Consider the following 288358-nt stretch of genomic DNA (forward strand, 5'->3'; position numbering starts at 1 on the left):
CCCTCGCCTTGGACAAATTTCAACAGAAAGGCGGAGAGCAAAAAGGGAGGGAGATGCAGAAGGCCAGTTGTGCACCAGAGTTTACCCAGAGGACTATGGCTTCCTATCTATTTGCTCCCCAAGACCTTTCTCTGCTTTCAGGGCTGTGCATCCCTGCTTCCTCCCCCACAGGCCAGATCCCCACAACGCAGGGGAGCAAACAGTTGCCAAACCCACAAAATGCTGAATCACAAAGCTGAGGCACAGACAGGGAAATGGGGGTGGGGGTGGGGGGGGGGACGGGGAAGAAAGAAAAGAGTTCCTGATTCCCAGGGGTTTCTACTCAAGAGCATGGCTAGGGAGGCAGCCACAAAGTAACTCTCCTTTGGGACTCCTGGAGAAGCTCGAAGGGGGAAAGGGGAGCCCCCGGGGGTCCCATCTGGCCTGGCACTGCTTGAGGGGGTGCTCTTGCAGCAGCTGCAGAAGGAGGAAGTGGTGAAGCAGCCAGGCCACCAGCCTTACAGAGGAGCTGCAGCAGGGAGGGCAGGGCACTCAGGTGCCCAGGATGGGGGGAGGCTGAGGAAGAGGAGGAGAGGAGGGTGACAGGAAGGACTGGTGTGGTGCTAGGGAGTGTGGCAGAGCTCACAGGCTGACGGAAGGGGGACCTGGGAAAAGGGGGAAGGGGGAGAGTGAAGAGATTGAAAGGACCGAAGGGGGGGGAAAGGGGAAGGAAATTGTTGGGCATAAAGAAAGGGGGGGGCAAAGCGGAAGAAATGATGGGGATGTAAAGCCGAATGGGAAAATGGCGGGAGAAGGGAAAGAGACTGAGAATGAGGAAGATGGGAAGAAGGTTGGGGCAGATGGGGAGTGAAAGGGATGGGAGGAGGGAAGGGATGGGATGGGGGAAGAAGGGGCTGGGGGGGGGAGCGGATGAAATGGGGGATAGGGGATGGGAGGAAAGCGTTGGAGTGGGGAGGAAGGGGGAGGGTGGAAGAAAGGATGGAGATGGGGGGGGGGATGTTGATGGGGGAGGGGGTGGGTGGGGAGGGAGGTGGGGGGTGGGGGGTGGGATGGAAGGAAGGGGCATGGGATGGGGGGGGGTGGGATGGGGAAGAGGGGTGGGTGGGGGGGTGGGTGGGGGGGGGTGGGGGGGGTGGGGGGGGTGGTGGTGGGGGGGGGGCGGTGGGGGGGGTGGTGGTGGCGGCAAGGGGTGGGTGGGGGGTGGGGGGGAAAAGGGTAGTGGGGAAAGGGACGGTGGGGGGGAGGAGTGGTGGGGAAGGAAGGAGGGATGGGGGGGGGGAGGGAGATGGTGAGGGGGGAGGATGGGGTTGGGAGGGGGAGGTGGTTGAGGAAGGGGTGGTGGGAGACGGGGGGGGGGGGGGGAGGGGGAGGGCGTGGGGAGGGGGGATGGGTGGGGAGAAAAGAAGGGATTGGATGGGGGAAGATGGTAGGATGGAGCGACGGGGTGGGATGGGGAAAGGGGGGAGGAAAGGGTGCCGATGGGGAAGAGGTGGGATGGGGAAGGAGGGATGGGGGAGAGGGGAATGGCGTGGGGAGGGAGGGGGGCATTGGGGGCCAGTTTCTGGGAGTTAAGCTGGTTTGGTGACTGTAGGTCCGGCGGTTGGACGGCAAGCAGGACCAGGAACTTTCGGGGCTTTGAGTCGTTTTCCTGTGGAGGGCTGGGAGCGGGGAGGGGAAAGATTTGGGACCGAGGGGGAGGGCGGAAGTGAAGCCGGGGCGTGGGAGCGGGCAAAGGGGGGCCAATAAAGCGCGAGGGGAGCTTTGGGTTGGTCGGTCCATGTGTTCCTTGGGGGCTGGGGGTTGTGGCTTCGGTGTCCGGTTGAGCTTTCTTTTTCGTTGGTATTGAGTCATTGTAGGCGGGTTGGTGGCGTTTCCATTGTTTGGGATTGGAGGTGTGGTTTCTTGGCCTTTATGTGCCGTATTCCTTGGTTGAATGAGTCTGGTGGAGGGTTGCGACGATTGGGTGAACCCTGGTTTGGGCTTGGCGGCCTGATCTGATTGGCCGTTTTGGCGGGGTGTGAGATGTGGGGTGGCTTGGTTTGGCAACTGGCTTTTGTCCTTTCTTGGAGTGGGTGCGGGTGGAAGGGATTCTTTTTTAAGTTTTCTAAATGGTGTGGCATTTTGATTTTCGGGGTTCCGTAATGGGTTTTTCCAAGTGGGTGTATGGTGCGGTTTGGGCGGAACCATGATGGGGGTGGGGGAAGGTGGGCTTTGATCCTCCCGTTGAGGTCTCCTCTTTCTTTCTCTGAGCCTCGTTATGGTTTCAAATTTGGGTGGAATTCCCACGTGTTGGTTTGGGGTTGGCCTTAAGGGCATCGTGATTCCTTTCCTTTGTGTTCCATTTCCTTTTCCTTGTTTGAGTTCCTTTTACTTTTTTGGGCGACCTAGAAGCTCTGGGTATTCCATTGGGTGGTTTTCTCCCTTAGTTTCCTTTCTCTGTGTTGGATGTCTCCCTTCCTTTCCTTCCTAGTCCCCTCCTTTTCCCCTTTTTTTCCTTCTGTTCCTTCTTTGGCCTTTTTCTTTGCCCTCTTCCTTTATCTCATTTCTCTTCCTCATCTATCCCTTTTTTCCTTTCCTGTTCCTTTTCCACCTTTCTTTAGTTCTCCTTCCATTCCCTTCTTACCCTTTTTGAGTTCCCTTCCTTCCTTTCCTTTCTCCACCTCTTTAGATTCCTTTCTCCATCTTCCTTTCTTATTTTTTTGAGTCTTCCTTCCTTCCTTTCCCTTTCTTTCCCTTTTCTTGGTTTCTCTTTAATTCCCTTTCTTTTTCTCTTGAGTCCCTTACTTTTCCTTTTTCACCTCTTTAGTTCTCTTTTTCCGTCCCTTTCTACACCCCCTTTTGAGTCCTCCCCTCCCTTTGTCCTCCCCTTCTCTTTTGAGTCTTCTTCCTCTTACCTTTCCTCAGTTTCCTTCCCTAGAACCCTAATCCTCCCTACTTTTTCTCCCATGTCCCTTCTCTGTAGTCCTCTCCCCTTCTTTCCTTCATCCTTCATCCTTCCTCCCTTTTCCCCCTTGGATTTTCCCTCTTCTTCCTTAGCTTTTCCCTTTATTCCTGCCTGGTCCTAAGCTACCCCCTTTACACCCTCCTTCCCATCTTCTCTGATTCCCTCATGCTGCCCTATTTTCTTTCCCTTACCTTCTTCACTCTTTTCTCCTTTTATTCTTCTTCTTTCCACACAAGTCCCCTTATTTTGTAAATATCTTACCTCAACTCCTTCCCTTTCAAAATTTCCCCATCATTCAAATTCTTTCCGTCCTCCCTTTTTTTTTTTTTTTTTTTTAAAACTTCCAAATCCTTTTCTGTTTTTAACTTCATCAGATTATCCTACCCCCAGACTAGGGTAGAAAAACCCTTAGACTTGCCTTAAAATTTTCTACAACAGTCTTACTTTCTTCATAATAATGTGCACCTTTGGGGGGGAAAAGGCCTTTAAAGGTTAGACCATATGCTCTTATTTCCGGTGACTTTGAAGCAGGGACCAACCAGTAGCACAGGTACTAGGCCCAAGCGTGGAGGGAGGAAACCCACTTCTGTGATGGAGAACTTTGCTTTTTGTGCACTTGAGCTAAAACGTTTGACAATATTTTTGGTCATGTTCTCTTGCCAATTTTATTCCTATAGAATATTATTGACTCTTCCTCCATGGATTTTCTTATGTTATTTTCTTCTCATAGTCCATATACATATGACTGAATATGGGCTATGTTTGTATACATCCATTTTTTCATATAACTATCTACTTTATCCATCTATGTATGTATGTATGTATGTATGCATCTGTCTATCTGCCCATCCATCCATGCATCTATGTATCTATCTATATATCTCTCTGTATCTCTGTATCTATCTATCCATCCATCCATGCATCTATGTATCTATATATCTCTCTGTATCTCTGTATCTATCTATCCACCCATCCATGTATCTATGTATCTATATATCTCTCTGTAGCTATCTATCTATCCATCTCTTACTTTTCCATCACCAGTTTATTAAGAATGTGGCCCAACTCTCGCATTTTGACAATTTTGGCCACATTTCGCCATATTTCAATTGGTTCTCTCATTCAATGAAGTACCTATTTTGTGCCAGAGAAGAAAGGAACAAGCATTTATTATTTTATTTCTAATGAGGTAAATATCTATATAACCCAGATAAACAAAAACTATTTGGATAGATCCTCAGTAATCTTTAATTGCGTAAAGATGCTAAGAACAAAAATTTAAGAATCACTCTCTGGGCATTTTGCTAAGCACTTTACAAGTGTTATCTCGAACCACACAACAACCATGTGGTGGGTGCTGTGTCTCAAGTTTTATTTTTGAAGATAGAGGTCTGACTACTTGTCCCGAGGGAGAATTTCAATCTGGGCCTGTCACTCTATCCATTGGCCATCTAACTGCCAACTCTTCCTTGGCTCTGGGAACATAAAGGTGTAAAACAATTAAAATTAGATATATTAGTCTTTGATAACTATTAAGATGAATGACTTGGTCCCTGAAAGGAAAACAGTCAAATGCCAAATTTGACTTGAGGTACATAAGATAAAATACATATTGAAGTTCATTAAAATATCCATAGTGCTCATGGTAAACATAAGTAAATAGATCACCATGGAGATAGTTACTGCTTATGTGCCAGCGTCTGTTACATAAAGAAGTGAGATCCAGTCAAGCCAGATCATTTTGAGAACATCTGTAGGTGAAACTGGAAGGAGACTAACAAATAAGAATGAAAGGAAACAGATTTGCCAGCTTATCTAGAACTGTACTCATCACTGATTACAGTGTAACAGCCATGACATTTCATTCTTTTGCCTCAGTATGTGGTCTGCTATAAAACAGAATAAAAATGAAATTTAGGAAGTTAGTAAGAGGAAGAAACCCTGGACTTAACCAACACATAAAGAAGAAACCAGGATTGGGGTAGGGAGTGACAATTTTCAAGGCATTTAAGCTTTGATTTTCAAGCCATTTCAAGGGCAGAGGATTCCAAAAGAAAGATGGCAATAGCTACTGACCATATGCTCAGTTTTTCATTTCTATAAAATACTTAAGGAAAATTATCTCAGATAATATTGAAAGTACCTTCTAGGAAAATATGAGCGAGAAACAGGCGGACTTTCAGAGATCATTTTCTTCAAGTCTATTTTCATAATCATCCAACTGAGAGATGTAGAGTTCACTGTGTGTAGTAATTAAAAGGGTGGGGCAGGAATGACTCTGTAGGGCAAAATGTAGCCAAGACTCTCAGGACTCCTCTCAGAATAGATTTAACCAGAAGGAGAATTTGGTTCCACAATCCTTGCCATTTAATTAAATTTAACAAGCATTTTTGAAGGGCCTCTAATAATAGTATTTTATAGTGTTCTTTGCAAAGTGCTTTACAAATAACATTCATTTTATCCTGCAACAATTCTGGGAGGTAGATAACGTTATTGGTCCCATTTTACAGACAAAGAAATTGAATCTGAGAGAGGTCAGTCAGTCAGCAAGCATTTACTCAGCACCTTCTGTGTACTAGATCTGGGGATGAAGAAAAGAGTAAAAAACAAAACAAAACAAAACAAAGCCATTGTTGCTCTCAAGGAGCTCATAGCCTAAGCGGGAGACAACAAGCAAATCACTATGTGGGATAGTCAGCCGAGGGGAGGTCTTGGTATTAGGAGCTTCCTGTGGAAGGTGGGATTTTTCTTAGGACTGAAGAGAAGGCAGAGAAGGCTGGAGAAAATGGGGGAGGCCATTGCAGGAATGGGGAACAGCTGGAACATGTTCAGGAAGTTGGGAGCTAGAGGGACAGCAAAGCAGGACAGGGGAGCTAGGAGGGATTTAGGCAGGAGAAAGCTGGGTGGCTGCGAAGGGCCCATCATAAGAAGGGCCTTGAACGCCAGAGGCTTCCTACATGATCCTGGAGCAATGGGTTGGCTATGGGAGTTTATCCTATAGGTTGGCGGGGATTGGAGTCAAGCAGAACTTTGAAGCAGGGACCAACCAGCAGCACGGGCACTAGGCCCAAGCATGGCGGGAGGAAAGCCTGCCCCAGGGCAGTGCCAGGGTTAGGGGAGAAATGGGGTTTTGTGTGAGTTGTGGGGAGGGTGCAGTGATCAGTACTTGAGAAGGGATGGGATGTAGGGGGCGGGAGGATGAGGCAGGGATCCCACCTGGCTGGGAGCCTGGGTGCCTTTAACAGTCACATAGAAATTATAAGGAGGAGAGCGTGGGGCTGGGGTGGATGATCAGTTAGTTCAGTTTAGACATATTGAGTTTAAATTGTCCTGTTCAGAATGTCCCCGAGACATCCTGTGGATGATGTCCAATAGACAGTTGGTATGCCAGACTGGAGTTTAGGACAAAAGCTGGGGTGGATAAATTGATCTGAGAATCATCAGCTTCAAGATGACAATTGACTCTGTGGGAGACGAAGAGGTCACTGAGGGACAGAGAATAGAGAAGAGAAGAGGATTCTGGATGGAGACTTGGGAGACATTCATCAGTGGTTGTGACTCGGGTAAAGATTCGGCAAAAGAGGCTGGACAAGTCAGCCAGGCAGGAGACCCAAGAGACCTCAGTGCTGTGAAAACTTAGAAGAGAATACCATTGGCAAGAGCATGGTAGACAGGGTCAGAGGCTGCAGAGAGGTCAAGAATTGAGAAAAGGCCATTGGATGAGGAAGGTGATGGCAACTTTGGAGACAGCAGTGTCAACTATAGGATTAAGTGAGGAGGAGGGGCAGAGCTAGTATGCATCTGAGGCTGACTTAAAATGCAGGTCTTTCTGATTCCAGAGCCATTGCTTAATCTACCTAGTAGCTACCATGACAGTTTTTCCAGGAATTGGAGAAACAAAGATAAAAATGAAATATTCCTTGAAATACTTACGTTTGCTGTTGGGTAATAATGTGTAAATATAAATTCAAAATAAATACAGAGTGAATACACAGTGATTTGGTGTAGTATTCCGCCCTCTACAATTTGGCATATTTAGGGGCAGTAAAGGTTATGGGAGGAGAGATCAGTAAAGGCTGGGTGTGGGAGATGGGGGAGAACTGAGATTTTGGGTGAGGTCGGGATTCTGAGTGGCAGAGGAGAGGAGGAAAACATTCTAGCCATGGGGGATGATGGCCTTTGCAAAAAGTGGAGAGACAGATGGAATGTCATCTGTGAAGAAGAAACAAGTCAGTTTGGCTGGAATAGAAGGTAAATGGAAAGTAGTGTGCCTGAACAGATAGATTGAAGCTGGGCTTTGAAGAGCTTTAAATGCCAAATGGGAGAATTGGTATTTTACTATATTTTTCTCAATAGTATTTTATTTTCCCAAATACATGTAAAGATAATTTTCAACATTCATTTTTGTGAGATTTTGTGTTCCAAATTTTTCTCCCTCCTTCCCTTCTCCCTTGTTCAAGACAGCAAGTGATCTGGTTTAGATTAAATAGTGCAATCCTTTTAAACAGAATCCGTTTAAACAGAATTTAAACAGATTAAACAGATTTCTATATTTGTCATGTTGTGCAAGAAAAATGAGACCAAAAGGAGAAAATCCTTGAGAAAGAAAAAAACAAACAAACAAAAAGGTGAAAATACTATGCTTCGATCCACATTCAGTCTCCATAGTTCTCTTGCTGAATGCGGATGGCATTTCCTCTCCCAAGTCAATTGAAATTGCCTTGAATCATCACTTTTTTTTTTTTTTTTTTTTGGCTGAGGCAGTTGGGGTTAAGTGACTTGCCCAGGGTCACACAGGAAATGTTAAAGATCTGAGGCCAGATTTGAACTCCTGACTTCAGGGCTACTGCTCTATCCACTGCACCACCTAGTTGCCCCGAATCACCACATTGTTGAGAAGAGCCACGGCCATCACAGTTGATCATCGTGTAATCTTGTTGTTCCTGTGTACAATATTCTCTTGGTTCTGCTCACTTCACTCAGCAAGAATTGGCATGTCACTGCAGAGGGAGTTGACCCTCTGGATGTTTTGGGGGTTGTGGAATGACATGGCCATACATGGGCTTCAGAGACATCCCCTCTCTGGCTGTGTGGAGGATGAATTGATAAGGTAGAGAACCAATTTGGAGGCTAATGCAGTAGTCCAAATGAGAGGTGATGAAGGGAATGATTTAGGGAGGTTGCTTTGTGAGTGGAAGGAAGATGATGAATATGAGAGCTAATTTGGAGACAGAATTAATAAAGCTGGTCAGCTGAAAGGCAGTGAGAGTGAAGAGCTGAGAATGAATAAGAAACTGGAATGAGATCGATGGCACTCTCGACAGAAATGGGGAAGTTCAGAAGAGGGCTGGACGTAGGGGGAAAGATAACGAGTTCAATTTTGGAAATAATGAATTTGAGATGCCTTCAGGACTTTTAGTTGGAAATGTCCATCACATAGTAGAGATGGGAGATAGGCACAAGGATGGGGACTGGATATGTTGATGTGAAGACATATGCTTAAAGAGGGTGGTTTATCTCATGGGCACTAATAAGGGCCTAGAAGCAAGTACAGAATCTAGCTTTTGTGCACATGGATACATTGAGGCTAGACTGAAGCTAGAAGGGGGTGCTAATCCTGCAGAGGTTCCTGACAAGAGTAGCCAGATAGGAGAAGACCCAGGAGCAGTGTCATGGAAGAGGATGCAGAGAAAGAAAAAGACAAGATATAGAGAAAGGGCTTTTCAGTGGAGTCAGAAGTCTAGAAAGTTTAGAAGGATGAGGACTGAGAGAAGATCTTTTAGTTCTTTTCTTTGTCTTCTTTCTTTCTATGTCTTCCTTCCTTCCTTCCTTCCTTCCTTCCTTCCTTCCTTCCTTCTTTCTTTCTTTCTTTCTTTCTTTCTTTCTTTCTTTCTTTCTTTCTTTCTTTCTTTCTGAGGTAATTGGGGTTAAGTGACTTGCCCAGGGTCAAACAGCTAGAAAGTATTAAGTGTCTGAGACCAAATTTAAACTCAGGTCCTCCTGAGTTCAGGGCTGGTGTGCTATCACCTGGGCCACTTAGTTACCCCGACTTTTTAGTTATTAAAGAAAATCATTGGTGATCTTGAGGAGAACAGTTTCAGTTGACTGGTAGGGTTTGGGTCCCAATTCCAAAAGGCTGAAATGAATAGGAGGTGAGATGAAGAAAGTGAACATCGTCCTCTCCTAGGAGTTTGGCTGTGAACATGAGGAGAATTATAAGACAAGAGTTTGGGAGGAGTAGGAATAGTAATAATACTCTTATGATTAACACAGGCTTAAAGCAGGTAGACACATTCCCAAAGTCTTTGCTGATATCCTGGAGGATGGTCTGTGAAAAATTCAAATGAAAGAACTAGTTCCTAGAGGTGTTCTCTTTCACGTTCTCCTATTTATAATAACTCTGTGTGGCTTATTCTGAGTCCCTGCAGATCTCCTCAGTGAGACTCACTGCTAGTCCCAATAAGCTCGACCTAGCATTGCCATCTGTGGTCCACTGTAGGGCAGAGATGGCCCCACTTTGATCAGCACTGAGTGCCTCCTCCGTGCAAGAGACACCACCTGCTAAGAACTGGGAACACAGAGACATTTGTCAGTGTGCCTTCTAAGTGCTTGCTTCATTGGAGAGAGAGCATAGCCATGCAGTGGACTCTGAGGAGGAGGGGAGCCCTGTAAATCAGGGGGATTAGGAAGACTTCCTGTAGAAGGGAGCAGTTGAGTTGAGTCTTGAAGGAAGCTAAATATTCTGAGATAAGTGTGGGTTGATGGAGGAACTGGGGGACAGTTGGGACAGCCTGTGCAAAAACAAGCAATCAGGGGATGGAATATGAAGTTTAAGTCATGTCTAATAGGCTCATTTTGGGGGATGTGGCATAGTGGATAAATGCCAGGCCTTGAGTCAGGAAGACCTGATTTTAGATCTGGCTTCAGACTGACCCTGGGCAAGTCACGTTACCTATTTGCCTTAATTTCCTCATCTGTAAAATGAGTTGGAGGAGGAAATGGCAAACCTCTCTAGTATCTTTGCCAAGAAAATTCCAAATGGGGTCAGAAAGATAGAAATGACTGAAAAATGACTAAAAAAGGGTACATAAATATGAAATAAGTATTGACTGATTCAGTCAGTTTCTATTTTTTAGACAATCACTGCAGTTTTTTGCTTGTTTTTATATCCTTAGCTCTTAGTAAAGAGCCTGGCACATAGTAAGTAAGCTCTTATTAAATATTTGTTTCCCCTTCCCCCTCCCTCTCCCCTTCCTCCTCCCCCCTTCCCTTCCCTTTCCTCTTACCCTTTCTCTTCCCTTCCCCCTTCCCCTCCCCCTTCCTTTCATTCTTCCCTTTTCTCTTTCCTTCTCTTCTTTCCTTTCTCCCCTCCCTCCCTCTTCCTTTCTTCCCTTCTTCCTTATCTTTCTTCCTTCTTTCTTCCAAAACGGCCTGAATCCTTTTGTTTCTCCTATGGCACGGTCTCAGTCCTTTCCCCATTCTAGTCACCAACTTCTGGATAAGATCCAGTCTGCCTAGTAAAAGAGGAGGGGACATTTCTTGTGGGAAATTTGGGGATGAGCATATTCCAGGAAGATAAAGATCTTTTGGTGCTGAGGAGAAGATTATATGATCATATCAATTGTCAATTACTGATATTAAACAAAGAAATTGATACCATTTCAAAAATTTTTTTTTTTCTTGCAGGAGCAGCGGGATGAAAGAAGGGTAGGTATTATAAATGGCTCAGTTAATGACAATATCAAAATAATTAATAGATTTTATCAATAGCTATTGATTAGTAGCTTTATTGCTTTAGAACTAGAGATCTCATAGACTTTCTGGTTTGGGGCTCTTAACCTGTGGTCCATGGATCCCTTGTGGGGCTAGGCTTCAGGGGGGCTGGGCATGAAAAGGGTTAAGAACTCTCTAATTCAGCCCTCTCATTTCACAAAGAAATGAAAGCCTAGAGAGGTGGTGATTGAAACCACAGGTTCTTTTGACCCTACTTGTAGAAGTTTTGCCATTACTTGATTAGAAATAAAAGCAATAATGTTTTTCTAGGTTCCCCAGAGAGGAGCAATCCTAGCTGGTGGGAGAGGAGCCAGAGGTATTAAGTGGCAGCTCTGTGTAAGGCATTATGAAAAGGTAAGTTGAAGATAGAAAGAAGGAAAGATTCAGGCTCCAGCCTGGAGCTCTTAATCTATCTGTGAGATAATGGACTCGGTGTGCTCATTCGGATGTCAGATAGAAAGGCTTGGTGTGATAAGGGAAGGGGGCAGAGAGCTCTTGTGGTTGAGAGCAGGGGTTTTTTGCTTTTAGCTGGTTTGAGTTTTTATGAATGAGTCTGAGATAACCACGTGGAGGAGCTGAAAGAGGGGCTGACAAGCCTTGAGATATTGGTAGAAATGGATGAGTGGAGCCTGAAAGAATGGGGAGCCATTCCGAGTGAGAGGCCCACAGAAACCATGGCAAAGACACAAAAAAAGGGTTGGAAGGAAGAGGATGTAGTCAGTGTGGCTGAAGGGCGCCATGTCTGAAGCGGATGACAGTTCTCATGTCTGCAGCATTTTACAGTTTGAAAAGTATTATTCCCCCATTTACAGATCAGAAACATCAGACTTAGGGTTGGTCAGAGCCAGGTTTTGTGACTCCAAGTTTACATATATCTTGTAGTTAATTCTCAATAGAGAATTTCAGATTATTGACAGAATGGGGATAAATAGATTAAAATTTGGTTGATTGACTAGATATGAAGGTAGTAATTAATAAATTAAAATCAATCCAGAAAGAGTTGTTTAGTAGAATGGCTCAGGGATCTGCCCCCTTGGTTCTCTCTTGTTTGGTATTGTTATCAATGGTTTAAATGAAGTTTTGGATAGAATACTTTAAAAATCTATATGTGACACAAAGCAGAGCGACAAAGCTAGCACATTGTCAGCAGAATCAAGATCCCCAAAGATTTTATCTTGCTGGAATCATGGGATAAAATTTCATCTGAATGTATCTAGAGTCCTAGGTTTGATTTAAAAAATCAATGGCACGGAGAGGGTAATGGATAGAACTTTGAGGCTTTTGAAAAAGAACTAGAGGCTTTTGCTAGAAACTCAGGGTAAATCAAGATTGTGACACTGAGCCAAAAAGAATCATCACTTTATTAGCACCTACTGTATGCCAGATACTGGGCTAAGTACTGGGAAGGCAAAGAAAGTTAAAAGCAGCCTCTGCCCTCAAGGCGTTACAGTTTAATGGGAGTGGCAATGTACAGATACAATATACCTCCATACAAATAAGATGTTACAAGATAAATTGGAGGTGATCACAGGAGGATGGCATTAGTTTTAAGGGGAATGGAGAAAGGTCTGTTATAGAAGGGACAACTTGAGTTGCCTGGAAGGAGATAAGGGGAGAAAGCGCCCTGGGACAAGGAAGGGACAGCCAGTGAAAGGGCAGAGTCTGGAGATGCAATATTGAGTGGAAGCCACTATGAGAAAGCCATTAGCGCTGGGCCATAGAGAATGTGGAGGTTTGTAAGGAGACTAGAAAGGTAGGAAGGGATCAAGCTGTGAAGAACTTTAAAAAACAAATGATATTTGATGCTGGAGAGAGAGAGAGAGAGAGAGAGAGAGAGAGAGAGAGAGAGAGAGAAAGAGAGAGAGAGAAGAGAAAGAGAGAAAAGAAAGGAGAGAGGGAGAAAGAGAAGGAGGGAGAGGTGGTCAGAGCTGAACTTTAGAAAGATTGCTTTGGCAGCCAAATGGAGGATAGACTGGAGTGGAGAGACTTCCTGCAGGAAGAGTAATGGAAGCTCCCTGTTAGACCAGGTGTGGGTTGGCAAGGGTGACATGGGGAGAGGAGGGAGCTTATGAGAGATGTTTGAAAGCAGAAGCCGCAGCACTGGGCAGTTCATTACACACCAAGGGGAGGGGAGAGAGCGATGCTGAGGATGTCTCCTGCGTCACGAGCCTGGGAGCATGGCGGTGTCTCCAGCACTAGGAAGGAAGTTTGTTGGAGGGAGGGTTTAGGGAGCGATGGAATGCGTTTCATTTGGGGCATCTCAAGGTATCCAGCAGGCAGCCGGAGATGCAGGTCAGGGGAGAGGTTAGGGCTAGATTAATAGACCTGAGAATCATCCACTTAGAGATAGTCATTGAATCCTTGAAGCTGGTGAGATTGCGTCACTGAGAGAAGTGTTATATATAGAGAGAACAGGAAAGAACCAGGAGCAAGCTTGGGGGGTGCCCCCACTTTGTGAGTGAGACACAGCTAAAAGTCCTCTAAAGGACCTTTTCAGTCTCCCTAAAGGAGACTGAAAAAAGAGCAGTCTGATCAATGGTGGGGAGGGCCAGAAGAGCTTCTGAATGCCCAAGGCTGCACAGAGAAGGGTCAGGGAGGCTGACCTAAAATGTCTAAGGCTGCATTGACCAAACCATCTTGTCTGCAATAATGGTTGGCGATTGTAACCCACTCGGGTCAGACCACAAAGGAGGATTGTGTTGGCTTATGGGTGCCACGTGCAGCTTGACTCATGGGAGATTTTTGGCCCAAAGAAGAAGAGATGGTAAATAGCTGAAGGATTGCCAAGTATAAGAAGGATTAGAATTGTTTTGCTTGGTCTTAGAGTGCAAATCTAGTGGCAGCTTGTGGAAGTAGCAAAGAGTGAGCAAAGCACATTGGCTAACAATGGGAACTCCAAAAAAAAGGAATGAGCTCCTTTGAGAAGAAATGAGTTCTTAATCATTTGAGGTCTTTGGGTGGAGGCTGGTTGGATGGCTTGTTGGGGATATCGAGGAGGGGGAGATTGTTCAGATGTGGTTTGGAGCAGATGTCCCCCGTTCTTCCACTCACCTTTGAGATTGAATGATATTTGATTTTGAACACATCTTTTCCTTTGCCTTATCCTTGTTTTCTCATCTCTAAACTTAAAATATTAGTTCTTTCGGGCTCAGAATAAAATTTCAGGAACTTTCAGGCCAGACTATCTCCTATATTTGATTGTGAGACTTATTGGCAAAGATTGACGTTGAAACCTAGCTCTTTGGTACTGCCCTCACCTAGGGGACTGGAGCTGGGTTTTGGGGGGGTGATGGGAGGTGAATAAAGTTCTGGGAATTGAGATTTCAGAAATGGGTTCAGAGGAAATGTTGATAAAGAAAAAGAAATACTGCCTTGGAAAGAAGAAGAAAAACATTTTTAGCAGCCAGGCTGCTTCTTTCCTTACTCTAGAAAAGCATTCAAATATTAGAGGATTTATTTTTGTTGGAAATATTCTTCCAAGTTTTAAATGGAAACCAATCAGGGAAATGATATTCTTTAAAAAAAATAGAGATATCATTTTTAAAAAATCATCTTTATTTTCTAATATATATCTACCTAACTCAGAACTATTCCTTATAACAAAGAATAAAATTTTAGAAAGGGAAAAGAGTATTTTAGTAAACCCAGTGTCAACCAGGTCATATATAGATGGCAGTTAGAAAATAGGGCTCTTTTAAGTAATATTTTTAATGACTAGTTCTACTGGAGTATATTCTGCAAACTTGAATATTCTTGTTCTTTTGACCATCTTTTAAAAAATGGGGTTGTAGATACATACAGAAGGATTCTCTTTTGTGTGCCTTAAGCCCATCCCAATGCCATTCATTGTTTCCTTTGCTCAGTTATCAAGGAGATTTTTCCAAAGCATAACAGCAACAACAAAAACAATAATACTAGCTAGCATTTATATAGCACCTACTATGTTCCAGACACTGATCTAAACACTTTTTTTAGATATCTTGTTTGATCCTCACAACAACCCTGCAAAGCTCTTATTATTTCCATTTTACAGTTGAAGAAACTGAGACAGACAGAGGTGAAGTGACTTGCCCAGAGTCACACAGCTGGTAAGTGTCTGAGACTGAATTTGAACTCAGAGCTTCCTGGTTCCAGGTCTAGCACTCACCCAGTGCCCTGCTTAGCCACTATAAATTGTGCCATGTCATCTGCAGCATGGTGAGAGACAGTGCCTCTGGCCTCTGGGATCCAATATAGAACCTTCTATTTAGCATGTAATGCTCGCCTACTTTGGTCACTTCACACCTTTCTACCTTTCTTCTACCTTATCCCATCTCTGAGCACTGGGATCCTGCAGGGGCTGTTCCTGTTCCCCAGGACTCTGTCTTCCACCCTGCAATGGTCTGTTTCCTTGCCACTATCCACTTCTTTATTTTTCTGGCTTTCTTCAAGTTTCTGTTCCAATCCCAGCTTCTCCAGGAGATCTTTCCTAAAAGGCCGAGGTCTCTCACAGCACCCAGGGCCATCTCTAGGTAAACTCCACCTGGTCACTGAACCTTATGGCTTTGGAAGAGAAAGTGAGAAAGCGGACTTTACTCAGCCCTTCCTCACAGGCATCCAACTCACTTGCATGGCATGGCATCACCTGCCTACTCTCATGGTCTTTGAGAATGAAGGCTAAACAATCACCCAAAGGGCCTTTCCTCTGTGATTATCACCATTTTATTCTATGAGGCTCCTTGAGGCCAGGGACCTGCTTTTGCCTTATATATCAGTGCTTCTTGACTGCCTGGCTGCCTGTTAATCTTACCATGTTCTCTTACCATGATATATATATATATATATATATATATATATTTTTTTTTAATTTGGATTTTACTTTTCCAAATAAATGCAAAGATAGTTTTCAACATTCACCTTTGTGAAACCTTGTGTTGCAGATTTTTCTCCCTCCCTGCCTCCTTTTCCCCTCCCCAAGACAACAAGCAATCCAGTATAGGTCAAACATGTGCAGTTCTTCTAAACATAGTCCCATATTCATCATGCTGCACAAGAAAAATCAGATCAAAACAGAAAAAAACATGAGAAAGAAAAAATCAAGCAAGGCAACAACAAAAACAATAGAAGTGTGAAAATACTATACTTTGATCCACATTCAGCCTCTGTGGCACTTTCCATTCCAACTCTTTTGGAATTGTCTTGGATCACTTCATTGTTGAAAAGAGCCAAGTCCATCACAGTTGGTCACATAATCTTGTTGTTTCTGTACAATGTTCTCTTGGTTCTACTCACTTCACTTAGCATCGGTTCATGTAAGTCTTTCTAGGCTTTTCTGAAATCAGCCTGCTTATTTTTTATTTTAAAATAATAATATTGTAGTACATTCATGTACCATAACTTATTCAGCCATTCCTCAACTGATGGGCCTCCCCTCAGTTTCCAGTCACTTCTGGCTGTATTTTAGAAATCAGAAAGTCACATGCTTATATTGATGTATAAAAATGGAAGAATATAGTTTAATTTTTAAGTTTTCTGAAATTAGCCTGCTCATCATTTCTTATAGAATAATCACATTGTGTTACATTTATATACCATAACTTAACAGCCATTCCTCAACTGATGGGCTCATGGTCTATCTCTTTAATGTATTTTAACATTTTCTTATCGATGTTTGTCTTTTTCATTGAACATGAAACAAAATTCTGTCTTTTTTGCACCAATATTTTCTTGGTGATGTTTTGTGAATGGAATGCTGCAATCTCCAGAGAGTCCAAATAATTTGAGAATCTTCCACTTCGCTGTGATGAGGTTCACATTGCAGGGGGGAGGCAATGAATACATTCGAGCTGAAACACATTACAAAAGAGGAAAGGCTGTCAGTGTGAAAAGTATGACCTTACAATAGGGGGACCGTTGAGCTTGCAGAGGAGCAGAGAGCGGCTGATTGGAGGGTGACCCGTGCGATCCGTTGGTGTCCATGTGATGCTGGGAGATCAACCACTTAGTCCACGCTGACTCGGAGTCGGTGCTTAATAAATGCTCCTTGTCTGTGATGGACTAGAGGAGGCCCCGGGATGCTGGCTTGGCCTATGGGGGATGCTCAAAGGCCCAGGTGAAAGCCTGAGTGTTCGTGGGTCTCACACTGGTGAGATCATGGGGGAGACACTGAGCTTGTTCATTTCTGTATCAGGGCCCAGTGGGGCAGGCCTCCATGGCCAGGTTTGGGCTCCGAACAGGGGGAGAGCACCTGGAGCCTTGTGTCAGGTCTTGCAGGAGAACTAAGTCTCTGTGGTTGCAGGGAAGTCTGAGCCCCCCAGCGGGCCCGCCTGCTTGCGGGCCAGGCCTGGCCTTCCCCAGACCGCCTGTGGCTGCTGCTGTCACTTTGCTCTTTGTTTGACCTGAACAGCCCAGATAACCCAGAGGCAGGAGGGACCCCAGAGCTGGAAAGATGACTGAGTGGCAGCGCATCTTCCTCCAGAACCTCTCCGTCCCTCCCCATCCCCAGCGAGGGCGCCAGCTCGGGAAGGAGTCCACGGCCTTTCAGTGCGTCTTGAAGAGGTTGGATGGACTGCAGGCCAAGCAGGTAAAGAAAGAGATGTGCCATTGTCAGCGTCCACCACCTTGTGCCCTCGATCCGAGTCCTGGGTATCTGGGGACCCCGACTGCTGCAGCTGCATAAGTCAATTGTTTGGTCAGCTTCAGTGCCTTGGAAAACCACTGACAGCACACAGATACATGGACAGATAGACACACAGACACAGGACAGATATGGACAGACGGACAGATATGGATAGACAGATAGACACAGACAGACGGACAGATAGACACAGACAGACAGGTAGACAAGATAGACAGACAGACGGACACATATATAGATAGACATATAGATAGACACAGACAGACACATGGACAGGTAGATACATAGATACAGACACATACACACAGACAGACAGACATAGATAGACACAGACACAGACACACAAGACAGAGACACATAGTTCAGAGGTCACAGTTACTCCCTGCTTATTGAGCCACATTGCTAAGAGATGGTCTTCCTTGTGCTGGTTCTGGCACACTGGTCTTTTCATTCTTAATGAAGGCCAGCACCAGGTGTTGGGCCTCCTGTCAGCCCAGTTCATTTCCAAAGCCCTTCTGCTTCAGTTCTGTCTGAGCGTTCATACTCAGGCTGGGCTGCTTGAGTTAGGCCTCCATGAGAACCCCATTAATGACCGGTTAGCAACCAATAATCAATAATGTTAATTAGCCTTATTAATGATTTCTGGGTGGTTCTTCTAGAGATGAAGGGAATAAGGACTCCTATAGTGCCTTTTAGGTGCTGACTGCTTTTACAAATATCATTTGAGGTGACCCTCACAACCACCCCGTGAGGTGGGTGTTGTTAGTGCTTTACAGCTGAGGAATCTCAGGCAGAGAAGGGTAAAATGGCTTATCAGGGTCACACGGGTAGTGTGTATCTGGATTTAAATTTGGGTCTCCCTGACTCTAGGCCTGGGGCTCTGTCCTCTCCTCCACTTGATTGTGCAATTTAATATTCATTTAAAGAATTGAAATTAATTTAACTAAAATAAGTTAAAATACTGCTTTAATTTGGGAGGGTCACTTATGAAGCCTTTTTCTTGGGGTTTTAGATTTACTGGCTCACAGATGTAGGCCTGGCAGAGACAGTTAGAGCTCTCCAGCCCTCATTCTGTAGAGCTCAGGCCAGGGAGCTGAAGCAGCTTGCTCTGAGCTCCACCCCCCCATATCACCCTCCCCCCAGCTGGGGCCTGAGCCCCAAAATCCCAATTCCTGATCTGGGGCTCTCTCCATGAGGCCAAAATAGCAGATTTTTTAAAAAGAGATTCCCTGTGGGGAAGGAGCATCTCTGGGGTGGGTTGAGCCGGGGGTGGAAAACAAGGCCCGGATCTCCTCTCCTCCCCGGTTAGGCATTTCAGCAGCTGGGAGGGAGAGGTTGCATCAGGGGCTCTGTGTGATCTGCTTACTGTGACTATCCAGGCCGAAAGAAGCTGTGAGGGGCCGGGGTCTTCCTCCCTTTCTGCTGCTTGCGCCCAGATGAGCCACGATTTCCCCCTCCCAGAGAAGCTCTGTTGCTGCGCCCCATGGGTGGGATGCCGGGCTCCGACCCGGAGTGCCTTCAGGTGAGCTCTTGTCCCTTTTGTCCCCCAGAGGCTGCTGGAAGTGCTGTCGGGCGTGGAGTACCATATCCGGATCTCTTTCTTTGATATAACCTATCGACACTTCTTTGGGAGGACGTGGAAAAGTGCAGCAAAACCCCTGAAGTCCACACTGGGGCAGCAGCCCAGGATCATCTTCAATGAGGTAGGAGGGCCTTTCTGGGGGCGGGGCCCGGGTGTAGCCCCTCACAGCCACACTCCCAGGCTATGGGGGAGGTCCCATGGGGCGCTGTGCCCGGGACTCTGTGCTGCCCTTGTGTCAGACACCCAATGTTGGTGTTCTTTTTCCAAAACACAGCCAGGTGATAAAAGTTCAGATCTTTTACTGTATCCTTCAATATAGCCCAGTTAGCTCAGAGGCCTATCTCTCCGCTTGGGTCTAAGAGCTCCGCCCAAATGTCTCCAAATCCAAAGATTTGTCCTTCCAACTCCAGCCAGCACCAAGTTGGAAGATGCAATGAATCTCTTGCCTCGAAGATAGCACTTGTGGGCTTCCTCCCAGAGTGCTCCTCTCTGACCCCAGTCAATGTTCCCAAGAAAAACTCTCCCAAGCTCTAAGAGCTTCCTGTATATATACGATCTCCCAAAGGTTAACTCCTCCTTCTGGAGAGAGAGGGATTCTGCTCTCTGGCCCTAAGGGAGGTGTGAATTCGGATATCTCATACTACGCCATACTAAGCCCTGAAATCTCCCAAACGTGTGAACTCCATTGAGTACTTATATACTTAGATGAGCTCTCTAAAGGTGTGAACACAAGCATCGTTTCTATCAGTTGTACTTAGTACCTTGTTTCAAGTTCTGGCCCAAAATATCTCCTTCTAAGATCAAATCAATCATATTGAACCATGCTAAATTAGATAATTATTGTCTCTATCAATGGCTTAACGCTTTGTAAAGATTCCAACATCTCCCCTTTTCTTTTGATTTAAAACATAGGCGAGCTTAACCTCCTTGACTTCTTAAGGAGGTGAGAACTCCAAAAAGGTGATCACGCCTTCCCTGACATCTCAGGAAGGGAGATGAAAATACCAAAGGAAATAGAAAATCAAATCAAATTAGGGGGTTTCTAAAGGGGCTCACTTGAAACAGGTATGAAACAAGGTGTACATAAATCCACCAATATGGGAGGCATTACACATAGTTACATAAGCACATAGCAATATAACACAGGCTAGTAGTAATGTAACAAACAACATGAATTAACATAAGAATTTACACATTTACACATTGTCCATTAGTTCATGTGCCAGGAATCCAATGATTCCTGTAAGCTTTGAGGTAAACAATTTTTCATAACATGAATCAACATACAACATTATTCATGTCCGTAAGTCCTAAAAATAGTCCAAAAGGAACCCATTGTCCATTAGTTCATGTGCCAGGAATTCAATAATTCCTGTAAGCTTTAAAATAAACAATTTTTCATAACATGAATCAACATACAGAATTATACATCTCCATAAGTCCTAAAAATAGTCCCAAAGAAATCCATTGTTTATAAGTTAATGTGCCAAGAATCCAATAATTCCTGTAAGCTCTGAAGTACTGCAATAGTCTCATCAACAATTTTTCATCTCAAGGAATCCAATGATTCTTGCTGGTTTTTCAACAACTTGAAATAGACTCATCTTGTGTTAGAAAATCCAATGATTCATGAAGATTTTAAAGTTATTTTAACAGTCTCATTGTTAGCCATGCTCCTTCAGTGTCAGATGTTTCTTAAATCTTCTCCTTTGTTTTGAGGTTTTTGTGTTTTTCTGTTTCTCTCTGATGGACAAGGCGAATACAGCTCATTGGCACCCATCTGATTCCTTCTCCTCCTGTAGAGATACAAGCAAATCCTCTTCCCCAAGCAGTTAACCTATCTAATTCCCTTCTGTTTACCACTTTTGGGATTTCTCTTCATCACCTGGTAATTACATTGGAGCTGTTTGCACTGGACACTGCCTTGTTGGGTTGAAAAATCTGTATTCTCTCCAACTGTAATCCTGATTGCTTTTCTGTTGATTAATGACATCAGAATCTTGAATTTCTAAAGACTCTCAGGGTGTAAACTCAGCTGCCATCATGCGCCATCTGTCCTTTGATTGGTACTTAGGAGCTGGGCCTTGCCTTTCACTTCTCTGGGTCAATCTACATTTAGAGGCCCAGTGAAAGCCTCGATTGGATTTTGGACATGGAGTTTTGGGTTTTCTCTCACCCTGTCTTTTCATTCTATCTCCATATCTACAATGAGCTCTCAAATGTCCAACTTTTCCACACTGAAAACATCGATGAATTTCTCTAGAAGTCCCTTGCCAAGAGGGACCCTGTCTTTCCATGTTTGTTATAGTTTGGGTATAATAAGCATTTGTGCCCACTGTGGCACAGCTTTTTATGATCTCTTCTAAAGGAGCATCTTTGTCTAATCTCCATATAATTCTTTTGCAAACCTCACTGGCATTTTCCTTAGCCAGATGTCTAGTCATTATTTCTGTGGCAGCATTATCTCCAATGGTTCTTATTACAGCTGTTTGCAGACGTCCCACAAAATCTGCAAAAGGTTCATTGGGACCTTGTTCTATTTTTGTGAAAGCTTTACTTCCATCTTTCTGTCCAGGGAGAGAATTCCAAGCTTTTATTGCAGCCTTAGAAATCTGCTCATATGCCGTTATGGGATAATAAATCTGTTCTGAATTCTCTGCATACTGACCTTCACCAGCTGTTGGTCAAAAGTGATTTGTCCAATAGTTCCTGTTTGCCTATTGTGTTGGGCTTGAATCCTACATAATTTATGATACTCCGAAAGCCACAACAGATTTTGTCCAAGTTCTAAGCATGTTCTCGCCATGGATTTCCAATCATTGGGGGTTAAGATTTCATAGGAAAAATTATCTAGTAATATCTTCACATAAGAGGATGAAGACCCATAAAGAGTGCAACCCTTTTTCAAATCTTTAAGTTGTTCCAAATTAAAAGGAGTGTATTTTCTCTCCTTCTGACCTGAAGGGTCAAGCTTTTCAATCACAGGATATGCATGTATAAAATCAGATATATCTTCTCCTTCATTTTTTGCTTTAATTAATGCCTTTTCTAATTTTGTCATATTCTGTTTCACAGGAGAAGCTGACTGTGTTTCTGCCTCTCTCTCTCTCTCTCTCTCTCTCTCTCTCTCTCTCTCTCTTCTTCTTCTTCCTCCACCCATGAGGGGGGAGGGTCATGAGATGAGGAATGATCTAATTCCTCCTGCTGTGAAGTATCACACACAGAATTGTACTTAACTCCATTACTGCTCTGTTGGAAATGATTTGGTTCATCTCATTGCTGAGGATGGCCAGGTCCATCAGAATTGGTCATCATATGGTATTGTTGTTGAAGTATATAATGCTCTCCTGGTCCTGCTCATTTCACTCAGCATCAGTTCATGTAAGTCTCTCCAGGACTTTCTGAAATCATCCTGCTGGTCATTTCTTACTGAACAATAATATTCCATAACATTCATATATCACAATTTATTCAGCCATTCTCCAATTGATGGGCATTGACTCAGTTTCCAGTTTTTGGCCACTACAAACAGGGCTGCCACAAACATTTTGGCACATACAGGTCTCTTTCCCTTCTTTAGTATCTCTTTGGGGTATAAGCCCAGTAGTAACACTTCTGGATCAAAGGGTATGCACATTTGATAACTTTTTAAGCATAGTTCCAAATTGCTCAGAGAAGGGTTTCTTTAGGCACTCGGAGACCTTGGATGAGGGGGACCTTCTGCCTCCATGGCTTACCACATTTGGAGGGCCAATGGGCCCAAGGACTGAGTGAGGTAGTGTCTGCCCGGCCCACCCTCCCTGGGGAGATCTCATGTCAAGAGACATGGAAGTGCAAGCTCGTCCTAGAGCAAAGACCTTGATGTCTCATGGAAGCTGGGCTGGAGCCATGTCCTGCAAGCTAAGGGGGTTTGAAAGCCAAGAGGGGGCAGGCAGCCCAGGAGCAGGGATCCCTGGGCCAAGGAGGAGATGCCACTGAGGGGGAGGGGTCAGAGCCAGGCTTTAGAGCAGCCCCCTTAGGTGCTGTGGCCAGGAGAAGACCCTCCCCCCCCCCCAGTCACATCAGTTCACCAACAGGCTTGTGTCAGCCTCTCGGACTCCCTACACTAGGCCCTCTGCCATACTGCAGAGCAGCTGGTCCAGTGCACAGAGCACCAAGTCTGTTGTCAGGAAGCTTCGACTTCCGAATTCGAATCCAGCTGCAGACTCTTAACTAACTGTGTGACCCTGCACAAGTCACTTCACCCTGTCTGCCTCAGTTTCCTCCTCTAAAGTCGAGAGTATAAGTGCCCACCTCCAAGGGTTATTGGGAAGATCAAATGAGAGCATTTGTAAAGTGCTTAGCCCAGAGCCTGGCACACAGTGGGCCCTGTATAAATGCTGGCTGTCTTTATTTGCCATGAACTTCTTTCCCTTCAAGTATATTATCCCCTATTCTTCCTTCTCCTCTCTGATGAGACTGCCCCAGCTCCTCTGTGTTGTCCTCTCAGCTTTCCGCCTTACTCTGTTTTCCAACTCTATGCCTTTGTAAGCGGTCCCTCCTGCCAAGAACATGCACGTGGCTCGTTTCAGTCCTTCATTTCCTTGACAGCTCAACTTAAATGCCCTTTGCTCCATAAGGCCTTTCCCGACCTCCTTGTGACTCCTGTCTCCCCTCTCCCAAGCTTCCTTGCAGTTGATTTTGTGTTTCTACGAGTAGATGCCATCTCCCCTAAAGAACGGAAGCTCCCTTGTGTCTGGGATGTTCTCCTTTTTAAGGCTTTGTGGTCTTAGTGACTTGGGGCTTAATAAATGTTGTCAAAGGCTGATGACAGGGAAGGCACTGAGGCACAAACCCAGTGCTCTTTGTTGATATAAAAAACAATTACTGTCGTGGCAAAGTCCCTCCTGCCTGGAGGAGGGGACCAGTGAAGGTTTCATGGGGGGTGGCACTGAAGGCAAGTTACTGCAAGTTACACCACAAGGTGTTACTGTCTGGTGCCCAGTCATGGGTGGCATGGCCTCTCTCCATCTAAGGATGGCCACTGGCCAAAGAGCTTTCTCTCTATGGCCTTAATGGCTTTAGATGATGTTATTTCGCCTTTTTCAGTCATGTGTCATGTCTGACACCTTGTGACCCTGTTAGGGGTTTTCATGGCAGAGATACTGGAGTGATTTACCGTTTCCGTCTCTAGCTCACTTTATAGATGGGGAAACCGAGGCAAACAGAGTTCAGAGAGTTGGCCAGGGTCACAGAACTAGGAAGTGCTTGAGACCAGGTTTAAACTCGGGAAGATGAGACTTCTGGGTCTAGACGGGCCATTTTATCCACTCTCCTACCTAGCTGCCTATCATGATGGCTTAGGAGACCCAAGTTCCCACATCATTAGCTGCTGTCAGAAGTTAATTATTGTTTTCTAAAAATCAGGAATTTGTATTAATTCCAGCTCCAAAAGAGAGAGATTTTGATAAATAGCCTTTTTCTGAGACAGTTCACTAACCACTAACAAAATCAGCCATTGTAGGTAACAGCACTTTAATTCAGATTAGATCAGCATTTAACCAAAAATTGACCCTCACATCTCTTCCCCACTTTTAAAGGAATGCCCAGAGATTAGGGAAGGCGGGAGTTGTTTTGCTATGGTGGTCCAGATGGAGGAAATTAAGATTGACCTCCCCTCCCCAGGTTCAACTTCCTTTAGGCCTAGGGCCACATATTAGTTCCTCTGCCTCTTGAGAGCCTGGTTTTTGGACCCCTTTCTGGAACCTCCATTTTTGCCCTCTCTTGGGCTGTCCTTTTGGTTACAGGAAAGCAGCAAGATCTGGGTTTGCTTCTCTCTATTAGGGCTTGTCGAGGCTCTATCAGCTCCCAGGACCATCCAAAATGTTGCCCTCCCGTTGTGACATTTCCTTCCTGAGAATTCCTTGCCCATTAGTCTAGCCGCCATCTCTTGGGACATACGGTTTTTTTGTGACTATGTGTTTGAGAGGCTCTGCTCTGCCCCTTTTTCCTACTCATCAGAATTGTTTCCCATTATGTCTTTATGATTTTACTCTTTTAATTGCTTCCTGTTTCTCCTGGACTTAATGAAGATATGTATTTTGTCATAGATCAATTCTGCTTCTATTGAGTGAGAGTATGTCACTAACATGACAGATAGTCTTCCTGTATTAGGACGATTTGGCCCAAGGAGCCATCCCTTATATCCATAATGTAAAAGATCAGGAAAAGGGATTGAGATAGGTCACGAAGACTCAGGCTGTAAAAGATCAGGAAAAGGAGTTGGAATAGATCATGGAGACTCAGGCTGTAAAAGAGCAGGAAAAGGAGTTGAGATAGATCATGGAGACTCAGGCTGTGAAAGATCAGGAGAAGGAATGAGATAAGTCACAGAGACTCAAGCTGTGAAAGAGCAAGAAAAGGAATTGAGAAAGGCATGGAGACTATGGAGACTTAGACCGTGAAAGAGCCGGAAAAGGGATTGAGATAGGGCATAGAGACTCAGGCTGTTTTTGGTGTTCAGGAGGCCAGGCACTGGCACTGAAGGGCAGTTTTGCTGCTCTTGTAGTGAAAGAGGATTTAATCCTATAATTGATGTGCACGTCTACTGATAACTTCCTGAATACACCTCAAATGTCTGACAAGTCCCTTTTTTTTTTTTACCACTGAGGTAGCCCGGCAAAAACGGCATTCTCATACATTTTTCTCATTCTTGTGATACATTGCTAATAGCCTTACCTTACCTAATAAATTTTCTCCCACCTTTGCAGTTTGGTGAGATAGAATTGAGATGTTCCAAATGAGAATTTCTTTCTCATGGGTGTAGAGTAAGAGCAGAAAACATACAATTTTGTTCTACTTTTGACCCTTACTATCTAGGATTTCTCCATGTTGTTCAGTTTTAAAATTTTCTACAGTATGTCAGAGGATGAAGGCTGTATCCCCCCAAACAAGTTAAACAAAAAATTTTAGGTGAGTTTATAGTATTATAAATTCATAGATTAATGACTGAAAAAAAATTAGGGGTTCCCTAGTCTAATCCCTTCAATTCATAGATAACAAAACTTGTCTTGGTGAGGTCAAATGATTTGTTCAAGGTCACACAGGTCCCAAGTGATAGAGGGGGCATTTGAGCCCAGATTTTCTCTCTAAAGCCAGACCTGATGTCTGTTCTACCTTACCATACTACTTCCTATAGTGACCCAGTGAACAAAGGACTGGTCCTGAACAAAGGAGTCAGGAAGACTTGAATTCAAAGCCTGCCTCAGACTTACCGGCTAGGTGACTCTGGGTGAGCCACTTAACCTTCTTTGCCTCAATTTCCTCATCTGTAAAATGAGCTAGAGAAGGAAATGGTCAAGCCCTCCACTATATCTGCCAAGAAGATCTCAAATGGAATTATGAAGAGTTGGACATGAACAACAATATCAGTATCATTTAGTTCCTGGTAAACCATTATAATCTATTAACTACATGCTGAAAACTTGGGTGACGCCAAACTGTTGCCAAATCTGGACTGTTCTTTAATTCCTCACGCAGTGATTACCCATGTTCAGAGGTCATTTATTCCATTGCTTTTGGATATTTTATCCAACATAGTTTTTCTCTTCCCTCTCATTTTCCCTCCTTCCCCCCATGATCCTACTGAATTAATGTCCAATTACAGGAAGTGTTTTAAATTGTGGAATTAATGTCTTCCCTCTTAGGATACTGCTTTTTTTTCCCTTCCATTTTTTTATTGAAGCTTTTTTATTTTCAAAACATATGCAAGGATAATTTTTCAAGGCTTTCTTGTAAAACCTTGGGTCCCAATTTTTCCCCTTTCCCGCACCCTCTCCCCTAGATGGCAAGTGATCCAATATATGTTAAATGTGGTAAAAATATATGTAAGTCTTCGGATAGTCCTAACAGCATTCAGGATCAGTAGGATGAAGGAGATGGCGGCCACAAGCTGTCGGAAAGAACTTGAAGGGAATCTCAGGAGCTGCTTCCGTTTTGTTGATCTCTGTTATGTGTGATCGGACTTCTTGGTTCAGAACCTAGTGGGAATCCTAGGCCGCTCCACGCTCCCTGAACCTGAGCGGTGTAGAGGCTTTTGGGGGATGTCATCTGGAGCAGGACAGAGTTCAGGAGGTCTGAAGGCCCAGCCCTGGGGGAGAGGGGCTCAGGAGGAGAGGGAGGAGAATCCCTGGCTATTCTTTCTGCCGAGGATGTTCCGCAGGCAGGCAGCAGGGGGCAGCAGAGCACAGAAAGTCGATTTCAGCCTCCAGAAGAAATTGACGGGGTCTTGCCAGGCCAGCTTTCAGCTCCTTACCTTGAGATTTGTAATTCATAGAAATAGGTTTGGTACAAGTTTAGTCCTCTAAGGAGATTTGTTCCCCCGGCCCATCAGACACAGACACACACCCAGAGACACGCGCACACGGGAGCTTAAAGCAGGCTTCTTTTAGGCAGGCGGAGCAGTGCGATTCCACTGTGCTGAGTAATCGTCCTGCCTCCCTAAGTGTGGACGTAGCAGTGCAGGCGTCCCGCCTTTTTACGGGCACTGGAACCTGGTTGAGATCTCTACTTTTGTTGATTCTGCTAGTTACAAATTTGGCTGTGCAATTAGATTTGTGGTATAAAATGTTTTGGTCTCTGCTCTATCACGGAACTAGTGGCGTGACCTTTAGTGAGTCCTTTGGACCTCACTTTCCTCATCTGTAATATGGGCATACGAAGAGTCGTCGCCCTGTCTTTCTCATGGAATTAGCAGCCATTGAAACGTAGATTGAGGACAAGGAAGTTTAGAGGATATGGGTTTGCATCCTCTGACGTCATAAGTCAAGGAGTCACTACTAGTCAGAAAATTAGAAGTGTCTGGAATAGAAAATTCCAGGTGTGTGTGTGTGTGTGTGTGTGTGTGTGTGTATGAGAGAGAAAGAGAGAGAGAGAGCGAGAGAGAGAGAGAGACAGAGACAGAGAGCAGAGGCAGAGACAGAGACAGAGAAACAGACACAGAGAATCTAAAGGACATCAATTATATAATACATATATATATATGTATATAATCTATAGGAAGAGGGAGTTTATATATATATATATATGTATATGTGTGGGGGTGATATATATCTATGACATCTGTGCATCTATCATCAAGAAGGAGGTTTTTTTACTTCCAATGCAAATCAGTAACTAGTTTCCAACTTATAGCTTAAGTGATTTGTCCAGGACCATACAGCCAGTGTGTGTCAGAGGTGGAACTGGTGACCCTGATCAGGTGACCCTGATTCCCAGCCAAATTTCTCTTCAGGATATTATGCATTGCATGTGTGCATCATAGCATGCATATTATGTGCATGTGTGGGGATACGTATTGGACTAAAGTCCCTTCCAGCTCTAAATTTATGATCATATTATTATATGTACATACACAGAAGCATATACATGTATGTATATATGTATTTATACTCTGATTAGATACATGTATATATGTAACATACATACATACACACATACACACATATTTAAATACACATAAATTTGTCTTTAGCATATATAATCAGTAAAAGCAAAAAACAGTCTAAACCAGATATCAAGGGTTTGCATGTGGGAACTTCCAAGAGAATATGATGGTCTTGAGGGTTGGGGGTGTTTTTTTTGGCTTTTTATAACTCACCTGTAAATGTTTAATAAATGTAGATTTAGTCCAATCCCTTTAATTTTAGAGAGGAGGAACCTGAGATCCAACAAGAAGAAATCATTTGTCCAAGGTCACAGAGGACATAAGTGGTAGCTCCAAGCTTCAGAGACAATGGATGCTTCCCATTGTACTGTTATGCTTGTAGTAGGATTAGATGAGATATTGCCCTAGAAAACACTTAGAAAATTTGGAAACTTACTGCAAAGGAGATGCAGATTATTATTATTATGAGCAGAATTAGACTCTATTTGGCATTACAAGACATGTCTGGCCTAGGAATGTATTAATTGATCTGTCTAACTAAAATGCTTCATTTTTTTTGTTACTGAATTACACCAGAATGACAGACTATAGTTCCGAGGACAAAATTTTATTTTACTAATTTGTATACTGCTTTTCTGTCCTTTTCAAAGTGGTCTTAACTTGAGCATGAGCTTGTAGAATAAATCTCTTGTAGACTAAATCATCTTTTTCTCCAGTGGGTCATGTTTCTCTGTGTGCTCCCAAATTTTTGTGTTTAACCCTACAGCTGTTTGTGGGGCCTAGATTACCTATCTTGGCTTTTACAGCTTAGAAGTTCTGGGATTCAATACTCTGCATACAGAAAGTCCCCCTCTGGGGAGAAGTATTACCTTTCCATTCCTTGCAGTCACTTAATATTTCATTCTATTGTGTATGTGTGTGTTTGTGTGTACGCAAATTTACATACACCATACACAACACACACACATATTTTTACACACACATACACACATATGTGTGTTTATATGTGTTTTAAAATAATCCTGAAGACTTACATGAACTGATGCTGAATGAATTGAGCAGAACTAGAACATTGTATACAAGTAATAACAAGATTATATGATGAGTAACTGTGATGGATGTGGCTTTTTTCAACAACAAGGTGATTCAAGACAATTCCAGTAGACTTGGGATGGAAAATGCCATTTGCAACCAGAGAGAGAACTATGAAGACTTAGGATGGATCGAAACATAGTATTTTCCACATTTTGTTTGTTTCTTATGGTGTTTTCCCTTATTCTTAACAATTTAACAAATACAGAAATGTGTTTAAAAGAATTATATATATTAAACATATATCAGATTGCTTGCTTTTTTATGGGGGGAGGCAAGGGAAGGAGGGAGAAAAAATTGGAACACAAAGTAGTAGTGAATATAGTAATGAATGTTGAAACTATATATGCAATTGGAAAAGTAAAATACTATTGAAAAATGAAAAAAAAAATTCTGGAGGCCTAGATCTAGTGCAATTGCTGAATTTTAATTTTGAGAGAGAAATAATTTTTGGTTAAATTTATTCCCTTAACCAGGCATGCTTCTGACTCTTATTGACAGAGTTTATCTCCCCCACTTCCTTCCCCTCTGCCTTTTATTTTGTGAAAATAACTGATCAAGAATTCTCATTCATTCTCCCACAATCCAGAGCATGGGGCGTTCCTCTTAGCCAGAGTCCATCCTCAGCCACCAGATGTTGCTAGAGCCCTATAATCAGCCTCTTCTGGAGTCTTCTCTGTCATGGAAGTTAATGTGGTTGTTTTTGCTTCTCGTAACCAAGGAGATGAGAAACTAATTCTTGAATGCTTCTTACTCGTTAGAGTAATGAGAGCACTGCAATTTGCCTGATGAGAAGTAGATGCTGTCAAGGGGTATCAGTGTCATCTGAATGGAATCTCTAAATGTCCTTGCCATTGACTTGACTATTCAAAGTATAGTCCTAGACAGAATTGTTAACCCTATACACCAAGAGAGCTACAGTATGCTGCCTCTGTAATGCTTTGGAGATCTGAGAAATACAACTGCAAGAATAGAAATCTGGTTTCAGGTCACGGAGGAGTAGTTCCCCTGAGATCTTCGGTATCCCTCTTATCTGGGAGATGGGAACTTCCCCTTCAGGGAAAGATTAGGAATCATTTGTCTGTCCTGAGCTTTACCTTTTTATGAAATCTTGTTCTTTTGCTGTTGCTCTGGTACAGTAACAGCTTTACTCATCCACTGTTCACCAACAACAAGTTTGATGTTTCTGGAAGAAGAAAGATTGTTTTACTCTGGGATGTATTCAGGAATTGGGGTTTGATCATATCTGTTCTCTCACATTGATATTTCATCTCAATTTCCATTTCGGAACAGTCAATAATAGTAAGAATGTTACAGATTCATGGCTAATTAATGGCATATTAATCAGTATTTTCTGAGTCCTCTTAATTCTTTTTTAAATTTTAACTTTTAAACTTTATCACTATAGTAGTATTGTAGTATATGATAAAACCTTTAGTTTATTATTATTATTATTAATTTTAATAGTACTTTATTTTTCCAAATACATGAAAAGATAGTTTTCAATATTTATCTTTGTAAAATCTCACACTCCAAATTTTTCTCCCTCTCTCCTCCTCTCCCCCTTCCCCAAGACAGCAGACAATCTGGTATACATTAAACTTTATCACAATTCCACCAATAATGCATGTGTCCCAGTAAAACCTTTTAATTTTAATGGACCGTGTCTTCCCTAATCATGTCCATTCTTCCGGCCTGATAATCCCTTATCCTATCCCTTTTCTGAAACCCCCATATCTAGAATCTTTTATTCCAGGATAGAAAATTTCAGTTTCTTAGGTGTTTTGTATGTACTACCTATGACTTCAGGGATTTGAAACCAATTACATTCACCCAATTAGGAACTTTTCCCCTTCCTTTAAAATATTTGAGATGCTCTGATACTCAGGATCCCTCTGAACAGAGCAAGCTGAACTGAAGCAAAAAGTCTCTGAAGACTTGATGTAACCACGTGCCATGTCCGAGAAATCTCTGGCTAGTCCATTGAGGAATCCCTCTTCCCACCTTGATCTGAGACACCCTGGCAACTTGTATTTCTTTCTTGGACCTTCCCAGGCCTCCTTGGGAAGTGTTAGACCCAGCCTATTGGGAGAGTTTCCTAGGCTGGCTGGGAAGAGAGAAAGGGGACAGGTGAATAGGCTGCTCCAGTATTTTTTCCTGGTTGTCTTTGGCTCCTGCTCACCATGGATGTCTCCAGCCAAACTACTTGACCTTCCCTTAAACACACCAATAAATGGACCTATCACTTAAGGGTAGATCTGTGAAGGCCTGTAACTCCAGCAATGGGCTGATGGGTTCTGTAATATGGGAGGAGGTGAGTTAGAGTAGATCTCTGAGGTGGTACGTGGCTCTACGATTCCATGATTCTGTGGTTGGTAAGACTGAACTCAGAAGAATAGTTACTAACTTTGGGATTCTGGCTGAGCATTCACCACAAGAGATTTCTGCATGGGCAGAGTTCACTATTTATAGGTTGATAGTAATAGCCCCATTTATAATGCTACTTTACGCTACTTTAATGGTATTTAGTATTTTCCTATGTGCTGGTTAGCTTTCTTTGATATTTTTAAAAGTTTTTATTTATGTTTTTTGATATCACCATAGTTTCTCCCAGGATCCCTTATCAACTCCCTCACAGAGAGTTATCATATATTACAAATACAAATATATTATAGCTATAATACAAATACATTACAAATATATTACAAAATTTTTCTAAAGATAAAAAAGGAAGAAAAAAATCAGCATAACTGAGCAGCACATTGAAAAAATCCCAAAGATATGCTCAGTGTACAGCTCTAGTGGATTCCCCCCTCTGCCAAGAAGTAGAGTGGGAGCATCTTCTCATATATCTCCTTTCTGTCAGACTATGAAACTGGATTAAATGTCTCCTGTGTGCCAGGCCTTGTGCTAAGTGGTGGGGACCCAGAGAAAGACAGGAGACCATGTCCCTGCCCTGACAGAGTTTACAATTCAATGGGAGGGTGCACAGGTTAGCGGGTTTGGCTAATCTTTATAATTTTGCAACATTTTAATCTATTTCTTTCTACTTACATTATGTAGTCATTGTGTGTATCGTTTTCTTGGCTTTGCTCACTTTGCTGTGCCTGGGGATCTTTCCATGCTTCTCTGTATTGGTCACAGTCGCCATTTCTTCCTACAAAGTAACATTCCTTTCCATTCCTGAAGCACAGTTTGTTTAGCTATTTCCCGATTGGTGGGCATCTACTTTGCCTCTAATTTTGTGTTATTATGAGGTGGTGAGGGAGGAGGCAACCCCATTTTTCAAATGAGGAAACTGAGACCCAGAGTGCTTGGACAACTTCTTAAAGGTCATAGGCTACTGGACTTGGAGTAGAGGACCCTTTGCTGCCTTATTGCCTGTGTGACTTTGGGGAAGTCTCCCAATCTTATCGGCATTTGCAAAAGGTGAATCTTAGACTAGTTGGCTGATCTCTAGGTTCCCCCCCAGCCCTAAGGCTGTGCCCTTCCAACCAAAGCTAACGAGCATCACCCCTAACCCAGTGCTCACTCTCAGGGGATCTCACTTTCTTGAAGGAAATCTGTGTGGGGGACTTGGTTAGAGAAAGTGAGACTGTACGAAGAATGTTTTCAGGTCTTGCTTCAAAGTTAGCTTCTGTGCAGGAAGTCTCCTTGGTTTCGGCTTAGCCTTTACCTGTCCTTGCAGCCCCGGCGTTGTCTCCCTCCTGTCTGAGGATAAAGGAACACATGTCATTTAGGAGGTCAGGCATCTCTCCAGTGAAGTTATAGGAACAGATGTGTTGAGCCATTCAGTCAGATCGCATATTCTGAAGCCCAATTTTGATTCTGTCAGTCTCGGTGAATAATGAAAACTCAACGCGAGGGCTAAATGGTGTCAGTGTGTTTTAAAGATGAAAGCATTAAGACAGAGAATGTTTAGATGATTTATTAATCTGTTTATCCCGTCATGGAGAAAAACTGTCAAATGCAGATAAGTGACAAAGCCGGGTGAATAGAAGCCTCATCTAGTCTGTCACAAGTGGCCATCTCTTTGCAGATAATTTGCTGAGCTTGATTTGAATTTTTCTAATCGGGTAATTCCAATTGATGAATAGAAATTTGTTCTCTGATTTTATTTAATTACTTTCCCAGCATAGCTGCCTTGGACTCAAGCACTTGTTTACAGTTATTGCTAAACTGTCTTGATAAATAATTATATTTTTTGTTCACCTTCTGGAATCCTATCTTAGTTGGATACAGTTAATGTGAACATTAACAGTGGATGAACTAAACTTGCATGAAAGATTAAACCCCTCAGGTTTAAGTCTTTAGGACTTGCATTTCCCTTGATGTGGGGTAAATGGAATAAAAAGACAATAAATAGAAGTTAAAGTATTACCTTTGAGTCTTCACTGTTGTGATGAATTTTGTTATTATAGTAATTAAGGATTGTTCATTCCTAAACACATACACACACACACACACACACACACACACACACACACTCCCCCGAACGGTTTTGATTATTATCTAGTTTTGAAATAGTGAACTGCAGGGCCATGTCTTCCAAGTTCTTGTAAATCCTTTAGCAAAATGCTATATGCTTTTATGCTTGATAAATGTTTATTGAAAGGATGAAGTGTTTTTCTCAGTAATAAAGCAGCACTCAGGTATCTGAATGGCTTTTTTTTTTTTTTAAGTAAGGTATGCAAACCGACCAAAAATTCAGAACCCAACTCCCTTGTCAATAAAACTCTTTCCACCTTTCTAGACATTTTCCACCAGTTTCACTGGGTCCCATCTTCCTTCAGGGCCAGAATAGTCCTTGTGATTCACAGTATCAGCCAAATGTTAGGACCAGATTAATCTTTGGTGCACGTTAGCCTTTTATTAGCCTTGGCCATCAAAATTTACAGAATATATCTTTAAATGTGAAATCTAATGGTGGGTCATTTGAGATAAATGACAGAGGGAATTTGGTTTTTGTTGCAAAATAATTGTTTTCTATCATCGATGAAAGGCAAAAACATATAACCGTAAATCTGGAGTTGCTGAAAACCGCTGGGCCCAAGTGTTCTGACGGAGCCATTTCAAGGTGACCTCTAGGCTAGGGGATTATTATTGTTCCGTATCTGGAGTTTAGAGCGTTTGCATTTGTTTTACTGCAGGAGGGAGAGTATGTGGTGTTTGTAAAACTGATATGCGGAGGTATAAATATAAAAAGTGCAATGATGACTGGCTTACCTTTCGAGTGGGCCTCTTTAACGGTTCCTGAGCCTTTGGAAACAGAAACATAATTCTCTCTTAGTCCAACCACCTGTCAGCAGTAAGTGGTCATTATTTCATCATTTTGCAATAAAAGATAATAGAATAACGATTTATATCTCATGGCTGATGTTTTAATGCGTCTCTCTGTTATCCCTTGCTGACAGTCTGTGATTACAGTAAACGTTTTCTTAGTGACACCATGGTAATGACTCGTTAATAGAAGGATTATTCCAAGTTTAAATCAAATGGTAGGAAGGCTGGCCTCTGTCCCTGCCGGATCTTTGTCTTTGTGAGCATCTTCTGGGGGTGATTGGGGGCTGAGTCAGGGAGGGCTGCGCCGACCGCCTCATTGTCCTCCAGCATTGACTTTGTGCTCCATGGAACATTCAGGTTCTGTCGCTGTAGCTCCACCTTCCATCTGACACTCATGTGGACTCTGATTTCCCTAGTGTTTAGCAAACCCAATCGGCTGAACCAAGTTTCCATCTTCTGTGTCTGTGACATTTATTAGTTTTAAATAAAAAGAAGTAAATTTAATTTGGAGAAATAGAAAAGCTGTAACATGATGAACGTACTTTCATTCCCATGTGGGAACATGAACATCGAGAGATGAGAAAACAAAAATGTGGATACATCTCCATCAGCCTCACGCTGTCTGTTCAAATACAGACGTCCCTGCTGTTGTCAGGCAGATGAGGGGAGAGAGTACATGATGGGAGATGTACCTCCTCATCTGACGACTTGAAACAAAAGTCATCCCGTCATGGGAATGATAAAGTAATTTGCATTCTCTAGAAAAACCTCATTTAATAACATAAATTTCAAGATGGTTCTCTGTCTGTCTTTGTCTCCCTCTTTGTAAAACATTTTATACATGAAGAAACCTTAACCCCTTTTCATTTAGAAGAAACCAACGCCCAGATTAATTTAGTAGAAGTCACAAAATTGGCCAGTGACATGGCTTGGGGGAGAATTAGTTCTCCTGATCTCAGCCCTATATTCCTCTTCCCTGAACCACAATGTGTCTTCTATTAATATTATTTAATGTTTTCATTATTGTGTACAATTTCATAGCATCCTATAAAATTCATGATGATATTGGAATTTCAGAATAGAATTTTTACAATCTGAGCCACATAATGTCAGGTACATTAAATTATTTCAATAAATTTCTTTGCAATTGAATAAGTTATCTTGAATACACACACACACACACACACACACATATGGTGGGAAGGGAATGTGGGGGTTGCTTTTTATATAATCCTTGTTGGCCATAAGTCACTAGAATAAGGTACCTCTTTGGGCTATTTCCATTATGTTCTTTAATGTGATAATGATATATATCACAGAATTCCACTTGTAATTATCCCCTTGAAATGTGTTTGTTGAGCCTTGGGATATTTCAATGGGATTTTTTTTTTCAAGTGAAAACCTAATGCTTCAGCAGGAGAATAGAGTATCGTCCTCATGGGGAAATCCATTGTACCCTTCTAGATTCTGACAGAAGATCCCATAAAAAAGAAAACTGATATATTTGATGGGTTACCTTTATTCTTTCACAGTTGGGCCAGGGTTGTGGAAAGGGATATAGTGGGAATTCATGACTTTTATTTTTTTAATTATTAAAGCTGTTTATTTTCAAAACATATGCATAGATAATTTTCAATATTTGCCCTTGCAAAAATTTGTGCTTCAGATTTTTTTCTCTCCCTTCTCCCCCTCCACCCCCAGATGGCAAGTAAACCAATCTCTCTCTCTCTATATATTTTTAAATTATTTATTTTTTTATTTGCAAAGCATATGCATGGGTAATTTTTCCAACATTGACCCTTACAAAACCTTTTGTTCCAAATTTTCTCCATCTTCCCCCATCCCCTCCCCTAGCTGGCAGGTGGTCCAATACATGTTAAATATATTGAAATACATGTTAAATCCAATATATGGATACATATTTATACAGTTATCTTGCTGCACAAGAAAGATCAAGAAGGAAGAAAAGAAAAACTGAGAAAGAAAATAAAATGTAAGCAAATAACAAGAGAGAGTGAGAATGCTATGTTTAAACCAATATATGTTAAACATGTGCAATTCTTCTATACATATTTCTATAAATATCAGGAAAAAATGAGAAAGAAAAGAAAATACAAGCAAACAACAAAACAGAGTAAAAATGTTATGCTGTGACCCACACTCAGTTTTTACAGTCTGCTCTCTGGGTACGTATGGCTCTCTTCGTCATAAGATCATTGGAACCGGCCCAGAATTCATGACTTTTAGCAACATTTAGAGGAAAACATTCTTTGGGACAAAACTGAAATATTTCCAGTCCCTGCTGGCCATTGGGGATGTGTTACAAAGAGCCTCCTGGACTGGATTTGGGAATCTCCATTTGCCTCCTGGTCCTTCCTGGCTGTGTGATGTTAGGTTTCCTCATCTGCAAAATGGGTGTAGTAATAAACCCGCCAGGATTGTGGCGAGGATCAAATGAGATGGTAATTATAAAACCGTGTTTGGACCCTAAAGTGCAATCTAAATACTGGCTTTTGTGTGCTTTGTGAGCCTTAGCTGGATGATCCAGACGCTGACATTTCATTCCTATGTTTCAGCCAGTGTATTTCCACACGTCTCTGAATCACCCAAGTGTCATTGCGGTAGTGGAAGTTGTTGCTGAAGGCAAGAAACAGGATGGGAGCCTGCAGACGATGGCCTGTGGCTTTGGGATTCTGCGCCTCTTCAGCACCAAGCCAGAAGCTACGGATTCTCCTGCCCAGGACAGACGGTAGGTGTTCTATCTCTGCATGCAGTCCGCTAGGACCTGAGCATGGCAGGCGTGACCAAGGCTGCTTCTGGGGAGAGCAGAGGCCCCTCATTCCCCACCCCAGGACAGACGGTAGCTGTTCTACCTCTGCATTTAGCCCGCTAGGAACTGTCCATGATAGAGCTGATCAGAGGCTTCTGAGTCCATGAGCACTGATAGACGGGGGTGCTGGGTGGTGTGGGACACTGGCCCACGGTCCTAGGCAGACCTGTACAGGTCTGATAAGCCTCACCTCATATAGACACAAGGAGGATTTGGACCCAGGTTTTCCTGTGCCCCCAAGTTGAATCCACTGTCTAGCACCCCTTAAGAAAGCACTGTAAATGGAAAAGAGATACTATGTGCCCTCTGCTTCTTTGAGAATAGGCTTGGGTGGGGATAAGAGCTCAAAAATCTTAAAAACAAATATAAAAACAATTATTTTGATTTGAGTAGGGAAAAATGTTAAATAAAGAAACGTCTTTAAAGAGAAGAAATAGGCTTGAATTATGTTGACTGCTAGAGGAATACAATGGTTGTTGTCTTGGTCCTCTTTTCTAGACTGAAACTCTATCATGGCACCCCCAGAGCCCTCCTGCACCCGCTTCTTGAGGACCCCGTCGAACGTAAGGACCAAAATCCCGGAATGATTTTCCAAGATTTTTGATGGGTTTTCCCTCGGCCTCAGGGATTCCCGTAGAGCTTCCCCAGAGCACTGTCCCTGCTTAGGCCTTCTTGGAATCGGTCTCAACATGAACTGCCATGTCTCAAGCCCAAGCTCCAAGAACTTGGGGGTTGGACTGTTGAGCCCTTTCAGCCCTCTGCCCCATTGGAAGTGAAGGCTCGGGCTCCTCAGGGCCCGAGAACTGAGGGTCCTGCCTCAGCCTCTCCCTCTGGGACCCTCAGCATCTGTCTTTAGAGCATCTGAGAGAGGTCTCTGGCAGGAGCAGGGAGAGCTTGTTGCTGGGACAGCAAGCCCCCTCCCTGCACCTGCTGCTAGCAGGACAGACCTCAGCAGGAGAGTGAGGGATTTGGGGTCAGCCTGGGAGATGCCAGGCAGGCAGGGAAGCTTGGAGCAGGCTCAGAGCGGCAGCCTCCGGCGCCTTCACACCCAAACTGTGTTTCTCAGCACAGACTCTGTTTTGTTTGTGAGACCCATCTGTGGGAGCTCAGCCGGTAACTTTGGCAGGGATGTGATGATGAGAGAAAGTTGGAGAGCTACAGGCTAGTCTGCATCCATTAAATACGGCCCAACAGTCAGGTAAAGTGAGGGAGAGATTTGCTTGGACTAAATATCAGCTTTTAGATGATTTCCACGTTGAATTAAATTAGCAAATTGCCAACTTTTCTCCTGAAAGCCCCTTAAAATCAGGCATTTTGACAGCTCATTGCTTCTGGTGGTGCATTTATTCAACATTCAGGATCCTCAGGCATTATTCAGATGCATGTCAGGAAATAAATATGTAAAATAGAAAGGAAAAAATGATCCTATTAATTAATTCATCCTAAAGAAATGTCAGAGATGTAGGTGATTGGGGGATAGTCCAAAGAAGGGCCAAGGGACAAGAGAAACAATTGGCTTGCTTTATAATTTGAGGAGAAGTATGAATGAACTTAATAATAGGACCCTCCTGTACTTGCTGACTCCTATTAGAATATGAGCTCACTGAGAGAGATCTTTCCACCCAGGAAGGGCTTCACAAATGCTGGAAAAACTGACTTATTCCTTCATATGAAGGGTTCGGAAAGAATAGGGCAAGTCTGTGCTTGTCACTGGAGTCAGTCAATTGATCTGAGAGCCTTTGTTAAAGATCCAGACAATTTGACCATGAGTGTTTCCTCATGTGAGATAAAGGAGTTGTATTAAGATTATTTATTTCTTAGGTCCCTCCTGAATAAAAACATTCAGGGTTCTAAGGGCCCTCCCATCTTGGACATCTTATATTCTAAGGGCCCTCCCAGTCCCAGCTCTGACCTCCCGGGTTCTAAGGACCCTCCCAGCTCTGACAGCCTGGATTCTAGGGCCCCCTCCACTTGGACATTTCCTAGTGGATGCTGGGTAGCCAGTCCTCTCATTTGGACACAGTATTTTAGGGGGGAGCGGGTGACTTCTGGTTCTGTGTCGATGCTGATTTTCTGGGACAATGTTGTTTCTCTCTTTTCTAGAAAGCAAATACATGACGCTCATCGAGAACTGCTGCATTCTCTATACCCTGAAGTTCCACCATTTTCTGGATGCCGTGTTCCACCTTCTTCCTGAGAACTTCCTGGTGTCTGGTTCGCAGAAAATCCCCGGTTTACTGCCAGCACATGGAGAGACAAGTAAGGACTTCTCGAATTATCTCAGCTTTGGGGAGTCTTGCACTTTCTGACCAGGCCCGTGCCGGACAGTCCTCGGGAGCGTGGCAGCAGCAGGTCCCGGCGCAGACTCAGGCCACATGTTGTGGGGTGGTTTGTTTTGCTCAGAAGCCCCACAATGCTTTTATCGCCATCCTTGGAGAATGATGTGTTTAACTCATGACTCTCACGATGTGTGTTTCCTGAACAGCAAGGCATTCCCCCAGGACAGCTGCTTAGTGGTTATACACGAAGGGGTGAGGGAATAGGGGACTGGGCTGGGCTGGCCATGGACATTAGGCCCCGGGCCCTTGCTGGGCTGTGTGTAGAGCCTGTCCGATGCAGGAGAACTTGCTGTAGCTCATGCTTCCCTGGAATAACCTTCCGTCACCTCGAGGACAAGCTGGAATAGGTCTTTTGGAGGAATACTTATATTTGTTATTAAAATATATTTTTGCATCTGATTCTTGTTTCCTTCCTTTAGAATAGAGCTGGTCTTTGAGTGTAGCAGGACAGGCTCATAGAGGGAAGCTGAGGTTGGGGATCACTTGAGCTTAGGAGTTCTAAGCTGCAATGGGCTAGCCTAAGTTTAACATGAACCTGGGTAGTAGGGAATATTGGGATGCCAAAAATGGGTTGGGAGCAGAACAGATCCAAGGTCCTTTGCTAATGGGACCATGTGGTGTGATCTTGTCCTGATAACCTGTATGAGACAGGAAGAATCGGGCGTTGAAAAAAGACAGGACGTAGAGAACCAGTACGTGTACTTGGGAGGGAGCACAAGGTGGGCATTGGAAAGAAAACAGACCATGTGAGACCCGAGTTCAAACTCTGCCCTGATTACTTGTGTGTGACTACTGGAAAATCATTTTTACCTCTTTTGGTCTCAGTTTCCACCTCAGCAAAATGAGGGGATTGAATCAGATGGGGTGCTGTTCACTTCTTGATATATGCCTGTTTGGGCACTGGCTTTGGAAAAAAACGGAAACTGATTTTAATTCATTTCAAATATAATCTGTCCCTGATTGGCCAGTGGTGGAGGGCATCTCTGAATGATCTTCCTGCCCTTGTTTAGTAGTCACTTTGAGAATCAGACCTGTAGGTGTGGTTAACTTCCCAGTAATAGGGAGCAACCACAACCTTTTCTCATTAATCCATTGGGCTTTGCCGCAAGGTGCTCTCTAAGGACTTCTCCTTTGTTGGTCTTTCCCACCACTGGATTTCTGCTTTCTGACACCAACTTGGGCTGCCCACCTGACTCTATTTTATAGAACCCAGGGGAACATTTTGAAGCATCCCTGTTGTGAGGAGTAATGGGAATTTATAAACTTTGTTTCTCTTGCTGGAATATGACTTTAGCAGTCATTTATTAAGTATATACTTTGTGTCAAGGTGCTGTTCTTGGTACTGCAGACATAAAGACAAATGGTAAGTGTCTGCCCTTAAGGAGCTTATGTTCTATAGGAAAGGCACTGTAATGTCATAGGTTCCTGGGTCTAGAACTGAAGTAGACATGTATACAAAAGGTTTACTTTATAGATAAAAAAGTAAGTTTTGGCTACCTGGCTCAATGGATAGAGCACTAGGTCTGGAGTCAAGAAGAGCCAGAGACATCTACTACCTGTGTGATCCTGGGTGTGTCACTCCACTCTGCCCTTAAGGAACTTACATTCTTTAGGAAAAGACAAAGTAGCATCATAGGACCCTACAGCTCAAGTGGACATGTATACAAAAGATATACCTTATAGATAAAAGGATCAATGGGTAGAACACTGGGCCTGGACTTAAGAAGAGTCAAGTTGAAATCCAGCCAGAGCTGACCTGGGCAAATCATTGTACTCTGTTTACCTCAGTTTCCCACTCTGTAAAATGAGCTGGAGAAGGAAATGGTAAACCAGTATCTCTGCTAAAAAAAAAGAAACAAAAACAAACCATTAGGGGCATGGAGAATCAGACATGACTGAAATTACTGAACAGTAACAACACTAGCATCTTGGGCTGCAGCATAAGGAAAGACAAGGCTCATTCTGGTCAGTTGAGGAGAGAGAAAGCTCTAATCATTAAGGACATAAGGATAGACTTTTTGTGAGAAGTGGCCCTTGGCCCACCCCTTGAAGGATGCTGGATTTTCCAAGAGGTGGAGAGAGCATTCTAAGCAGGCAGGCATGTGAGGTGAGAAGTTTGCCTTGTTTGGGGAAGAACAAGGAAGCAGCTCATCTGGCTGAAGCTTAATCCAGGGAAGGAGAGTCCCGTGCATTAAATTTGGGAAGGTAGGCTAAAGTCAGATCATGGGAGTCATTGTAGTGAAGGAGCACAGGGGTGGAGAAAGTTAATTCTGGGTGTGTGATCGGCTAAGGATGGCCAGGCCTGGCACACATCAGTTCAGAATGGGAGCAAGAGTTTGAAGACAATTGGAAAGATGGGCAGGTCATGGGTGATGAGATGCTGGCTCTTGTCTGTAGTCAAAGGGCTATAGATATCTATGATTGAAGGCATTAGTGGAGGGGAATGGAGTTGGTAGGATTGATTTTGGTTTTGGTTTGAAATGGTGGGCTTTGTCTGGGGGCCCATGACTCCCAGATGCTTGTGAAGTTTTCTGAGGAGATGAATGACGAATCAGGTGGCAGCTGATTCTCTGTAAACGAGACCAATTTTATCTTTCATTTAACTCACCCAGACAGGAGCTCAAGACTCTGATTGTTCTTCTGTCATAAATAATGGGATTTCACATGTTAGAGGTATTTGTGATTGGCTTGTATGTTCCCTGAGTTCTTTGCTTTCTAAATTTAACAGAAAGTAGAGGAGGAATTCATTATAAAGGATGCCTTCAAGTCATTAACCTGACAGCTGATAGAACCTGAGTTCTAATCCAAGCACTAAATATTAAATGACTCTATGACCTTAGCCATGATCTTCTTCTTGTCTTAGCTTGTTATTAGAAAAATAAGGTTAACTTTGATAGGAAAGATGCTTGAGAAATGCAACTCTGAGTCATTGCATTTTTGGATAGAAATACCAAGAAACTATCAACACAGTTGCTTTTAAATCCTTCTATGCATTCGATTTCTTGTTCAGGCAGAGTAGCTTTTGGGTTTTGTTACTGTCCTTCCCTCTGACACGACAGTGGATATGCTAATGCTGGAGGGAAAAGGAAATCAAATAGTTAAAATTTTGGCCCTTCGCTGCCATTCTGTTGATGGTGAAGAAAAAGCTTAAGCACAACAATGAATCCCTACAATTCCTTCTCTGACATATTAGAAATCTCTAATATGTTATGGGGTGGGTATCTGGGGCTTGAATTATATAGAAAGACGCACATATTTTGGATCTCTTCCCTTAGCTCATTGTGTTGTAAGTTAATATTTTCAGAAGCTTCAATCCATGTACATTTGCCCTCCTCTGGTGACGTGGCCCATCAGTCACTGAGGCACTTAAGTCTGCAAAATGTAAAGAAAGAAAATACAATTTATGTTGTTGTTGTTGTTGTTTAAAAACAAATGATCAGGGAAGACAATAGATGAACATGAATGACTTCTAGCCATTAGAAGTCTATGCTGACTCTACAAAGGAAAAAGCGATGAAGCCTCCTCTGAGAAATAAAGGATGAAAACCCATTTTTGCATAAGCTCCCCTGATGATCATTTGGGGAAAGAATTCTTTCTGCTCAGCCTTCACTTATGTGGAGAGGAACTGGTAGGCACATATAAAATATGACTTGTGGGCTTATGGGTATTGGGTCTGCATCTGACAATTGTTATTATCTCTATTATAAATTTAGTCTATGAACTTTTGGGCTCCTGTGTATTCTTCCTGAAATGAAAGAGAGCCTTGTTGCTGTCTCCCATTTTATAGCACTGAAAAACCCTAGGTGGGTGAGAGCTGGTACTTTGCATTCTTAGTATTTTTCATTTGTCTAATTTGGTGAGTTGTTGTCTTTGTCTATACTGGCCGCCACATTGGGGATTAGCAAGTCATTCATTTTATGAGGTGCCAGATGACAAGCATGTTGAATTTTTCATCAGCGCTTAGCCTGACCGTGACAGGAAATTGACAAAGTGCTCCATTTTAGTAACTTTGACCTTCTGTACCAGAAACGAGACAGCGACCCATCAAATGGACTCTTAAAAACCAGTCTGTTCATTAGAGTCACCACTCTTTTTCCCCTTCATAAGCAAATATACATAATTTAGTCATCTTTTTCTAATGTAGCCAGAAGTTTGTGTCAGATTGGAGTTCTCATATTAAGTAATTCTTTTTCATTTAAAAAACAGCAAACAACCCAACAGCATCAAAAATAACTTCACTAGAGTTCCTGGAAGTATTAGTTACCCTAGCCTGGAAAGATTACAGCTCAGTTAAACTCCGTAGTAGACCCCATTCTTGGACCACCGATTTAACATAGTCTTCCTTATAGTTCTTGATTCAGGAACTTTTTGGTCATGTTTTATGAGACAACATTTATTGTTGTCCAACAGACACCTTTGTGGATTCTGTTACTGCTTCACATAACATTCAGGTTATTTTATTTTATGTGGTAATCTTGGGATAAATGAAACACGGAAAGAAGTGAGACTGGAGAAATAGTCTTGTCTTTTATGGGGAACACTTTGGACAGCCTACTACCTTCTGTGTCCTCAGAACTCTCGTTTTTTTCTGGTGGCACTGTACAGTTAATGAAATAAGTGGAGAGATGTGGTCCTTGACAGCCCATGGTCCCCTGAAGGAGACAGCACGGACACGAATACCACGAGTTCATGGTCCTCATGTAAGAAATGCTTACTAAAGGGTGACTGGCAGAGCCACTGAATTACAGGATGCATGACTGTGCTTGTAAGCTGTGAGAGATTGCGCAGGTGGGAAGATTGGAAGACTGAGTCAGTAAGACAATTTTCGGGATGATGGGCGAGCCCGGTGAGGAAGGCACTTCTCAGCACACTCCATGGAGAGTGCATTCTTCCTTTTAGATTGGTGCTAAAAGGGGTGAAGTTACTGAGATGGGTTTAATGGCCATACATGTCTCAAAATGATTCAGGTTGGAAATGAAAAAGGTCCTTTTAGAATAGTTGCAGTTTTATATACATGTATTTAGAGACTTAGGGAAAATAAACTTTAGGGCTTCTTTCTGATACTATTTCTTTGGGTTGCTTTGTCACCAAAAAAAAAAAAAAAATCTTCATTCATTATGTTACCTTTCCTCACAGTGCATTAATATTTTGAATTTAAACAGTTAAGAGTTTCCTTTTCCTGATGCATAATTCAAAGAGAGAGGCCTACAGTGTGTAAAACAGATTTCAAATTGACTGTTTTGTGGCAGTTTGGCCAGCTTGCTGATCAGCCAGTGGCTCCCTGTGGCCTATGAGGGAAATCTGGACCCTTCTGCCCGACGTTCATGTCTCTATGGCAAATAGGATTGGCAGCTAGGATTGGCACAGTACATAGAGTTCTGGGCACAGAGTGAAAAAGACCTGAGTTTTAAATCTGGCCTAGCTGTGTGACCCTGGGCAAGTCACTTCACTCTGTCTCAGTTTCCTCATCTGTCAAATGAGCTGGAGACCTCTAATATTATTTCTTTGAGTTGCTTTATAGCCCCCCCCCCCAAAAAAAAAGAAAGAAAGAAAAGAAAGATCTTGGTTCATTGTGTTACCTTTTATTATAGTACATTAATGTTAATGAATTTAAAAAAGTCAAAAGCTTCCTTCTTTTGACATGTAATTTAAAGAGAGAGCCCTACAGTATGTAAAACAAATTTCAAGTTGAATGCTCTGTGGAAGTTTGGGCAGTTTGCTTAACAGCCAGTGGTTCCCTGTGGCCTATAAGAAAAAGTCTGGATCCTTTTGCCTCACATTCATGTCTTCCTGGCAGCTAGGATTGGCACAATACATAGAGTGCTGAGTGGGAAGTCAGAAAGACCTGGTCTTGAGAATCAGGGATTTCAGAGCTAGGATGGATCTAAGCTATCATGGAGGTCAGCCCATCAACAGAAAAGAATACTTCAATAAGTAATGTGATTGTCAGGACCTTGCTTAAGGGGGAATCCACTGTCTCCCAAAGCAGTCCCTTCTCTTGGGGAGCTCAAAGGAGGGTTCTTTTCCTCCTCACTATTAAACTTACATTTGTCTTTTTTCAATGTCCACTTATTATCCTGTTTCTGCTTTTTGACTCTAAGCAGAGCAGGTGGAATCCCTCTTCGATGTGGCAGCCCTTCAAAAACAGGAAGATGATGGTCATGTTATCCTTTGAGGATCCTCTTTGGCTCTTCCAACATCTCCATTTCCTCCAGCTCATGTGCCTATGGCATAAACTTGTGATGCATCACCATCAGATTGTCCTTTTCTAGACCTTTTTCAGCTTATTGATGCCCTTCTTAAAACGTACTGAACACAGCATGTAGTCCATTTGGGGGCAGAGTAAACAGGACTGTCACCTCTGTGTTTTTGAAGATTCTTCCTCTAAATGCAGCCCAACGCTGCATTGCCTTTATTGAATCTTGATTCATTTTGAATATGCACTCCATTAGAACCCCCAGATCTCTTTTAGATAACCTTCTTTCTCCCTTAGCTGTCCCCAGATTGTCCCTTTGAAGCCTGTTTTGTAAACTCAAGGCTAAGACTTTGTTTATCCTTTCCTCTTCTGAGATTTAGAGTTGTGCTCTACTTTTTGAGATCTTTCAGGATCATGACACTGCACCCAGCATGCTAGCTTTGTATTTTCTGCAGATTTTACAAGGAAACTACATAGAATTTAGAAGGAGTTTGAGAGAATGATTTGGTTGATCAGATTTCTTTAAGAAGTTGGAGCCAATTGTAGCTGTTCTAAATTCTTTCACAAAATTTCCTTCTAGCAAACTCAGTATTGACCTTGGGAGAGACCCTGAAACTTGTTTTGTTGAAAAAGCCCTTGATGTCAGCTTGTTTTTGGTAATTTGAATCTTTTTTATAAAGTTGGTGAGAAAAATGTGTAATTTTGTGATCTTCCTGGCTCTGTGTCATGGCTGATTTTCTGCAAAACTGATTTTTGAATGAAAGACCAGAGTAGTCTTCTCCCAGATGAATTCTTCACCCTCAGGAAAATGATATTTTTTCTTCACTGGAGCTCACTGTCTTGTTCATTGCTTCTGGGTCACTTAAATGATGAGTCTCATATCCCTGCTTGTCAATTTGTACCCACTTCTTGCTCTTCCTAATACTACAGAAGCATGAAGAGAGGCAAACATCTTTTCAGGATGTGTTTGGGGTGAGAGCTTATTCCACAGCACATTCTGCATCAGCAGAAAATGATGGCGAACTTTCTGCAGATTTCTCTTAGCATTTGACTTTTTCATGGAATTTAAGCAAGTGCTTAATTAAATTAAATTTTAAAAAATTAAATTAAAAAAAATTAAAATGTATCTTTAAGATCTTAATGAAAATGGAAGTCCTCCCTAGTGCCTGCATCCAAGATTAACTTTCTCATGAAATATTCCCTTATAGTTACTGCCTCTTTTTCTTTGGTGACTTCCTGGCTTAGTGACTGAATCCGTAAGGTCGTGTTAGAATACAGCATGGATGGGAAAAATGCTACTAATCTTGTGTGGACTGAAGTCCATCCCTTTTTGGTCTCCCAGGCCTTCCTTGATACTTTGCTTTGGGTTCACCTCCATTTTATCTTTTCTACATTGGAGTTAACAGTGCATTTGGAATGTGCATGCCCTTACCTATTGTCCATTTAGAACATTTGGAAGAGCTGGAATTTTCTTTCCCATTCTCATCTTTGTGAAATCCTTTATTAACAAACTGTGTGAGGCTCTGGGAACAATTAGGTGGCACTGTTGTTTAACTTCTGCAGGAAATCTGATTTATCCCTGTTGGAGTTGCCACAGGAGATAGTGTTCTTTCCCACATATCTTGTCAAACTCTGCTACCTCCAGGTCTACCGGCCCTGAATTTGTTGGAGTACAATGTTTATTAGCTTTGTAGTCTCCAGCAAAGTCACTGTGGCTTGGATGTGGCCTGGAACCAAGGCTTGTTTGGGTGTGAACATCTGTGAATTTTTGTCTAACTTCTTTGTACGATTCTGTCACTCCCTCAAATCTCGTGGCTTAAGCCTTTATGTAGGGAAGGCTTTGCATATTCCTTCCCTTATTTTCTTCAGTTCTGACAAATCAGTCAGTCTTCTTTATGCTTTGGAATGGACTTTTATTAACACATTATCACAGGCCTGCCTAATGCATAACATTTCAGTTGTTATAACCAACTCAGGGAAGACTGGGTAAGGGGAGAAGTGAGAGCAGTCCCAGAACAATTAGGATTGTCAGAACTTTTCCACCCCATTATACAATTTTCAAATCTCTTCCAACAGGTTTAGCTGCTGGGAGACGTAGTTGGAGAGGAAGCATGGCTCAGTGCATAGGAGACTAGACATGAGGCAGAATGATCTGGATTCAAATTCTGCCTGGCAGTTATTAGCTGTGTATTTTTAGGCCACTCACTTGACCTCACCAAGTTTCTGTACCTGTATTATGGAGAGGACAACACATATACTTAACCTGTACTATAGAAGTGACAATACATGTAGTACCTATCTCACAGTTAGCCATTGAGAGGATATCTATAAATTACCTGCAGATGTTCAGTGTTAAGCTGTCAGCTGTTATTTAGGGAAATGACCAGGGATAATGAGGGAAACTCAGGCTGAGAATCAGAAGGATCTGGGGTTCAAATCCCCTTTTCCCCATTTTCCAGTCTTACAAAGATTGGATATCCCTGGTAAATCCCTGAGGTCTGGTAAATAATAACAACAGCTATTTATTCTATGATGTTAATTTATAGTATAATTAATTTATATTATAATCATTCATATTCTATATAGGATAACACTATATTAATATGATTATGCCAAAACACATCAGCCTTATTGCCTTCTTACTTATCCAAGTTTTTATTACTTTTTTGTAACAAGTTCTCTACCCCAGACTTTCTCGATTTCCTTCATTTTCATCGTGGTAACGGTGTTTCTGGTTTGTTAGCTTAATGTGTGCACGAATAAGTGAGTGGGTTCTATGTGGATTTCCAAATGGTCCAAAGTAAAGTCAGTAAAGTGATTGATGGTACTGTTGGCCAATTCTTCTTGCTGGAGAGGATTCTAAGTGATAAAGGAGAACTAAGCTGAAGAGCAACAGATGTTGTTTTGGGTTTTGTGATCCATGTTCTTTGAATTACTGAATTGTAAAATTTGTTCCTGGAGGAGACTCGGATTGTGACTGAAGCCTGTGCTTGTTTCATCAGTTAGGACTTCAGTCTGGAAGGAGGGTGAACCGTGACTTGGGGTCTGGTGTGGGTGCTTGGTCTGTTGCTTACTCTCTGAGTGTCCAGAACATATCCCCAGTTTTCTGGGAGTGTCCCCAGCCTGCGGGATGAAAGCAGCTTTTTGACTCTTCTTCAGTCTTGGATTGATGATCCATCCACATACCACACTCTCTCCCTGTTCAGATGATGCACTGCGGAAGCCTCGCCTCCAGAAGTCTGCCACGTGGTATTTGGACAATCTGCTCTTCAACCTGTATCCATCTCTTGAGAAGTTCGAGGAGGAACTTCTGGAGCTCCTCGGTCATGACCGCTTGAGGGAGGTATGGTGTCATCTTGGGCCCCTGCTTTTATAGACAGAGTCCCGAGGACTGGAAGAGTTTCCCAGTCTTCTTAGAGGGAACGTGCCTTGGAGCCCTGCTGGGAAAAGTGGGCTCAGGCTAATATTGCTGAAGATGGGGAAGAAGGCCATTGATGAAGTGTTTTGGGCCTTTCATATAGCAGAAGTAAAACACTTTTGTTCCAGGCCTTGATTCAGCATTTAAAGGAGGTAGTTATTAAAGGACTCAGAGCTTTGAAATATAGCAACATCACAAGCTCAAAGCAGAGGCCCCTGAGAGCTTTCGGTCCATTGGTTCTCCATTATGACAGGAATGTAGGATGGATGCTGTTCTCCCAAGACTAGATCCTTTATTCGGCTCAGACTGGCCCTAATTTTAACAGTTATTTTGATATGTCATGAACACTTTTCATTTTAAAAGGAAATTAAATTGCTAAATGAATGAAGGGGAAGCTTTGGAGCGGCACCATATTTGCAAAGGACATTTTAAGGCTATTTGGCTTAGTTCAAGGGAATAACCAGGAATCTAATTCCTATCCCTTATGCAACTGATTCTTTTAGAGGGAATCCTGTTGCTACTTAGGCCTTTTCTGTCCTGTATAAATATTTCTCATTAGGCAGAAAGTTCAAGAAAATGACAGAATGTTATTTAAAACCAGTGGCTGAGAGAGTTTTTCTCTTTCTTCCAGTTGCCACATAGCATTTCAAGAATTGTTTTTTAAATACAGCGATGCCCTTGCTGGGTTAGAAAGGAGTTTTTTGCTTCTCATTTCTCTTAGAATTACCTGTGCCCTTGTTCACTTCTCTTTGCATTTTCCCCTATAGGAAATTTGCTTATGGCATGCCTTGTCCTGCCATGTTGAGAAAAAACAAAGAACAGAGAGTTTTCTCTCCTTTGTGAATAGTACGATCCTTTTGTGCATATAGGATTTTTCATGAGCATCCAGATGTGTATGTGTAGAATGAAGCCTGTCTTGCGTTACATTTGTTCCTCACCCTGTTTTGGCGTGATAATTTGTGCTTTGGGGGAGGCTGGCTCTTTGTGACATAGATCGGAGACCCCCTTGACCTCACTTGGGGCTCATATACTAAAGCCATTTGAAATAATAGGAAGATCTTCTTATGTTTGCTTAGTACCTTGCAGCTTAAAGGGAACTGTTGCTTGTGTTATCCACAAGAAACACTGATAACCATATTCTGCACTGGGCTGGGCAGGGACTAGCCAAGGCCAAAGCATTAGTTGTGCAAATGAATATTTGCTTATGGATTTCTTGGTTCCCAAACTAGCTCAGTGCCATTTGGATACTTACTACAATTTGACTGACTTGTGAATTGGTATTTAATGGTATAAATCATCCGCTGTTAGGAGATGGAGAATTTGAGAACTCCTCTTCTACTTGCTGAGGAGTACCATGTGTGCTCATCTGTCATACACTGCTAGGGACAGTCAAGACCATCGGTCAAGACCATCACATGTATCATTGAAGGCAACCAGAGCCAATCTGGCTTCCATGTTCCTGCTGAAATTGATGATAAGGGCAACCTGGCAACTTTGCTGGCTCAGAGGGGAACTTTTGTTTTCTTGCAAGAAATTTTCAATTCAAAGCTGGTCTCTCCCCCCTGGACCATTTCTGACTCCTGCCAGTTCATCTTAGACACCATTTGTTTGTATAAACAGACCTTGTAACTTTTCTTTCACTGAAATGGTCTCTTTTCTGCTGTTGGTATTTATTTATTTTGTAAGCTCATGAAACTGGAACTTTGTGTGTCAGAATGAGGAAAACTTTCATTTTATCAAGAAACTTTGTACACCTGGTTCCTTGAGATTACCATGTTGGCTTTTGGGATTTGGAGGCCCTCTTGAAAGTTTGAGCTGAAATGAACCATTATGAAGAGGCTCTCTTCTGGGGCTTTGAGCAGATTTGGTCAATTTCTGTAAATCTTTTCTAATTTCTTAAGATCTCCCTTCAGAAAACAAATCCGAACTTTCAAGGTGTTGTATTTTATTACAGTGGTACTACTGAGCTCTAAATATCTTTTTTTATTGACAGAATGATGGTAAAGCCTTAACTACTGGGAATATTTTGTATTTGGAAAAATCTTTGATTTAAGATAAATGTCAGATGATTGTTAATGTTTCAGAAAGAATTGCGCATTGCAGGATTTTTTTCTTCCTTGTTAAATAGAATCTTTTTACAATAAGCATATTTTAAAACACACCAAAAAACCCTTTCCAGAGTGCAAATAAATCTAGCGATGTCATGCATAAGCATCTAGACAATTTCATATCTTAATTAATTGTGAAGAAAAGATCAATCAGTGATTATTCCTTGAGTACCTATAAGGTACTTAGTATTGTGCTGAGTAAGGAAGACACGAAGCAGAGCATTTTTAATGGGATAACTTGCCATTAGAACAAAGAGAGAAATGAATTCATAAACTAGGAGCAAGTTTCATGGTCCTGGACTTAGCCCCTAGGAATATGACATGTGAGAAATACACATTGCCTTCCAACCACTCTCTCCCATGGCCATTGATGGCACATTATGCTTTCTTAGCATCTGGGGACGATTGTTCCTATGAAACAGAACTCCAAACATCATGTAGAGAAGGCATTATGGTCTCTCGTAGATTAGGAGATCCTTATTCTGGGCTTGTGTTAAATGCTTGTGAGTCCCCAAGGAGAAGTGTGGCTCCAGAAACGAGCTGTAGAAAACTGCTCCAGGAATGGGTCCATCTTCAGACTCATTGAAACTGTCCCTGGCCACTAATCATAGTTGCCTGATCGTAACAATTCACTCAAAGCAATGAGTACTTTTTATGTGTTAGGTCATGTGAGGAGCATGAATGGATGGATGGATGGAGTCACATTTATTAAGTATGTGCAGAGCTGTGTGCTAAAAAGCTTGGGGGGGGGCGGGGATGGGGAAGGGTATGGATATAAAGAGAAATAAGTGCAAGACAGACAGCCCTGGCTCTCCAGGAGCTCACATTTTAGTAGGAGAGACAATTCAGAGCTTTTTCTTCTGCAAGTCAGATGGACGGAAAGGTTTCTTATAGTCCTTGAGGTGCAGGGATAAAGGAGATAAAAATAGATCTTTTATATATTTCTGTTGGTAATCAGATCCATTTCTCATGTTGAACCATTTGACTCTGGCAGTAAAATTTTTGTTTTGTAGGATCTCAGTAGATGTGGATGCTGAGAAAGCTGGGCCGCCAGCATGTGCAGAAAGCTCCCTTTTGGGCTCTCTGGGATGGTGGCTGGGTGAGAGGCAGGAACAGTGGGCTGGGGGGCACTGCCAGTGGCAGGGCTCTTGGGCTTACCTGCTCAGTGGAGATGAGGGAAAGTGGGCTCCTCCTCCACAGTGCTTGTGGGACCCAAACTGGAAGCAAGGCCAGCGGTCTGGGAGCCAGCACTCTTCCCAAAGATCTTGGCTTTGGGACCCGAGGCTGTCCTCTTCGTCAGGCTCTGAGGCGAGATGGTAGTCAGCGTGATGGTAGCGGTTTGCCTTGCTGGAACATCTTGTCTCCTCTCCTTTCCTTAGAGCATCTTGCTGCTTTACCTGGGCCACCTTGTGCACTCTGTGGTGGCGCTTGGTTGGCACGTGGTGGGAAAGTAGACATAGAAGATGTAGAAGGTCTGAACTCTACCCACTAAAGGACTTCAGACTTATTGGGCTGTGGGGTGTACGTGAGGACCTTTGCAAGAAAAAGGTACTGAACACTGTGAGGTTGTAGGTGGAAAGAGCCTCTCTTCCTACCTTTTATCTCACTCCCCTGCCAGCCATCCGGTCAGACTGATTCTCCTAATACCCCACTCCGATGATGCTTAGGAACCTTCAGTGGCTCCCCATTGTCTGCCACAAAAAGTCCAAACCCTTTAGTTTGACTTTAGAAGGACAGTCTCCTCATCTGCCTTTGGGGTCTGATCCCTCCAATGGTGCCCACAACATACTTCCTGTTCTGCAGGTTCTGCTGCTATGCTTTGTGCCTTGGAGGGCATTGCTCCCTGCAATGCCACCCTTTTTCTGTTGGCATCCTGGATATCTGCTGCTGTTAGGCTTTCCAAGCCTGCTTCAAGGGCTGGCTCAGGTGCTATCTGCTCCTGGGGACTGTTCTTTAGTCTCCTGTCCAGAAATCAGCCCTTTGTCTTTTGAACCCTTAAGCCACCTTAGATCATTCTATTTCCCTGTAATTTATAATTTATGTAATTGTATTGCTAAATTATAAACTCCTGGAAGACAAGTTCTGTGTCTTACTTATCCCTGTATTTCCCAAAGTGTATGTGCATGTCTGTGAATATGATGTATATGTATGAGGATATATGTGTATTATATATAGACATATATAATACATATTATATATAGACATATATAATACACATACATACATATTATTGTCTCTAGTGATACATATAGTCTATATTATCATTAATTTATAGATTACATATGTTACATGCAATATAATGACATTGTGTGTGTAATATACTATATTATAATTAGGGAAACTAAGCAGCACAATGGATAGAGTATTAGGCTTGGAGTCAAGCAGCCTCCTCTTCCTGAGTTCAGTCTGGCCTCAGAGGCTCATTAGCTGTGTGACCCTGAGCAAGTCCCGTAGTCCAGTTTGCCTCAGTTTCCTCATCTGTAAAATGATATGGCAAAATATTAACTGTGTGACCTTGGACAAGTCACTTCATCCTGTTTGCCTCCGTTTCCTCATCTGCAAAATGAGCTGAAGAAGGAAATGGCAGACCCTTCCAGTGTTTCTGTGGAGAAAATCCCAAATGGGGTCATGACTGAAAATGAGTGAACAACAGAAAACATTGTAATTAACATATTAATAATATGTTCTTTTTATATGTTCTCTACATACATAACAGCTACCATTTCTATATCCTTTAAGATTTGTGTAGCACTTTACAAGTATCTCATTTGATTCTCAAACAACCCTAAGAGGCAGATGCTATTATCCCTATTATACAGATAAAGAAACTGACACTGAAACAGCTAACGTATCTTACCCAGAGTCACACAGCACTAAAAGCCCAAGATAGGATTCAGACTTAAAGCTTTAGAATTCAAAGCCTAGCACTCTGTCTACTGTGCCATCTGGCTGCCATATTAAGGGCGTTTGGGTGGCACACTGCATAGAGCACCAGGCTTGGAGTTAAGAAAGCCTGAGTTCAAATGTGGCCTTAGATAGTTACTAGCTTTTTAACTCTAAATATTGAACATTTAACTTAACTTCTGTTTGCCTCAGTTTCCTCAACTGTAAAATGGGGAGAATAATGTACTCGTTAGGGTTGCTGTAAAGATCAAATGAGACAATATTTGTAAAGCACTGAGCTCAGTGCACGGTAGGTGCTATTATAAATGTTAGCTGTTGTTATTGCTGTTTTTCTTAGATGCTTAAAAAATGCTTGATGTCTTGTTGTACCCACCAGTTTTTAAGCTCCTTAAGAGCTAGAATCTTATTTATCTTGAGTCTTTTTCATCTTTTTATCACAGTTAATGCCTTGTATATTGGCAGCCGGCATGTGTTAAATGTATGTTTGAGTGGCCTAAAAATGGTAGTTAGTCATTTCACAAGCCTATTTGGTGCTCCCTCTTTGTGCTGGCCATCTCCCGGGATGCTAAGATTAAAAACCTACCCTCAGGGAACTTCTGTTTGCAGTTAGACTAGGAGCTCAGAGGAAGGAGTTCTCTTCTAGAAGGGGTGATCCCGGAGGGGCACTTGATTTGGGAGTGCCACTTGATTTGGGAGCAACTTCTGAAGGTGGGCTGTGATGGACTGATGGGATTAGGTGGTGAGAAGGGCAGTAGAGGTCACTTTGCCAGGGACAGTGGGGTAGGAAACCGTGATGTGCGTTCAGAGTTGTTGTTGCCCCTCCATTTGCTATCTGTTTTTTAAATAGTACTTTATTTTTCCAAGTATATGCAAAGATAGTTTTCAGCACTCACCTTTGCAAAACCTTGTGTTTCAAATTATGGTCTTCCATTCTCAAAGAGGACCATGATATATCAGGGAGTTCGTGCTGTGCCTTAGAAATTAATCGGTTTTAAGTGAGGGAGGATTGTGCAAAATCAACAGCTTCACTTTCTCCTCCAGAGCCAGTGGCAAGATATAGATCCGGATGACCAGAGATGACTTTTGTAAAAAAGAGGTAGCAGGGAATGAGGCTAGAATGTGGCTTGGAACTAGATTATGAATGAATGACCTTTAATTTCTTCTTTCAAAGTTCGTATTTGTCCTATGGGCGATGGAGAGACACAGGTTTTTGAAGAGGATGAAAGGGGTATTTAAGCCAGATTCATCTGGAGTCAAATGCAACATGGATTGGAAGGCAGGAGACAAATAGGGAAGATGTTTAATTTCTCTAGTAGGCGCTCAAGTAATCAGGGAGCAAGCATTTATAAAGCACCTCTGCAGACACTGCTAAAGAGCAAAGTAAAAAGCAGAGTCCCTCAAAACCCAACAAACTCCCAAACAGTCCCTCCCCTCAAAGACCTCAGGGTTGGTGTTACAGAAACTGGCTTCCAGTCCCCTGCACTCTGCTTTCTTTTTGGGGAGATGTTGGGCAGACTTCTTGTCTTGAGGTCCCCTTGGAGCTCTGAATCCATGATGCTGAGATCCTGGTGAAATTGAAGCAGAGGATTCAATGTGAAAGGCATTCTGAAAGAAGATCCACCAGCCCGATTAGCTGAGGGGCAGGAAGGAGCCTGGGATGATTTCCCAGGGCCAGTGTAGAACAGTTTCCCAATTCTGATTAGGCAGCTCCATCTTGGCTGTGTTGGCTAGCCATCTTCATCTTGCAGCATGTGCTGTTAGCAAATCAGAAGTGACATTTTAAAAATGGCAAATCCAAGATAGATTTGTGTTTACTTACACCTTTTCTGCCCAATACAGTCTCATCACTGAGACTCAAATGCGAAGCAATAACCAGGATTCACATGGAAACATAGATCTCTGTGGATTTTGTGCAATGGATTTCACAAGGGTAAAAATGTTTTAGAAACAACTAAGTCATGTGCATTAATGGAAAACTTTTTATTTTTAATTTTTATTGTCTATTTTTTATTACTCTTCAGCAGTCAGATACCCTGTTATGCTCTGCAGTTTTGTTTTCATTATCTTAAGACTAATAGGCCGATTTTAGGTTAGTTCGACTTGATTAATGGATGAAAGAGAAGACTTGAAATTTCAAGGATCGTTTTGCAATGATCCTATAATTTAATAAACAATAATAACCTGAAGGAATATCCCTGTTCATTTGTCAAATTGCTTGTATTTTTTTGTTAAGATAAAATACTTTAATATCCAGTGATCACTTTGGGGCAGATTCCATTTTTATTAGTTTATGACTTATTGCCTAAATATTCTTTTCCTTCCTTCACACTCCAAATGTCCTGTCTCTGAGTACAGCAGGAGTCACAAAGCACAGAGTGTCTCCACTTTGGAAGTGCCTTCTTCATTTCCGCTAATAATACTCCTCCCTCCTCCTCCTAGCAGCCCACACTTAGGTAGCGTTTCCCAGGTGCCAGGCTCTGTGCTACAAGCTCACAAAAAACATCCTCATGACAGCCCTGGGAGCTCAGGGCTTCCAGATGAGTGATCATGTGGCCGTGGGTGAATTATTGCAAAATAATTGACCGTGAGCCCATCGAGGCTGTTCTTGGCAGAGATCCTGCTGGGACTAGGCTTCTTGACCATGGGCTGGCGCTCTGGGCACTGTAGTGCCCCCCGTGGTCCCAGTCGCCCAGGCAGACTCCGAGATTGGGGGACCCAGGTCAGGGGATTCCTCAGTTAACATTTGTGATTCCTTGGGGGCAGACTCGTCTGTTCAGCCCTGGAAATCTGGAATGAGAGTTTGCCAGCCAGCAAAATGGTGAGAGCAGCAAGCTGGTGCAGTGGGCAGAGCTCTGGAAGCCTGAATTCACACTCAGCTTAGCTGGGTGACCCTGGCCGAGTCACTGAGCCTCATCTGCCTCAGTTTCCCTATCTGTAAAATGAGCCAAACAAGGAAATGGCAAACCCCTAGCTGTGTGACCCTAAGTCATTGATCCCTATATGCCTCAGTTTCCCCATCTGTAAGATGAACCATACAAAGGAATGGTAAGCTCCTCCAGTGTCTCTATCAAGAAAACCCCGTCTGGGGCCATGAGGAGTTGGGCCTGTTTGAAGTGACTGACACACCGACAGCTTGCTGAGAGCTCTCCTGAGAAGAGCCTGAAGTGGGAAAGCTGCGGTCAGGTCACTGGGCCTCCACCTGGGTCTCCGCTTTCCTAAAGCTTAAGTGTCCTAGAAAAGTCCTGGTCTCCCTTGGAGGCTGTGCTCGGGGGCACCCTTGTTTCCTTGACCGCATGGGCGCTTTTCTCTTGCAGGATGGAGGCCTCTTGGAGGGGAAGGCGATCACGATTCAGGAGCGGAGGTTGCACGTTGGGGTGCACAACGGCCTGGTCTTTGTTCAGAAGCCCCAGGTGGTGGTGCTGATGCCCGAGGTGGCCCTGGGGCGCCTGGGGACTCTGGGCAGGAAGCCTTCCTTCTCGGCCAAGATCAGATAGTGAGTGGACTCTGCACGGAACTGCTCGGGCGTGGGTGGTTGGGGGGCTGTGGGGCAGCGGCAAGGAGGGGCAGACCCGGGGCTCTCTACTCGGGAAGTAGCATGTCCAGGAAAGGAGGACTCGGGGAAGGGTTTAGGGAGAAATGGCGCTTTTGTTTTGGTGAAGAGATTTCCTGCCTCCCCCCTCCCCTCCCTGTGCCAGCCTGCCCATTAAGTGAAGCCCTTACAGGCCTTCTTCGGTTTTCTAAGAGAAAGGGCCGTTTGCCCTCCCGGCCAACGCTCCAGGGCAGCCCAGACCTCTCCGGCGGGCGCTGGCCTGTGGCGATGCTCTGCCCATAGGAGAGGTTTTGCCACCCACCACAAGTTCTGGTTTTCGGGCTTGCTTTGGGGGGGCGAAGTTTAGGTGTTCCCCTTGGGGCGTTTAAAGCCCCAGCGGATTTAGGCGCCTTGGCGGCGTTTTTTATGGCGGGGGAGGCGGGGCCTTGGGAAGGGAAGGGATTTGGGAAGGGTACTTTGGGTGTTTAGCGTGAGGGCTGGTTTCGCCCGTTTGAAAATTTGGTTTGGTGTGAGGGAGTGATTTACCTTGCCGGGATGGTTTAAAATGGGTTTCGGTGGTTTAAAGGGAGTATTTGTTTAAGGGCTTTGGGAAGGGAAGGTAAGGAGGGTTATCCGTTTTTGGGTTGATTGGTTGGGAGCCGGTTTGGGGGGGGGCGGGGCGGGAGGGGGAAAGGGAGGGGGAGGGGGAGAAGGGGGGGGTGGGGTGGGGAGCCCGGGGGGGAGGGGGGGTTTGTTTGAGGAGAAAGGGGAGGGGTTTGGAGGAAAAGGGGGGATGGGAATTTAGAGGAAGAAGGGGGGTTTAGGGGAAGGAGGGTTTGGGGTTTGGTGGTGGAATTTAAGAGAGGGTTTGGGGTTTGGGTTTTGTTGTTGTGACGGTTTGGGGGGCCCTTGGGGATTGGGCCTTGGAAAGTGGTTGGGATGGGGAGGTGGGGTAAGAGGGAGGGTGTTTTCCCTGTTTTCCCTGGGTTTGGGAGGGTTGTTTTTGCTGTGTTGTGGGAAAGTGGAAGCCAATTTAAGGGGGCCGAGGGTTGAGGGGATTTTGTGGTTTTTTTAGGTTTTGTTTTACTTTTCCGACCGGTGGTGGAGGTTGGTGGGTTTTGGGGGTTTTCCGCATGGGGTGGAGTTGTTTAGGTTGGTTAGGGGTGTTAGGGTGTTTTGGATTTTTGGTTGTGTTTTTTGCCTTGGCGTTTACTTTTCTGGGCTTTGGGAAAGGGGGGAGACATTGGAGTAAAGGTGTATTTAGGGATGGTTTGGTTGGGGAGTTTTTGTTTTTTCAGGGTGTTTTGTGGTTGGAAGTTGTGGGTTTGAATTTGTTTTGGTTTAGGTTGGTGTTTTTATGGTTTTTTTGGTTTTTTTTGTTTTTGTTTTCTTTTGCTTTTTTTTTGGTGTTTTTTTTTTGTTTTTTTTTTCTTGGTTTTTTGTTTTTTCGGTTTTTGGGGTTTTTTTTTGGGAGGTTTATTTTGTGGGTGAGGGGGAAAGGGTTTTAGGGAGGGGTTTTTGGGAGTGGGAGGGTTTTATTTCTAAAATTGGGGTGGGGTTTTTTTTTGGGTTTGGAGAAGAGTTGCCTGGAAGAGTTGGGGGGTTTTTGGTGTTTTTAAGGTTTTGTTTGCTTTTGGGGTTTGGGCTGGAAGGGGTTGGTTGGGGGTTGGTTGGGGAGGGGTATTAAAGTGTTTTAGAGGTTGTTGTTGTGGGTGGTGTTTGGTTTGTGTTTTTGTTGGGGAGTAGTGGTTGTGTTTTTTTGTTTTGGGTTTTATTTATTTAGATAATGTTTTCGGTTTTTTATAATTTGTTTTTATGGGAGTTTTAACAAAGGTGTTTTTTATTTTTTGTTTTTTTTTTAATTTTATTAAGAGTTTTGTTTAATGGGGGGTGGGTTTTGGATGGTTAATTCTTAGATGGGTTTTTGGGGGTTTGGGTAAGAAGGCTTGGATGTTGGGTTTTTTTTACGGAATGGGAGAAAGGTGATTGTTATTTTTCGAGTTCGAGAGGAGGGAGGTGGGGAAATAAGGGACGAAGGTGGTTGTTTTGTTAGGGGAGTTAAAAAGGCCGGCTGCCGGTTTTGGCTGGGCTGGGGTTTCCCTGCCTCCTGCCCTGGAGGGAGATGATTCAGTTAAGGCTGGTTTTTTTTAGGTTTTTGTGATGCGCGGTTGGGAAGAGGGAGAGGGTTTCCTGTTTTCTCCAGGGCCCCGTTTTGGGAGGGAGCAGAGAGGGGGAGAGGGGAGCCAGGTGGGTGGGGAGGGTGGTGGGGTGGGATTTGGGGCTCAGAGGGCCGAGGGAGGTGGGGGGAGGTTTGGGACCGCCAGTTTGGAGGTTTGGGAGAGGAAAGGGGTTCCTGGAAAGAGTACGCCTGGAGTTGGGAGGTGGCCGGCAGAGTAATTTCTCTTTGGTCCGAGAGCAGTCCTAGCGCATTTTGAGTTGGGGCTAGAGAATGGTGAGGACATAGCAGCTGTTAGGAAGGGAAGGACTGGGAGTGGTAAAGACCTGCAGCAGGGACTCCAATTAGAGGGGAAGAGATGGAAGGAACCATTAAGCACCTACTTTGTGCCAGGGCATGTTATACATATTATATCGATCCTTATGTCAACCTTATAATGGAGGTTTTATAATTTTTAAAAATTTCAATATTCCTTTTCCAATTATGTGTAAAGATGGTTTTTGTAATATTTTTGCAAGATTTTGAGTTTCAATTTTTTTCTCCCTGCCTCTCTCCAAGAGGATCTGCTAATAGATTATACGCACATGATCATTTTAAACATATTTTTATGTTAGTCATGTTGTGCAAGACAAATCAGAACAAAAGAGAAAAATCACAAGAAAGAAAAAGGAAACAAAAAAAGTGAACAGTATGTTTTGATCCACATTCAGTCTCCGCAGTTTTCCTGGCTGCAGATGGCATTTTCCATTCCAAGTTTATTGGAATTGTCTTGGATCACTGTATTGCTGAGAAGAGCCATGGCCATCATAGTTGATCATCTTATAATCTTGCTTTTACAGTGTACAATGTTCTCCTAATTCTGGTCACTTCACTCAGCATCAGTTCATGTAAGTCTCTCCAGGCTTTTCTGAAATCCTCCTGCTGATTGTTTTTTAGAGAACAATCATATTCCATAACATTCATATATATAAGTTCTATTATTATCCCAGTTTTACAGTTGAGAAAACTGAGGCAGCAGAGGTTAAATGACTTGTCCAAAGTCATACAGCCAGCATTTGTCTGAAGGGAGATCTATCTGGTCTTCCCAACTCCACGCTTAGCACTTTTTCCACCATGCTATGGTCTCACATCATTGGTGAGGTGAGAGGTGATAGCGCCCACACAAGGGCAGCAGCTCTGTGAGAAGAGAATGGGTTTTGTGGGAAGGATCTGGAGGAAGAAGTTACAAGATTGGCCAACCGGTGAGCCACGAAGAATGAAGGATGGTGCCGTTCTGAGCAACTGGAAAGATGGCAGTGCCCTCGGCAGTGAAATGGGGATTCAGAGGAGGAATGGTTTGTGGAGGGAAGATCGTGGATTCTCTTTTGAATTTGCTGGACTTCCAGTACCTGTGGGATTGGTGATACGAACCGGAGGTTATCAGGGACCAGGGCTGATTGTCTACACCTGGATGTCATCTGCAGAGAAAGGAGAATTGAACCATGGGAGCTGATGAGGTCCCCAGGGATCACATAAAGGGAAAAAAGAAAAGCCTGTTTGAGGGACATTCATGGCCAGTGGACCTAAGTGGGATGAAGAGCAGTGAAGGGAACTCAGAAAGATTGGTCAGAGAGGGAGGAGGTGAACATTCAGTGGCCTGCATGGTGTCAGGTGAGACAGCTGTGGGGTCTGGCTGGGTGCAGATCCTTGCTAATTCAGTAATGAGCTCTTCTCTCAGGCTGCAATATGGAGATGTGCTTTCTGGGTCTTAATCACCTCTGTAGTCTTTTAGGAGGTTTCTTGTTTTCCTTGCGAATTACTGACACTCCCTGAATATTTGTGGAAATAGGTTAATAAGTTAATCAATAACCAAAAAGAAAAAAAAAAGCAAGGAGAGAAGAAAAATAAATTTCTTATTTGACCAGCTTGTTTTTACAGATCTCCAAGGTATTGGGCTTTTTGAAGGTGAGGAAGCGATGGTTTAGAATGGCAGCTCTTAATCTTTTTTTTTTTTTTTTTTTTTTTTTTTAGGGCAGAATGGACCCTTTTGACAGCCTAGTGAGTTTTGTGGCCCCATGATTAGGACAGTGTTTTTAAATATTTGGAAGAAATGTTAAATTTTACTTAGAGGTTAGTGAATATAAAGAATTATTTTTTATTTTATTTTATTTTTAATCATCTAAGTTCACAGACCTACAGAAATCTAATTGGACTTATGTAGGAAGATTCTATGTAGGAAGCTTTTTCTTCTGTCAGAGTCCCATAAATGAATGAATGAATGAATGAACATTTCTTAAGATTTTACTCTGTGCTAGATACTGTGCTAAGTTCTAGGGCTATAGAAGCAAAGACTGTTAAGAATGAGGAGCATTCAGGTGGTGCAGTACATAGAGCACTCTACCCAGTCTCAGACACTTAACCCTTTGTAGCAAGTCATTTCATCCCAACTGCCTTGCATAAAAAAAGAAAGAAAAAGAAACACAATTAAAAAAATAAAAATGAGTGACTGTATCTGCTTATAGGAAATGAACGGGGCAAGATCTGTCTTTGAGATTTCTTGAGCAAAGACCACTGGTACTGGATGTTTGGTCTCTTCTGGCCCAGCTGCTCTTGCCTCCTTGCCCCTGCTCCATGTTAGACACCCAGCACAGACACACACGCTTGTCAGAGGTTTGAAAAAGAAGTTGGTAAATATTGTTTGAGGGAGGTAACTTTACACTTTTGTGAGTTTGGGGACTTTTCCATTAATATTCATTTTTTAAAGTTACCCATATAATTTGGTTTTACCCTACCTTTGTTTCAGAATATCCCTTTGCTGAGTTAGCTAGGCATTGTAACAAGAGAGAAAATGTAGGGAAACAGAATAGTTCAGTAAAATAACCAGCATGTCCATGGAATCTGACCATTAATGCAGCCGTGCATGCCTGTGGCTCCTTTTCTCCTCTCTCAATGAGAGAAAGGTGGATTGTTCTATCTCTTCTTGGTACAACCCCCAGTCTTGACCCTGAAATCCAAATTCTAGGGTAGGACCTGGAGGTGAGGAAGCAGACAAAGATTAGACCTGGTCACCAATTAAATTTAATTGTAAAGGAACTCCTAAAGATGTCCTGTAGAATCTGGGTGTGTGTATGCGTGTATGTGCATATATATGTATTGTATATTCATATATATACATATATATATATATATATATGATGTGGAATAATGTTTTAACTAAGATATGGATAAGGGATACATATTTGTATCCATATAGAGAGATAGAGTCAATCTTTAATCTTCATGTGCTTGACTTTTGTAACTTTAAGTATTTGAGTGATTTTTTAGTAACTTCATTTTAACTCTCATTTTATTAGCCGCATCCATTCCAGACGATGCACAGTAGAGAAAATAAATGAGATACAATGCATGTGAAGATGTAGAGGGGCTGGTAACCACTAGGCACTTCACTGGCCTTGTGCACCCTCCAGTTGTAGAGTCAGAGCTCCCTGTGCATATTTTTATTGTTCGCCTTTAAAATTCAAGTTTTGTGTTGCAATTATGCCTAGAAAGCACAGTGTAAGTCCTTTGGGCTCTGAGCTGAAGCGTCCAAAGTCAATCCTGTGATTTAATGAGAAAATAAAGATGTCATATAACTTTTTGCGTTGGAATGCTGCATCCACTGATGGCTGTGATTTTGGTGTTATTGAATCAAGTGGTTCCTTGGCATCTGAAACAGTGGAAGGGAAAATTAGGATTAAAAAAGTCTTTGTTTTGAAAATTTTATTTGCTGTACAGTATTTATGGGATTTTAGATTTCATGTATTATGAAAAGTGAATGTTATCTGAAATCATTTTTTTTTTTTTATTGAGATGTTGGCACAAAAGGTCAAGCACTTTAGGGAATTACTAGTGAGAAAAATGTTTTGCATGTTACCAGTTTTATTTTTGTATACTTCATTTTATGGGTCATTTCATGGTTATTTTGTTAGGAAAAGTGCACATTATCAGAATTAATGTTTTGTTATAAAGAATTTTATTCAGAGAAGTGCATTTTCAGCAGTCTTTAGCAAAAGATTAGTTTTTGATGGTTATAGGAACCTAACCTTCTAGTTCCCATCGGTTCAGTGTATCAGCATTTGTGTTTTTGGACTCTTACATGATTTTCTAGGAACATTGCCCCCATGAGAGTTAAGGTTGATTGGATGTATTTTGGTGAAGAAGCCTGCCATGTGGTTAAAGTACTGGACTCGAGTCAGGAAGACCCACTTTTAGGTATTTGGTTTTGTTTGACTGATTCTTGATGTCTCATTGAGTCATTTACTTCCATTTGTTCAACTCTGATTTTTAGTGAATTATTTTTTTCTCTTAGCTTTTTTATCTCCTTTTGCATTTGTCCAATTGAACTTTTAAATAGGTTGTTTTGTTCATTGGGTTTTTTCTTCCAATTCACAAATTCTGTTTTTCGAGTTGGTTTCTTTTTCTATTTTTTAAGGAGCTTTCTTCAGGTAATTTCTGTGTTTCCTTTTCCAAACTCTCCTGTAGAATTCTAATTTCTTTTCCTCATTTTTCTTCTCTCTTTTAAGATCTTTTTTGAATTCTTCCAAGAGAGCCTTGTGGGATGGAAACCAACTTAACATTTCTCACTGGGGCTTCATCTGGAGATGGTTTGTCTTTAATGACCTCAGGATTTGAGGTCTGTTCTTCCCTGTCTCTATGAAAGCTGTCTGTGGTCAGAGTCCTTTTTGCTTTTTTGCTCATTTTTGAAGATCGAGGTCTGCTCTTGGACAAAGGGAAGATTGTCTCAAGCTTCCCTTACAGTGCTCATGCTACCCGGAGGCTGGCGCTTCTGGCTTCTTTCATACTTATCACAATAGAAAACAACAATGATGATCTTGCCCTAAGAAGTCCTTTCTTATTACTTATTTCCAAAAGAAAATGACTTCTCCATTTCTAACGAGGGTCCCAGAAGAAGTGGCGTTAGCACAGGAAGTCCCCCTGCTCCATTAATTGTACAAGTCCTAATTAAAAATATGGAATGACTTTCCTTCTTATTTTTTTCCAATCTATTTTTAAGATAGGAATTTTAAGACAACTTTTTAATAATGGAGCTGACCTCTGCTCCTTCTCACTGTTGGAGTCACAGAACCCCATTGACAGACTTGGAAGGAAACAAATAGGCTTTCTAACTTTTCTCCTTCATATCACAGATGAGGAAGCTGAGCCAAGAGGGCTTAAGTGACTTCTGCAATGTCACATGGCTAGTTAGTGACAAAATGATCCTCCAAAGGCAGGTAGGGTTTGTGTAAGGCTCCCCCCTTTCCACCTCATGATTCAATTTAAGAATGTTCTGAAGGTTTCATGGAAGGAATTGGTTCTAGTTTCACATTATTAGAAAAGGTTCCAGAGAGTCATTTTATTCCATTATTAATTAACTTGATGTTAACTTGGTGAGAATAACCTTGAATGTTTTTACATTCAATGGTGTAACAAATTTGACTTCTGAATTAAATTTCTTCTCATATTTATTATTCTGGCTTTATTTCCTTCCTTATATAATCCCTACTTGGTTAGTTCAGTCAACTGTTTTCCCTCGCTCTTGAATTCCTTGTCTCCTTGACCTTCAGCTCTCTTTACCCTGCTAAACTCCAACCCCAAGTCCTTCCATCATCTGTCTCTTCTACTCTTGAGCTGCTGAATGATGCTCAAAGAAATCACAGAATGTATGAATCATGGACTTGGGCCAATATAAACGTACGAGAAGCAGCATAGTCATTAAAGCTTTCAGATCTCAGCTTTGACACTGATTAGCTGAGTGACCATGGGCAAGTCCTATCAACTTTGAGCCTCATCTTTTGGGCGATGGTAATGCTTGTGCTTTCCATCGAGAGTGCTTTTGTGACAAAAATGCTTTGTAAATTGTGAAATGTTCTAGAAATGTGAGCTATTAATATTATCATTATCGTCAAGTTCTGTGCTTATTCACTAAGTAAAGGTGTTATTTTTAACAATTACCTGCACTTCCCCCTTCCTTTAGCCAATTAATACAATTGTGTCTCCCCTAGTCAAATATCACACTCTTGACCCTGATATCTCTTCAAATGCTCTTCTTCTTTCTTCTTTTTATTGTCAAACTCTAACAAAGGTTGGCCCAAGCTGGTGATTTCTATTTGCTCAAAAGGCCCCCCCTTCAAAACAACATTTTATTGATGCCTTTTATCTTTTGAGTGTCACTCATTTCTGTCCCCTTTCCCTTGTCCACAATAAATCTTCCTTGGTGCAGACAAAATGATTACAAAAATCATCCCATCCAGAGACTGCTTTTGCCATTGTACATGGGAGGAGGGGTATAAGCTGTTCATTGCTTCTTCTCTAATCCCTTCATTATTTTCTCAGTTTAACTTCCTTTGATGCTCTTTTCACATTTATTTGTTGTAGTCCTGGTTCTATTGTTCTGTTTTCTTGGTTCCTCCTTTTGGAACCTGTATTGATTCACTTCCAAGATAGTAGGAGTTACTCAGGGCCCTGGGGGAAGCTCCCTGAAAACCGAGCCTGGCTTGTTTTTGCCTTTGGCTTTCTCACCACCAAGGCAGTGTCTTGTCTCTGGTAGATGCTTAATAAATGTTTGTAGAATTAGAGGTCCTGCTCTTGGTCTTGTTGAATAAGTCAAACCATTGCCATTGGCTTCTTGCTTCTTGCCAGGCAGGACTTTTTATATCTGAGACTCTCAAACCCTTGGCTTGGAAAATGAACTGGCCACCAGAGGAGCTCTGAAGGCTGGCATTTCATCTGCCTAAGGACTAGAGTAGGTCTGAGGCTGAGCCAGGCCTGCAGATGGGGGGTCTCATGGCCTCACCTGGAGGGACACAAGGGTGGGAAATCGGGTCACCCACTCATTATGGAGGGATCTGAATTGACCTCAGCCAGGGGACTCTAAAGAGACAGCAAGAGTCACAGAAATCTTGCTGGGGCTGCCAAAGCGCCGGTCCACAGAGACCATCGGGAAATGTCTCTCTTCATGTATCGTGGACACATTTCTTAACTTAGTAACTGTTCTCTTCAGATGCTGAATATTTTATTATTAAACTAATCTCTGTCTTACAAAGAGCTCTTCTTTGCTTGAAATGCTATAAAAGCTTTAGCCAGAATGAAGAATTATACATGGTTATATAACTACCTTCAAAATCATATCCTGGTTCTTTGCACTTCTCATTTATGTGTTTAAAAATAATTACTTTACTCAATAGGAAGAAGGGCAAATATTGCCCATCAAATTATTAAAGTGCTTTTAAATGACACCACTTAGAACATGGCACAAATGGGCTTATTAAATCACTTTAATTATATGTTGTTAACTTTATCCACCATGTATGTTTATGGAGGAATTTAGCCTGCAGCAGCAACCAAGTGCTCTATCAGTTTAATTTGGAGATGGCCTAAACGAGAAATTGATCTACATTATAGAAAATGTTACTCCTTCAGACTAATTTTGAGTTCCTTACATTCTACTTGAAAATGTGAATTTGCTTTTTCATAGTGATTCAGTTCAATCCACTAAGCACTTATTAAGTGTCTAATGCGTACTTGGCACTGTGTTGGGTGCTGGAATACAAAGACAAAAATGAAAATCAGGGAGCCCACAAGGGCTTAGGTTCATCTGAAGGTGAGACAATGCATGTAGAGCAAATGCTGATCATTCAGGGTTGATGACTGGGCAGGAAGGAGTGGGGGCCAGGAGGAGCCCTTTCTGAAGGAGCTCTGAAGGGAGCTGGGCTTGGCAGAAGCGAGAGGGGAAGGCATTCCTGGTGAGGGTCACAGTGTGGGCAAGGGCTCCTAGAAAGGAAATTAGGAGTGTTGTGTTCTGGGGGAAAGAAAGAAGGACCACAGTGGGGAAATTATTACCAAGTTGAGATTCGAACCAGCTTCTGGAGGGCTTCAGAATGCCCAGCACAGGAGTTTGGAGTGAACTCCAGAGCTGGTTGGGAGCCATTTATAAGCAGGGGAATGACATGGTTAGACCTGTTGCTGTTGTTCAATCATGACCCTGATTTGGGGTTTTCTCTGCAAAGATATCAGAATAATCGGCTGTTTCCCCCCTCCAACTCATTTTACAGAGGAGGAAACTGAGGCAAACAGGGACTTGCCCAAGGTCACCAGCTAGCAAGGGTCTGAAGCTGGATTGGAACTCAGGAAATGAGACTTCTCAATTGGCAGCCCAGGACTCTACCTGCTGTGCCATCTAGCTGCCCCAGTTAGGATATAGAGTTGACAATTGTGTGGGTGATAGATCAGGGTAAGAGACTGTGACAAGGGGGCCAATCAGAAGATTAGAGGAGATGAGGGTCTGAACTGGAGTGTGCTTGTATGAATGCTGCAGTTTTTGTGTTCTCAAGAAATGTTTGCTAATTGCTTGGTGGTTAATGAATGGTTTTTCCAAATTTAATCAGCAACGTCTTTGACATTTTTTGCTCTCTGCCTAGTCACCTTCTGTAGAGATTTTAAGATTGTCTTATTTAGAACGAACTACAATCCCTGTTAGTCACGTGCCATAATTTGCTCAGGTCATTAATCTCAGGTACTCAAAGGGAGCAATTTAGAAAGCTCCTCCTATGTGCTAAGCATTGCAGATATGAAAAGAAGCAAAAAATGGTCGCTGCCTTCAGAGAGCTTGCAATCTAGCAAACAAATACAGACAGACGGCTTATGTACAAGCAAGCTACAGATGGCATAAATAGACATCATCAGTGGGGAACAACACTAGCATTTAGGAGGTGCTGGGAATGATCCTGTGTGTCAGACACTATCTGAAACACGGGGGACAAAGAAGTGAAAATAGTTCCCAATTTTAGGGAAGAGGGTGGATTGCATAAAAAGTCCTTTTTAGGTGGGGATGGAAAGTGCTGACAAGTGGGAGGCAGTGGAAGGCTTTTCGCAGGTACTGGTGCTTCAACTTAAGTCTTGAAGGGAGCGAGGGGTTCCAGAAGACAAAAATAAGAGGAGGGAGAACATTCAAGGCAGGAGTCATAGCTTATGCAGACATGGAAGCAGGGGATGCAAAGTGAGTTTTAATTGGCAACTAAATGGACTTTTGGAACTATGAAGACAGAATGTATTGAATACTATTTTCACCTTTTTTTGTTAGTTTTTTTTCTTTCTCGTGCTTTTCCCCTTTTGTTTTGATTTTTCTTTCACAACATGATTTATATGGAAATATAGATTGCTGGCTGCCTTAGGGAAGGGGGAATGAAGGAAGGATGGGAGAAAGAAAAAAAATTTGGAACTCAAAAATCTTAAAAAAATGAAAGTTGAAAACTATCTTTACATATAATTGGGAAAAAATAAATGCTATTAAGTGAAGAAAATGGATTTTTGATTTGCTCTAATGACAGATGCAGTGGTAGAAATCTGTGTATCAAAATGTTTCCCAAAGTAAAATAGATGTGAATCAGTTGAATTTTTTATTCCTCCTGGTGGATTTAGATAAAGTCAGGGTTAAGTTTCATCACTGATGTCACTGAGGACAAAGACTAGAGCGTGCAGTTCCCATGACTAAGCTTGATTTGAAAGCCAAATTTAATTTCTTTTAGCCTGTGTGGTATTGTTGGTGCCTAAATATAGATTCAGGTGTTTGACAGTTCAATTAAAAATCAATCCATCAGCGTGATTTGCTTGATTTGCATAAGTTGCAATCCAAATGTCTTAGCTGTGCTTTGGTGGGATGAGGGATTTTTGGTAACTCCTCTCACTTGACCCGTTGTAGGCCAAAGGCAGGGAAATGCTCTCCATTTACACTTTCAGATGCTGCAGATTTGGATGGGATGACCATTGGCTTGAGAATCTGAGCTAAATCCCACTTCTGCTCTCTAATACCAGGGTAACGTGGATCACCTTGTTTCACTTCTCTGGGCCTCCATTCTTGCATCCATAAAATCCAGAAGTGGAATTAGCTGCTCTTCTAGTTAGCAATCAGAGAATCTCTCACATGAATAGAGAGGGCAGGGACCTCAAAATTCAGTTCTCTGGCCCAATTAGAATAGTGGGATTAAATTGAGTCATAGTCAGGGCCAAATCAAGGTCTGTATAGACTAGAACAGTGTCGAGTCTGATCAGAGATCACAGGATCAGCAGACTCGCAGTCGGAAGGAATTTCAGAAAGTTTTCAGTTTGGCTGCACCTCCCTCCTCTCCCTACAGTGTGCTGAATTTGACTAGTGGTTCCCTTTGAAGCTTTTCTCTGAGGGCCTCCAAGGAGGGAGATCTCACTATTTCCTTCTACTTTGGGGAAGCTTAAGCTGTTAGGACACTAATTCTACAAGTTGTCCAAGACTTGCTCTTTGGAGTCTGTAGCTGCTAGATGACAACAAGTTTGGAGTTAGGAAGACCTCTCTTCCTGGGTTCAAATGTGGCTTCAGTCACTACCTGCAGGACTCTGGGCAAGTCACATCATCCTGTTTGCCTCAGTTTCCTCATTTGTCAAATGAGCTGGAGAAGGAAATGACAGACCATTCCTGTATTTTTGCCAAGAAAACCCTGAATGGAGTCATGAAGAAAGAGTCAACAGGACTGAAAAATGACTAACCAAAACAAATCTAATCCCTCCTTGAGATGAGAGGTCCCACAGATCCATAAAGACTTTCATCTCTAAGTCTTTTATTCTCCAGATGAATTGTTCCTAGTTCCTTCAAATGATTCGGTGCAGTATGACATGGATTCAAGATCCTTTTTTTCACTATATTGGTTGCCCTCCTGGATATTCTGTAGCTTATCAATAACTGCCTTTCCGTTAATCCTGATGTGGTCTGACTGAGCAGAGGGCAGTGGGACTGTGCTTTCCTAGTGCTGGAGACCCTCCCTCTCTGTGTGATAGATCACACAGCTGACTCATATTCAGCCAAATCATAGCCATCCTTTATTACTTAAGCCATTAGAGTCGGTCCATTTCTTCTCCATTACACATTTTCCCCTTGGTTTTATGGATGCCTTTTTTTTTGTTTTAATGTGTATCAAACATCTTCATTTCTAATAATATCCCACCCACCTCCCTTATATTAGCAATCCCCCTCTTGTAGCAAAGAGAATGTAGAAAATAAATGAGAAAAACAGTTCAGCAAGCCTAATCAATCATCACCAAAATCTGACAATATGGGCCATATTCCGGACATGTAATCACCCACTACTGAAAAGCGGGGAGAGAGGGGTTCCTTTCATCTATACACATGCTTTTGCTGAATATATACCTTGTCATTTTTTATGTAATCATCCCTTTAAACAAAAGTTAAAAAAGAAAAAAACAGATGGTTTCCCCGATATAACCAGTTCATGAACGATTTCTGCCAGAGCCCCACACCCGTTGTCTTCCTATTTCTTGCACTGATAGGGAAGAAAGTTCATTTTCTCAACACTTCACAGAGGCCAATCATGGTCATTAAACTTATATGAAATCTGGTTTCCTTCTTTCCAGTTTTCTTGTTTCTTTCCCATTTCCATTGTTGTAATCATCTTAACCTATTTTCCTCAGAAAGGCTGTTGTCTAACCATATGTCCAATGTCTTTTACTTTGATTCAATAAGCATTAAGTACCTATTGTATGTCAATACTCTATGAGGAAACATTAAAAAGATAGAAGAAATGAAACACCTCATGGTCTCTAAAAATTGTTTCCTTCACCTCCACATCTTATTTCTCTAGATTCCCCCAGGGATGTGGTAGAGCCCCTTCCAAAGCATTCAAATGCTCTCCTTCATAGGTATCCTTTATTACTAAGCCATTAGCTGGGAGTGAGAGTCGGCTGGATAATCAATGGCAATCGATTTGTCACCAGTCCCTAATTGTCCCACTAAAGTGTCTGAGAGGAGAATCATTGATAATACACTAAACATCTCTTCTTAGAGCAGTTAAAGACAAAAGTGGGGGAAAATGGATATTTATGTAACTGACATATATTTGACATATAACTGACAGAAGAGATTATATTGATTGAGAATGGGAAACCTGAAAAAACAGCCATAAAATGAAAAGATTAGATATTGGATTCATCTCATTCAAAAGTTAAAACAAGGATATACACAGAAGGCATAGATTTTAAGTGCCTTAAAAAAGACTCATGATAAACTTCTATAATTTAGTTAAAAGTTTTACCTTATAATTATTCCAACAATAGGAGAATCTTATCATCTATACAGATAGGGCTTGCTTTGAGAAATTTCAATGCAACAAACATTGTCATTCTGTGTGTCAGGCACTGTCTTAGGCACTGGGGATGCAAAGTCCCCAAAGAAGCAGTCCTTGCTTTTAGAGGAAGGCCTATAGGGAGATTGGATGCCTGTGGAAAAATCAAACCATGAGTAGGCAAATCAAATTATGAATTTGATAGGGGTGAACCCTCAAACTATGTCCCCTTTAATCTGTAGAAGAATGGTGATTCGGGGTCTCGGGCTCTTCCCTGGGAAAATCCTGCAAAACTTCCAAGTTAAGTGGTTTCATTCAATCAGAGATCTTGGTCAAATCACTCTCCATTGAAACTGAGATCTTTTGGGAGTGGCCCAGATCCCCTTCAGGGAATTCCCAGTGAAGTGATTTCATTCAATTGGAGATCTCTGTCTGATGGTCTTTTATTGATTAGCCCAGACTGCTCCCAGCTGCAGACCAACATTTGCCCATATAACCAGGGGTCTGTTAACACACCTTTGCCAAATTTCTAATGAGGAACTTGGCCCGCTAAGAGAGCCTCCTCCTTAGTGAACAATAAACTTCCCTTTTGCCATGCTGACTTCGGGGTTTGAGAATTCTTTTGCATTGGACCTGCTCTGACCAGAGGGAATTCCCCACCCCAATTCTTGCACCTCTTCACTACCACTAGCACCACATCAAGGTGGACATGGTGGAGGGGATGAGGGAATTGGATGTTAGAGAAGGAACAACTGGGAATATAGACAAAAGTAAGGACCTCGTGGGAACCTAAACTGAGTCCTAAAGGGAGCTGGGACTTTCTTGAGACTTTTGAGATGATGCCTTTGGGGAGTATCTTCCCAAATGGAAGAAGGCAGGAGAAAGACTGCTCTTCTTGGGCAGCAGAAAATAGACCAGGAGAGAGAATGAGGTGCTAGATCCACAACCTAAGCTGGATCTAGATTGTGAAGGGCTTTGGATGCTAAGAGGAGGAGTCTCCATCTTGTTCTGGTCCCTATAGAGAACCCCTGAAGCTTGATCAAACCAGCCCTTTTTGATATTGCAAAGATCCTTATTTACAAAACTAATAGATTATATCTATCATTTTATAAAATAATTGGCAGTGGGCTTAAAAAAGTCTAGTAGCTCTATTCTCATGCTTAAATAGATTTTCTTTACCCAGATTGGACTGAGAGGCCAATTTTTCAGTTGCACACATAGAGTTGTTTGTCCTTCGTTCTCAGAGGGGATCAGTGATAGAGCAGAGTGATTCTTGACTTACAGTGAGTTGGATTTAAGTGAGGCAGGGCTCTGCAAAGTCATTTTCTGCCAGAATCATCGGAGCCCATGACAAGACTTTGTCAGTTGGGATGACTGGTGATGGTCCTGAATGCAATGGTACAAGGTGGAGAACAGCTTTGTGTGGGATTGCACTTAAGTCCCCTCAACATTCCCATGAAGTTGGGAAAAGACAATTATTATTTGGCATTTAATAGGTGGGGAAGTTGTGGCACAAGGGGAAGCAACTTGGGCTTCCTAATTTTGTTTAGTTCTCAGGGCACCAGACTGCCCTGAAAGGATTTACTTGCTGATTGAGTTGTTGTATTAGACTGACAGTGATAGTCACATCTTAACAGAATAATCAGAGTAGAAACTCTGGCGATATTGAACATTTCCTGGCTTACGCAAAGTTAAATTAAAAAAAGAGGATTGAAGTTGATATCATGAATCTTTGTTGTATACAGCTTTTTAAAAAAGTAATTATAAAATTTAACATGATAGTTCCCACACTACTCTACTTGTCTGTGTCCCTTTCTGAGTTTCCATCTGCTTCTTTGTGTATTTATAAAAAATGTTCATTGATCGTCTTCTCCCACCTTTTTTTGTATCACGTTCTCTACTTTATTCTCTCCCTTAACTTTCTCTTCCTCTCCCTTCCCCATACCAAAAAAGTCATCTCTTGTGACAACTAGAATCAAGTCAGAAAAAGCTACATAATTGGATGGGCGATTGCTCTTAAATTTTGCGCCTCTGGTCTATCGCCTCACTTGCCGAGAGATGGAAAGCGTGATTCGTCACTGGGAGCCACAATGGGTCATTGCATTGGTCATGGTTTCAAACATTGGAGTCATTATATATTGCTTTCTTGGTTCTGCTCGCTACACTCAACATCACTTCATATAAGTTCACCCTGGTTTCTCTGGATCCACCCTCTTACCATTTTTTCTGGTGCATAAAATCTTTTTACACTACTATATTGAAAGCTGTTCAGCCATTCCCTAAATGACAAACAACAATTTCATTTCCAGTTTTTTTCTAACAACAAAAAATTGTGACATTAAGTATTTTTGTGCATAACAGTAGTTTTTCTTTCTTTGGTCTCTTTGGAGGATACGTCTGGCATTTCTGTGTCCAAGGGTTTGTACAGCTCAGTGATTTTGAGAGATATTGCTCTCCAGAAGAGCTGGATCAATTCACAGTTTCACCAGCAAGACAGAGGATGCTCCTCCTCCCAAAGCCCTTCCAACATTTGTCATCTTCCTTTCTTGTCATCCTTGCCAGTTTATTAGGTGTGAGGTAGAAGCTCAGAGTTGTTTTAATCTGCATTTTTAAAGTGGTTGTTGATAGCTTCCTTTTGAGTAATGCCCTCATGTCCTTTTACCATTTATTGCCATATGACTCTTGTTCTTACATGTTTGAATCAATTTCCTGTATATCTTAGATATCAGAGAAACTTGTTGCAGATAGTTTTTGATATTTAATTATTTCCCCTCTCATTTCCATTCTTATTCTCATTGATTTTGTGTAAAATCTTTTCAATTTTATGTAATGTTTTACATCATTTTATCTCTAGTGAGCCTCTCATTTTTTTATTCAATTAAGAATTCTTCCTTCATCCATCGTCATGAAAGGTATCTTCTTTCCTGTGTATAAATGGTTTATGATGTAAACTTTTATAATTAGATTCTTTTAGAGCTCATTGTGGAATATGACATGAGGTGTGGGTCTCACTGAATTTCTGCCAGATTGCTCTCTAGTTTTCCCAGGAGCTTCTGTGGAATAGTAAATCCTCACTCCAGTGATTGGTTGATTCTTTGTGCGTTCATTGTGTCTTCTTGGGGTTGGGAGTTTTAGTTTATGTAATTATAGTCTTAATCTCTATTTTTTTGTTCCTCTAGGTCAGCAATTGAAGGCTAGTAGAAGCAGTTTCTGTAGGTGTAAAGTACATTAGATTCAGAGTCAAAAGACCTTGGTTAGAGGCCAGTTCTGTTGCTTGAGTTAGATGTACTGTCTCAGCCTCAGTCTGCTCTTCTATAAAATGGAGGCATCATTTTTGACCTCCTTACTTCATATACTTGTTGCTTTGGTCACTTGAAATTTTGTGTATGCAACAATTTTTCCAATAGAAAGTGCTATATAAATATCAGGCATTAGGTATTTGCCATGACTCTAGGTAGAACTGGTGACTGATCTGGAAGAAACTGCTTGGACTAATAAATAGAGTACTGGATTTTAATCATCATCATTGATGATTCTCATCATGTCTTTAAACATTTTTAGTTTTGTGACCATGAGTAAGTCACTTAGCCAAGTGGAGCCTCAGGTTCCTCATCTGTATAATGACGATAGTAATATATGTAATATCTGCCTTATAGGATTGTTGTAAGGCTTGCATGAGAAAGTGAATTTTAAACTCCTTTATGAATTTTAAAGTGCCATCTTATTATTCTCACTGTTACTGTTATTCTAATTCCTGATTCTTAGAACTATTTGTAGGCAAATCTGGTTGTAGAAAAATTTAATGAAAAGTTGCATCCATTGAGATTGTTACCTAGAGATCACTGGGAAAGTTTTCTTTTGTATAGTGTGGATCTTCTGCCAAAATGCTGTGATTTTCTGGATCCCCAGCAGAAATGGGTCTTGTACAGTCCCATTTATTGTCATGGTTGACCCTTCTCTGCAGTAGTGGTGGTGTGCTCCATCTTTCACTTCTGGCTTGTCCTTCTTGAGACCAGGAGTATCCAGAGGAGCTGGATTATACGACAGCCATGGTTAGAGGGGCAGTATGCAGCCTTGAAAAAAATAGAGCAGTTTGGGTTTTTGAAGGACCAGATGTGATGGTTGCCACATTAGCCAAATACTCAAAGATCCATTGCTTTTTATTTTTCTTTACATATGGTATACAAAGTTTCTTTTTTCAAAATCCATTATTTTTAACATGCTTTTCTTTTTAAATTTTGAGTTCCAAATTCTCTACCTCCTTCCCATCCACTGAACAGGCAAGCAGTATGATATCAATTATACATATGAAATAATGCAAAACATTTGCATATTAGCCATATAAAAAAGAAAAAAAAAGAAAATTATACTTCAATTGGCACTCAGAATTCATCAGTTTTCTTTCTGGTGGTAGACAGCATTTTTTCATCATGAGTCTTTTGGAATTCTGTCAAATCATTATATTGATTGAAGTAGCCAATACTTTGACAGTTGGGCTTCTTTATAATATTGCTGTAACTTTAGACTGGTTCTCACATCACTTTGCATCAGTTCACATAGATCTTTCTATGTTTTTCCAAAACCATCTTCTCCAGCATTTCATCTAGCACAATAATATTCTATTATAATTATGTCCCAAAACTTATCCAGCCATTCCTCAATTGTTGATTATTTTCCTAATTTCCAGTTCTTTGCCACTGCAAAAAGAGCTGCTATAAAATTTTTGTATATGTGGATCCTTTCCCTTTTTCTTTGATCTCTTTGGGTTACAGATCTCAGGTATTGCTGAATCAAAGTGTTTGCCCAGTTTTATAGCCCTGTAGCATATTGTTCTCTGGAACATCAAATTGTTTTCTGGAATGGTTGAATTATTTCATTACTTTACCAATTGTAGGTCATTAATGTACTATTTTAACTTTTGTCATTTCTGATAGATATAAAGTAGCACTTTAGAGTCATTTTAATTTGCCTTTCTGTAATCAATAGAGATTTAGAGCATTTTTTATATGACTATAGATAACTTTGATTTCTTCTTCTGAAAAATACCTGTTTATATCCTTTAACCACTTATCAATTGGGGAATGGCTCTTATTTTAGAAATTTAACTCAGTTCTGTACCCAGTATATATTTGAGAAACTTGCTGTAAAAATCTTGATATTACTTCTATTAGTTCATTGTTCATGGTACCCTTTGACATAATGTAGTTTCCCTGATTCGCTCTTTTAATTAGGTCTATTTTTGCTTTTGCTTTATCTGAGATCATGATTGCTAATCCTGCCTTTTTTTTTCTTTCAGCTAAAGCATATTAGATTCTGCTCTAGCCCTTTATTTCAACTTGGTATGTATCTTTCTGTTTCAAATGTGTTTCTTATAAACAGCACATTATTGGATTCTGATTTCTTTCTATACACAACTGAGTGTATGTACATGTTCTTCTTACTCTGAACCTATTCCATTGAGAGTGAAGTTAAAGCAATTTTTTGCTATTCCCCCACTTCACCTATTTCTCCTTCCACTCTTCCTTGTGTGCCTCTCTTATGTAAATAAATTTCCTTTCCCTTTCTCTGAATGCATCTCTCTTTCTTATTTGATTTTTGGGGGAGATCATTCCAACTTAATCAACTTATACTCTTGCTTTCCTTTTAACTGCTATAATAATGACAAAGTTCTTGGGAATTACATGTATTATCTTCTTCGAGTCTCTTATGATTACTCTTTCATATTTATCTTTTTATGCTTCACCTGAGCTTTGTGTTTGAATGTTAAGTTTTCTGTTCACCTCTGGTCTTTTTTTCTTTTTAAATCAGGAATGCTTGAATGTCTTCTCTTTTAATAAATGGCCATTTTTCCTATTGAAGGATTACACTCAGTTTTGCTGGAGAGAATATTCTTGGTTGCAATCCTAGTTATTTTGCTTTTTGGAATACATATTCCAAGCTCTCTGCTGCTTTAATGTGGAAACTGCTAAATCTTATGTTCCTGAATGTGGCTTCATCATATTTGCATTCTTTCTGGTTGTTTGAGTATTTTCTTTTTGACCTGGGAGTTTTTAATTTGGCTATAATGGTCCTGGGAATTTTCATTTTGGGATCTTATTAGGAGGTGATCAGGGGATTCTTTTAATTTTTCTTTTAACTTCCAGATCTAAGATATAAGAGTAGTTTTCCTTGATAATTTCCTAAAATATGAGCTCTAGCCTCTTTCTTTGCTTGTAACTTTCAGGTAGTCAGTCACTTATCAAATTATTTCTCCTCAATCTATTTTCAGTTTACTTTTCCGATGTGATATTTAACATTTTCTTCTATTTTTTTTTTCATTCTTTTGGCTTTGTTTTATTTTTTATTGATGTTTCATGGAGTCATTAACTTCTCTTTGCCCATTTGTCCACTTGCCCAATTTTAATTTTTAATAATTATTTTCTTATCTAAGATTTAGGCTTCTTTTCCCATTTATTCAATTCTTATTTTTAAGGAGTTATCCTCTTCAGTAGATTTTTGTGATGTGATACCAATGATAAATTCTTTTTTTCCCCCGAGGCAATTGGGGTTGTGACTTGCCCAGGGTCACATAGCTAGGAAGTGTGAAGTGTCTGAGGTCAAATGTGAACTCTGGTCAAACATCCATCCAAACATCCAAACATCCATCCAAACATCCATCCAAAAACATCCATTGATCCAATTAGCATGTTTCTTTGAGTCTTTCTGTAATTATTTTCACATTGTTGTCTTCTGAGTTTATGTCTTAGTCTTGCCTTAGTCAAATTCTTTTTTCCTTGTTTACTCTTTTTTTTTTTTCAGCCTCTTTTGTGACTTTGAACTCTGTGTTAAAGTTGGGCTCGGCTTCTGGGGCTGGGGAGGCATTATCCCAGTCTTCAGCTTTCTCATCGAACTGTGGTTCAGAGCTTGTTCTGGGGGCTGCTTTTGAGGCGAGGTGATCTGGTCGCTGCTCTCCCGGTCTGGGTTCTGGTCTGCAACATCTCTTTCTGATTCCTTGTCCAGCCCCTTGACCATCTCTGCTCTGAGAGCTCCCACAGAGGCAGCTGCAGGGGCAACTTCCCAGGGCCCGCTGCCACAGACTTGGATTGCTGACCTCGGAAAACTGTCTCCCCCCAGCCTTCTCCTGGGCTGCTCCCAAATTTGGTTTGACGGGCTGATTTACAGCTGTTTGGAGGTGATGGTGGGATGGGGAGTTCCTCTGGGCGGCTGCCCCTAGTCCACCACCTTGGCTCCTGGGGCAGATTGGTGCTACCTTGTTTTTCTTTAGAAAACCTCCTGAGGGATAATTGATGCCTTTCGGTGTCAGTACTATATTATTGTGTATTGATTTCTTTCTTTCTCTGCAGAAAGTATAAGCTTCTGGAGGGCAGGGACTGTTGTATTTTGGTCTCTGTAGTCCCCAGCACATGGTAAGGGCTTCACTGCATTTGGAGAATTGAATTGAATCTCTAGAAACCAGTAACAAGGGAATAAGTCATTGATCTGCATTGATCAGGTTTTTTCACATTCAGCAGGCTCTAGATTTATAGGACAGCTCCAGAGGCAGAAGGGTGACTTGGAACTGCTTTGAATTGATTTTCTTTCAGGTACCTTTTAGGTCTGTTCAGCCTGCCTCAGGGCCCTTGTTCATAAGCACTGTCCCTTATAGCCCCTCTTATGGCACTGTGGAGCTGAGGGCTAGGCTTTTACTTTCAGTCCTCAGCTGTGGGGGGTCTCTGGGGTGCAGCTATTAGAGTTTCATGGTGATTTAGTTTAGTTATTCAGGAATATTCTCAGAGAAAATGCTTTACTCTGGCTTCATGAATACTAAGCCCTGGTTGGACCTCTAGGAGAAAATTAGCTTTCATGGGGTATACCAGGGTACCTGGTACCCACTGGAAGGAACTTGTAACATCTGTCAATCACAGCTTTGGCTTGAACCTGGTTAATCTCCAGAGGCCCTTTATTACAATGGCAAATCACAAAGCTGATTGCTGAGCTGAGTGAGGGATTTCACGGAATGAAGAAATTCCCAGGTTTGGTTTTAAACTCACATCTCTGGTATAAATGAATTAAAGTGGTAGCCTGAAGGCCCTTTTGAATTTAAGCCCTGAAACCATATCGTCAAGATTTATTTCTCTTCCTAATATAGTATTTGTTTTATCTTCTAGGCTAGGTTTTTTGGTTGTGTGCTCTCATTTGGTCAGCTGGCCTGTGATATGGAATGCAAATAGGAAAGGATGCAGGAGATTCATTTGTTAATATTGCATATTAAAGCCTGGTTTGTATTCAAGCAGAGCTGTAACTAGGGCAGGATGCTGAGGGCTTTGTCCAAGGACACCTGGATTTAGAGTGTGCTGCACTTGTAGTTGGGTAGAAACAAGCATCTGGTTAGTCAGAATTGTGGTGCAGAAAGCAGTTGGATGGAGCTTCCTCAGAGGTGTGCCTCCGAACCACCACCCTCCACACCTGTCACCAGAGGAGCTTCTTTTAGCCGAGTTCTTTCTGCTCCCCATTTTTCTTTCCTGACGCCATAGAATCTGGCCTGGAGTCACTGTCTCCTTCTCTCCCCCGCTGAATTTGAGGGCAAAGTTAATGCTTGCTGCAGGTGCTTTTGGACTTTTTGCTTTGGACATAAACATCTCTAGGAGGAGAGCTGAAACATCCACGCCAACCTGTCCATTCCCCAGGCATCCTGACCTCACATGATGCCCCTGGACTGCAAAAGAGACTGGGGCTAGTTTGCTCAGTTCTGCCTCACTTAAATCCAATTCACTTTGCAAGTTAAGACATCACCCTGCCGACGTCATAGGTCTTTGAGAATAAAGAAAGGATGGGGGGTAGAGACAAGATGCCCAACCTTTCACCCAAACCACTCCAAATGCCTTTAAATAATGACTAAACACATTTTAGAGCATCAGAATACCCGGAAAGATGGAGGAGAACATTTTCCAGGAAAAGGCAACTTAGAAGCTCAGCAGTTAAGGTCTGTGGCAATGGGCTGGGAGGCCGGTATGCAGTCCCATTGCTGGCTGTCCCTGTGCTGAAGAACTCCTCTTCCCCATTAGAATGTAAACTTTTTTGTCGTGTTTGTATTGCCATCGTGTTTGGAGCATAGTAGGTGCTTGTTGATTGCTGGACATGAGTCTTATGCAGACACACGAAAGACACACAAGTCAAATGAGTGACGGGAAGTTTGAATGGATGGGAATTGGATCAGGAGGCAAGAGACTTGAGTTTTCCTTGTTTCTGTCGCTAATTCTTTGTGACCATGAAGGAGGAGTAATTCTCTTCTTGTTTCATTTTGTTAACGAATGCCGTGTGGTGGGGAGCTTGAATATACCTCGTACCTCAGTGTTATTTGTAATCTCTCTCAGTTCAGTTTAATAAAGATTTATTAAGAATAAAGATTCTGCCTTCCTACTGGGAGGATACACCATATGCACAAATAAACATGGGGTAAAAAAAAATTGAGAAGAAGGATAGAAAGGAAGTAGCGGACAGCTGGGGAGATCTGGGAAACCTTCATATAAAAAGTGATGAAGCATGATCAGAATACTGAGAAGCACAGGTAAAAATGGAGGAAATTACAGGCCTGGGCAGTGGCCTGGAAGAATGCTGGGGGGGTGGGAGATGGACTTACTGGACTTAGGGAGTAATAGATGGCAGTCCAATTTGGTGGAAACATAAAATCTGTGAAGGGGAATAGGTGAAGTGAGAAAAAGCTTGTGGGGACTACACAGAAAAGGATGTTAGGTGCTAGGCAGCGGAGTGGGGAACTCCTGAAGATCTATGAGTAAGAGAGTCAGACTTGTTCCCTAAGAAGAGGATTTTGGCATTCATGTGGAAAGGAGACAGTAGGAGGAGGAAGCCATTTGGGAGAAGCTGTGCTGGTATGGTCACTGTCTAAGTGGACAAATGGGATGGTGCAGGAAGAGCTGATGAGGGAGAGGGAACAGGTAGGAGCTGATTGCACCATTACACTCTGGTGCTGTCCTCCGTGGAAGTCTTGTCCATGTGTACGTTATCCCTGCCCTTGCCTTTTTGTCCTGGGTGATGCTCATCCATGGCCTATCATGCAGTATCCAACATGGCCTCGAGTCCTTCCTCTAGGTCTTTCAACATTCTGCAGGTACCAGTGATAGAGGGATTCTGGGTGCGAGCAGTATGTCACGTCTCCCCAGCAATGGCTTGTGCAAGAAGTGCCTTTTGAGATATCTATTAGAACAAAGTTTCTTCAGCTGTTGGTTGCAACTCAACATGGGGTCTCATAACTGAACGTGGGGATTGCAAAATGGTTATCATCAGGTGTTTGATTTATATATCTATTTTAGGTACCTACATACCCAGGGTCACTAAACATTTCTCAGGTGAAAAAGGGTTGTGAGTGGAAAAAGTTTAAGAAGGCCTTGATTAGAAGAGATAGGTCTGGACAAAGAGGTAGTGAGCCAGAGGGATAATCATGCTATTTCACATTCTTCCTTTCTTGTTTCCTTTCCAGGGAACTTCTGTTACATCTTTGTCCAACATGGCCTACATGCACTTAGTTCGATGGGCGGTTTGGAACCCCTTGACCGATGGCCTCTCTAAGAAGGTGGTGACCTTGCCCCTTCGAGGGGGACCTCAGCTCAACCCTGCCCACTGTTTGGTGTACAAGATTCCTTCAAGTTCCATGAGCTCAGAGGAGGTAATAATGCTAACTTGTCTCCTCTTTCCAATGAATTTGGCTCGTCCTGTGTGGTTACATCTGTTGTCCTGCTAACACATACATAGTGACTTAAAATAACCTCGCTAGTCGTCCTGAGCCTATTTTCAGCCATGCTTCATATGCAGAATTTTTCCATGACAAGGACTTAGATATTTTTAAAATTACAAAGTGATATTCACTTTGTAATAAATGTTTGCTGAGTAGTTGAATTAAATCCAGACCTATACTCACTGAAGTTAATTAATTTAATGACATAATACCTTTTGTCATTCCCATTTAATAATTAGTCTCTTGGGGAACTCTCAGTGCCCTAAACTCTTGAATAAATGCATTCTGTAAAAGAATCAACATGTGCCAATTAAAAAAAAAAAGGTTTCTTAAAGCATTTAATTTATGGGGAAAAAGTTGAGCATATGTTTGGTGTCTTTGGTGGTAGTTTAGAGTCAGGGAACAATGTGATCGTGTAGAGCAAAGCTACTTAAACTGTGGGTTGCGATCCCATAATTAAATGTGGGGGGTTGTGAAATTATGATTTATTGTCAATAAATGTTTGATTTATATACCCATTTTGTCAATCTACATGGGGTCATGTAAAAATTTCTCAGGCAAAAAGGGTCATGAATGGGAAAATTTTAAGAAGCCCTGGTGTAGGGGAGGAGATTTCAGTGGTCCTCTGATCAGCAATGTTGAGGAATGTAGAGGAGGCCTCAGAAGCCTTCTGGTCTGACCCTTTTTTGAGGAAAGATGGCTCAGACCTGGAGGAAACAGTGCCAGAGTTTGGTTTCCAGGTCCTCGCACCGAACACAGCAGACTCTATTGCAGCTTGCTGCCCCTCAGGAATTGCCCGTCCTTTGCCATGTAGTACCTGTGACACAAGGCCAGTCATTTTGTCTTTCTGGACCTCAGCCATCGTGTCTATTGCCTTTTTGCATTTTAATATTGTGATTAAATTTTCTTAATCGTTAAGCATTTTCATTGAGACTCACATTTTAAAACTATGTTCAGGCCCTTTCTAGAGTCCTGTTGTGTGTCCTTCATTCTGGAGGACCACTGTGACCTCAGGGAGGTGAATGACACACAAGTGAGCTGGATTTTAGCGAGGGAGGGCTGAGCCAGCTCCCCTGCCTCACTTTCCCCTCCAGAACCTCTGGGTCCAGTGGCCAGATATAGATCATAATAAGTGGAGACGGGCCTGGATGTAATGGGAGATTCTGGCTTTTTTTAAGCTAAAGATTTCACGAACTTTTTCCCATTACTAATTACCAGTTTTCTAAGATAGGAAAAAGGTTTTGCCTGTTACTGACTCTTATCTCAATGGGTCATCTAGATTTGGACCCGAGAGACAATGTCATTTTTGGAGACAAAGCCCTTCCTTGATGGGCTGAGGTTACGGCCCTGGGACCCAAGCCAGTGACATCTATCATCGCTAGACCTTTCTGTCCTTATATAGCCGAATTTGGCTGCATCCCCACAAGTTCTCATTTGTCCTCTTTCTCTAGGAGATTGCCATCAGAAGTACCCGACCTTGAAACCAAGGTTAAGGAAATATTGTTGAAGACGCCATGTTCTACTAAATTCTAGGCCTCCCATGATGCTGTTTTTCACCTCTCATCTTTTAGATGTGTCATCTGTGCTGGGGAGGAGAAACACTGGAGGTTCTGATAGCTTTTCAAGAGCCATCTGTGCTACTCTGTACACTGCAGTCAGAATTTCTGAGACGCACACTGTGAGCCCCAGTGCGGTACAAATGCCATTAGCTAAAATTACTCACTGGCTTTACTCACGGTTGGACACAATAAGAGGTGAAAAACCTCTTCCTGGCACCTTTATTCTCCAGAAGCTGGTGACTCTGATGAGGAAAAGGTAGCTTTCCTGAATCAAGCAGTCAGTCAACATTTATTAGCTTCTGCTCAACTCTGAAGGTACAAAAAAGGCAAAAGCCAGTCCCTGCCCTCAAGGAGCTTAGAATTTAGCAGGGGAGACGACACGTGAAGAAATATATACAAAGTCAGGTATATGCAGGATATGTAGGAAATAGATAAATGAGGTTAGGCACTGAAATGGAGTGGGATTGGGGAAGGCTTCCTTTAGAAGGCGGGGTTTTAATTGGGACTTAAAAGAAACCAGGGGTGTCAGTAGTTAGCGTTGATCAGGGAGAGAGTTCCAGGCCTATGGGACAGTCAGAAAATGTCTGGAGCCAAGAGAAGTAGTCAGCCAGGAGATCAGTGACACTGAACAATATGTATATATGGATAAGGTTTGAGGAGACTGGAAAAGGTGGAGGGGGCTAGGTTGTGAAAGGCATTTTATCTTGTCTCCTAAAGGCAGTAGGAGTCATCAGTTTCTCTCCATTTTTCTACTAGTTCAAGAATTTAAATAGACTAAGACCAATTTGGGGCAGCCAGGAGTGCCTTAGTGCACAGAGCACTAGGCCCGAGTCACAAAGACTCATCTTCCAGAATTCAAATCTAGCCTCAGACATTTACTACCTGTGTGATCCTGGGCAAGTCACTTAGCCCTGTGTGCCTTAGTTTCCTCATCTGTAAAATGAAGAGAAGGAAATGGAAAACCACTCCAGTGCCTTGGCTAAGAAAACCCCAAATGGGTCCCTAAGGAGTCTGACATGACTGCAATGATTGAACAACTACAAGAACTTGAACTTTTGCTTAAAATTAAATTTGTGTATAAAACCCCAACAGCTTGGAGGATCTGGGTCTTTGCAGCAAGACACTTAAAAGAATTTGGGGATCTGGCCCAATAGGGGTGACCCCTATACATAATTTCCAACATTTTTCTATTTCATTCATATGTGAAACTAATTTCAAGAAAGTGTAGTAAAGAAGGTTTGAACTAAAGGTATCTTCTCTTCATACCTGAATGTCCCCTTCTTTTTCCTGAAAGAACTATAGCATAAAAGTTGTTTGTTTTTATTTTAAAGAAAACATCAAATAAAGCAATTATAGTAGATATATGTATTCATCAGCCTCATAGAAAACTCCAGATAAGAACACCTCTGAACCTCATCCTCATCAAGAATTTTGTCCCATGGTTGATTCTGTGAACATCTCATGGTGCAATACCATCACACGATATGAGTCATGTGATTAAAGTTGAACTATCTGGGAGTCCCTAATTTAATTTAAACATTCTTTCTGGAGGAGAAACAGGGAGGTTGAACCCGGAATTGTCTCAGCATTGTGTGCTGAGCAAAAGTAAATAATATTAAAAGGGTATACCAGTCTTTTTTTTTTTTTTTTATAAGAACTTATTTTCAGCATTGTTAATTTCAGGTTAAGCAAGCTGAGTTGGGTACCGTCCAATTCCAGTTCTCACTGAGCTCTGAAGAACACTTGGGAACCGCTCTCGAGCCCTCCAGCCCCATGAAAGAGGAGCTACAGCACTCCAAGAAACCTCCCACATCCCCTTCAAGTGAGTGTTTTCAGGGTGCTAACTTTCAAGTACACAGCATGACTTCCATCTGTTCCTGGGAGAAAAAAGCACTTAATACTATACAGTAATCACCAACTTTAGAAGGTGACTGCTGTCGATTGCTTTTAATTTGAACCCGTTAGTTGGGTTTGCACTGGCTGTGCTGCTTTTTAAGCTGTAAAATTGAATGATGATAAAGTGGGGTGCAGAGGTTTCTAGTCTGTGGATCAGCCCGTCAATCAGTTTGTACCATCATTTGAAGAGACGCACAGCTGGAGCTCTGCAGAAACAATCCCCCCTTCTCCCCAGAAGTCACTAAATGTGGCACCTTCGGACATAAAGGTTTTCAATATTGTGGATTCTCCAAAAGCCACTGATTGCTGCCAGTGCCGTGTCTAGGGAATATGCCCTTTTTTTAAAAAGTGCCTACTAGAAGAAGTATCATCTGAGAGCTGGAGGCTTGCGATGATGCTGTGGGTCTTTAAAGTGGAGTCCTAAATTGCTATGAGCCAAGGCTAGGAACCGAGTTAACATGCCTTGCCCTAAAGGCAGTGCAGGTGTGTTTCTGCGGCTTACAGTGATGGCAAAACTGGTTCATAGTGTTTGTTCATTTAGTATTTGTTTTGCCCATTGGTTTTTGAACTACATGGGTAATGTTTTATATTCTCCATCCATCCTTTCATCCTTCCATCCTTCCATCCATCCATCCATAGTTAAGAAGTGCTTTGATGTACATCATGGTGGCGTCAACAGTAGCTTCCCTGGGCCGAGTGTGGCTGAAGTGGTGGTAATATCCTCCCAAAAAATTGCTGTGCCTTTGAGCTCCATCTGAAGCTGAGATGAGTTCCTTATTTCTGAGGGCTAGGTTAGCTTGTGTGTTGAACATTTGACCTTTGGTACTCAAGCATCTCTCTTGGGGAAGGTATTGTCAGAGAACCCTAGATGACGCCTGTTTTTGGATCCTACATTAAATATGGTGAATGGTCGGAAATGGGAGAGACAAAAATAGGACTCCAAACAGATTTATCCTTTCAGTCTTTCTGCTATTGTGTCTGAGCTGTGAACCTAGGAAAGAGAAATAGCAAGGACTTCTACTAGTTATTTGCTACAGTCATCAAAAGGGTGCCTATTTTACCTGTAGAAAAAAAAAGTAGAAAATTGATCTCTGAGATAGATTATGTGACTTTGAGTGACGTGATACAATGAACTGAGCTCAGGGCCATCATACACAAGAGATTTATTTTTTTATTAGCAGATGACAGCACTATTAAAATAATTTAATCTGCTTTCTTACATATATTTGTAGATGGGACTCCAGGAAGGTTTTTTTAAACAATTATTTCTAAGTTGTATGTCTTTTGTAAAGGCATGGTTCATTTTATTTTGTGCAGTTGTTTTTTGAGGATGGATACCTCTGTTACCTTAGTCTCACACTGAATAAAAATGCTTATTTCTTTGGCTGGAAACCTAGGATGTTAGTACTCATCTTTCTGCTCACTCAAGTTTTGCTAAAAGAACTAAACTCTTACTCATTAGGAGAAAAGAATAATTAATTGTATTCATACAAAGTACATCATCAAGTTGCATTCTTCTCTGAAGGTTGGCTCATTCTGCTGGTTTAAATACATTTTTTCTTTTTATGACTGTTCTCATCATAATTGTTCTTCACATAATTCAATATCACATTCAATATGTTGGTTTATTATAGTACCTTATTAATATGGCAGCAGTCCTGAAGTGCACATAATCCTTGTACTTGAGGTATAGCCAGAACATTCATCTACTCAAGTGGATTTTGCTAGGATACATGTTGAAGTGACTAGTGGGCACCTAGCTTCTGTAAGGGATATACTGAAAGGGTGGTTAGATGAAGGAGGAAGAAAAGGAAGGAAGGAGGGAGGAAGAGAAGAGGAAGAAGAAAGGAAGGAAGGAAAGAAAGAAGGAAGGAAGAAAAAAGGAAGAAAGGAAAGAAGGAAGGGAGGAGTGAAGAAGAGAGGAGAAGAAGGAAGGAAGAAAGGAAAAGGAGGAAGAGAAGGGAATGAAGGAGAGAGGAAGAAAGAAAGGAAGGAAAGGAGGGAAGGAGGAAAAATCTTATTAAAAGCCTGCTGTGTGCAGCACTATGCTAAGTGCTTCACAAACATTATTTCATTTGATCCTCACCATACCCTGGCAGGTTATCATTATCATCCCTGTTTTCCTCTTGAAGAACCTAAGTCAGTCATTGCCCAGGTATCTGGGGCTGAGTCTGAGCTCAAGCCGCTGGCCTCTGTTCCACTTTGATGCCTGTTTGGTCATAGAGAGAGCTGGCAAAGCTTTGGGCCCAATGGCTCCATTTTCCATCTGAACAGAGCCCCTCACTGTGACGTCAGATCCCGGTGCCCTCTCCGCCATCCCAGACTCTCAGTACTCTAGGACCTGAGCATCCTGAGCACTAAGACCGCTTGTCTGGCTCAGAGCTGACAAACTGGCAGGAATGGGGACATGTTTAACAAATTAAACGAGCATCCTAAATACGACATGGATAGTAGTAATCCTAAGTCAGTCCATGGCCAACAGGATCCCTGTGTGTTTGAGTCTGACCCCAGTGGCCTAGCTCAACACTTGTTTGTACTGTTGGGGAAACTGAGGGGCCAGCAAGGGATGTGCTCTGTCCAAGGCCAGCCAGGCATTTGTTCGCTGAGCCAGAGTTGGACTTGTGGGCGGCTCAGGGTCCTGGGACCAAGCTCAGCTCCCGTGTGCTCACTGTCCTGCTCCTGCTCCAAGAGATGGAGCAGAATGCCTTTCCTCACTGACCTTCCTCTGCTAGAATAGAAACCGCCTCAGTTCAGAGGAAGACACACATGATGTTGGACACAAAGGTGTGGAGCCTCGGGCTCTTACTGTTGGCAGATGCTGTTCGCCGGCCTAGCAGCACGCCTTCCTTGGATTGCTTGAGCTGTCAGAAATGGGGGGGGGGGGGGGGGGGGGGGGGGGGGGGCGGCAACTCAAGAGCTTCACATAACTGGCTTTTTGTGCTTTGGGCTGCCCGTCAACAATTCCTGAGTGCCCACTGAATGGGCACAGAGCCTGCCATCCAAAGTTGCCCAACTCCTTGGCAAGATAGAATGCAGATGCATGGCAACATCCTTCTTGGGACAGCACGGGCTTTGTGCACCAGAGCCTGGTACCGTCCCAAGGGCTCTGCCCCCTAGCTCAGAGGGCAGGCACCCTGGGAATACAGGGTGCCATCTCTAGCGTCCCCAGCCCATCCAGCTTAGAAGAGACAGGCCCATTCTCCTAGCTCTCCCATAGTCCCTGGCCTGGACCTCATTTTCTCTATCTGTAACATGGGTGTGTTGTACATCTGTAGCATCCATTCCTTAAGCCATAATGATCTTAAACAGGGCTAATGTCTGTGAGGGCAACCTTGGAAATGCAGTTTCCTTTCTCCCTCCCTTGGTTCTCTTATCTCTCAGTGACCCCTGAGGTCTCTCCTTTATGTCCTCCAGGCACAAAAGCCAGTCTCCAGTGGGCCCAGGCCCAGGGCCTCCGCCTCCGGCCTCCTCGGCTCCCCTGGCAAGCGGCTCTTTCTTGTTTTAGGGGCCTGATCTTTAACACACTCACACTGAGTTCTTGCTGCCCTGATTTTGGGGGGGGGGGTGTCGCACATTCTCTGGATATCATCAGGAGCAGACGTTGAACTATTGTGCAAATATACCGTAGCAGCTTAATCTGTTTTTCAGATGCTGCTCGGGGACTCTGAGATCTGCATGGATAGGATCTGATTTCATTAGGTTTATTTAATTTGGATTTATCGCAGCATTCCTGTCATGCTAATATGATCATCTCCAGCTTAGGTGCCACACATTTTAAGGCATCGTCTCCTAAGACTTAATATGAGCGACTTTAAATATATACCGGTGTTTAACTTATGATGGAAACTTTTCTTCCTTCAGTATTTTGCCAGCTTATATGGTTCCTTTGGAAACCTTAATGATATTGTGGCTGTCACCTTAAGTGAAGTGCTTTGGCTTCCGGTGATGAATAATGTTCTATATTTTTCCTCTAAGATTACAAGGGACTGAAGGGGTCTATTACAGCTCAAGACAGATCAGGCCTCGAACCACGAGGGGGCAGTCAATCCTTACGTTTCTTAGCAGAAATCCACTTCAGGTTCTTTGGAATATTCTGGTGGTATCAGGATTTTGTTTAATTGGTTTTAAAACAGAAATCTAGATGGAGTTAATTGAAAATATTTAATAATGGTGTTTTCTAAGATGTATCAAGTTAGCTTGTTGACATAATTACAGCATTGTGTTAGTGATGTTGCCTGGAACATACCTCCCTAAGTGCTGAACCATCAGCTCGCATCGCAGGATTCAGTGAATTTCAAAGTGTTCAAGGAGAAGTCAAGTTATGTGAGTAGCTTATTGTGGCCTCTCAGTATGTAGGTACAGGAGACACTGTTAATTATCAGCTTGTAAAAGAACTCGAGATCGCGTTCCTTCTGTCAGTGCTGAGCAAAGACCTCGGAATAAAAAGCTTGAGATTTAGTTTCAGCAAGTCTACTTAAGAGACATTTATTAAACACATAATATGTGCAAAGATTTATTAAAACACCTAATCTGTGTGAGGCATTGGGGAATAATGCTGTGATTGTTCACTTGTTCCCAGTCACGTCCGACTCTTGGTGACAACATTTGGGGTTTTCTCAGCAAAGAAACTGGAGCGGTTTCTCACTTCCTTAAGCGGGCTCATTTTACAGATGAGGAAACTGAGGCAAACAGGGAGAAGTGACTTGCCCAGGGCCACACAACTTCTAAGTGACTTGAGGCTGGATTTGAAGTCAGAAAGATGAGCCTTTGTGACTTCAGGCCTGGCACTCTGGTGTCACTTTGGTGTCACTAGCTGTCCCACTGAGGATACAGAGCTGGATAGAAAAGACAGTTATTGTCCTCAAGGAACTCACAGTCCGCTGCTTTTTTTCTGTGGAGCTTAAGATAACTCAGTTAATTTTCTCAGTCCCGGTCTCATTATCTTTCAGAGAAAGTTATATTAGGAGAGAATTGATAAGAGAGTAATTTGAACTTTTGCCCTTAATATGGGGATTGGAAAAATTGGGATGATAAGTAAAAAATAGTTGGTCTGTCCCTTTTTTGAAAAAAAAAAAAGTAGGGTGGTTATCAGGACATGGAGTAAGTGTACAAACAGAAAGAAAAAGTCAAATTTGGGTCTGATGTGCCACAGATATGGTGGAGGGGATAACCTCATCCCTGCTCTCTAGCTGCTAAGCAGTACCCACATTAAACATGGTACCAGGTAGGCTGGGAGAGATGAAGGAGAACTCCAGGATGAGGAAAAAGTGCATTCTCTGCTGGGAGAGCAAGGAAGGGCTTTATCCAAACTCCGATAACAACACAGCAGCTCTGTGGTAGGGGCTGGGGACACAAAGCCAAGCTTACTTTCCATTGGGGGAGACATCATGTACATATGTGAATGCATCCATAATAAATGCAAATGGTATTTAACCATTCACAGCCTTTCTGGACTGGTTAATGTGAATGGTAAGCAACTGAGCAGATGGGGAGCAGCTTCATGGGGAAGGTGGCGATTGAGCCAAGTCACAGAGAAACCGGAGGTTCCTGGAGGAGGAAGGGGGAAGGAAGGCATTCCAGGCACAGGGGAGAGAGGCAGCCAGCGCAAAATGAGTCCTTTGGGACTGGACAGCTGGATCCTCTGAGGCCTTAGCACTTGAAACGAGTCTCAAATTATTACTACTACTACTAATAATAATAATAATGTGAAATAGCACAGAATAGATATATAGCACTTTAGATTCTGGCAAGTACTCCCATCAGTCATCAGGCATTTGTTAAGCACCTACTTTGTAGCAGTCTCTGTGCTAAGTGTAAGGGTACCAAGAAAAAACAAGGTCAGTCTCTCCAGAATTGTAATTGTAATGGGGAGACAGCATATCCATGAATCAGAACACACAAGATCAATGCAGAGATGGTTGGGGAGGGTTGGGGGGAAGGCCCTTGCAGCTGAGTCATGAGGAATTCAGACATTTTAAAGGCTAGGAGCGGAGAGAGAGCTTTTCAGGCCTGGGAAGGGGCTTTGACAGCCACGTCACCATCAGACACCAGTCATTCCCTGTGGCACGGACTCTCCCCACATGCTTCTGTATGAGCACTAAGGGATCACTGAGACTTCGGAACATGGGACCCACCAGTGAGTCCCACCAGTGAGAGAGTTGGTGGTGTTGGATCCAGTTTCCCTGATTCTTTACCTCTGGGGCCCTGGGCCTGCGGTGAATCATTAAAGACCCGGCCTGAACTGTTACTTTACAGGTCTGATAAAGTGTCCTTCACCTGGGGTTGCTTTCAGTCACAATAATATGTCCTTCAACAAGCACTTTGCCCGGTTTTTTCCCCTCATTCTCAGGAACAACTATTTTTACCTCTTTTGTAACACTGGCAAACTCCATCCTCGTTCAAAGACCAAAGCCTGATCTTTCCCTGTCTTTCTGTCTTAGCTGCTGAAGGTTGCTAAGCAACTGCTTCCTCATGCCGGCCTTTCTATCTCTTCATTCAGTACTTTTTCAGTTTAATAACTGATCTTTTAGTTAAGTACTGACAGGTTGGTTTCACTGGGCAGTCAGTTCAGCAAACTGTGCACTTTCCTCTATTAATAACTCTCATCAGACTCTGTGTGCATGCTGATTATCCTTTCCTACATCACCCCCACCAAAATGCACAGTTAAATAAAATTACTGGCATTTAGTAAAAATATTCTTGGGAAAACAAGCTTGTGTTTTGTGCTCACGCGCCGTCATGCTGCCTCCCACACAGGCTCCGTTGGGGTGACAGGCAGGAAGGAATCTGGACAACCTTCTTCCAGCGCCATTTGTAAACCTCCATTATTAGCATTCCCATCACTGGGACCAGGAAAGACCATAATCCCTCAACATGTTTCCTGATATTTCCAGGGGCTTCACAAATGTCTAGCTTGGGAGAATGTATTTGAAGGTGATCCTTGCAGAAGCTTTTGTGATATTCAGAAATTATGCATAACTGTTTTGAGTACGCAAGGTTTTGTTAAAAATTTTTTTTTATTAAAGTACCTTTAAAAAACCAAAACAAAAACAGAGGGCAGCTAGTTGTGCAAAGGATAGAGTACCAGCCTTGAAGTCAGGAGGACCTGAGTTCAAATCTGGTTTCAGACACTTAATATTTCCTAGCTGTATGACCTTAGGCATGTCACTTAACCCCAATTGCCTCAGCAAAACAAACAAAAAGCAAAAAAAACCCAGAAACTGAAAAATTTTTACCTGCTCCTTTAGACACATCTGAGTTTTCCCCACATTCCCTCTTTTTCTTATGTGATTTTTTTTCTTCTCTAAGCTGTGATTTTTCTTTTTTTTTCCATCCTGTTTTTCATTCTGATTTTCTTCGCTGTCTTTAAGTGTTAATTGGTGGGGTTCTTCCTAACCTCCTTGTATCCTTGATAATTTCTGAGAAGCCAAAATACGCAAGAAATAAGAGAACCTCTATGACCTGTGGTCCTTTGGAGATGATGTTCCTTGTTTTTATTAAACAGCTTGGTTGAATCAGATTTTTAAAGCTGGAAGAAGCTATCTAATCTATTTATTTTACGGATAAAAATCCTTTGGCCTAGGAATGTAACGTGCCCTGTCTAGCTAGGGTCATGCTTCTAGTTAGTGTCAGAACCAGGATCATCGCCCTAATCTTTCATCTTCTGGTATTGTTCCACTAAATTGTAGTGCTCCTTATGGTCCTGTATACATGTCTAAACTTGAATCCTTTTTAGCTTCTTGAAAGGCAGGGTAACCCAATGCATAGAGTACCAGACTTGGAGGTAGGAAAACTTTGATTTAAATCTTAACCTCAGATCCTGGGCAAATCACTTAATTTTTCCATGCCTTGGTTTCCTCTCTATAAAATGAGAATGCTAGCACCTATCTCACAGGTTTGTTGTGAGGATTAAATGAAGTACTCTGAAAATTTTAAAGCACTATATAAATGAATAAATTATTGAATGAAAAAACCCATTTATCAAATTCAAAATGCTAGAGTAGAGCAAGTAAAAATAAGACAGTCTCTGCTTAATTTCTGACTACTTAGATGTCAGGGAAGATGTTTGTCATCATCTCTATAGAGGGACATTGAAATCCATGAGTCCATGAGGCAGAAGTAGGAGAGAATGAAAGTGGATGGGGACCGAAGGAGAAACTGAAGCCCTGCCTTTGGGGAAATTGACTGAAGCAGATGGAGGATCTAGGCAGTTGCTTGGCTCCAGAGGAACTTGTCATTGGGATTTTAAGAATCCAGATACTTTCTGGAAGTCTAAACTTTACTACTAGTAGAGAAATCACTGATTTTGTTTGCTGGTAGTTTAATCTCTCAGAAAACAGAAGAAATGACAGGGAACTTTGTTTAGTCTTTTCCATTGCATCTGATACTGACCTCTTTTAGGGTTTTTCTCGACAAAGAATGTTTTGCCTTTTCCTTCTCCAGCTCATTTTCCAGATGAGGAAAATGAAGCAAACAGAGTTTGGTGACTTGCTCAGAGTCACACAGCTAGGAAGTGTCTGAGACTGAATTTGAACTCAGGAAGATGAGTCTTCTTGACTCCTGGCCAGGTGCTTTATCCATTGCACCTCCCTAGTGGCTGACAGGGGAATTACTACTCCTTGTTGGTCACTGACTATATATAGTCACGGACTAACAAGACAAAACTGGTGAAGTGAAAGGGGTGGGAAATATGAGGTGAAAAGGAATTATGTCATTTTTGGGTTCAAGATTCTGGAGAGTTATATATGTGCCCAAAATATCAACAAAGCATATTTCCAAAAATTTAGATGAATTACATATATATATCTCATGGCCCGAGACAACTTCTGGGTGATGGACTGTTTGTTGAAGGAAAAAGGGAGGGCTCTCAAAAATGTAAGTCTGGCAAAATCGTTTTGTGTTGTTTTGGTGAAGTTTGCTGAGGCCAGACGTGTGCAGTGGATCTCACAGGAAACCCAGGAGCTCAGAGATGAAGTTATCTGGCCCAGGACACTCAAGTCCTCAGTGAGAAAGGCGGCATTTAAACCCAAGGGCATGGAATGAGAAGGCAGAGGTGGGCTGCAATGCATCAGTGAAGCCCTTCTGGGAGTCTCCTAATGGCACAGTGTGCCCTCCTCAGAGGTGCTGGGCTCTGTGAGCAAAGCAGAAGTGAGTTAACCCAAAGGAAACATGAGATGTTCAAAGTTAGAGAAGCCCCCCCCCCCGCCCCCAAATGTTCATAGGGACTATTTTGTCTGACCTGGGGCAGAGCGTTCGGAGTCCCTATTGGTCTGATCAGCCATAGTTGAACTCACTAACTTGACTCTTAACAAAGTGATATTATTTTCGTGCTCTGCATGAACAAAGGAGAACAACCAACTCACCTGAGCTGGAAGAGCCCATAAACACCACTGAGTTTGATCTCCTTTTATAGATGAGGGAGAGATGAGGGAATACCCAGGGTCAGACAGGACGTTCAGTGGCAGAGTGGGAGCTCATGCAGGTTCCCTGTCCTGGCCTCTCCAGGTGCCTTCTGACAAAGACAGATCAAAAGAGGGCTATGGGATTTTTCTTAGTGAGGAACACTGCTCCTTTTAGGGCCAGGAGGTGCTGCTTCTGGGCTGGGTGATGGACATTCAGGAGCAGCCCCTGGAGAGGAGTTCCGTGGCTCTTCCATCCTCAGCTAATTCCCTTCTAGGCCTTGGTGCTGGCAGATTCAACTCAGGTTGACAAATGACCTGAAGCTAACCTCGCTTCTCAGTATCACCTTTTTAAATGAACTCTGGCACCTGACAGGTAGCTGAGTCAGCCACATCAGTCTTAAAGCAGGGATAAGAAACCAGCAAGCCGTCTCTGAATGAAACTGTTAGTCATCGTGAAATGCAGAGATGACCTTGAATTTTTAAAATGTATTTAAGTTCTGGAAGTGGTCTAGCCTTGCTTAGGCAGAGCAGCAGGTCATGGGGCTAGCGATCCACCAGAAACCAGAAGGTCCACCTGGGAGTCCCACCCAGCCACACACAGGATAATGTGGGCAACACATGATCTCTCCAGACCTCAGGTCCCCATCAGTAGAACAGACTGGACCAGGCTCACATTGCCCACCTATCCCATTGGGCAGCCATGAGCCATGTGGACTCATGGGAAAAAGGAAGATCTTGGAACCAGCCGAGTACCATTAGGCAGTGAGGTGGTGCAATAGATTGCATGCCGGGCCTGGGGTCAGGAAGGCCTGAATTCAAATACAGTACTTACAAATTATGACACCCTGGATAAGTTACTTCAGCATGCCTCAGTTCCTCATCTGTGAAATGGACTGGTAAAGAGAATGACTAACTCCCTCCCCACATTGTCTTTGCAAAGAAAATCCCGACATGGGTTTACAAAGTCAGACCCAGCTCACACAGCTGAATCACAACCATAAAGTACTGGGCAGTTCAGACTGGCCTCCTTCCACTCCATCTCTAGACTCCTAGCATTTTCTCTGGTTGCACCCCATCCCTAGAACTCTTCCCCCTTTGGATTCCTTCAGATCCTGGCAAAAATCAAAAACTGATTCTCCCTTAGTGGCTGGGCCTTCTCTCTGCCATTTTAAAAAAAATGTTCAGGTCATCACCAATGGGTGGAGCAAGTAATGGGTAATATAATAAATCCTTCGTTTTTAGGCAACTATTGTGTCTTAATCTTCTTACTCTCTTGTAAACTACATGAGGACAAGGCCCTCGGTTTATGCTTCTTAGAATTCTCTGCATACAAGGTATGTTTCATAAATCTTTGTTCTAGTCACTTGGAAAGTCATTTATAAAAACAACTCTTGGGTCCTAAGGATACACTTACCTGAATTGAATTACCCTCTGTTGCTCCAAGATTGCATGGAATTGATAGGGAGGCAGATTTCACCTCGATTCCAGGAAGAACTTTCTAACAAACAATAACACCATCAGTAAATATTTTCAATTAATTCCAACTAGATTTTTGCTTCAAAACCTCTATGTATACATATTTAAAGTCACTCACATTGAATCTTGAAAGACAGTGCCTCAAAACTCAATCCTTAGGTTTCTTAGTAGAAATCTGCTCACCTACTTTTGGTTCTTTTGAATGTTCTGGTATAATTGGGTTTTGCTTAATGGTCATTCAGAAATAGAAGGCCATCACTGCTTTATTGGTTGGTGAATTCTTGAGTTGTTTTAAGCACTGACTTTTTTCTCCATTCAGTCTCTACTTGGACATGTGTCAGGGAGGCTTGTGAGAATGTAGAGACTGACATGGAATGGAGTTTGGGACTAGATGGTTTTTCAAGTCCCCACAGATGCTCAGATTCTGTGGTTTTGTGCCTTCTGATCTTTGCTGTGGATCCCCGTGACTTAGGGAAGCAAGGGATTAGGTGAACTGATGTCCTTTAGAACTCATGTATTCATTTAACACTTACTCTGTGGGTGTGCACCAGGCATTAATGTGTTAGCGATGATTTCTCTTTCGCTGTCTGAATGGGATATTTAGCTATAGATCTTTTAAATTGCCTGGTTCCATTTGAAGTCTTTCTAGAATCTCTTTCACATGTGTAAGTCTTATTTCCTCCAGACTATATTCTTAGCTTTATTTCACCTCATTTCTCTTCATGAACTCTGTATTCCCACAAAACTGGACTCCCAGTTGTTCCTTGAACCTCCCAGCTCTGTGCATTTACATTAGATTATCTCCCCCATTCCTAGAGTTTCCTCCCACTGCTCCTATTTCTTCCATCATCTCTTTCACTGCTCATCTCAGACCCCATCTCCTCCGTGAAGGCTTCCTGGATTCTCCCCAGTTACTAGTGCAAATTACTTTGTATTGTACTTATCTGGGGACATTGTGTGTCTCCTCAGTAGACAGAATGACTTCAGAGTAATGACTTTTGGATTGCCTTTCTATCCACTGGTAATCACAGTTCCTGGTATATAGTAGGTACTTTATAAATGCTTACAGTAATATTGAGTTGGATACTGTGCCAGCCCTAGAAGCCAAATATAATTCCAAAAAGTGCAGCAGCTCCCATGAAAGGCCCTTCCTCTGCTGAGCCACTAATTGTTCTCTTTCTCCCACCTCTAAGCAGGCTCTGGGAGAGCTCTACCCACTGAGCTTCTCGGACAGCTCCAAGGGGGGTTCCTTTACAAATCAGTCTGAGGCTGAGGGGAGAATGGCAGAGCTGCTTCTTGTTCTGGCCCTACCCCTGCCTGGCTTCTGAAGCCAGAATCTCAATGAAGCCTAAGATCAAAGGAGTTTTGATAAGCCAGATTGAAGGAAAAGTTGAATGGGAAATTCTCATCATTTTATTGACAGGGGCTTTCAGTGAGTGGAGGTTGATTGGAGCATAATGGAGTGTCGGGGAAAATTAATCTCAGCATAGGAGATGGAATTTGCTGCAGTTGAAAATCTAATTCTTCCTTTGTCTCGAACAATCCATGTAGACTTTTTCCAGATTGAAGTTAGCTTTTGTGTTGTTGGGAAAACAGTAGCTGATGTTCCAGCTCCTTAACACTGTTATCCCTAATAGAGAATTGAGTGATGTTGTAGAATGCTGTTTATGTGTTATGCAGTGTCATGGACCCCCAGGTTCTAGAGAGCTGCAGCTGCATGCTGCAGGGAGGAGCTGCAAGTGGTGCTCTTCCTGCGTCTTTGCTTTCTTCTTACACACGGGATCTTATGAGGCAGCCTGGAGTTGAGAACAGAGAGCTGACCTCAGTCAGAAGGACCCCTTGTGGGTCCATGGCCTTGCCCCTGGTCCATACTGACCGTGTGACCCCAGGCAAGTCCTAATTCTCTTAGTGCCCTAAGAAACTCACTAAGACAGCCCAGGAGTTGTGCTATCTGCTCCTTCTGTCAGATTACCCCTCCTTAAGTGTATGGACCACCTTGCTTTTCTACTGGCATAGTCAACGCATGATAAGCACTGAAAAAATGAAAGAAAATGCTTTTTCATTCATTCATAATTTGTAAAGCAGCAAGGAATAGTTTGAATCAATATCAATACAGGGAGTTTCCTTGGAGAAAGAAAGGAGGGAAGAAGGGAAAAGGGGAGAAAGGAAAAAAGGAAAAAAGAAGGGAAGGAAGGTAGGAAGGAAAGAAGAAAGGGGAAGACAAGGAAAGACAGGAAGGAAGTAAGGACAGAAGGAAGGAAAGGAAGGAAGAAAGTGGGAGAGGAGTGAAGGAAAAAAGGGAAAGGAGGAAAGGAAGGAAAAAAAAGATGGGCAGGAAGGAAAGGAGAGAAGAAAGGAATGAAGGAAAGAAGAAAAGAAAGAAAGGGAAAGAGAAAGAGGGAGGGAAGGAAAGAAAGGAATGAGGGGATGGAAGAAAAAAGAAAGAATGGAAGAAGGAAGGAGAAAGGAGGAAGCATTTTTCCCAGACACTTTTTACAAATATTTCATTTTGTCCTCCTGACAATCCTGGTAGGTGGGTGTTGTTACTGTCCTCATTTTATAAATGAAGGAACTAAGACAAACAAGTTCAGTAACTGGCCCAGGGTCACCCAGCTGAGAAGGGTCAGAGGCTGGATTTGAATTCAGGGCCTCCTGCTTCCAGGCCTAGCGCTCTTGATGTTGCATCCCTGGCTGTTTGTTTTGTGGTTGGTTTGCTTTACAGTCACATTACAGACTGTGATGCATCCCCGGTTTGGGAATAAGTCCCAGGAACAGACCCATCCTCAGTGTCCAATTGACATCCTTGGTTATGATAGGAAACAGTGTAATGTGACTGTTCCGGTAGTGAACAGGACCAAGAGCTTAGCCAGCCTCAAACAGCTTTCTTTTAAAACAGTGAAACAAAGGAAATTTTCACAGGAGAACAGGGCATTTGCTCCCCGGGATCTCATCCTCAAAGCTTGGGGATAGATCCCAAGCACCCTTAACTTCTCTTTTAAAACAACCCATTGTATTTGTCATCTGTGGATTTATCCTTATAATCTTGAATAAATATGAAATCTATAAATCCAAGCAATGTACCCTTATCTCCCAAAGGAAGCTTGCATTTTCTTTATGTGTTTTTCTTAGTCATGAGACATTACCGAAAGGTTTTTTTAAAAATCTATTTGGAAGATGGATGAGGTATGGATTTGGAGTGGTGCACTGGTTTTTTCTCCTTAAACACAACACAAAAATCCTCCTAACAGCATAGACCAGAAAGTCTATGTCCGAATGAGTGTTGTTGTCCTTCAAAGTAGTTATCTTGAAAGACCATACACTTATTATAATGATATTACTATTGCTCAGAACCTTTTTAGAATTTTTAGAATTTTTCTTTTGAAATTGCCTTTAGAGCCTACTTTACAGACTCTTAGATGTCACCTATAACCCTTATTTGAAGCATGAATTCCCTTGACTACATTCTGCTAAGTAATCAATGAGCCACAATCTATAGAAGAAAGTAAATATTGTTTTATGGTCATACTTTGTATTTTGACCCAAAGCCTTATTATTCTGCTTGATCACCTGCCATATTTATCAAATTTGTGGTTTAGACTTAGGGGATGCTTAAAATTTGCTTTGTGGAATTGAGCTGCATTGGATTTTGCTTCTAAATGACATTTGGCCATTTCCCAGAATCAAATCCTTCCCACTCCCTATTTTGGCCTCCCCCCACAATGGAGAAGATTTGTAGCCATTAAGGATATTAAAAAGAACATATGGTAGACTCTGAAGGCATTTCCAAGGCAGCACAGCCACCTCCCATTGGCAGCAGAAGCTGGCACGGTAAACAGGAGCACCAAAGTTCAGAAGGAGCAGAGGTCATGAGAGCCCCCTGATTGATCGATCGATTAGTTGATTGATTACTAAGGGCAACCAAAAAAAAAAAAAAAAAAGATTTCAAGTAACTGTGGAAGAAAGAGGGAGATCTGGTAGGGGACAGGATTATTGCTCAGTGTGGACGGTGTAGGGAGGGAAGGATGAACTACTCAGGTCACTTTGTGGTGCTCTTGTTTCCCAGGAAAAAGAAGAATATGATTATTCTTTAGTCCCAAAGGGCCGAGCTGGGAGCAGTCGCTGCAAGTGGCCAAGGACTAGCTTTAAGCTTGAATTAAGGAAAATGTGAGAGACATCGGCAAGCCTTACTGGGGGCCTTCCAGAAGGGGCGGGCTGACCGCGTGTCGCTGCTGCAGAGAGGGTTCTGGGTCAGGTCCGGTTCCTGAGGTGGCCCCGCCTGCGCGCAGCAGAGGGAAATGGAGGCGGGGCCCTTATCCCCGCCCCCACCAGGCCCCCAGACTTGTCTTCCTGAAGGGCTTCCCGGCGCCCAGCAGCGGGCGCTTCCCTTCCGAGCGGGTAATGGCATTTCTGTGGCACCCGGCAGGGCTCCGCTCGCTTTCACCTGATCCTCACGTCAGTGCGTCAGGCGGCTGCATTTGAACCCGGATTCTCCAAGCCTGACCCGCTTCGTCCCCTGTGGCGCCACCTAGCTGCCGAGGAAGGGTTTGCAGAGCCTTTTACAAGCCGTATTTCATTTGATATTCACAACACTCTGGGAAGTGGGATAATAATCTCCATTTTACAGATGAAGAAACTGAGGCTGAGGGAGACTGACTTTCCCGGAGTCCCACGCTCATAATGCGTCTGGGGCAATGTTGGAGTTGAGGACCTCCGGACCCCCAGCCCCGCGCCGGTTCACGGGGCCGCCACACGGGGCCGCCACACGGGGCCGCCACACGGGGCCGCCACACGGGGCCGCCACACCGCGCCTGTTGGCCACCCAGCTGCGCTCCCAGGAGGTGTCAGGATGGAAAGCGTTAAACCGTAGTATCGGCTTTCTTCCTCGGGAGGCGAGAGAGCCCACTGCCCCGCCGGCACCTGAGAAGGGGGATGGCCCAGGGGACCGTCAGCTTGGGGGGCGGGGGGCTTGGGACCTGCTGCCCAAGTGCTGGCTTTCCGGGGAGAAGATGATGGGGAGATTTCCCGCCTTTGGTTTTCTCCTTAACTATAGGAGGCCTGTAGAGCCTGAGGGAGGAGCCGCTTTGGGAAGGGCAAAGGCAGACTTCCTCCCGCGCTCATCTCCTCTCTATTCATCCTGTAGCCTGGTCTAAAAGGAAGGGCTTCCTGCAGAGGGAGGGGGCTGTGTCAGGAGCAGGTGGGAGCATCTGGGCCCGCATGGATGCTTCCGTCTTCCAGGGAGAAGTGAGGGCACCTGTTTGATGACTTCCTGACTCCTTACAAAACAGAAGAATTAATTTAAACAACTGCAGGCATCTTTGACTAGATGATTATAAAATGCTGCTGTTTTATAAACAACTTCCTTCCTTCCTTCCTTCCTTCCTTCCTTCCTTCCTTCCTTCCTCTTCCTTCCTTCCTTCCTTCCTTCCTTCCTTCCTTCCTTCCTTCCTTCCTTCCTTTTCTTCTCTGTCTCTCTGTCTCTCTCCCTCCCTCCCTCCTTCCCTCCTTCTTTCCTTCTCTCTTCCTTCCTTTTTTCTTTCCTCCCTCCCATCTTGCTCTCTTTCGTTCTTTCTTTCTCTTTCTTCCTCCCTCCCTTCCAAGCTTCAAGTTGGTTTGATAAAAGCAGAGACTATATGCATGATGGGTGAATTGTAGTGGGTTTCTCCTGTGGTTACTAAGCTGCCCCAGTTCCATGGGCTAGACTTGGGGGCATGCTGCAGTCTCAGGCTTTGGGAGTGCCTTTGCTACTAAATAGATGAAGAGACTGCTTCCCCTTGCCAAGTATTCTTGAATTCCCTTGTATTCCTCAGATGTCCTTCTCTTTCTAAAACAGCCCACAGCCTCAGAATCCTGGAGCAAGTGGGCTGGATGATTTGATTTGGAAGAGCATCCTTTAGGGGGTTCTTTTATAAATGCCTGGAATTAAACCTCGGGATGCTTGATTTCCAGTCATTCAGTTCAGGTGCCTCTGGGTGGCAGGCCCTGCCTGTTCACTGGACACCAGACCAATGACATTTTCACACATGTGTTAAGTCAGGAAGGATACAGTGGGACTCGAGGTGGATGCTATTTGTAACGTTAGCCTCAGGTTAGGGGGATTGTGAGTACCCCTGTTCTAGTCCAGGACTCTCCTGCTGTTTTCCTCTTATGTCTTTCTCCTTTCTCTTCCCCTGCCTTGAGGACAGAAAGGTGTGCTGTTCACATTTTGCAGCTCCCTAAGCCCGTATCCTAGAGCCCTGGCCCCTAGAGGTCTCATTGTTTTCTTCACACATTATGCAGGCAGTTATGCTTTTGTCACAGATTGAATCCCTACTGTGTGCTTGCTCACCACTGCTTATATAAGAGAACTACAAGACAAGGGCCCTTCCCTCAAGAAGCTTAGGATTCCCCTTGGGAAACAAGACTAAGTACATGGCAGAAATGGAGCGTTGTACTGGACGCATTAAGTCCAACAGATAATTATAGGCTTTCAGTGCAGTGGTAGTGGGGGCATGGCAGACTGGAGGAGCAGGTGGGCCTGGAAGTGGGCCTGAAAGATGGCTGGTATTTAATTGGTTAGGCAAGACCAGCAGCTGAGCAGCCTCTCAGAGAAGGCAGGGCCCCTGGCAATATGGGTTTGGTTAGCTGGATGACCCTGGGTGTGTAACTTTAATTTCTGTTTGCCTCAGTTTCCTCCTTCATAAACTGGGCATGATATCAGCACCTACCACCAGGGTTATTGTGTGGATGAAATGAGGTAATAATTGTAAAGTGCCCAACACATAGTGGGTGCTATATAAATATATCTTTGTTACTATTATCATCAGGAGGAGACAAGCGTTCTCTGTTGGGATGGGGAACAAATGCAGCAGCAGACAGTAGAGAAACATTTTGACCATCAGAGAATTTCTCTTCTTTTAGGGCTTTGCATCCTTAGAAAGTAATGGTGAATGTGTTTCCATTATAGACTTGCTTCTAGGCTTCCCAGGGAATAAAATGCCCCAATAAGATTGACTGGACTTAACTTTTGGATCATCATGGAGGCCGTTCTCAGGAGACAAAATCAATCTGTTGACCAACAGGCATTTATTACATGCTTGCTGAGAGCTGGGCATTGTGTTAGACACTGTGGTTGTTCAGCAAAGCCGACTCTTCTTGACCCAGGGAACCTCAGCATGCCAGACTCTTGTCACCCCCGCTACTTCCCATAGTCTGTCCAAGCTCATGCACGCTGCTTCTGTGACTCTCTTTTCATCTTATCCTCCGCCATCCCCTCTACCTCATGCATTCAATCTTTTCCAACATCAGGGTCTTTCCCAAGGGAGTCTCATCCTCTCACTGTGTGTCCAGAGCATTCGATCTTCTAGTGAATAACCTGAATTTCTTCAAGTATATGTGCCAGACACCAGGGATAGAGATAAGAAATGTCTTGAGATTTTCTTTGAATGAAGAGCTCTGGAAACCCCCTTCTTCAAGGCAGATGAGCCTCTTCACTGCCATCTCTTCTTTCAGAGCTTGTCTTGTCCAAGGCCCTAGGAGGTCAGCTTGCCCCAAGTCCTGCAGTCAGTTGCCATCTGTGTAGGAGGCAAACAAGAATTTACCAGATACCTGGGACTGCTAAGTCAGGTCTGGGGAAACAAAGGCGAAAACCAAACAAGCAACAGAACAAAAGCAGCTCCTGGGGAGTACATTGCACTGGGGAAGTCGGACACTGACAATCGGGCACATGCTGGATAAGGGAGAGTAGTTAAAGGTCACTGGAGGCAGGGAGGCTGAGACTGAAGGACTCCAGGGGAGCGGGGAGAGGCTGTCTCAGTGCATGCAGCGGAGGAAGGGAGAGCAGGAGCGAACAGGGGGCTGGAACTTGGTCAGGTTTGGGCCTGACCCTGGCAGCTGAGGGGAAGATGAATTGGAATGGAGATTGACCAAGGCAGGGGGACTGGTCAGCAGGCTGCGGTGTGGAGGAGCTGATATCTGTACAAAGAGGGAAAAGGGTTCGTGTGCACAAGGCATATTGTAGTCGGATTTGGATTGGATCTGGGAGCTGAATGGGAAGGGAAGGGGCCTGAGGCAGCAGGTGTTGGGGACAGGAAAGGCACCAGGCCTCTGATGGTAGAAAGGAAGTTTAGAAGGAGGGCAGGTTTCAGGACAAGGAGCTCTGTTTTGGACATGTTGAGTTTAAGATGCTGATGGATATCTACCGTGAGATGATGAAGAGCAACCAATGGCTGAGCTGAGAGATCAGGGAATCACAAGTGAGACGGTGTACGGCAAATGTCAGAATCTCAAGGGCATCCATAGCTAGAGGCTGGGACCGATTAAGAACTAGCAAAGGAGACCGAGAAGGGGCAGTCAGAGACAGGAGGAGTCCCAGGAGAGAGCAGTGTCCCCGGGAGGTGGGCCGAGGTCAAGAAGGGTGATGAGGGAGGAAAGCCCATGAGATTTGGTAATTAAGAGATCACTGGTTTCTCTGGTTTTTCTTCAGTTGAATGATGAGGTTGGATTCTATATCCAAAGGTTTTAGCAGAGGTTGAGAGGTGTGGAAGTGGATACCCCAATGATGGATGACTTTCTCCAAGAATTGAGCTTGGAGGGGAGAAGAGATGGGTGCTCACTTAAGCCCACCTCTTCCCGGCTCGAAAGTTTCTGTCTTCTTGAGAATATGAAGATAGAGGTGGAAGCAATTCTTGCTCTGAAGAAGTTTGCATTCAGTTAGAGGAGCCACATTTGGGCACATAAAGTTCTATACCAATTAGATACAAGGCAGTTTAGGGAAGGGAGAGCACTGGCAGCTAGAGGGATTCTGGGTTGTGGGGTAAAGAGGGAAGCTTGCATTCCTATGGAAAAGTCTGTGGCTTCCCCATTTGCATTGGGGCCCTTTTTAATTGGAAGAACATGGTCACTCTTAGAAAGAAATGGGGAAAGCAGGTTCTTGGCAGAACTATGTGAAATGGAGAAATCCAAAGGAAGTCTGAGCCAAGTGAGGAACATCTGTTGTGGGTTTCTCTTCAACAAGAGTTTCTTGCTTAACAGAGCGGCAAGTTTGCTTGGGCCTGGGAATTGCTAGAGCGGCCTAAGAAACAAACCCTGGCAGTTTCAGGGCCCAAGTGTGTGAAGAGATGAAAATAATGGAAAGCAATGATATAAGCACATCAGAAAACCTTAAGTGTCCTGAAAATTTCATATCTCATTAAACAGTGCACTTAACAAGACCACACAGATTAAAGCAGCAAGCAAGGAATGAATAGGCAGGGAGAAGCTACGCTTCATAATGGAGCTGTCCTAAGTGGCAGATTGAATTTCTTCTCCCCAAAAGCAGTGATTCAAGAAGACTGCTGCCATTTGTGTATTTTCTTTAATGCTGGCCAAGATCCTTTTGAAGAACAATTAAGCATTTTGACCCAATTTCTCTTCCTTTCCCAGCTCAGACATCCATAAGAAAAGTTAAAATCCCAAACATCAGCAGCAGACACAGTTGGGAAACATCTTGTAGTGATGAGTGTATAGTGTAGAGGGAAGCATTTTGCAAACTTTAAGGCACTTGGAGAACAGGAATTATTGTCCTGATCATCTTGGGGTGAAATGCATTGGATCGTGTTGGGAGCCCAGTTAATGACTGAAATGTGTCTTCCTGGTCTTTCCTTCTAGCACCCCTCCTGCCTCGAATGCCATCTTCTGCCCACCTGTCTCCAGTGGGACCTGGAGTAAGTATCTGCGGTTGGTTTACTCTTTGGATTGGGGAGTGGCTGCCATTGGGAGAGGGAAAGATCATCTTCTTCAGAGTTAGGATAGTTCTCCTCCTGGCATAGAGAGATTTTTATTTACATTAATAAAGGTCTTTTCCAAGAAGCTGATTGTCAGTCAGTTGAACACTGACTTCTGAGTCAGGAAGATCTAAACTTAAATGATTGTCTTCCATCTTTTCTCCGCTCCATGGCCAATGGAGGTGATGGAGGCCAGTGGCAGAGGTAGAGAGAACATGCTCCTCACAGCTCCGCTGCTTGGTGTCCAGTTTTGTCACTTGCTGTTTTTCAGGGGCACTCACTTGCATTGTCAGATGGTCAAGGTGACGGCTTTCTGCTGCTCCTCAAGGAGCCCCCTCTGTCCTGTTTAGGACAAGTTCCAGCCCCTAACAAAGCAATCTGTTCTCCCTGGTAATTCAGTGGAAGGTGGCTTTATTTTTCCAAAGAGGCATAGGAGCAGTTATTTTATTTTCCCCCCCTTATTCCTTCTCTTCATTCTCAGACTGAGCCTCAGCTAGCAAACCCTGGTAGCAGAAGTTTCATCGCTCTGCAAACCTTGCCAAGAGTCTGGCCACATTGCCAGCCACCTAAGCTTGAGGGAATAGTCACGGATTTGTATTCTTGGCGTTTTACAGAGTGATTTCATAAGTAAAGGGAACTCCCAGATGAGGGAAGTCTCTCAACTAGTGCTGGTCAACATCCTTTCCGCAGTTACATAGTTTTGGAAGTACCTTGCCCAGCTCGTGCAGCACGTGTCTGAAGTGGGTCTGGGTCATCCTAACTCTGGAACATCTGTTAAGCCATTTTCCCTGGCCCAGAGCAGGTTCTTAAAGAAAGATGCAAGCCTGACTCCAGTCCTTACACCCGCCTCCACATGGCTTGTGCCAGGCACTGGTCTGCTCCGTTCCACTCAGCATGCTGGGGAATGGCTTCAAGGGTATCCGAGACTGCCCCAGGATGCTGTGCTCCTGTCACTATGGTATCAATGAAGAGCGGGGACTTGGGGATTGCTTTCCAGCCCTTCTCCCTAGGGCAATTTCCGTGGCAGTCCCAGAAATGGGCTCTGCAGTCCCAGAGCTGGTGCTGTAAGCTCCGTAAGCTGGGGAGAGCCGATGTCATATTAGTCTGAAAATGGCAGGTGTCTCCCAGGAAGCTCTGACCACCCAAGGGGCTGAGGAGCCTTTTGTCTTGGAGGATAGTGGTCCTGACAGTAGAGGAAAGGGGGGGTGCATTGGGGTCAGAGAGTAGTGTCCAGGATTGAAGTGCACGTGGAATTAGAGCTGGGGGGACCTCCAGGGTCATTGAGACCCCCTCCTCTTATTGTGGAGGTGTCAGATCCTCCCTCCCCCTTATCATACACACAGGCATGCATACACACACATATACAGACACACCCACCCCCCCCCCCCACTACTCCCCCCCCCCCCCCCCCCAACAGATTCAGGAATTTGCTCAGTTTCCTAACTCAGGATCTCCAATGCTGAATCCCATGATCTCTCCCCTCTACCATGAAAATGTTTCCTGATGATGATATATACTCATTAATTTATTGTCTCTTCTGCTGTGAGACTTTTGGGGAGTCAGCATGAGTGGACAGAATGGTGGATGGAGAGTCAGGAACACGCATTCCAGCCCCCCTTGGTGCTTACTAGATGATTGGCCATGAAGAAGCTCCTTCCCTGATCACAGCCCTAAGCCTATGCATTTGCCTGAATCATGAGCTGTGTGGATGGGGACGTTCCCACTCTTGAGCAATCCCAGACCCTCATTGGGGCATTTTGCTTAACATGGAGGCTAAGGACCCCCAGGTCTGTCCCTTGGGGTCCCCTCCCCTGTGAAGTTTGGCTGTGGCAGGAATGTGTCCCTTGCACAGTCTGCCTTCACGTGGTCTCTTTTCATGACCTCCTCCTGCTTCCTTCAATGTCCTCTCACCTTGAGTCCTCCCACTGCCTGATGGTGGGCCTGATGTTGCCATGTTTTGCCTTGCAGCTGTCCATCTCCCAGCTGTCTGCCTCTCCCCCTGCTTCCATCAGGAGCCTCTCTGCCAAACCTCCCTTACCCATCCAGCTCAACTCCCAAGTCTCCGAAGCCCTCCTAACCTCCTACGGAACCCAGGAAGTAAGTGCTTCCCACTCATTTCTCCTAAAAAGGTGGGGCACACTTGTTCTTAAAGAAAGGGCCAGTGGAGTCTGACATCTTCAGTCATGGCCTTTCTTCATTTGTGAAGCACGTAATGATTTGATATTCTGAGCCACAGGGACAGGGGATGTCACTGACTTTTCCATTGGTTGGTCTTAAACCCATAATCATTACTTTCCCCTGGGAAAGAGAACCAAAGGGGAGCTTCAGCTTTATAAAGTGGTCCCATAATACTGGATTTTCTGTGCTTGCGTTTGATGCTAAGTCAAATTTAAATGGTTCTTAAGTGCTCTGATCCTTAAAGAAAAGAGAAATGTCTGTTCAGTGACCCCAATATTCCCTTTTAGGAAGGACAGCATAGTGGACTAAGATGCTGAATCTGGAATCAGAAGGCAGTATTCTAGTATCAGTACTAACTAGCTGTGTGATCTCAGGCCTAACCTTTCTGAGCTTGTTTGTTCATCTCTGAAATAGAGTTAATGTAACTATCTCACAGGATAAGTGCTCTCTATAGAATGTCTATAAAGCACTAGAACGATATCACATCTTACCTGAAAAATGATCAAATTATGTTTCAGTGATAACCATCAATTTTTTCTTCAGTGACATTTTCATATGACGTAGCACTGGAGAGACATAGCACACTTGGATACGAAAGACTTTTGGCTTATAGGTTTCTGGACTGTCTCAGAGGGTTCTGGCTCATAAACTTTGTGTTTAACTTTTAGCAATGTGTTGAAGAAAGAGCTTTATTACATAAGGTCTCTTGGAAAATGAATGGAAATACGAACTTAAATTTTCTAAACGATCAATTTCTAAATGGATTTTTTCTATAGTTATACATTTGTCAGCCATATTTTTAATATCATGCAGTCATTATGCACTTCTTTTTCTTCAAGTGTAAGATATTGGCTTGAAATTTTCAAAGACAGCATTCCAGACACAGCATCTGGCTCCCACACATGCCAGTCCTTTAGATTTTCTTTTGCTGGTCTTTCCTATTGTTCTGAATTCCTTGTAAGGTAATTATTAGACTATAAGCTTCATGATGGTAGACAGGGACCTCATCTTAATAGAACTATAAATTTCTCCCATCACTTAGTACACTTTTGGTGCTTAATAAGTACTTGTTGAATGCATGAGTAAACAAATGGATGGATAGTATAGGAGAGTAGAGCATGTGACTGATTTCATGGGTTCAGCCATGGAAAGGGACAAGGGAGGAAGAACATATATTTATCTCCCACCAGCATGCTCTGTCCACTGGCATATAGATGCCAGTATAAATCTTTAGTAAAAAATAATCCCTCATTGATTAATAAATTGGTAGAATTGTTTTTTTTTTTTAATTCTTGAATCAGTGAAAGCACATCATCAGGAAATTTATTTAGATGAGAACAGCATCTTTGTGCCTTAGTTACGAAACTGCAGTGTGGATAACCCTTCATTTTGTTTGAGTGTCTCCTTCTTACCCACTAGGAACTCTCCCCCAACAACAGCACAATAGCTCATCTGGAGGTTGACCTGAGTCAGAGATCCCTCACTACAGAATCACCCAGTGCTGATCAGCTACAAGAATTGCCTTTCACACCCTTACATCCTCCAATTATCATGAGCACTGAGCCTCAAAGGTGGGTCCTAAATCTCTAGATGTGTGATATGGGTCCTGGTGAATGCTTTTGTGTTTGTGTAGCATCGCTTGAGAGATGACTAGCTTAGCAGATGACTAGAGTCAGGGGATGTCTGGTTTGGGCTTGGATCATCCTGATGCAGCAGATGACTTTGTACGGAATTCTGTTGTATTGCAGTTCTAGATCTAAGCTGTCCCGGGCCTCGCTCGTCCGCCTGCACACATTGGGCTTTCCAGTAATTCTGGACCGCAGCAAGCATCCGGCTGAAGTTGTGGATCCTGCCATCCCTGTGAACTTTAATCCTCAAAAGGAAGAGGCAGATGTGCTACAGAGCAATGAAATAATACTGCAGTTTCTTGCCTTCAGCAGGTAAAACAAGAATGATTCCGCAACCTTGTTTTGATGGTCCTCCTGTTAAAAGTGAAATTCTTAATGTAGTTCTCATCCTCTGTAGCTTCTCATTTCCTTGTTAAGTAATATTATTCCTCTTGTTATTAAAAGGCATCTTTTTTTAAAAATTGTATTTTATTTTTCCAAATATATGTAAAGATGGTTTTCAACCTTCACCTTTTGGAAAACCTTGTGTTCCAAATTTGTATTTCTTCTTCTCCTCCCTCCTCCACAAGACAGCATGCAATCTGATAAAGGTTAAACATGTGCAATTCTTCTAAACATTTCCATATTCGTCATGCTGTGCCAAAAAAAAAATGAGATCAAAAGAAAAAACCATGGAAAAAAACAAGCAAACAAACATCAACAAAAAGGTGAAAATACTATGCTTTGATTCAGTCAGTCTCCATAGTTCTCTCTCTGGATATGGATGGCTCTCTACATCACAAGTGTATTGGAATTAGCCCAAATCACCTCATTGTTGAAAAGAGCCAAGTTCATCAAAGTTGCTCATCACATAATCTTGTTGATATGTACAATGTTTTACTGCTTCTGTTTATTTCACTCAGAATCAGTTCATGTAAGTCTAAAAGGCACCTTTTAAAAACAGGACTTTGGGGAGTTCAATAAACCTTTAAAAAGTGATTCTCTATATTTGTTGTTATCATCACAATTAGAAAATTATTGGATCTTTAATTGGTACTTTTTCTCTGACTATAGTTCTTCTTTCTCCTTATCTTTCTTCAAAGGTAAAGTATTGCCAATAGCTAGAGCCTCATTAATTGCCCAACCAGCTTATCCAGAGCTATTCAATACCTGAGGCAACCTCTTAGAACTGTAGGAGTAATAAATCTATATGATATGAAAGATTTCTCAATAGGCCAAATGTTCTGTAAAGTGCTATTGCTGATGGATTAATTCAAAGATGCAATTTTATTTAGAGCATCTGAGGACCCCAGGGGAATGCCATGGCCAAAAACAGTATATTTCACCTTCCAATTCTATCGTTTCCCACCGGTCACGACACCACGGTTACAACTGGTGAAGCAAGACCAATATGGGATGACTAACTCTAGTTCTCTGTTCCACATCCTGGTTGCAATTAACAAAGATGGCTCATGTAACAATGGTAAGCGTGTGTTTGATATGTTGATATATGTGAGTTTTGTCAACTTGTGAATTTAAGAATGAATTTTTCAGGTTGTTGGACAGGGAGAAAAGAAAGCTAAAATAATGGCCATATGTTTAGAAGATGTGGGATTTTTAGACTAAGAATAGCAAACGAAGTTGTTTATAAACTAAGTACCTCAGAGACCTTAACTAATCCAGTCATTTAAATGAGATTTTTGTCGATTGGAATTAAGACTGTTGAGCCGTGAAATATGCATTTAGATGTCTTCTATTTGTTCACATAATACATAATTAAGAGTAGATCCCAAATATTGAGAATGATCATAAGGTGTGAAATCCATAAAAATCTAGTGCTGTGGGAAGAGGGAAAGTCAATAAATATAGGCAGCTTTCATCCTTCAGAGAGATTATTTACTTACACTTGTGTATCTTTTCACGTGTCCTCATGAATATGATACCTATCATAGAAACTTTTTCCTGTTTCTGACAAAAACAATTTTGTAGGTATGTTTAAGTTTGCCATTCCTTGAGAGATTTAAGAAGTTGATTCTACTTGTAGTAGATGAATCATTTGAAAAAGTAGTGTGTGTGTGTGTGTGTGTGTGTGTGTATAATCTAGTTCAGTTTTGTTGGCAAAAGCAGAAATTGTGTATCTTAAAGTCCTTATCCCTTGTGACAAAACCATTTAGTATCCATATCAGTTTAACAGGGCCCAGCTGATAGAAGGCTTCGTAAAGAGTTGGACCAAGAAGATGTCGGCTTAGGCATTGGGTAGGGCTCTGTCTTGCCCAGCTGGAGCTTTTGAGACTTAGTTGTTGTTGTTATTAACTCAAGAGCATTATGATTTCACTTGATTAATGTGTTTATTTAATTGTAATTATAGCTGAAAGTGAGATTGGGTTTTGGTGTCCAGGGCTCACGTTTCTCTTCAGAAAATAAGGATGATGAATGAGTCAAATTTACTTTTAGACTCTTATTGGTTTCTTCTGGGACAGACTCTCCTGGGCTCCAGCTCCAGTATCTAGTGGATCCTGCCTTCCTCAAGCCTGGAGAACAGCGGTGGTTCATACATTATCTTGCCGGGCAGACTCTACAGATCGATGTCTGGGATGGAGATTCGCTGCTTCTCATTGGGTCTGCAGCAGTACAGATGGAGGTAACATTTCCTTCTGCAGTAAAAACATGATAACATGTTGCTCATTGAAAATCCCATTATGAAGGAGTCCAGAAGAGTTGTTAGTGTGGCCTCTTTATCCAATTTAGGTGCTATAATCTGCCTATTGATTCCCTCTGATGAAAGCACGTTCACTTTTCTTGCAAAGGAAAATATTTTTCAGAATGAACAAATTCTACATTTTCAGTTGTTTTCCCATTTAACTCTAAGAACAAACTCAGAGGTTCATTTGCTTCCTCTAAGAAATTTTAACTTTCATTGTGTACATCCCACTGAGGATAAGGTAAAAAAAAAGATCTGTCCTTAATTATTTCTTATTTCCATGATTGCTTCCATAATGATTTATTAAAACAAAAACAAAAATGAAAATGACCAGTGAGGTATAGTAGATACAGGGCTAGTCCTTATGTCAGGATGCCCTGGATCCAGATAGCACCTCTGACTCTTACTGGCAGTTGATCATGGACATGACATCAGCCATAGTACCCACATGTAGAATTTGAAGGGTCATCAAAAGTCATCAAGTCCCACCCCTTAAAGTACAGATGAGGAAACTGGGTCCCAAGGAGCTGATGAATTTGGGGTAACACTTTAAAAGTTGGTGTAATTACCTAACAGTTCCGATTTGATTAGTAGAAAGGAGCACCTTCTCCATGGTGTTTTTAATAAAACTGGTCTAAACATCAGGTGGATGGGCCCCTGCTTCTTCAGGTGTGGCTGGTCCATGGCCTTCCCATGATGACTTTGCTCCTCTTCCTGCACTCCCAATGCTGATTTGTTCTAGTGGCCTTTTGTGAGAGAAGGCTGGACCATGGACTGCCCTCACACTCGTGCTGGGCTGTTTGCGTTTTTAAAGCAAGTCAGCTGATCCTCCACAGCTGATCCAAGGGTCAGGTGGGATTCCTGGGTTTGAGCCCTTGTGATCATAAGGGATAGGAGAGTCTTCTCACCGACGCCAGGTGCCTCGGGATGTTTCCTGAGCATCCGGGTTGATGGCAGGGCTGGATGTGGGCCTGTGCCCACCGGGGTCCCCTCAGAACTGCCACTGATTACCTTTTACCTGTCATGTTTCCCTTGCCCCACAGCACATCCTCCGCCAGGGTCACGCAGCTGTGCAAGTCTCCCATGAGCTCGATGTGGTCACCACTGAATACGAACAGGACACCCTGGTGGTGAGTGGAGATCTCACCAGGCCTGGCACTGTCAAGCCCATTGGAGTCCACCCTGTGGTCAGAGGCCGCCTGCACCTGACTCTGGCTAACGTGGGTAAGGAGCCACGCTCCCAGGCTGGGTTTGCCTTGGCACTCTGCTACCTTGGCTCCCGAGGCTGAGGAGAGGACTTTGATTTCTTTTGTAGCCCCCTCTGCATCTTGCTTGGTGCTGTCCCTAGCAGGTATTCAGGAAATGCCTCCTGAGTGATTAGGAGGGTTAATGAGACTGTCCCTCCCAGGGCACGTCCTGCTGTATTTTAGCCTTGTGACTTTTCAGTATGCGAGTGAAGCTATTAGGCATCACATTGCCACTTGTTTTCCCTCCTTCCTATTCCCTGTCTGTCCTTTGGTCTGTCCTCAAATAAAGGGGATAGCTTGTGAGAAAGCTTTTTTATCTGTGCATGAAATGTCAAGCACAGTGACATAAGGGTGAGTGGGGGGCCTTCGGTCTTCAGGGAGCAAAATTAAAAAAACAACAACTATCTCCAACTTTCAGGCAGCTGAGGGAGGAGGAGAGAGGGGAAACACAATTTTTCTGATCTAAAGCAATGATCCTTTGTGGAAAGAGTCATAAAAAATCTGTAAGAATCCTAGCCCAGCATCCTGATGCTTCCTCCCATTTTGTCCTTTTTTGACACTCCTGCCGGGGACCAGAGGTTTCTCACAGGGCTTGGCTTTGGGGAGAATCGAGTCTGGGTCATTTGGAGAGATGCAGTTCGTTTTTATTTGAGACTGCCTTTTGTCATGGCAGGCCCCAGAGGGCTGCAGCTGATAGAGAGGGACGCTGCTGGCCGGTATAGGTCACAGAGTTGGGAAATGGTGACAGGCAGAGCACAGAATTGCTCCTCCTCCCTTTGCTCACCAGATACCTTTGCAGAGCTTCAGGGCTAAGCACTGGTGTGCTTTACTGCATTCAGTTAATGAAAAATGTTTAAAAAAAGAAGAAGAAGAAGAAGACGACTGTCATCCTTTATTATTTTCCTGGGGCAAGTTAGGGGGGGAAATTTGAGATTGGGTTTTTTTTTTAGCAAAATGGATAACACAGAAATACTGGGGACTTTTGACCCATGACAGGTCAGGGCATACAGTCCGATCTCTGTAGTTTTATGAGGAATTTTCCATTTCTTAAAAATCACCTGAATTGAAGTCCACAAGCCATAGGAGACAGAAACACATCCTTTTTGTGCACATCAGCAGCCGTCCCTGGCAGCAAGAAGACGAGTTAATGCACAGTTCATTAAGTCTGGTTTGAGTTTTCTGCTTGCTTGTTTACAAATGTAAAATCGGAGGCAGCTTTGAAAACAGACAATATGGAAACCGCAGAACTCAATTAGGTTCTGGAGAAATAACTGAACGACATGTGAGAAACAGGCATTATTCCAAAGCTCCCAGAAGCCCCGGCTCCAGAATGGTGAGGAGCATTCTTGCTTCCTAGAATGTATTGGTTATTTTTATATTTAATTCACAAGCCCACAAATGTGCAGTGACTCCAGGTTTTAAAATCTTATCTTCAGAAGAAAGATTAGCTCTATTATATGTTATCTTAAATTGTCATTTTCATACTTTGCCTGCAAGAGAATGATAAGCTCTTGGGAAAGAGAGTCTGAGATACACAACCCTGAGAGGACCTAAATGCAAACTTAGAAAAGGGAACAGAAGAACAAAGGACAAATGCTGAACACAACCCACTTTGTATCAATGCAGCAGCTATTTGATTTCTCCATAAATTTGGTTTTGTTATTTTTTTAACTTTGTGGCTTTTATTTCTTTATAAAATTGGTTAGTATTCACTAAGCAGTGGGACCACTCCTGAAAATTGGATGATGACTGTATAATTATTTGGAACTACAGAATCGGAATAAAAGCTAAATGGCAGCATTCCTACGGGGAGATGACACTGGGGCTGAGCTCTGGCTGTCTTGCATTCTCTTTCCATGTGTCCAACTTTGATGACAAGAACTGAATCTTTAACCAGAGGATTTTCTACTTTTCAGATTTGGCTAATTATTTTCCTCTTAACACAATCTATATTCCACCTCAATTGGCCTACTTGCTTTTTTGAAGACTCAATCAACAAACATTTATTAAGGGCCTATCTGAGTACCATGCATTGTGCTAGGAGAGGGGATCCAAAGATAAAGAATAAAGCAGTCCCCCAAGAGAAGGAATTTAATTCTAGTGGGAGGACATAGAAAGGTCATTAAAATATATATATATATAGATAATAATTATATGTAAATATATACAGAATATTTAAATACAAGCCAAGAAAGGTGGGTCCTCGGAGCTTGACTGAGAAAAGGAGAAGCTTGAGGGGATAAATTGAATCTTCATTTGCCAGTATTTGAGGGTTCTTTGTTCAGACTTTGCAATATTCCTCCAATGTAATCCCTTTTTTTCTTTGGCTTCTTAGAATCCTAGAATCCTTAGCTTCTTTTAAGGCACAATCTTCTATGGAAAACTTTTCCTGTTTCTAGTACTTATTGTTGCTTTCTCCTTTATTTCAAATGATCTTTTACTTGTCAGAATCAACGTCTTGTTGATTCCCCTTTCTCACTTTTATAGTTGTAACCTCGATTTACCTAGCATAGATCCTGGCACTTTTAAATGCTTGTTGGCTGATTGATTGATTGAATATCTTACCAGGAGAATGTCAGCTGAATGTCAGCTTCTTGAGGAAAGAGGCTGATTTTCATTTTGTTTTTGTAGATCTAGTGCCTAATATATTGCAGAGCCCAGAGTAGGCTCTTTAACTGCTCATTGGATGAATGGAATGAAGGAGAAACTGTAGGGTTTTCTCAGCTGTTAAGTTTCAGCTGTCCTTTCCTCAGAAGCTTTAAACTCATGGTAAAAGCAACCTCATAAATGATGAGATAAAGATAACATTATTACCAGCTGATGAGATCAAGAGGAGAAAATAGTAGATTTGAGAGTTAACTCTGGCCAGGTTATATTCCTTTCCCAGTAGACTCAATCAATTGACAAATATTTATTAATTACTAGCTGCTGCTGAGGATATTAAAAAAAAAAAAAGGATGGGGTGAGGTGAGCAAAAAAGTCTCTGACCTTAAGGAGCTAATGGGAGAAACCACATGACTAGAATTAAGAAATCAGTCACTAAACATTTATTATGTACCTACTATATGCTAGGCACTGTGTTAAATGCCGAGGATACAAAATGAGGCAAGAGACAATTTCTGACTTCAAAGATCTTATAATCTAATGGGGGAGACCACATACAAACAAACAAATACAAAGCATGTTATATTCAGGATAAATGAGAAATCATTAACAGAGAAAGGGCACTGAAATTTAGAGAGGTTGGGAAAAGCTTCCAACAAAGGAAGGGATTTTAGTTAAACTTGTTGAAGTCAGGAAGATTTCTTAAATGTTTTCAGTGGCTGCATCCCCAATCGTTCAAATTTAAGAATCTTGTGTGGAGGGAGACTTTAGAGAAAATGAAGCACCTGTGGAGTCAGAATTTTAGGAGTTTTAGGTTAGTTTTAATTTCTTTTAAAAATATGTAAATGAATAAACAGCCCAGGTATTAGACTAGTGCCATAGATGATGGCATAGTTTTTCTTTTTTTTTTTTATTTGAAACTTTTTATTTTCAAAACATGCATAGTTTTCAACATTCACCCTTGCAAAACCTTGTGTTCCAAATTTTTTTCTCCCTCCTTTCCCCCACCCCCTCCCCAGATGGCAAGTAATCCAATATATGTTAAATATGTGCAATTCTTTTATACATAATTATCATGCTGCACAAGAAAAATCAGATCAAAAAGGAAAAAATAAGAAAACAAAATGCAAGCAAACAACAACAAAAAAGTGAAAATACTACACTTAGTCCTCACATTCTCTCTCTGGGTCTAGATAGCTCTCTCGATGATAATATATCTTGATACTATGAAGTGCATTGCTGGAATCACAGACTCTAAACTTTAGAGCGCCTGGATTCTTATATTCATGTTACTGTCATCTTATTTAAGTAGGATTCTGTCTACAGACTTGGTGAGGATCAATTTAGTTAACATACCCAAACCACATAGAGGATCATCAGAATGTTGCTTATGAAGGAATGAAATGTTTGGACGTAATCCATTAAAAAATAGAAAGACAAAACCATCTCTTGGTCTCATGCAATTTGCAGGTTGAGATTTGTGAATTTGTTAGAAAAGTGGGAGAAGGTTCTCAAAATCATACTATTCTCCAACTATCTGTGAACATCAGCATAACCATTGAATTTCTCTTGTGAGATGGGGTTTTTCTCTGAGAGCCAAGAATTACTGTATTCCTATAGGAGTCAGAACTCCAGTTTTTACTTTTCTAGAAGTGCATTTATATTGATATTCTCCCCATAAATGAAACCTGAAATTTGAGAAAGCTGCAGTTGTTAAGGGACAGGTCAGTTCTTCGAGAACCTCCACAGCTGTGCAGTATAACATCTGAAGGAGCTGCAAGGTAGCCTGTGCTGATACAAGTGTTGCTGACTGGGAATGAGATAAATTGGAGGCAGAGGGAGGAGGAGAGAGGTCAGACAACACAAAGGCCTCTCAGTCAGAGAGGTCAGAGAAACAACAACTGCCTCTCAGTCTCCTCACATCATCCTCTCACATGATCCATTCTACAGATCTGGGTTGGATCTCCAGCCCCACTGTGTTAGGTGGCTCCCATGTATTCCAGCAGCTCTCCCGTATATTTCAACATGCAGTTAAAAGGAAGAATAAATTGTAGTGTTTTCTCAGAGAATTAAAATTAAGGAATCTCCAAAAGGACATCTAGGTGGTACAGTGGATAGAACACCAAATCTGGAATCAGGAATCTGAGCTTAAATCTGGCCTCAGACACTTACTGGCTCTGTGATCCTGGAGAAGTCACTTATTCATGCTTGCTTCCAAAAAAAGAAGGTATTGCTATATATCGTGTACTCCAGAATAGCAAAAAATTTCATTTTGTGGATTATGGCCTTTTTCACTTCAGGATTCATGAAAATAATATGCCATTTGACCACATGAAATTAATTGCTGTTTATGGGCCAACATTTGTTGTCAAGTATGAGAAAATGGTGTTTAGCATCTCTCTCTGCCCTAGAAAAATATAGTGGATGAAACAGTACATGAGCAGGTAGTCCCTTGGTCTGTGTGTCTTCCCTATGTTGGCAAGTGCCCCTCATGGACTTGGGTATTCACAGTAAATGTATCTTGTCTCAAGGACCCATCCCTAAAGTCAAACTCAGGTTTACATTTCTCTTTTGTTACCATGCTAACAGAAACCTAGGAAACAAAAGCCCAGAATCAGTGAGAGCATTTAATTGGAACAGAATTGGAAGCAGGAAAGAATGGAAACATTCTCAGCACCCATCTCTCAAATGAATACCCTCCCCCACTTCTTGTCAAGGTTCTTTCTGCCTACACACTGAGGAAAACAGAAAATTTTTCTTGGCAGACTTATTCAGGCAGCTCTTCTTATAGCTCTTTCCTCATACTTCATCTCTGGTTATGGCACTGTGTAGCTCATGGGGAGGTATAGTCCCAGCCACTTTCTCTGGCTTTGTGGACTTATTTCTGCCAAGCTCAGCAGGAAGCCCACCGGTCTGGATTCTTGGACAATGGAGACTTCTTGCTCACTCCACCCATGCGTTCACTTCTATTCCTTCTTTCACCTCCTTGTCATGCCCTAGTATCAATGGTACATCATCTTGTACTTTGAAATCCTAGCCCACCTCATGGGGAAATAGCTAGTACTTGCTACCCTATACCCTGGGCAACACAAATCTGTCCTCATCCAGGTCAGCTTTTTTTTTTTTTAAATTTAATAGCCTTTTATTTACAGGATATATACATGGGTAACTTTACAGCATTAACAATTGCCAAACCTCTTGTTCCAATTTTTCACCTCTTACCCCCCCCCCCCCTCCCCTAAATGGCAGGATGACCAGTAGATGTTAAATATATTAAAATATAACTTAGATACACAATAAGTATACATGACCAAAACATTATTTTGCTGTACAAAAGAATCAGACTCTGAATTATTGTACAATTAGCTTGTGAAGGAAGTCAAAATGCAGGTGTGCATAAATATAGGGATTGGGAATTCAATGTAATGGTTTTAGTCATCTCCCAGAGTTCTTTTCTGGGTATAGCTAGTTCAGTTCATTACTGCTCCATTAGAAATGATTTGGTTGATCTCATTGCTGAGGATGGCCTGATCCATCAGAACTGGTCATCATCTAGTATTGTTTGAAGTATATAATGATCTCCTGGTCCTGCTCATTTCACTCCAGCATCAGTTCAGTATAAGTCTCTCAGGCCTTTCTGAAATCATCCTGTTGGTCATTTCTTACAGAACAGTAATATTCCATAATTTTCATATACCACAATTTATTCAGCCATTCTCCAACTGATGGACATCCATTCAGTTTCCAGTTTCTAGCCACTACAAAAAGGGCTGCCACAAACATTCTGCACATACAGGTCCCTTTCCCTTCTTTATAATCTCTTTGGGATATAATCCCAGTAGTAACACTGCTGGATCAAAGGGTATGCACAGTTTGATAACTTTTTGGCCAAGTTCCAAACTAACTCTCCAAAATGGTTGGATTCGTTCACAACTCCACCAACAATGAATCAATGTCCCAGTTTTCCCATCCCTCAACAATCATCATTATTTTTTCCTGTCATCTTAGCCAATCTGACAGGTGTGTAGTGGTATCTTAGAGTTGTCTTAATTTGCATTTCTCTGATTAATAATGACTTGGAGCATCTTTTCATATGACTAGAAATAGTTTCAATTTCTTCATCTGAGAATTGTCTGTTCATATCCTTTGACCATTTTTCAATTGGAGAATGGCTTGATTTTTTATAAATTAGAGTTAATTCTCTATATCCAGGTCAGCTTTTGTTAAAGCATCTTGCATTGATGCTGTAGATAAACAAAGGGCTAGGGTTATAAGAGAAAAGTAAAAATAGAATGGGTCAGATTGCATTTGGGGAATTGCATGATCCCAAGTTTCTCATTTCTGTGAAAGGCCCACTGTCATGGTGGAATCCACAAAATAGTGAACCAAAAGGTGGTCTCCAGGACATTGGGAGGATTCTGTGTAGATGATTTATGTGACGATGTGGATAAGAGCAACATGGAGGAAGAAGCCAGACTGCTGTGTACGCATTCCCTCCCACCCTCCCTCTTTTCTTTCCTTCCTTCCTCCCTTCCCTCCCTTCCTTTTCTTTCCTTCCTTCCTTCTCTCCCTCTCTCCCTCTTTTTTCTTTTCTTTCTTCTTTTCTTCTCTCCCTTCTTCCCTCCCTCCCTTCATCTTTCCCTCCCTTCCTTTTTCCTTCCTTCTTCATTCCCTCCCTTCCTCTCTCCCTCCTTCCATCCCTTCTCTGTCTGTTTGTCTCTTTCTTTTTTCCCCTCAAGACTTGTATGTACTATCTCTTTGTAGCCCTTGTTGCTATTTGGACAAATCATCCCAAGTTTCTCTGTCTTCACACAATTTGCCTTTTCTTATAGGACAATGATCTTTATTCCATTACATTTTTATACCACCCTTTATTCAGCCATTACTGTCAATAAACATCTACTTTGTTTCCAGGTCTTCACTACCACAATAAAAAACAGAAAAGTGTAATATTTAACAGGAAGACAGAATTATTTGCAGAAGCTTGTTTGTTTTATGGGACTCTTGAAAACATTTTATCAAGTTCTTGGGAAGCTTTTAGTGGGTTGTGAGAATTTAGAAGAGTGCTGCGGCTACTCTTGCAAAATTAGCAGTTACACTCTGAATGTTTGTGAGAGTTTATTCATCCTTCTTAAACACTAGGCTTGCTCTCTCTAAACTATTGTGTAATGTAGGAATTCTAGCTATTCTAATGTGAGTTGAATGTAGGGTCTTTTGGCTTAGGATGTGCTTGTGGTTAAAGACATTTATATATAAAAGCTTTTGAAAGCTCATATTTTAATGTAGCCCATAGCAGAGTTACAGAATTTAAAAGGGTGATTTTGTGACAGTTTTATTATAATTTTAAAGAGACTGAAATTCTATCCAGTTTAAGACCACTGGAGATTTGTCCAGAGATCAGATGAATAAAAGTCCCTGGGTCAGTCTCATTGGTGTCAGGTTGTTTGTACATCTCCTGCCTCATAGAAGCCAAGAATGTAGAAAACAAAAGATGAATGAATTGAGCAAATGGCGTTCTTTTACATGTCAGCATTTCTGTATAATAGAACAAATTGAAACCAGAGCTTGGGAATAAGGGCTTTAATATGGTGTATAATTTAGAAGTTAGAATTCTACTATGTGTTTGCCTCTCGTTAAGCTTTTATTAAAATTACAAAAGGTTTTTTTTTTTTTTTTTTTTTTTGCTATTAATATATTCTTCTAACCCCTATTGGGGGTGATTTCAATTTAGGTCGTGTGTCTGAAAAGAAATCAAATGAATCCAACTCATTGCCCCCTTCACGATCGCGGATCATTTCTTCTAATGATGGGACAAGTGGCTTCCATGGAGGCAGTCTTCTTAGCTACGAGGGTCGTAGAGGTAAGCCGCAGGAGACCTATATCTTGGGGAGGCAAGCAGGGGAATGAGGTGATAGGAACTAGAACTGTCCTTCCTTGAAAAACAGTGCTAACTGAATGTCATCCAGGCTTAGCCTTGGAGCATGTGTCCTAAGTAATCTTATTGATTTTTCCGGTCACGTTTGTTCTCCTCATTAATCAAATGCCATGGTCTGTGTACTTGGTTCTGTGGAAATCAAGCTCTATTCTTTTGACAGAGTAATTGGAATCCTGTGAGTGGCATTTGTTGTAGGTTAGCGAGCCGTTCATCTGCAGTGGAGAGGGGGAGAGGATATAGGAAACAAGGAAATCATTGGATTATTTTTAATAGAGGTGAATCATCAATAATAGTAAACATTTATTAAGCACCACTATGTACCAGGCACTGTGATAAGCACAAGGGAAATAAATATGAAAAAGAAAGAAAATTCCTACTTTCAAGGAGCTTATAATTTATGGGGGGAGTAAGGGATGTTGGGGGGAGATGATACACAATAGAAAGCTGAATGGGGGACTGGGGAGGTAACCTAAAGCAAGGCCACTGTGGGGAAATAAAAAGTCAAAACCAGTGCTGCCATAGAAGCCACAGAAATCCATAATGAGTGATTTGGGGATGGGAAATGAATTAATACCATATTTTAGACACATGTGGACATTGCACCCTTATATTTGAAAATTGAAGACCTTAGGGAAGTCAGCTCATTCCTCAGAGTCATCTGTAAGATGAAAGAACTGTGTTAACTGATCTCAAAGGTTGCTGCCAGCTCTAAATCTCATACCTTTAGCTTGGGAAATATCTCCCTTTTAGTGAAAAAACAAACAAAAAACTGATAATCTTTTTTGAAGGTCTTTTCCTCCATAAGTAACCAGAATAAATGTGATACAACTTGAAGTAGTTTCCATGTGTATTAAACAGAAGAAAGGCCTAGTAAGTTAATTTTCTTAACACTTTGTAGGTTATAGTTCTAGAGATGCTAGGTACCTCTGAGACATTCTCATTTTACAGATGAGGAAACTGAGGCCCAGAGATGAAGATTTTTGCCCAAAGTTATTCAGGCAGTAAGTATGTTGCAGAGTTTGGATTGGAATCTAGTCATTCTGAACCCAAATCCATTGCCCTTTTCACCATAACACATTGAGGAAACTGAGGCCCAAGAAGATCTCATTGAATACAAGATCATACAATGTATAAGTTAACAGAGGTAAGATTAGGATTCCAGACTCTCTCTCTTTTTTTTTTTTTCCCTTTCTCCTCTACTTCAATATAATCACTAAGATAATGTAATCCTTGTTTGAGAAGCCCTTCCTTGACACAAGGGGCCTGATCACACCTTGAGGGAATGTTCTCCTTTTTCTACTTTCATTTCCCCCATAAAGATAACATCTGATAACCTCCTCCCACTGTATAGTCACCAACTCTCTTTATAAATAGGAATGTTTATGAAACCCAAATCACGAATATGTTTCCGTACAGGCTAAAGGAAACAGACATAACTCCTGTCAGGCAGGGGTTTAGATACTGTTTAGATACAGAGTTGGTTTTTGAGCCAGGGAGATCTACCCTCCAGGCCTGCCTCTGACCCAAACTGACTGTGTGATCCTTAATGCCTAGGCAACCCTCTGAGATTCTAAGATGCCAAGGATTCACTGAACTCCATTGGGGTGGGGTTTTATCAACTGAGAGAATTCCTATCCCCAAGGGCCATCTTGAGCTGTCCTGATTTATATTTGGCCACTGGACTCCGATGTCTCTAGGGGGTAAAGTGAGGCAAGTGACCTTGCATAGTCCTCCTTTTTAATCCAATTCATTTGCATGACATGGCCTGCTTTGAAAGCAAAGGACAAACAGGAAACAAAACTATCCTTAGCCTCTCATTCCACTATTCAGAATAGGACTGGACTCAATAAGACCTGAGTTTTAATCTAGCCTTAGATCTTTACTTAGCTGTGTGACCCTTGGGAAATCATTTAACCTCTGTCTACCTCATTTTTTTCATTTGTAAAAGGGAGATAATTAATAGCAGGGTTATTGTAAAGATCAAATAAGATATTTGTAAAGAACTTAGCATAATGGCTAGCACATAGTAAGTGCTTAATAAATCCATCCTTCCTTCCTTCCTTCCATCCTTCTATCCATCTTTGCATCTTTCCATCCTTCCTTCCTTCCATCCATCTTTCTATCCTTCTGTCCTTTCTTCCATCTATCTTTCTATCCTTCCTTCCTTTCTTCCATCCTTTCTTCCTTTCTTCCTCCCATCATTGGATCAAAAGGTCTTTTCATGTGCCTGAAGAGTATGTGTTATATATACTTGTTTAAGCAGATGCATCTGTTCAACCAAAATTTCCCCTTACCTCCCTACTATCTCAAATACTTTATACAATAAGATTGCCACTGTATCTAATATAAGGTAACTAATGATGTGATAATTTTTATAGATGATCTGCAATCTTAATTTGTTGACTTTTTATTAGCATTGTGTAGTGAATAAAGTGCTGGGTTTGGAAGCAAGAACATCTGGGTTTAAATCCTGTCACAGTACTTACTATGTAACCTTGGACATGTCTCTTAACTACTTGAGCTTCAGTTTCCCCATCTGTTAAATAGAGATTATAATACCTGGAGTACCTTTCTCACAGAGTCAATAAATAGCAGCAGGCTCAAATGAGGCAATTTACATAAAGTGCTTTGATAGCCCTAAAGCATTATATGGTAAGTTATTAATAGTATTATCAAACTTATAAAATACATTAACTGCAGTTTAATTCACCAACTACTTATTAAGCATTTACCACATAGAAGAAATAGGATTTATGAGCTGGAAAATATCCTCTAAAGTAAAATATCTTTATTTTAATATTGAGGAAACTGATTCCTAGGCATGGTACCTGATCTGTTTTGGCCCACATAGTGGCAGACTTAGAATTAGAACCCAGATCTCCACATTTCCAGTCCAGGACTCTTTATGTATTCATAATAATTAAGAAAAGTTTTCTGAGTTTATATTTCATACTTCAGAAAGAGCCATCTTTCTCTTTTCCTTGTTGACATAGATCCTTGTTCCCCTATAACTTAGAAGATGAGCTTTCACCATTGTCTTGGCTTAGCTCATCATTTTCTGGCCCACCTCTGCATGAATCTATTTAGTTGACCCTCAGATGAAAGAAACAGGTGATAGGCCACTGGAAATGTCCTGCAAACTGGCTTTAAATAATGTAGTAGGAGTTCTCCCCATGTTCCCAGAGAGAAAATGCCAGTCCTCCCAGAACACAGGTTGAGACCATGTTAATGCTCCTGCAGAATCAACCTCAATGGTTCCCAGAGCAGGCGTGTTTATCACTCGTATCTAAGGGTGCCATCCATTTGGTGATGGACAACTAAAATGGAGGGATATTAGCATATTTCTAGAACCCTTTTAGTGAAGTGAAGACAGGCTGTCTCTGAATAGGAACACAGTTGCTACACTTGATCTGAACCAGAGAAGGAAGTGTATGACATCTGGAAATCCTGCCATTCCTTCTCTTGGCCAAAGGCATAAACTTGGTTAGTCTGTTCTGAAAAGAATTCTGATGCTTCCTATCTTAGATAGATCCCAGCGAGCCAGTCTTTCAGAGCAGTGCTAGAAGTTCCCTTCAGTCTCTTAATGGAAACCAGAAGTGACACAAGTGGAGCAATTTCAAAATGAAAACATATATGTGGAAGTCCTGAACTTCTTTGTATCTCTCAGGAACAAACTGAGTGAGAGGAGACACCACAGCCCGCCCCCACTTGGTTGATTTCATGCAAGAACATTTGTTTTGGAAAAATCCATTCCTTAGAATGACCTTCCTTCCTCTAGAGGCCCCTTTCTCAATAACTTTTATCCCACTTGTCTATTCAGACCCCATCAACATTTAAAATTATCATTTTTAGCAGTAGTTTAAGACATCTGAGCCAATTTGCTGCATCTGGAAAGCAATTAAATAGCTTTAAAATAGAGTGGTGGGTCGCCTGAAAATAGCAGTTGTTTACTTGTTCCAGAGGAAGGGGTGGGTGAGAGTGGGGAGAAGAAGTTTAGTTCTGCTTCCTAGTGAGAAGAAGCCGCACATTTGGGTGAGAGAAAGTGGGAAACAGGCTGATGACGGATGAGACACTGGAATGCAATGTTGAGATTGCTGACTCATAGTGTAGAACACCCAGCGAGTAGCCTACAGGGTAATTTGAGGGTAGGCCACAGATGATTTATTTTATTCTGTATTTAAATTGTTTTCTAGAAATACACTTTTTGTGTGTCAGGTGTTAGGTTTCACAGATTAACCTTATTAGCCACCAATTTCACTGATCGCTTGAGCTTCCAGCATTTTAAGAGAGGAGTAAGTACAGAACAATATTCTCTCTTAATATGCATTATAAATTATTGTACCTTCATAATACTCTGTTCTTGTAGAGGTGACCCAAAGTTCTTGAAGCTTTGATATCAGAGAATAAACTTAGTTAGGTTCTGCCGTATTGGAAAGACTCCAAGGTTCATTTAGCAATACGTGCAGTGGCATCTTACTATGAGAACTGAATCATATCAATATTTATATCATTGCTATAAAGAAAAGGAGAAGACAAAATGAGGTTGTAGCTAAGTGGAAGGGATAGCTTTTAAATTTCTCCTTGGAGAAGCACATAAATGAGTTACTTTTTGTCCTGTGTCAAAAGGCAACAAAGAGACATAATTTCATGAGATAGTTGGTAATTTCATGTTTTAGATAAGTATTTGGGGGGAAAAAAACTCCACCATAAAGATAATGGAAACTAATGGGATTACAGAGGAACAATTCCAAGAACTTTGTAAAACTTTCAAAATTATATCAGCATATACTTTATTACCACTTACTTGGATACAAAAGGTAGGTGGGTAAAGTAACAATAAAAATGTGTTGGAAAACATTGTTTAGGTGTAAGAAACTTAAGAGGCTGTCAGTTTATGCCTCCTAACTTCATATCTCAAATATTTTATTTAAAAGACACTTAAGAAATGCTACACTTGGCAGACATTAAATAGTGTCATGAAAAGTAAGTTTATTTTCATATATATTGACAGGAAACCATTGTTTACTTATGTACAGCCTATTTCCAGATCAGCTTTGTACATTGAGTTATTAGAGCAAAGATTAAAGTCAATGTCAAATTGGACAGAAAATAAAAGGGAGAAGATATATGTAATTGAGCAAATGCCAATCTGACCTATTTAAAATAAGCACTTAATACTAAAAAATGAGAAGTAGATAAAAGAACAAACATCAACATAGTCACTGTTTTCTAAGAAGCTTAACTCATAAATTAGTTACCATGATGAAAAGACCAAAAGACCACACCTGCCAGAAAACACTTAATAGGCTTGCTGGGCAGAATTTTGTGGCAGCCAAGGAAGATGCTGGTTAGAATATAAAGTCATTTAACAATTTTTCCAAGGGGAACAGTAACCCACGTTATGGGTAGTATTGTCTCAAAAGAATGAAAAGCAGGAAAGGAAAAACCACAAATTTATTGAAACCTTCACAAGAGGACCAAAGAAATAATAATTTTCTGCAATCATTTAAGGGTGAAACTGGAAGAGGGTCATAGACAGATGAAAAAATTTTAAAACTAGACCAAGATGTCTATAGCAAACTGTCTTCTTATGGAATACACACCTGGTCTCTAACATCTAGGTCCAAGCTGTACTTGAAGCACAAGGAATTAGCGTAGACACCCAGGAAGACAAAAATGGCAAGAGCAGATGGACTAAAATGAGAAATTGTTTATATTGGAGGTGACAGTCTTGAGGATGTTGAGGGATCCGTTCTTAAGGTATATGAGAGAGAAGGTTTAAATTGGCCTTATTTTTATGGGTGGAAAAGGTAAGAAAATATCAACAACTCTTGACCTATAATAGTTGCATTTATATGTCCTAATGCATACATATTGAGGGTATATTTGGGTAGAGACAGGCTTTCATTAATAATATTCTTCAGTTAAATCAAATCTTGGAGGACTGAAAGACGGAGGGGTGAGGAGCAATAGGAGAGGGAGAAAGAGAGAGAAATATCAATAAAAAAGGAGGAGAGAGAGAGAAAGCATTTTTAAACAAGTTATTATTTGCCAGCCTGCTAAGTGCTAGAGATGCAAATACCAGTCAGTCATTGGACAGTTCAAGGACTTTATGTGCAAATGGAAGAAGACAGCACATAAAAGGGAGATGAAAGAAATAGGGGAAGTGAGGATTGGGTTAAGGGGTGGGTTGCTGGCCAAGTAGTAGGGAGAGTAGTTAGGAGCTGAGCCAGATTGTGGGTACTTCTTCAAATGAAAAATACAAGATCCCATAATGCTTTTTGGGTACAAATAAGAAAAATTTGATTGAATAGAGCAAAACAATTCCTTAAGGGTTACCTAACCCCAAGAGTTGTTCCATGTATACAAAGTCATTAGATTCCTTGAAAGATATAACCAAATAGTTATGAGAATATGGAAAATTGTTGTGATATGGAAGCCACCTGCCAGTGGCTGCCAGGGTCTAACTCAGACCTGTATATTGGATCTCTTCATGTGAGAGGATGATGATGATACAAGGAGACTGAGAGGCAGTTGCATTCTCTGACCTCTCCGCTGAGAGTTTGCATTCTCTGACCTCTCTCCTCTTCCCTCTGCCTCCAATTTATTTCATTCCCAATCCACAAGGAACACCTGTGTCAGTAAAGCTGCTTTGCAACTCCTTCAGATGTTAGGATTCACAGCTGTGGAGGCTCTCGGAGAATTGACCTACCCCTTCACCTAGTCAGGGTCCTTACCAGAAAGTAATTTTGTAAGACAGACATAAATATGGGTTCTGACTTGAAGCATTGGAGACAATACCCACAGTAATGGGATCACATCTCCATTAAAGGAAGTTGAGGGAGGAACTGTCTATCTGTATAACTCTCATGTGTGGCTTCAAGAAGCTACAGCCTGCATAGCCATATCCTGATAAAACCATCTTGGCAGACAGGCTGAGCCAGGTTGAGAGTAACCACCTGTCAGGGAGTTAGGGGGATGTCTATTCTAAAAAAGGGAAGACTTCTTTCAGCAGAATGGGCAGATGAGAACACTTCATTCCAGTGGCCATAAAGGCGGCTGAAGCAGGTGCTTGGAGAATAGTCAAGTATTGGATTTGCCAAGATTATCCACTGCATCCTATGCTATCGCCAGTGGTCTTGACTTTTCTCTTGCTCCTGGACTTTTGTGACTCTGGAAAAGAGTGAAATATTGACTTTGTGCAGTTTCACCTTACTTAAATCCAGTCCTCTCAGGAAGTAAAACATCACCCATGATGTCAGTGATCCTCTTCAAAAACAAAGGATGAATAGCAACAACAAGAAGTTTTATTCATTGACCTTCAGATTCTTTATATCGATTGACCTTCAGACTGTTTATCCCATATATTTGCCAAAGGTATTAGATGCTGTCATGGAGGATTTCCAGCTAAACTCAAATAGAAAAATTCCTTTTAGATAGTAGCATCCCTTAGATGCTTCTGTTTGCAGATGGCATTGTGCTGATTGCATCCATTCTTAGAACAATTCCTAAGTGAGATCTATAATCACTTCAGAGTTTGATACAACAATCCACATAGGAAAAGCCATATGGAAGGAAAATGTCTATTGTGCAGACGGTAGAGATAGTTCACCAATGTATACACACACACTCATATATGTATGTATATGTACCCACACATACATCAGTATATATGTATACACTGGAAAACTTATATTGAAAAATTATATACATACATTATATCTTGCCAGATGCTACAAGTAGAAAATATGTGTGCAAAAATTAAATAGGACAATATAGGTTGGATGTTTTTAGGGAAATTGCATGGTACTTCTTCTTTACAAACACTCACAAACACCTTTTTCTCCCATAAAATGTAATTTTATTTAACTTTAATATGCCATCACATAGGGCAGATTTCATAAGACTTTTTGAAATTGTAGTCACTGATTAGTGGCACGCAATTATGGTTCAGATTTTCTACTTATCAATCACTGGTCAAACTCCATATCCCTCACACATGGACAGATCTGCATTGCAAGGGTTAAACTAAGATTTGTATATTTTAATTTTCCCCCTCTTTCAAGCATATGAAGATGTGTTGGATTCTTTTGCTTGTTAAAAGCAGGACTTGTGTTTTATCAGTTGAGTGCTATTTCTTTGTGTTATGATTGTGTAGATGAGAGCTACAGGGAACAGGAACACAAGGGGATTTTTGGAGAATGAGAGAAATCCCCAGCTAGATCTGCAGCAGCTGGAGAGTAAGAAGACTGTCTCCAAGACACATTGTATAAAAGGCATTTTTCAGTTTGTGCTCTCTAACCCTGAAATGCCAGTCTTGTTTCCAATTCACATAATACTTAGAGATTACTCTTAAAAAGGAATATATAAGAGGAGCATGTGAGAAGTGTTAGCTGAAAGCAAAACTCTGAAAAATAAGATGGGAATATGGTATAGGGGGAAAAGAGCTATGTAGAACACTTGAGTTGCAATTAACTCCACTTCTGCATTTTCCCTGGAATACAAAACAGTCCTTGTAGAAGTAGTTCATATTTTAAAAATTCTAGATAGGCTTTCGTCCTCTTACATAAGTGTCTGGAAATTACTTACGTTCATAAGAAATGAAGCCATTAGTGCATTTCTACAGCAGTGACCATGGGCAGGAAGATTAGGGCAAACACAAACCAAGGAATGGAGTTTTCCAAAGCTTCAATGGATAACACTGGGAGGGGCTGATTTTCAAGCTATAAACATTCTTAGGAGCTGCAAAGGCTAGAAATAGATAAAAACAAAGAGTCCCCTCCTGCCCCTGAAGCCAAAATTTCTGGATTTTCTGAAGCCTCCGTGCCCTGCTCTGCATGATGTCCAGAATGTGGGGTGGTCCCTCAGCAACTGTGGGATCACGGCACTGTCTGTGATTCATCTTGCATTGTATCAGGTTCTGTGCTCTGGATCCCTCTTAAGGCTGCAAGCTCTCTGAGGGCAGGGATGATCTTTTGCCTATCTTTGTCTCCTTGGCACTTGCAGGGCATCCTCAGGTGTCCTGATCTAAATCTGGCCCCTGGACCCCTGTGGCTCTGGAGGGGTGGGGAGGCTGCTGATCTTGCCCTCAGTGTCCTGGCATCTCCTCCCTGATGCCAAGGCCCTCATCTACAACAAAGGACAAGCAGCAATAATTCCTAGCACTTAACACTGTGCTGGGTCAGCTCAGTTTTGTCTAACTCTGGGTGACCCTATGGACTTTTATCTGTGGGGCTTTCCTGCCAAAGATACTGGAGTAGTTTGTCATTTCCTTCTCTAGCATGTCTCCATTTTACAGGTAAGCAACCGAAGCACATAGGGGTTAGATGACTTGTCCAGGGTCATACAATAGTAAATATCTTAATGCTGGATTTGAATTCAGATTTTCCTGATTTTAAACCTGGTGTTTTATTCATTGCACCACCTAGCTGCAAGCCTGGTATAGAGTAGGCACTTAATCAATGTTTATTGATTGGCACCTCACCAAAAGCCTTTTTAGCCAGTATGTAGGTAAACTCTGGGTTACCAGGGAAGGATCTCCTAATAAAACAAAAAAGTTCAGAAAACAACAGCAGATGAATTGGCCATGTAGGTTATTCTTATTGACACCAAATGCTCCTTGCTAAGTGTCTTGGGCATTGTTTATTCTGTGTTTCCGGTCATCACTACAAATTCTTCCAGTAAGGTTTTAAAAGGGTCCCCCTCCATCTTAGGAGAGCCGATCTCCCTCTCATTTGTTGTATTGGATGTTAAACATTTACCCCCTTTCTCCTCATAGTCTTTGACGAGATGCTTCTTGTTGGTGGAGCTGATGTTGGGAACCAGGCTGACCTACATCCTCTAATTGTGCTCTTGTAGGCCATGCAGAATTGATTGTGTTCTTCATCAGAGAACTCAGCCCCTCAGTTACTGCCTTTCTTCTGGAAGACCTTGTTATCCTAGAACTCATCTGGCTTTACCTTGCAGTTGATCTTGGGGTTTCTCCAAAGTGGATTGGCCAAGGATGGGGCTAAAGGTAGTGGCAGCAGAAGCAGCACTGTTCCAAGGAAAGGGGAGCAGAAATCAGTTTCAAAGATCCATCACCTTTTGATATTGCTCTATGGCTGTTAGCCCTGGAGTATGTATTTTCAAAAAAAAAAAATAAAGTAGTAGTTCACCCAAAGACCAATGAAAAGCATGATAGACAGGCTTGGACTGTAGTACAACATACAGGAAAAAAAAACATATGAAAGAAATGGCATAAAGGACCAGAGAGATGTATGAATAGGAAAAATGAGCAAATGTGGACTGATCATGTAGTGAATATAAAGAATCACTGACAGGAATCCTGTGAGCTTGACTGGTATACATACAGGATGATGAGATCTGAAGGAAGGAATAGTGAGTGGGGAATTTCTCTTGTAGAGAATGTGAGATTTTTGAGAGGCTGTAAGCAGATCTTATAATGTGGTAAGACATTGAGGGGTTGCCATTTGCACCCAGGAAGGAACCCACATCAGTAAGATCCTAGATTTGTTGAGAAGCATCAGAGTTTGATGATCATAACACTGTTGATAGAGCAGGTTTGCATCCATGAGGGCTGAGGAGTCAAGCTACTTCCATGTATTGTCATTGTTATTGTCTCTAAATGACTGTCCTTATAAAATAACAGACCCCATAACTTTTCTTTCTGTACTTGTTGATTTTTTGTTACTCTGATGGTCCTTCCTTACATTCAACAAAAACTTCTGCTTTATTTGTAGCCTGCTTTCTCTTTTTCATTCATCTCTGAACAAGGAGAATAGTTATTCATATCCTTCTTGTAAAACCTTCTTGTATACAATTTTGAGATGTGGAGTGATCTCCTTTCCAAGTATTGTATGACTTCCCTTACCTAATAGAAATTTCTGCATAGCAGGGCATGTTAGTATTACTTAATACTTAAGAACACAGACCAGAGTCCTTTATTTGAGTGATGCTGGTGGGGAGGGTGCCATAAAGAGGGATCCTGTAGAGGTGCTAGCCACCTATATAATAGAATCATTATGTGACTCAACATCCTGGAGCTTAATAATTTTGACTCGTAAGAGGAAAGGGAGATATAGTCATAGCCTTTGAAATGATACCCTCACAGCTTCCTTGCCTAGCAGGATAAACTTATATTAACAGGTTTGGCATTTGCACATACTTAAAGAATTATCCCTTCCAATCTAGTTTCTGACTTTCATTTGCCAACTTTGCAGCTTTTAGAAATGTGGCCCAAGCACGGAAACTAACCGATGTGGACAGCGAACTAGCCGCGATGCTCTTCACTAACAAGCAGGAGGGGAGCAAGATCCATCAGGTCACCAACCAAGAGGCAGATGCCACACGGAAGCGGAAGCTTGAGAGGATGATGGTGGTACGGCAGCAGGAGTCTAAAACCAATCTCAGCCTTGGGACCAAAAACCTGCTGGTGAGAGACCCACTTTTAGCCTCCAAGCCATCTGCGGCTGCATTTGTGGCTCATGATACTGCTTGATCTCATCCAGTCTGTGCCGGTCCTTAGTGGCAGAGGATGAGGCAGCTTAACTTAGGGTCCCTGATGTCATAATTTGCAGTTGTGAAAACAAATTTTCCTGTTGGAGTGGGTTGCACGACTATCTGAGATGGGTTCTTTCCATATACAGGCAGAAGAGTAGACCTAGGAGGGATCTTAAAGGAGACGATCCCATCTGTCTGGCATTGATTCAGGAAGATGAATGTCAGAAAGATCTTACAGATCCTAAAGAACTCTGCAGCTTCCTTTATTGTAGCTGCCAATTTTTTTTTTTTTTAGTCAGGATGTTCTTTCCTTACATTCAAACTTCTCCTCCTTTACCTGTAGCCTATTTTTTTCTGGTTTGTTCATCTCTGAACAGTTATTTAGTATCCTGCTTCTAAAACTCATATATTGAGATATGAACTGATCTTATATGACTTCCCTCCCCTATTTTAATCATTCCTATAATTATTGATGTATAGGGGATTTTAGGGTGAAAAAAATTAGTCAGTTTCTTTGCCATATTTATGGTTTTTTTTAAATCCCTTCTAGAGCTTTGGGTAGGTGGGGAGGGAAGAGAGAATCAATTAAAAAAAAACACCATATTTTAAACATTTATCTTCTTTTTAATGTTGTGTATGGCCGTGAGCCATGGAATGTTATATTTTCCAAAGAATTAAAATTGTGAGTCATTCTGAGGCCACCCAGTGGGCCAGCATGGACAGCCAACTCACAGAAATGTTGTTCATCCAGGTTGGGGAGAGGGCAAGGCCCATTAGCTAGCAGCCATTTTCTTTTGGAAAAGAAATATTAGATGACCTTAAGAGGTACATTGAAAGAAAATTTGTTCTCACTTTTATCAAGTTTTTAACCAAAAAGCTGCAATAGTCTCCAGCTTAGGAGTCTAGGATCCTACATTCAGAGCATAAGGGAACCCTCTAGTTCGAACCCCTACTTTCACAGATGATGAATCTGAGGCAGACAGCAGTCCAATATGACTTGCCCAGGAAGTGGCAGAGGCGGGGCATGAATGCAGGTTTTTCTGACTCCAATAGGGGTAGGAGTGCTGATCAGACTTTCTTGACAAGTCTTAGAGAGTTATGTAGTACCCTGAGAGGGTAAGAGAGCTGCTCAGGCTCCCCTAGCCTAGAGAACACTCTCCATCTGTCACACAATATTCTGCCTTTTGTAGTTTGGAGCATTTTTGCCTTAGATTACCTTTTCCCCCTGCTTGCTAATAGAGTTGTTCTCTGGGATAATCGTTATGCTTCTGAGAGAATGGGAACAGCACCTTTGGGGAGACGGTATTTAGCACAATGCTGACCTCAGAGAATCTTGCCAGCGCATCCTAGTGGTTTCAACTGACTCAATCTCTTGAGGAAATCAGAGGAAGCTTGACCTGTTACTCTGGAATATTGACCACATAGGAAAAGAGGAAATCTGGGATCGTAACTAACTGCTGGGGTTGGGGATAGCTGTGGGTGGTCAGGGGGATTCATTTCCTTAATTCAATATTTTCCTTTCTAAAGATTCAGCATAATGTCCAAACTCAGCACTCCCGGGATCTCCAGATTATTGATGCATATCGCGAGCGGACCAAAGTAGAGAGTATCACCAACATGCTCAACCTGGTCATCACCACCCACCATACTATCTACGCCACTTTGGGCACTGCTGAGTTCTTTGAGTTTGCCCTCAAGAACCCCCACAACCTGCAGCATACAGTGTCCATTGAAATTGATAACCCAGAACTCAGGTAAGGCTCGCTGTGGCCAGGTTTTCAGAAATATCCCTCAGTAGCATCTTCTTAGGGAGAATAGCATTGCTTTACTCAGCTGATTCAGTCCTCAGAAGGGGCTGTCACTGATATGTACCCCCCAAAGCCAGGAATCTTTTAGGCAGGGAGTAGAATGCTTTCCCCCAATGTGGACTCACCAGATAGAATAGGCCCTTCATATGTGGATCCACAGTAATAATGGTATTGACTTCTCTTCTAGTGTCATTCTGGATAGTAGGGAATGGAGACACTTCAAAGATACTACCAAAGTGCATACGCCACTGGAGGAAGACATGTTCCATCTCCATGAAAACCGCATCCCACAACTCTACCTGCGCCCCAAAGAGATGGTTCATGTCCCTTTTAAATATCAGACTTTCTGCATAGATCCCACTGTCATGATGCAGGTAGGAAATCTTCTCTATTTTTGGCTCAGATACAATCAGTGTTAAAGGAGAACAGAGAAAAATCCATTTGACTAAGTGATTTTGTGGAATTCAGTTTTTTTTTTTTTCTTCCTTTCATTTTATGTGTTTCTAGAGATAAGCTATAGATATTCTAGAGATTTAAATTGATGGTTGACTTTGTTTCTTTCTAGGTAGTTTTCTGCTCTCATTTGTGTTAAAAACTAATCAAATTGTTTCTGAGAAATTTGTCTTCACGTTAGAAAGACTGGTATCATGGAGAGAGCACAAATTTGTCATCAAATGACTTGTGACTGAGGCTGGCCATGGCCCCCGTGCCCCTTCTTCTTCTGTCAAGTCAAGGCATTGGACAACATGACCTCAAAGGCCCTTTCAAGGTCAAGATATTCTGGCAAGATCCCTCTTTTGGATTTTGTTGCAATAGTATCTCCCAGGGCCCATCCTTTTAGGCTACTAGACACCCCAGAATTTCTTTAATTTATTGGGAAAATAAACTAGGTATTTTTACCAAATCTTTGTTTGATTTTCTCTCTAATCCAGCAAGTATATTAAGGAGCTGCTCAGAGCAGCCTTAAATTATTCACTGTTACCTGTGATAGGTGATAGAAGAGGCCAGGATGTCTGCTTTCAATTTTCACAGAATCTATTTATGTATCTCTTCTTGCTTAATAAAGCCAAATGGAATGAGAATTCCAAGTATTTTGTGCTTTCTCAGTTCCACAGTCTGCTATTCTGTCTTAAATGGAATGATCTACACGCTCCTGTCATAGTGCGTATGCATGTGCACATACATGTATGGATACACTCATGTAGGCACACATGTACACATGTATGTATGCATAATTACACACATGTAATTTTTAAATTTTCAATAAATTTTATTGATCCCTAAGCTCTTTGTTGCTGAATAGGAACCAAAATTCCCGATGGTTATGTGAAATTCCTGGAAGCTGGAAGCTACACAGCTGTTAATTTAAATTTATAAGTTGTCTCTAATATTTCCATTATATCTTGTGCTCTCTTATATCTAGCAATATCCTGCTGAATGTAGATCTGACAATGTCCCAGAAGCCATATTGCCTTGGAAATCCAGTGAAATACCCACCAAGAGCATTAAGGTAAAAATAGTGGGAATAGGGGAGACTGATTATGAGTAGTTGTCTTACACCCAATTACTATAAGTCAGGGAAGGAAAGGATTATGTAATTGGATTGGACAGTCAAAATACACCCACCCATCCAAAAGTAGAGGTTTGGTTTTCAGAGAATATGCAGTGTTCGATTTCTGCCGTTATTTTTTTCATTGTTTTTGTGGCTTCCACTATTCGTATCAGCACATCAAACTCATGGCATTCATTTGTGTTGTTTATAGTGTCTTGGGAAGCTGAAGTCATCACCAGTAGGCTGGACATTGGTGATAAATTTTTTGACCATAACCATAAAAAATACAAAATAGCTTTCAATTGTGTGTGATCCATTTCCTCTTCTATAGGGATATGATAGAAGAGAGGAAAGAGGAGGCTAAGAATCTAGCAATTTTTAGATCCTCTAAAAACATTAATTTAAGTCTGGGTACTATAAAAAAAAAGATTTGGATTAGCAACCAAATGGACACAATACTGGAGATCCTGAATTATAACTATCTTGACATTCTGGATATAAATCATATGAAATGAAAGAAAATGACTTCCCAGGATGGCTCACAGGTTATCTAAACAAGCCATGGCCTTTTCCGAGCTAGTTTTATCATTTGTCCAAAGGAAAAAGGAAACATTATTTAATGCAAGGCTTGATCATCTTGTGCCATGCTATTCATTATTATTGGCAAAAACTTCCCAATCACCTAAAGCTTAGACACCAAAATATGTTGCAAAGAATAAAATGGAAAAATTCTAGCATTTAAAACCTTGAAATTAAATCCACATCTATATGAATGCTGAGGGACTTCCATGCAAAGTTGGCATAGAGTAAAATGATGAAAATGTGTGGAAAACATGGCTTGAAAGTAAGAAACAAAAGAAGCCAAGGTTTTTAAACTAGACACGTCATAGCCATACATAATGAATACTTTCTTGAAGAAGGGAATTGAGAGGCCCCAGATACTGTGAGCACCAAATGATATCGCTAAATTGAAATTGATTACTTGCTAATGGACCTAGGAAGATCCTGTGGAACTCATTTTTGAATTAGCTGTCAGTGTACAGTCAGATCAGTGACTTGTTAGATCAAAAATAAAATGAAATTAGAAGAAAGAATAAAAGTGAAAAGAATATATGATGCGCAGTTGAAGCACCTCCAACATGACCTATTTAAATATGTTGTTGAAATAGAAAAAATGGAAAACTCCACAAACGAGTAGATATTGACACAGATTATCATCCTTTACTTAGGGAGTTTAACTAATACAAATCAATTCCTACAATGAAGAGACCAAATGATCCCAGAATCGTCTCAGCTGGCAAATACTTCATCTCCTCACCAAACATAGAGGTGTGACAACTAAGGACAATATTGTTTTAGAATAAAAACTTGTTTATAAAATTTCACAGCAGAGGATGGCGAAAGACTATGAGCAGTAGAGTTGCTCTAAAGCAGTGAGAATCCATAAAGAGAAAAGAAGATTTATTAAAAGTTTGGGGCGATTCTAATTAAGTCAGATAATCCTGGGAGCATTTAGTTGATCAGTCAGTAAACCTTTAAATGCTTACTATGTTCTAGATAGTGTGCTAAGTGCCAGGAATACAAAAAAAAAAAAAAAAAAAAAAAAGAGAAAAGAAAAATAAACTTCCTGCTCTCAGGGAGTTTATAGTTGTTATGGGCCAGAACTCTGAACTTGAAACAAAGGATTCTTATAGCGTGTTAAGTCAGTGGAATTGATAAAGACAATGGTTATTTAGTTTAGCATGTTGCTTAGTACTTAATATAGTTCTACAAGATTCACAACTATGATCACGGACATATAAGCCCAGACAAACTCAACCAGATTCAGAGGCAGAGAAGACAAGAGAACGGGAGGCAGGTGCTTAAACTCAGAGGTTCGGAGAGAGAGCTAGAAGACAAGCAGACTGGAGGCTGAAGCACAAGCCCTTGGACTCACATTCATCTCATCTCACACCCTGTGGTGGCAGGCTGTCCTCTTTAGTTTCTCCACTAAAATCAAGAACATTACATATAGTCTAATGGCAAAAGACAAAAGGAGGCCAAAAAGTGGGGCTTGGGGCGAGGATAGGAAGGTACTTGACATGATGAGGGCAAGATAAAAGTCACAAAGAAGAGCAAAAGGGTAAGAAATGAGATGTTCTGAGCTGAGCTTAAATAGAGATTTTGGAGTTCATGATTTCACTCCTTGATCAGAGGGATGGGGGTGGTAATGAGGTAGATATACAATATATGTGTATATATATATACACATATATATTTACTTATACACAGACACACACACACACGCGTACATATGCATGTATATATGTGTCTAAGTTCAGTGTTATGGAAGATGTCCTGCACATAGCAAATAGAAGAGTATACGTCCATGGTGAGGCTCTCTAGAGACAATGTGGCATGGATCATGTTGTATTGATGTCATCAAGCTCCAGAATAATACAAAGCCTCTTTTTCCTGTGATCATTCAAAGAGACTGATGGCCATCCACAGTGAAAAACAAAGTGGATGAAATCAGTTGCTCAGATCACAGCAGATAGTCATTGCTGTAAATAGTAAAGTGGGCCTATAATTGAAAAGGAGATTATTAGACTGGGAATTTTGTAAATTGCACTGAATTTTTATTAATCCCCAAAGTTTCAGTGTCATAAAAACTCATCTTTTAAACATGTAAATTCTTCTGATGATTTCTGTTTGTTTGTAAATGTTGGGATGCTGCTGTCTCAGGATTGAAATTTCTAGTGATCCAGAAGGACCATGGAAACCTGTGTCAGGCTCCTGCATATTCCTGTAAGAAGTGGCATTTTTGATCAAAGGAGGATGAGAGCTGTTGTTATGAGAGTAAAGAATAGGAGACCCACAATGAGTGATACATGGGTATCCATGAAATATTAAATGAATTGGAGAAAGGCCTCCGCAAGTTGGACAGACTTCTTGGGGAAGTTACAGAAAGTACTGGAGATGAGCCGTGCAGGGTGGAAAGGCACACAGTTGGAGGAAGGACCAGATCTCGGAGATCCCAGGCCTGCTGAATCATCCAAAGGCTCCCAGAGGGGATGCAGCCTGTGGAGCTGCCAGAGACTTCCATTTTGCAACTTGCTGCCTTGCAGTCCCTTGGATCAGGCAGTCCTCTAGAGATGAAATAGCCCAGAGTGCTGGGGTATTCAAGTCAGGTATCGCTGAAGTCTGCCGCTGTCCTTGAGGACAATTTTGTCATAGCATGAAGGCCATTTAAAACATTTAAACTTGTTATGTAAAAACTCCTTCCATAGTGCTCCTGAATCTTGTAGGATTAATATGTTTTCTCTGTGCTTTATCTCTTCTGGACAGTAAGACTTAAATCCTTAATTGCTATCTCAAATGGAAAATGGTATTTGTGAAGAGGTCTTGCTTCACACTTCTGCTGGCATGATACCATAAGGGGAAACTCAGGGTTCTGATGTTTTTAATGGAGGTTTCTGAAGTGAATATTTTTTTTTACTAGCAAATGCCTTTTGCAGCAGTCTTGGAAAAACACAAAGACCTTCATTTCTGAAGATGCCCTCGCCCTCAGCACTCTGAACACCAAGTAGGAGACCGAAATGAGATGCAGGCATTAACCAGGAGCCAGCAGCTAGAGCTTGGTTTCTTCCTCAGTCTTTCATCCCAACTAGGTGAAAAGCGAGGCCCTGGTCAGAGTAGCTACTTCCCCCCTCTGCACAGCTTATCTCTAGGGAGAGGCTAATTCATAAAATCTTTCTTGAGTGTTTTTTATCCTCTATTTTGGGCCATAATCCTTCACTGCTGCTTCAAGCAGGCCTGGGAACGATCCTAGGGCCTTGAAGGGGATGCTGGTGCATCTCTAGATCAGATAGGTCTTCCTGAAGCACAGAGGCCTCGGCACCAGCTTTCCAGCTATCAGAGGACCGGTCTAACTGGGGGCAGGTGAATAACATCAGGGCAGGAATATGCCCATGGAGCCTTGGAAACTTGGGGATCCATGACCTTGTCTACAAGGGAGCTCCCCATCACGAGGCAAAGCACAACCCTCCCCCTCTGTGGGTCTTGTCTGTGATCTCCAAAAGCTTAGCAGAATGGGCCACCCAACATGCCAGAGACCCTTCTGCAACAGCATGAGGGAACCCTTGGAGTACTCCTGCTGCCCACCTGTCTGTCATTCCTATCTCTGCTTTTCTTTCAGTATTGAGGGAGAATTAAAGTACTATTGAAGTATGAAGGAAATGGGGAATTAAACAGATTATTCTGCATAGCAAAACTATTTGCTGGCCTTTAAAAATGTTCACTAACCCTTCTGATACATATCATGACCAAATTGGTATTAGGTTGATGGAGTCTGAAAGCTCATTTCTAGTTTCTCTCGAGGCAAAATAAATTTTCCCAGCCACTTAATATCCTAGAAATCTCTGAGTTCTCTGAAAACCTTTTAGTTAATGAGTTTCTAAAGAACATGACTCCAAGAGCTCAACTTAAGGAAGAACTTTCTAACAATTCAAGGTATGTCATGTTGAACAGACTGCCTCAGAGGAGAGTGGTCCAGTGGGTAGAGATTTAGACTTAGAGTCATTTGCCGTTATGAAAGGTGATAATGATGGGAAACATAAGCAGAAATCTGCAATTCCTGCTCTTTTCTGATATCAAGGGTGGTTCTGTTTATATACCAGGTATCATTTAGTGTGAGCAGTGGCAAACCCATCGCTATCCTGTGCATAAACGTAGAGTATCAACCCCACGTGGTTGATCAGACATTTCGATTTTATCATCCGGAGCTCTCCTTCCTGAAGAAGTCCATCCGGCTGCCTCCTTGGCACACCTTGCCTGGTAAGTCATAATTCAGGTGTGCAGAGCAGCTGTTTTTGGTCCTAGATTTCCCCGTGGTTACACACAAAGCCCCATCCAGATGTCACCCTTTATGTGTCATAATTCACTTTTTTCACAATGGCCCAGCTTTGTTTTCATCTGCTTGTCATTTCTATTTGCTTGTGATTTTCTTTGCCAACCCCAATGAGATAGAATGCTTACTCCTATGTTCCGAGAATTTTCAGTCATTGTGGGATCCCCTCAGCTGACACAAATGGGTACTACTCTGTGACTTGGGAGAGGGTCTTCAAGAGTTCTATGACTGCGAAATTTATCACCTGTAGCCAATGTGGTGAGAAGTTCCTCCAGATTTAGTGCAGTTGTACATTAGACAACAGGCTTAGAGTCTGCCCTTTGATATCCTTTCATAATGGCAAAATAATTCTAAATCAGTCAGCATTTATTGAATACCTACTGGGTATACAATGTTGGGTGGCAGGAATAAAATACAAGGATGAGACTGTGCTAGTCTGGAGAGATTTTACATTATGAAAGGATTTGAAAACACAGAATTCCAGTGTGCTGATCTGGCACATTGTTTATTCTTGTATTTACATGTTGCAAGGTTACAAGGTTAGTTTTTCATCTTAAAATACTCTTTGATGAATCCTTAAGGAATGAAGACCATTTAAAAAACCCAAACAGCTTAGAACTAAAATGTCAATATATACATCTTATACTAACTTATCAACAATAATAACAACCACTTCTGTGTTCCTTTGAGGTTGACAAAGTGCTTTAGGCATATTTCCACCACAATCTTATGAAGTAGATGCTATTATAATCCCCATTTCATATAGGACTTCTTGACCTAAGAACACAGAGCTAGTATTTCAGTTCTTGACCCCAGGTTTAAGACTCTATTCACTGTGCCATCTAATCTTGCTGTCTCATACATGTCCCGTCAAATAATAAATCCATGTGTAACTGAAGTTCCCCATATGGATGAAGAAACTTTGGGCTGCATTTTTGCTTCTTCCATGATTTTGCCCATTTCTGGCCTAAGTGATGATGTGTAAAGGAAGCTGAATTTTCCATAGATCCCATTCTGCCTTTAAGTCTTTGTATGGAACTCCTTGAGAGATTAAAAGTGATTTCTCACATGGCCAAGAGAGTAAAGCCGTTTTTGTCACTGAAGAGGAAAGGTATCAATTTCTGAAGCTTTTTCACTTTCCTAGGTGCCCCTATAGGAGGAATGCCCGGTAAGGAGCCCCAAATCTATGTTCGTTGCAGCGACCCAAATGTCATTTGTGAAACCAAAAAAATGGTAAGTGTGTCTGCAAGAAGGTAGATCTGGAGTCCAAACAGCGTGCCACCATTTTGTTTATTCCCACTACCCATGAGTTTGATTCCACATCTCAGCTTTTGCTTCAGGAATAGATTATCCCATATCCTACTTGCTGCTTGATCAGCTGGCCATCTCTCCATTTTAGGTTAAGCTGGTTGCTTTCCATGCTTCTGGAGGATTATTTTGTAACCCTTGTGAGAGTCCCCATGCCTGAGTTTTATTACTCTTGATAGCCTCTGGGTTCCCAGATCAGCTCTCTGAATTTAAATAAAAACAAACAGAAAAAATTACATGTAGCAAAGTAAATGATAATTAAGGCACTTGTTAATTGCCATTGTGTAAACGGGCCAGTGCAATAATTGTATTATGACTGGTTAGAAAACTTGATAGAACTCTTGCAAAATCTAATTACTGAAACCAATATGGAATTATAAATTCAGTAATTTTTCTCTGTTGCAATGAAATCATAACAGCTTTAGCTAGTTTTAAAACCCGAATTTGCTTTTTTGGTGGTGGGGGAGGAAGGTTGAAATGGGATGGGGTGTTCCACCAGTACTAAAAATGCTTTGAGCAGGAGGTGTTATTAGGAAAAGCCAACAAAGCCTTGGGGATCTCATTTGCCAGTTTGATCTTTAGGTTAACTCTTTTAATGATGCTGCCTGATGTTTATTCTCAGGGCCCAGGGGAACCACAGGATGTGTTTCTGAAAGTAGCTGGAGGTCCAAGCCCACAGATCAAAAAATTCTTTGTTGCTCTTTATATGTAAGTAAGGAAATTCAGAAAATGTAGAGACTGGGAACATATCTCTGTAAGAGCTTGTGTGGGGTGGAGAAAACAAATTTATACAGTTCTTTTTTGAGACTTTAATAACTAAGATGTTATTCCTAAAAGTCAGACTTGTCTGTCTAACAAAGATATTTGAGAAGTCATTTAGTCTGCTCCCCTACCTTCTCAGCAAACACATATGTCAAATAAGTGTCTCTTCTCTTTAAAAAGCTTTTCAGAGAGGGATGGTTCTTTTATTCACTTGTTTATTCCATAAATGAATGTCTACTATGGGGATAGAACTATGCTAAATGTTCTTGACAAGGCAATAAAAGAAAAGGAAAACATTGTATAGCTTCTAAGAACTTAGGTTGTAGTTGCGTTCAGACCACTCTTGTGACCTGCTTATTTAAAGATTCCGCAGCTGCCCTCAGGAACTCTCCTATTGTTTCCTTTTTTGGTCTTTAAACTAAATCTTTCACAACCTTTGACTTATTCCATTCCCAGCAATGATACCTTGTGTTATTACCTTCCTCTGCCTGAAGACCATCATTAAGCCTTCCCTTCGTCTTTGCTTTTCTAGGTGAAATCATTTGTGTTCACCTAACCTCCCATAGGTGTTATTTCCCAGGCTTTTAATCGTCCTCTTGCTTTTTTTTTGAATTTGGTTCAGGTTAGAAGGAAACAATTAGTCTTTAAGTGGTGTAAGAGAATAAGCTCTAAGACTTTCTCTCAGGAAGATTCATTTCAGTTTGTATGTTAACCCGGGGTACAGGTCCTGCAGTCTGGAAAGAAAACTGTGAGAGGCTGAAAAAAAACTAAAACAAATAACAGCCATTCCAAACCAATGGAAAGGGCCTCCAGTTTATTTATTTGTGAAAGAAATGGTCCCTTTGAGGGTTTAATGAAGTAGCACATGTAGCTCAGGGGTACCACTGAGGAAGATGGGATACAGGAGCCCCTTGAGGGAAAGGGAAGCTGGATGACAGGATTTATTTTTGCCTGAGTCTAAGATATCAGACGTTAGTTCTAGTTTATTCTGTTTTTTTTTTTTTTTTTAAAGATTTAACCCAAAGCTCAGAGAAACTACCTTGTTCCCTCCCCTCAAGCAGGATGATGTGTAAATTATTTCAAGTAAAGGATTGTCTTATCTTTGCAGACCTCCAGAGAGGGAGAGTTCATTCATTCATCTAGCAAATGTATTTATTTAGTGGCTACTGATGTATTGAAAGCCAGAGACAGGAAATTTGAGTGTTCATTGAAAGAGAAACTAAGTAAAATGACAATATGATTTAACTGAAAGTGAGCCCGATCCATTACTTCTTTGGAATGTTAATGTGAGTTGACTAACATAGGACCATGGTTTTTTCCCTTTGGTAAAGGATTAACTAAGCCATGTTTGTATCATGCTGTAGGGATTACTGGCTGACTACCCCTATTCAGATATGGCAGATCTACCTCCACTCTCTCCAGCGGGTAGATGTCAGTTGTGTCACTGGTCAGTTAACCCGCCTTTCCCTTGTTCTTCGTGGTACCCAAACTGTTAGGAAAGTGAAAGTATTCACTTCACATCCTCAGGAGCTGAAGGTAAGCTTTTCTACCGGTATGGATTACTTAAGGCTCTTCTCTGGCCTTCCCCTCGACCTCATCTTTTGTCCTGCCTGCTGATTGATTAAGTTTTGATGGGTGGGACAGATTAATGCAGTACCCTGTAATTAGAATTCACCTGACATATTCTGTTGATAGGCTAGTTTTTAAAGGAAAACTTTACTGATGAGCTCAATGTAAATAACATACTCACTTATTAAGTTAAGTCCCATTTGGAATTAAGAATATTTCATTACCATAAAGTCTGTATTGAAATTACCTTTCATTAAACCTGTCAAATGTAAGCTCATTGGTATAAAAACCCAGAGGGCAAATTATTAGAATTAGTGAGATCTAGAGACTAATCATTGCTTTAGAATTAATGTAGTCACAGTTATACATTTGAATAATAAGAGAAACATCAATGCCATTACTAGTATCTTAATTTTTAAAATGAAAAGAAATGTTTAAATTCTGTCTTGTTTGGGAAGCAGACTCGTCAAGAACAGTTAAACTTTTGGAAGAAAGACTGAGATGAAGCCTGCCATGACATATTTATGGTTTTTCCCCAACTGACGGTGATTCTTGAAGTCTTAGATGGTGGCATTATATTTATTTTTTTTTCTTAAGGCAATTTCAAGGCAGAAATTGGTTGGTGGAAACTTAGGTGATATTCCAGACAGATTTTTTTTTTTTGCCTTGGGATATCCAAAAGGAAGGTCCCAACATCTTAGAGTTAGAAGAGCCTCAGAAGGTCACCTAGTTCAGTCTCTATAGAAATAGGGATCCCCTCAACAACACTCTATAGTAGGTTGTTGATCATCCACCCTTGAGAAAGGAAATCCTTCACCCTCTGAGGCAGTTCTAATTTTCTTCTCTCCAAAAAATCTCTGCCCATTGCAGGATAGGAGAAAAATGTTTTTTTATTGTGAAGTTTCCTCCTCAGAAAAGACAAATGACTACTCTTGAATAGCAGGTAGAACCCTGTGTGTCAGGAAGTGGGATGATGGACGGATCGTGGTGAAATCAGTTAATATAATCGTGTAGGGAAAGCGTTTCTTGACTTGTTTAAGAATTACCTTCTGTTTACCCCAAGTAAGACTTAATAGCTCACCCTCTTTCTGCTCCTTTTGCCATTGGACAGCTGGACCCTGACGATGTTTTCATGCTTGCGCGCAACAGTGTCTATGACCTGCAGGTTGGCATCAGGCCCCAGCGGTCTGGCAATCGGTTCCTTTATCTCAATCTAGTGGATGTGGACTACCACCAGCTGGTGGCCTCTTGGCTCGTGTGCCTGTCCAGCCGACAGCCTATTATTTCCAAGGTATGTGAAGGGCCATGTCAATTATGTAGTGGGGAGAGCTGTCTGACACCCCGAGGCTTGGGGTATGTGAGTCAGAGGAGCATGCCTGGACTTGCTGGCTTCTCACTCTGTTTAATCTGTCTGTGACTCACTTTCCTGTTCTGCAAAATGAAGATAATACTTGTACAACTTGCCTCACAGGGATGCTATGAATAAAGCAATTTGTAACCCATGAGTATTGTGAACTTTTACTATCACTGTTGTTATTGCTTCCAGTGAATATCACCTCTGGGCAAATTTTTCAATTCTCTTTGCTTAGATTTGTTAGTTGAATATTCGATGGTCTGCTTTTGATAATTCTCTGCCTCATTCTTTATGGGAATAAGGTAGAAGCTGTGCTGAGGACATGTTTTCTTTCTCTTTCCTTCATCTATCTATCTATCTATACATCATCTTTATATATAAATTCTATTTTGTAAAATTAGATATAAATTATTAAAATGATATATAATATATTAAAGTATATATATGGTTTATAAAATGATTATAAATTATATTTTTACAAATTATAGTTTAATAAAATATATACAATGTCTGGCTAATATGTATAAAATGTATGGATAGATATTTATGTGTGTGAGTATATTTGTGTGTATGTGTATGTATGTGTGTATGTATTCTCTTTTAGAGCTAGGGCTGTCCTAAAGAAAATAAAACTGGCTATCTAGAAAGCAAGGCTGCTAAGTTCTTCAATTTGAACTATTTTTCCTTTCTGGATCAGACATGCAAATAAAGAAGAACTAAATAGAGGAATATTGGAGCTTCTAAAGGTCATAGATGTTATAGGATAGATGATCCTACATTTAGGTGAAATGGGAACAGCTTCAAAGATTAGTCATGAACATTTTCATTAACCTGGGAGGAGATCTTGAGAAGAACTCACAGGAGTCCTTGCTGGGCCTTTTGCTGTTGAACATTTTGAGTGATTTGGGTGGAGCCACAGATGGCATGCTTCTAAGTCTTCAGACAGCACAAAGTGGAGAAACCACAGCTGATTTAATGAAGGACAGAGTCAAGACTCAAAAATAGCTTCCTGGCCTAGAATACTGGGCTAGGCTGGGCTCTTTCTGCTATATGTGCCAGTTGTGGAAGCCCAGAATCTCAGGGTTACTAAGTTCAATAATGATACATGCAGTTCAATAACGATTAAATGAGAAGTGTGGCCCTTGGGTTCCAAAAAGTCATCTCCATGGGCATAAGATGGGGCAAACATGCTTGAGTAGCAGTTGGTTTCCATGGACTATAGCGTCAGTCATGCTAAGTCAGTAGTGACAAGGGGCCAAGATCGTTCCTGTGACCTGAGGTTTGTTAGAGATTCCAGGAGCCGTATTACACTCTGCTGCAGTCAGACCCTATTGGGGTTGTGGGGTTCAGGGCTGAGGCTGTACTTTAGGCACATCGCGGTCATTGACAGGCTGGAGGTGGGTGCCATGTGAGAACCGTTTGTAAGTTGTCCAGTTAGCCTGGACAATGTGGTTACAACAATCTCCAAGTCATTAAAGACTCCTTTTGTGGTCAAGGCTTTGGGCTTACTCTGCCTGAATCCAGAGGCCAAAGCTAGGAAAAAGGAGTAGACATTACCAAGAACCAGATTTATGTTTGATCAAAGGGAAATAAACTTCCTAGCAATGAGAGCCACACATCAGTAAAATGGAAGGGAATGGGATTTTTCTCATAGAGGTCTTTAAGGAAAGACTGAATGACTGTGTGCTGGAGATATTGAAGGGTGGATGGTTTTCAGAGGTTTTTCAGATGCTAGCTCATCTCTGAGGTCCTTCCCAATTCAGAAAGTCCAACCCTTTCATTGTAATAACAAATGAGAAATAGTAATAATAGCTTTCATTTTTATTATTTTAAGGATAGGGATTAGAGCTGTTATTTTGTTGGTATAGTGAACTCCCTGATGAAGAAACTGAAGATGAAGATGAAGGTGGTATCTTCACTTCAATTTATAGTCTCAGAAAGTTTCCTAGAGCATTTTGTAGTTCAGAGAGTTGCTCAGGGTTTCATACCTACTGTGTGTCACAGGCTGCTTTGGAACCCAGGTTTTTCTGACTCCAGGGCTAGCTCTCTATTCATTATACCATATTGCCTCGCAATAAAAGCAACAACAATAGTAACAGTAATTGTTTGTAAACTATGCATTTATTTTTAAGGATGAAGAAATTGGATTGCAGAGAAATTAGGTGATATACTGAAAATCACACAGCTCGTTAGTAACAGATACCATTCTAGGGACGAGATTGCCTGCCTTCCATTTCATCGGTTTCTCCCGTGGTGTTTCAAAAGCATTGTCATTTGCTCGCTAATTCACTGAAAAGTTAATCCCTCAAACTTAAAATTTTTTGCATTGCCACAGAAATGACACGGTGATCATTGTCAGACATTCTGTACAATGATTGAATGGCTGTATGTGCAGTGTCCTCTGAAATTGCCCAGTGGTGCACCTGGTCTTTTACCTGGGACTATTTGTATCATTTATGATAATTACAAACTCCCAGAATCTCAGAACGGGGAGGACCTTCAGAGTAACTGATCAAGGACTCCATTCCCAGTCTGCTTGATACCCAGTCTCTACCTGAAGAAGCCTTTCAAGGAAAGGGCCTTTCACTGCTTTCCAGGACAGCCTTTTCTACTTCTGGACTGCTTACACTGTTGGGAAGTTTGATCTCTCTGTAACTATACCAGCTGCCTAGTTCTATGTCCTGGAGCCAAGCACAGAGAATCTAATCCTACCATCAGAGAACAGTTCTTCAGCGCATTTGAAAACAGCTGCTTAAGTCTTCACTTCTCTGGGTTAAAAACCTCTCATTTCCTTCGGTGATTCTCATACAGTGTCCTCTTCAGGGACCCTTCACCATCCTGGCCATCCTCTGATTGCTCCATGCTCTTCACCTTACTGTGGGAGCCATACTTGACAATAGTATTCCAGATGTCACTTACCTGGGGAGAGGACAAAGGCCACCTTATATTGTCCAGGTGTCTTAAGCTCAAATTCTATCTCATGATGACTCTTTTCTAGTCCCATTACTTTCCCATGATAATGATTTTTTTAACTCAAAGATAGAATTTTACACTGATCACTATTAAGTTTTCTCCTATTAGACTGGAGCCATCATCCTAATATCTTGAGAATTCTTGGTGGGTTGCCTTTTTCAGGCACACATTAACTTGATCCTGCCATCTCTTCAAGCCTTGTCCTTTCTCTCCTCTCTCTCTTGGCCAGATTCCTAGAAAAATCTGCCTGCACATGCGGCCTCCACTTCTTCTGTGTCTTATTTCTCACTTCTTTTGCATTTCAGTTGAATCCCTTAGAAGTGACCTCTCCAAACTGGATGTCCAAAGTTATCCCAGAGAGCAAATCTGATTGCCTTTTCTCCATTCTTATCCTTCTTTACATCCCTGCAACAATTTACACTGCTGACCTCAATATTCCTTTGAGGATTTTCGTGACACTGTTCTTTCACAGTTTTCTTCCTAATAATAATTAAAATGAACACTTATGTAATGTCTTAATGCTTGCAAAATTCTTGGCATATATTCTCATTTAATCCTTACATGAATCCTGTGAAAGAGATGTGAATATTTCCATTTTACAAATGAGGAAACTGAGGCAGGCTGGTTAAGTCTAGGGTCACACACCTACGGTCTGTGACAGGGTTTGAACTCCAGTCTTCCTAACTCCCAGATCCCAGTGGTCTGTCCATTACATTTATTGCCTCTCCTACCCATCTGACTGCTCAGTCAGTCTTCCGTGCTTGATTCTCAGATGTGTCCCAATGCCTGACTGGGCATGCGGGCTGCAAGACTGCATTGGGCTTTCTCCTCTCCCCATGTTCTCTCCTCAGGACTTTAATTATCATCTCTCTGCAAGAGACCTCTAAAGCCATCTGAATCCTGCCTCTGGCCACATCTCGGACAGTTGGACACTGGACATCCCACAGACTCTCCACTCTGTGTGGGCCTGATAGAGCACATTCTCCTGTTTCTGTTAGGGGCACTGCCTTCTCAGTGCCCATGGGGCCCTCTTCCTGCCACTCTTATGCCCACTTGCACATATGTGAGTTGTCACGCATCCCCTTGTTTCCCCATGTCTTCCCTGCCCAGCTCATGGCCTTCCTCGCCTTTTGCCTGGACCATTGTGGTTGCTGCATCATTGTTCCCCCAGCCTCCAGTTTCTCCCTTCCACCATCACCTGTCTTCCACACAGCTTACCGGGGAGCTTCCTAAAGCCGTGGCTCTGCCCATGTGGCTTCCTACCACCTTGAGAACCATTTACCAATTTCCTGGGCACTTTGGATTTTCACAGCTCTGCTCTAACTCACTTTCCCAATCTTAGTATGCATCTCTCCCCTCTTGCACTTAAAGTCCAGCCAAATTGGCAACAATAATGATGATGATGATGATAGTAATAATAATGATGATGATAGCCAGCATGTATGTGAGGCCGTTCCTCGCACATCTCATATCTCCATGCTTTTGTGCTGTCAGCTCCCCACACCTGCAGTGCCCTACATTCCCACCTTGGGGATTTCTTCCTTTCCTCCACTCAGTCACTGCCTCCTCCCGGCCTTTTCCTGATCCCTCCAGCTGCCAGGGCCCTCCTCCAATCATCTTGGGTTTATTTTACTGATTCTAGAATAATAACAGAGTGTAAATTCCTTCTGTCTAGGGTGTCCGTTCCTCTTGTCAGTTCTTCCACCTTTTGAAGGAGGAAATCGTCTTTAAGACAAATCCTATTTTCTCCTCTGCTCTGCTTTTGGCCGGGAAACTCAGGACTATCTGCCAGGCTTGGGATCTGTTTCCTGATCTTATCCTATACCATGACTATATCAAGTCTATTTTTCCCTCATGGTTCTTGATTTGGGAACCCTGGACCCAGAGTCAGAGGTGGTGGTGATGGTTCACTTCTTTCAGCTCTGTCCACCATTTTAGGACCCAGTTGGGGTTTCTCAACAAAGATACTGGAGCAATTTGCCATTTCCTCTTCAACTCATTTGACAGATGGGGAAATTGAGGCAAACAGGGTAAAGTGACTTACCCAGAATCACACAGCTAGTGAGTGCCTGAGGCTGGATTTGAACTCAGGTGCTCCTGATGTCAAGTCCAGCACTCTACTGATTGTGCCCCCTGAATTCAAATCCTGCTTCTGACCTTGTGTGACGTTGGGTTCCACTTACCTCCTTGGGCCTCAGTTTTCTCATTTGTAAAATGAGGGGTTGGACTATGGCCTCTTGAGGATTCTTTTGGCTCTTTGGATCCTTTATCCATATAGGGTCTGAAGTTTTTTCTTCAGGGTCCTCAGTTTATCCCTTGGGCTTATCTTCCTCTGTGATGATATGTTCTTTTTATACCATTTCAGAGCTTTCTTACAGCACTTACATGCATGTTACAATTTACATTTTGTGTGTCTCATTCTATGGGATCAAATTTGCCTCTTGGTTTACCTCATTTGTTCTCCAGTCTTTGTGTATTTGAATATTAGAGACAACGGAGGCCGTGTTTGTTTGTATTGGTATCTTTGAGTTACTTGTTCTCCTTCTGCTGTTCCTCATGTTGTACCTATAGTTCTAGGATACCAGGTGTGAGAAATAAACACAGTTTTTTTTCTTTTATTTTCATTTAAAACCCTTGATCTTATTTCTCTGTCAGGAAAACACACATACACTTGTACATACACACATACCACCACAATTATTATATACACATTATACACATATGTATACACACACAGCCCAAATACACCTACACACATATGTGCATACATATACACATGCACGCACACATACATGTGTACATACATACATAAACACTCATATCCCTTGTCCATAGCCAAGAAACTGTAGAATATTGTATAGTTGTATATTGTAAGTTGTGTTCCAAAATCTAAGTCCTATACTTAGACATCATAATTTTAGTGAGCTATTTACCTCCTGAATTCCCCTTTCTCTTCTAAATCCCCTATCTTCCACCAGCAGTGATGACGAAAATTCCACTGGTACCTCCAAAGTTTTCAGCTGAGTTGAGTTTTTGTTTGTTTTGCTCAGGATTTATTCCTTTGCCATTCTCTCTAGTTAATCCCTGCAAGTGTCATTTGGCCCCCTGTGACTCACCAATGGGTAATACATGACACTGACATGACAAAGCTCCCTAGATTTTATTTCATATCCCTGATAGGTGCTCTAGGAAGACCTCTCCCAAATCTCCTTGTTTATGTAAGCTAGACAGATTCTTCCTGGAATTTACTGTCTCGTGGGATTATTTATCAATAACTTTGCCTATTTCTTCTTCTGATGATGAGACCCCTTTACCTGATAACATCTTCATTCCTTGGAGCACATGCTGCTGCTTCTTCCTGAGCTGGTTTTGCTCTCTTTTCTACAGTTTCATAACCTCCTCATTGACTCCAATGATCAATAATCTTCTTCCTTCCCTGTGTCATATTAGCTGTGTATTCTTGCCTTTTCACATAGTTTTTCTCTATAGCCCCTTCCCATATGTTGCAAGAACACTTCCTTCTTCTGTATGTTCCTTCTGCCTCATTGTCCTACTAGAGGATGCAGTTTAGCTGTTCTTGGTTCCTACAGAGCTGTTACCTGACCCCAGAAGAAATAATTTTATCACATTCATTACAAGTTACTAAGAGTTTCTCCTTGACGTCCATACTTACTTTAAATCAGACTTTTAGTCTTTTGTCCTTTTGGTGGGAAGTTCTTTTCACTAACCTTTGTTGTGGCAAATTTCTTACTTCCCTGATGAATCTTAGATGAAGGTTAATTTATTTAGGATGGACTCTGCAGTCTTTGCTCAGGCTAGGACTCTGTTATCTATTCAGATGCTCTGTTTGGCAGTTAACACCCTCCTGCTGCACTCAGCACAGGGAGGAACAAATCGAAGCTGAATCATAAGCATAAATACAATTACCTCTTTAGATCTACCTGTCTTTTTTCACCTTGATATTCATTTCTAGCATTGTTATTTTGCATTATTCCATAAGGTTTTGCATAATTTCCCCAGAATTATTCTATCTTTCTATCTTCCATAATTACAAGAGCATTTTATATATATATATATATATATATATATATATATATATATATACATACATACATACATACATACATATATTTATGAGGGTTTGCATTTTTTTTTAAGTATTGTGATCTTGGACTTAAGTTGGATTTCCAAAGTTAGCAGATCACCATACTTGTCACTTTCCTACCCACTAAGTTCTATTAGCTCCTTAGGGTCTCTGGAATCAAAGACAATCACCTCTGGTATTTAAAGTCCTCTGTCTTTCAGGCTTATTACATGTTGCTCTTTCATAGATTCTAATTTGGACTTTTCCATTTTTTTTTTTTTTGCCATTTTTGCCATTGCTCACACAGAGCATCTCCCACCTCTGTGTGTTTGCACACAGTCCCCCATGCTTGAAATACACTTCCCTTCACCCTGTAACTCTTAAGTGTGATTCCCCTTAGCTGCCAGTGCCTCTCCCTGAAATGACCTTGTATTTACTTGATTTGTATGTGTCCTCTCCCCCCAATGAATGTTGGAGTCCTTGAGGTCAAGGACTTTGATCATTGTACCACCAGTGCTTAGCACTGTGTCTGTCACACACTTGGTGCTCAGTGTTTCTTCATTTAATTGGTCCTGTGATGCTGCCTCTTTCTGTTTATTTTCCTTCCCACCCCCCGTAGGCTTTTGAGATCACGTTGCCAGCTGGTTCTGGCAAAGGTGCCAACAAGAGGATCACGTACACCAATCCCTACCCTTCGAAAAGAGTGTACTATCTATTTACCAACTACCCGGATCTGCTACAATTCAAGGAAGACTCCTTTGAGGTAGGTGGTGAGCATCTCAGAAACTCCAACTACAGAGATTTCGGTGCTCTTTTTCTGTATTTTCTGCCTTATCACTCTTATTTGGAAACATTAAAAACTTTGGTAAGTAGTGCATTAAAAGACTAATTCCCACTAATAATGGCTAGATTTTCTGAGAAGAAAGAAGTACATTCTCTAAATTTAGGTTAAGCGGTTGGTTACTGTCCTTCATTCTTGTTCTCAAAGGGGACCAAAATAACATCGCTGTATTAAAATCAGGTAAGTGTGTCCAACTGAGGCTGATCAGACCAATACGAGCTCAGAACGCTGTGCCCCAGGTCGGACACAAATAGTCTCTACGAACATTTGGGGGCTTCTCTAACTTTGAGTATCTTGTATTTCTTCTGAGCTCATTCATTCTGCTTTGCTCATAGAACCCAGCACCTTCCTGCTGCACATCTGCTTTTATTTCCAGACAGCTCTTCTGTAGACATTCATCAAGTTTTCTGTGGATGCACCTCTCCTGGTGTTTGCCCAAATGTCTTTGGTACACATAATGCACTGAGATTACCCAAACTTGATCAGAGACATTCATGAGTCTTGCCTGGGTGCAGAGTATGATACTAGGAACTAGGCAGGATAGACAGTTTGGAGGAGATAGGTTTCTTGCCCTCAAAGAGCTTACAATCTAGGTAAGGGATTGACCCCTAAATGACTAGCTTGTGTAGAACCAGAAGGTAACTGAGAGGCCACAAAGTCCAGCCTCCCTCCACTCATTTTGCAGCAGGTGGGAAAGGACTTGCTTATGGTCACCAAGCCATGAAATGACAGAGGCCTTCTTGGAGCCCAGCTTTTACTGAATCCAAGTCCTTTGCTCTCTTCACTCTGGAGGGTCGATTGTATTGACTAGGCTTTAAATGGAAGAAATGGAAGTCAGGGGTTGAGGAGGAGGAGCAGAGGGAACATTTCACACACAGAACAGCATGACCCCAGGCACTGCGATTTGTATGAGGAGGAAAGGAAACAAGGACTTTATGAAGCACCTACTGTGTGCTGGGCACTGTGCTGTGCGCTTCACAAATGGTATCTCATTCGATCCTCACAGCAATCCTGGGAGATAGGTGCTATTATTATCTTTATATTACAGATTTTCAAACTGAGGCAAGCAGAGGTTAAGTGACTTGCCCAGTGTTTTGGGACTTGCATGTACCAGGTCAGGTCATTCCGACTCCAGACTCAGCAGTCTGTCCATTGTACCACCAGCATTGGAAAGATGGACTAGTGGCAGATTGTGGAGGACCCAGAGAGCCAGGTGAACACATTTAAGCTTGATTCAGTTTAAAATAGGAAGCCACTGAAAGATGTTTTGGGCAGGAGGTGATATGACCATATTTAGTTGGGGAACTTGGGAACCATGTGCAAGTTGATTTTGAATGTACCCAAGGCTCCCCCAAATTCATGTGAGGAAGGATGGCCTCTGATTTATCAAGTTGTCATGATTTCTTTTGCCTTTGAGTGCTGTAGTCTTCAGGCTTTCAAGATGGCTCACTAGACTATCAGACAATTTATGAATTTCTTCTTTGTCTGATGAGTCCGTTTTGGGGAAGGGGGAAGGAAGATGTTTGGAATGTAACCCAGAGTTTCTTTAAAGTGTATACACCCCATTCACTTTTTCATAGAATCTATAGAGAGGAAAGATTGAAAATCCTGTCTGTTTATCACTCTCGTTTCCAGGTTGATGCTGGAGAGACATATACCATAGGCCTGCGGTTTGCTCCAAGTAACAGTTCAGGAATGGAGGAAATTCTGATTTACATCAATGACCATGAAGATAAGAACGAGGAGACGTTTTGCGTGAAGGTCATCTACCAATAAAGGGGAGAACTTTAATCAGACCCACGTGTTCTCCCTCTATCTGTTGAAATGTTAGTCTCATGGAATCTCCTAGGAGGGGGCCATAGTCCCATTCTCTCTCCACCAGCTGAATAGTATCATTGCTTTTGGATTTTGCTGCTGGATAGATTTTCTTCCTTTGGTACTTCCCCCTACCATTTGTCTTTGGATACAGATAACCCGTTGAGATTATCCCTGCACTTGGCCAGAGGACCGAAAGCATATGTTCCCTCCTTATTTATGGTGTGCCTGAGTCTAATCAAGCAGCAGCCCAAATCACAGTGATTTATTCCAGAGCACAGCCCATAAGCGGTAACCCAAACGCCTGGGATGTCACGTTGGGGATGCTGCTGTTCCCATGGTTGTACAGGGAATTATCATTTTCTACCAAATTGTTTTGCTTTTGACTTTTGCTGATTTTTTAAAAAGTATTTTTATGAAACATTTGTTTTCCTTATTGCATTTTGTACAAATACACTACATATTTTATATACGTTGATGTTTTCCACTGTTGTTCTGTTTCTATCATTTAAATTGCTATTTTTTTAAAAAATATATCTTTTTTTTCTTTTTTCCCTTTCAGCAGTTTCCCAAATGTTAGTAAGAAAACGTTGTCTGTTGTTGGTAGTATGAAGGTCCTTCTTTCTTGATCAGTTATTCTTTTGGGAAAGACTGATGAGCCTCACCCAAGAGACTGTATGTAGTATATCTCCTAGGCACCTAGTCAATTAATTAATGGGGTATTAATGCATGTACCAAAGACCAATGCCTAACACAGTGCTTTGCACTGGTCTGAACGCTGCTAAGCTCAGAACCAGAAGACACCTGGATTTGAATCCTGCTTTTGAAACTTGCTACCTGTGTGGCTGTGGTTGAATTATTCAACATCTCTGAGTCATATTTTCTTCATCTGGAAAATGGGAACAGTCATGTTTATAGAATTTACTACTGAATGGATTGTTGTGAAGGTCAAATGAGACAGTACGTGCAAAGTGCCCTATGGGTTTATACAGAATCCTTAAAGCATTATGTAAATGTCAGTTATTATTTTATTGTTGATATTTTTTTTTTTTGGTTCAGACTATTTTGGGGGAGAGGGGAGTCAGGAACTCCCAGTGTGGTAATTCCTCCCACCAATATAGATGATCATCTATATTGTATTTGTACAATATATTACATATTTGTAATGTAGAGTCTTGCAGTTGCCTGGAGCACAGAGATGTCTTAAGTGACTTGCCCAATAGGTAGAGATCTGGGTTTAAGTTCTACCTATCATTGTAGTTTCACTTTTGTTTGACTCTCTGTGACCTCTTTTAGGGTTTTCTTGGCAGAGATACAGAAGTGCTCTGCCATTTGCTTTCAGTAAAAATTTGAACTAATGAATCAACTCTTAGGCCGTTCCTGAGAATTCTCTGGGGAACTTGCCCGAACAAATGCCTTTTCTTCAATTCCCAGGATCGAGCTATCTTCCACAAAGTCCTAGCTGCTGCAGCTGAGAGTTGAGATGATTATTGTTAACTCTTGACAGCAACACAGCTTTGTCTGCTGTTGGGTTTGTTGTCTTCCCTTCTCTTTTATTGAATGGAGATTATGTGTTTGTGGTTAGACAGTAATCTTCTCACAAAGAGCACCCTTTCCCATTTGTATTTTCAGTAATTAATGTTAGCTCTGTGTGGAGAGAATCAGTAATTCCTATCTGTTTCCCCTACTCCATCAGGGCAGAGTTCTTATCTTAATCCAGTTGAATCATTGGGAATCATTCAAAGCCCACTTTTCATGTTGGGTTTGGTTGCTCTCATTTGGGTCTTAGATGTGGCTCTGCCTTTCACCTTTTCTGGGTAGCTAGATCAGAGATGCAGCGCCCTGGGAGCATTTTAGTGTCTCCTTTTTATTTGGATCGTGCATTTGAGATGCTCAGAACAGCACCCAGATTTTCTTTCAACCCAGAAGAAATGAGTGAAGTCTAGTTTTCGGGCTGAGAGATGTGGATTTGTTTCTAAAGTCAATGGCTCTATTGCAAGCCACTGTCTTTATGCCTTAGAGATACTTATATCAAAAATCTTCTTAAAAACTAAAACTAAATAGATCCCATCCTAAAGAAGCTTCATTTTGGAGAAGGGGGAGGGATAAGTTAGAGCTAGTGAGCTCCACTTGAATGAGCAGTTGTAAGAAGCCCTCACTCCCCTCAGCCCAATCCCTTGTTATTGGAGACTCTGTCTAGTAGCTGTCTCCTTGGAATGCATAAATTAGAAGCCGAGTCACCAAATTTTTGACCTGGAAAGGATCTCAGTCGCTATCTGTTCTAATCTCTACCTAAGAAGGAATTCCCACTCTAGCCCACCTCCCCCCCAAAGTGGTCATCCTATCTGTGCTGGAGGCCTCCCAGAATGGAGGAATTCCCTCACTGAGACGGCTTTCATCGCTAGGCTCGTCTGCCTCTTGAGGCAGAGATCACAGAGATTTGGAAATGATTTGGAGGCCCCATCCATCCAAACTCCAGTTTTTAACAGTTGAGGACTATGAGGTAAAGAGATGAAGTTGCTTATATAACTTTTAAGTATCTGAGGTAGAATTTGAATCTAGATCTTCCTAATTCTGAGTCCACAGCCCTCTCTATGACAGAAGGTTACGATGTACTCATTGCCCTTTGTCCTGGGCTCTTGGATCAGACAGAATGGATCCATTCCCTCTTGCCAAGATAGTTAAGGTTCATCATAGTGCATGGAGCAGTGGGCCTGGAGTCAGGAGGATTCATCTTTCTCAATTCAAATCCAGCCTCAGACACTTAATAGCTGGGTAACCCTGAGCAAGTCATTTCACCTTGTGTGCCTCAGTTTCCTTATTTGTAAAATGAGCTGGAGAAGGAAACAGAAAACCACTCCATTATCTTGCTGAAAAATCCCCAAATGGGGTCATAAAGAGTCATACATAAGTGAAAAACAACTAAACGACTGATCCCTTTTCCATGAGAGCCCAAAGCCCGAAGTCTCCCATTACATCCCATTGCACGGGCCATCTCCAGTCATGCTGACCAATGTCTGGCCACTGTATCCACATGGGTCCCTCTCAGTTATGGCACCGCTTCCCTGATGTCCTGGTCCTCTCTGAGATACAGGCCCAAGAAGTAGAACTTCGGTCACTGGGAGACAGTCCAACCTACACCTGGGGCTATGACCCCCCCACCCCCAACAGTCTGGCCTGTCTGTCAGCCCAGATCTCCCTCCACTCTGGGGGAATCGCTAGCCTTCTGCACCAGCCCACCTTTGAACAGCTCTTCCCTGACATCAAGATTAAATGTGTTTGTTTTTGTCTTCCAGTGGCTTAACCTTAAAGTTCATAAGGTTACTTCTGGATAGAGAGGTTCCCATTAACTACAGCTAACCAACCACTAAGCAATCATCAAACACCTACTTTATACCAGGCACAGTTCAATACAGGGGAGACAAAAAGGAAGCTCCTGTCCCCAAAGAGGTTATTTTCTATTGAGGGAGACAGGATAACGATCTGTAAATACATACCAAATATCTGTATGCAAAGTAAAATAAGGTAATTGTGTGCTGGCAGAGGGGGAGCAACAGGAAAGCTTCTTCCTATAGAATCTGTGACCTGAGTTTTTAAGGAAAACAGAGAGTCCAAGAGATGGCAGTGAGGGAGAAGGACATTCCAGGCATGGAACCACTACAGTTTATTGGGTGAGGAGAGTGTCCTGGGGAGACATTTTGTAACTCGGGTGTCAGGTGATTAGGGCCTGTGCTGGAGTGATCGCTGTATGGGTAGAGAGAGAAGGATGCAAGAGATATTGTGGAAGTGGAGACAGGATTGGACAATTGACTGTCGATGTAGGACAAATAGGGGAGGAATTGGAAGATCACAGATTCAAAGCTGGGAGGAGCCTGAGAAACCACTGAATTCAGCCTGGTCATTTTTTTTTTATTATAGCTTTTTTATTTACAAGTTATATACATGGGTAATTTTCCAGCATTGATAATTGCAAAACCTTTTGTTCCAACTTTTTCCCTCCTTCCCCCCACCCTATCTCCCACATGGCAGGTTGACCAATACATGTTAAATATGTTTAAGTATAAGTTAAATACAATATAAGTATACATGTCCAAACAGTTATTTTGCTGTGCAACAAGTTGGACTTTGAAATAATGTACTATTAGTCTGTGAAGGAAATCAAAAATGCAGGCGGACAAAAATAGAGGGATTGGGAATTCTTTGTAGTGGTTCATAGTCATCTCCCAGAGTTCTTTCGCTGGGTGTAGCTGGTTCAGTTCATTACTGCTCCATTGGAACTGATTTGGTTCATCTCATTGTTGAAGAGGGCCACGTCCATCAGAATTGATCATCATATAGTATTGTTGTTGAAGTATGTAATGATCTCCTGGTCCTTCAACCCAGTCATTTTACATTTGATTGACACCCAGTGAGCATATAGGACTTGCTCAACGTCATTGAGCTAGTCTCTTTTAAGGCAGGATTTGAATGTGAGTCCTGATTCCAAGTTTAGTGCTCTTTCCATTGGATATTTCAAGCCTGTATGATCAGAAGGATGATGCCTTTAGCAGAAATAAGGACATTTGGACGAGGGCTGGAGTGGGATGGATATGTTCAGTTGGAGATATTTCTGTGATGTTCAGTCTCAATGCCCAATGGATAGCCCAATACAACTGGAGCTCAGGAGAGAGACTAGGGCTGGATATATAGATTTTGGAGTCTGTCAGTCAGTATTTATTACAGACCTCTTGTGTGCCAGGCATTGTGTTAAGCTGTAAGGGTACAAACAGTCCCTGCTCTCAAGTAGCTCCCAGTCCCATGGGAGTGAAGTCAGGAAGAGAGAAGATGGCCCAGGGCAGAGCCTTGGGGTGAACGTATAGAGAGGAAGCTTGATTAATGAACCAGCACAAGGGCCTGAGAAGGAGCAGTTAGGTCAAGATGCAAGAGTGTTCTGGAGGAGAAGGTGCTGGGGAAGGTCAGAGGCTGTTTATGAGCAAGCTGGGCTCAAGTGAGCTGTCCATAGTTACATAACTATTTAAAATGTAGTTTAAGCCCAGATTTCCTCGTTCAAGTTTGGTGCTCATTGTATTCTCCCATAATGCTCTCCTTAGCCACCCATTAATTTTTTTGTTTGTTTTGGTTTGGTTTTTTGGAGGCAGTTGGGGTTACGTGACTTGCTCAGGGTCATACAGCTAATACATGTCTGAGATCGCATGTGGACTTGGGTCCTCCTGATTTCAGGGCTGGTCCTCTGTCTACTCTATCACTTAGCTGTTCCCTCAGCCATCTGTGTAGGAGACATAGGACAGTGACTTGAGGTGTCTAGTTGCACCTGTGGAGGAAATATCAGTCCCTCAGGAGAGAGACTGCAATTTCCCACATTTCCCCTCTTCTCCTCCTGCCATTAACAATGCTGGACCATACACTGGATGGATCCAAAGGCAGCCGCTGACCGTAGTCAAATACACCCCAAAGAAACAAAGCACAGTAGAAAGGGAGCATGTGGAGGGACATCTCAAAGAATGGCTTCCTTGCCATTCAGTGCAATGGCAAGAAAGGACCCGGGAGCATGTCGACAAATGACTTCCTCTGAAAGGCCGCCATGGAGGCCGGCTCAGCAGCAAAGGACATAGCAGGAGGACACTGAAAACGGCAGCTCCTGGGGACTGTAATTTCAATCTTCAGGAACATCAGCCGGATGGAAATAACTGGCATTTGATGCTGAGCCCTGGCTCCCAGAGCCCTTTGAAGAAGGAATTGCCTGGAGGAGAGGTGAAAAAGGACTTCTGGCTGACAGAAAGTCCTGGTGCTTGGAGCAGGGAGTGTGCAGAATACCAATCTTGTCTCCAGCCCCCGGGGGCTCTCTGAGCCGGCTGCAGCTGCATCCTGGCATCCTCTCCCCTCGTGGGCACCTGTGTGGCTCGACTTTCACAGGAGAGATGTAGTGGGAAGAGCTATGTGTAAACTGACTTTTTGGTAAAAAAGAAATCCTACTTACAAGTTTGATTTCTGATCTTGGGGATGCTGCTTACTTTCTTTTCTGAAAAGGGGGGCATGGACTTGAGAGAGAAACCCCCTTTCTTGATCTAGGTTAACAACTTGTTCATAATTTACAGCTTTAGAGTTGCTCCGAGCACTGAGAGATGAAGTAAGTGATTCGCTTAGGCTGACCCATCCAGCATTGGGTCAGAGTTTGGATGGAACCCAAGCTTTTCTCACTCTATCCTTTCTCTACCGGGCCTTCCATGGCGTCATAAGATTAGACATTTGTATTTGGAAAAGACACTAGAAGTCATCTCTAACCCCATTTTTGGAAGCCTCATAGAGGCTTCCTATAAAATCATTTTGCAGTGAATATGTAATTTAATAATGTTAAAAAAAAGTGCTCACTATATTTAGCTTTTTCCATAATGTTTTCTCAGTACATGTGTGCAATTTTGGCTAATTTCTATAAAAGGATGAAAAAAAATCACAACAGCATGAAGTCAGATTCACTATTTCTTTCATGACAGCCCCACATGTGCTTTCTAAGCACCTCTTTCTGCTAACACTAAAAGAAAAACTGCATCTAGGGCCCCCTTGATTTAAGCTATCAGAACCTTGTAAAACGGAACAGCCACTGTCAGCCACAGCTCATCCCATCCAGTTCCTGCCTGGACAGTCCCCAACCTTATCCCAGTTCATACTCATCCCTAGGGAGCCAGTTATCTCTTCACCCCATCACCTGTCCACCTGCTTCTCCCTCCTACTGCCTCAAATCTTGGATTAATGCAAATGGGAAAGAAGTGGGAGCCCAAGATTTGTCTTGAGCTAATGCCGATCTCATTAGTCTTAGAGACTGTTTCTGCAAGACTGCCCTACTTTAATTAAGGATCTTGAGAACGGCACCCGTCCATGGCAGGTTATGAGAACTGTGCTGGCTGTAATGCTCCATGTTTTATTCTAATGGATGGCTTTAAGGGAATGTTTATGAATATGATTATGAATACATTATGTTCCATTTTTTTCCTGCTCTATTGCTGGGGATGATGATTAGGATGATTTTCTCCTCATCTTGCAGGAAATCTCAGGCAGACAAACCACAACTCAAACGTACCTTCAGCACGGAGGCTGAATAAAGAAAGGCTTTAGCTGCTAACTTCTGAGCTCTTAGTGGTTTTTATTCTTCGCCACCCTGACAATGGGACTGGTGAAAGGCATGAGGAAGATGCCCAACTGCAGAAGCTACCCTATGTGATAGTGGTTAAAATGGGGCGATGCTGCCCGCAGTGTGTCCTGGGAGCTTGGAAAGAACCTCAGAGGCCATCCAGTCCAACCTCATTTTACAGATGGGGAAACTGAGACCCAGAAAAATTAAAGAGATTTTCCCATGGTCACAAAGCTAGTAAGTATCAGAGGCAGGATCTGAACTCAGGGCTCTCCAAGTCTAGTGCTTTAGCCACATTGCTTATAGTGAACCAGGAGAAAGAACAAAGATGTAGCAAAAGAGGCTCTGGGTTCTAACCAAGTTACCCAACTGCTCTGTGTCATCCTGTGAGATGAGGATGATGGCCACTGTTCTCTCTCCATCAAATGAGTTTTAAAAGGAGAGGGTTAGAGATGAAAAAGTAATTTTCAGGATAAATCACTGGGACTTCACTTTTGAGCACTGTGTGAAGGAGTAGAGCGACTGTCCTGGGGAGCTGGTCTCTGGAACTTGGATCTTAGCACTATTGCTATGTTATTTAGCCTTTGAGGTTTGCAGAGCACTTTTTACTGCTTAGCTCACGTGGTCCTCTAAATAACCTTGTGAGGGATGGACTGACCCCCATCTTACTGATAGGGAAACTGAGGCTCAGAGCTTTTCAGTGATTTGCATATGATCACAGAGTTCATAAGCATCTGAGGAAGGATTTAAATCCAAATCGTCTTGTACTACATCAAGCTGTCTATAGCTGCCATCATCCTCTCTGACAATTTGGTGCATTTGATGCCATGTAAAAGTTGGGATGGCCCTCTTTTCAATTGGTCCTGGAATGAAGGCAGGTAGGGGGTACAGTGGATAGAGGGCCAGGCTTGGGGTTGGGAGGACCTGAGTTCAAATCTAACCTCAGACACTTAGTATCTGTGTGACCCTGTGCAAGTCACTTCATGCTGTTTACCTCAGTTTCCTCCTCTGTAAAGTGAATTGGAGAAGGAAATGTCAAATCCCTCCAGTATTTCCCAAGAAAACCCCAATTACAGTCATGTGGAGTCAGCCATGACTGAAAACTTAAAAAAAAAAAAAAAAAAAAAAAAGTGAAGAGAGATTGGAGTTTTCACTTAAGTGACTACCCTAATCATTGCTATCAGTTCCATAATAATAACTGGCACTTATAAAGCATCTTAAAGTTTGCAAAGGGCTTTACAGTCATTATCTTATTCGGGACTCACAATCACCTTGTGTGATTTTCAGAGAAACAGGCTCAGGGGTTAAATGGCAACCAGCGGCATTGTTACTTAGTTGTTTTTCAGTTGGGTCTGACTCCCCATGACCTCATTTGGGTTTTTCTTGGCAGAGATACTAGAATGGGCTGCCACTTCTTTTGTCAGCTCATTTTAAGATGAGGAAACTGAGGCACACAGGGTGAGGTGACTTGCCCATAGTCACACAGCTAATAAATATCTTAAAGCCAGATTTGAACTCAACCTGACTATAGGATGCAGGGGTTCACAGTGACAGTGTCAGAAACAGAATTCACACTCTGGTCTTTCTGAATCCTAATCTAGCACTGTGGTCTTGTTTGCATTTTGGCCTTCATTAGCTTCATATCTCTCGATGCCTATTATTGTCTTCTGTAGACAGTAAAATATGAATTCATGTTTATTGAGTGAATGAATGAATGATTTCAGCCTTCCAGCCAAGCAAGGATTTCATGACAGTGTATTCTGATTGACATTTCTTGTGGTCTTAGCCCAAGGTGCTGCTTGTTTCTCTGCTTTTTAATAGGGTAGTTTTTATCAAGTCTGAAGACTTTTGGAGCTCAAAAAACCAGTACTTTGCACAGTTAACACCCGAGAGCTGTCAAAACCTGACCAGAAATATCTCCCTAGATTGGCAGCCGTTGGGAAAATAACTTACTTATGCAACACCGGTGCCTTTGAAAGTCTGGGTTTGGAGGGGCTAATTACGGGATGCACAGCTGGCTAAGAAAGTGAATCAGATCAGCCAAAAGGTGAGAAGGGTGCACAGGTGGGAAGTGTCTGCCTTCCCCCATTGCCAGGTGTCTCCCAGAGTTCCTTGGCTGCCTGGTCTCATCCCTCCTCTGATGGAGAATGGAGGCGGGATACAAGGTAGGATATCTGAAGTAAGATGTTCTTTTGTAAAGATTTTTTTTAAAAGGAGATACCCAATCCTTGTCTCATCCAGGCTGCAAGTTCGGAAGTCACCCACCAGCTACATCCCCCGCCAGTTTCTACAGAAGCTTATTTCAAGGACTGTCATTTTCCTCCTAAAAAGCTGAAAGAATTGGGATCCATTTTTCACAGGAACTATCTCTCAACAGGACTTGGAGTCTCTTTGATTTCCTCCTCTGGACAGTAATGCTGGGGGACTGGATGGCCTTGTGGGTCTTGTTCGGGTTTACTTCTGGCTCTGATCCCGTAAATAGTCCGACTGAGAATGGACGGGAACAGAGCCAAGCAGAAAAGGTCAGATGGAAGATGGGATTCTGAAGCTGGTGACCTCCCTCGGATGCGACTGAGATGACAAAAGGGGACGGGGTTTGGGTGCCGAGCAGCTGCTGGGCCTGCAGAGGCTTTGGAAACGGGGACTCCGGGCAGCTCTTTCCTAGAATGGCCTAAGACAGTTTCACTTAAGGCTAGAGTCCTTGGGTACTACCTGAGGTCAGAGGCAGGGATGGGGAAGGACGGGATGGGTGGCAGACTTGATCCTTGTCAGAAGAAGCAGGTCACTTTCTTACCTAGCGTCAGGTCTTCAGGTTTGCTCACCCTCTGACCACACCCTGAAGATCTGAAAAGTAAAACAATGAGCTGACCTCTTTTCCCCATCACTTGGGTATGCTCAGTCAGCAGCCTGGCTCTGCTTGGCTTCCACTCTGACTTTATTAGGGATTATTCGCAGATGAGGTGATTAGCCTCCTACACCAGAGGAAGCTGGGTGAAACAACTGCATATCCTACGGGGATGGGCCAGAGAGACTGGGGATGAAGACATGACAGGTCTAGTTTAAAGACTGTCAGTAGGGCAGTCAGGTGGTGCAGTGGGTAGAGCACTGGCTCTGGAGTCAGGAGGATCCGAGTTCAAGTGGGAGCACATCCACTTACTAAGCTGTGTGACTCTGGGCAAGTCGCTTCACTCTGATGGTGAGAAAGGAAGACACATGGAAGAGGAATCTCTGGGAGACAGAACCAAAGATGATGGGAGGAGGGCTGGTTAATTTAGGTTTAAGGAAAGGGAAACACTTGCTGATAATTGGAGCTGTCAAAGTGGGAATGGGTGACACTGGAAGGCAGTGGATTACCCCTCATTATAGAGATTTTCATGGAAAGCCAACATGGCGGGGTGGATCTAGCAATGGCCTTGGGGTCAAGAAAACAGGTCCGAATCCTTCCTCTGCTTTGTATAGGCTTATGATCCTGGAAACTTAGTGTTCCAAGCAACTCTCTTTAAGACTCTGTAGAGAAAATGCTGATCCTCCCCTGATGGTCTTTATGCCTCTGAAATCAAAAGGGAGAGACAGACAGAGAGGGAGGGAAGGAGAAATGGAAGAGAGAGACAGAGACAGACAAAGAGGCAGGGAGAGACAGAAAAAGGGAGGGAGGGAAGGAGAAATGAAAGACGGGGTGGAGAGAGAGAGAGGGAGAGAAAGAGGGAGAGGAGAGAGAAGAGAGGCAGAAAGAGTGGGGAGAGAAGGGGTGAGGGAAGGGGAGGAGAGGAAAAAGAGAATAGGAGAAAGAGAAGAAAAAAAGAAAGACAGAGACAGAAGAGAAGCAGAGAAAGACAAAAAGAGACATCAATTTAAGTAAAGCCTGATCACTTCCTGAACGTCCTGTAAAAGGGATCACTTTTCAGATCGGACGTCCCTCCCCACTCTGAAACACTTGGTTTCCCGCTTTCTCCCTCCCTCCCCCCTCTTCCCCACCAGCAAAGCCTCCCGCAGCCACGCTCAATCCTGCGTGCCCACGGGCCTCTGGAGCCGGTCTCGGCAGCCGGGAGAGCCTGTGTCCCGAGGCAGGACTGCCCGACTCCGGCTGCTGGGATGCGGCTGCTGCGGCTTCCCCTTCAGACGAGGGAGGGCAGCGTGAGGGGATGGAGAGGACCTCAGGGCGGGAAGGCCGGCAGTGGCTTAGAGCCCTGTCATGTTGAAGTGAGCTCGGAGTTCTTGGGAGCTCTCCGACCTCACACAGGTGGGACTTAGCAGAGCAGACTTGAACCCACGTCTTCAGGTGCTGAATCCCCCATTCTTTCCAATGCTCCACGCTATGTCAATACAAGCAGCCCCATGGGGAGCTACTACAGGGCTTTACTTGCCCCATTTCACAGATCGGGAAACTGAGGCGCAGAAGGATTAAGGTGACACAGTTTGAAAAGGCTAGAGGTGGAGTCTCTCCCTCCTCAGGATTCCTGAAACCCAGCCCAGCACTGATTTACTTCCTGATTGACTAAATAGGGTGGGAGGAAACATAGAAGCAGAGAATAGCCATTTAAGGTGTCCTTCCAGGCTGGGAGGCTCAGCAGATGCTTCGAGCAGCAGCAGAACCTTTGGCTAGTCCGTGGTGGTTCACTGCACTTTGGTGTTTTTCAGAGGATCTGGATAAGTTCGGGGGGGGGGGGGTTTGGTTTGTTCCCCTCTAGAGTTCTCTCCTAAAGCAGATCCTGTATGGCTCTGACCTCTTGGAAATTCCCCAAGAGCCTTCATGTTGTCTGTGTTGGCTGAAATGCTGCAACGCTGCTTCCTTTGGAATATGGGAGACTAGATAAGGAGGCACATTATAACGGGTGCCAGTTACATTGCCCCGATGGGCAGGGCACTGTGCTGGGTGCCAGATACACAAGGTAAAATCAAGACACTGCCCACCCTCCGAGGCCTGGGATACTTGGATGCAGATAAGAAGGAGACTCTTCTTAAGGGGAAAGAACAGACCAGGAAAGGCTTCTGGGAGGATGGAGGAAGTATCCAAGTTGTGCCTTCATTAGAGAAGGTATGGTGCCCTATGAGCAAAGCAGAACTGAAGTAGCTCAAAAAAAAGGGCAAGATTTGCAAAATTAGAGAATCCACCCCAAATGTTCAGGGAAACTGTGGCAGAGGAACCTGAGATCATATTGGTTTGATCGGCCACAGTTGGACTCTTCAAGAACAAAAGGGAAATTAAGCCTAAACTAAGCCTCATGGGAAGCTGGGGATTCCAAGTGACAGTAGTGAAATAGCATATTCTGGGCAGGAAAAGGAAGAAGCTCTTGACAGCTCCTTGAGAGAGAGAAGGAATGGAAAAGAAGACCTGAGAATTCTGGACTTTTAAATCCTCTACCTGTGGAGGTCTGTCAGTATTTTGATGAAGGAACCAAGGATATCTGATTAAGTCTCCATGACTAAGGCTTCCTCAAGACTGGACTAGGCAGCTTGGAACTGTCCTTGGTGCCTCATGGAGGAAAAATGTCAATGATTTGGTACTCTGGGACTCTTGAGTTTCTGGGCTCCTGTGGGCATCTGCTTGGCCCTGTGCTCTACTGAACAATTTTATTGATGACTTGGATGAAGACTTTTCTAGCTGGCATGCTTATTAAATTTTCAGATAACATAAAACTGGGGAGGGAGAGCTAAAACATAGGGTTTACCCCCGTGAAATAGAAAACTGGACCACAGTTAAAAATTTTGCTGGCTCCCCATGTTTTCTTTAGTGCCATTGCCTTCTTCCCTCCCCACCCCAGCCCATCAGTACCAAAATAAACTAGTCAGTACATCCTGGGTATTCCACAGTGCTTATTAGCTAAATTACATGGTGGGCGGATTTGAGATTCATATTCATTTATTAGGGTTTGGTGTCACATGCAGGTCGGCAGATGGTATGTGAATAACTGGCATGGAAATATTGATTCCCCAGAATCACATAATCTCCAGTTGGAAGGGAATTCTGAAATCTAAGACCATTCTATGCAGCCCGTACCTGAACAAGGATGTCTTCCACAACACTGCTGATGAATGACCATTCAGCCTCTGCTCCAAGACCTCCAGAAAAGAGGAATGCATTTCATTTTGGGGTAGTTCTCATTAGGAATTTTTTCTTACAGTCACCCTAAATCTGCCTCTAATTTCTACTAACTCCTCCCAGTTCTGTCCTTTGGGAACAAGATCAAGATGAATTCTTCATCCACATTTTTTTTGGCTTTTGTTTTCCTCCTGTGACAGCTCTTCAAACACTTGAAATCCCTAATTATATTAACCCTGAGCCTTCTCCAAGCCAAGGATCCTCGACTTCTCTGAGTCTTCCTGCGACATGACCTTGAGACCTTACACAATCCTCATTGCTCTTTTCTTTGGCTTATCAAAGTTCTTCCTGTCATTCATTTGTTCTTTCAACAAACATTGAATAAATCAGCAGGTCTCAGATTTTGGAAGGAACCTCAGAGGGCATCTAGCCCAACCTGAACAAGAACTTTTTCTTTAACCTATTCAACAAATGGTCATCTTGACCTGGTCATCAAAGAAAAGCCATCTCCTAACTGGAGCACCCTCTATCCCGACAACAAAACCCGGAGAAGATAAGACTCATACAGAGTATAATAGCTATATTTAGGTATACCCAAGACTGCTATATTAAAGAAGGTCAAGATGAATTCTATTTGGTCCCAAAGGGAGCAATGTTAGGGCTTACAAAGAAGCAATGAGTTTTATTTCAGAAATATCTTCCGACAACAAAAGGGTTTCCAGAAATGAAAATGGTAGTTTGCTCCTTCTATCAAAGCAAAGGTTGAATAACCACTGGGATGGTGCAATGGGCATTCTTCTTCAACTAATAGTTGAATTAGATGGCAGATAATATCTTCCGATTCCAAAAGTCCATGAGCTGTGATACCTTTGCCAGGTAGTTATGTAGGATATAGGACAGCTAACTCCTCTTGGTTTGTCTTTTCAGCTCAAGGGGGTTTCAATCTTGCCAGTGTTCAAGCTCAAGGGCACCCTTCTTTGCTTTGGATTGTTTTTAAGGTTTTTTCCATCACCTTTGTGGGCCCGTAAATGTTGGGGGCGGGGATAAAGGTCCCTTCCTTTTATTAGCTTTTTAATTTTAATTTCAGTCTCCTTTTTGCTAGGCCACTCATTCCATGCTCTGTCTGCAAACTAAGTTGGGAGATTTGCATTTGAAAGCTTTTGCTACCTTCTTTCTGACTGAATGCAAATCCAGGACCTGAATCTTTCCCAGATAAGAGGCTGAGAGGTTTTGCATTCTTGTTGGAGACAAAGACAGACCATCTTTCCAAGGGAACATTATCATTTCCATCAAAAGTATTATTTTATTATTATTGTTATGAGTTTATTTCTTTCCTCTCATTCTCTCTATCCTTCTTCTTCCCTCCTCTCCCCGTTTCCCTTTAAAAGCCATTTCCAACTAAATGGAACCAAACTAAAGCTCTATGGTCCATTCTGTATTTCTCATGTCTGATAATGATTTAATGTTATATTTATCTCTATTTAGAAATAAATTTAGGTCTCTTTTTAAATCACTGCCTCAGATTCCAAGAGGTTATATAAAACAACCATTATGTTTCCCTAACAACCCTCTCATTTCCCAGTGTACTCTACTCGCCTGTTCAATAGGGGTGATGCTCTAGAAGGCTGTGTTCTGGCCTCTGACATCAGAAATGCAATCATTTTTCTTTTTCTTGTAGAAGATGAATGGAAGCATTTATAGAGAGAATAAGAGTACATTGGACCAGTCAGGAATCACACATGATAATTTGTTCACTTCTGGGCTCCACATTTTAGGACATTCATTGATAAGCCAGACACTATCCAGAGAAGGGCAATCAGGATTAAGAAGGGACTTGAGATACTGCCTTACAGGGAGCAATTGCAAGAACTGGTGATGTTTAACTTGGATGCAACTTAGTGATTGGGGAGACCACAAGAGCAATTTTTAAGTATTTGAGCTTTTAACATTGTGTCTTTTTTCAATGAACAAAAATCAATTTTCTCTCTTTCTTGTTCCTCCCTCCCACCACCTTCCCCAGAAAAATGAATTCCTTTATTGATCATGTTTAAAGAGGCATCATTTACAGGGCAGCTAGGTGGTGAAGTAGATAGAGCACTAGTCCTAAAGTCAGGAGGTAACTGAGTTCAAATCTGGCCTAAGACACTTAACACTTCCTAACTGTGAGACCCCGGGCAAGTCACTTAACCCCAATTGCCTCAGTAAAAAACAAAAAAACAAAAAAACCCAAAGATACATTATTTTCTGTACCCTGAGTCCATCAATTTGCTGTCAGGAAGTGAGTTTATGCTTCATCATTGGCCTTATGGAATCATGGGTGATCATTGCATTTGTTGATCAGAGTACTTAAACCTTCAAGTTGTAGATGTGTTGAGGTCTAGATTTGGGGTACCTAAATGAAATTATGATTTAGTTAAGGTCTAGTGGCAGATTTGGGGTACAGGAATTCAGAGCTCCCCTGTAACCTCCTTGGATTTGGTGCAAGGATACGGCGGTAAATGAGGTCTAGTAGCGGCATGAGTCCCCAATAAAAGCATTTATTAGCCCGAGAGTTAGATTGATAAAAGAGGTTTATTATTGAGTTTAGAAGTAGGAGATAGGTGAAGGTAGAGATAAGGAGGGCACTGGACAGAGGGTCTAGTGGACAGAGGGTCCTGACATGGCTGGCATGTTTGGAATCTCTGCAAAGAGGGGTTCCCAATGTGGCCCTTTTATAGTAGGAGACTTAGCTAGAGGGGCTTTTGGGTGTAGCCCCAAAGTTGGCTCAGATCCGGTGGGGCTGGGACAGGTCCTGATCTTCTATTGGAATTTAAAGGGACCAGGATTTGTGAGTCAAAGGGTAATTTACATTAACTAGGGGGGGTTGGGAACCAAAGATTGGAATCTTTCCCACATCAGATGTTTATAATGTTGTTGTAAAAGGTGTTTTCTTATTCTGCTCACTTCACTCTGTATCTGTTTATACAAGTCTTCCCAGGATTCTCAGAAGAGTTCCTCCTCCTCATTTCTTATGACAAGATGGTATTTCATCATGTTTATATTAATATTAATATTTAATATATTACTATTAATATATTATTAATAATTTGGTGGTCACTGCCCCTTAGTTTCCAATTCTTTTCCACTAAAAAAAATTTTAACTGTTGGAAGAACTATATGTGGGGAATGGGATAGAGGAGGGGATGATTAGACTTATTTTTTCTTGGTCACAGGCCTGTTAGGGGCAATGGACAGAATTTCAGAGGCAGATTTAGATTTAATATCAGGAAAAACCCTTAGGGACCAGAATTACTATAAAGTGAAATTGGAGACCTTGGAAAATATAGGTAGTGACATCCCACAGAATGTCTTTAGGGAGAAACTGGCTGATGGATTCTGTGTTTGTTGTAGAGAGATGCTTTTGATTCTCCTTTTTTTTTTTTTTTTTTTTGGTGGGACTTTGATTGAATTAAATGGCCTCTTGAGTTCTTTCTGATTCAAAGATTCTTTGACTGAAGTGTAAGCCTTCTACTTCCCCTCTTCCTGTTTCCCCTCTCCCCCTCCCAACCCCTCCCCCCATTTTTTTTCAGAGTTGGATGATAATGGGTGCAGAACACATAGCTCATGGCAGACTTCTCTGAAGTCTGGTCAGTTTTGCTGAACCGTCTTTCCTCCCACTTTTAATTTTTAATTATGAAGAAGAATTCTCAGTGGGGAGTGGGGAGAAGGGATATACTAGAAGTGATGTCAAAATAAAAAGTAGTAATAATTTTTTTTCTTTGAAAAAAAGTGTAAGCTTTTGTTTGGGTTTGACCTAAACAGATAGGGTTCAAATCCATTTATCAGCTATTGCAAGTATTGGAGAGAAAAATCTGCAGGCAAACAATAGACACTCTTGCTGGGAAGATGCTTCTGTATCTTTCCTTTAGGATGGGGGGAACTTGAGGGGAGAACAAATTTTTTTTTAATTTTTTTCTTCTTTTTAAAATTTTTTAAAGATTATACATGTATATTAGACTGCTTGCTATCTAGGGGAGGGGTGGAGGAAAGGAGGGGAAAACTTGGAACAGAAGGTTTTGCAAGGGTCAGTGTTGAAAAACTACCCGTGTATATGTCTTGTAAATAAAAATATAACAAAAAAGAGAAAAAAAAAGGATTATACATGTACATTCATTTTTTTACATATTTCCACATAAGTCATATTGGGAGAGAAAAATCAGAACAAAAGGGGAAAATCATGAGAAGGAAAAAAACAGAAGAAAAAAGGTGAAAATAATATGCTTCAATCTGGTTTTCATAGTTCTCTCTCTGATGTGGATGGCGTTTTCCATCTAAAATTTATTGGAATTGCCTTGGATCACTGACTGAATTGCTGAGAAGAGCTAAGTCTATTGTGTTGATTATCACACAATCTTATTGTTGCTGTGCAGACTTTTTTTTTTTTTTTTTTTGGTTCTGCTTGCTTTACTCAGCATCAATTTATATCTTTTCAGGCTTTTCTGAATTCAGTCTATATGTCATTTCTTATAGAATAATAATATTCCATTACTTTCATATACCACAATGTATTCAACCAATTGGAATATTCCATTCCATTCCTATACTATAACTTATCCAGCCATTTCTCAATTGATAGGCATCTATTCAATTTCCAGTTTTTTGTCAGTACAAAAAAGGGTTTTTACCAACATTTTTTGCACATTTGGGTTCTTTTCCCTCTTTTTGGGATGCAGACTCAGTAGTATGCTTTGGGGCATAGTTATAAATTACTCTTTGGAATGGTTGAATCAGTTCACAATTCCATCAACAATTCATTAGTTTCCCTGTTTTCCCACATCTCCTTCAACATTTATTATAATCTTTTCTTGTCATCACCAATCTAATAGGTATGGAGTGGTACCTCAGAGTTGTTTTAATTTACATTTCTTTAATCAATAATGACTTAGAGATTTTTTTATATGACTATAGTTGATTTTAATTTCTTCATATGAAAATTGTCTGTATTTTTTGACCATTTATCAACTGAGGAATGACATTTGTATAAATTTGACTCAGTTCTCTACATACTTTAGAAATGAGGCCTCTTTCAGAAACACTAGCTGTAAAAACATTTTCCCCAGCTTTCTGCTTCCCTTCTAATCTTGGCTGCATTGCTTTTGGTTGTGCAAAAACTTTTTAACTTAATGTAATCAAAATTATCCATTTCACATTTTATAGTGTTCTCTTGTTCTTGGTTGGTCATAAATTTCTCCCTTCTCCAAAGATCTGACAGTTTATCTCTTACTCTCTTAATTTGCTTAGAGTATCATCTTTTACATCTAAATCATGAACCCATTTTGACCTTATCTTGGTAGAGTGTGTGAGATGCTGGCCTGTGCCTATTCTCCAGTGTTCTCAACAATTTTTGTCAAATGGTGAGTTCTTTTCCCAGAAGCTGGAGTCTTTGGGTTTATCAAACAGTAAATTACTATAGTCATTGATTGTTGTGTCTTGCATACCTAACCTATTCCTCTAGTCCACTACTTTTTTTTCTAGCAGGGGGGAGAACAAATCTTGAAATGTACTACCAGTGGCTGAGCTAGATCCAGACCTGAGAAATTTTACAAAGTGAATATACTCTTCTCCTCCTCCTCCTCCTCCTCCTCCTCCTCCTCCTCCTCCTCCTCCTCCTCCTCCTCCTCCTCCTCCTCCTCTTCTTCCTCCTCTTTTTCCTCTTCTTCTTCTTCTTCCCCCAAAGACTATTTTATAGAGAACTCACATAGGTAAAATGCTCAAGGTGTTCAGAAAATGTGATACAAGGATACTCTCAAGGTCTTTCATAAGAACTTTGGAATTAATTGTATGACACAAGCTCACCCAGTATGGCGTGCTCTCATCAGAGAAAATGCTGTGACTCTGTGAGCAAAGCAGAATTGGATTAGCTTAGAAGACATTCAAGATGTGCAAAGTTAGAGAAGCACTCCAAATGTTCATAGGGATTATTTGTGTTCAACCTGTGGCAGAGCATTCTGGGTTCTCATTGGACTAATCAGCCATAGTTGGACACACTAATTTGACTCTAGCATAGTGATGTCATTTTGGTCTTTGTCATGAACAAAGGACAACAACCAACAAAGAGAATCCAATCTAGAATTCCTGCCTATTATGTTCAACTCAGACTTGGGTGGGTGGGAGATCCCTTTGTTTAAAATTCAGGAGTGGAGAACCATTTTTTTTTTTTTTTTTTTTTTTGCTGAGGGCCATATTTATAACATCATTTGCAGGTCTTACAAAATTATCAACTTAAAAACTCAAGTAGAGGTTGTTGGGTCTAGCTTTCAGTTCTTCATCACCCGCAGTTGCCCAGGCAGGGTGAGACTAAATGATTTCCAGGGCCTTATAGGGGCTACAGACTGATATTCTTTACCCTTTGAACTTTAGATTGACCAGGATAAGTGTGATCTGGGAGTAAGAGTGATATAATCAAAGTCACACTTCCAGCCCCTCATTAATTGTTGATAAGAATTGATTGCAGCCTGTTGGGAATACCCACTCTTCCAAAGGCCCATAAGCATTGAGAGATCTTGTCTTTCATTTGAGAATGCTAAATTCCCATCTTTTTATTAATTATTTATTCATAATTAATAAAATGATTAGTTCCCCAGAAATCATGTTTCTTGGACTTTTCATGGGTCACCATGGAAGTTAGGGATTTCAGGAAGGGGAAAATGAGGAGGGAGGACCAGAATCAGGAAACAGTACATGTAAAAGCACAGTGATAGGAGATAGATTATGGAGTGATATGAAAGGGAAGAGCAGTGCATAAGAATCAGCCTCAATGGGGTTTCAGAGCCTGCATTTTACACATAAACTGGTTACATAATCTCAGCACTCTGGATAGCTCTCAGAGTAAGTGCCTACTTACATAGCCAGGAGAAGTTTCCTTACTCAGAGACTCTCTCTGCCCATGAAATCATAGCTTCAGCCTCTGTTTCTATATAAGGAGTAAATCAAGGCTTTGTTGCTCCTACTGGGGCTGCAGCCATGGGGTTCTTACCAGCAAATCCTTGGCGCCATTATATTGTTTAACATTAGAAAATGATGTCATTTTATTAGTGGGAAAAAAGGCATGATCTTCTGCTTTGCTGCTGCCCCCTGAGAACCCACGAGACCTTCCCATCTGACTTGCAGCTGAAACCTTCCATGTGTGTTGTTTCTCCCATTAGAAAAGTGTACCCTTTCACAGCAGTGGCTGTTTTTTTTTCTGTTTGAACCCTCAGTGCTTGGCACATGGTAAGCATTCAATAAATATTTTATTCATTTATTCAAGGGCAACAGCCTCATGTAGGCTGATTTGCTTGGAACACAGAGCAAAAGTCACATCAGTCTTTCAAATATTTGAAGGCAGCTATCTTGTTTCGTTGAATCTTCTCTGAGTTATACATTCCTGGTGTTAAATAACATTCGAAGTATCTTCACATTCTGCCCCTTACCCCTCAAGTAAGCTTTGATCAGTAGGAGAGTCTGGACTGAAATGAACTATAATTTAGAAATGATATTCAGAGCAGTGGTTTAGGGAGAAACCTAAGGAGGATTCCCTACATTCAGTTGACTGAGAACTCAGAAAATAATGAGTAGTTTTATATGTTTGCTAAAATGGCAAAATAAGTCTAGGAGGTAAAGAAATGAAGAAAGGTAAAATAATATTAAATAAATATAAAATAATAATCAGAAAATTAGCGAGAACACATAGGAAATGATTATGGAGCATTTTCTATTCTTTAACTTTCAAAGCCTGCTGGTTATCTCTACCAAGTCTAGTATGTGGCAGTGTTGGGTATTTGGTCCTTAAGTCAGGGAGAAGACACAGAAGAGGGACAAAGTCAATCTCAGAGAGCCAGTCATCCCTGATTTGATGTGTGACTTGAGGTTCTAAAGACAAATTTCATCAAAAGAACTCAACCTTGAAATAACTGCATACTAGAGGAATTTGTTTCTCCACAGGGGGCAAACCACTAAAAAAGGGGTAACATGTTACCTTTAAAGGGAAAACAGGGCTCGGAACCCTTCTTGCATATAAAAGCTCTCTGGAATCCTCCTGTAATCTCTGGTAGAGGAGGGAGATGAGACCTCAAGGTGATGATTCTGCATCTCTGTATGGAAGAATATGTGGAGAGGAGTGATCAGCAGCATTTATACCACAATGTAATATTTGCTACCTGTTTGGTGCTTTTACTTTTGCTATGTATGTATCAATCTAATTAAACTTTAAAATCATGACCCTGTGTGATGGTGGATATATGAATTAAAACAAAAGGAAGGTACGGGAAAAGGTGAAGTCAAATATTTGGGGGCTGAGCAAGAGACTGAATGTTCTGCTTCTGGTTAAGAATGCTGGAAATGACAATAGTGTAACATAGCAGAGGGGAGTCTGGATGAAGGACATTCATGTGACTCCTCTGTCCTGACTAGGGGATGGACTCACATTATCAGCCTTTTTTTACACTGGTTCCACATAGTAATTCAGTAGACAAAGCAAATCAATTTTTTTTACTGTAAGATGAGGACAATAATAGCACTTATCTCCCATGATTGTTGTGAGGATTAAATAAGATAATTTTTGTAAAAGATCTGGCACATAGTAGGTGTGATACAAATGCTAATTATGATGATGGAGATGATGATGTTGGTTTATTGAAGCCAAGAATAAAATTTTACACTTATATTTTTTCAATTGATTCAATACAATTTTCTATCCTGCTGAAAACCTTTTTGGGATTCTGGCTCTGTCTTCTAACGAGTTAGCTATCCTTCTTAAGCATTGTGCCATCAGTCAATCAAAAGGCATCTTATTTATTTATTTTTATTATAGTTTTTTATTTATAAGACATATGCATGGGTAACTTTTCAGCATTGACTCCTGCAAAACCTTCTGTTCCAACTTTTCCCCTCCTTCCCCCCACCCCCTCAGGGTGGTAGGTAATCCAATACATGTTAAATATGTAAAAGTATACATTAAATACAATATATGTATACATATCCATACAGTTATTTTGCTGCACATGAAAAATCGGACTTAGAAATAAGGTAAAACTATAAAAGGCATCTTTTAAACTTTTATTATGTGCCAGATACTATGCTAACTTCTGAAGACACAAAAAACCAAAAACCGTCTTGCTTCATTTGAATAAGAGAGACAACATTTATAAATTGGAACATCAAAGTAAATACAAGGTATGTGAAAGATAACTTTAGAGGGGAAGACACTGGTGGCAGGAAAGGCAGCCTGGTAGGATTTGAACTAAGCCTTAGAGGAAGTCAAATATTCTAAGCTTTGTTTGTTGAGAGGAAAAAAATTCTCGGGATGGGAATAACCAAAAAAAAAGCACAGAAGTGATAGATGAAGTGTTTGGTAAGTAAGTTTTCTACTCGGTGCCTCTATCCAGATTTTTGATAAAAATATTCAGTAGCACTGGGCTAGGAAAAACCCTCTACCACCTTCTTCCCCCTAGCATTTTCCTCTAGAGATTTCTTGCAAGGTAGACATGTAATGAATCACTATTTTTTACATCTGACCAATGAACCCATTCTGAATCTGTTTAATTGTACTGTCATCTTTCTAAAAGAGTAGTTTTGCTAATAACATATGCTATAATATAATAATATAATGCTAAATATAAATAATATAATTGCTAAAATAAATGTTTTCCCAAATAGGGTCATGAAAAGTAGGACATGACTGAATTAACTAAATAACAATTTAAAAAATAAAATGAAATGAATGTTAAATAAAATATTATTTTAAAAACTAAAAAATATTAAATGTTTTGCTAATATCTGGGTCAACTCTAGCTATAGCATTCACTTGATCCACTAATAAAATCCAGTGGCTTCCTACTGCCTCTGATTGGCATTAAAAGCCTTCTCCTATCTTTCCGGTCTTCCTACACTTACTCCCTAACATGTACTTTTTGAACTAGTGACATTGGCCTCCTGGCTCTTCCACAAATAAAGCATTCATTCCATCTCAGCTCCAGGCATTTTCTCTGACTTCCCTGGAATACTTTCCTTCTTTCACCTACTAACTGACATCCCTAGCTTCCTTTAAGTCCCAACTAAAATCCCACTAAAAAAAAAAAAAACATGGGAGAGAAGAAGTATGGGTCACAAACTAAATTGAGGATCTGTAAAGCTGCTGTGCTGACCTCATTGTATGACTATGAAACTTTGACAATTTACCAGTGCTGTGCTAGAAAACAACTGCTTCCATTTGAATTGTCCCAGGAAGATCCTGAAGCTTATCTGGCAAGATAAAATACTGGACATTGAGGTCTTCTCTAGTGGTTCCAAGTCAAATATTCAAACTCTCTTGCAGAGAGCAACTCTGATGGTATGGCCACATGGAATGCCATGCTCATGTTTACCCAAAAAGCTATTTTACAGAGCACTCCCACAAGGTAAGTAACCACCTGATGGTTGGAAGAAGCAGTATAAGGATTCTCTTAGGATACCTCTGAAGAATTTTAGTATTGACTGTGAGACATGGCAAATGATGGCACTGGACCATCCAGCATGGTATTCTCATATCAAAGAAGACAATGTACTCTATGAGCACAGGAAAATTGTAGAAGTGCAGAGGAAATGTCAGCTGCACAGACCCAGAGCCATTTCCACTCTAAATGTTCCAATGGATCGCTTGAGCTGGATCCGGGATAGTGCCTTCTGAGTTCATGTTGGTCTAATCAAGTATAGCCAAACATACCCTACCCTGTCTTTAACATTGTGATGTCTTCTTCAAAAATGAAGGATGAACAACAAAATTCCACTTTCTATAAGAAGCCTTCCTCAACTCCTCTTAATTTTAGTGCCTTTTCTCTTTTATTTTCAATTTATCATGCCTTTGCTTTGTATATTCCTGTTTTTATGTTGTCTTTTCTATTCCTCTGTGAGGAATGGTAGGAGTTGCCCCACTGGGGATCCAACTGGAACTGGTCAATTGGGCTACACAATTCCCTTTCCTTTTCTTTTCCCTTTTCCCTTCCCTTTTCCCTTCCCTTTTCCCTTTCCTTTTCCCTTCCTTTCCCTTCCCTTCTCTTTCCTTCCTTTCCCAGGCCTTTGGAAAATGGAGTACCAGATATTGCCTCTGAATACCACCTACCTCTCAAAAAGACCAATTTTCATCTATTGTGCAGTTATACATAACAGAGGTCAGAAAAGGCACGAATGGCAGGAAGCCCCCAGGTTTTCCCCCTTTTTAACTTTCTATTGATCAATGACAGGGAGAGCCTCCTCAGCTGGAATGGGCCTGAAGCTAAAGGTCTGGCAGGGGCTAAATGGATGGGACTGATTGTAGTTGAAATGGAATTCTGATTCAATAGGAATCCAAATGCCCCCTGCTCTTCAGGCTCTCTGCCAGCTCCCTGTCTGTGAGATGTACCATCACTCAGGTCCCTTGGATGTCTCCTAAGTCAATTACTGCAGTATTGACCTAGTTGCTCCCCAGCAGCCTGAAGCAGTCGATTAGCTTCTCCTCCCAAGGGGGTCCTCTTGGCCACAGTGGCCAGGCAGGGGAACCAAACTCTCTCTGGGGCAGAGGACCCTTACAAGTCCCCCTATCAGTTTAACAAGTCCCCTGGGGGAGTACACAGGGAACAAGAATAAACCACATATGTAAGAAACCCAAATATAACCTAGCAAAATAAGAAGTTTGGCGTTGTGTATTTAGAGACTATTTGGGACTAGACCTGTGATTTCATCCCTGGAGGGAAACTCCTGGGGCAGAAAATTCCAATTCCAACTCAGAATAGCAGCTCTGTCTCACAGTCTTAGAGAATTGCTTTGGACTGCTGAAAGGATATTAGTGGTATTTGAACCCAGTTCTGGATCTGCAGACCAGCTTTATCTACTGTGCTATGGTTCTTCCCTTTTGTATTGAGAGCTATAAAGAGACTTGAATTAGCATTTTCTTAGATTGCAGAGGAGGGAACTGAGGATCAGAGAAGGAAAGAAATGTGCTTAAGGTCACAGAAGTGGGATTTGAACTCAGATTGTGTGATCCTGAGCAAATTTTTTTTGGGGGGCTCAGTTTCCTTAATTTTTTAAGTGAAAAGGTTGGAGTAGATGGCTTTTGAGATCCTTCCCAACCCTAAATTGTCATCTCATGATCTTAGCCTTTTGAATTTGGGGAAAATATTTCACATACTCCTCCCCACCCCCCACCCTGCCTCAGTTGCTTGATCTGTAAAAATGAGGGGATTGGATTACATCAGGATTTCTTAAACTTTTTCCACACACAGCATCTTTTTTCCCAAAAGTTTTTATTTGACCCCGGGTATATAGATATATAAAATAGGGATACAAATTAGACATTTATTGATAATAATCATAATTGATCACAATAATCATAATTATTGATAATAATCATAATTTTTCAAACCCCACATTCACTTATGAGATCCTACATGGAGTTGCAAACCACAGCTTAAGAAACTGGGAATTAGATGATATTTAAGGTCTCTTCTGAGAAGCAAGGTGGTTCAGTATATAAAGACTAGCTTGGAATTAGGAATCAGGTCCATCTTCCTGAATTTAAATCTAGTCTCAGATACTTACTAGCTGTGTGACCATGAACATGTCACTTCACCCTAATTGCCTCAATTTCCTCATCTGTAAAAATGAGTTGGAGAGGAAATGGCAAACTTCCTCAGGATCTTGGACAAGAAAACTCCAAATGGAGTCGCAAAGAGTTGAACATAAAGGTCTCTTCCAGTTCTTGATCTATGATTCTATATCAATCTTGTTAAGGCTTTGATTTCCTCATCTGTAAAATAGAAATGACCCTGAATGTCCCATCTAACCCTCTATCTAATGAACCTCCTCTGATTGCAAATATTCTTTCTTCTCACGACTCCATTTTCCACTGTTCTTTCCCTTCCAGTACTCCAAGAAGAGAACAATTATAATCAATCAGCATTTTAAACGCTTGCTAGGTGGTACAGCAGATAGAATGCCAAACCTAGAATCATGAGGACTCAGGCAGAAAAAGCTTCTTGCACAAAGTGGGGTATGAACTGAAGCTTGAAGGTCACCAGGGAAAGCATTCTGGGCAAGGGAGACAAAAGGAACAGAGACATGGAATGAGAAGATGGAATCATGTGCAAGAAATAGGAAAAAAGGCCAGTGTTGTTGGACATCCACATGAGGGGAATAAGTCTAGGGGATTAGAAGGGGCTCAGTTGTGAAGGGCTTTCAAAGTCAACCCTACTTGCAAAGAAAGCAGCGGCCAAGAATTGGAAGGCCAGGAGCTCCAGAGTCGCCCGAGTGTTCCAGAGATGGATCGTTCCACCAGATCCTCTCTTGGACTCAGCCCCGAAGTTCTGATGGGAAAGTAAAAAGTTGGGAAGAGTCATTTCCTGCTTTTTGTTATCCTTCTGGGGGAGAATGGTTTGATCCACCAGGATGAAAGTGGGCTTTTCAAACTAATCCACTAAAGAGCCATTTTTTTTTCTTGAACAATTGATAAGGGCATAAAATACGCAGGTTTTAAAAATATACATGAATCGCTCTAAAGCTTCTTTTAACAATTTTTGCTTTCAAGTATCTTAAAATTTCACTCTGATTCCGGAAAGGATTTGGTGTCTGGCCAAGCTGGAACAGGGCAACATCTCTGAGCTTCTTGATATTGAAAAGTTACTACCTTGGGCAAACAGGGATTTTTTAGATAAAGTTACAAAACATCCTTTTTCATAGGGAAAATATTAACAATAACTCAACTTAGTCTGGGTATTTGGAATTTGTAAAGTGCTTTCATTATGATGAGTCCATGAGGTAGGCAGTGAATAATAATAATAATAATAAACTAGTTAGCATTTATACCAGAGGGTTAGGAGATGTTCAGGGAGGACTATTGCCTCTCATGTGAGGGTTTGCTGAATCATTTTCAGGACTGCTTATCTACTTTGGGGAGAATTTTGGGGAACTACTTTGGAGAATCACCCAATTCTCACCTGTAGCTCCAAGAAGCTAGAGCATTGGCGGTGACCATACCCAAGGGAAAATTGTTTTTAATGGAATTTAAGCAGGAGGATGCTTACCCCAAGCATGTGAAGACTTTCCCTGGCAGATGACAACAATTTGTTCCAAGAGCCATAAGGGTGGCTGAAGCAGGTGCTGTGGAGGGCTTGGAGCTAGGTCAGACATCAGAGATGGAAAAGTCACCCTCTGTACTTTGGATTATTGCCAGGGGTCTTGCCATTGGACTTCAGTGATTCTGGAGGAAAGAGTGAGGCTGATGACATCACGCAATTCTGCCTTGTTTAAATCTAAATTACCCAGGAATCAAGAAATCACCTATCATGTCATTGGTCCTCCATAAAAGGAAAGGATGAACAACAGTTATGAACCAGGCACTTTGCTAAGTGCCTTACAGATACTCTCATTTATCCTCACAAGAACCTTGTAAGGTAAGTGCTTAGGTACTTTTATTATACCCATTTTACAGGTGAGGAAACTGAGGCAGAGTGAAGTGACCTGCTTAGAGTCACATAGCTTGTAAGGGCATGAGGACAGATATGAATTCCAAGACCAGCTCTATCTATTGTGTCCAGTTACTATTAAGTGACTCTGGGCAATCCTGTTTCCTCCTCTGGGCTACAGGTTCTTCCACTAAAATATGGCCAACGTCCTCTCCAGCTCAAAGGCATACAGTCCTATGGATGGGACTCGATTAAGGAACTCATGAGAGATAATTAACATTACCTCTGACTTTTACTGTATTGATTTTATAATGTAATTAATATTTATGTTGCATTGTTTCTTAGAATTGTCAGTATCTTATTTAACTTATCTCCCTCAAAAATGGGATAGATCCTTAAAGGTGTTGAAAGGAAGTGATACTTTAGTTTCTAGTCCTGCTCCCTTTCTGTCCCCCCAACTCCCTAAAAAGAAATCCAAACATTTCCTTGCCAACAAGTCTGACCTGGGACTCAGTTGCTGACTACAAACAAGTGACCAACTTAAGCTGGACAAGACATTTCTGGTCTTTTTCTGGCATTCTAAAACTAGGGATGCTTTAATCTTTCCCAAGGGGACAGCTAATCAGTCGTGCTGATTTGCATGGTTCTGATTTTCTAGCCAAGATTACTGGAGGCAGTTGAGGTCCATAAAGCAATAAACATTGTATAATTGTCCGAGAAGAGCATGATCAGCCGCACCTGAAAGCCACCTTTCCCCAGCTTCAGCCAATCTTAAGCCTTTCCCCCTAAGTTCCCTTGATTCTCTCTCTTTTTGCATGTCAATAAGAATGGACTTTTTGGTGCTATCTGGGTCACTGACCTAAATGAGAAGATCAGTTCGACCCACTTTATTAATGGCTATGCTCATCACTATTAAGAAACTGTTATCTTGTCCTGAGAAAATGTGCCTCAGTTTCCCTATTATTGGCATTTTACATGTCATGACTTGAAGAATGAGAATTCTTGGAATTCTGTGAGCTGGTTGTAGACCAAAGACTCATTGAAAAGAAGATTCTGAAAAAAAAGACTTTCCTTAAAATGACTTCAATATAATTCCCTTTCCTCTGTAGTTCCCAGGTAGCTTCAGAGACACAAATGACTTTCTCACACTGCATTGGATGTTTTAGAATTTCACTACAACCTGGTTATTGTCATGACCTTTACTAAGTATTGAGTTTTAAATCTTACTGAGACGCTCTTTGGAGGCGGCTAGATGGCCCCAGACCTTGTTATTCCCATTCCTCGCACAGGTGGATGACATTTCTCTGTGTGCCATAGCTTTGTAGAGAAGGTGAAGAGCTAACTGGCTCTCAGAGCTGGAAAGGACTTAAGTGGCCATCTAGTCCAACTCATGACTGAATCGAGAATGGATAATTTTCCCCAACAAGTGGTCATCCAGCTTCGACTTGGAGACTTCTCCTAATGGAAGAACTCATGACATCTCCCGGAACTTCCATTTTGAGGAAGGGCCATTCTAAGTTGTCTTCTTCCATTAGAAAAAGCTCCTTGAGGGCAGGGACCATCTATTTGCTTATACTTGTTTCCTCAACCTTAGCCCAGAACCCGGCAAATAATAAGCTCTTATTAAGCGCTTGTTGATTTGACTTTCAAGATTAACCCACTTTTGGATAGTTCTGAGGACCTGGAAGTTTTTCTCTGTTGGACTGAGTTGAATCTGTTTCTCTATAACATTCACTCATTGGGTCCTTGATCTGCCCTCTGAGACCAAGCAGACTAAATCCAATCCTTTTTCCAGATAGTCATCGGATTTCCCCCTCCTCTATCTCCGAGCTAAATAGTCCCAATTCTTCAAACCAATCTTAGTATATAACACTGTCCCTTAACCATTCGGGCTGCCCTTCTCTTGATGGCCTCCCGTTTTCGACAGCTTCTGCTATACCCCCTTATTGCTCTGTGTGTCTGGCTTTGGTGATTAGGAAGTTAAAATAGACCGCACATCTGAAGCATGGTAAACATACCGTCGGCAAACATCTTTAGCGGGGGTGATATGCGCCAGCCCGGACTGGATCGATTCAGCTTTACTCCCTTCTTTTCCCAGAGAAACCCTTTTCTCAGCAAAATCTGATTGTTAAGAAACTTCAATTAACTAATGTCTCTGGCAATTTCAATAGCATTTGAGGAGAGCTTTTAAATCTGGTCAGTGGAGAATTCTGGGACAAGGTTCTTGTGGACTTGGAGGATGTTCCCATTTGGGCTTAATAGATATTTCTTAATGCTTCTCTAGCACTGAAGCCACCCAGAATGCTCAGCACAGCAGAGAGCTATAATCTGACTACCTGTGGTCATTGGATGTTCCTGTATTTTTCTAGCATTCATTTTAGAAGAGATTCTCTCTGCTCGAAGTTTTTTTTTTTTAAATAAAAAAAGCAGCCTCTAAATCTTCCTGATAATCACAGAATTATTTTCAGTGCATCTCTCCCAATTAGACATGGAATTATGAAATGTTTCCCATCATTAGAATGTTTCTGCTCTAAGGTAATATGATCTTTCTTCTATGGAGGTAAAAATATAATCAGTCCAGAGAGTTCTTTTGGAATACCAATTAATGAAGGGATGGCACCGTGTAATTAAGCTCCTAGAACTTGTAATCTTGGGAGTGGGGGATGGGGAGGGTCAAAAGGAGGCAGATTAGCCTTCCTGGACTAACTGTCCATGTGGCTGAGTCTCCGCTTCCGTGATCAGCTCCAGGTAAGACACCTGACTGGCAGGGGTGACTGGTTTCACCCAATTAGTGGATCTGGGAGCTGTGGGCCAGGATGAGCTCCTTCTGTATGACCTTTGGAAATTCAGTTTGAATTTTTAAAATGAAATCTGGATTATAAGAGTCTTAGCGCTTTGCCAGGCTGCGGCTACGCTGCCTTCGTTTAGCTTGACTAATTAGTTCTCCGGCTTCGGGTTCTGGAGCTGAATATTTATATTAGGAAATAGCATGTGGTAGGTGTGGGTGTACCTCTTTTTAAAACGTGGGCACTCATCCCCGGTCCATCTTAAGTCTGGGGTACTGAATTTGGTAGACAGGATTTTCATGTGGTCTTTGTGTATGTTTCTTAACCTCTCCAGAACTGTTTTCTCATATGAAAAGTCAGGGGCTGAACTTCTAGGTCCCTTCTAGTGCTAAATCTCTAATCTGCTCCTAAATCCCTCAAGCTCTTAGGAATTCACTAAAAGAGCCAACAGTCAGTAAATCAACAAGAGTTTATTAAGCATTACCATGTGCCCGGCACTGTGCTCAGCACCAAGGATGCAGTTATAAGTAGAAAGACAGTCTCCATCTTCAAGTAGCTTACAGCCAAATGGGAGAAGACAATACATAAAAAAGGGAGCTGGAAAGAGGGAGGAGGAACGAGGGACAGGAGGAACAGAATAAGTGTGGCCAGTCGGGAGCTGAAGCTTTCCCAGAAACTTACTAATGGGAGAAGGGGAATGGCGAAGGGATAATGAAGGGTAAGAAGTTACCATGTGCTGAGGAAAGTTCTGGGATAAGAGGGCCATTGAGTCACACCAGGAAGGTCTTTAGGATCCTAGATCCAGAGAGGGAAGCAGTCTCATCCATCTGAGGAAACTGAGTCTAATAGATCAGGAAAAGCAATAGTTAAAAGGATTTCAGCAAAGTATCTGATATCCTTTTAGACAAAATAGAGGAAAAAGAGGTTGGGAAAGGGTATAATTGTGAGGATATTCCTGTATTCTTTGATAAAACATAAATATCTTATCTAGTGCAGGATGCATAGTAGGTACTTCATACATGTTGATTCATTGCAGAATCACAGAATTTCAACACAGAGTTTCAAGGGATCGCAATGGTCCAAATCCTATTTGAATAAGAATCCTTTCTATAATTTTCCCAACATCAATGACTACAGATATATGATCATTCATTCTCTTCTTCAAAGGAAGAGGAGCCCCAAGCCCACTCTAGAGGCAGCCTGTGACTTTTGGATGGCTCTAATCTTGAGGAAGTTTAGCCTGACATGAAGCTCAAACTGATGCTTTCTTCATTTCAGCCACTGCTTCTGCTTTATGCCTCAGAGGTCAAATAGAGTAAACCTAATCCTTCCCCACAGCATATAGCTCAGGTCTCCTAAGTCTTCTCCAGATTAAGCATCCCAATGGAATATGGACTCAAGACCCTTCACCCACTTGATGGCTTTCCTTTGGACTTTCAGTAGCTAATCAAAAAGTCCTTTATAAATTGTGGCTCCCAGAACTGAACCCGGTCCCTCAGGAAAAGGAGGAGAATTCAGTGGGTCCTTCACCTCCCTTTTCCTGGAAGCTCTGCTCCTCTTAGGAAGTCCTAGATTGCATTAACTTTTGCGGCTGCCATACCACACTGCTCACTCCCACTGAGCTCACACAGTCCTCTAAGACCCTCCCAGCTTTTTTCTGAACCATACTACCCATGCATTCTTCATCTTATACCTGTGAGGCTGATTGCTTATTGATTGGTTTGTAGCAGCCTGGATGAGGAGGAATATTCCATGGAGGGCTGGCCTAAGTGGAGGTCTCTAGTGACCCCAGATATGACCGGAAGAGTGTATTGCCAGAGCTGGAAGAAAGCTTAGACATTATCTAGTCTCGCTCCCTTGCTTGTACAAAGAAGGAAACTGGGACTGAGGAGGGAAGTGACACATCCAAGTTCGCAAAGGTGGCGAATAAAAGGAGCCAGAATTTGATCTTAGTCCCCCTGACTATGACCTAGTGCTTTTTTGCTGTGCTAGGCTGCATCTTAACATTGAACTTTCCTCCTGGGAGCCCATGCTTGCACTATTCCTTCTATGTGCCCCATCCTTTTCATGGGTCCGAATTCAACTCATCCTCTAAGGTCAAGATCGTTTCACCTTCTCTGTGAAGCCCTTTGGGGCTATTCCAAACCAGAGCATTTTCTCTCTTCAAGTCCCTCTGATCATGTCAAGTTGGGCCCCTCATATCACAAGGTTGAGGGAATTTCCTCACTGGGCAGTTCCCTAAACCAGTGAAATCACAGTCCTGTGGCTCTCTGTTTCTATTTCTCTCTATCTCTCACTGTCTCTGTCTCTCTGCCTGTGTCTTTATTTCTCTCTCTGTTTCTTTCTCTCCATCTCTCTCTTTCTCTGTATGTTTTTGTCTTCGTCTGTGTCTCTCTGTGTCTCTGTCTCTGTGTCTCTCATCTTTGTCTGTCTCTGTTTATATCTCTTTCTGTGCCTTTTTTTGCTTGTTTTTGTGTCTTTATCTCCTTCCCTCTCTGTCTCTGTCTCTTTCTATCTCTCACTCCATCTCTGTTTCTCTGCTTGTCTTTTTCTGTTTGTCTCTTTCCCCTCTGTGTCTCTGTTCTGTCCATTTCTCTTTATCACTGTATGTCTTTGTCTCTGCCTTTCTGTCTTTGATGTCTCTGTTCTCTCCATCTCTGTCTGTCTGTCTGTCTGTCTCTCTGTCTCCATCTCTGAGTGTCTGTATTCCTGTATCTCTTTCATTGTCTTTCTCTCTGTGTCTCTGTCTCTCCATTTCCTCTTCTTTCCCCCTTCCTGTGTCCTTCTCCTTCCCCTCCCTTTTTCCTTTATCTCCCTTCACTCCCCCTCTTTCCTTTTCTTCTTCCCTTTTGCCTTCTCCTTTTTGTTTCCCTCCCTCTACTGCACCCCCTCTCCCTGCCTTCTTCCCTCCAGGAGCCTTAGATGGAGAGGCTTGATTGCTACCAAGGGGAGGCCTGATGGAGATTTCACTTCCTTAATTATAGGAACCGCTCTATATTTAACAAGAATGGGTTACATTAATTAAATGATATCCAAATAAAGGAATATTTGTAAAGCACTTAGCATAGTGTCTGGCACATGGTAGGTGCTAGCTGAATGCTTATTCTCTTTCCTTTTCCTCCTCCTCCTTCTTCTCCTCCTCTTCCTCTTCCTCCTCCTTCTTCTCCTCCTCTTCCTCCTCCTCCTCCTCCTTATCCTCCTCCTCCTTCTTCTCCTCCTCCTCTTCCTCCTTCTTCTTCTCCTCCTCTTCTTCCTCCTCCTCCTTCCATCTACAGAGCTTTCTGAGGGATAATTGTCCAGCACAACCATTACAAACTCATTACAATGCTCATTACAAACCTCTGGCAGAGCTCTCACAACTGGTGACTTTGGGGTTAACTTGACTTCTAAGACAAGCTCAATAGGTCACACCTGTAGAATGGGGACTAGGACCAGAGCCTATGATTTCCTTGGAATAAGTAACTCCCAAATAAGGAAACTCCCTCCACCAATGCAGGTCAGCACCTCCTCTGCTACTTACCATCTTAGAGACTCATCTACAACTGTGAGAGGTAAGGAGTCTGCCTCAGTTACATAGTATGTGTCAGAGGTAGGATTTGAACTTAGAGTCCATATCTCTATACCAATTTTCTTAGAGTTATAACTGTCATTTTTTTTTGCATCTAGGGCCTTATAATATGAAAATTGTCCTTAATTTAAAAAATAATATCATATAGCAATATGTGATTTGTATATAGAAATATATGAAATCATATATATTCGCAATTATTCATATAACCTCATATCACAAATTATTATTTAAAAATTTTAAGAAATGAAGGAAAAAAGTCAAAACTGATGAATATGTTAAAAATAATCTAACAATTAATTATGTTTTCCATTGATTGTACCTCCCTCCCTCCTGTCCCCCCTGCAAAGGAGTAGGGGAAGATCTCATATTTCTTCTTTGGAGCTAGGTTCTTTATAATTTTGCAATATACATAACCCAAAGCAGGGGTCCTCAAACTTTTAAAATAGGGGGCCAATTCACTGTCCCTCAGACTGTTGGAGGGCCAGGCTATAGTAAAAACAAAAACTTTGTTTTGTGGGCCTTTAAATAAAGTAACTTCATAGCCCTGGCTGAGGGGGATTAACTTCCTCAGCTGTTGCATCTGGCCTGTGGGCCATAGTTTGAGGACCCCTGACTAAAGTTTCAAGACTAATCCATTTGTGTGCAAGGGAGGGCAGGGAGACAAAAAGAAGGAAATGGGTGCTCCGCAAATGCTTGGGCAGAGGGATCGGTTTGGCAGGATTGCAGACTACATTCTTCCTTATTGAAACCCAAGGAAGTACTGGACTGCCAATTCCCTCTAAATTTCAGAGCCCTGGGATAAATTCTAGGTACCTTTCCCTAATTACAATTCTAATTGAGCTGCAAGGTTTACTCTGGAGTTATAGTCTCAGCCCAATACAGTTAAATTCAACAAATGTCACAGGGTTGTGAGAATCAAATGAGTTAACAGATGTAAAGTGCTTTGCAAACCTTAAGGCACTATATAAATGCTGGCAATTACTATTAGTACTGCTAGTGCTACTCCTATTAATTCTTTTCAATTCAGTAAGGATTTGTTAGGGCCTGTTATGGCCCCATAACTCTATTATGAGTAAGGCACAGGGCTAGCCTCTGAGACACACAGAAGTTTTAGATATAATCTCTGCCCTCAAAGAGCACTGGACGCTCCAAGACCGGTTTAAATCCTAGCTCTGCTGTTTGCTACTTGTGTGACTTTGGCGAGTCACTTTGACTTGCTGGGCCACAGTTTCCTGATCTGTAAAATAGGAGGAGGGATAGACCAGATCATCCATAAGGTCCCTTCCAGCTCTGTTCTAAATTAGTGATTCTGTGATTCCTTACAAGCTCAGATACCAGTAGGGGCATAAGAAACCAGCACAGATTTCCAGATGGCTTTGTCCTATAAGGCTGCATTCACATTGTCATTAATCCTTATTGATAATTCAGCCTGTTTGTTTCCACCTTCTCACCAGGAACAAATGAGAGATTATAGATTCTTAGCTCCCCATCCACCTTGGCTATGCATATGCTACAAATTCAATTGAACAAATATGAATTTGTTCATCTAACCTACAAGTGCCCTGAGATTATAAACATAAATGGGACACATGCCCTACTCTCAAGGAGCTTCCACTAATGATAATTATATAATAATTGCAAAGGGGTTTAAATAGGATTCGATGTGATTTTCATATGTTATTTAGTCTCATTTAATTTTCAAAATAATCCAGGATGGTAAAATATCCCTGTTTCATAACTGAGGAAATTGAATTTGATAGAGTTTAAGTCATTTTCAGGGGTCACATAAGCTAGTAAGTATCTGCAGTAAGATTTGAACTCAAGTGATGCTGGGCAAGTCACTTAACTCTGTTTGCCTCAGTTTCCTCATCTGTTAAATGAGCTGGCGAAGGAAATGGCAAAACCCTGCAGTATGTCTGCTGAGAAAATCCTCAATGGGGTCATGAGGAATTGAGCGAATGATCAACAACAATAGCAGCAACAACAGCAATTTCCTAATTCCAAATCTACTACTACTCTAGTCACTATGTCTAACTGTCTCAAGTATATGAGTAACTATGACAGGAAAAAGGTGAAGGAGATGTGATATTTGAGAAGGGAGAGATCACCTGTCTGAGGGATGGATGGGAAGAGGATCAAGGAAATCTTCATGGGAAAGGTGGCATTTGAATGTGGACACGAGAGAAAAGAAGATCATTAACAGATGGGGAGAGGGAGAGGGCAGATGGAAAGCAGGAACAGGGAGATAGAGACAGGAGGGTCCTGTACAAGAATACGGGAGAGGGAATAACCCCAGACAGTACCAGAGGGGATTTGGGAGAGACTGTTCTGGAAGCTTTGAAACATATTAAAGGAATTGCAAGTCAAAGTCAAGCAGCTTTCTATGGCCTAGTACCATGGATAACTCCTGAAGGTTCTCATTCTTCATTCACATTTTCCATCTGTCATTTCCATAAAAAGTTGGCTCCCCTCCTCTTAGAATCCCTTAGCTTCCTTCAGAGCCCAGGAATAGTGTGGGTCCTAGAGTTCTCACAGTTTTTCCAAGGCCATTCAGTTGGTAGGATTTTGGTCCTCTTAGAATTACTTTGTTTTTAACTTTTTTTAGATACATTAATTTAATTGAATTGCATACATGCTAAAAAGAGGTGACTATGCTACAAGGGGCTTCTGAGTTTGTCTTGAAGGGTGAAAGACCTGGTTTTAAATGTCACCACTGATAAATTCTGACTTGTAATCTTGGGCAAGTCACTTAAAATGGCGGCCTGCAACATTTTTGAATATGGTCTGAGCCGGATTAAATATAACTGGGAAATATTTAACAAATTAAAATAAAGCAGGACATAGTTTTCTAAGTCAATGTTCATCTTACCCCCATTCAGGGATGTTATATGTGGCTCCCATGCTTTTGTTTCTATTTATGTTTGACACTAGACAATTATCTAAAAGTTGAAAAGAAGGTTTTTTTTGACATATCTTGGTAGAAGAAATTTCCTTAAAAAAATCACAGTTCTGATCCAAGAAAAAGGTAAATTTCCAAGACTATAATTTCAAAAAGAGATTTTGATCTGTGTGGTAGAGAGTGCTTTCTCATCTGGAAGTTCCTTAAAATAATGAAATCATAGTAATGATCCAAGAAAGATACATGTTGAAACCCCCAGGAGAATATAAGCTCCTTGAGGGAAGGTAAATTGCTTTTTGTTCTTTGTATTCTTAGTACCTAAAACAGTGCTGAACACCTCATAAATGCTTAATAGTTAGCTGAAATGAAATGAATTTCAGTAGATGAATGACACGAATTGGGAGGAATACTTGGATCACATCAATTAACCAATATGTTGTTTAAACTTTTACTCCACATCAGACATTATGCTAGGTGCTGGGGATCCAAAGATAAGGGGAGGAAATTCTTGCTCTCAGAGTGTTTGTAATTTAAGAGTATTGGATAGGAAAAGGATGGGCTGGAAACTAGGAGAGAACTTTATGGGGATCACAGAACAGAAATGGGGGCCTGGACTAAGGCTTTGTAATCAATGATTTTAACAGTCCGAGTGAATCAAGCACTATATTTCTAGTGAATAATCCCAGATGCTCCCATCTTTCATCTAAACTCAGATTTTTTTTTAAAGGATAAGTCAAAGTGATCTGGAGGTCAGGCAGTCACAAGGCACCCTTTGCCAATTCTCTTGCAAGGGCCTGGGAAAGATCTACCCACCTTCTGTGATCTATAATTTACTTGCAAATCATATTGGTAAATACGGGTACAGCTCCTAGCTGCATAGCACATCAAGAATTCACAGAATCACCCCATTTATCCCTTGGCTTGACAGCAAATGCTGCCATCTAATCATCACTCCTCTTCCTCTAAAATGATAGGGGATGGAATGACCCAAATCCCCAAATCTCCCCAGATTTCTCTTGTTTTTGTAGGATGTAGACTCTTCAACTGAATGAAACAACACTTTGCTTTTGAAACTATTTTGACCTAGTTATAGAAGTTTTATAAAACAGAATTCTGGACTCCCTGAATAACAGAACTGGAAGGAAGTTGTGAAGTCTTGTAGTCATGTCCAACTCTTTGTGATCCCATTGGGAACTCTCTTTGCAAAGATATTGAAGTGGTTTAGCATTTTTTCTTCAGTTTAGATGTGGAAACTGAGGCATATAAAGTTATATGATATGCTCAGGATCACATCACTAGTAAGTATCTGAGTCTGAATTTGCATTCACAAAGAAGAATTTTTCTAACTCCAGGCTCAATGTTCTATTCACTGTACCAATTAACTGCCCCACTGAGGATAGAGAAAAGGTTAAAAAAGACAAGTCTTCCAGGAAGTTAGAATCTACTGCTTATTTCCTATACAGCATTCTATCCACTGAGCCACCTAGTTGTCCTAGGAAGGCACCTTTTTGACCCTCCAATTCTGCCTCCTCTTTTTAGAAGTTCAGATTTGGTTAAGTAACAACTATATCAACCAACCAACTAACCAACCATTGTCATCTAAGTATTCTAAGCAGCTTGAGATATAAACATAAATTTCCCTCAAAAGCTTAGATACTGGAAAAAATTCAGTATTTGTTTCTTATTTGCATCAATTCACCAGTTGTATTTTTTCCTCAAACATTAGTAAATCCTCTGTGGATTTTTTGAGATAGAGAAATGATTCTAGATCCTTGAAGGCTAGAAAAGCAGGATCCAAATGTTGCTAGATTCCACAGAGGTGGAAATATATTGAGTAGAAGTTCAAAGTAGCAGTTTTAAGTTTGGAGACGCTAGCCTACAAGTTGCCCAAAAGGTGATACGAGATTGACCTCAGCAAATCTTGAAAACCATCTGCTAAGAGGATTCCAACTCACAAAATTAGAGATCCTTAAAATACTCAATGAATGACTTAAAAATGAGCTAAGTGATTATTAAACTTACTGTGTGCCAGGCATTGTGCTAAGTGCTAGAGATATAAAGAAAGTTTAAGAAAAAAGTCTCAGCACTCTATTCACTGTACCACCTAGCCACCTCAGTAAAAACAGACATGGGTTCAAATACTGTCTTATAAAATTATGAGATAAAGTCACATAAGTGTTAAAGTCACTCTGGGCAAGAAACACAAGCACTTTAAGTGTCTTTTTGCTCATTTATAAAAGGAGGGGGTAACTATGCTCCTTCAGAGACAGCTATTAGCTGTGTGACTCAGGCAAGTCACTTTACTCTGTTTGCCTCAGTTTCCTCATCTGCAAAATGAGCTGGAGAAAAAAAATGGCAAACCACTCCAGTATCTTTGCCAAGGAAGCCCCGCCATGGTGTCATGAAGAGTTGGACAGGACAAAGAAAACAGTAACAAAATCCCCTTCTAGTTCCAAATTTACAATCCTAGGAAATTGCCATATTAAAAAAATTATTTAACTTTAGAATTCAAGTTGGGCAGAAGTCTAGTCTGAGTGTGGGAGTGCAATCCAAGACTGGGAAGGATTGCTAGTTAGGAAGGAAAGGGCAGCCACCCAAGCATGCCAAAAAGCCTTCCTTCATCAGCCTAATAGTGTAGAATGTTATTTTCCCAGACAGTAATCATCTTGGGTTTTTAGCAACTGAGCTCTTAGCATAACCTTGGTTGTCAATGTCCTATATTATAAAAAAGAAAACAAACACAAATAATACACACAGAGAGATGCTCTTGGAAGTTACTGGCAAGATCTTAGTTGGATTTCTGTATATACTTTTAAATGTGATTACCAAGTGGACTGATGGGCAAATTAACTGTTTGGTATGTCAGTTATTCAGCATGGAGGTTCCAAGATGATTCCAATTATTTTTCAAGCCAGTTGAATAATTAACACAGTTTCAGGGTATTTTTTTTTTTAACAAGAACGGTATTGCATATGCTCCTGGTAAGGGCATGTGCTATCCTGAAAAGGGAGGGGGACTAGAAATGCCAACATTGCTTTTTAAGAATATATTATGTCAAAAAAAGAATATGTTATGTCAGGCTGAAAGGACTGGGGAACAGAACTTCCATTTTAACCTCTTGTCTCTGCTCCCCCCATTCTTGGGCTTGTGTAAATTTTCTCATTCAATATTCTTCTCCTTGTTTCTCTTCCTCCTCCTCCCAACCCTTGCTGAAAGGCCTCTGGTTTAATAAAACAGCAAAATTATGCTCTAAGCCCAGAAGAATCAAGAACCGCAGCAGCAGCTCATCTCCTTTGCTTTGAGCATCCTGACTGTAGGCAAACTGATAAGATGGATAGTCTTAATCAGGATTTTGTATTTAGCTAAAGCATACACCCAAACCTCTCCCAGATTGACACAGATCTAGAGGCCCTTCCTTATCTCTTTCCTATTTATACCAGCTTGGTGGGCACTGCCAGTGAGAATGAAAGGCAGATTTTGGTTGGCATCTGTGTCCCTGTGGTGCTAAGGGAGCCACAGAGATGATCCTTCCTTTGGAATGAGGGACAGAGGTGATGCTGTAGGGCAGGGAAAGACTTTACATTTGGGGTCAGAAAACCCTGATCCACCATCCAGATCCAGTCCCAATCCAATTCCCATACTATTACTTGTGTGTTGAGTTATTTTACATTCCTGGACCTCAGTTTCCTCATCTGTAAAATTCAGGGGCTAGACTAGATCACTTTGACAGTGCCATCCAGCTCTAAATATAGGGTCCTATATGATCGGAGGGAAACACTGAACAATGAGATGAGCAGATGCTTATTATTATTGTTTTTTGTTTATTTATTATTTAAGAACTAGGTTGGAAGAAGAAACTCTACCCTTATTCTTCCACAGAACACTTAAAAGTTTGCAAAATGGTTTACATAAATTACCTCATTGGAACCTCATTACAACCCTGTAAGGTAGGTATTACATGCATTATGTCCCCCATTTTACAGATGAAGAAACTGAGGTTCATAGAGCTGAAGGGATTTGGTCAGACAATTAAAAGTGACTTGAAGTCAGAAGTCAAAGATCAGATTTTCCTCCAGGGTCTTCAGACTCCAAGTCCAGATACCATTATATCATCTTCCTTCACCTAAAATAGGAATTATCCAGGCACAGACCAATGGATTGGCAAGACTACCCTTCATTCTAACTGACTCTCATTATGTTGATTAATAAAATGTGATTAATGTGATCATGGTCAACTCAATTTCTCTACTGTAAAATTCCATTTCTTCATTTAGAAAATGAGGATTAAAATACTTACCCTTCCAATCACCCAGAAAAAAAAATCTTAGTAAACCTTGAAATTTCTAAATTTCTAAATATGACTTGCTGTCTTTTTAATTATCTTGCCAAGTGAAGGGGTCTGGAATAAAGAAAATCGCTTTGTTCCATCCCAGAAAGGCTCTCCTGGAAACTTTGGGGAATCCCAGCATCAGAGGGATTCAATGATTATATCTTTTGAAATGAAAAACGTTGTGATGACCTCTGGCTTAACATTTTTTTTCAATTTAATAGCATTTATTTACAGGATATATGCATGGGTAACTTTACAGCATTAACAATTGCCAAACCTCTTGTTCCAATTTTTCACCTCTTACCCCCCTACCCCCTCCCCAGATGGCAGGATGACCAGTAGATGTTAAATATATTAAAATATAAATTAGATACACAATAAGTATACATGACCAAAATGTTATTTTGCTGTACAAAAAGAATCAGACTCTGAAATATTGCACAATTAGCTTGTGAAGGAAATCAAAAATGCAGGTGTGCATAAATATAGGGATTGGGAATTCAATGTAATGGTTTTTAGTCATCTCCCAGAGTTCTTTTTCTGGGTATAGCTAGTTCAGTTCATTACTGCTCCATTAGAAATGATTTGGTTGATCTCGTTGCTGAGGATGGCCAGGTCCATCAGAACTGGTCATCATATAGTATTGTTGTTGAAGTATATAATGATCTCCTGGTCCTGCTCATTTCACTCAGCATCAGTTCGTGTAAGTCTCTCCAGGCCTTTCTGAAATCATCCTGTTGGTCATTTCTTACAGAACAGTAATATTCCATAATATTCATATACCACAATTTATTCAGCCATTCTCCAACTGATGGACATCCATTCAGTTTCCAGTTTTTAGCCACTACAAAAAGGGCTGCCACAAACATTTGTGCACATACAGTTCCCTTTCCCTTCTTTATAATCTCTTTGGGATATAATCCCAGTAGTAACACTGCTGGATCAAAGGGTATGCATAGTTTGATAACTTTTTGAGCATAGTTCCAAACTACTCTCCAAAATGGTTGGATTCATTCACAACTCCACCAACAATGCATCAATGTCCCAGTTTTCCCGCATCCCCTCCAACAATCATTATAATGCGCGCTTAACATTTTCTTAAAAAAACTCATCAGTTTGATATGCTGTAGAAACTCTGAGTGGTTCCTCTGTTCCTATTGTGCTCCTTCCCGTTCCAACCCCATAACAGGAGGAGAAGGATGGGTTCATTGTCAGTGAAGAGTTAACTTCTGTCTGGTTCCTTCCTCCAGGTGGCAACCCTGAGGGCTAGGAGAGTGACTGGCCCTTTTCCATTTAGTGACCTTGCCTGTGAGACAACTTGAATATGGGGACTCAACTTGGTCAGCTTGTCCACTGGGCTCCTGACTTTCTGCTTTTGTGTTTGTCCTTTCCTGATCTTTGCTAAACTCCTGAGATGGAAGTTTTCAGGTTTGGAGGAACCTTGTTGAGTTCAAAGGGTCTGAAACCTCCGAGTGGATGGCAGTGGTCCAAGTTTGGTCATTTTTTCAGTATAGAAACCAAGAGTTGATTGGACAGTGCAGAGTCAAAACGAAATATTAAATTCCACACTAGCGGTCCTGAAAACTACTTTGTGTTTTGAGATTTAAATAATTGTTTCCCAGCAGATTATAACAGAGGTTAAACATTGTTGCTGAATCTTGTTTTAAGTCATTCTCTTCATGTCTATTGAAATTGTTTTATCCTGTAACAAGAGTCTGAACAAGCAGATACACTTTGTGTATACACTCGAGCCCTGTTACATATGTTTAGCATTGCTTCTGTATGTAGGAATAAAAGACTGGATTCATGTTGCACCTTGTGGATGCCTAGAAATCTCTCTCTCCTCACCTTTGCCTAGTGACCTCCCTGGCTTTTAAGTCCCAACTAAAATCCTAATTCCTCCAGGAAGTCTTTCCCAATCCTCTCAATTCTAGTGCCTTCAATCATTTAATTATTTCTTATTTTTCCCAGGTATAGTTTATTTGTACATATTGGCTCGTTGCCCCCATTAGATTGTGAGCTCTTGAGAGCATGGATTGTATAAAGTCTCTTTTTGTATCCTCAGTGCTTAGCATAGTGTCTGGCACACAGTAGGTGCTTAATAATTGTTTATCGAAATTTAAAAAATGGTTTCTTGATTGACTCCACACCTCCATGATTTTGCTTCTACTATTCCTTCCTATTAGAATGGCCTTTTCTTTTTCCATCAATCTTCCCTCAGATTGTGACCCCTGGACAGCAGGAGCTGTTTTTATTCATGAGCTGTTTTTATTCATGTCTTTTTCTCTCCTGTACCCAGGACAAAGCCTATGAGTAGAGGAAGGGAGTGGATTTGTGACTGTTTAGTGGAGGAACTCCAGGATGAGAAAAACCCTCTCTGCTACTGCAGATCTCTTCTCTGCAACTTTTAATCTTAGAATTGCTAAGGACATTGAGAGATTAATTGTTTTTCTCAATATTACATAGCCGGTATGTGTCAGAGGCACAAATTGGGTGCTAAATAAATGCTTATCAAATTAAATCAAATCTTTGCTCTAATTTCTAACTATTCTGCAAAGTCTAGCTAAAATGCCATCTTGTGCATGAAGCTGTTTCCAACTCATGCACAGGGCAAGATATTACTCATTGTGATGTCTTTGGTCTTGGAAAACGAAGGCTCACTCCTACTGCAGCCACCAACCATAACACCTTCTACTTCCCACCCCACTAGAATCTCTGTGCAAATTGCTGTCCTATGCACTAACACACTATTTTCTTATTCTTCTTTAACTTTTTAATTTTCCAAGGTTTGTGAGGTCACCTGTCTTCATATCACAACCTTTTAATAATTTACTAGGTTTAAAAAAGTTAATGACTTCTCCATGGTTACCCAGCTAATAAGTGTCAGAGATTTGATTTGAGGACAGGGATATGAGGAAAAAGGAAGAAGAAAGATGTCTATTTTTAATTGTTCCCTTATGCAAAGCTCTCCGTGTGTGTGTGTGTGCGTGTGTGTGTGTGTGTGTGTGTGTGTGTGTGTGTACTTCCAGGTTCCTCTACTAGAAACAGTGTGATTTAAGTGGGTAGGTTTCTGCTCTTGAAGTAAAGAAGACCTGTATTCAAATCTTACTTTTCCCCCCAGCTATGTCTTAAAATTTTTTTAAAATTATTTTTTTAGTTTTCAATATTTGCTTTTATAATAAGATTTCAATTTCCATTTTCCCCCTTTCTCCTTTTCTCCTTCCCAAGATAAAAAAACAATCTGATATGTCCAATCATATTAAATTTATTTCCACATGAGTCATATTGTAAAAGAAGAGTCAGGGGATTCTCAAGGGAAAAACATGCTATTTTCAGAGTTCATAGTTCTTTCTCTGCATATAGATAATTTTTCCCTCATAAATCTTTTGGAATTGTCTTAGATCACTGTATTGCTGAGGAGAGTTAAGTCTATCAAAGTTGATCATCACAGGGTATTGTGTACAATGTTTTCCTGGTTCTGCTCATTTCACTCAACATCAGTTCATGTAAGTCTTTGCAGGTTTTTCTAAAATCCACCTGTTCACCATTAGTTATAGAACAGTAGTATTCCATTATATTCATGTTCCACAACTTGTTCAGCAATTCCCCAATCACTGGCAAATTCTACTTCTGAAACTTGCATAATATGTAACCATGGATAGATTTCATCATCCACTGACCCTCAATTTTATCATCTATAAAATAGGGTCAACTAAATGCTGAATGGCTTTGAGGCTCCAATGAGATCATATTAGTATGAAATTCACTTTGCAAACTTTTTATGAATGACAGTAATTACAATCGTTTCTTTTCAGGCAGGGAGTGTTTCTTAATATTCACTGCCCTGGAGCAGTGGTCTTCAAGTAGGGGCGGTAGATGTATCCAAAGGGGTGTGTGATTAATCAATCAGAGAGTGGCTAGCTCACTTATATCATACTCTCCTACTGATTACCAGTCCTGGAGCTTGTTTCTAACTAATTGCCAGAGTCTTCACCCATTCAATCCCTCCATCTCCTCCCTCTGTTGTGCAATCTCCCACCACCATCCTACCTTTATTCTAATTCTTATTCAGGTACTTACAGGAGAAGAAAATTTCTTCTTCTCTTCCCTCATCCCAACACATCTACCAGTTTTTTTTTTTTCTTTTTCTTTTTTAAAAAAGACTGTTAATGAAGTTTTTGCAAGGGTCAATGTTGAAAAATTACCCATGCATATGTTTTTTTTCAATAAAAAGCTATAATAATAATAATAATAATAATAATAATAATAATAAAACAAATGTAAAAAAACTTTTAAATGTAACTGGAGGAAAATAAAAATATGAAATGAAAAAATAAATTATTAAAGAAAACTGTAAAAATAAAAAAAGATTGTTAATGGTGCATAATTTAAGAAGTTTGTAGGTAGCTGCTCCAGAGAGGAAAATACAGGAAACATTCTGTAAATATTTTTTGAATGACCAAAATCAAATGTTTGCTTTTAGGGAGATTCTGATCTATTTGGGAAGATACTATCTTGATTCCAGCCAGGTATTACAGGTATTCTCAAAAGAGAAAGCTCAAATGCTCAATCTTTCAATCTCTGGAGTGTAGAATTCCTTTAAAAAAATTGGGAATTCCTTAAAGAGTCCCATACTGTCTTATCCCTAAGTCCAGACAGCTTTTTTCTTCCACTTCACTAAAAGTGAAGGAAGATACACAGGTAACCACATGGACTAATTTTGCCCAGAGGGGCAGGAGGTTCGGTCAGACATTACAGATAGCTTCTCATTATTACCCTCCCACATCCACAGGCAAAGACTGCTTTAAATTCATCCTCCTACGTCAATGTTAGTTGTGCTGGTCTGCAAGGACTCTCCTCAAGTTTCTTTTTTTGGGAATGTCAGACAGAGAAATAAAGGGAAGAGAAGAGAATAAGCATTTGTGCCAGCTGTTGTACTAAGGGCTTTACAAATGCTACCTCATTTGATTCTCACAACAACCACATGGGAGAGAGGTGCTGTTTTCATCCCAACTTTACAGTTGAGGAAACTGAGGCAGAAGTGACTTGACCAAAGTCAGACAGCTAGTAAGTATCTGAGATGGGATCTTTTTAATTCTAGTCCCAACTTTCTGGCCACTGTGTCACCAGCTGCCTCATCCCTTAACCTTCCTGTATGAGGTATCCAGATTTGGGTGGAATGATGCTGGGAACATCAAAAGATCACAGAATCCTAGAATGTCAGAATTGGAATTTCCATCCCTGCCTGAACCAAGAATCCCCTCCATAACATCCCCAGCAAGTGATCATCAGGTCCCTGCTTGAACATCTCTTTGATTGGCAGTTTCCTAGCAACCCATTCTATAATGGAGGCAGTTCTAATGATTGATAATCAATCAGTACATCAAACATGCCATCTCTAACGTTAGAATGTAAACACTGAGGAAAAGACTTCTTAAAATTTACTTTTATAATAAGATTTTGATTTTCATTTTTTCTACCTCTCTCCTTAAATATATTTCTACATTAGTCATATTGTGAAAGAAGAATTAGATCAAAAGGGATCTAATCTGGTCAAATCTAATCTAATCGGATCAAAAGGGATCAGTGCCTGACACATAGTAGGTACTTTAAAATCAAAAAGCATTTATGAAACCTGTGCACAGACACTGTACTAAGTATCAAGGATACAAAGAAAGGCAAAAGCAATCTCTGACCTCAAGATACTCCCACTCTACTAAGGAGATAATATACAAACAACTATGGACAAACGAGATGCTTATAGGATAAATCGGAGGTGATTTCCGAAGGGAGATTATTGTCATGGGAAAGAGTTTAATTTTAGTGGAAAACTGAAGCCGTAGAAGTCAAAAGCCGGCAATGATCAGGGAGAGTATTCTAGACATGGGACACAGCCAGTGAAAATATCTAGAGTTGGGAGATGAATTCTATTGTTTGGGGAACGGTGAGGAGAGCAGTGGAGCTGGGCTAGAGAGTGCATGCAAGCAGATTGGAGAGGTAGGAGTGGGCTGGATTATGAAGGGCTTTAAAAATCAAGGGTTTTATATTAGATTATTATATCATTTATATATAATTTCTATATCACATAATATATATTTTGCATTCTGTTTAGATATATTTATAATATTTATAGAGAAGGAGTCTTACACGTGCTTTAGGAAATCACTTTAGAGACTGACTAAGGGACCGCTTCGAGTGGGGACGGATTTGAGGCAGGCGGACCTCCAGCGGCTAGTTTAGTACTCCAGGTGTGAAGTGCTCCCACTTGCAGCAGGGACAGGGTAGTGTCGGAGAGACCATGTGGCAAAGGGGAACCTGACAGGCTTTGGTAACAGACTAGATGTGGGACCGCAGAGATGGCGAGTTGAGATGAACAAAAGCGCTTGTTGATTGATTAATTATGTAAGGCCGGTGTTGCTATGGGGATGAGATGCTATCTCAGAGTTTACCAGTTGGTGATATTTTTGAATTTGGACTGTGACTCGTGGAGATTTCTGGGAGAGAGGAGAGGGAAGGAGGTTTCTTTCTCCAGCCTGGGGATGCCTGTCTCCAAGGCAAATAGACGTCGCCCCTGTTCTCCGGCTCCCTTGATCTTTGGAAACTTTGACAGACTTTATCTCTTGCTGCAGTTAGGGGTATTTTTGCTGGGCTGAAAGAAATGGGCCTTAGTGACAGCAGAGAGATGAGAAGAAACGGCTCTCCAAGTACCTTTGTCCCCTGCCTTCATGTTGGGGGAGGAAGCAATTCTTCCTGACTTCTTGAGCAGGTTGTCCAAACCTCTTCCTCACAAGGAGGAGGGAATTAAAGCTAGATGCTGGCTTTGCCTTAATAGTCACATATGCAAATCATGAACTGAATTCTGTTCTAATGAACTTTCCTCTTATTGCTTACTGTCTTTTCCTTATTATGGCATCATTCTCCCCTATTCATCCATCCAAATGTCCATCATCCATCCATCTATGTATCTATGTATCTATCTATTTGTTTATCTCTCGATCCTTCTCTCTCTATTCATCCATCCAAACATCCATCCATCCGCTCATCCATCCATCTATGTATCTATGTATTTATCTATCTGTCTATATGCCTGTTTGTTTTTCTTTCTTTCTTTCTATCTATCTGTCTATATGCCTATTTGTTTTACTATCTGTCTGTCTATCTATCTGCCTGTTTGTTTTTCTTTCTTTCTTTCTTTCTTTCTATCTATCTGTCTATATGCCTGTTTGTTTTTCTATCTAACTATCTATCTATCTATCTGTCTGTCTATATGCCTGTTTTTCTTTCTTTCTTTCTTTCTTTCTTTCTTCCTTCCTTTCTTTCTTTCTTCCTTCCTTCCTTCCTTCCTTCCTTCCTTCCTTCCTTCCTTCCTTCCTTCCTCCCTCCCTCCCTCCCTCCCTCCCTCCCTCCCTCCCTTTCTTTCTTTCTTTCTTTCTTTCTTTCTTTCTTTCTTTCTTTCTTTCTTTCTTTCTTTCTTTCTTTCTTTCTTTCTTTCTTTCTTTCTCTTTCTTTCTTTCTTTCTTTCTTTCTTTCTTTCTTTCTTTCTTTCTTTCTTTCTTTCTTTCTTTCTTTCCATCCATTCCTCTCTCTATTCCTTCACCCTTCTTTCTTTGTCTCTCTCTTATTCCCTCTCTCTATTTATATATCTTTTCTATTGCTATAGTTAGATATTCATATCTATCTGTCTCTATTTCTATAGATAGAGATAACTTATGTATTTATATCTAGACAGAGATAGAGATACTTGCTTAATAAATGTTCATTGGATTATATTGAATTTGGAGTGAAAGGAGCAAACCTTGATCTTTCCCCATCAAGGACAATTCTCACTCAGTAGTTCTTCACTGCTGGATTTGTTCACTATTGATTAGCCTGCTATCACAACGAAAGATTTCAAACTGGCTTGAGTATACTGTATATGCAGACCTAAAGGCAAGGGTACACGCTGAAGCTGGTAAATTTGTAGTGTTACCATTTACACTTCAGAAATGAGCAAATACTACAAATCAGGACTTGATTTATTGTTTCACAGGTTGTCTAGACTTAAGAAAGTGATGTAAAAATGTTAACTAGGCAAATTAAATGTAAAAGTCTGTCAAATATACATTTTATTGTTTTTTTTTTTTTTGGAAAGTCAATGATTAAACACCAGAACACCTGGGCTCAGAGTAGATTATTTCAGATAATCCTAATTTATTAACTAAGATAGGTCACCTGTCTTCACTCAGTTATCAAAGCATTTAATTTCTTCAAAATTGACAAAGAAAATGGTCAAATCTAGTTCGTGTTCAATTGGTTTATTCAATAGCGAAGTCTGAACTATCTGTTTTTACATTAAGTGGGTTCCGTGTAAAAGAAGGAGAGCTCTCAGGTCCATCCTAGTTCTAAACTTTATGTGTGATCTCGTCCAATTGCTTCATTTTAAAGATAAAGTCCTGATTCGGGAGAGCAACTTATTTAGGATCATATAAGAAGTAATTGGTAAGAACCAGAATTTGAACTCAATTCTTTTGACTGCCTTCCTTGCATTTTAGTGAGAGAGACAAGATCTAAGTGTGTGAAAAGTTAAATGATGATAATTTATTTAAATTGCAATTTGAGCCAACAATAAAAAAGGAGAGATGACACAGAGCAAATTTGACTAATTGCTGGTTGAACCTTGCAGACAAAATGTTTCGGGAGTTCAGAGAGGAGAGAGAGAGCCCTTCAGATTGGGGTGACCTTGGCCTCAAGTGGTTCCTGACTTTCAATGTTTTGTGCAAGATGAAGATTTTCTGGGCCAAACTACCCTAAGTCCCATAGACCCTAGAGGGATGGAAAGAGAAGGATTTCTAACTAATGAGCTTTGGAAGGACAAAAAGTCCTCCATCAGCTAAGTGGCTTCAGAATGTGATAAGAGGATGCATGAAGGCCTTGGGGAGCTAAGGATTATGATAGGTACAGAACAGTGTTCCCTCGAGGGTTATTTTTATTTTTATTTATAACCACTGTGTCAGAAACTCTCCTGACATGGATAACGTTAGGGAATTGAGAAACAGCTGAGAAAAGAATCAAACATCCCAGCGTGGGACCCATGGTCAAAAATCATCTGACTTGAGGGCAACCTTCATCTTCTCCTTCTTATGTACTGGTCAGTAAAGGTTCTAAGGAAAAGAAAGAAAGAAGGAGGAATTGGGAATCAGAGGAACTAACTGCCTTCAGATGGTCAACAAATGGTTATTAAATGTCTACCAAATTCTAGGCACTGTGCTGAGTCCTGGGGACACAAGAAAGGCAAAACCAGTTTCTGTCCTTGAGGAGCTTCCATTCAAATAAAGGGGATAATAGGGAAATAATTAGGTCCATTTTTCTCTGCTCTTTCTATGTCTCTGTCTCTTTTTCTCTGTCTCTGCCTCTGGCTCTCTTTTTCTTTCTCTTTTTCCCCTCTCTTTTCTTCCCTCTCTCTCTTCCTCTCTGTCTTTGTCGCTCCCTCTTCTCTTCCTGTTCACACACACGTAATATGTGTATGTAATATATAAGAAGGTAAGATATAAGATATATTTACATATGTACTTATTTACATCTTACCTCTGTGTTTGTGTGTGTGTGTGTGTGTGTGTGTGTGTGTGTGTGCAGAGAGAGAACAGAAGCACTCCAGGTTTCAAAATTAGTTGGTTCCCTAACCACATGGTCTCTTATTTTCAAGTCATGTCTGACTCTTCATGACCCTATTTAGGGTTTTTTTTTGGCAGAGATACTGGAGTAGTTTGCCATTTCCTTCTTCAGCTTATTTTCCAGGTGAGGAAACTGAGGTACACTGAGTGAAGGGACTTGCCTAGGGTCACACAGTTATTAAATATCTGAGATAGATTTGAACTCAGGAAAAGTAATTTTTCTGACTCCAGGCCAGTTCTCTATCCACTGTACCATCCATCTGTGCATTTGGTCTCTAGTTCATAATAATATAGACAAGTTTTATTAAAAAGAGGAAAAATAACAGCTAGCATTTATATAGTGCTTTAAGTTTGCAAAGCACTTTCCATATATTATCACATTTGACCCTAATAATAACACTGGGAGTAGGTGATATTCCCTTTTACATTTTCCAGAAGAGGAAAATGCTAAGGCTGAGAGAGCTTAAGTGACTTGGCAGGATCACACAGCTAGAAAGTGTTTGAGGCAGGATTTAAACTTAATGCATGCAGATATCTTATTTCTCCAAGAAGATTCTTTCTCCTGGAGCTCTCTTAGGGCAGGGATTATATATTTCTTTGTATCTCTTATAGCACAAATCACAAGGCTGGATTTCTAAGACATAATTTGATTTGAACATCTTTTAGCTCACTGAGCCTCGGAATTTCTTAGCTACTGAAGGCAGGGGGCACTCTTTGCTGTTTTATGGATCCAGAGCCCAAGTTATGGGATTCTGACTTGATCCGCTTTAGTCATTTAATGAATTGCTTATAGAACCTAGAATGGATTCAAAAGCTCTGTGTTAATTTTCTAGCCAGCAGGTTATGCTACCTGTCATTCTGGACTGGAAGGGCTCTTAGATTTTTAAAAGATCATAGATTTTTTATTATATATTTTATTTAAAAAAATAAAAATAATTTTTATTTAAAATGTTGAGTTCCAGATTCTATCCCTCCCTTCTCTACCTTTCCCTGAGAGGGTGAGCAAATTAGATATAGGTTATACATGTGCAATTATGTAGTCATTTTGTAAAAAGAAGATTAATAAAAAAAGAAAGTGAAAAACAGTATTTTTAGCTGAGTTCAGTCAATATCCATTCCTTTTCTGGCAGCAGATATTATGCTTCATCATGAGTCCTTTGGGATCTTTGGATCATTGTATTGCTGAGAATAGCCAAGTCATTCACAGTTAATCATCATATAAAATTGCTGTTAATGTGTATGATGTTGTGGTTCTGTTCACTTCACTGTGCATCAGTTCATGTATGAAAGATCATAGGTTTAGAATTGGAAGAAACTTTAGGGACCACCCCAGAAAACTCCTTTCTTATGAAGAAACCAAGATCCAGAAAATATGACCAAGGTCACACAGAAATAGTTCCAGTTCTGTGCTTTCTTCCTTCCTAAATAATTTTTAATCTATTTATTTCTTCAGAAGAACATAAACTCCTTTATAGAAGGGATTGCTCTTCATTTTTCTCATCTTTGAATCTATAGGGCCTACCACAAAATCTCCCAATTAACAGGAAAGAGTACTGCCTCTTAAGTCAGAGGATCTGTGTTCAAATTTCATCTCTGACACTTATTACCAGTATGACCTTGGGCAACTTCCTCAGGTCATGGTTTATATTTATGATCCCAAGATCATGTGAGTGCTGACTATTTACAGTTAGTGCTGCAAAGTCCTTAGGGATCATCTAGCACAATTGCCTCAGTTTCCCCTTTTGAAGCACAAGATTAGATTTCTGAGACTCTTGATAGCAAAAGCTCTAGTAAAAAAACTTGAAATATTTGTTGTTGAATTGAATGGAACAGGAGTGAGGGGCTGCAGCTGTAAAGTCTCTGTTCAGGGGCCTTGGAGTTAGGTAAAGGATAAGAGGAAAACTTTCCCTTCTGCCCAGTGCATTGGACACAAGAATGACTGATATAGAGGAAGAGCCCACACTAGTGAAATCACAAATGAACCAAAGGACCAGAGTATGTGCAAAGAAAGGTAAGTAAGAAGGATGATAAAGGATCTTTTTAGCTACTTTGAGGAACAGTGGAAGAAACTGAGGATGTCTATTTTGGTGAACAGAAAATGCATAAGGAGACATGATAGCTGTCTTTAGATATCTAGCAGGCTATTAAGGAGAAGAAGGATTATCATAGAATCATAATTCTTAGAGGTGGAAGAGATCTTAGAGGGTAATAGTTAAGTTCCATCATTTTATAAATGATGAGGAACAGTCCTCATTACTTGAGCAGGGGGTTGGACTAAATGACCCCTTTGATTCCTTCCAATTCTGATACTGGGTAAGCCTGCTCAAGCTTGGAATGGAAGAGGTTTTCACTGTATTTCTCTCCAGAGTCTCATCCAGGGGAGCAGATTAAGTTCTAGCAATAAAATGGTCCAGGTGGCACAGCTACATAGGGGCTCGAATAATGCTTGGAGTTATGTATTACAGAGCTACAACTCACATTTATTTAACACCTTAAGGTTTATAAAAGCACTTTTCTTAGAACAACCTTGGAAAGTTGATAATATTATTCTCATAGAGTCCAAATAAGCTCTTTTTCTTTCTCCTCAGTTGCTCTGTTGGAGGTACATCAGTTGCCCTGTACTTCTCAGAACTCAGAAGCTATCTCTTGGAGAAATAGCCTGTCACTATTCAAAGAGAGCTGGATTACGCTACACAGGGCTCAGGGTACAAATCCTGACTCCTTCACTTCCTTGCTCTGCTTGACCTTGGGCAAGTACTTTCATTATTCTGGTCCTCAATTTCTTTCTTTATAAAATGAAGCAATAGCACCAGATGGTCTCTAAGGACCTTGCGGTGCTAAATCTTCAGGTAGCCAACACTTAGAAGATCCCACTGACTGGAAAATTTTACTAGAATTGTTCATTATCTATTTTTTTCATTTATTCAGATGTGTCTAATATGTGTCAGGCACTGGAAATATAGTGAATGAAAATGAAGTTATTCTTTGTATATTTTATTAAGAATAAATAGCATGCACACAGATTACTACATGCAGAAACTGTACAAAGTAAATATAAGGTAATTTGGGGGTGGGGTGGGGAGTAGAGTAGCGCTCATGAAAAAGGTTGTCCTTGTCTGGAGCCCTTCAGGAAGTTAGGGATTCTAAGAGAAAGAGGAGTACATTCCAGGCACGATATAAGGGACATAGTAGCACACAGTAGGTGCTTAATAAATTTTTATCAGATTGAATTGAGAGGGAAGATGGAATATTATGCATAGAGAAAAGTTAATAGGCCAGCTTCTAAATTCTAACAAATTGAATTACAATTATTTGAAAGTTATTGCTAAGAGAATATCTTTTGAGAAATAGTACTTGGGGCAGCTAGGTGGTCCAGTGCATAAAGCACTAGCCCTGAAGTCGGGAGGACCTGAGTTCAAATTTGACCTCAGACACTTAGCACTTCCTAGCTGTGTGACCCTGGGCAAGTCACTTAACTCCGATTGCCTCAGGGGAAAAGGAGAGCAATAATACACAACATCTAATTCCCTTCCAACTCTAAATTCCTACTATTTTACAATACCTGAGGATTCTTAGATTTTGTGCTAGGTTGTCTGAGATATCGGTAAATAAGTGATTATGAATAATATTTTACTTTCCCCCCCAAATGCATAAAACCATTTTCAATATTCTCTGTGTCTCTTTGTATCTCAGTCTGTCTGTCTCTGTTTCTCTCAACATTTTGAGTTCCAAATTATTTCCCTCCCTCCTTTAGCCGAGATGGAAGGAATCTGATATAGGTTATATATAATATGCAATCATACAAAATATTTCCACATTAGTCATGTTGTGAAAGAAAACACAAACAAACACACACACACACACACACACACACACAGAAGTAAGTAAAAAAAAAAGTGCTTCAATTTGCATTCAGACTCCATCAGTTCTCTCTTTGATAGCTGATAGTATTTTTTATCATGAATTGGAATAGTCTTGTATCATTGAACTGCTGAGAAGAGCAAAGTCGATTACACTTGATCATCCTACAATATTGCTGTTACTATGAACAATGTTCTCCTGATTATATTCACTTCACCTTGTATCAGTTCATATAAGTCTTTCCAGACTGTTCTGGAATCTGTTCTGAAATCATTCTGCTTTTCATGTCCTATACCACAATAATATTCCATTACAATATATTACAGCTTGTTTAGCTCTGAATTTCCAATTCTTGTCATCACAAAAAGGGTTGCTACAAACATTTTTGCCCACATGGACCCTTGGCCTTCTTTTATGATTTCTTTGGGATACAGATCCAGTAATGTTATTGCTGGATCAAAGGGTATGTATCGTTTTATAATTCTTTGGGTGTAGTTTTAAATTGTTCCCCAGAATAGATCCGTTCACAACTCTACCAATAGTGCATTAGTGTCCCAATTTCCTCATATCCCCTCCAACTTTTGTCATTTTCCTTTTCTGGAATATTAGACAATCTTATAGGTATGAGGTGGTATCTCAGTCTTGTTTTAATTTGCATTTCTAACATCAATAATAATTTAGAGCATTTTAAAATATAATTATAGATAACTTTGATGCCTTTGTTCAAAAACTGCCTGTTCATATCATCTGACCATTTATTAATAGGGGAGTGACATGTATTCTTATAGCTTTGACTCAGTTCTCTATATTTGAGAAAGAGGTCTTCATCAAAACACATCTTATAAAAATGTTTTCCCCAGATTTCTGTTTGTCTTCTAATCCTAGTTGCATTGATTTTGTTTGTGCAGACCCTTTTAAATTTAATATAATCAAAATGATCCATTTTACATCTTGTAATGCTTTCTATCTCTTCTTAGGTCATAAATTCTTCTCTTCAACAAATGTTTATGAAGCACCTACTATGTGCCTCATACCCTGTAGTTAACTCTTGTTGGGTCTCTGATTTGGGCTCAGCTTTTTTGGGCTCAATTCTGGAAAAACAAAACATTTCACATGAACTCAGAGGATTTGGGTTGAAATCCACTTATAACTTGTATCACCTTAGCCAATTGTTTTGCCTTTCAGAGTGTACCTTTGTTATCAGGATGCCTCCTCTCTTTTTTACAGTCTTGTACTAGACAATTTTATGGTTGTTTCTCTTTCTGTTTCTCTCTTTCTTTTCTTTTCTTTCTTTCTTTCTTTCTTTCTTTCTTTCTTTCTTTCTTTCTTTCTTTCCTTCTTTCCTTCTTTCCTTCTTTCCTTCTTTCTTTCTTTCTTTCTTTCTTTCTTTCTTTCTTTCTTTCTTTCTTTCTTTCTTTCTTCCTTTCTTCCTTTCTTCCTTTCTTCCTTTCTTCCTTTCTTCCTTTCTTCCTTTCTTCCTTCTTCCCTTCTTCCTTTCTTCCTTTCTTCCTTTCTTCCTTTCTTTCTTCCTTCCTTCCTTCCTTCCTTCCTTCCTTCCTTCCTTCCTTCCTTCCTTTCTTCCTTTCTTCCTTCCTTCTTTCCTTTCTTCCTTCCTTCCTACCTTCCTTCCTTCCTTCCTTCCTTCCTTCCTTCCTCCCCCCTCTCTCTTTCTCCCCCTTCTCTTTCTGTCTCTCTTTCTCTTTCCTTTTCTTCTCTCTCTCTGTTTCTTTTCCCCTTTACCCCCCTCCTCATCTTTCTCCCTCTCTATTTTTCTCCTTTCCCCTCTCTCCCTCCCCTTGTCCCCTTCCTCTCCCCCTCTTGTGGTAGACCCCCCCCACACACACACAAAATTGGGGTTAAGTGACTTGCCCAGGATCACACAGCTAGGAAATGTTTAATGTCTGAGACTGTATTTGAACTCATAAATATGAGTCTTCCTGACTACAGACCAAATTCTCTATCCACTGCTTCATCTAGGGGTCAGAGAACTTGGAATTTGAACCCCACTTTTGTCACTTCCTACCTAGGCAATCTTGGGCCAATCTGTGCCTCAGTTTCCCCCTTAATAAAATGGAGGCATGAGACCAGATGTTTTCCAACTTCATCTCTATTTGGTCTCAATGTCCTGGAGGGCTACGGTTTGGCATTTGGGGATGGAGGTGGACTGGGGTCTTCTAGAGCTTCCAGGAAGCTCAACGGCTTTCCATTCTTCTCTCCTCCTGTTGGGAACACCTGAGTGCTCCCCATTGTGGTTTCTGTCCATCTGCACTGGAATCTTGCCGCCTGCCTTGGAAATGCCTTTGATCATTCCACCCGAACATTAGGCAGATGCTATGGAGCCCAGAGCCTTTCCCTGATAGTCACAGACATCTCATTGCAGATGGCGCTGGGCCCAGCCCGGCAGGGAAGCCAGCGTCCCTTCTCTGCCGAATGCATAACTGAGCAGGAGCAGATGGAACGGCCCAGGAAGACACAAACCAAACTCCAAATCTTGGATGACCTCCTTCCGGAGGGTCAGTCCTGGAGAGGACCCCGGTACGCTTTCTCCTCATCTCCCCCTTTTCCGGGCCAAGTGAGAGAACAGATCTGATGTGGGGAATGATACTCTGGCTCGCTTGGTTGATTATTGTTGTTTCTTTCTCCCTGTAATTTCTTTTCAGGAAAAAAAGTCTCTTATTATGTTCCTTTTCAGTGGTTACATAAGCAAAATGTCTGAACATCATAGTGAGTGATGGTTCTGGCATTGGTTAGGAGCCCCTGGGGAATTTCTTACAGCAGTCACCCTGTAGCTGGAGAAAATATACTACTGATCCACTTAGCTGAAACTCTGGAAGCCAGCTAAAGTTACCTCGAGCATCCCACTGGGGGCACGTATAAAAACAACAGACTACCGCCTCTACTGGCATTTTCAAAAGGGCCTGGAGATGGGGAGATCTGTTTTCAGGAGCCGTACAATGGAGTGGCCGTCGGCTCTTTGGACCAGGACAGCAAACCTAGGGAAAGGAATTAATAACAATAATAAGAACAATAATGAACCTATAATAGAACACCTACAAAGTGCCACATTCTGTGCTGAGCACTTCACGTCTCATTTGATCCACAGAACAATCTGGGGAAGATAAATACTATTATTATTCCCATTTTACAGCTGGGAAAACAGAGGCAGGCAGAAGTGAAGTGGATTATTCAGGGTCACACAACTAGAATGTGTTTGAGACTGACTTTTGGCCCAGTGCTCTATCCACTACACCATCCAGCTGCTAAACAGGAGTAGTGTCTCAGGTGACTGAATTAAGAAGTCACCAACAACATTTATAGTCATTGGATCTTATATTTAGAGCTTGGAAACGGTTTAAAAGGCCATTTTGTCTAACCCTCTCATTTTACAGCTGAGTAAACTGAGGCTGGGGGAAGTTAAGTGGTTTGCCCATTATCACCCGAATATTCCTCTATTCAATATATGCTTCTTGAGTACAGGTATTCTTTTTTGCCTTCTCTGTGATCCCAATGCTTAGCACAGGCCCTGGTACACAGAAGATGCTTAATATATGCTTGTTGGCTAACTGATCGATTGGTAAGTATTCGAGGCAGGATTTGAATGGAGGTCTTGCTCATTCTAAGTTTAGTGTTTCAATCAGAATTAAAGAAAAATTAATTAATGTAGAAAACTATCATATAGTGGTCTTAGGGAGGTACTTCCATACCCTTTTAATCACTCATTCAACTAACAAGCCTTTTTAAGTGCTTGCTATAGCAGGCACTGGGGGTACAACTGATAAAGATGAAATTGTCTCTGTCTTCAAGAAGCTTATGTTCTATTGTGGGAGAAAATCTATAAATATAAGCATATGCAAAATATGTTCAATCATTTTAGTTATATCTAATTCTCTGTGACCCCCATTTGGGGGTTTCCTGCCAGAGATACTGTAGCAATTTGGCATTTCCTTCTCCAGCTCATTTTACAGATGGGGAAACTGAGGCAGACAGGGTACAGTGACTTGCTTAGGATCACACAGCAAGTAAGTTTTCTATTCCTTGTTCAGCTCATTTTACAGATGAGGAAACTGAGGCAAATAGGATGAAGTGTCTTGCCTAGGGTTACACAGCAAGTAAGTTTGCTATTACTTGTTCAGTTCATTTTACAGATGAGGAAACTGAGGCACATAGTGTGAAGTGTCTTGCCCAGGATTACACAGCTGGGAGGCTCTCTTTTAGCCATCAACAGCCACTAAGCATTTATTAAGCATACTTCTCTCCCACCCCAGTCCTTGGTAACCCATAATGTCTGTCTTCCCACCATATGGTGGTGTCTGCCCCCGTTCTAACCTCCCCTCCCTTTCCCCCCTGTCTCCTTTATTAAAGGCTGTATATTTTTTGCTCCAGGTAAGATTTACAGGACTTGTCTCGGGAGCCGAAACCTCTGGGAAAGGCTCTCTGGTCTCTGCTGCACTGCTTTGGACTGGGAGTTCTATGTGTTCTGTTATTCACCAGATGTTTCATAAGGGACAATCGGAGGGGGTTATGGCAGGGTTCTGTGTTTACAATCTGAGGACCCAGGGCTGAAGCACCCCCCAGTCTGCTTCCTGTGTGACATTGGGCAAACCTGGTATTGTTTCTTAGACTAAAATTCTAGAGGAGAAGGCATCCCGGGGGGGGGATGAGAAACTCTCAAGGATGAGATTCTAAAAACACACAGAGAAAGAAATTGATGGAGGAGGAAAAGGGGAGCTCTCTGGGGAGATTAATATGGATGCAGAGGGAACTCAATGATCAACTTAGGTTTTTTAAAAGACCATATATAGAAGATAGAATCCAGGACAGAATATTAATAGGGTGGAGACTAGATTTTTATGAAGAACATTCCACAATGGACCACAACTTTATGTGACATAACTGCCTGAAAGACAGGGATTCCATCATGCTAATTAATTGATTTATTTAATCATTTTTCAGTCATGTCTGATTCATTGTGACCCCTCTTTGGGGTTTTCTTGGCAAAGATATTGGAGTGATTTGCCATTTCCTTCTCCAGCTCATTTTACAGATGGGGAAACTGAGGCAGGCAGGGTTAAGTGATTTGTCCAGGGTGCTCAGGTGTTCCTGACTTCTGGCCTGGCACTCTATTCACTATGCCATTCAGCTGCCCAATGAATTGATTATCTAAAACCAAAACCAGGAAAATCATACACTCTGATTCAATAGATCAAAACTTTATTTGAAAGACTTTGTTGGAAAGTAAGTTTCTCGTCTCCATAAATCAAAATTCGTGAAAACCTTTGAAAGATAATTTTGAGAGAATCTTGTCCAATGACCTCCAATAAAAATTATTAGCTGTGTAATAATACAAGAATATGCTTATGAAAGGTATTTGCAATCATGATGAAGACGACCCAGGATAGACTCTAAATTGAAGATCGATTCCCACGAGATGCTGAAGTCCTTTCAACGTTCCTGTTTGTGAATAACTTTTTACTAGTTGCATCAAGTTCCTCCCCCTCCCCCACCAGAAACCAGAAGCAAGCCGGAATGAATTAATGAATGCAAAAGCAATTATTAAACATTTTCTATCTCTCAAGGCTCTGTGGTAAACCCTGTGAATATTAATTCAAGATGCAAAGATAATTCCCACCCTCAAACACATTCTAATGGAACATAAGGAAAGTGGTGGGCAGAAAGACTGGTCTCAAATGTTAGGGAGTATAGTGAATGGTACTATAGGATACTCATTAACATACCCCATCCAGGAACAATGACCACATTGATTTGATTTTGGCTCATGAATCCAGAATTGCTGGTGAATGGGATGGAGGCTATGAAGGAGATTCATTGACAGTCAGTGGTTAAGTATGGCTCACCTTTTTCTGAAATAGTGGTTGAGCAGAGAAGTGAAAAAAGTAAGTAACCACTCTAAAGACTTTGGACTAGCCATCTACACATGGAAAACCAAATATATGGACAATGTTTGTTGTCCAAATTATGACAAACAGTTAAATGGACAAGCTATAGAGCTTGTCTGTCTATCCTTCTATCCATCTATCTAATCTATCTATCTCTGTTATCTATCTTTGTCACTATCACCTACCTCTCATATCTCTTTCATCTCCCTCTCTGTGTCTCTCTTTCTCTCCCTCTCTTTCTTCTCATCTTGGTCATTATCTATCTTTTATATCTCTATCCATCTATCATCTATCTCCCTCCCTCCCATATCTGTCATCTCTTAGCTCTCTCTCTCTCTCTCTTTCTTTCTTTCTTTCTTCTCATCGTGGTCATCATCTATCTTCTATATCTCTACCCATCTATCATCCATCTCCCTCCCTCCCTCTCACCTCTCATCTCTCTGTCTCTTTGTCTCTCTGTCTCTGTCTCTCTTTCAATCTATATCATCATCCTATTCTCACCACATCTCTGTCTCTCATCTGTCTCTCATCTATCAATTTATCCAAACTGTCTCCATATATCTATAGTAATACATACTTTTTTTCTGTGTGCATATTATATATATATATATACACACACACACATAATTAATCTTTACCAATGAAGTGTCTTCTATAAATAGGATTTGAGGCAAGGATACAGAAATATTCACAGATCGGTACTATGTCAAGCCACTACCAAATATTTACTAAGCATTGAAACTATTGCAGTTTCTTAGATGGAAAGCCAGCCTTGGAATGAAGTTCTAGTCCTTGACTTGGATACTATTGACCATGTGACCTGGGAAGCCATTTAACTTTTCAGTGGCCCTAGGTAACTCCCTAAGACTGTAGGCTGCACAATTTTGCTGACCTCCACTGGTAGAGAAAGTTTCATCATTGGGAATTGCCCATGTTAAAACCCCAAAGAAGTCCAGACATTACAAGGTAATAGTAAAAATAAAATCAGTCCCAAACCTTCAGGAGTTTTGTGTACATCCATAACCATGGAATAAAATGGAAACAATGACAATAACATTAAGTGTTTTCTAGGTGCCAAATCCTGTGCTAGGAGCTGGGATACAAGTGGGATAGATAGCACATAAAGCTGGTTTCAGCTCAAAGTACCTGGCAAGGGCGAGTGGTACTTAGGTTTTGGGAAGGATCACGGGGGCCACAACTTTCCCCAGTGCCATATACAGTGCCTTGCACACAGTAAGTTTTATGCTGGTGAAATCATAGGTTTTATAAGAAAAAATTAAATGAGATAATGCATGTAAAGTGCTCTGCAAACTTTACAATGTTATCTCAGTGTGAGCTCTCAGAACCATTTCCATTATCATCATCAAGAAGCATTTGTTGAATTGATTTAATCTGAATGGTCCAGAGACTTCCTAGAAACGACAATGAATGGCTATACAGGTAGTATATCCATTATAGTAGAAGTAATTGGGGTCTAGTGGACGCTGAGTGGGGGAAGAAGGATATTCATTTTCCTTCCCAGAGCATCCTTTTCTTTCTTCCTATGGCTGGATTTTTCACATAACCATTTCTGGCTCCTGTAAGTGGGCTGGCTGCTCTGACCCAATCTCACTGGCAGATACTCTGTTCCTACTTTCTAGGAAGCCCCCGTAGGTGTTCCCAGCCTGCTCTCTGAGAAGCCATTAGGCTAAATGGGAGTATAGTTACTTTCCTCTGCATGATGGCTGGCAGATTTCAGAAGCCGGGCCGGGCTATTGGGTGCATTTCCAGCCGTGACAGGGAATAAAACGATGTGACAAGAAGCTAAGAAAACAGAAAAAACAATCAATGGGGACTTTGAGGCAAATTCTACCTGAAGCCATTAAGTTTTTGAAGGCAACAGGACATGAAAAAATCTCTGAGTCTGGGGGCCTGTCCAGGCTTTGCCCAGTCAGCAGAGGAAAGTCCCAGAGTGCATTAGCTGAGAGTAGAGAGCCAGAGGGGGTGAATCCTCCGGCAGAGAAACTAGAGGTTTAAATTTTTTTTTTTTTTACCCAGCACAATTGTGAAATTGCCCAAGTTTTTTTGGCACTTTGCCACTGTGACTTTGAATTCTCCTTGTTACTGGGGAACCCGCCACCCTTTAAGCAACTTAAGGATAATGATGGATGTGCAATCTCATGGATGTGCATATTCCTTTCACTGATGCAGGTGGCAGGGCATCCATTACTGGACTCTTGGCTTTGTCCCTCATTAAGTCACCCATATTTCCTTTCCCCCCTTCCCTTGGGGTTCTATTTTCCATCTTTGTAGTTTTTGTGGCTAGGTGGCACTATTTATTGTGGAAAAGTCATCTTTGTGAGTTCAAATCTGGTCTCAGACACTTTACTAGCTGGGTGACTCTGGGCATCCAACCAGTATTCTGAGGGAACATGAGACTGATGGGGGTGAAGGGAGCACTGGATTTGGAGTCAGGGAAGCCCTGTGTTAGAATTCTGCTTTAGACACCTAGCTGGGTAATCCTGGACAAGTCACTCAAACACTTCCTGCCTCAGTTTCCACATCTGTAAAACAGGAATAAAAAATACTTTCTTCATAGGGCTGTGGTGAGGAGTGAGATCATAGGTGCAAAAAGCTTTGTGAATCTTAAAGTGGCATATAAAGTATTATTATCTCAAAGATAATTTGTGTATTCCATTATACCAGAATTCATCCCTGGATATTGTAAAGTGAACAGTTCATGTGTTTTTTTTTAAATCCCTCTGGGCAGCTGGTTGGCACAAAGAATTGAGTTCCAGATCTAGAGTCAGCATACCCTGAATTCAATTGGAGCTCAGACACTGTGTGACCCTGGAAAGTCACTTACCTCCCCCCCATCCAAAGAAATAATCTCTTCAAAGGGAGATAATTAATTATTCTTGCCAATGAGCTTTTGACTTTAGTTGTTTCCTCAACAAAGTCTCTAAATTTTGGCACCATGGGACAAAACCCCAGATGCACCTCTTAGTTGCAGCTCTGCCTCCCAAGCACTGCCATCTCCAATCTGCCTTGGATTCCCAGGAGCGTGCAGTGGAGTGGCCCCCAGCCAAAGCAGTCTTCCCTTACTTCTTCCTGGCCCAAACTGGAGGCCCAGCAGGATAAAATTTTAACTGCCTCAGCTTGATCAACAGCCACATGCATACGCTGCTTCATTAATTGCTTGTGCATCAGATATCTTAATTATATCTGCAAGTGAGTGCTTGAAAAATTACAGCTTCTGATCACATTTAATCACCATGTGACTTTGGAGCTGTCAATTTAAACTCAGATCCCTGAATTAGCATTTATATTCTCTCCTGGAAAAATAAATTACCCTGTAGCTCTAAATGGGTGATACCTAACACACCTCTGGAGATTTCTGCCCCTGCGGTCTCTTTGAGAGACCAGGGCTCATTCATAATCCCAAAGAAGCACTATTATTGTAAGAAAATGGAATGAAAATTATTCAGTTAATCTACTTTAATCACCCAGCTTAAGATCCTTGATGGACTTTGGTCTTTATAATATTAATTTCAGAAATATTCACTGTCACTTTCAATCAATGTGAGAGAGCAAGAAGCACCCAGCACATGCCCTAATGAGAGGCCCACCATTCATCAGCTTAATGTGTCAGAAAGACCCATGACTCGGTTCCCTGTTAGACATAAATCTCCCCATATGCTGAGGGCCATTTGGGCAAATGTTTATAGAAAGAATAAGGAAAAAAAACCAAATTTGGCAAGAAAACTGGATCTCCTTAGAGAGTGTGGAGACCAAAATGTGGGTCACCGAAGCTGACCTTGAGGTGACAGTCACTGACTTGCTACGAAAGTTCTAGCTATTGTCCTTTGTTCTCAAGGAGGGTCATGATATTGGGGGGTGGTGCTAGTGAATTAGGTTTAAGTGAGGGAGGCCTGAGCCAGGTCACCTGCCTCAGTTGAGCCATCTGGGTCCAATGGCCAAATATAGATCAAGACGACTGGAGATGGCCCGGGATGCAGTGGGAGATTTTAGTCTTTTTAAGCTAAAGTCTTCAGATTGACTGAGATCTCACCTCTTCAGTGATGAAGGCTAGGTAGCCACTGGGGCAAAGAATATCCTCTTTCACTTAGTCCAGAAACAAAGACCATGTTCATGTTTAGAGAACCAAGTCTGGCTTTCTCATAACTAGAATCCATTCTCTTTCTTTCTCGACTCCATAGAATCTGGAGGCATGGTACCAGAGGGGGATGGATCTGACAGCTCTTATCATTCTTAAAGACTCCATACAGAATGGGAGAAGGTTTGCCTTTTGTGTTGGCAGCGACGGGGCTGATGCTGATAAAATCACTGGCTCCTGAAATATTTCAGTGGGGAGATATACAATTAGTCTTATTTTTTTCCAATGGGGGTTATACCCATTGAGCAAAAAACTGCCTCAGAAAGACTATCCACTGGTCCCCTGACCTATCACAAGGTAGGGACGATGCTTCAGGGATAATGTCACCTTCAGTCTGCAGTAGGAATCTTGGGAAATAGATCAAGGGAGGTAGGTTCTGTAATGGCAGTGGGAAAAAATAGTGGCTTTGGAGTCAGAGGAAATGAGTTCAAAACTCACCTCAGATACTTACTAGCTGTGTGACCTTGAGCCCCAGTTTTCCCATCTGTAAAATGAAAGGATTGGGCTCGATGACGTCTGAGGTGGCTTTTAATGATCTGCTGGTTCCATGGAAGTATCTTCCAGAAAGAAAGTTAACAATCGGATCTGGCAACAAAAGTCCTCTGGGAAGGGATCTGTAGCTCTTAATGATGTGGATAGTGGCAATAGTGGGCAAGGGGCTACCTGTAAACAAACCACTGTGAGTTGGCTTGGAGAATGAGAAGCCTCCTAGGCAGATCCTGCTCAGTTTAGGATTGTCCTGCTTGCTCTTGGTGTCTGTGAGTTCTTACAACTGGAATGTCAGCTCATCACTTTGTTTGCTAATCAGCAGTGTCCCTGAGAGATTTCCTAATTAACCCCTGGACAAGTGAACGCCAGTAGGGTCAGTGGTTAGAATGGCGGTGATTATTCAGTCATGAGATTTCGGAGCGGCTCAGGGTATATAACCTCCTTTAGGGTGTAGTGGAATGAATGTTGGACCAACTCTGGTCGTGAATGATGGCTCTGCCTCTTACACACACTGAGATCTTGGATGAGTCACTCCCATTTTCTGAACCTCAATTTCCTCCTTTGCAAAATAATGGGGCTGACCCAAATGGCTTCAGAGATGCTTTTTAGGTCTGGGATCATTCTCCACATTTCTATGAGATCATCAGCCTTTCCTCTTCCCTTTGAGAGTCTTTCTATTATTTTTTATTATCTTTTGCATTTTTTTGTATTGTCTTATTATATTTTGTATTGTCTTATTGTATAATTAAAAAATTAACTTTTTAGCATTCATACACATCTTTTATTTTTTGCAAAATTCCTTATACCTCTTCAATTGATGTTTGTAACAATCCCATAAGGAGGGTACCATTCATTGTTCCCATTTTATGTATGGGGAAGCTGAGGCTAAAAAAGATTTGTTTAGCTAAGAAGTGTCTAAGGAGAGATTTGAACTCAACCCTTCCTGAATCTAAGTCCAGTAATCTTTCTACTAGATCATTATGATGCCTGTATTTCACACAAATTGTCCTGTGTCTCAAACTGGATGTTGTTTCCCACTTTTGTACCTTTGTAGCTAGGGGGTGCCATAGTGTACTGAGTCAGGAAGACTCATTTCCATGAGTTCAAATCCGGCCTCAGACACTTCTTTGCTGTGTGACCCTGGGCAAGCCACTTCATCCTGTTTGCCTTGGTTTCCTCATCTGTGAATGGGCTGGAGAAGGAAATGACAAATCTCTCCAGGATCTGCCTAGAAAACCCCAAAATTGAATCATGAAGAACTGATTATGATTGAATCTGGAATTCACTTCTTCCTTTTTTTTGCCCCTTAAAGTTCTCAGCTTCATACAAGCCTTAGACTGAGGGAGACGAAGCCAAATCCTACCCTGTTACTTACCATTATAATGCTGGATAATTCCCTTACATCTACTATCTTGTGACTGCTTATAGAAAGACTTTGTGGGGGCAGCTAGGTAGTGCAATGGACAGAGCACCAGCCCTGAAGTCAGGAGGGCCTGAGTTCAAATGTGACCTCAGACACTTAATGTTGCTTAGCTGTGTGATTCTGGGCAAGTCACTTAACCCCAATTGCCTCAGGGGAAAAAAAAAGACTTTCTTGATACTTCTAGTTTTTAATGCTTCCTTCCTCCCCAAATCCCGGTCTTAAGGGAATTAACAGAAGGGGCCACAAAGCTGGCTGGTCTGCTCTCCTGTGAGAGGTATCAGTTCAGAACTATAACTATTTGTCCCTCTAAATATTAATGGTCTAGTTCAGAACTAAAAGTTATCTCTTAAGGCAATAGTACTTCCAACTTACATCTGTCAGTTTGACCCCTTCCTATCAAATGCTGGATACACAAAAGATCATCACAAATAGTGAATGGCAAATAAATTTGTGTAACTGAACAGATAAGCAGAAAGTAGAGAAGTCATGTAGGTTAGAATATAGCTTTGTAGAGTGTTTATGTCAGTTTCCTCCTCTGTAAAATTAGGGATAATAATAGAACTTATCTCCCAGAGTTTTGTGAAGATCAAGTTTGTGCTTAGTATAGTGCCTGGCGAATGGTAAGTGCTAAATAATTGTTTACTACTACTACTACTACTACTACTACTATTATTATTACTACTGCTGCTACTACTACTATTACTATTATTACTACTGCTGCTACTACTACTACTAGTACTAATACTGCCATTACTACTACTGCTACAACAACTACTATTGCTGTTGCTGCTACTACTACTAGTATTGCCATTACTACTACTACTACTATTACTACTTTTGCTGCTACTATTAATACTGCTGCTGCTGCTGTTGCTGCTGCTGCTACTACTACTACTGCTACTACTACTACTACTAAACCAAGAGAGTAGACCTTATTTCATCCAAGAGGAAATTCCCTCAAATCTCTAAAGAGGTAAGATAGAAATTAAGGACATGTGGAGATGCTATCTTTTCTTATAGAAGGGGAAAGAATCAAGAGAGTATTTCTCTTTATTCTTCCTGGAGTCATTCTCAAAGAGTCTAGAATCATGTGTCTCTGTGGAAGAAGGACTGCAGAATGTCTTTCCTATTCAAAGCTCAAGTGCCATTGTTCAGGTATATAGATTCTCATAGATCATAGATCCTTTTATTTTGCCCTTTCCTTAAAGTAAATGAGTCACAGAGAAGTTAAGTGACTTTTCCAAACAGGGATTAATTCTATTTTTTCTTTGCATTCCCGGTGCGTGCACAGTGCCTGGCAAATGGGAAACACTTTAAAAATGCTTGTTGATTGATTGAGCCCAAGAGAGGTTAATTATACTTGCCAAAGATCCGATAGAGGATAAAAGTAGCACCCGGATTCTTTGAGTCCAGTCAGTATTCTTTTCCTAACACCATGCTATCACCCTATTCCTCAGAAAAAATCACAGAGTGGGCTAACATTATCTGCCTTCCCACATGCTTTATTTCCTACCTTTTGGTGACTCCTAAGAGTAAGAGAAGTCAAGGAGTCACCTTATTTCTCCTCCCAGCCTTCTTGACCCTCTTACCCCCAGTGGGCATCCAGTAACCACAATTTGTCCAAACTCTGCCAATCTAGAAGAGATATCGTATGGAGCACTCTACCCAGAGTTCATCCCTGCTTGGCAAACTCATAGTCAGCATTTTTCCATTAGGAATTGAAGGCAGAAATCATCTCCTCCTTCACTTGGCTCCAGTTAGTAGAGGGATGGTCCCCAATGTGTCACAGAATATCCTGAATCTGAGTTTCAGAAATAGAAAGTATCCTAATGTTCATGCAGTTTCATCCCTATCTGATATAAATTAAGGAGGTTGAATAATACCTAAGGTAAGTTTCTTGAGGTCCGAGTCTATTTCATTTTTGTGTAAGTACCTGGCATATAGTAGGTGCTTGATAAATGCTTGTCAAATGATGGATTGATTAAAGACCCTCCAATATTTAATCTATGGCCTCATGTTCTGGAAGTCTTCGTTAGCTAAGCATTCCTATACACACAAAAGTAATGGGTTCAGATCTTGCTTCAGACATTAGTTATGTGACACTGTACAGGTTATTTAACTTCTGTGAGCCTTAGGTTCCTTATCAGTAAAGGGAAAAGGGAGACAGTCGGATTTGATGACGGCTAAGGTTTTTTTTTTTTTTTTAAGCTTTAAAATCTATACTCTTCTGATTTGATATGTAATGGCGTCTTTTTCTTCCCCTATTCTCTAGTAATGGGCCATAAAAATTCATCGAGCAGTGTTTTTCTTTCTGGTGGAAAGATCAAGAGATTTGAAATAAGAAGGCCTGGCTTTAAATCTCAGCTGAGCTGAGCTGGGTGATGTGGGGCAAATCACTGAATCAGTTTCTTCTTCTAGACAAAGAAAGGCCTCTAAGGACTCTTATGGCTCTGGATCTGGGACCCCATGGCTTTGGGAAAGTGATGTCACGTTCCCGAGCTAAATTTTTGCATCTGCAAAGCATCCATAAAATAAAGGAGTTGGATGCCGTGACTTTTGTCCTTTCCAGTTTCACGTTTATGATCCCATGATATGGACAAAGATTTCGCCAAACGGATCTCAGTTTCCTCACCTGTAAAATGAGGGAGTTGGAATTGATGGACACTAAGGTCCTTTCCTGATCTGTTCCCTTTACCTCTGTGGATCTCAGTCTCCCATGTTGTATGGTGAGAGGCTGGACTCCATAGTCTCCAGGTTTCTCATGTCTCCAGGGCTATGAACTTCTGGCCCCATCCTCTTGGCAGGGAGTGATGGTGATGGAAGAGGGGGTGGACCTCCGTAGAGGTAAAGCTCACCTGTTCCAGCCGAGAGCACAGCCAGCATTGCCTGGGCACTTCCCGTGGAGCAGTGAGGCCCATAAAATCTTCCCAGGCAGCTTTCCTAGACTCCATTGATGTCTATTACTTTGTTTTCACTACATTAGCTTTAATTAAACAATTAACTTCTCCTGAACCTAAACACAAATGCAGCTCAATTAGAATCAGGCTTAAGGGCGGCATTTGGGGGGCCTTGGGCAGGCAGCTTGTTGTCTAGCAAGGGCCAGCTTATTCTCTAGGTAATGAAATGGAGATGGGAAAATGGGGTCCCCAGCTGGAACCAGAGGACCAAGCTGGAGCTGTTCGAGGAAACCCAGTATCTGGAGCAGGTTTGGAATTTGAGCCAACACATGTGACTTGAAGCACCTTAGGGGAGCGAGACTTCTCTTTAAATTGCTTTGGGTACAATCTGTCAGTAAAAGTTACAAAATATAATAAAGTCTTTCGACCCGGTAATTTTTCTATTGGGAATATACTCTGAGAGTGTTATCAAAATGAAATGAAAAAGTAATTTGTTCAAAGAGATTTAAAGCAGCCATATTTATAATTAGAGTGCCTTTTTCTATCCCCTCTTCCACCAATAAAAACAAAAACAAAGCAAAAAAAAAATCACAGAAGCCATTTATATTTCCAATAATATGACAGTGTTTAAGTTAATTGTGGCTCTTTCATATAGTAAAATATTATAATTCAATTAATGTTGATGTGAATGATGATTAACATATATTTTTGGGTATGTGGTTCTTTCCTGATAGAATGTAGCACCCTGGGACAAAGGCTCTTTTTATTGCCAGTGGCTAACACAATTCCTGGCATGTAATAGGTATTTAATAAGTACTTGTTAATTGATTTATCATTCTCCTTCAACCTATATGTCTGATCCCTTGACAAAATTTGCCATTTCTCTCTCATATGTCTCATGTATAATCTTACCTCTCTTTTCCCACTGTAGTCCAACCTAGTATACCCTCTCACCTTAACTGTTGCTGCAGCCTCTTAATTGGTCTTGTCTTCCCATCTCCAATCTATCCTCCATTCTGTTGCCAAAGTGATATTCCTGAAGCATGTATATAACTACCTTGCTCAATAAACTCCAATGGTTCACCATTTTCTCTATGTTCAAATATAAATATCTCTACCTGACATTAAAAACCTTTCTCCATCATGACAACGGCAAGATCATACAATGGTCAAGTCTGATAGACGTGGCTCTCTTCAGTAATGAGATAATTCAAACCAGTTCCAATTGTTCAGTGATGAAGAGAGTCATCTACACCCAGAGAGAGGACCGTGGGAACTGAGTGTAGTTCACAACATAGAATTTTCACTCTTTTTGTTGTTGTTTTCTTGCATTTTATTTTACTTTTCTTGTAAGGCATAATAATTGTATAAATATGTATACATATGTTGGATTTAACATATTTCTACCATGTTTAACATATATTGGACTACTTGCCATCTAGGGGAGGTTGTGAAGGAAAGGAAGGGAAATTTGAACACAAGATTTTGCAAGGGATAATGTAATGAATTGTCCACTGTGTTAAAAAATAAAAAGCTTTAATTAAAAAAAAAGAAATAATTTTTTAAAAGCCCTTCTCAACTTGACTCCAACTTACCTTTCTGACCTCATTAGAAATGATTCTCCTTTCTACCATCTACAGGTCAGACCAATGGGCTTTTTGTTAATCCTCACATATGGCCTTCCATCTCACTCCTTCACATTGGCTGTTAACATTCACAGAAGCCACAATTCCTTTTTGGTGTCAAGTTGAGCTAAAATACTGCCTTTTATATAAGGCTCTCCCCTTTCCCATTTGCGACTCCTCCCAAATTACTTTTTGTATATAGTTTCTATATTATCAATCATATGTATAAATGTTGCTTTTCTTTGATGGGAAGCTATTTGAAGGTAGGGATGATTTAATTTTTGTCTTTGCATGCCCTGTGGTACTGAGACACAGTCGGTGGAATGGCAGACAGAGAAATCTGTTCTCATGCATCCATTTGGGACTAGGTGGGCAGAGTATGTTTAGCTGTTGAAGACTCCCAGAAAATGGCATCATAGATTGAATATTAGAGTGGTAGATCATTGCATTGATTGAAATTCTTAAGTCTTTAAAAGCTGATTTTCATCCTAATATGCTTATTGTTGAATAAATTATTCTTGCACCATCTCACGTATCAATTCATAGTCTCCCCAAGTTCTTATGAAATTGTTTGCAAGATCATGTCATATGATGCAATAATATTCTCTTATGCTCATATACCATAATTTAATCAATCTATCAATTAACAAGCATGTATCAAGTACCTACTAGTACCTATCAAATACTTCCCAATGCTGGAGCTACAAAGAAAAGGATGAAAGTTTCTGACCTCAAGGAGCTTACCTTAGACATTACCTAATTCAATCCCCTCATTTTCATTAGGCAGGAATGGAGCTGGATGAACACTGGGACACCTTCCAATTCCCAAACTCTGGGATTCAGTGATAGTCTCCTAAAGAGATGAGCTTTAAACTGCCTTGCAGCTCCAATCTTTAATCCTATGATCTCTAAGGAAAACAGACACACACACACACACACACACACACACACACACACACACCAAAAAAAAAAAAAAAAAAAAGCTGAACCAGAAAAATAAAACATATTCTATGACTATGAGGGGGGAAAGGGAATGGGAGGTGGTGGGGATGAAGGGACAAAGAATTATAATAACAATTTACAGGAAGTGACTGCAAAGCAGTTGGACATTTTGAATTTTATATTTCAGAAGGACCTTTTCTATCTAGTCTAGCTTCAGCTGGGAAGATCCATAGGGGAAAGAGGTAGTCTGTATTGTAAGACATGCTGCTAGCCAGCCTAGTTCCCACCAGTTTTGAGCATATGGGCCAAGATTCCGACAGTCTGGACTAGGATTTCTTAGCTTTTTTTTTTTTTTTTTTCCAAGTGTGTCATGGACCTCATGAAAAAAATAGCTTCTCAGAAAAAATGACTTTATGTTACATAAAATAAAATACGCAGTATTACAAAGGAAACCAATTAAAACAATTAGTAAAATATATAATAACAAGCTCCTGGATTCCAAGTCAAGAAGCCTTGGAAAAGTCTATGAACCAGCTCCTGTAAAGGCACAGAAAGGGCAGCAATTCTGAGAAGGATTAGAATCACCTGGTTCCTGGGTGCACAATGTTAGTCCTGGATTCAGGAAGACTGAATTAAAATCCAGCCTCAGAGACTTAATAGTGGTATAACCTACATATGTGGTATATGAGTACAACAAGTATTATTGTACTATAATACATGATCTAATAGTTTCAGAGGAATATAATAACCTATATTTGAGGGTGATTCAGAGGCTCTCCCTTCTTTTTAAATTCCTCATTTTAAAAAGTTCTGTCTTTCTTGAAGGACATTACTGTTAATGAGATTCCATTAGCTTTCCTGGATCTTGGTCAGATCCCTCTGAACACTGCAAGAAATTTAATCTAGGATTGGGAAGCCCATTGTGTTCTATTTAAGGTAGGTGGAGACAGATTCCTTTGTCTAGATAGCCCAAGGCTGGCAATGATCTGGTATAGAGAGATTTTCTTGGTCCAAGGGTGGCATGATGATGGATGATATCAACCCCTAATTTCTTGGAAGGGTATCTAAACTGTGAGCCAGTAGCCAAGATTGTGTTTGATCTTAGAGAGATAACCAAATGACCATTCTTTTGTTAATAACTTACTGACCTTATTAAAAATGATTAAATCACCCAGAAACTATCTCTCTAAATCCTCACCCTGGGAAGACTATATAAAATGACACAGAATGAAGCAAGACAGTATAAGCAGAACAACAGTGATAACATAATAAAAAATCAAATTTAGTGAACAATCATTTACCACCATACCTCCCCCTCCTCTCTCCCGCCCAGCCTCAGTTTCCTTATCTTCAATATGAGGATAACAATCAATAACTATTTAAGTTCCCTTGTAACAAATACACGTTAAGCAAAATAAAATCCCATCTCTCCTGATTCTGAAAATGTTTGTCTCATTTCTTGCCTGAGAAATCTCTCTGTCAAGAGGCTGATAGCATGAGTCATTAACAATCCTCCAGAATTATAGTTGGACGTTGCATTGATTAGAATATTCAGGTTTTTCAAGTGTTTAGAGCATCTCCCTCTCAAGGCTATGGTAAGATTACACCTGTAATCTTTGCAAACCTTTAAGAGATATGTAAACATTAGTAATGGTGGTGATGATCCAGGTGAAGTGGAGGAAGAGGTGAATGTTATCTGACAATAAGAACAGGGCGTATATATGGTAACTATATTTTGGATGTAATTGTATATAGTAACAGGGCAGCTAAGGGGCTCAGTGGATGGAGTGCTAAGTTTAGAGTCAGAAAGATCTGCCTTCAAATGTGGCCTCAGAGATTTACTAGCTGTGTGATCCTGGATGAGTTACTTTACCCTGTTTGCCACAGTTTCCCTATCTGTAAAAAAAGCTGGAGAAGGAAATGGCCGACCACTCCAGAATCTGCCAAGAAAAGCCCAAATAAGGTCACGGAGAGTTGGACACGACTGAATAACAGCATATGGTAGTGTGTGTTGGTAGGCGGGTTAACTATGATTTCATTTTTGTTGTTACTGTTTTATGATTATTTGTTGCTGCAGGTGTATGCGTGTGTGCATATAATTCATTCTGCAGGCAGTTTTGGTGCTTTGTATTATGCTGTGTTTATTGCTTATAATGCTAATATGGATGGGATATGAATGGTACCATGGGGTAATTACCTGTAATGCTGGAATCATTATCCGAGGTGTGTTGAGTTCTAATGCTTATCATGATGTCTGTGATGAATATCTGCAGGTGTTCAAATATGTCTTTCTTTTTCATAGTGAACATTTATATAGCAAATTTAAATTTACTAGGTGGCAGCCAGGTGGTAGAGGGGATAGAGCACTGACCCCACTGGAATCAGGAATATATGAATTCAAATTTAGTCTCAGATACTTACTAGCTGTGTGATCTTGAGTAAGTCATTTCACCGGGTCTACTTCAGTTTCCACATCTATAAACTAAGGTGCTGAAGGATTGACACATCCCTCCAGTTATCTTGCCAGAAAAACTATAAGTGGGATCATAGGGAGAGTCAAATGTGCCTGAACAACAGCAAAAATTCATGTGGTGTTTCAAAGTTGGCAGAATACTTTATATATGATAACTCATTTGACCCTGACAACAACTCTGTAAAGTAGATGCTGGTATTATTCCCATTTTACAGATGAAGAAATTGAAACATAGAGAGTCTCAGTGACTTATCTGGGGTCACATAGCCACTGAATGAGAGAGATTGGATTTGAACTCAGGGCTTCAAGAGAATGTACTTGTAGGGTTCTATAATTTATATTTCATTTTTCTTTTTCTAACCATATTAAGATCAACCTTTAACTTTCAAGGCTATTCTTGTAAAGTCTTCTTTCTGGCCTTCTGTTCTTTTCTATTCATCTGAAAAATATCTCAATGATAAATTTTTCTTTCTTTTCTTTATTTCTCTATCTTCTTCTCTCTCACTATTGGAAAAAAAGTCTGTGTAACAAATATGTATCGTCAAGCAAAACAAAACTCCATATTCCCTGTTGTGAAAATGTGGACCTCATTCTGGACCCTGAGTCCATCACCTCCCTGTCAAGAGATTGGAAGCATGTATTATCACCAGTGTTCTGGAATTGTGGTTGTTCATTGCATTGAAATTCTTAAGTTTTTCAAAGTTGATTTTCCTTATAATGTTCTCACTGAATAAATTATTCTCCTTGAACTGTCTTGCTTCATTCAGTGTTGATTCATATCTTCTCAGGTTCCTCTGAAACTGTCCATTAAATCATGTATTATGGTACAATAATATTCTGATATGTTCATATATCATAATTTTCTTACCCATTCTCTAATAGACGGGCACATCGTTAGTTTAAATTTTTTCACTCCTATGAAAAGAGTTGCTACAAATATTTTTGTACATATGGGTTTCCCTCCCCTTTTTTATAAATATCTTTGGAGGAGTAAACCTAGAAGTATTACTGTGTCAAAATGTGGTGATTATTGGGACACGGTTCCAAATCCTTTTCAGGAGACCAAGTCATAGCTTTTTCAACAATACATTAGCTACATTAGTGGAGTTTTCCTTCTATAGTCTCTCAAAATGCCCCCATTTTTCTTTTTTGAACTCCTGCATCTTTGCCAATCTTATGGCTATGAGGTAGAACCCCAGAATTGCTTTCGTTTAAATTTCTCTATCTACTAGTGGTTTGGAATTTTTTTCCTTCTTATATATTTATTGATAGCTTTCTTTGAAAACTGACTATTCATATCCTTTATCATTCAAACAGAGCTTTGTAAATTTTTGCAGGGATTGAAAAATTTTCACCCAGGAGAACAGTGTCACTTGTCTGAGTAGTTGTTTTAGGGGGATGAGGCTGTTTTTCCTTCGCAAAATAATAGATCACAAGTAAGGCAAAGACTATTTTAGTCAGAGGTTATAGTTCAATATTAATAGTTGCAAAGTAAATTTAATTGTTTTTGGCATTAAATTTATTATAAATCATATTAAAGAGATTACTTTGGGTGAAAAGATTTTGTCTTAGAGGCTATTACTTATACCTGTGATTAACATATCCATTCCTGTGCCATGAATTGACATATCCATTCTCTTCCTTTTCCAATCTAGGCTGCATATACCATGGGAAAGAAAAGGTATTAGACTGAGGACCAAATTGAAGGTCTATAGAACTATCTGGCTGACCTCATTGTTTTATGCTTGTGAAACTCGGATACTCTACCAACGCTATGCCAGGAAACTGAATCACTTCCATTGGAATTGTTTTAGGAAGATCATGATGATTACCTGGTGGGAAAGGACCTGAGGTCCTTTCTTGAACTAAACTACCAAGGGTTTAAACTCTATCACACAGAGCACAACTCCTTTGGGGTAGCCATGGTTTGAATGCCAAATGGATGCTTGCCAGAAGGAATATTTTTAGGAGAACTCATACAGGACCTGCACTCCTAACGTGATCAGAAAAAATGATACAAGGACACTCTCAAGGTGTCTCTTAAGAACTTTAGAATTGATTGTATAATATGGGAGACACTGGCACAGGACCGCCCAGCATGGCATGCCCTCGTCAAAGAGTTTGCTGTCCTCTTGGAGCAAAGCAGAATTGAATTAGCTCAAAGGAAACATGAGATGCACAAAGCTAGAGAAGCCCCCCAAATATTCCTAGGGATTGTTTGTGTTTGACCTGTGACAGAGAATTCCAAGCTTGTATTGGTCTCACCAGCCAGTCAGACACACTGTAACTAGACTCATTTTGATCTTCAAGAACAAAGAACAACAACCAACAATCAGATCCTATCATTCCTCTGATCAGGAAGCTTCATTGGTTTTAAGATAAAATCTATTCTTTTGTTTGATGTTTAAAGCCCTTCATAATTTGCCTTCAGTCAGTCTTCACAGGCTGATTACATGTTGTGACCAAATTGACCCATGTGTTAGTCTTTGTACATGATATTACATCATCTGTCTCCATGCCTTTTTAGACACTCGTATAATCCTAGAATTTCTCCTTCATGACTTCCATCTCTTTCAACTTGTACCTCCCAGAAAACCAGCACAAGTACCATCCCCTTCAAGGATTTTAAAAAAAACTTGCCCACTGTTTCTTTGCTACTTTCTAATCACTTTGTATTCGTTTATATATATCCTGTATCTATTTACCAGGAACATGTATCCTGGAGGAGAATGTAAGCTTCTTGAGGGCCCGGGATTGTCTTCTTTACGTTCTAGCTTCAGAGCCCAACACAGTTTCTGGACCAGAGTTGGAGCTTTATAAATTTTTTTTTAAATGGTTACTAGGCTTTCCTACCTCCAGCAACCTCTTGAAAATATATGTCAATGGGGAACTGTGGATTTGATATCCTATAAATACTGTTAGAGATTTGGTTTTGTTTGAACTATTCTCTCAGTTTAAGAGATGTCACTCTGTAGAATTGTTGTTCAGTCTTGTCTAACTCTTTGTGATCCCTTTTTGGGTCTCCTTGGCAAAAATATTGAAACTTGCCATTTTCTTCTCTAGCTCATTTTCTAGATGAAATGAAACAAATGGGGATGAAGTGACTTTCCCAGTTAGTAAGTATCCGAGCCCGGATTTAAACTCAGATTTAAATTCCTGACTCTAAACCTGATCTCGCTATCTTAGTTGATGAGAGACCTAGTTGGAAATAAAGGTTATGCAAAAAACAAAATGTAGAAATAATGAGGTACAATGGACACTAAGAGTGAAAAATATGAAACAGAATTGGGAGTATATGGTTATACACCATGAAGAATGGGTGAAGAGGGGAATGGGGAATGGCAGAAGGGTGAGGAGAAAGACAACAGGAGGCAGAACTAATTCAAAAGAGATTCAGTCAAGATGGCACAGATTTGTACAGGAAATTTAATCTTAGGGGTCTGATATAACTTGGCTTTCTGATTGGATACAGTAAGGTGGGGTTACCCAAGACTTCCACCGGGGTGGGACTGGAAGGCTGAGCTGATCCCCATCAATGCCATTCCATGCTTGTCTCAGTGAGCAATCTTATCAGTACTCTAGGCTCTCTGCTTACCCTACCTCGTGATTCAGGACTTCATCATAAATGCATACTTTTTTTAAATTTAATAGCCTTTTATTTACAGGATATGTGTATGGGTAACTTTACAGCATTAACAATTGCCAAACCTCTTGTTTCAATTTTTCACCTCTTACCCCCCACCCCCTCCCCTAGATGGCAGGATGACCAGTAGATGTTAAGTACATTAAAATATAAATTAGATACACAATAAGTATACATGACCAAAACGTTAATAAATGCATACTTTTTAAAAATAGAAAATTTAAGGGCACATTTAGGAAACTCCACCTGGATTTGTTCACTCTCAATTTCAGTTTCCCAGGCTGAGAATCCCATTTTCCTTACCCCAAAGGGAAGCTATGTTTGAACTAATAAAGCAAAAAGATGATATTTATATATTATTTTAAGGTTTCCAAAGTCCTTTGTATGGTTATGTCATTTGAGTCAAACAACCCTCTGTGGGAAGTAATTATTATGGGTATTGTTGACCATTTTGCAGAAGGGAAAACTGGGTTCAGAGAAGTGAACAGACTGTTTTGTGGTCACACAGTCTGTAAATGCTGAAGGAAAGATTAGGACCCAGGCCTTCCTGACTATTATTCGCTATTCTACATCTTGGGGAGGGGGGAGGTAGTGAGAAGGGTTAAGCTGAGATTACTGACAAAATGCTAAGGCAAACTTGGGACTAACTTATATTTGAATTTGTGGGCCCTGAATTAATGGAGCTTTACCGTGTTCTCAACTTTTTCATTTGAAATTCTAATTTCCCAGTAGTCTGGTTTATGCTCATTAACATAGCTCATCTGGAACTTTCTGTCCCTCTCCAGAGTGAGAACATTCATCTGGGGTTCCAGGCTGCATTTTAGTCTCCCTAGAAGTTGCTTTAAGAGGATGTCTGATCTGATTTATTTAAGTATCTATTTTTATTAAACCTCCTAAGTCAAGGATTCATGCCCAGAGCAAAAATAAACAGGCCTTATGATACTATGAGCAATGATCTCAGTAGAAGGAGGGCCCCCTTGGTGACACAGTGGAACCTTGACTCTCCCACTACCTACCCGTGCAATCCTGAGCAAGTCAATTAACCACAGGGGACCTCAGTTTCTCCTCTAAAAAATGAAGGAATAGAGACAGCTCTTAAAGCAACTTCCAGAGACCTCAGTTCAAATCCTGCTTCAGACATTTATGTGCTGTGTGACCCTAGTAAAGCCATTTGCCCTCTGAATAATTATGGAACTGTACCCAATGTTATCTAAGGTCCCTTTCTGCTCTAAATTCATGGTCCAGCTTTAACTTCCACAGTCATAAAAGGAAATGGGCATTTTTGTGATGAGGGCTACTTTTTCGAGCATTCTCGTATGGCTCACTATATTGGTACCCCTGCTAATGGGGGACATGATCATGTTTAACCCTAATACAGCTCAGAACTCTGGAGCTCACGTGATCCACCCTCCTCAGCTCCATCAGTGGGAGCAAAGATTACAGGCAGGTATCACTTCTGTGACAATCAAAAGGGTGTGTGGGTGTATGTATACGTGTAACATGTTTGTATGTATTACAGGTGCATGTATGTGCATGTGCATGCATGCATATGTATATATGTATTGTGCACATGTATATACGTATATCAGGTGTATCATTTTGTTGAGGTTCGGAAGGGAGATCCCGAAAGGTTAGGAGTCACAGACCAGTGTCTCAAAATAATTTGCAGACTTAAATCCGTCTCCAAGTCAAAAGGCAAAGTTTATTGTAACTGTAATGCCCATTGAAACAGGCTAAGTTCCAAAAAGATTTGGCAAACAACCAGGGGCGAGAAGACTAATTTATAGGAAAAGTTAGAGAGACCAGAGTTTCATGTTACTTATTTGCTAATTTTATGGCTTAGAAGTCGAACCAAGGAGTGATCTATTCACTAATGTCTCAGGAATTTTTATTATCACTGACCAGCAGATTATCTCTCTGACAGTCAGCAATGTTTGTAGGACTATCCTAAGTCCAGAAGACTTTAGAATCGGATATAGTGTTAAAACAAAAGCACTCTAGGGTCCGGGGACCTCAGGATCATTGACTAAAGCTAGAAGACTTTAGAATTATTGACAGATTGTTAGAACAGAAGCACTCTAAGGTCAGGGCACCTTAAATTTATTGTCATATTTCACCTAGAAGCTGTATCCTATTGATACTACTTGCTTGGGCAAATCATTTAAGCTTCCTGGGGCTACAGACAGTACAGTGCAGTGGAAAGAGGAGCCAGGGGCCCTGAATTCAAATCTCAGCCCTTTTTCTTGCTGCTTGTATGACCTTGGTCCTTGGTGACCTTTCTGGAGGAAACACTCCTACCATCCCCTACTTAGCCCAGCTGGTCCACTTACTGGTTCCTTGTTCCTTTGGAGCTGGGGACTTCAGGCCAGAGCCTGGGCCTGGAATGCATTTCTTTCTTGCTTCTGCCTCTTAGAATCTATAACTCTTTTCCAAGGTTCACCTCCTAAAGGAGGCCCAATTATTCTTGCCTTTACTTTATTACTTTATAATTTCATTTATTTTTATGGGTATACATGCTATTTGTACCAGTAGAGTATAAAATCCCTGAGGACAGGGGCTGTTTCTTTCATATATTGTCCTAGCATAATACAATGTATACAGTAGGCACTTAATAAAATCATAAGTTGAAAGCGGTCTCAGAAGTTGTCTGGCCCAACTTCTTCCTTTTATTGAGGAGAAATGCCTGCAGTGAAATGATTTAGTCAAGACTTTAACAGGAGGAAGCAACCATTGAAGGTAAAATTTCAAACCAAGCTTTGAGACCAAATTTTCCTCTTTACCGTGTTGCCTCCTTGATGAACTGAATGGAAATGGATTTGTAAAATGATAGGGCTGGACCAAGTGATTTCTCAGTCATATGATCATATATGAAATCCACTTTGGCTGGATTGTGTTGGGGCAGCTAAGTGCCACAGTGTCCTTGGACTGGGAATCAGGGAGGTTCATTCTCCAGAGTTCAATCCAACCTCAGACATTTACTAGCTGTGTGATCCTGGACAAGTCACTTATCCCTGTTTACTTCAGTTTCCTCATCTTTAAAATGAATTGGAGAAGAAAAGGCAAGCCCTTCTAGTATCTCTGCCAAGAAAACCCCAAATGGGCAGGAAGAGTTGGATGTGACTGAAACTAGTGGATAACAGTAATGTTGCTGAACAGATCTTCAGAGACTCAAACTTTACTCCTTTTCATATTCCAATCTGGAATGATTTATTTCTTTAGAAAGAACATAAGTTTTTTGAGGATAAGGACTATTTCAGTCTTGCCTCGGTATCCCTTAGGACTTAGCATAGGGCCTAAGTATATTGATAAATGCTTGTTGACTAGTTGAGTGATTCTTATATATATATATATATATATATATATAGTATATATAATATTTATATATAATAGCTTTTTGTTTTTCAAAATACAAGCAAAGATAGTTTTCATCATTAATCTCTGAAAAACCTTGTGTTCCAAAATTTTTTCCCTCCCTCCCCACCTCCTCCTTCTCCTAGACGGCAAGTAATCCAATATGGGTTAAACATGTGCAATTCTCCTAAAGCTATTTCCACATTTATCATGCTGCCCAAGAAAAATCAGATCAAAAAGGGAAAAAAATGCAAGAGAAAAAAAAAACAACCAAGCAAACAACAAGGATGAAAATACTATGTTGTGATCCCCATTCAGTCCCCCATAGTCCTCTTCCAGTGATTCTTTTAGAGGAGATTCAAATACAGAAAGAATGAAATCTTTGGGTTTGTCAACTTTCTCCTCACATGGCCCATGGAGATGCTCCTGTCTTGAGTCATCCCGGCCAGAACTTGATTGGAAGAAAATGAATGAGCATAATCTTCCATTAGCTCCTCTCTACTTCCAGGTAATGTCTCGGAAGGAATGATTGTATTTTTTTTTTAAATTTTGTTCGGGCTGGTTAATGAAGTTGTCCCTAATAATGACACCGAGCTCAGATCACTCTGGGCTTACTGCACCCCTTATTATTCTCCTCCGCCTTCCTTCACATTGAGAAGAAAATTGGATTCCAGTAATGATCAAATTCAATTCCCATACCCAGAGCTCCGATTCTATCTCTGTGTGGGGGAATGTGAGGAGAGAGGTTGCAGAAGTCTACCATGAGTCACAACGTTTTTCTTCCTGAGGACTGGCTCTTTCTAGGTTTCTTACCTCTTTTTTCCCCATAGCTCATCAAAGCATGCTGCAAAAAACAGATCCTGGACCTTCCTCTCCTCCCCTTCCCAATCCTACGAGAGTCCTCTTATCAGGTCGGAATGAACGCAGCCCCAGGGACCATAGGCTTCCTCCAGTTCCCATAATTGTGCCCTGTTGGCTCCTGCCAGGGCCAGACCTCCCAGCTTCTCAATCTTGGGGCTGCTGCATGCTTGCAAGTAGCATGGACTCCGGCGCATTAGCCTTTCAGACTTAATAAAACATAATGGTATGTTTGGCTCTTCCTTGCCTCTGAAGAGAATTCTTCTAATTTTATTTTTATTGCTCCAAGACTGAACCGGCTCAGGGAAATCATAAATGGCAATTTTCTCCTTGCTTTTAAAAAATGTTTTCAGTCACCATCTTGTCCCTGTGTTGAGCGGAGGGGTGGAGGGGCGGTGTGTATGTGATAGTAGTGGTGGCTGCTAATGGCCAAGGACAGTGGTCCCCATCCCTTTGGCTAATTTGCATTTTATTATCTCTCCAATTATGCCTATTAACAAAGCAAATGCCACAGTTACAGGGTGTAATCTATGGTTTATGGGTCTGCTGCTGCAGTGTGGGAATTCTCATCCCCTCCAGCTCGTATGCTGCTTTGGCTGAGTCTATGGGGGCCAAGAGGGAGAGGAGAGAGACAAACAGGCCATAAAAAGAGGATAAACCCAAGCTATTCATCTTGTCTCCTTCACGCACTAAGTCCCAGGGAGGTGTGTGGGGGAAGTGGGGAGGAGATTGGCTCAAGTGACAAGGATTCCGCGGAGGACCCATCAGAGGCTAACATCTTCATCATTAATTTTCAGCCCTTCTCTTTTCAGGTTCATTCAAATATAGCTGGGAAATCCTTAGATATTTTCACTTTGTTGCCAGTGGGCAGGGGCTAGGAGGAGGACAAGAATAATATTAGCCGATTATATGTAGTTTTGGTTTGCCAGATGGAAGATGGTCTCTGCAGGTTTTATTGCTGGAAAAAGGTGATGTCAACCATCCATGGAAAGGGCAGCCAATTTCGTTTTGATTGGGATGGGTAGAAGGTGCAAAAGTGAATTTGATAAATATTAAGCACTTACTATTTTCAAAGGGCTGTTCTTGGCATTGGTGGGGGGGGGTTATGATTAATCCATAGTTGATCAATAGCCATTTATCAAGTGCTTACTATGGGCCACTCTATGGGTTAAGAAGAGAGCGTACAAAGGAAAACCAAAGGCAGGGTTTGCTTTTAAAGGCTTTACTTTTTAATTTAGGGTAAGATGGCTTGGTTTTGAATTCCGGTTCTGTTAATATGTGATGAAGTGATTATAAACAAGTTGTCTTTCCTTTCTGAATCTCAGTCTTATCATCTATAAGATGAAGGGATTATATTAAATCAAAGATTCTTTTTTTAATTAAAGCTTTTTATTGACAAAACACATGCATGGGTAATTTTTCAACATTGACCCTTGCAAAAACTTCTGTTCCAAATTTTCCCCTCCTTTCCCGCCACCTCCTACCCTAGATGGCAGGGACTTTGACATATTTAGCATGTATGGGACTACCTGCCATCCAGGAGAGGGGGTGTAGGGAAGGAAAGTTGGAACAGAAGTTTTTGCAAGGGTCAATGTTGAAAAATTACCCATGCATATGTTTTGTCAATAAAAAGATTTAATTAAAATGCATATGTTAAATCCAATATATGTATACATATTTATACAGTTATCTTGCTGCACAAGAAAAATCAGATCAAGAAGGAAGAAAAAAAAACTGTGAAAGAAAACAAAATGCAAGCAAACAGTAACAGAAAGAGTGAAAATGCTATGTTATGATTCATACTCAGTTCCCATAGGCCTTTTTCTGTGTGTAGATGGTTCTCTTCATCACTGAACAAGTGACACTGGTTTGAATCATCTCATTATTGAAGAGAGCCATATCCATCAGAATAGACCATTCTAGTCTTCTTATTGCCATGTACAATGATCTCCTGGTTCAGCTCATTTCACTCAGCATCAGTTCATGTAAGTCTCTCCAGGTCTCTCTGAAATCATTTTGCTGGTCATTTCTTACAGAAAAATAGTATTCCATAGCATTCATATTCCACAATTTATTCAGCCATTCTCCAATTGATGGGCATCCATTCATTTTCCAGGTTCTTGCCACTACAAATAGGACTGCCACAAACATTTGTGCACATACAGGTCCCTTTCCCTCCTTTAAGATTTCTCTGGGATTTAAGCCAAGTAGGAACACGGCTGGATCAAAGGGTATGCACAGTTTGATAAATTTTTGCACATAGTTCCAAATTGCTCTCCAGAATGGTTGGATTGTCACAGTTCCACCAACAATGTACCAGTGTACCAGTTTTCTCACATCCCCTCCAACATTCTTCATTATCTTTTCCTGTCATTTTAGCCAATCTGTGAGGTGTGTAGTGGTATCTCAGAGTTGTCTTAATTTGTATTTCTCTGATCAACAGTGATTTGGAGCCCCTTTTTCATATGACTAGAAATAGTTTCAATTTCTTCATCTGAAAATTATCTATTCATATCCTTTGACCATTTATCAATTGGAGAATGGTTTGAACTATTATAAATTTTAGTCATTTCTCTATATATTTTAGAAATAAGGCCTTTATCAGAACCTTTGAATGTAAATATGTTTTCCCACTTTATTGCTTCCCTTCTAATCTTGTCTGCATTAGTTTTGTTTGTACAAAAACTTTTTAACTTAATATAATCAAAATTATCTATTTTGTGATCAATAATGATCTCTAGTTCTTCTTTGGTCATAAATTCCTTCCTCCCCCATAAAAGATTCTTTCCCCCCCCTTTTTATTGTTTTCTTTTTTCTGGTTGTACATACACATTAATTTTTTAAATACATATTTCATTATGAATCATGTTGGGAGAGAAAAATCAGAACAAAAGGGAAAAACCACAGGAGGGAAAAAAAGAAGAAAAAGAAAAAAAGTGAACAAAGCATGTTACATTCAGTCTCTATAATTTTCTCTCTGGATGCAGATGGTGTTTTCTATCCAAAATTTATTGGTATTGCCTTGGATCATTGAACTGCTGAGAAGAACCAAGTTTTTCATTGTTGATTATCTCACAATCTTGCTGTTGCAGTGGATAGAGCACCAGCCCTGAAGTCAGGAAGACCTGAGTTCATATCTGGCCTCACACACTTAAACTTCCTGGCTGTGTGACCCTGGGCAAGTCATTTAACCCCAATTGACTCAGTCAAAAAAACTTTTGATTTGTATACCTATTTTATATATTTATATACACAGGGTCAGGTAAAAATTTCTCAGATAAAAAAGGAGTCATGGGTAGAAAAAGTTTAAGGAGCTCTGTATGGGATGACTTTCAAGTTCCTTTCCAATTCCAAAGCATAGTTCTATGATCCTAAATCACTTTCCTCCCCTCCCCACTTCATTGAAGTCATTTTTTTTGCTCTCTTCTCATTCTTTAAGGAGTAAGGCTTTCTGCTGAGTAGTATTTTGATTATTCAATGGATATATCCCTGTGATCACACAGTCTCTAAGTGCTGAAGGAAATATTAGTCCTGGTAATCCTGATCACTATTCACTGTGCCACATCTTGAGGAAAAAAATAAATAGTGAAAAGGGTTAAACAGATATAATGTTAATTACTACTGACAAATATAAAGGTAAACTTTGGACTGAATTTGAATTTGTGGTAGAGGGGAGAGAAAACGCATTAGCAGAAAATGCTGGTGGTTTTATGGAGCTGCACATAGAAATTTCCTGGCCGTACATATGGCTTGGTCTTATGTGATCCCTCGGTAAGCATTTCTTCACGTGTGACTGACTCCAATATGATGTCTTGTACATACTTTCTATAGATGTCCATTATTTCCATTGACTGTACGTGACTTTGGGGGACAGTACGTTCAAAGTGCATTGGAAAAGTATTCTATAGTTAATATATTTTTATTGCTATTTATTTAAAATGCATTCATTATGAACTAAAAATGGCATGCAACTGACTAGTAAAACACATCACTGGGGACACATGAACTATGGTTTGGATAAGAATTAGACCCACAAATATCTAGAATTTGGAACAGCTAACTGGGAACTCAGAGTGATGTGTGTGTGTGAGGGGGGCTTGCACACCTATGCATGCACACACGTGCTTGTTTCACTAAAACACCATTTTTACTAAGAAATACTACCTTGAATATGATGGTCTTGGTTGTAGCCATCTGAATTCGAATGCAACAATATGCTTTATCAATATTGCATTGTTTCCTGAACATTTCTTATACTCCCAGGCAACCTGAGAGGAATAAAAAGAAAATGTTTGGAAATTCTCTCTTAGAAGACAGATGGATGGAAACTCAATACAAGTCCCTCAGGGAAAGGTAACTTAACAATTTCAGAACAGCCTGAACTGCTCTCCTTCTCCAAACTCGCAGTCTCTTTAAATGAGAGGAGAAAACCCCAATTCTTTTGATCCAGCTAAGAAAAAGATTTTATTTTTTCAACCGATCCCTGCCAGGTTTTATTTTTTCAACTGATCTCTGACAATTATTGGAACGTAATTTCATTTGGGAGAGGTGAGGACCAAGGAGAGAATACCTTTGACTTATAATTGCTTGGGAATTTGTAGGGCTTCATCCTTTTCCAAAAGAGTTCATTAAACTATCACCACCATCTTTTGGATTAGTTTGGCAATGATTTATTGCAGGATCCAGGCACTGAGGAAATAGACAACAAAGAAAAGGTCTAGGTTTCCAAGGATCTTGTATTCTACCGGAGGAGACATTAAAAAGTTTATACAAAATAAATTCAACATAATTTTGGGAGGGAGGCGACTGGGTACAAGAAAGGCTTCTTATAGATTATGCCAATATAATTTGGGCAAAGTATTGAAGGATACAAAAGGTTCCAAGAGGTGTGAGAAGAAAGTGCATTCCAGCTTTGAGGAACAGCTAGAACAAAGGTGCAGAGGTGGGAGATGTTGCATTCAGAGCAAAAAAAGTCAGTTTTAACTGGGTGGCTGAATAAGTAAAGGGCAGCAAAGTGAAAGATAGATTGAGGTCATGTTATAAAGGATTTTAAAAGCCAAACAGAATAGGCAAGTGAGGATGTAGGCAAATGGTCACAGTCTCTGTCTCTCTCTTTCTTCATCTCTCTGTCTCTTTGTCTCTGTCTCTCTGTCACTCTGTCTCTGTGTCTGTCTGTCTGTCTATCTCTCTTTCTTTCTCTCCCTCCCTTCTTCCCTCCCCTAACTCACTCTCTATTCCTGTGTCCTTCTTTTAAAAATAATTTATAGATTTATTTAAATAAAATATTTATAAGAATATTTAATAATATATAATTATATATAATATAAATATAATTATATATAATAATATTTATATTATATAATTATTAAATATAATAATAATTATTATTATTAATAAGAAAAAATTTCCTCATCTGTAAAGTGAAGATAACAATGGCATCTGCTTTACAGGTTTGTCATGAAGATCAAGTGAGATTAATCTATCTATCTATCTATTTATGTATCTATCATCTAACCATCTATCTGTCTATATATATCTGTGTATATATATATATATATATATATATATATATATATATATATATCTTTGCAAACCTTAAAATACTACATAAATCTGAGTTGCTGTTGTTGGTATTATTTTCTTTTTAGCTTTTTGATGAAATCTGGGTAATAATTATCGCAAGACAAACCACTACCCTGCCATCATTCTTTAATAATTAATATTTTATGGATTATAGCATAGGTAGGTAAAATAACTGCTTTGTGAAACTGAAGAAAAGATTTGAAAGGTAAGTTTATTTTCTGTACGCTGCCTGATAGTATTTTTCTGACAATGTGAATGTTAAATAGGATGACAAAATGTCATATATTTCCCTTCGTTCACATATGGTTTTGATTTGTTCTATTGGATTTCTATAAATGGTAGTTTTTTTTATTATATGTGGTTTGCAGATTATGAGTATGGTAAAATCTATTAAACTGAAACTGTTTTTCATTTTTAAAATATATTTTTATTGAGTTGTTTTATTTTACAAATTTATTAATTTATTTTTAACATCCATTTAAAGATTTTTATGTTCTACATGTTTTCCTACTTTCCCTCTTTCCCTCCACCCATTGAGAAATAAAAAAATGTGATAGTTAATATATGTGAAATCATATATTATATTTTATCTTAGCCATTTTTTAAAAAGGTAAGAAAAATATTTAAAACATTGCTTAAATCAGCACTCAGACTTTATCAGTTCTTTCTCTGGAGGTGGATAGCCTTTTTCCTCATAAGCCCTTCAGAATTTTCTTGGAACATTATATTGATCAATAAAGCTAAGTCATTCACAATTACTCATCATACAATATTGCTGCTATTGTGTACAATGTTCTCCTGAGTCTGCTTACTTCACTTTGCATTAGTGCATATAGTCTTCTCCAAAATTTTCTGAAACTATCCTGTTCATCATATCTTATTAACACAATAGCATAGTTATCCTTTCCACTTTGAGACTTTCCCCATCATGATATCAATATATTGTGAGTCAGCATCAGAAATTAAATTTTTTTGGGGGGGAGTGATATGTAAAGGTCAGCAGATGACAGAAAACATTTAAAAATGAAGAAATGCATAAAATATTTGCATAATATTATATAAAATCAAACCAAATCTTACAATAAGGTATTGTAAACACTCCATAACAGAAAAAGGAAAATTTCAGATTTCTTCTCTGGACCCAAAATTTTATGCTGATTTTCCAGGACATGGGGATGCTGCACTCCTAGCCCCTATGGTGAAATGAATAATTGTGTTCCATAACAATCACATATCACAATTGCTCAGCCATTCCCCAATTACTAAATAACGCCTCAATCCCCCCCCCCAAAAAAAAACTACTATTTTGTACAAATAGGTCCTTTTCCTATATGTTTGATCTCTTTGGGATACAGATCTAGCGTGGTACAGATGGATTAAAGAGTACACACAGTTTCATAGTTCTTTGGGCATAGTTTCACATTGCTTTCCAGAAGAGTCAGATCAGTCCACAACTCTCCCAGTAATGCATTAGTGTACCAATCTTCCCATATCCCCTCTGACATTTATCATTTTCTTTTTCTGTCTTATTAGCCAATCTAATAGGTTTAAGGGGGTATCTCAGAGTTTAATTTTTCATTTCTAAAATCAATAGTGATATAGAGCATTTTATCATAAGACTATAAATAGCTCTGGTTTCTTTGTCTGAAAACTGCCTGCATATTCTTTAACCATTTATCAGTTGAGTTTTCTCAGATTTATTTTCATATAAATGGACAAAATAACTTTAATTTTATTTTCATTAGCTGTATATTCACCCTTTTCATTTTTGATACTAGTAATTTGATTTTCTCCTTTTAAAAAAATCAAATAAACCAATGGTTTTTCTATCAATCATCTTTTTTCAAAAAACCAATTCCTAGTTTTACTTATTAGTTCAAAGATATTTTTTTAAAAAAACTTTCAACTTTATTAATCTATCCTTTGATTTTCAGGGTTTTCATTTTGCTGTTTAACTGGGGATTTATAGCTTGTTCTTTTTCTAGTTTTTAGAGATTGCCTGTCCAATTCATTGATCTTCTCTTTCTCTGTTATTTAAGCATTTAGAGATAAATTTTCCTTTAAGTGTTACTTTGGCAGCATCCTACACATTTTGACATGTTGTCTTACTGTTGTCATTCTCTTTGATAAAAAATGTTTCTATGATTTGTTCTTTGACCACTCATTCTTTAGGATTAGATTATTTAATTTATGATGAATTTTAGGCTGTTTTATGGCTTTTATTAAATGTAATTTTATTGCTTATGGTATGAAAAGATGTATTTAACATTTCTGCTTTTCTGCATTTGATTGTGAAGTTTTGTGCTCATACACATGGTTAATTTTTGTGAAGTTTGCCATTTATCATTTGAGAAAAAGTAATACTTTTTTTCTATTTCTATTCCGTTTTCTTCAGAGGTCTATCATATCTAACTTTTCTAAAATTCTATTTATCTCTTTAACTTCTTTCTCATTTATTTTGTAGCTAAATTTATCTAGTCCTGAGAGGTTCTAAAGTTGAGGTTTCCCCACTAGCATAATTTTACTACTTATTTCCTCCCGTGATTCATTTAACTTCTCCTTTAAGAATTTGGATGCTATGCAATTTAGTGCATCTATCTTCAGTACTGATATTACTTCATTATCTATTGTATCTTTTAGTGAAATGTTTCCCTGCTTATTTATTTTAATTTTAGGTCTGTTTTTGCCTTGATTCTGTCTGATATCATGATTGCTATCTTTGCCTCTTAAAATTTTTTTTTTTAAACATCAGCTAAACATAATAGATTTTGCGCCAGCCCATTATTTTTACTCTTTTTTTATAAATAATATTTAGTTGGATTGTGGTTTCTAATTCATTCTGCTATCCACTTCTATTTTATAGGTAAGGTCATCTCATTCACATCCATGGTTATGATTGCTAATTGTATATTTTCCTCCACCCTTAAAAAAGTATATTTTCTCTCTATTCTTACTATATCCCTCCTCAAAAATCCATTTTGCTTCTAACCATTGCCTCCCTTAATCTGCTCTCCCCTCTATCACCTTCCCTTATCCTTATCCCCTTCCCCCTTTCCTCTCTTATTTCGTTGTAGGTGAGATGGATTTCTTTATGAACCTGAGTGTCTATGTTATTCCCTCTTTGAGCTACTTCCAATGAGAGTAAGACTGAGTCACGGCCCACCATGTCCTCCCATTTGCCTCTCCAGTGTAAAAATTCTTCCGTGTGTGCCTCTTTTATATGAGATAATTTCTCCCAATCATTCTCTCCCTTTCCCCTTTTCCCAGTGCCACCCTCTTTGTCATTTCTTATTATTTTTCTTGGAGATTATTCCAAATATAATTAACAGACACCCAGGCTTTTTAAGTAAATTCCTCTTAACTGCCCTAATAATGATAAAGTTCTTAGGAGTTACATGTATTGTCTTTCCATATAGAAATGTAAACAGCTTAACTGTGTTAAGTCGCTTATAATTCGTTTTTCATAATTACCTTTTTGTGATTCTCTTAAGAGTTGCATTTGAATGTTAAATTTTCTATTCAACTCTTGTCTTTTCATCAGGAATACTTGAAAATCCTCTTTCTCATTAAATATCCAGTTATTTCCTCTTAACAATTATACTAAGTTTTGATAGGTTATTCTTGGTTGAAATTATAGCTCCTTTGTTTTCTGGAATATCATATTCTAAGCCCTCCATTCATTTAAGATGGAAGCTGCTAAATCTTTTGAGATCTTCTTTTGTGGTCCTCTGATATTTGAATTGTTTTTTTTTTCTGGCTGCTTGCAATATTTTCTCTTTGACCTGGGAACCCTAGAATTTGGTTATAATTTTTCTGAGAGTTTTCATGCTGGCATCTCTTTCAGAAGGTGATCAATAGATTTTTAAAATTTTGATTTTACCTTCTGGTTCTAGGACATCAGGGCAGTTTTCTTTGATGATATCTTGAAATATGATTTCTAACTGGGACATTGATATTGTTGGTGGAGTTGTGAACGAATCCAACCATTCTGGAGAGTAGTTTGGAACTATGCTCATATCCCAAAGAGATTATAAAGAAGGGAAAGGGACCTGTATGTGCATGAATGGTTATGGCAGCCCTCTTTGTAGTGGCTAGAAATTGGAAACTGAATGGATGCCCATCAGTTGGAGAATGGCTGAATAAATTGTGGTATATGAATATTATGGAATATTACTGTTGTAAGAAATGACCAACAGGATGATTTCAGAAAGGCCTGGAGAGACTTACACGAACTGATGCTGAGTGAAATGAACAGAACCAGGAGATCATTATATACTTCAACAACAATACTAGATGGATGACCAGTTCTGATGGATCTGGCCATCCTCAGCAACGAGATCAACCAAATCATTTCCAATGGAGCAGTAATGAACTGAACCAGCTACGCCCAAAGAAAGAACTCTGGGAGATGACTAAAAACCATTACATTGAATTCCCAATCCCTATATTTATGCCCACCTGCATTTTTGATTTCCTTCACAAGCTAATTGTACAATATTTCAGAGTCTGATTCTTTTTGTACAGCAAAATAACGGTTTGGTCATGTATACTTATTGTGTATCTAATTTATATTTTAAATCTACTGGTCATCCTGCCATTTGGGGGAGGGGGTGAGGGGGTAAGAGGTGAAAAATTGGAACAAGAGGTTTGGCAATTGTTAATTCTGTAAAGTTACCCATGCATATAACCTGTAAATAAAAGGCTATTAAAAAAAGATATATGTGTGTATATGTACATACATATGTATGCATATACATATATATGTATATGCATACATATGTATGTATATACATATATATATGTATATGTACATACATATGTATGTATATACATATATATATATATATAGGTGCACCCCAAAATAAAATCATACATATTGTAAAAAAAAAAGAAATATGATTTCTAGGCTCTCTTTCTTTTTTATTTTTTTGATCATAATATCTAGATAGACTAATAATTCTAAAATGATCTCTCCTCGAGCAATTTGGAACTATACTCAAAAAAGTTATCAAACTGTGCATACCCTTTGATCCAGCAGTATTACTACTGAGCTTATATCCCAAAGAGATATTAAAGAAGGGAAAGGGACCCACATGTGCAAAAATATTTGTAGCAGCCCTTTTTGTAGTGGCTAGAAACTGGAAATTGAAGGGATGCCCACTAATTGGAGAATGGCTGAGTAAATTGTGGTATATGAATGTTATGGAATATTATTGTTCTATAAGAAATGACCAGCAGCATGAATACAGAGAGGCTTGGTGAGACTTACATGAACTGATGCTGAGTGAAATGAGCAGAACCAGAAGGTCATTATACACTTCAACAATACTACATGATGATCAATTCTGATGGATGTGGTTTTCTTCAACAGTGAGAGAATCCAAATCAGTTTTAATTGATCTGTAATGAACAGAACCAGCTACACCCAGAGAAAGAACACTGGGAAATGAGTGTGGACCACAGCATATCATTTCTACTCTTTCTGTTACTGTTAGCATGCATTTTTGTTTTTTTTCTTCTCAGGTTATTTTATCTTCTTTCTAAATACAATCTTTCCTGTGCAACAAGATAACTGTATAAATATGTATATGTATATTGTATTTAACATATACTTTAACATATTTAACATGTATTTGTCTATCTGCTATCTAGGTGGTAGGGGTGGAAGGAAGGAGGGGAAAAGTTGGAACAGAAGGTTTGCTAGGGTCGATGTTGAAAAATTACCCATGCATATGTTTTGTATATAAAAAGCTATAATAAATAAAATTTAAAAAAAATATCCCTCCTCAATCTATTTCCAGTTCAGTTGTTTTTCTGAGGAGGTGTTTCATATTTTCTTCTATTTTTCTTTTTTTCTTATTAAATTATTATTAAAATTTTCTTTTATTATTTCTTGATATTTCATGGAGTCATTACCTTCTGTTTGCCCAGTTTTGCTTTTCTTCATCAACCTTTTGTAATTTTTTTTTTTTTTTACATTTGGTCAATTATGCTTTTGTAAGGAATGTTTCTCTTAAGTGAATTTTTTTCACCTTTTTTAAAAAAAAATTCACTTATTTCTAAGGTTTATTTTCTTCATCTTTTTTGTCTTTAAAACAAATCAACAAGCTGTTTACTATTTTTCAGAAGTTTTTTTTCCTTCAATCTCATTTATTTTCTTAAGTTTTCTTCTCTTATTTAATTTTAAAAATCCTTTTTAAAAAAGTTATTTCAGGAATTTTCATTGGGCTTATGTCCAATTTACAATTCTTTTAAAATGAGGCTCTGCTTATTTATGTTTTGACATAGATGTTTTCTGAATTTATTTCTTGATTTTCCCCATCAAGATAGTCTTTTTGGTCAGGGTTTTTTTTTTTTTTTTTTTTTTTTGCTCTTTTGGTTTTGTTGTTGTTTGGTAATTTTCTAGCCTATTTCTCACTTTTAACTTTGTGTTAAAGTTGGGCTCTGTTCCCAGGAAAAAAGGAGCACTGTTCCAATCCTTAGGTCTTTTGTTATTGTTGTTGTTTTCCAAGCTAGTTCTGGGCTCTATAAGTTTTCCATGCTTCTGAGGTGATATAATACAAAGAGAGATATGGTCACTGCTCACCTTGATTATCCTCTGGACTTTTTTTTAGGAAGAAACCTTGTTCTCTGGCTCCTCAAGTATTAGTGCTCCTCTTGACTCTGGAACTGCAACCAGATACCCTGCTCTCCTGCACTTGAAAAAGCCAAGGCTTCTCTGTCTTGGAACTGAGATGAGTTCCTTTGTGAGTGACCATAAGCATTCCTTTCTGTTTTGAAACTGTGACCAGAGCTTCTGCTCTCTTGTGACTACAAGTGCTATTGCTTCTCTTTGTTTTGGAACTGTAACAGGAACTGCATATGAGCAGTGCAATAGTGTCTCCCATCCAGTGCCAGCAAAGGGGCCTAGGTATCTTCTTTCTGACTGGTTGACTGACCTTCTAACACTGAGAACTGTTAAGGTTGAGAACTCCTAAAATTGTTGCTGCCATTGTCATAACTGCCTCCAAGAGCTGCTGGTGCTATTGCCACTGTGTGCTTTGGGCTCTGGGCTGTCTCCTATTATGGTGGGGAAGATCTCTTTTTTTGAGCTCCTAAGTTTTCCTGGGCTGAAAAAATGTCTCACCTTAGACCTTTTGTTTGCTCTATCATTCCAAAATTCACTTTGAGGCATTATTTTAAAGTTATTTGGGGGGAATGTTGGGAGAGTTCATCTGAGTTGCTGCTTATACTCTGATACTTTCTAAAAACATTCTTAAAATTTTGATTATTAGTGTTATTTGGGTGGGGGGGTTGTGGATAGTATTTTTTCTGTGATAATACATTTGTACATTTTACTTGTTGAATTTTCAAGTATTATTTGGGTATGTATTTGTAGTGTCTACTATTTTGAAGACTAACAAACTTGTTATGTATAATTCTGTTCATGTGATTACGTTTGATTACATTTTCTGGATATTCAATTGTAGCTATTTTTTTTTTGCAACCAACAGTGGTATTTCGCAGTTCCTGCTAATTCCTACGTAATCTGTATTGATCAATAAATTCAAGCATTTTAAGAATAACTTTTCTGTAATTCCTGGAGATGATGATCTGATTCTAAATTGATGATATAATTTCTTCCATTTATTTAAGAGATAGAAAAAAGATAGAAGGAACATAAGTAGACAAACAGAAAGTAGATCTGTTAAATAGCCACATTGTGCTAGCCATCGTGTTAAATGCTGAAGCTACAAACAAAGCAAAACAATCTGATTCCCATTTTCAATGAGTTAATATTCTAATATTGTTGTTGCTCAGTCATTTCAGCCATGTATGGCTATTCTTGACCCAATTTGGGGGATTTCTTGGCAAAGTTACTGTTGTGATTTACCATTTCCTTCTCCAGTTTATCTTACAGATGAGACAACTGAGGCAAACAGGGTGTGAAGTGACTTGCCAAGGGTCATACAGCCAGTTGGATTCTGTGGCTGGATTTGAACTCACAGAATGAATCTTCTTGACTCCAGGACCTGCCACTTAGCCACAACATTCTAATAAGGGAAGATAAAACAAAATTAGGCAAGATGTAAGAAAGGAAGAAGAAGGAAGAAGCCGAATGGAGCACAGGCAGCTGAACTGGATGTGGAGAAGACCAAAAAGTGAGACAGAAAGGGAGTGAGGATGGTCTCAGGGCTTTCTCATTATTGAAGCCAGTATGTATGATTCAGTCATTTATCTGATGCTTAGTTGTTGGTATGATGTGGGAGACACTGGCACAGGACCACCTAGCATGGGTACCCTCATAAGAAAAGATGGTGTATTCTATAAGCAAAGCAGAATCGAATGAGCCCAAAGGAAATACAAAAAGTGCAAAATTAGACAAGCTTCCCAAATGTCATATGGACTATTTATATCTGTCCTGTGGTGGAGCATTCCGAATTCATATTGATTTCTGATCAGCCACAGTCGGACTCATTATAACTCAATTCTAACAGTGATGTCATTTTGGTTCTGTTTGAAAACAAAGGACAACAACATGAGCTGTTTCATAGACTTCAGGTGGAAATAAATTATTTTGGGTTCCATTAGATAGATCTAGTGGTCATATAACTATTGCCAAATTTACTGGGGTGGGCAGGAAAAGGAATAAGCATTTGTATAGTACCTACTATGTGCCAGGTACTGTGTTAGGTAATTTTGATTCTTGCCTGGAAAAGAGCAGGAGAAGGATCATGAAGATGACTATTATGTTATCCTCTAAGAGAGAAAGTGTACTAGAAGAAAATTATATTTTCTAGCTGCCACCAACCAAAAATTGCTAATTTAGACACATATTTTTAAAAGGTTGAAGATTACTTGCTGTTCCTTAAAGGGGAAGTAGGCTTGATTCCTTCCCACTAAGTTCAAAAGAGTATCACAAGCTGGGAATAGTGAGTAAATCCATTTTTCAAGGCAAGCTCCAATCAGGGACATTTTGAAGGATTGTTTTCTCCACATTTCTGTCTATTCCTAGTCTTTTCTATCTCTCCATGAAGAAAGTCTGGGACTACGTCTCTCTCTCAAAGTTCTCTTCTCAAGAACCTTCACATCAAGTCTATCCCTCACAAGGCATAGGACAAGTAATCGTTCTGTCCACAGATACAGAAATATTCTTGAGCAGCAGCATAAAAAATGCCCCATTTGAATCCTGGCTTATTTATTCTTTGCTTTTAAGTGTTTATAGATTTTTTCTGAGTGATACAAGCTGTGAATGACACGTAATTGACCTATGCTTGAAGAAATCACTGGTGTTTTCATTTTTTGGCACTAGATAGGTGATCCCTTCTGTTAAGAAAGATGGGATCAGACTCACAACAAAGGAAAGCTACGAAAGTGCTTGGCTAGTAATTCATGCATCATTGTGAAGTATTTGAGCCAATAATTATAGAGGTTATTAGGCTTCCTGACTTTCTAGTTTTACAGAGTAGCTAGAGATTCAGTGACCTATTGGGGAATAATTCTTCAGTTGTTCATTTTATTAATGGAACTCTGACTTCCTGTTTTGCATCCGATACAACTTAAGTTTTCCTTATGTCAGACTCCTTTCAACCACATAAACCAGTAGTCTCTGAAGTGAAGGACCTAAAGTCCACAAGAAGTGGAGGCCTTCTTGAAGGCTGTGAATTGAGTGATCAACCAATCAGAGGGAAACCTTTCCTTTTATGATCCAACATGGACTCCTCATTTATAGCCTAACCAGGTTGGGAAAATCCTCCCTGTCTATTTCCTGTTACCTAGATCACTTTAGGGTAACATTAGGCACCCTTTGACTAGCCCCAAACTCTGGAGCAATGGTCAGTGAATAAAAACCATTCTCACCTGAACTTCACTATTCTTTCCCTTGACCTCCTTTTGTTTTTAATGGGACAGAATGAGTCATATCAGATGAGTCAACACAGATAGGTTGAAATCTTCATTGAAGATCTTATATTATCTTTTCCTCCAAAATTATCCCTTTTCTAAACTTCTCTATTACTGTTGGAGGTGTGTCATCCATCTACTCGCCCATATCCACAATCTCATTGTCTTCTTTAACTTCTCATGTTCACTCAACTCTCCCTCTCTCAGTTATATAATCTTGTTCCTCATACCTCCACAACATTTTTGGTATTCCTTCCCTTCTCTCACTTGAGGAGAAGAAGGTGAAGGAAGAGGAACAATCTGGAGACCAGAAACTTGAGTGAAGTCAAGCCACATTGTAACCCCTCTTGAAATAGTGGTCTGGACAATCAGGAGGGTGGGACCTCAGAGAGGAGGTTCTTCTTCTAGAGTGCAGATACTGGTCAAGGAGGAGCATAAGGAGTCTTAAGAATTGAGCCTTGGATGAAGTGAAACTGAAGCTCCTCTGAAATTGAGGTTCAGGCAAGAAGTCAACAATCAGGGAGCAGGTTATCAGGATAGTAGGGGTTTCTGTTTGTTGTTTTTGGGCAATATGGTGAGGAAACTGAGGCTCAGAGAGGTCATAGTATCATGGACATAACCTCGGAGACCATCTAGTCCAACCTCCTCATTTCACAGATGGGGAAACTGAGGTCCATAGAGACAAAATAGCTTGGTCAAAGTCGTCTGAACTAAGGTCTTTCTGACTCTAATTATGGCCTTTGTATTATATTAGACTTCACTCTAGTTTTCTTGTTTACTAAACTTCAGTGTGGAAAAACTTCATAGCTTCCTCACATAGGAAGGAGTTATTATTATTACAACTGTAATTAATAATAATAATAATAGTTAACCTTTATAGATCACTATGTGTTAGGCCCTTTATAATTATTATTTCACTTCATCCTCATCATAACCCTGAGAAGGAGGTGTTATCACAATACCCATGTTAGAGTTTAAGGAAACTAAGGCAGATAGAGGTGAAATGACTTGTTTAGGACAAATCAATCAATGAACATTTATTAGGTGCCTGTCATATATCAGCTTTGTTAGGGCCATCATGCAAGGCAAAAAAAAAAGTAATATTTTTTCTCCCTTTGGACACACTCCAAAAAGCTCCATTTCTATTCAGGTTCCTAGGACAACCCTATTCCCTCTGCCAGTTCCCTTGTGTAACACTCATGTCATAGCAGGAATGATTTGGGGACAGTGGACAGAATGCTGGCCTGGACTTTTATGATTTCAAACTTAACCTTAGACACTTAACATCTGTTTAACCCTAACCAAGTCACTTCACCCTGCTTGCCTCAGTTTCCTCCTCTGTAAAATGAGCTGGAGTAAGAAATGGCCAACCATTCCAGTATCTCTGCCAAGAAAACCCCAAATGGAGTCACAGAGGCTCTAATAGGACTGAAACTCCTGGATGATAAGGAATGATTTCTGCTCTGACAGCTGATGGTGGTGCTGTCGGTTCATTCCAATTAGAGGGACCAATGCTGTCATCCTCTCAGCAGGAGGGAGGGAAGGAGAGGTAAACCAGCTTTCTTAGCAAGACCCTTAAGATGCTCCTGTCCTGGATGCTTTCGTGAGTGGCTGTTCTCCCTTGGTGGCAGCTGGGACAGTGCTGAGAATGCAGCAAAGGCAGGGCCGGTTCTTAGAACTGAATCATCAATGTCTAGCAAGCTAGAGGGCCATAAGAGACTGAAATGTTTTTATCTTTGTATTCCCATCGCTTAATGGTTTCCTGTATGGGGTGGGTGCTTAATAGAAAGCCCATGAAACTGAATTGAATTGAGAGGCAGCCTTAGTGGACTGGATTGGATCCTAGACCTTGTTTTGAATCCTGCTTTGGACAGCCACTGGTTCTACTTCTTGTGATGGCAGACAAATAACTTAAGCTCTCTGTATCTTAGTTTCTCCATCTGTAAATGAGATTAGAGTTTGACCTTGATGAGGTTAGGGGTCTTTTTAAACTAAATATGTGATTCTTTGAACTGAACTGAAAAAAGATGATTGAGGTTCAGTGGAGGTGAGATCATGAAAAGGGAAGGATCCCAAACATATACCTGGATGGGACTTAAGAGGTCACTGAGTCACTTTACAAGTGAGAAAACGAGGACTTGAGTGACTTTTGCTGGGCTCATATAAACACTAAGTGTCAGAACTGGGATTTAACCCAAGTCTGTGGCTATAAAACCAGTGTTGCTTCCCAGTGTAATGGTCCTGCTTTACTATGCAATGGTCTGACCACTTGGGGACATATATTCAGGTCTTTTGTTGTTCAGCCATGTCTGACTCTTCATGACCCCATCATACTTGAGTAGTTAGGCTCATTTTTTCAAATTCTTTCCTCCCTTCTGTTCCCCTCCCTACCTTCAACACTAAACCATCTGATATAGATTATCCATGGACAATCACACAAAACATATTTCCACATTAGTCAAGTCATGTAACTTTAAATGAGACAATACGGCTCAGCGGAAAGAGTGTTGGAGTTGGAATCGGAGAACCTGGCTTTGAATCCCAGTTGTCTATAGTGTATTTTGAATAGATTACTTCTCACTTCTTCCACCCCTAAACCTTCTAGACATCCTATGCAAAATGGAGATAGTAACAGTGAGGATGCTTTGAGTATCAAATGCAAAAACTATGTAGCACAATATAGAAACATGAAACTTTGATCTAGACCTCTGATACTCTTCTTCCATGGAAGAGCCACAGGAGCTCTGTGCCTCAATCTCAGTTGCCTGGGGTAACGGGCTGGCGGAGAGGCTGTCCAGAGTCACACAGCCCACATTGGAGCTCTGACTTTGTGACTCTGAGCTTGATTCAGCCTCTGTACCACCCTGCTTCTCAAATGCAAGTCCTATCACATTTACAAGGACAACCCCAATAATTGCTGGTAATCATCCCGTATTTGCCCTCCATCTTGCTTCCAAAGTCTCTGTCCAAGTTTCCATCCCTTGCTTGACCCCTATTCCTGATAATTCCCTTCTCATCAAACCGTGCATTTGTTGCTGAAAAAAATCCAAGTTCCCTCTTTTAATATGAAGCCAAGTTTGCTGATGTTGCAGGGACTCATGCTCCCTTTGGAGTAAATGCTTCTTTCTATCAGCAGTGTGCCATAGAGCACTGAGTGGCAGTGCCAGTTGGGGGGAATGCAAATGATTTATTCTCCAAACTATGATGATTTTGGCAGCAGGGGAGGCAAAGGATGGAAAACTGGATTTCTCTTTTTTATTTTGACACCCTTTCATCCCCATACTCATCTACCTATAAATCATGCTTGATATTAGAATAAGTGGGAAACCCCCCCAAAGACAATAATTATGAAAGAAATAAAAAGAACAGAGAATATTAGTGTGGCTCAGGGAAGTCAGAGAAGAAAAATGGAAGAGGCAATAATCTGGACAGGACTTTATAATTACAAAGCAAACAATGAAACCTATACTCAACTGGATATTTCTAAAATGCTTGAAAATTTTCAAAATGTTGTGCACATTATCTCATTGAGCCTCACAGAAATCCTGTGAAATAGGTACTGTAGGTATTCTATCTCCCATTTTTAAGATGAGGAAACTGAGTAAATAACTTGTCCAAGATCTCAGAAATGGGATTTGAACTCAGGTCTTCTAACTCTAGGATTGGTCTTCCATTTATGATGTCATAATGCATCAGTGCCTGACACATAGTAATAGGTGCAACACATAGTAATGGGTGCTTAATAAATTCTTATTGGTCCATTACTTCTCATCTCAGTTTTAGAGACAGGAATGAGAGGAGAGAAGTTGGGTTGTGAGTTTTTAGAAAATTTGAGCTCATTCTACATATGTCCCTTATTATATTTTCCTCCTTTGATTCTCAGAACCATTTGGCAATCATCTGCTCATCCACACTTAAGTTTTCTTTATTGGACAGATCCTTGAACTGAAGGATCCTTTGCTGGGTTTGACCCAGTAAACCCAGCTGGCTCAAGCTGCGAATTCCTGCCCTCTCTGAGTCTGGCACCATTCATAGCAAACAATCTTCTTTCCAGGTTCTCCAGATGGACATCTGGTTGGCAAATGGTCAGGCCATTTGTATGGATCTTGGGTGTTCTGTGAATGGGCTGACCAATCGGGATGATCACCAAGGACCGCTTTGAACATGGATTCATGTGATCTCAGAACACAAGACAGCCAGAGGTTTGAATTTCTTATTTCCCTCATGTTTCTTTTCCTTTCTCATTTACTCTGTCTTATGTGTTTCTCTAGAATTTTCCCTTCCAAATCTAATCATCTTCCTGATTTCTTTTTTTCTCTTCCTAATATCTGATTATATTAGTTCAAGAATTTTTAGCCAAACAAGGGAGAAAGGTGATTAGATTACATGATATTGGGAAGTTTTTACTTAAACAGGTAGGATAAGAAGGGAAGACACTGATTGGGAGGAAGAAATAATATTTACATCAAATATATCTGATGAAGGTCTCATATAGCCAAGATACATAGGTTAACAAGAATAAAATAATTCTTCAATTGTAAGTGAAGGTAGTTAGGTAACATAGTGGACAGAGTGTTGGATTTGAAGTGAGGAAGACTTGAACATGAATCTTATCTCAAACATTTACTGGCTTTCCCATCTTTATGGACAAATCATTGAATTCACTTTTCTCATCTGTAAAATGGGGACAATAAGAGTACTTAACTCATAGGGTTGTTGGGGGAATCAAATGAAGTAATTTGTCTATAGGCCTTAAAATACTATGTGAATGCAGTCTATTTTTAAGTGGTCAAAGGATACAAACATTTTCCAAAATGATTAACAATCAGAAGAAAGACAATTCCAAATCACTAATAATAAGGAAAATGAAAATCAGAAAAAAAATCTGAAGTTTTATCAGCTTATATCCATTTTTGCCAATGTAAAAAAGACAAAAAGATTGGAATTGTCAATGATGAGGAGTTGTGGAAAGATAGTAAATTTATTATTGATACAAGCGTGGATTTGGCCAGTATTTTTTGGAGTGGAATTTGAAATTATAAAAAGAGAGTGATTAAAATGTCAATACCTTTTGACCTAGAGTTTCCCTGCTAGATGTGTACCCCAAGGAGAGGTCAGTGATTAAAAGAATAGTCCTTATACACATAAATATTTATAGCAGCACTTTTTGGCTGGAGAATCACTAAAAATAGTTTGGATACATGACTATAATGTAAGATAATCAGGTCAATCTTATTTAAGTTCAATTTCTTTATCATCCTAAGGATAAGGAAAATATGTGATACCTTGCCAAAAGCTCCCTTATATGTTGGGATGGAGAGCAAATTTTATCCCCTAAATTCGCTTATGGATAGCCTTCTCCTCTCACATATTCCAATGGATCTCAGATCTCATTAATGCAGCTGCTCCCTCCAGTGGGGCAGATTCTGACCCATCATGTCTGCTCATCCTGTGGAACTCCTGTTCATGTCCTCCTTTAAATCCACCACTGGGACTCCACTCAATGTTGGCAGAGGTAGGCGACTTTCCTGAATTTCTCCTGATATTACAGGCATGTTGGTGAAATATGTTAGTTGTTCATTGGTCATTATTACTCTTGTTTACTACATGTGACCAGCTTCACTCTTCCCTTCCTCCCTCCTTCTTTATTGAGCAGCTTTCTGATGCAATGGAAAGGAACCCTGGGTTTTGAGTCAGAGGGTCTGAGTTCAGATTCTATCTCTGCTTCTTAGCATGCCTTTTATAACTTCTCTGGGCCTCAATTTTGATTTATGATTTATGATTCAATTTATGAATGACTCAGTCTCTAAGATCCCTCTTAGCTTAAAGTCTGTTATACAGTAATAGGATGATACACCTCCATGATGACATCCTTTCCTTCATTTGTCTTGGTTATGTGCTGTAGCTGCTCACAGCCAACACATATGTGTATTGTAGCTGCTCCCACCCAACTCATATGTATGCTATAGTTGCTCATCCCCAACAATATGTGAGTAGTAGTTGCTTGCACCCACCATCATTACCCTCTGAGTTATGGTCCTTTTGAATTTTTTAGAGATGTGAAATTTGCTCCCTCCTAATCCTTTCAATCGAATGTTTGCTATTTTTTGTTTCTTCTGTTTTCACATTATAATTCAGTCCAGAAACTTCTGAAAACTAATGTTTTTCATTTTAAAACAACAATTAAAAAAGCCCTCCTCATGGCTGTCTCTAGGTGAGGCAAACTCAATGTACAATGTTAAAGGATTCCAGAATTCTTTCAGTATATAGATGAAAAAATTGAGAGGTTAAGTGACTGATCCAGTTTCACACAGCTACTAAATATTTGAAGTGAGATTTGAACTCAGATCTCGTGACTCTGAATCTAGTCCTTTGTCCAGTGTTCCTCACCTCTCTGAGCCTCTTCCTTGGTCAAAGAAAGGGCAAGCTGATTTCTTGATCTATTCTAGATCCTAAGGTGTTTGTCTGTTTAATGATCAAATGAACATTTTTAGCCTCTCCAACTCATGGGGATTTTTTCTTCCCTTGTCAGGATCTTTGTTGACTTCTCAAATGCAGTTGTGATAATGTCAAATTTGCTTTGGCGTCATGCAAAGGAAAATGCACAATTCATTTTTCTTATCACTTGCTTGGTATGTTTTTTCTGGCCCATTCAAGAATGAGTGTCCTGCTTTCCCTGAACAAGGTACTTGGTCCCCAGGTAATCAGATAAATAAAAGTTTGCAGAGATTTGTTTTTCCTCTAGTCTGCAGGAGAGCTAGAGTAATCCAATAGGCATTTATTAAGGGTTTACTATTGTATGTACAAGGGATCATTCTCTGTTATACATATAAGAATAAAATTTTAAAACAGTTCTGACTCCTGAGAAATTAACCTTCTTTGGTAAGATAAGAGAGGGATTTGACTTTTAAATCTGTCCCCAATACATATTTATTTGTTGTGGTTGCTGTGTTTTTGTTGTTGTTTTTTAATTGCTGTTTGACTTCATTACCCCATTTGGGGTTTTCTTCACAATGATACTAGAAATGTTTTCCATTTCATTCTCCACTTCATTTTCCAGGTGAGGAAACTGAGCCAAACAGAGTGAAATGATTAACCCAGGATCACACAGCTATTAATGTCTGAGGCCAGATTTAAACTCAGGAAATTGAATCCAGGATCAGCACCTTATCTACTGTGCTTTTTAGCTACTTTGTTTGTTAAATGATATGAGACTGGAAGAACTGAGTTCAAATCACATCTCAGGTAAATGAATATGTGATACACAGAACTGCAGAAATTATACGAGTGATTCATGCCTTTCTATCCCAGTGGCAGAAAGATTCCCTCTATAATCTGCCTCCCAATTACCTTTTTCAATTTCCTTCACAAACTATCTCCTCCATTCAAACTGGCCTGTTCATTGTTCCTTGTCCGTGACTTCCCATCTCTGCATCCCTTTGCACAGTCTGTCCCTCCTATCTAGAAAGCCCTCCTCCTTCTCCTCTGCCCCTTGAAATCTATAACTGGCACCTCCCACAGGAAGTTTTTCCTGTTCTCCATAAAGATTAATGCAATCTTCCTTTGGAAATTATTCTTTTTAAAAATATTTACTAAATACAAAATAAGAAAAAAGTCAAATAGTAAAAAACAGAAAAGGAAAATTAAAAAAAATATATATTGTCATGTGCCCAGCAGAACATCAGAGAGGATTCAAAATATGTAACAATAAATTTCTCTTTCAATAAAACATATAATACTAGAAGAGATTATATTCATAACTGTCCATCTTTGCTTCCTTTTAGGTTATTCTTTTGTTCTCTGCTGTACACTTTTTACTGTATTCATTTTTTCCCCTTTCATCCTCCCTTACTTCCCTCAAGCAGGCTGTAGTTAAGCAGATACATACACATGTTCATATACAACACATATATATATACACACATATATGTACACACATATACATATATTTTCACACCCACATAATATCTATAGATACCCATACATATATGCACAGATACATATATGTAAACATGCTGTACTTACACATATATAAACATGCATCTAAAACAACATTAATACGGCTGCCATATAATATAGATTTCTCTCTTGAATGAATCTTTAAGTTTGATTTTGTTTGTGGTCAATGATTACTAGCACTACTTTTAAAATTTCTAATGAATTCTACTCCTGATCCTTGTAGAACTGTTTGTGTATATCTCCTATTTCCTATCCCTGCAGAAATTATTCTTTAATAGGATCCTAGCTGTAGAAATGGACAACCCCATGCTATTGTCTTGTATATACTTTTTGAAATTACTTATCTGAATGTTTGCTCTAGCAGGATGTAAGTTATGTGAGGTACCTTGCACATAATAGAGGCTTAATAGATATTTGTTGAGTTTCTATTAAGAAAGGCCATGTCAACATTCTTTGAGATCACATAGCTCTTTATGAGTTGTACATTACAAGGAAAACAGTTATTATTGTGTCAGTGGCTAAAATGGGCTCTAGCAAAAATTGGTTAAGGTCACGGCTAATGCCGCTGGATCTGATTTGTTTTAAAAGGCATTTATTAAGAATCTACTATATATAAAGCACTGATGGTACTAGGTATTGGAGTTCAGAAGACAAAAATGAAATAAGGGTCTTCTCCTCGAAGGGCTTATGCTCTATTAGGCAGCTAGATGGGGAAATTGCTGGCTGTAGAGGCAGAAAAAGCTGCCTCAAACATTTACTAACTATGTGACATTAGGCAAGTCATTCAAATTCTGCCTTAATTTCTTCTTCTATAAACTAAAAAGACCATCTAACTCCATGAGTTGCAGTGAAGATAATTATTTATAAAGTACTTTGTGAATTTTAAAGAAAAAAAATACACACACACACACACACACACACACACACTATCACTACTATCACCATCACCACTACCATGATCATCATCATTTTCAATCAGCTTAGGGGAGCCAAATTGAGTATTTTCTAATAGGTGAAGTATGGGATTTTCCTACTTTAGCTAATTAATCTTTTCATTGGATATGCTAGATGGCCAATTTTTCTCTCCAACAGCCTTCTGCCCTCTTTTAAAAAAGGGACTTTTTAAGACCACCTCAGTTTCATTTTGGAGGCTTTGAAAACCCATTTATTGACACCTCTAAAACTGATCAAAATTCATCAGACTGTCTGGCCAGTAGGCTATTAACTATACCGGGAGCATCTTTTTTTTTTTTTTTTTTTTTTTTTTTTTTTTTTTTTTTTTTTTTTTTTTTTTTTTTTTTTTTTTTCCTCTCTCCTCTTTTGTGTAAATCACAAGGTTGCCAGCTTTCTGTGAAGCTACCAGAGTTATCACTTCTAACCTGGTGATCTTGGCTTGTAAACTCATTAGGATGGTCCTTTGAGCCATTTTACTTTTAGGATACTTTCCGACAGGTCTTTAGAGGCCGAATGCAAGGAACTCATGTTCTATTTCAAAACCTTTTTAAGAAAAAAAAAATTCCCACTGACTGATTCTGAAATTCTGAGAAAGGTTTTCTTAAGGACACAAAACCAGATGACTGTGATTTCCTTTTAACAGCATTGATATATGTATTTTTTGGTTAATAATTAGCTCTCTAACTGGTTAGGGAACAATCCCTTTAGACTTACTTTTCTATTTTATTTATTCATTTTAAACTTTTCCTGCTTCTCTGCTACAGTCCTATATATCTTATAGATACCTCCTCATGGAAGGGAAATAACCTTGAATTTTCACAGGTCATTCCAGAAGATAATAACAGCTCTTATTTAAAGTTTGTAAAAAAGCTTTACAAATATTATCCTTGCTATAGACTTGGGAAGTAAGTGCTATTACTGTTTTCATTTTACAGATAGGGAAACTGAGGCAGAAGTTAAATGACTTGGGCCAGAGTCCCATAGCTAATAAGTGTCTGAGGCTGGATTTGAACTCGGGAAGGTGAGTCTCTCTGACTTCAGGCTGGCATCACTATCCACTATGGCGCCACCTAGCTGCACCTAGCTCAGATGAAGAAACTAAGGCAATCAGGGGTTAGGTGATTTGCTCACATAACTAGTGAATGTTTGAGGGAGGATTTGAATTCATGTCTTCCTGATTCTTTGCCTGGTACTCTATTTACTGTGCTTCCTAATACCCCTATATATGTCTTCATTTAAATCCTATAAGTTCATATTGGTCTTCCCTTACTGCTTATCCTCTTAATTACTACTATAAGCAGTAACTATACTATTTATACCTCTAACACTCCACAATTATATTTCATTACATTTGTGAATCATAATTTGTTTAGTCGTTCTTCCAAATCTTCATTTTTTGGTACCCAAGAAATTAGAATCTCAAAATGAACGTGTACTACCACTTAATTTCTCTTTGCCTCAATGAATGTCTTCACCTATAAAAGGAAGAACTGGACTTGGTATTTCCAAAGCTCCCTTTCTATCTATTTATTATCTAAAAATTCTGAGATTCAATGTTCCACCTTTAAATCTCCTCCCCTCCCAGATTTACACAATTCTCACAGTAAGTTTTACATTATGCGTGCTCCTTTATTTTCATCTCCCCTTCCAATCCTGTCCCTTTCCCAACAATTCTTAGCTTTAGAGTTAATGAGATAGAATCTCAGTCCTCAGTGCACCCAACAATAACCCACATTGTCCCTAAGGAGTTCAAAGTGGCTTCTGAAGGAGCAAGTATGCAAGTATGAATTCAGCCACTTTTATCTTAAGATCTATCTTTGGAATACTTTGATCTTCAGAGGAGGCACTTGCAGTCAGAATTTGGGTAAAATGTCTATTATTAACAATGTTCTATTCATACTCTTCATTATATGAAGCTGATTCTATCACGTCTTCCTTCTCCCTCCTACTTTGTAGCTCAAACCTGATAAACCTTCGTCTCTTCTCCTTTGACCTAATCAAATCCAATGGCATGTGCTCTGAATACTTTCATGTCGGATGATTGTGTTCCACTGGGGCTCGACCAGGACACTAATAAGCTGAAGTGTCTTTCCTAGTGGAAATGATCATTCAGCAGCCCTGCCAGACTGTGAGATGACAAACCTATTTAGGAGAGGCCCCGGAACATTACTGCCATGAGAGATGTCTTCCAATCAGCTAATAAAGGGGTTTAAGCTCCAAGAGGATTCTTGAGTGCACTTTCAACAAACTCAACAGAAGTTCACTTCACTGACAGCAACAGTAACTCCACAGAGACAAAGTACTCAGTTTAAAGAATATGGATCTCATTTTATCACCCTGTGTTTTCACTTGGCCCTGTTGGAGGTCATTAGTTGAGTTTTGCCTTCCCTAACTGTAGGGCTTTTCGGGTAATCTGTATTGAATAATTCTGGGTCCTTGGAGAGCTCATGAGTTGAGTTCTTCTCTAGCAGTGTTGGCTGAATGTCAACAAATTAATTTTGCAGAGATTTACCAAATAATTATCAGGTTCCAAGGGCTATCCTGGGTCCTGATGATATGAACAAAAAGTTTAACAATTCTAACCCTCAAGGAGTTGATATTCAATTGGGGGAGGAACTAATCAATCAATTCTTCAATAAGCATCTAATTTGTGCCAGGCTCTATATTGAATAAATTTTATACAAATACACAGATGAAACAATCATAGTAATAAGGAAGCAACTAATCAATGAACAAGCATTTATTAAGTACCTATTATGAACCATTCACTGATTTAGGTATTAGGGAAACAAAGACAAACTCATATTTGTCATAGATGAACAATTCTTGCTCTGAAGGAATTTTTGATCCTTTTTAAATGTTTGATTGGTCTTATTTCATGACTAGTCAATAGAGTAAGGAGCATATCTTGTTATTTTTAAGGTTCGTCCACTATTCAGTTGGCTATCAGTGCTCTGGAAATATGGTGTAATTGGAAAGTATGGATCTGTGCTCATGACCTCTGGCGGCTAGAAATTGTTGGACATGATAGGTGTGAAACTTTCATGCACTTTGTACTTCTGGCTGATACCTTAACCATGGCACTGCTCCAGAACTTGATGGGTGAGAGACTTGTGTCAACAATATCAGCTATACTCAGAGGAAAGATGTAGGGAAAATGAAAGGGGTCTAGAGAAGATTGGTCAAAAATATCTGAAAGATGGGAAATTGATTAGAAGAGGAAAAGTTAAATGGATTGAGATGAGTTAACCTGAAAGAGAGAAAACACAGGGATGAAAGGAAACTTTAGGAAAGGAAAGCTGTTGTGTATATGCATTTATATATATATATATATATATATATATATAACATATGCATGTTATATATATGTATATATATGGATCAAATCAGTTAATACTTAGAAATTAATTCATACAATTCACTGGAAAGTCAAAATACTGAAGCTGAAACTTGAATACTTTGGTCAAATAATGAGAAGACATAACTCATTGGAAAAGAATCTAATATTGGGAAAGATTGAAGGCAAAAGGAGAAGGGGATGAAAGGATGAGATGGATTAAAATATTGTCAAACAAATATGGAAATATGTTTAGAAGAATTGCACATGTTTAATTCATATCGGATTGCTTGCTGTCTTGGAGAGGGGATAAGGGAAGAGAGAAGTAAAATTTGGAACATAAGGTTTTGCAGAGACAGATTTTGAAATTTTTCTTTGCATGTATTTGAAAAATAAATACTATTGAAAAAATAGTGTCACGGAAGCAATGAAAATAATCTTGGACAGACTGTGGGAGAGAGTGGAAGATAAAAGGGCCTGATGTGCTATAATTCGTGGGATCATGAAGAGTCCGACATAATTTAATAACAATCACAAAAACAGCCACTAATAACTGATCAAGAGGAAATGAGATTAAACAAAAGCAGGAGGGGATGAGTTTGCCATAATGAATGAACAGATAAAAACTATAAATAATAACTGGTACTATATAGTGTTTCAAAGTTTGTAAGGTACCTTTTATCTCTACTTATGGATGAAAAAACAAGGTAAAGAGGTTAAAGGTATGCTGAGGATAATGAAATTTTTAAGTATCAGAATCAGGATTTGAATTCAGATCTTAGAAGCATAGCTTTAGTGTTGAAATTGGTCTCAGAACTCATTAAAGACAATCTTTTTTTGGGGGAGGGGCAAGGCAGTTGACAGTTGACTTGCTCAAATTCACATGGCTAGTGAATGTTAAGGGTTTGAGACTAAATTTGAATCCAGATTTTCCTGATTCCAAGGCCAGTTCTCTATCCACTGTGCCATCTAGCTGCCCTCATAATCTTTTTTCATTATAGAATAAACTACTGGAGAAATGAAGTGATCTCTCCAAACTCAAACAATTGAAACACATTAACAGAGGGAGGATTCAAACTCAGGTCCTTGATTCCACCTCTCTTTCCATTGTATTATGATGCCTTGTCCCATGACTTGGAGTCTAGCTCTCTTCTCAGTACACTAAGATGTATCTCCTAGGGAAGGAAATATTGCTTATTAGATTACAAAACTTGTGATTAGCTAACAAATAACATCTCAAGGGTTATTGGAAAACTTGGAAAAGAGAAAAACTCTTTTGAGATTTTTGGAAATTCTTCTGACTCCTCATGATGAAATAAAAATCCAAAGGGATAAAATGACTTGCTCACAGTCATTCAGTTGGCAGCAAAACCAATATTTGAACTTAGGTCTTCTTATTTCTCAGTTAAGTAACCTTTCTACTAATACTATACTGCCTTCTGACCAAAGCACAGAGGGCAAAATGGAGTATTCATCTATTTCCTGGCTTCAGACTGTAATGAATTTTGAATCCCTAATGAAGTCACAATTGATGGCTGGAGCAAGTATGGGAAATAGAGGGGAAATGAAAGAGTGAATAATTTATTCAAATACCTCATCCTCAGATCTTTCCAATCAGAAGGCACCCAAGGTGAATCTAACAGATTCTGAGTTAATCTCCTTTTCCCCTATAAGATGTCCTGTTTTCTCTATTTTGGGTGGTAATATGGGACCTTAGTGGAAAGTAACCACAGAACTGCTCTGTGTCATATTTTATATTTTCCATTGGCATCCAAAGCTTAGACTGAACTTCCAACTGGTACTTCCTGCCTTTGTGATCTTGGGTACCTTGGTCAACTCGTTTCCTTGATTATAAAATGGAAAGGCTCAACTGGTTTCTCAAGTCTCCTCTAGCTCTTCTTTCTTGAGAAGGTTGGATTAGATGGGCTGTAAATTCCCTCTGGCTTTATTCCATGATCCTAATAATTCCTTTGTGGGGTTTCATCACCAGTGATTAATCACCAGTGAAACCAGTTTTTACCTTAGTCCTCTTCTCAGCCACTCAACCTTTGAGCTTAACTCTGAGACTTCCTTTTCCTTTGATTTCTCATGAATTCTTGGCTACTTCTTTTTGTCTGTTTTCTTCATCGATGCCTCCATTTCCTTCTTTTCTTTGTTAATTCTGGGTGTCCGAGATTCTTTGCTTGTTCTTTAGAGAATGAGAGATTTTTAGAGTTGGAAGGAACTTCAGTGGCCATATATTCTGACATTTCTAATCACAAATGTCCTCTATGACATTCTACAAAGACATTTGCTTGAAGATCTCCAGTAAGGGAGACTCACTACTTTCCAAAGTGGCCCATTTCACTTTTGAAGAGCTCTAATTGTTAAGAAGTTTCCCTGTAGGTTGAGTCTTAATATTCTTTCCTGCAACATTCATCGATTGCTCTCTGGCCCAAGGAGAACAACTTCTGCTTTTCCTTCTCTTCAACTGTTAAACAATCAAGTGAGCCAAGTCTGATTTGACTTTTGGCAACGTAGGACTTCGATTTCTGTTCTTCTTGGATATCCTTGAAAAACGCCCATATTACATGACTAGCCATTAAGTTTATGCCATTAGACAAGGGCAAGAGGCTCAGGCTGGAGAGTTTTTTTTTTTAATCCTAGCAACAGCAGAAACTGTTGGAAACCTTGACATTTCTAGTGGTGGGTTGAAAGCCCCTTTCACTAATCTGTAAGAATTCCTATTCATTCTGGAGAAGAGACAACACAGAAAGTATCTCATTGTGAGCATTGCTATGAGAAATATTGAATAAGTAACCTGAAATAGAAAGGTTTTGACTTACTAAAAAATCCTCCAATAAATCACTTTCTTGAACAAAAATCAAAACCAGAGTAGTGAATTCAAGGATAGTATTCTACATCCAAGCCTACATCTATAAGACTCTCTAGTTCACTTTACTTATAAGGAAACTTAGATCTAGATGAAAGAAGTGACTATCTTAAATTCACACAAATAGTAAATGACCAGGGAGAAATTAGAATTCATACTGCGTAGCTCTAAATGTTCTTTTCACTATCATTTTGTCATTTAGTGTAAATTAAGGGATTGAGCTTTGTAGCCAGGAAGGCTTGGGTTCAAGTCTTGTCTTTGACAAATGCTGACTGGGTAATCAAAAGTGTGCTCTATTTGGAGGTCAATAGGATTAAATCCTAGTTTTACCATTTACTTGAGTGTGACCTTGAGCAAATCTCAGTTTCTTCAACTGAAAAATTGATTACTTTAAAGGATCTTTCCAATCTAATCCTATTGCTATAAGCAAAATATCACATGCAAGACACTTAACCTTTAAGTGCCCCTATTGACTATCATTGCCTCAGTTGCCAACCTATGTTGGTAAAAGGAATTTCCACATTAAGAGGTCCTTTCACTAATGAAGTCAGAGTTCTAGATCATCCTTTCTGTCTGCTCCTAAATAAAGCTATATATTACTTTCCATTAAAAAAATCCAAACAATCTAAACCTCCTTGCTGTAGTTTACATCTTTTACTCCCTTTCTCTTCCCAGCTTTCATGGTGATTAAGTGGCTATTATCTCTTCCACTCTGCATCACCCCTCCCTCCACCTATTAAGACTTGTTCAATTATCAGGTTTTCAAATGAAGGTCATACTTTCACCTCAGTATCTGAAGGTGCGATGCAGGGTGTGAACATCTCTTGTTCTTTTTTTTTTAATGGACAATAATTGCTTTTTAAATCATGTAAGTGGGTTAATTCCAGAAGGAAGCATACCAGGTGGAGGAATTTTCTTTATTTGTTCTTTATTGTAAGTGAAATAACAGATAAATTAATGAGACTGAACTCCATTTTATTAAGTATAGCTTCATCTTTTGATTTACACACATTTTACCTTTTGGACTGCTTTTAAGGAAGGTTACGGCAAGAGTGAGCCTATTCATCTTCCCAGTGTATTTGGTTGCCTTTCATAAATTGTGCAGATTGCATTTTAAGGTAGTGGAAATTGGATGTAGCCTTTTTTAAAAAAAAATGCTGAAGCCAATTAACTGTTAGAGTGTTTAATTATAGGAGAAGTGCTCGCACCTACAGCCATCAAGTAAAATCCTCCTGGAAAAGCTTTTTAGCCCTCTGTGCCATTTGCTTTGTTCTTCATCCAGTACTTTGTGGTCCCATACAAGATACCCCATTTGTGCAAATCTCAGTCTTTAGAATGCTGCTGTTTCCAGAGCGAGTGTCAACATTGTTCAGTCTCTTTCAGTGCTCGCTGAGCGAACCGATAGCCTGTGTATCGATTAGTTCTCTATGACCAGTCACCTCTAGAAGGATTTCTTATCAGATACAAGAAGAACAGCCTTTGAAGATATACCCAACGGTACAACTAAGTTGTCTGGATCCTTTCAATCCTCTGTTCCGATTATCAAAGATGTGATAGGAGGCTAGTGAAAGCAGAAGCCCAGGGACAACTTAAAAGCTTTCTTGAGAATCCCTTGTAGTCCACACTTCCCCTTATCTTGTAAGAGAGATGAGGTTAACCTATTACCAGGAGAAAGGCTACACTTGTAACCTGCCACAGAGAGCTGAGATCTGTGACCAGTGGTTTCTAGTCCTTAGGCCATGGATTTATTGTGAATGATCTGAGAATTCATGCTTTGTAATAATCACTGACACTAATAAGCCATGGTAATGTATGTCCATAGCATCTCTAACAGTTGTCTCATCTTTACTTATACTTCAGAAACTTTCATTGCCTTCCTCCTCATTCATCTACATTATTGTAATTGCCGTTTGATTTTTCTTTCTGGTTTCAATCTTTCTCCTATCCAATTCATACCCATAAAGCACAAGATTTGTCATGTCACGCTTCTACTCAGGAAGCTTTGGTAGCTCCCTATTGTCTCTAGGATCAAACATAAACTTTTCTGTTTAGCACTTCACACCCTTCACAATCTAACTGCAGTCTACCTCTCCTGATAGATATATTATTATCCTTCATTCACTTTATATTCCAACCATACTGGTGCAATGATATTCCCAATGTACAATATTACATTTTTTGCCCTCCTACTTCTGCATAGGAGGATATTTAGAATATTCTAATTCCTCTTCTTTTTTGTCTAGAATCCTTAGTTTTCCTCTTTCCCTCCCTGCCTCCCTCTTTCCCATTCTCGTTTCCTTCCTTCCTTCCCTTCTTTCCTTCCTTTCTTCCTTCCCTCCTTTCTTTCCTTTCTTGCTTTCTTTCCTTCCCTTCTTCCTTCCTTCCTTTTCTTCCTTCCATCTCTTCCTCCCTCTTTCCTATTCTTCCTTCCTTCCCACTCTTCCTTCCTTCCTTCCTTCCTTTCTTCCTTTTTCCCTTCCTTCTTTCCTTCCCCTCCATTCCTTCTGTCCCCTCCATCTCTCTTCATCTCTCCCTCCCTTCCTTTCTTTTTTACTTCTCTCCCTCCCTCTCCCTTTCTTCTTTCCCTTTTTTCATTCCTTCCCTCTCTCCCTCCTTCTTGTTTTTTTTTTTTCTTCACATATTTGGGGCTAAGTTATTTTGACAGGGTCACACAGCTAATGACAAGTGTCTGTGACCAGATTTAAATTGATTTCTGGGGCCAGTGCTGTATCCACTATACTACCTAGCTGGCCTCTTAGCTTCTTTCATGGCTCAGGTCAAGTACTATTTCCTACACCGGGCTTTTCCTGTTCTCGTCAGTTATTAGTGATCCTTGAAATGACTTCCTACATATTTTGTATTCATTTGTGTGTGTATGTGTACTTTCCTCCACTAGAAGGCATGCTTCTTAATGGCAGGAGCTATCTCATTTTTACTTTGGTATCCTCATTGCCTAGTACAATGTCATGTTCACAGTAGGTGATTGATAAATGCTTGTTGAATGGATGAATCCTAGCTTATTTTTATCTTTCCTCTTAAACAGGCAGCATGACTCAGTATAATAGAAGGGCAAATGTGTGCTCTCTGTAGATTGGACAAATTCCCTCTGCAAAATCATTACCATTCTCTATAAAAATATAAGTGCTGTTATGATTAATAAAACTTAAAATAGTGACTGAATCATAGTAGCCTTTTGTTTTCATGCATTTTTCTAATCAATGGATAGTAATAATAGCTAGCATTTATATAACCCTCTAAGTTTCAAAAAGTACCTTAAAACATTATCTCATGTTATACTCATAAAAACCTTGGGAAGTAGATGCTATTGTTACTCCCAATCTATAGATGAGAAAATTGAGGCAAAGAAATATTGAGTGCCCTACCCAGGGTCATACCACCAGTAATTTTCTGAGAGTGGATTTGGATTTAGACTCTGGTCTTCCTAATTCTAGGATGGTGGCAATTGCTAGTCAGTGAGTTATGAGAAACTTTTTGATATTATAAATTGGTCCTCATGCTCAAAAGGTTCGGAACCACTTCCATTTCATATGATTACAGACTGAGAGTTGCAAGGGCTCTTGGAAACGATCTAGTTCAGCCCCATCATTTTAGAGAGGAAGAAAGTAAGATACCTCAGAGAGGGGAAGAGCGTTGTTCATTGTCACACAGGTACCCCATATTAAAAGCTATTTTAAAATCTGGGTCCTTTCTCCAGATTACGTACTTTTTTCCCCACTGCACCATTAAGAACATCCTCTTTGCTCAACCTTTTATCCCAAACTTAAAGAAAAATCCTGCTGGAAAATGAATGTACCTGATTGACTCAAGCAGTTTCTGCTTACTTCTGAGAAAATGCCTAGAAAATATGTTTACCTTTTGAATTCACTTTATTAAAGAGGGCACCATGTTAGCTGTCCATGGTGCTCATCCTTGTAGTTATTTGATCTTAGTATCCTTGTTGAAGGAAATCCAAACGATACGTCAAAATACCTTCATGCAGTATGGATTATTTACCACAATCAGAAACTAGGTAATAGAAAAGACTGTTGTAGGGATAGGGCTCCAGATGTCTCTGCTAGGCTCTGAGCAGTTTCCCACAGGACCTGGAATCAGAAGACCTGAGAGAAGTTCCTTTTCAGACATTTCCTGCGTATGACTTTAGGTTTCACTTCTTTGGGACTCAATTTTTTTAATCTGACAAATTATGGAGTTAGATAAGATGATCTCAAAGGTTCAGCTTAAGAAATACAGTATTTTCTGATTCTTTGCTTTTTAATAAAGGGAAATGATTTTGTGAGTGTTTACATACCCAGGGACACTGTATTGCTGATGAAGAAGGATTCTAATCTTAGAATTTATATGAATTATGTTTAGTGTAAATGACTTAAAGTCAATCAAAAGAATGTTCATATTTTCACTGATGCAACATGACAGTGAGATATAATATTTAGACAGCACAATAGCATTTATATACTAAATGTGGCCATGAACTTCTTGTTCTCACTGAAACTGAGATCAATAATGAAATAGAGGCATATTACATCAAATCAATTCTGAAATGCTCCTGAAGTCTATCCAAGTTGCTGAAGCATTATGATAGAGAGATGGAGGTGGTCAACATGCATAGGGAATTAATTTCTTTGGCTTTAGGATTTGGTCTGACTCACACCCATACCCACACATAATAGGATTGTCAGTGCACTGACTCATTAAACCCTAGCTTGTTTCATTGGTGAGCTAATTCTGGTGGATTTTGGAATTATCATAAATATATCATAATAGCAGCATAGTGTCATGAACAGAACTCTGGATTTGAGTATAGAGGACATGAGTTTGAATCTCACTTCTCATATTGCAAAATCACTTAACCATTCGACCTCAATTTCCTCATCTGTAAAATGGTGATAATGACATTTCATAGTAGTGATACATTTTTGTGAGTCTCTAAATAGATGATATTTATAAATAATTTTATAAGCCTTAAAGAATCATAAAACAGTTGTAATTGTTATTAGCAGAAAGTACTGTTATGATTATATAATTTTCTCAACTAACAGCCTTGTTTTAATAACCCTGACCCACCTAAGTTCAATTTTTTAACAGCGATTTGCAAAATTTATATTTATCATGTATTTATTCAACTTATTCATTTATTCATGCTTACTTGGATATACCTATCAATCTAATAGTTTATATATTTTTGACTTAGCATAATTAAGTCATTTACCAGGCTTCAAAGTAAAAAACAAAAAACAAAAAACCCTTAAATCTATTCACAATTCTCTTCCTATTTTGTGTGAGTTTTGTAACTGAGTGTGTGTATAGAGTATGATTATTTCATTTAAGATCTTTACCAACCTAGAATCATCCATTTGGCTATTATTCCTGGGTCAGCTACAAAAGACCTCTTTTTCTTTTGAAGAGATGGTCCCATTTGAAGGATTGAAATCTTCGGCTTTAATGTCCATGTTTTGATACCCATCATGCTTCAGAATATAGGGAGGCTATGTGAGTGTCACAGAGGACTAAGTCAGACCACTCTGATGAATCCTGCTGTGTTCCCTCTTAAAAATAGAATGTTGTGTCTGAGTGGATAGGATCATGTGTCCAATAATACATTCCTTTGGAGTCTAGCTGTTTCAACTACTGTGATAACTTGGTAAAATCTGTGCTCGGCAGTAAGGGAGGCAAAGTATTCCAAAAGCTAATATCTGTGCTGAGATTTTGTTTTTTCTGTGGCTTTATGGAAAATCACTACTGCTAGTCTACCATTTTTATGGCTACTTTATTAAAAACATATCCATAATCCACTGTCATTTTGTGTCCTGGGGAAAATAGAGTCACTTTTTTTTTGGGGGGGGAACTCAAGATTCAATTCAATTCAATCTGATAAATGTTGCTTAAGTACCTACTACGTTCAAGGGGGGGACTTATTCTAGATCATGGGGAAATAAGGACAAACATAAAGTAATCCCTGCCCTTATAAAGCTTACATTCTATTGAGAGTTATAATGTCTTTTCAAAACAAGTGGACTGATACTCCTAAAAAGAACATGAAAAGAAAACAATTTAGTTCCATAGGAATTTAATACCTGATGTATTCCGAGTATTGTACGAGGCACTAGGGTTACTGTGACATTTAAAAAGTTCAAGAGATGTAATTTCTGGGTAATTAATCATTCTATATAATGCTAACATTTTATTAATAAAAGATGTCAGTGGCACTCTTGAATACTAAAGACCCTTATTTTAGTAAATTCATCATTTATATACCCTTGGAAAAGTGGGTGTTCTTGAGGGTGGCTATCAACTCTGATTGGTTAACAATGAGGGAATAAATATTATAACGAAAGGCTGGCTGTATGACAATAAGGGTCTTGAGGTTCATGAGTTGGATCAAACAGACATCAATTTCCATAGCATCTATCTGACAAAAGGCAGAATTCACATTTTCTCACATCTGTTTGTGTAAACACGGTGAGCAGAAATCCATCCACGCACCTAAAATTATATATTGATCTCTTTGATTCGATTTTAGCCATCCTGACAGGGTGAATCTTTAAGAAGGATTTCCTACACTGGTTGATTTCTGGATGAGGAAGTAAAAAACAGAAAAACCTTGGTCCTGTTTCAGTAATTAATTATTAACATAAGAGAGAAATAATCAGTGCTCTCAGTTCAAAGACAAAACTGAAATAATCCTTGTCCTCAAGGAGTTTATATTCTACAATGAGGGCTACCATATGTAATCAGACAAACAAGTACAAAGAAAATTTAAAATAATAACAGTATTACTTTCAAAGATAGCTATCCTTGCTTCTTCTATGCCCAATCTATAGAAAGAAAAGTAATCCCCAGGATCAGCTTATTTTCACTAGTCATTCCAAAAAGCATATTTTGCACATTTCTGGTAAGATGTTCTTTGTGTTCATGTAGTTTGGTATAAGAAGTCATAAACATTGATGGAATCTCAGTGAAGATAATATCTTTGGGAATCACAGTGGCAAGACATGCTGCTGCAACCTCTGGTGAGATCCCATATCAATCATGTTTTCTGATTTGGCAGCAGTCATTTTTAATTCAGTTTAATGAAGTAGAATCCAATTAAACAAATATTGATTAGGCACCAACTATTTTCCAGATATTCTGCTAAATTCTGGGAATACCAAAACAAAACCAAAACCAACCAAACAAAAACCCAAAAAACCAGGAAAACAATTCCTGCCCTCAAGAAACTTACATTCTACTGAACTAATACAGAGAGGTTTATACAGTTATATGCAAAATAAGAACAAAATGATCTCCCAGATTGCATGAAGCCGTGCTGACAACTAGAATGGGATCAGGAAAGGCCTTTTGTAAGAAGTGGCATTTAAACTGAGTTTTGAATAGAGCTAAGAATTCCAGGAGAGGAAGATAAGGAAAGAGGGAATTGTAGACATTGGGGACAGTCACTGCAAAAGGACAGAGATCGAGGATGGAATTTTCTGTCTGGGGAATAGAAAGCAGACCAGTTTAGCTAGAATGAAGATTATATGAAGGACAGAAATATGAAATTGGTCTGGAAAAAAGTTGGCTCTAGATTGTGAAGGGCTTTCAATGTTCAATATTTCAATAGATATTCTATGTCTGATGTTATTTTTTCCACATGAAATGAAATGCAGGGACACATTGTAGACATAGAGGATCAGACACTCTGAGATGGAAAGGACCCAAGATGTCATTTTTGTCCAAATGTAGCCTATAAGGAATATCCTGGACCTCTGTTTTTGAATCATTAGTGACTAGAATAGTGTCCAGTGCATCAAAAAGTCTAGTAGATAAATAATTGTTGACTGGTTGATTTTACCTCCTCCAAAGTGGCGACCCTGCCTGTGTTTGAAAGCTTTCAGGGAATAGAAATTCCCTCCTCTGGTAACCCATTCCATTTCTGGACAGCTCCTGTAGTTAAGATGTCTTTCCTTCTATTGAATGAAAATCTGTCTCTGAAGCTTTTTTTTTTAGATTGTTCTTAATTGTGCCTTCCAGGGCCAAGCAAAAGAACCATATTTCTCTTTTGCACACATATAAGAAACACACACACACAGAGTATTGATTTCATAAGTGACCCCAAAATTCTGCAAAACTCTGGATCTTAGACTTTTTCTGAGTAAAGGGAAAATGGATGCCCAAATTGTCTCCTTTTCCCAGAAGTCATTCTACTTTATCTCGTCTCTCAGTAGCAGAATTCCCATCTTTTCATTAGCAGAAGGAGAAATTTTCAAAGAAGGATGCTGAGGAAAGATAACAGCAGCAGCCAGCATTTAACAACAACCCACATTAATATTGGGCTTTAAAGTTTGCAAAGCACTTTGCAAACTTTAGGTCTTTTAATCCTCACAATAACCCCAAGGATAAGAGCTGTTATCACTTCCATTCTACAGATAAAGAAATTGAGGCTGATAAATTAAGTTACTTGTTCAGGGTCACACAGTTAATAAACATCTAAGGCAGAATTTGAAGTTAGACTAGAAGTTCAGTATTCTCCCCTTTTGATTATAACACAAACCTGGGATATAGAACTCCTAGGTTCAGATACTGATTCCCTACATGGTGGTGGGATGATGGGTACAGTACATGTAGCTTTCTGTCATTCTTTGATCATGGGACTAGTAGCAGAGGTCCTACCCATCCTGTTAGGATCATTCATCCCTCCATTGTTCTAGTGTTTCTGAGCTGGCTCTTTGCTCCAGGTATACACCAGTATGCCTGTCAAATCTTGAAAAGACTTGAGAGGACCCTTCCCCTTTTCCACATCTCAGATCCAACCACTTACTGGACAGAAACTCCTTGTTCCTCTGTATTTCATTGTCCCACCATAGTCTGTAAGGCGGAGGGACATTAAAAACATCCCACTGGAGTGTTTGTAGTTTCTGAGCCTTGTTGATAAGCCCCATATTTTCTAAGTCTTCCTCCTTTCCTTGTGGCTTTGCTCCATAGACTGTCCTCTTCTCAAAGCTCTGTTTCAGCATTGTATGGCCTTAATTCCTTTCTCATGGATTCTCCCAGTCTCCACTACTCCCCCTCCCACCCCAGTTCTTCCTTAGACTTTCTTTAACTTACCTCTGATAACTGTGAATGGGATAAAGTGAGTGAAGACCTATCATAAGAACATGTCCTGGTCCTATGCCTTAATTGTGACTGGAGACTTTGCAATAACAAGGTGAGCTAAAGCTAAAAGCTGCAGGTTTTCCATTATCTTAGATAAATAAGAATTTTCTGTTTGTGGCAGCCTTTTTTTTTAATTAAAGCTTTTTATTCACAAAACATATGCATGGGTAATTTTTCCAACATTGACCCTTGAATAACCCATTGTGTGGCAGGTCTTTTTGTAGTGGCCAGAAACTGGAAACTGAGCAGATGCCCATCAGTTGGAGAATGGCTGAGTAAATTGTGGTATATGAATGTTATGGAATATTATTGTTCTGTAAGAAATGACCAGCAGGATGAATACAGAGAGGCCTGGAAAGACTTACATGAACTGATGGTGAGTGAAATGAGCAGAACTAGGAGATCATTATACATGGCAACAACAAAATTATATGATGATCAATTCTGATGGACATGGCTCTTTCCAACAATGAGATGATTCAAACTAGTTCCAATTGTTTAGTAATAAAGAGAGCCGTCTACACCCAGAGAGAGAACCATGGGAAATGAGATCACAACATAGCATTTTCACTCTTTCCTATTGTTTGCTTGCATTTTTGTTTTCCTTCTCAGGTTTTTTTTTCCTTTCTACATCCGATTTTTCTTGTGCAGCAAAATAACTGTATAAATGTGTATATGTATATTAAATTTAACACATATTTTAACATATTGAACATGTACTGAACTACTTACCATCTAGCGAGGGAGATGGGAGGAAGGAAGGGAAAATTTGGAACAGAAGGTTTTGCAAGGGTCAATGTTGAATAATTTCCCATGCATATGTTTTGTAAATAAAAAGCTATAATAATAATAATAAAGAAAACAATTGGTCATTTTTGATCCAATGACAAAACAAAGCAAGATTGATTAAAAAGATCATTTTAAATTAAAAAAAAAACAAAAAAGATAAATATTTTCCTCCTGCCCCCTCCCACGCCAAGCATTTAAAATACTTAATGGATAAAGAGTTTTTTTATTATTTACTAGTATTCTTTTGTTTCTGAGATAGATTTCTTTGTTTAGGGTGTAAGCTTGGATTCCCCTTGACAATGGGAGAAAAGGTAAAGGAGAGTGGGGACTTCTGATTAGGGTCTTTATAATCTTGTGTTTTGCAGTTTGCACTTTGTATTCCTTTGCTAAGGATACCTTGTCTGTTAGAAGTTCCCCTTTCTCATGAGATCTTAATAAATTCTTTTTGCTTTTCTATCTTGCGAGCCTCTGATTTTAATTTGAATTGGGGTCATAGTTGTCCCCCACAACAGCTTGATTTTTCTGATAGTCCCTCTCTAAATTTTACGCTTTTGTGTTTATTGTCTCCCATGCCTGAATTACCTTCATTTCTTAGCTTCTATAGCTTCAAGCTCAAGGTTACCTTCTCATACCTTTCCCAACTGCCCCTTTTACCCTCACCTCTGCATCTTCATTTGTGCCCCCAAATGCAATTGGTTTCTCCTTTAAGATTACATTCAGTCTTCTCTGCATCCATCTTTTATGTACGTGATTCTACACATTGTGTCTCCTGTATAAGAGTATGAGTTCTCTGAGAGCAGGGACTGTGCTTTTAACTTTTTTTGTATCCCCAACATTTCACATGGTATCTGGCACATTGTAGATGCTGAAAAACATTTGTTGACTTCCTAGTTCACTTACTGGGGGAGTTTTGGAGAGTGGTCTCCGAATTCAAGGCTATTAAGGACAAATAAAAATTAAGGATGGGAGAAAGATGTCCTCTTACCTCATTCTTGGGGCAGAGACCTGCCATGGTGCTGAGTTAGATTTTAATCTTTTGGTAGATCCCACCAGAGGTCCTAGGTGTCTGTGAATCTTGGGGCTTCCTTACTCTCTTCCTCCCTCTTGGCTTTGACAATTGGGGAGAGTGGAAAGTCAAGAAACATAGGTTTGCATATTATCTAGTTTGCTATCGCCTGGGTTAGTGTGACCTTGAACAAATGTCTTAGAACAAAAGCCTGAGAGTGGGAAAGGATTTCAGATTATGTTACAGAAGAATGTTGGCTATTGAGTCAGAGGGGAATTCAGCAAGTCTTAGTCTTCAATGGAAAAATACTATTAACTAAAGAGGAGGAGAAAGGGGGGGAAGGGAAGGTCAGAAGGAGAAGGGAGACGAGGATAGAGGGACATAGAGAGGGAAAGGAAAGAAGAGAGATAAAAGAGAGCAAGAAAGATAAAAAAATTAGAAACAGACATATAAGAGGAAGAGGAGGAGAGAGAGAGAGAGGGAGGGAGGGAGGGAGAAAAAAAGGGAAGGAGGGAGGAAGGGAAAGAGAGAGAGAGAGAGAGAGAGAGAGAGAGAGAGAGAGAGAGAGAGAAAGAGAGAATATTGATTTCCAACCCCCCTTCCCCATTATGAACATGTAATGCTATCTTCTTCACACATGGTGAGATTTGCTCTTGTTTCTTTTCTGAAGTTTAAGATATTTTCCCTTATGAGAGCAATAGAAAAGAGAAGATGAAAAGCATAATAAAGGAGAACAAGAAAACCACAGTTAATTCTCCACCCTCCTCCTTCTTGTCTGGATATTTGGGTCCCACTCTTCCTTCATTTTTAATCTCCTATGGGGAGGATCAGCATGATCTGAATGTTCTGACTGAACACTGTTATTTAGTCTGTGATTTGGCCCCAAGATTTGAGAGAGTGTAAGGGTGGTAGGTCAGACTTGATAAATGCAGAATGATGATTTGTAAGAAAATACCCAGTTATGATTAGAACTACCATTTCCATAGTGCCTTGTTTGAGAGGCAGTACAGATAATCCCCCCACTTTTAAATGGAGGAGCAAAGACTTAAGAGAGAAGCTGGTTGAATTTCCCAAGATTACACAGTCAGGACTTAAAATTCCACTTTTCCTGACTAAAAGCAGAGCTCATGGGAGGCATGTTGAGAAGCATGTCACCACCAATCAGCCAATCCTCCTGTCTTCTATTTATTCATAAGTGACTTTTTCTACACTTGGGCATAAAATAGAGAATGGTTCCCCTCAGGATTCAATTCTCTCTCAATAAAACATCTCATGAATGATTCCTCTTTTTATTTTTTTCTGGATTATTTCACAAAAAGAAGTTTCAGGAGTCTCATATAAGAATGATTTTAAGGTAAATTTCTAGACCTAAGAGATTTAGTCTTCTTCCAAAACTTTGGATCTTATTTGGTCCAACTATGGGGGTTGTTTGAGTATCAAGTCATATTGTGGGTTGTAAACATATGTACCTGACAAAGCATGTGTTCTTGTTTGGTATTTTCAGTTGTTGCTTACTCTTCATGATCTCATTTGGGGTTTTCTTGGCAAAGATACTGGAATGATTTGCCATTTCTTCCTTTATGTCATTTTACAGATGAGGAAACTGAGGCAGACAGGGTGAAATGATGTGACCAGGGTCACTTAGCTAGTAAGTATCTGAGGCTGCATTTGAACTCAGATCCTTCAGGGCTGGTGTTGTATTCACTGTGCTATCCAACTGCCCTAAGCATGTATTTATATAATAATAGTAGGTAGTTGTATAACACTTTAAGGTGGGGAAATCTCTTGTCTTGTGGTATCTCATTTGAATCTTACAAGAACCCTGTAAAGACGATGCTATCATAAACTTTATTTTATACATAAGAATACTAAGACTTATAAAATTTAAATGGCTTGCCACAAATCATACAACTAATAGGTTTCAACAAGGATTTCTCAGATCTAGTGCTCAACTTGGCTTTGTCTCAGTATTATAAAGCATGTAGGTGTTACAATGAAAGCGTGCTGGAGTCAAGAAGATTTGAGTTCAAATTCAGCCTTACACATTTGCTAGGTTTATCACCTTGGACAAGTCACTTAGATTCTGTCTGCCTTAGTTTCTTCAACTGAAAAATGGGGATAATAATGACACATATCTCCCAGGGTTGTTGTGAGGATCAAATGAAACAAAAATGTATTGATTGCTTAACCTGGTGCTTGGACATCAAAGGCACTTAATAAATGTTTATATTCTTCCATAGGACTTATGGAAGAATATTTTAAGAAAAACTGTTTTTAAATTTCTGAATAAATACCAAATAAAATGAACATTTTTATATACAAAGTTGAGTACATAATGAAAACTGTGCATGAGACTGTGAATCTATTATGTATAGTCTCCTTCTACTTTTAAGTATATGCTAAGTCCAAGGTTACATTCAGAACTGTGTAGCTCCGGTTCTTCTTGTATTTCCATCCATTTGATTTTGTGAAATTTGAATGTTTCAACAATCTGGCCTTATTTCTTTTCTTCATTTTGAATATAATAATAGTTTATTCCTTTCCCACCAGATACATGATAAGAACATTTTTAACATTCATTTTTTTCAAGATTTTGGCTTCCAAAATTTCTTCATTTTTTGATAATAGAATTTCCAATCTCCTTTTTTTCCTTTTAGAATTGGAAAAGGAAAAAAAGTCCTCATAACAAATAAGCACAATCAAAGAAAACAAATATATATGTTGCCTATATCCACAAATGTATGTCTTTTCCTGTCCTGTGATTTCATTCTCTCTCTACAGGAGGGGAGAGATCATCTCTCATTATCCTCTCTCTGGAGTTGGAGTCAGTTATTTCCTCGATGAAATTTCTTAAGTTTTTCAAAGTTGTTTTTCTTACTATGTTGTGGTTACAGTATACAATGTTCTGGTTCTGCTTACATCATTCTGCATCAGTTCATACAAGCCTTTGTTATTTCCCTGAAGCTGTCACTTTCATCAATTCTTATGTCCCAATAATGTTTCTTTACATCTATATATCAAAATCTTTTCAGCCACTTTCCCTGAGGAATTTTCAGGCTTTTTTCTCTAAAGCTGTACAATAACCTCCTTAGCCAGGCATAAAAATAGAGTTCTTTTAAATCAGAGGCTATGTAGAATATGATAACCAAGTATTCTCTCCTTCCTAGACAGTAGCATTTAATTTAGAGGTATGCTTGGAAAAAAAGTGAAGATCTATTGTGATTCTGGGACAGAAAATTAGGGACTATCAAAGACCTCACTAACTCAAGGAAGATATGTGAGAAAATGATCTAGAATCTGTCCTTTTTTTTCAGCCTTAAGCCCAGGGTTTTCTTTGGAAGATGAATAATGTAAAGAAATGTTTTGATGTTCTTGTCCTAAGTTATGAAAAGGAAAGAAATAAGGGGAATTGACTTTTTAAAAACACCCCAGTTTCTATCAACCTTTTGGGGAAAAAAGGGAACATCCCCAAGTAAAAAAATTAAGAGTATGTGCTTCCTTGTTATCAATGGATAAGTAATTATTAAGTACTGACTATGTGTAGGAGTAGAGGAAGTAGCATGCTTGTAAATGTTTAACAATCAGCTCTTCACAAAAAGTATGCTACATAACTTACCTTTAAGATTAATATGCGTTATTCACATTTTCTCTGTCATTTTCTTAAGTCTTGATAATTGACAAAAAAATAAATCAAGCCTTGATTTGTAGCAGTTGCTGATTTTGAGTTATAAATGCTCACAAGGAAAATTTAAAAACTGACTAGGTTAGAGATGATACTATCACATCCTTGACTATGTACTGGGCACTGTGCCATACACTAGGCATATAAAGAAAGGCAAAAACAGTCTCTGTCTGCTTTCAAGGACATATGAATAGGAGAGAACATATTAAGAAGTAAATAGTTACAGACCATATAGATGCAGAGATACAGGTAACTTTAGAATGTTATCTCTAGCAATTATTGGATGGTTTATAAGGGAGGTGGCTGAAATGGAAGTGGGGGACACAGAATGAGGGAGGAGATGAGGATGGAATATGTGTCATAGGGATAGGTGATTGAAGCCAGTAAGTGATTTTGCAGTATTTAACATTTGTACATAACTAGTAGCTAAACTTAAGATGAAAGAGATGGGATATCAGGAATTAAAATAAAGGCCTATGGGTAGCCCCATTGGCATATGAATAACAAATCAATGTTTAAAAAAGGAGCTAATAACAGCTAATAATGATTTATTTAAATTGGTACTATGGTGTTTGTATTTTTTAAAAGTAGTTTTTTTAAAAAAATTAATGTCTTCTATTTTTGTCATCTCAATATCTCTTCCTTCCCCCTCTCCTTCCCTCCCCTTTCCTCCTGTCCCTTCCCATTCCTTCCCCTCCCTTCCCATTCCCTCCCCTCTCCCCCTTCCCATTCCTTCCCCTCTTCTCTCCTCTCATCTCTTTCCCTTCTCTCCCCTCCCTTTCCCTTTTCCCTTCCATTTCTTTTTCTTCCTTTCTCTTCCCCTTTCCCTTCCCTTCTCTTCTCTGAGAATCATTCCATATAACAACATTTTTAAAGACATAAACAACAAACAGCTGGAAAATCAGCACAATTGATCGACACATTGAAATTATATTTTCCAATGTTTATTCTATATGCTATATCTTGAGTTTATAAGATATTCACTTCATTAATGGGTTATCAAAACACTATTTTGTTTCTCTTTTTTCTAAAATGTCTAAATGATGAAATTAAATGGAATAGTTTTATTTCTTCAGTGATACCTGTATTGTGAAACTAGTGAAATTTTAGAATACTATTTGGGAACCAATGACAATTTTAAGCGATTCTCATCTTGCCTATGAGTTAAGCGTGTATGAAATGAAGTCTCCTCCTTTCTGTTCTCTCTACTTCTCAGCTAGAACTTTATTCTCTGGACCAGACTTCCAAAAATCTTTCCCTCAGTCGCTGGGGAAGAGCACTTGCTCAATTCTGGAATACCTGCCTTTAAGCAGAGATATGCAGGTGGATGAATGAAGGCAAACATAACCAGGAGGCTAAAGAGCAGACCATACTTCACATCCCCCCCTTCCCAGGTGTCCACTTTCTCCATCTTGCCATCTTCTTTTCTGGTGAACTCTTCATTTTCCACCTCTATTCCAGATTCCCTGGGCACAGGGATCCAATCAATGCTACACTACTTCTGGAAGGATTATTCAAACAGGTGTCTGATGGGCGTCATTCCTGTGACTCCCCAGATCCAAATTTCCTTCACTTGCTACCACTTCCCCTGTCCCTCACACTAGAATATAAATTCATTGAGGGCAGAAGCTATCTTAAATCTGTGTTTGTTCAATGTTTAGCATAATGACTGAAACATAGTAAGCTCTTATTGAATGTTTGTTTAATTTATTCATTTCATCTTGGAATCTAGGAAATCTAACCTTTCTAAGTCAGAATAGGATGGTCAGAATGGGGTGACATCTCTCACATTCAGGGGAGAAGCAGATGGCGGTGGGTGTGGATCTGACTAGAGAAATTTTCTGGTCTGTCTGGGGCTTGTTTCAATATTTATACTCTTTTTAATGCCAATTTCTTCCTGTTCTCCAGGTATTTCTAAAAATGTTCTTCCTATTATAATTAGAATGGACTTCTGAGATCATCTAGTGTAACTTTCCACCCCATCTTACATGGTACAATGGAGCTGTCCCATGTACATGTAACATAAAAATTATTTATTCTAAGTTACCTTATTTCATGCTCCCTCTCCCAAGGGAAAAACAATTTAATTCAGGCAAAGGCTGCCTCCATTCAATGAGTATGTAGTTCAGCGTAAATGTAAGATGTTAGACAGAAATCAATTATTCCTTCATTTAATATTAGTTTCATTGTTCTCATTGTTCTGAGTGATAATCTTCAATCATAACCACAATTTGAGCTGGTAGAGTTAGTGAAGACAACTGGCCTTGCTACCCCTTGTGATCTAGAATGCTCCTATTGGTTCAGTACTAGAATTTTGGTCTTGTAGTCAGAATTGACAAGTTCAAATCTCACCCCAGACACTTAGCAGCTGGGTAACCCTGAGTGGCATTTAATCTCTGCTGTCCTCAGTTTCTTAATCTGTAAAGATGGGGATGATAATAATGTCATCTGCCCCTTCAGAGTATAGTGAAGATCAAATGAATTCATGTTTTATAAAGTGAAGTGCTTTGCAAACTTTATAGCACCATGTAAATGCTAGCTATTATTGTTCAAGTACCATCTTGTTTCCTTGTGAAGAAGGAATAGTTATAATCACCTTCTAATAGAATCGCCCTGATGTGTGAAGCTCTTTAGAAAGATTTTTTTTTTTTACCTTAAGCATCAGTTTTCCTGCCAGCTACGTCTTTACCTAATTTTGTTTTTTTGTATATGAATAGAATTTTTAGTTTCCTCCTCCCTCCTAATCAATAGCTTAGCTGGGTCAAATGAAAAATAATTTTACATTCAATTGTTTCTATAGCAACCATCTCAGATCCATTTGTTATCT

General features: G+C 40.5%; 1 protein-coding gene and 1 long non-coding RNA gene across 5 annotated transcripts; one reads left to right on the forward strand and one right to left on the reverse strand.

Moving 5' to 3' along the window:
• The first annotated feature begins 10615 nt into the window (after nt 1-10615).
• Nucleotides 10616-157849, forward strand: NPHP4 (nephrocystin 4). Of its 4 annotated transcripts, XM_031963761.1 has the most exons (29): nt 10616-10651; nt 10988-11071; nt 17103-17279; nt 18884-19036; nt 37291-37463; nt 38043-38107; nt 39648-39803; nt 49286-49422; nt 82814-82999; nt 86311-86449; nt 107025-107080; nt 109109-109237; nt 110738-110889; nt 111067-111258; nt 112221-112408; nt 113406-113566; nt 114670-114850; nt 123209-123337; nt 134635-134846; nt 136442-136668; nt 136910-137096; nt 138146-138232; nt 142933-143089; nt 144307-144395; nt 145093-145178; nt 146597-146768; nt 147913-148092; nt 155832-155975; nt 157689-157849. In XM_031963761.1, the coding sequence occupies exons 3-29, from the start codon at nt 17145-17147 to the stop codon at nt 157827-157829; spliced, it is 4014 nt and encodes a 1337-aa protein (XP_031819621.1). In that variant the 5' UTR covers nt 10616-10651; nt 10988-11071; nt 17103-17144; the 3' UTR covers nt 157830-157849. The 4 variants fall into 4 exon arrangements, with proteins under 4 accessions (XP_031819621.1, XP_031819622.1, XP_031819623.1 ...); XM_031963762.1 differs by lacking the exons at nt 10616-10651; nt 10988-11071 and adding an exon at nt 14770-14805; XM_031963763.1 differs by lacking the exons at nt 10616-10651; nt 10988-11071; nt 17103-17279; ... (3 more) ...; nt 39648-39803; nt 49286-49422 and adding an exon at nt 60398-60490.
• LOC116423019 lies at nt 29891-33705 on the reverse strand. The gene is made up of 3 exons (XR_004233510.1): nt 32964-33705; nt 32486-32588; nt 29891-30617 (listed from the first exon to the last, which is right to left on the reverse strand). It is a non-coding gene; the product is annotated as an uncharacterized LOC116423019 (long non-coding RNA).
• Nucleotides 157850-288358: the final 130509 nt, after the last annotated feature.

Source organism: Sarcophilus harrisii, chromosome 3 (assembly GCF_902635505.1).
Source record: "Sarcophilus harrisii chromosome 3, mSarHar1.11, whole genome shotgun sequence".
In the NCBI taxonomy this organism is placed as follows: Eukaryota; Metazoa; Chordata; class Mammalia; order Dasyuromorphia; family Dasyuridae; genus Sarcophilus; species Sarcophilus harrisii.

Bases quoted from the DNA above. Each gene is read 5' to 3' on its own strand.
- NPHP4 (XM_031963761.1), top strand. From the start codon at position 17,145: ATGACTGAGTGGCAGCGCATCTTCCTCCAGAACCTCTCCGTCCCTCCC. The intron at 37,464-38,042 runs GTAGGTGTTCTA...CCTCTTTTCTAG, and splicing joins TCTCCTGCCCAGGACAGACG to ACTGAAACTCTATCATGGCA. The intron at 155,976-157,688 runs GTAGGTGGTGAG...TCTCGTTTCCAG, and splicing joins TCAAGGAAGACTCCTTTGAG to GTTGATGCTGGAGAGACATA.